At 38.7% G+C, this 288,358-nt stretch overlaps 9 protein-coding genes across 12 annotated transcripts in view; 4 read left to right on the top strand and 5 right to left on the bottom strand.

The window, feature by feature from the left end:
- The window catches only part of LOC104349339 (cilia- and flagella- associated protein 210-like), a 6,239-nt gene extending 3,710 nt beyond the window's left edge, over positions 1 to 2,529 (top strand). Inside the window, exons 6-9 of the mRNA XM_086465965.1 lie at positions 186 to 325; positions 1,147 to 1,339; positions 1,666 to 1,830; positions 2,341 to 2,529. Of these exons, the coding sequence (XP_086322091.1) occupies positions 186 to 325; positions 1,147 to 1,339; positions 1,666 to 1,830; positions 2,341 to 2,529 (687 nt within the window). The remainder of the gene's footprint in view (positions 1 to 185; positions 326 to 1,146; positions 1,340 to 1,665; positions 1,831 to 2,340) is intronic.
- PHOSPHO2 (phosphatase, orphan 2) overlaps positions 1 to 4,330 on the bottom strand; it is a 10,426-nt gene extending 6,096 nt beyond the window's left edge. Inside the window, exon 1 of the mRNA XM_086465049.1 lies at positions 4,317 to 4,330. The gene's annotated coding sequence lies outside the window, so the exon portion shown is untranslated. The remainder of the gene's footprint in view (positions 1 to 4,316) is intronic.
- Positions 4,331 to 4,753: 423 nt separating this feature from the next.
- Positions 4,754 to 13,445, top strand: LOC147415460 (cilia- and flagella- associated protein 210-like). Of its 2 annotated transcripts, XM_086465792.1 has the most exons (9): positions 4,754 to 4,851; positions 5,770 to 5,926; positions 6,992 to 7,131; positions 7,425 to 7,617; positions 8,182 to 8,346; positions 8,686 to 8,792; positions 9,682 to 10,459; positions 11,231 to 11,345; positions 12,992 to 13,445. In XM_086465792.1, the coding sequence occupies exons 1-6, from the start codon at positions 4,754 to 4,756 to the stop codon at positions 8,782 to 8,784; spliced, it is 852 nt and encodes a 283-aa protein (XP_086321918.1). In that variant the 3' UTR covers positions 8,785 to 8,792; positions 9,682 to 10,459; positions 11,231 to 11,345; positions 12,992 to 13,445. The 2 variants fall into 2 exon arrangements, with proteins under 2 accessions (XP_086321918.1, XP_086321919.1); XM_086465793.1 differs by lacking the exon at positions 11,231 to 11,345.
- Positions 13,446 to 19,863: 6,418 nt separating this feature from the next.
- PPIG (peptidylprolyl isomerase G) lies at positions 19,864 to 47,770 on the bottom strand. 2 transcript variants are annotated; one of them, XM_086465038.1, is made up of 13 exons: positions 47,749 to 47,770; positions 39,110 to 39,189; positions 38,934 to 39,008; positions 36,635 to 36,742; positions 36,077 to 36,121; positions 34,033 to 34,120; positions 32,866 to 32,895; positions 32,633 to 32,772; positions 24,248 to 24,452; positions 23,021 to 23,188; positions 22,433 to 22,517; positions 21,437 to 21,573; positions 19,864 to 21,139 (listed from the first exon to the last, which is right to left on the bottom strand). In XM_086465038.1, the coding sequence occupies exons 2-13, from the start codon at positions 39,168 to 39,170 to the stop codon at positions 20,020 to 20,022; spliced, it is 2,262 nt and encodes a 753-aa protein (XP_086321164.1). In that variant the 5' UTR covers positions 39,171 to 39,189; positions 47,749 to 47,770; the 3' UTR covers positions 19,864 to 20,019. The 2 variants fall into 2 exon arrangements, with proteins under 2 accessions (XP_086321164.1, XP_086321165.1); XM_086465039.1 differs by lacking the exon at positions 36,635 to 36,742 and having other exon boundaries at positions 47,749 to 47,769.
- A 6,179-nt stretch (positions 47,771 to 53,949) lies between these two features.
- FASTKD1 (FAST kinase domains 1) lies at positions 53,950 to 67,938 on the top strand. The gene is made up of 14 exons (XM_009950534.2): positions 53,950 to 54,284; positions 54,650 to 54,718; positions 55,636 to 55,761; positions 56,526 to 56,924; positions 58,098 to 58,208; positions 59,373 to 59,504; positions 60,474 to 60,960; positions 61,752 to 61,866; positions 62,576 to 62,704; positions 63,462 to 63,593; positions 64,596 to 64,709; positions 64,982 to 65,123; positions 66,232 to 66,346; positions 67,727 to 67,938. The coding sequence occupies exons 1-14, from the start codon at positions 53,950 to 53,952 to the stop codon at positions 67,814 to 67,816; spliced, it is 2,496 nt and encodes an 831-aa protein (XP_009948836.1). The 3' UTR covers positions 67,817 to 67,938.
- Positions 67,939 to 70,452: 2,514 nt separating this feature from the next.
- Positions 70,453 to 78,666, bottom strand: KLHL41 (kelch like family member 41). Its single transcript, XM_009950533.2, has 6 exons — positions 77,336 to 78,666; positions 74,648 to 74,805; positions 74,448 to 74,555; positions 73,435 to 73,620; positions 72,110 to 72,256; positions 70,453 to 71,400 (listed from the first exon to the last, which is right to left on the bottom strand). Exons 1-6 carry the CDS (start codon positions 78,443 to 78,445, stop codon positions 71,289 to 71,291), a joined length of 1,821 nt encoding a protein of 606 aa, XP_009948835.1. The 5' UTR covers positions 78,446 to 78,666; the 3' UTR covers positions 70,453 to 71,288.
- A 3,197-nt stretch (positions 78,667 to 81,863) lies between these two features.
- BBS5 (Bardet-Biedl syndrome 5) lies at positions 81,864 to 94,032 on the bottom strand. Its single transcript, XM_009955603.2, has 12 exons — positions 93,936 to 94,032; positions 92,334 to 92,416; positions 91,414 to 91,479; positions 89,645 to 89,694; positions 88,839 to 88,966; positions 87,729 to 87,864; positions 86,123 to 86,218; positions 85,563 to 85,625; positions 84,579 to 84,713; positions 84,387 to 84,470; positions 82,569 to 82,592; positions 81,864 to 82,452 (listed from the first exon to the last, which is right to left on the bottom strand). The coding sequence occupies exons 1-12, from the start codon at positions 93,995 to 93,997 to the stop codon at positions 82,351 to 82,353; spliced, it is 1,029 nt and encodes a 342-aa protein (XP_009953905.1). The 5' UTR covers positions 93,998 to 94,032; the 3' UTR covers positions 81,864 to 82,350.
- Positions 94,033 to 94,053: 21 nt separating this feature from the next.
- Positions 94,054 to 140,302, bottom strand: LOC104348812 (uncharacterized). Its single transcript, XM_086465963.1, has 38 exons — positions 139,650 to 140,302; positions 136,618 to 136,816; positions 132,305 to 132,475; positions 131,328 to 131,897; positions 129,616 to 129,636; positions 128,085 to 128,144; positions 126,872 to 126,925; positions 126,535 to 126,579; positions 125,710 to 125,736; positions 125,408 to 125,452; positions 124,751 to 124,795; positions 124,050 to 124,103; positions 122,732 to 122,800; positions 121,996 to 122,064; positions 119,999 to 120,067; positions 117,770 to 117,838; positions 117,263 to 117,331; positions 117,105 to 117,173; positions 115,899 to 115,967; positions 114,485 to 114,556; positions 113,818 to 113,886; positions 112,510 to 112,581; positions 111,551 to 111,619; positions 111,068 to 111,136; positions 109,010 to 109,078; positions 107,798 to 107,866; positions 107,049 to 107,117; positions 105,215 to 105,283; positions 104,443 to 104,511; positions 103,002 to 103,082; positions 102,165 to 102,200; positions 100,839 to 100,875; positions 100,156 to 100,713; positions 99,148 to 99,389; positions 98,464 to 98,554; positions 96,738 to 96,910; positions 94,650 to 94,955; positions 94,054 to 94,332 (listed from the first exon to the last, which is right to left on the bottom strand). The coding sequence occupies exons 1-38, from the start codon at positions 140,300 to 140,302 to the stop codon at positions 94,054 to 94,056; spliced, it is 4,926 nt and encodes a 1,641-aa protein (XP_086322089.1).
- Positions 140,303 to 158,575: 18,273 nt separating this feature from the next.
- LRP2 (LDL receptor related protein 2) lies at positions 158,576 to 286,178 on the top strand. 2 transcript variants are annotated; one of them, XM_086466065.1, is made up of 80 exons: positions 158,576 to 158,669; positions 177,504 to 177,611; positions 179,775 to 179,897; positions 182,392 to 182,508; positions 190,820 to 190,930; positions 191,051 to 191,164; positions 192,422 to 192,538; positions 193,326 to 193,469; positions 194,902 to 195,021; positions 197,132 to 197,260; positions 198,897 to 199,066; positions 201,319 to 201,542; positions 202,358 to 202,564; positions 205,342 to 205,544; positions 206,113 to 206,253; positions 207,188 to 207,391; positions 208,258 to 208,450; positions 209,591 to 209,716; positions 210,004 to 210,134; positions 210,883 to 211,020; positions 211,918 to 212,199; positions 213,369 to 213,608; positions 213,875 to 213,994; positions 214,382 to 214,498; positions 215,210 to 215,587; positions 216,106 to 216,120; positions 216,482 to 216,730; positions 217,913 to 218,124; positions 218,602 to 218,786; positions 219,717 to 219,945; positions 221,066 to 221,243; positions 223,511 to 223,639; positions 227,061 to 227,227; positions 229,398 to 229,541; positions 230,540 to 230,649; positions 231,784 to 231,961; positions 232,306 to 232,519; positions 233,001 to 233,240; positions 233,372 to 233,560; positions 234,661 to 235,581; positions 236,110 to 236,275; positions 237,111 to 237,269; positions 240,749 to 241,038; positions 242,365 to 242,568; positions 242,973 to 243,215; positions 244,284 to 244,409; positions 246,093 to 246,212; positions 246,971 to 247,102; positions 248,131 to 248,332; positions 248,780 to 249,075; positions 249,583 to 250,099; positions 252,032 to 252,184; positions 252,630 to 252,800; positions 254,071 to 254,294; positions 254,695 to 254,872; positions 255,771 to 255,967; positions 257,529 to 257,774; positions 258,707 to 258,835; positions 259,544 to 259,663; positions 260,207 to 260,323; positions 260,592 to 260,708; positions 262,122 to 262,259; positions 263,041 to 263,163; positions 263,837 to 263,965; positions 266,031 to 266,162; positions 267,106 to 267,237; positions 269,362 to 269,505; positions 270,300 to 270,465; positions 272,939 to 273,067; positions 273,836 to 274,056; positions 274,490 to 274,669; positions 275,395 to 275,514; positions 277,782 to 277,872; positions 278,407 to 278,474; positions 278,634 to 278,754; positions 280,895 to 281,024; positions 283,270 to 283,389; positions 283,482 to 283,589; positions 284,842 to 284,913; positions 286,017 to 286,178. In XM_086466065.1, the coding sequence occupies exons 1-80, from the start codon at positions 158,576 to 158,578 to the stop codon at positions 286,176 to 286,178; spliced, it is 14,004 nt and encodes a 4,667-aa protein (XP_086322191.1). The 2 variants fall into 2 exon arrangements, with proteins under 2 accessions (XP_086322191.1, XP_086322190.1); XM_086466064.1 differs by lacking the exon at positions 216,106 to 216,120 and having other exon boundaries at positions 274,493 to 274,669.
- Positions 286,179 to 288,358: the final 2,180 nt, after the last annotated feature.

Genomic DNA, 288,358 nt, shown 5'->3' with positions numbered 1-288,358 from the left:
CTCCTCTTCATGCATTTTTGAAGAGGGAGGCAGATCTAAGTGGAGTACTGACAATCCCTTTCCTCTCTTCTATCCTTGAAAGAAATATGAAGATAGACAGTAGGGAGTGATTCTTTTAAGTTGCTACCCCAGGCTCAAATTTTCTAGACTTTATTGCTTACATCAGGACCATTTTGCCCATGCAGGAACATGTAAATGACCAGAAAATAATCAAAGCAGTAGAGGAACAAAAACAAATGGAAGAAGATGATCGGATTAAAGCTCATTTTAAAGCAAAGGAAACTATTGCCAAGCTGATAAAAAAGAAAGAAGCTGAAATGCGTAGGTAGGTACAAAGGTAGAGTATAAATTGTAAATAAACTAAAAATTTCACTGTAGTAATTTTCATATCTTTCAGACTGATGATGTAACACAATCCACAGTTACTCTAAAAATTAAATTCTACTGATAGGGAGAGTAGGGAATTCAGGAGAAAAAGGAAATTCTTTTACAGGTTGCTTAGTAATTGGTGGGGGGCAGCAATCTCTCCACTGTGCAAAGTACAAAGACTTACAGAAGCACAAAGCTCTGCACCAGTGTGTTGGGAAGTCTGATTTTCCATACGGCCTGCCAAGCCTCCACCTCCTCAGCAATTAGACAATTAAAATCCTTGACGAAAGTATTTTTGGGCCTAAGCTATATTTCCCCGAGTCAGATCAAGAAAAATAATTTGACTTCTTAACTATGTGCCGATATTAATTCATTACATCGGGTTATTACTAAGGGAAGATGGTTTATCAATTTAACATTGAGGGCAGAGCATGAGGATACCATTGAGTCAACCTCTTCCTGCTTCTGGCCAATACTCCCAACATTTCTCCTGTGATAGCAAGATGCTAGGCAGACTCTTCACTGAGTAATCCACCTCATTGTTGCAATGCAAAGCTAGTGTTACAATACAGGGAACATTTATTTGCTAAATCAGATAATTTTAAAAAATAAAACAGAAGGAACACAAGGAGATCAAGGAGTTGGGCAGGTGGGCCAGCCTGTGTGGCAAGAGCAGAGAAGACTAGAAGCAGGACTGCCCAGTTTGGTAGCAGTAATGCTTCAGGTAGACCCAGCTGTATGCCCTGGTATGTTATGGTAGCTCATGTTCTTCTGCAGACAAACACAGGAACGGCAGGACAAAATCGTTAGCCAGTTAGCTTTGCAAATGAATGAGGCATTAAAGAGGGAAGATGATCGTCTTGCTAGAGACATTGCAAAAAGAGAAGCTGAACGAGAAAAAAAACACAAAGAGAAAGAAGCAAAAGAAAAGGCAGCCATTGCATCGATTGCTGAACACAGAGCCACTGTGGTAAGCAACCCAGCCTGTTCTTATTCCTGCTTGCATCAGCTGAGGAGCCTGGCCCAGATCACAGCTGGTGGCTCTGGTGCCGTGCATCAGCGTGCTTCACCAGGTCTGCTGACATCTTTCCTGGGGTCCTCTCTCTCTCCCACTTCCATGTGGGCACACATCTGCCAGGGCTGCTGAAAAACCCGGGCTTGGACACTGGCCAGCCACAATGACCGTGCTTATCAGAGTGCTGATACAGGGCTGCTTCTGCCAAAAGATATGACTTCCAGCTTAGCAGGCTGTCATCTGCTTGGTTAACTTTTTTGTGTGTATTTTGTAAAATACAGATGAAGATGAAAGTGGAAAAGGAGAGAGAGGAAAAAGCAGAGGGTAAAAAAGAACTTCATGCGTTAATGGAAGAAAACAGCATCTACCTGGAAATGGAAAAAGCCAAGAAACAAAGACAACGTGATGCAAACTTGGAAGTACAGAAATTTCAGATCCAGCAAATGGTAAATAGAAGAGCTGTACCCTGTCAACCCCTTCAGAACTAAACACACATCTAAACCAAGAGCAGCAGCTCCTGCCTGAGAGGAAAAGAGAAAGCTTGCTGTGTTTTGTTTCAGGTTTTTTGTTTGTTGGGTTTGGTTTTTTTTAAATCATGTATGCTCCACATATGCTGGTGTTGGTGACCAGCCTTCTCTCAGACCAGTGGTGCACGTCAAGGCTGGTTTGCAATGACAGATCACATCCTGTCCTGTGCCATTAGGCACTACTGCTGCCCTCTTGTATCTTCTGGTCAGGTCACCAAAGAGCAGCAGCTAATGTTGATGTTCACTCAGCTATTTAATGTACCCTTTTTGTGGGGATACCGCAGGGGAGAGAAGTGGGGAAGGGATCATATTTGCCAAGTATCAACTAACATCACTGCAGATCTGTAAGGTTTTACCCTCTCCAAATTTCAAGGGACAGTTATGCCATGAAAGAAATACTAAGCTTTGATATTCCCTTTTCTCCATCAGGCTGAAAAGCAGGCAAAAAAACAGCAGGAAAAGCAAGCAGACTTGGACTACGATGCTGAGAGACAGGTTATTGCACTTTATAAGGAGCGTGAATTTCAGAGCTATGCAAAGCAAGTAATTGAATCAGAGTCCAAGACTACACATCATCTTTATCCTCTTCTCAAAGCATCCAAAGTTGGAAGATTTTGACACAGTCCATTTTCCAGAGGAAAAGAAGGAATAAATACTAGTTTCAAGCACAGGATAGTGCTGGGACTCAGTTACCTTGAGCCGTACTACTGCTCAAGAAGTTAAAAACATGAAATAACACTGAGACTACCCAACAAGGAAAGGCAGAAGCAGTTTTCCTGTGGTTAAAAAAAATACCTTTTTGAACCTTACAAGCAGAGTTAAGCTACAAGTTTTCTATATTGAATATATACTATGAATGTGGAAGTGCATTTGAAAAAAAAAAAAATGCCAGAGGACTGGTTATATTCTCAAAATTCCCCATCTTTTCTTTTATTTCATGAAAGTTAATTAAACTTGAGACAGGAATGTATGACATATAATTGACCATCAATGTAACCCACTCCAGCCAAAAGCACACTGTTATTTTTTTGTTATTCATTATTCTAAAAATTCACTGCCCAGGGATTTTCAGGCCTGGGATACAAATTCCCAGTGCAAAAGGTCACATTTTTCACTAGCCTACTTCCAGTTAAGCATTCCCCATAATAGAAAAACAAAACAAAACAACTTTACAGAGTCTACAAGGCAAGAAAAAACAACCTAATATATGTGAAAGTAAAACCAGTGATGGTACTGCAGTGTTTATAGCATTTTGCAACTGTCTCTGTAAAGCAAATATCATGCTATAAATTAGTTATATTATACGAAAATATGAATGTGATTTGATCACAGCTCTTAAAAGGTCACCTAGGAGACAAATAGGTCCCAATACCGCTGTAAATAGCTACCACAAAAAGTGCATGGCAGCAAGAGACAACACTCTTGGACTGTTCTTTCAAAAAGATTAACAATGATTCAATCTGCAGTAAATAGATCCAGGGCTAAAGTTGTTTCTCAGATCCCTCAGCTAATTTACTCTCCACCACCTAAGTCACACACACCTCACTCCTTAGTTTCTTTCACCATCGTGTTCCTGCCTTGGACAGAGTTAGGCTTTCCTATAATGACTTTCTCCACCAGTAACCTGGGGTCTAAACAGGGTTTCCCCCTATTCTGGGGTCCACTGGAAACAAAGTCCAAGAAACCTGAAGCTTTGTTGCACACAACCTTCTGTTCTAGCCTCCCAGCTGCCCATCTCTGTTGGCTAAACTAGAAAAGTTGTAAAACTATTAAGTTGTAAAAAAAATAAATAAATAAATAAAAAATGAGAGTCTTATACAAAGGATGCTTGACAATATTTTAGTTTGGAAAGTGAATCTTTTGTGTGCCTTCAAGTTTCTGGCTTCCAATAGCAAATGGCCTTGAAGAAAGCAGAGGACTTTGAGCAAGATGTGAGGCTACCCCAGAGGCAAGGTCCCTCCTGCAAGCTGAGGGCCAAGCAGAGCTGGTTTTACCTCCCCTACAGCCTAAAACAGATGGATGCAAGATGGACGTACTCCTTCCTGAGGGCAGTCGTCATCTCCTCGAGGAGTCTCTTTCAGGAAGGGGAAAATTTCTGGAAGGAGGGGGAGAACCGACCCCCTCATCCAGCTCCCAGGGCCGCCAAGCGCTTCCCTCCGCAAAAACAGCGCCTAGGGGCCACCTTTTAAGGTCAGCTAATGGAGAAAAGCGAGTTTACGACAACCCCAGCTACAGGCAGGCCTAGAGGGATGACGGCTACGTGCGAGACGCGGCGGCCCATAGCGCCAGGCCGAGCCAAACGCCACACCATCGGCCGCGCAGAGCGGAGGCAAGGCAGCGGGAAGAAAACCCGCTAGGGTCGGAGCAAGAAGACAGCGGCAGAAGGGGGCATTACAGCCTCTTACCGGGTACAGGCCCGCTACACGGAAACGGGTATTTCACGCACGGGCGGCGGGCGGCTCCCTGCCTTAGGAGAGCTGGGGCAACCGCCCGCCGCTCCCCGGGGCGGGGCTGGGCTGGGCGGAGCGCGGTGCCGGGCCCAGCGACAGCTGCGGCACAGAGCTCACCGCCCCGACCTTGTCCCCTGCTGCCGCCAGCGCCTGTAGGCAACACCGTTGTCCCCGCCAGAGCCGGCAGCAGGCGGGCGGCTCGGGGCCGGGGCGCTCCCGCGGGCACTGCTCGCAGCGGCCGCCCTTGCTCCTCTCGGGGTGGAAGAGCGAGCCCCGCCTTCCCGGGACAGGCGGGCCGCCGCTGCCTCGTTCTCTCGGCGGACTTCGCTGCTTCCCGGAGAGGCGGGCGCTGGGCGCGGGTCCGGACGGCCTGCGTCGGAGAAAGATCGATGATGGACCGCGATGGGCAGGACGCCGCCCGCCGGGAGGCAGAGCTGGAGCGCGGGCGTTACCTGGACCGCCGGGCCGTGGCACAGGAGCAGCTGGCGCAGTGAGTCCGGCGGGGTCCGCCCGGCGCCGGCGGAGCCCTCAGGAGCGGGGGGGAGCGGGATCTGGGTGGGAAGTTTTCCCGTGGCCAGCTCCGCGCTGCCAGGCTCCTCCTGCAGCGCCGGTGGGGTGGCACGCCGGGGGCGCGAAGCCGGGGGTGTTCGGGGCTCGCCCAGCCGAGGCCCCTGCGCTGGCCGGGCAGGCCTCGGCGGGCCTCCCGCGGCGGGAGCAGCGCGCCCGCCCGGCTGTCGCGCCCGCGGCTGCGTGGGTCACCTCTAAACCATCGGTTCTGATCCTTCTGCCTCCGTGGCCAGGCTGAAAACCTGTCGCTTCTCCTCACCCTCTGGTTCCTCCGTAACTCTGTTCTCCAGCTTTAGACGTGTCTCGCTGCCAGTGGCTGTGTCTGTCCTAATGAATCAAACAACATGGTCTGTATTCTGGCACTGAGAGCAAGTGCCTTGTCTCCCTAAGCCAAAGCTCTTTATTATTGCCACTTCCTCTGGCCCAGAATCATTCATACATCCAGCTAGCACGGGCTGATGGCCTTGTCCATGTGCTGCACAGTGCTGTGGCACTGCTCGGATGACAGCTAGCTGGCAGAGGCCCAGCTTGTACAGGGAGTGGGCTAACAGTTAAACAGGCTAGTCAAATTCAATCTAATATTCGAGTCCATATGCTGGTCATGTTTGCTTTTGCTAGTATAAGCTTAACCAGCAACCTTGTACTAGGACTGACCTTTGGCCAAAGGATTTGTAGCTGCTTTTTAAAAAATGTGATTCTATTTTTGATCTCTGACATTCTACTTTCACTTCAAAGTATGAGATTTTTTTTATTGTTAAAGCACCTGTAGATGTGCAGAATCTGCATCTGTTCATTACTTTGTGTAGCCCCTAGCTCATTTAATCAACTCTTTCTGATTCAGAATAAAGGAGCGCAAGCATCAGGCAGATCTGGCCAAGCTAGAAGACAAAAGAGAAGGAGAACAAATACAGAGATTGAACCAATTGTACCAACTGGAAATTCAGAGAAGAATGGAAAAGGAGCAGGAGGAAAAAGTTGAACGCCACAGGCTGCATCAGGTAAGTAACAGGAAAGCAGGGAGTTCAAAAATGCTTGTTTCGCTGCCTGGAGTTAAATAGTTGCATTAGGCCCACAAATAAATGGTCCTAGTGGCAACAGGGGGTGCGCTGACAGCTTCAGCTGCATTGGCTCATATGCCTACCCTGCCAGTTGCAGGCCATGTCTTTCCTCTGTGCTTTTGAGAAAGGCCTCTTGGAAGTTGTAATGTGGCACCTGAGCTTTGACTGATCTATGATGGCAAAAGTCTGCTATAGACAGCACGGAGGTTGTCCTTGACTTGAGAACTGGATTTAGGTTCCAGGTACCTGCTCTATTTTAAGCCCATTTTCCTTTGTTAGATAGATGGAATACCCTGAGTCTGAACTTGACAATATCTCTTTAACTTGTCTTTCCCTTTATGATTGGACATGTTTAGAAAATTAGTCAAGACCTAATTACCACACCTGCTGTTTCACTCCCCATGCCTGCTTGAGCAGGGAGACTGAAGCGGAGGTACTGTGATGATTCACTGGCATGCCAGAGAGTAAAAGGAGAGAATTCCCACTGAAACTCTACTTGCTTTCCCCACCCCATACTCCTTCTCACCTCAGTTATACAAATCTTACCCCACTTGCCCCCAATGTTGTATATGCAATAAAAGCGATATCTACCCTCATAACTCCCATTTCTGAGTCATTACAAAATGCCTTGTGCCTTACATTTTTACAGTTCTACAGACTCTTACTGTTTGAGCCCTTCAGAGTCTGTGCTATGTGAATGATACACAGGATGGCAGCAGTACAGTTGGAGCCAGTGGGGAAGTAGAGGAAAGAATATAACTTAAAGATACTGTGTTTGGGGCTGCAACCGCATACTAATTTTACTTTTGTGGTAGTTTCCGGTAAACAGAGCACTAGAACTCTCTTCAGTCTCTGGGTTTCTAGTTCTGTAGCTTCTCCACTGATAAAACCAAAGACCTTTTATTATAGGCTAGGCCTGAAGTCTTTGCTAGATTTTTTTTTTTCAGTTCATGTTTCCGAAATCTTATTCTACATAAAAATAAAAATACTTTTCCATTTACACAGGAGTATGTAGCTGAACAGAAAATAATTAAAGCTGAAGAGAAACAAAAAGAAGATGAAGATGATGGTCGGATTAAGGCTTATATTAAAGGAAAAGAAATGGTGGCTGATCTGAGAAGAGAAAAAGATGCAGAGACTAATAGGTGGGTCTGGGGCTACAGTTTTCAGCATTAAGATTCAAATTTGCAATTTAGTTTTGCAACAGATGTTACTCTGAATTTTTGTATCAGCAAAATCAGAACTTGGTGATAACAAGCAATTTTTTCTGTAATTAAAACTTGAAAAAGAAGTAGAAAGTCCAGAAGAAATGCTTACCAGTTTCAGCAGTAATTGCTGCTGTTGGGGGTGGACGTGGAATTGCTGGCTTTATTAGGAGCAGTGCCTCAGGTAATCTGAGTGGATATCCTGGTATGTTATGTTAGCTCGTGTTCTGCAGGCTAATGCAGGAGCATAAGGACAAAGCTTTTGAACAACTATCAGCACGGATGGATGAGGCATGTAAGATTGAAGATGATCGTCTTGCTAGAGGAGCTGCAGAGGTAGAAGATGAATACCAAATAAAAAACAAAGAGAAAGAAGAAAAAAAGGCGGCTGCCATTGCATCTATTGCTGAACACAGAGTCGCTGTGGTAAGAAACCCAGCCTGTTTTTATTCCTCTTTCTGTCATATATACTTGTACTTCTGAATGCTTTTTAGAAACACCATCGATTCTAGCACACTTGTCTTGAGTGAGATGCATCTGCAAATTCTCACTTAGCAGCTGCCTCTCATATTTACCATCTATAGTTTCTGAACTAACTCCTTAAGAAGGTGATGATCCCTTCTGAAAAAAATAGACGTGGAAGGCTCTGTAATTGTGGGTAACTTGTGTAAAAATTTTCCAGACTCTGCACTGCGTACTCCAGCCAAGGAGCCTGGCCCAGATCACAGCTGGTGGCTCTGGTGCCGTGCATCAGCGTGCTTCACCAGGTCTGCTGACATCTTTCCTGGGGTCCTCTCTCTCTCCCACTTCCATGTGGGCACACATCTGCCAGGGCTGCTGAAAAACCCGGGCTTGGACACTGGCCAGCCACAATGACCGTGCTTATCAGAGTGCTGATACAGGGCTGCTTCTGCCAAAAGATATGACTTCCAGCTTAGCAGGCTGTCATCTGCTTGGTTAACTTTTTTGTGTGTATTTTGTAAAATACAGATGAAGATGAAAGTGGAAAAGGAGAGAGAGGAAAAAGCAGAGGGTGAGAACGATCGTAATCAGTGGATGACAGCAGATCATATCTACCTGGAAATGGAAAAAGCCGAGAAACAAAGACAACGTGATGCAAACTTGGAAGTACAGAAATTTCAGATCCAGCAAATGGTAAATAGAAGAGCTGTACCCTGTCAACCCCATCCAGGCTGTCTTGGCCCATGCAGGCTGGGGAGAATTACCTGGGAGGGCTGATAATAAGAGATCAACAGTGACAGATCACATCTTGTCCTGTGTCATTATGCCATTGATTAATTTTTTTTCAACCATGCCACTACTGCTGTCTTCTGTCATCTGGGCAGGTTACCAAAGAGCAGCAGCTAATGATGTTCATTCAGCTATTCAGTGTACCTTTTTTTGGGGGGGGGGTATGGCAGAAGAGAGAAGCACGGAGGGATGATATTAGACAGTATCAACTGACTACCAGCTAACATCCATTTTCTTCATCAGGCTGAAAAGCGGGCAAAAAAACAACAGGAAAAGCAAGCAGATTTGGACTACGATGCTGAAAGAGAAGCTTCTTTTCATAAGGATCGAGCATTTTGGTGATAAAGACAGTGAGTAACTGAATCTGTGCCATTGCTGGATGTGAATTTTTATTATCCTCTACAAGTATCCAAGGAGGGAACAAAATGTGAGCTTCTTAACTAGGACAACTACAAGAGCGGTGGAATGCATACATGTGCAGTATTTATTTAAAAAAAAAAAGGGAGGGTAGAGAAGGATGGTTGGTGTAACACTATCTATGTGTCTCCTGCCAAATGTACGTAAGCCCCCAGCTTGCTCAGGGGCTGAGCAAACAGTTGGCATTGTGCAGGAGGAGTGTTACAGCTTGCGTGCCTGAAGACAGGTCCAAGAACTGTCCTCTGAGCCAGCACAGACACAGGTACTGCCTGGGTTGGTCAGTCCTGCTGTGGTCTGGGCTGCTGCGCTGTTTTTGGACAGCAGGATGTGGCTGGGTGGAGCTGACTGACTCTCTCTACCTGTGCCAGTTAGTGTGGTGTATAAGGTGCTCATTTGTGGAGTGAGGAAGTTGCTGCTGAGATCTTGACACTCATGATGTGTGTGTTTCAGAGGTTTTGCCAGATTAGCTCTAGCCTGGTGTCAGGGCTGAATGCCCATCACTGGTTGGAGCACATCTTTCTGTTTGAGTTTCATCCAAAAGGGTCCAATTTTTGATCACTCTGTAATGTGAATCAAAGCACAGTAAGTAGGAATAATCCTACTTTTTTGTTTCAAGAACTCACTTCTGACCAGAACTAAAATGTTAATGTTACTATCAACTAAAAGTCATACAGAGCTCTCCCCCATTATCTTGAGGCAGTTGATTTTGGAAATTCTATATTTGAAAAAAGGGACATGGCAATTAACTTGTGAAATTGTCTCTAAATATGTTTTTTTCTTGGTTCATTAATGAAAAATTTATTTCCCTTCTCTCTGAGCCAGCCCTCCTTTTACTACTTCAAGCTTTTTTCAGACACCAGAAAGAATGGAAACTTCTAATGAGACCTTTTGATCGCAGAAGCTGGAGCCTTGAGAAGAAACATTGACTACAGCAGAAGTGGTGCTGAAATCTGCAGAGCTTAATAATGCTCCAAATGCATCCCTAAGTGCATATTTTCATATGCTTACTACCATGCAATTGATGAGTTAAATGGATTTTAGTCTGCCTCCACAGCAGCAAGAAGCAAGATTGATTGCAGCCTCATTTCCTTCATAAGCTTCAAGAAATGCCCTGTTCTACATCTATGTATGTCTGCATAGAGCCTGCTTCCATGAGGCTTATATCCCTTTTACATTGAACATCTACAGAAATATCAAACTCGAGTACCAGAAAACAAATCTTTCTTTCAGTACACCTAGAGGGAAGAGTCCTGCATAATTTTAAGCACATTGGCTAAATACAGATTTAGTTACTGAAATTCAGCATGAAAAAAATACATCATAAATCATGATGTCACTTTATTCCATTGACTTTGAGATGTTCATGCTTTGTGTACTTGCTTTAAATCACTGAACCTAGTTTAGGGCCTCTATAAAACTAGGCAAAAAACCCCTCAAGTGTTTTAAGAACATGAAGAAATACCTGAGGTTTTAAAATTGTCAGTGACAAAGCATTTTGGTAACATTTCATTGTCTTTTACAGTTGTCCTACATGAAAGGCAAGAATGGAAAGCTGCTTGCAGGAATAATGGAGAAGACTAAAATCAGTTTGATGTTTATGGTATGTTGAAGAAAACAGGAAGACAAGACAAGCTAAGAGAACAGCTCCCTGTGCAAGTAGAAGCAGTTGAAAGCTGTTGAACAGACTGAGATGAGAAATAGAAAAAGCTGGGTTCATTCAGTCTGGCAATAAGGAGACTATGGACTGACCTAATTAACAGCTGCTTGAAGGATAGTTATAAGTCCAGCAGAGCTAAACTCTTCTCAGCCGAGTCGGGTGATGGATATAACAAATAGTGACATGGGACGTCAGGCTGAGTAGTCAGGAAAACCTGCTTCACCAGGAGCATAGTATGATGACACTGGGTCAGAATGGCCAGAGGTGGTGGAATCACCACCTGTGCAGGCTTTAAAGATGTCCCATGTAAGGCCCAGAGGTCCTTTTTGCTGCCAGTTAAAGATGGCAACAAAATACAGGGAGATCAGCTGCAGCTGATAAGAAGGGAAATTGCTGACCTGGAAGAATCAGGTCAGTTAATTGAGAGGTACCTCTAATGCCTAGTGTCACTACTTGTATTCATTATTAGCTGAAGTTTTAATTAATAGCTACCAAATCAGAATATGCTTTGAGAAATAATTTGAGTAATAAACTTTAATTACTGCTTTTGCTCAACAAAGCACCCTCTCAGATGGTGCACTGCTTCAGGAGGTTGCAGCAGATGAGAAACGCAATAGGTATTGACCTCATTAGAAGGTCAAGACCTTAGAAGTGCAAGGCAACCCTCAGAGGGACTGAAATGGACACCTTAAATCAAACTTCATTTTTTTCCAGACCTGTCACCCAACTCTGGAAGTAGAGCAGCAACTTAAGTTTGAACACATGGGCCTCCAGGGTCTAATGTGGTTTTCTGCCAACAGTAACACAGCTGGTAGCTGTGTCGCTCATGGTAAGACAGTACTGTCATCATGGATCTAATACAACTTCTACCTAGGAAATGGATGAGAGAAGCTTTCTAAAATGCCTCATATCCTAAGGGAATTTGAGTTCAGCTCTTCATTGTTACGGAGTGTTCCAGGCTGGAGTTACTAGTTCTGTTCAAATTCTTCTAACATTTTAACAGTCTTTGCTACTGCTCAGCTCTGAGGAAGTTTGAAGAGGACACCTACCTGGAAACAAACTACCCATCAACAGAAGAGTTGTCACCATGCGACTATTAAGGATGGGCATTTTCATGTCCTAATACAGACTGGCTGTATGCTATTGAAAAAGAAAAGAAAAAGGTTTTTTTCAAAGCTCACTGCTCATGTAAGGTCAAATAATTTGGTCTGTTTCAATAGCTAAATTCTTTCAGATGCCTGTTACTAACTTACACCTTTCTAGTATCTCTTGAATGGAAGAGTGCTGTATAACTAGTCCGTGATCTTCCTCCTTGTTCTGGCAATGAATCTTTCAGAGAAGGAAAATTCGCTACTTAAATAGCTCTAAAAAACCCCAGAACAACCCCAACACAAAAAAACTCCAGAAAAACTTATCTCTGAAGGCTAAGACTTCAGAGGGAGTTGAAGACATCAGAAAGAGATGTCATCTTTGGAATTCTTAAACTTGAAATGTGTGTAACCATTCCCTTTACACTGCGGCACTGCCACCACTACAATGCAAGCTTCTTTTTGTTTTGGTGTATCGTGGCCTTTGGCATTAAGAACTAGATACCTCAGTGAATACATAAATTATTCAAACCTGCCCTGTGATCTGTTAAACCAGTCTCTAGAAAGCAGTCTTAAAGCATAGTTGTTCATAACTGGTTGCTACTGACTTGCATAAATCAGCATGGCACCTTCTTTTTCTGCATATTGCCTCATCTGCAATACATGATCCAGAGCAATGCAGAATTCTGTTGGGTGCTGAAGTGCTTGTACAGCAGAACTGCAGGTCCAACAAAATTCCACATTACATCTCTGTTAACCTATTAGTAATTGCCCCCCCCCCCCCCCCCCCAAATGAGTAGCACCTGGTCTGACTTCTATCTAAAAGAAAAACAGGCAAAGGTTAGAAAGCAGCAACATGTACTGGAAGAAGCAAGCAGTATTTACTGAGCAGGCCAGTAAGGCCAGGATCAAAGGTATGAGACTACTCAGATCTGGGGAACACAAATCCAGCAACAGGTACAGTGGCATAGCAGACCAGGGAGAAATCGGACTATCTTTGGTAAAGCTTAGTGTTACATTACTGCTACAGGTCAAGTATTTCTGCATTAGTTTCAATTACAACCTATCACAGAACAGCAGGGGTTGGAAGTGACCTCTGGAGATATCTGGTCCAACCCCTCTGCTAAAGCAGGTTCACCTACAGCAGGTCACACAGGATCGCATCCAGGCAGGTTTTGAGTATCTCCAGGGAAGGAGACCACAGCCTCTCCGGGCAGCCCGTTCCTGTGCTCTGTCACCCTTAATGTAAAGAAGTGTTTCCTCATGTTGAGGTGTAAGACCCTGTGCTCCAGTTTGTGCCCATTGCCCCTTGTCCTGTTACATCCTATCAGTGCATATACAATGAATTGTACAGGTAATACTTAAATTCTGTTTGTTTCTTCTTCAGAAATATACCTGACAGCTACAGAAGTATCTACTAAGGAATAAGAAGATAGCCACTGTCTCCTTACAAGTTGTATGTGCCTGCAAAACCTATCGGTGCCTAACAGCTGAAGCAGCTCTGGAGCAAGTTACAAGGCATGGTATTTGCAGAACCTGCCTATACTCAGCTTCAGCTGAAGCAACAAGTACATAGCTACAGCCATAGCTTGTAACTGTACCTGCAAATACTCTGCTTTTATTACGGAACAAAGCAGTAGATTCACTCTCTAGGAAGTCAATGGGTAACAGCCAAAGGTAAATTATCAGTACATCTGTATTGTACTCCTCGAGTATTGCTGGGTCTCCAGGCTTGATTCAAACCTTCTGTTTTGGCCTGAAAAAATTCTTACTGAGCAAGTAATAAAATTAAGCTGTTTAAAAACATTGCCTGTAACAATAAAAGATCAGTGTTGACTTTACCTTTTATTTGTGACAGTTTTCTACTTACTTTTACTTTGGAGAAGGCAGTGGAAGATAGGAACACTGTCTTGAGAAAGTTGTGGCACTGGCTGAGTCTTTAATCCTTTAAGGGAAAGAGACATCTGCAGCAAGACTGAGTGTATCCAGCACTCAAGTTTCCAAACTGTTAAGAGATAGTTATTTAGCTTAAGTAAGTTTTAAATAGAACAAATCACTTAAGAGTTTCAACGTTGTGTGATTTAGTATGCTGTTTGCTTAGCTCTACTGGCTTAGCACAAGCAGTTAGATTTGCTGAGGCCTTAGGCTGCAAGCTGTAAACTTTTGCCTAGGCTGACTGGATGTGTACAGAACTTGGGTCCATTCAAGCAAGACAAGGCCCCCAGAGCCAGGCCAAACCCGAAGATAAGGAGGGTACCACCACCACCAGCAGCTGTGACTAGTCAAGATACCGGCCTGCCTGGAGACAGGGGAAAAGGAATCCAATGAGGAGGCAGGTGGTGTTGGGGATCTCAGGCCAGAGTCACCACTGGACCACAGGGTGTGTGAAAGGCACATGAAGGGTGGATGAAGGGCAGATGCTGTGTCTGTAAGGGTATAAATGCCCCACGACTTCTTTGTTCAGGGTCCCTCTCTGGAGGCACCCAGGTCGAGCTGACCCCTGAAATTCTGCTTTGGGAAGTCGAGGGTTTGAACTGTGCTGCTTTAGCATGAACTGACTGTAGGGAACAGGAAAAAGACTTTCCTGCTCTCTCCTAAGCACTCTGCTGCCAGCACAGCCAGGTTGCCAGGCTGCGATTCTGGTGTAGGTGACTGATCAAAACCTGTTCTTGCTCAGTTCTGAACTGCCTGTAAGCTGTCCTACCACTAAAATAGGTATCAGCAAACAGGTAGTTCTGTAACTAGTGAAAACTATTCTGCTTCACACACACAAAGAGACTGTTTTATTTGTGTAAGTACAAGATCAAAGTTTGCAACTAGCAAAGTTTTCTACTAGCAAAAAAACCCAGTGATAAGACACTAGATGAGCTTGGCTGCATTTTTATATACGTTACAATACACAGTGAACAGACTAATTTGTCATTCTGTAGTAGAAGCTCTAATTCCATCTATAACTCAACACTATCATCCAATTTAGCATGGAATAAAAATCTGACTATTCAGATCTTGAGTAAAAATGTATAGATCCTGGTAGTGTCCTGATGTCAAATCATCATACATTGTAAATCTGTACAAAAAGGACTACCACTTTGAAAGTGACACTCATGAGTACATTTACACACACTGGTTGTACCATATGACTCAGAAGTGAGTATTACTCTAAAATACAGAAGATGCTAAGTAATACTGCAAGAAGCACACATGGCAGACATACAGAATACACTAACATATGCAAAAAAGCATTTATTTCTGAGAAGTACTTTCATACACAAGTTGTACATTTCATATCAAGAACTCATTCGCCCAGCTGACAACTGGATCATCTTCCCTGTTGGGAACTATAAATTACAACATGTCCAAAAGACTGGTTTCCCAATATTTAAATACTACATGCACAATACTGCCTGTATAGTTACCCACAATTCTTTTAGCTGGTGAAGGAAACCAGTTACCAGCTAGTTCCTCTTACCACTGATCATAAATTAATAGGCCTAACTTTTTTCCAATCCTTCCAACCATTCTTTTCAGCAGCAGCTATGGCTAAAGCCACACACTGACTACTTTTTATATACAGTTACAGGAACATGTACAGGATAGGTAGAAATGTCTAACTTCCTGCCAAAAATAGCAAGTTTCCTTAAGTGCTTTGCATATTGTGACATTTCAATTCAAAGTCAGGGTGCTGCATTAGTTCAGTTTATTTAGTCCTTTTAATGTTAATGTTAGAACTTTTATGAATACAAATATAATTTAAAAACCAATCATATGCATATGTAGCCATTTAAGATCTGTCCTCTGAACTTACTCATGTTAACTGCCCCATTAGTTTCATTTGAACAGCAACTACAATAGGAAGGACACTAATTTAATTCTTTAACAAAACATACCTTTACCCTTCTGTAGTTTTACTATCTAAATTCATCACTTTTATTATATTTTATTACTGCAATTACCTTTGTGAAATTTCATACTAAAATTAGAAAACTTATTTTGGTACAGTAGGTTTTGGGTTTTTTTTTAAAAAGCAGGTGAATATTACTTTTTGCTTTTATGCAACACAAGTTTTGTTAGAATGGTGTTGCTAACAACAGGAATTGTTTAAGGCTAAAAAATATGAATTATAGTAAAAATAAACACGCAATAAGATGGAAAGCTGAAGTTTTATGCTAGGCAACTGCAGAATTGTACCAAATTCAAATTTTGCAAAATGCAGAGTTCACAGACTTTTTGATACGCATTTTCTTGAATAATCTAGTCAGGAAAACTAAAACTGCATTAGGAAAATTACTATTTTCAGCAAAAGAAGGAAAGAGCAATTAGCAGTTTTTACATTTCTATCATATTGTCTCTAGAAGTATGAAGATTAATTTTGTCACCGGTATCGTCCAGGTTAAGTTGACCAAAAAAAAAAATTAACTCATGGCTGCTGCTAAAATACTACTGCCTTTTCTCACAAAGCTGTTCTTCCAGTATTGGAGGGAGAGAATATATAGATGACTTAAAAGGTCTTTGAAAAAGCACAGCATGTGTATCTCTAGGTTTTCTATTATAAGGAAAGTCCTAAAAGCAGGGATGTAAGTTTTGTCGATCAGACAAGCAATGAGTCTACCATGCCTCTAGAAAGCGTGTCCAAAAATACTTTATTTGCTTCAATAAATCAACAATAAATCAACAGTTGCAGGAAAGGCAGCTAAAGGACTGCTTCTTTTATGTTTACATTAATCTAAAATCCACTTGCCAGACTGACACTATTACAAATTAGACATTGTTCGGGCATCACTGCAAATTCTTCAGGGCATCTGACAAAGACCACTGCAAGAAAAGTCCGTAGTGTGGAATTTCAAGCAGCAAGTGAGAAGTTTCTGGTATAGAATGGGATAGAACAAAAATGTAACCATTACCTTTTCTTTTCCCCTTTAAAAAAAAAAAAAAAAAAAGGCCAAAAAACCCCAAACAAAACAAAAAAATCCCAAACAAAGCAACACCTGAAACGCTATGGCTGTGTCAAAGAATTAGCAGACAGCAACACATCTTTTACAGGCAACAGTGTCTATACAACCTTACATTATATCCACCCACCCTCAGTAAGAATTTGTGCTTCTGAGTTGATGGCAGTACCCAGAAAATCTAACATCAATAATGGTCTCTTTCTGATCAAGTTTGGAAAGCTACTGCCAATACCAAGTTCAGCATTCCATGTATGTTCATAGGTTGTGTGGTATTAGTAAAATGTCAGTATGTATTGTGAACACAACAGAGAACGCACGTCTAACCTTTGGAAATTATTTCAAGCCCGTACATACACTTAAATGTTTGTTTACAAAGCTAGTCCTGTATTCCCTGCCCTCATTTTGCCTCAAATCTTGAGGTTCAGAAATTCTCTGGGGCAAGGTCAGTTCTGGGGTACTGACAGAAAAAGTGGTCCTCTAAATGTACTACTTTCTTCTCCATTTGCAAGGGAAGACCATGAGCATTGTTTTGATTCCCCCTGGTACCGAAAAGTTACTGCTTTCAAATATGCTTCCAGCTCAGTTCTGTAAGCCAAAGCCAATGACCTGTGACACAGCTGCCGAAGATGGCACTGAGCTACTACGGCACTAGGCAGTTACTGTGAGGCTGGGAACAGGAAAGTAACGGTTACAGGACAGCAAGAGCAGTAGTCAGTGCCTCACATGGCAGCACGACTCACTCTCCGCACTTGGGGACATTTTGCTGTCCATGGGACTCTGCTTCAGTCCCACTGAATTCTTATCAGTGTTCTCAATTTACAGTTTGATAAAGAAACGCACAAACTGGCAAATCCTCCCTCTTACAAGATTGCAATTGTGTTTCAGTCTAAACAAAGTGATTGGCACTAAAACAATTTACTATCAAATACGATACAGGCAAGGCATGCACTCAACAAGAGATCAGGTGTATCCCACCATGTGCAATTAAAAGTAACTTCTTACAAAGTACATTAAAAATAAGAAAATGAGCTTTGTGCCATCAACTCAGATGAAGTTTTAACGTGCTATGAAAGAAGTAGAGCTCATTTAATTTGTACAAATAATTTTCTGAGCTGTAACAAAGAAAAAATCCATAGGAAAGGGTATACAAGCACATCTTTTGAAATAACTAGTTACACAAAACTGCAAACCACAATTGGATATAATCTCCACTTTGAGATTTTAAAGACGTTGTAACAATTTTTAACAATTTGCCTTATTGCCGACTACTTGCATTTTTTCCCCTCTTCTACAGCAGACCCAATATAGTTGAGCGGTTTTTTTTTGTTTGTTCACATGCTTGTATGACCTTCAGTGGTACTGACAGGAATATTCTCAGTAGCGCAAACGAACTTCCTCAGCGATACTTTGCTTGTGTATCAGGTCCATAAAAAAATAATGAAAGAACATTGCAAACAGGCAATTTTTAAATGAGACACTGAAGCACGTGCCATGTGCAGCACAGTATATATGCACTGAGGAAGCCTTTGTCCAAGCTGCCATACAAGTCTCTTAAGCTATCTTCCTAGCTTTTTCTTACTACAGTCCCCCAAAACAGGACTACAAGTTCTCCAAAGTCATAGAGTTCAGAGGGGCTTCACACAGACCAGGTCCACTATACAGGTCTTCAGTTCACTCCTATAAGCTCTCTTAAGTAACAGCTGTATCATCCACCCACAGGTGGGCTTGGGAAACATTCTTACACATTCTGCATAAAGTGACCACTGCAATGCAAAATTCATACTAAAACATAGGAAAAAAAGTTGATAGCCAAAGCAGCTCCACTAACTATTCTGCTAAAAAGTAACGCTACACACTTCTAATTTTCTTCCCTTAAAAAGCTTATATTGTTCACAATCCTGTATTTTCTTTTGCTTTCCAGACATAACTATGTCTTTCTGTAGAATAACTGTCTGAGTCACAATGTCAAGCCAAGTTTCAGCAATTCTGCTAATCTGCTGTAGACACACACTGTAGATCACAAAGGTGTTATATAGCAAAAATGTTGACGAACTCATAACAACAGACAGTAAGAACAAGTTACATCATACACTCAAAGATCTGCCAAAAAAATCAACTATTAAAACATTGTTTCGCTTTGACACAGCTTTACATTAATGCTTGTCACGTCTCTTCAAGAATTTCAAGATTTGCCAGCCTTTGGTGTGAATAGTTCAAAAGACTGAAAGAAGGGTTTGGGTTTGTACCAAATCTATCCTCTCAGCCCACTCCGTTAAGTTACCACATACCAGCCGCTCTTTGGAGATCGCACAGATGTGGGCACTCCTGCAGCAACACCAGCCAACCTCCCCCTCTCTCCTCTGAAGGTGTGGTGGTCACACAGAAACGGGGGGGGGGGGGGGGTGTGCTAGAGGCAGAAGAGGAAAGCAGAAAAGGGAGGAAACTGGTTTGAGGAAGACACACACATAGCAGAGAATGAGGAATTCACAGTACAGTCTTTAGAATGAAGGTATGCAGGGAAGAAAACAAATTTTTGTTTTTTAAAAAAATAAGAGCATGTCTTAAAGCATTACTTGAAATTCTGTTTCAACTACCCCAAAAACCAGTATTGGAGAACTGCAATAGTTTTCTCACAGACTGCTAAGGAGCAGCAAGAGTAGAAAGGATTTTCTGGTTCCTTACTCTGACACCCACTGCAGATTCTGGTAATCTCTTTCATTTCTGTGCATCCATTAATTAACAACTGAAGCAGGGTAGTCTGAAACATCCAAGCTGAATTTTCTGCAGCAGAGAAACAGGAAAGCATGGAACAGAAAAAGGAGGTTATAGGGAGAAAAATTACACTGATGAGCACTTCAAAGAAGTTTCTTTTAGGAAAAAGAAATAACTCCCAAGCACAGATGACTGCCTTACAGCATAAATGAATTCTGCTGTTGGCAGTGAGAGAAGTACAAACAGTGAAGGTTTACTTAAATTAATTCACTTTGCGATTACAAAAAAAAAAATAAATGTAAGTTTCATCTATAAATTCATTTTTTTAGGATTTATACCTACTGAAATACAGATGTAGCAACACTGGAGTGATGGACACCTTGCAACATTCTCCTAGCTTTAAGATGACATGTAGTGTACTTGCAGCCTTCTTCACACATGAAACGAGCTCCTTCACAGGCAGCCATTGCACTAAACTAAATTAATCAGGTAAAAAATAAATGTGGCATAGAAGTTACCTTTCTAGCTGCCAACACACAAGAAGGATACATAAACTAATGAAATATTTAAAACACAGCACACTGTATTACACATATAATTCGTTTTTTCATTTCAAGTTTATTAAAACTTTAGCAGTACAAATGATCCAGGTTTTAGATTATCAAAAGACCAAACTGAAGTCCACATCTTAAAAAAGGCGTTCCCCAAAATGTCTCTAAAACTTTGAGACAACGGAAACATTAAGTCCACAAACTCATCCGTGCCTGTCGTCATCTGTTCCAGGACTTGTTTCATGATCGGACTTTTTATCCTTACTAGGGGCATGATCTCTTTCCTGACTTTCTGATTTTTGGTTTATTTCTTTTTCTGGTGAGGATCTGGTCTTTTCCTTTTCTTTACTGCTGCGTGAATATGATTTTTTTGATTCTCTCTCTTTGCTACTTGGTCTCTTTTTGGAGTCTGGACTTCTATCCTGATCTCTACTAGACTTCTTATCTTTACTGGATTCAGGACTGCTACTTTCACGGCTTTTTGAACGCCTCTTCCTTTGGCTTTCAGTATCATTCCTCTTATATGAGCTTCTACTTTCTCTATTTGAATACCTCTCTCTGTTTCTGCTTTGACTTTCCTCCCTCTCTGAGCTCCTTGATTCTCTCCTCCTCCTATTCTCTCTTCCTCTGTATTTATCTGGTGTACCTCTCCTTTCTCTGCTTCTTGATCTTCCTCTTCTTCTTGTTTCTCTATCTCTGTTCCTCGAATAGTCTTTACTTCTACTGCGATCTCTGTCCCTGCTTCTTGATCTTCCTCTCCTACCCCTATCTCGGCTTTTGCTTCGATCCCTTGTTCTGCTGCTAGAACTATGTTTTCCTCTAGCATGCTCACGCTCTTTGCTTCTTGATTTACGTTTCTCCCTGTCTTTACTCTTCCTGTGATCTTGTTCGTTACTTCTTGAGCCTGCCCTTTTACTCCTCTCCTTGCTCCTACTTCTTTCTTTATCTCTCCCTCTAGAATCATAGCGTTTTTCTTTTTCTCTACCTTTCTCATGGTCTCTCTCTTTGCTTCTTGATCTTACTCTCTTATCATCATGTCTACTGTGCTTAGAGTCTCTTTCTTTACTTTTTGATTTCTCTCTGCTTTTACTATGGCTTCTAGATTTAGCTCTCCTCCTGGCCTTGCTTTTGTTATGCTTCTCATCTTTTTCGGAATTCCTTCTTGTCTCCCTGTCTTTACTGCTGGATTTGCGATCTTTTTTCTTCTCTTTTTCCCCTCTTCTGCTTGGGCTTTCAGAAACTTGTCTGTGGTCTGATATTTTTCTCTCCTTTCCTCTTCCTGGGCTTTTTTGATTATCTTTCTTGTTTTCATTTATTTCACTCCTTGGAGAGAGAAAGACAGGATTTTTAAAATATTTTTAATCCCCTCCACTCTGAAAAATTAAGTCAGAAGCGAGATAGTTTCACAACTGAAACTTAAAGCACATTAGGTAATCTATATTAATAACTATATATTTACAGTAGCATGATTAAAATCAGACACAGTGAAGTAATGGGATAATCAAGTCAGCACCCTTTCTTTTTTTGGAAGTAACTGTAACTGAAAATCTAAGATGACAGATATTACTTTTAATATATAAAAATCTTCAATGCATATACTCAAGAAAGAAATAATCTTACTTGTCTCCTTTTATCCATCTTTCTCCACTAGACACTCTCATTCTTTGAGCTCTTTGCATTTCTTGCCTCCAATGTGGAGGAGTTTCACTACGTCGGAATCGATCTCTTGACCTGGATCTGGAAGGTGTCCGGTAACGCTTGAAGGGAAGAAGAGACAATTGGGTGTTAAGTTTGAATTTCACATGCTGTGATAGCTAAGCAAGTTTTTTTAATCCCTGGCAGTCGATTCTACGTAGCACCTAACATGATACTTCACATGTATATACTAAGTTTATATTGACAAGTCATTAACTTATTGAAAAGTATATGTGACATTCAGCTAAAGCAAGAACACAAAATGTCTGATCAAATAACTATTTTTAAGGTAACTTCTATTTTAGGATTTTTGTACTCTGCTGAGAGGTCCCGTGGTTTTAACTACCACAAATGCAACTCACTTTTCTAACAATGAAAATTCTTCTTAGTTTTGACAAGCAACACAAAAACAATACTTCATACTTCAAGATTTTTACTAAAAATTTGAGGGATAGAAACTGTTACTAAAAACACTTGCTACAAGCAGTGCATAGTATACAGCTGCACAAAATCAGAAGAACCAATCTAACAGCTCCCCCCTGCCAAAAAGCAGGTAAGTCTTCCCTACATTGCTTGCACCAATGTCATACCGGTTCTGGCGTTCACTAGAACCCTTTTTGAACTAATTCCATTCACTAATATACAGAACACTACAGTAACACAAAGAAAGCATTTTTTGGTTTTTTCCTCCCCCTCCTTCAAATAAACTGAGTATGCAAACAGGAAATTAATTTAATTTTCCTTGTTGTCTTCCTTCAAACCTTAGTTCCCAAATCAATTATGATGCACCATAAATCCTGCCTTTTTTTTTTTAAAAAAAAAAAATAAAAAATCAGCCATCCTAATGAAAATGGCTAGAAACACCAGCAGTAAGACTGTGCTACCACCTTGTTTACTTTGGGGAACATTGTGAACATTTACCCTTGGTCCTCTTCCTTTTATTTTCCTCCCAGATCTGGTCACTAACAGCCTCCTCTGGTATGTTGACTGTGAATTCGATAGATTACTAAAAATAATTTTAAAAAAGTTATATTGTTTATAACATCAAAGAAAGAAGGAAAGAGAAAATAAAATCAATTTTAAAACTTCTTCAAAAATTATCAGTGCAGACAGTAACACCACACAGTAAAACCTTCAGATTTTGACGCCACAGAGTATTTTACAAGATTTCCAGGTTTTTCCACTTTTGAAAGAAGGATAAAGTATAGATTCAGATTGGACAGTTCCAATAAATTCTAAATGGAATTGCAACACGTTTTATTTTCTTTTTTTGTGAATCAGTAATTTCAAATTTTTCATTCACTAAAATAATTTTCAAAGATGAAGCCTTTGTTCTAGGACAAAAGACAACAGTTGCCAATAAACTGAAAAATCCATTTTTCATCCATCAGCGCTCACAACATGGAACTGTTTAATGTCAGGTGAGTCCTTTCCCTATTAAGAGTCCTAAAACAGTAACGTGACCACATCACTGTCAGCATGCAGTCAGACTCAAACCAGATATATTACCTTTCTCTTTCCTTCTCTCTGCTTTTCCTCTCTTTTTCTTTTTCATCTACTTTAGGAGGACTTTTCCTCATCAAGAACCGGTTTTCAGGTACAGGAGGAATTTCTTCAGGACGGACAGTAGATAATGGCTGTGCTTCAGGGTTTTCATCTTCACTTTCACTGGATGAGCTTTATTTTTGTATAAAAAATATTTATACTTAAAGTGAGTTATTTGGATGAGGGGAGATCTTTCAACTTATTTAATTAATTCAGAAATTCTCTTAATTCAATACACAATGATAGCACAAGAAACTCAGAAAACAGCTATTTCAGAAGCAACGTTCTTTTCCCCCTATGGTATCTTTGCTCCAAAATGTACAGCTGCAATAGATTTCTGACCAACATTTTTTATCTATGGTGCAACACTGAACATACATTTACTCTCTATTTAGACTTTTTTTTTTTTAAATCTTTTTAAAATGCTACCAGGAGAGTCAAATTCAGATTTTACACTAGCATATATAACTGGCTGCAAATTATTCTAATTCCAAGCAGTTAGTATAAACAAACTTGTGTGAAACGGGCTTAGTCCCACAGAAACAATGTTTAGGCAGCACTGCCCTAAGTGAACATTCCTTACACTTTACTGCTAGCTTACAAAAACGTGTCTTGCACTGACACAACTTCCATCTCACTTTGAACTACAAGCAAAACTCTTAAATCAGAAATAACATTTTCAGAAGCAAGAGTGCCTTTTGAGTTTTATTACCCTCCAGTGAAACTGCAAGACTTTTGACATGTCGGACAGAAATAACATTAAGTATGTTCATTTTTTTTTTCCCCAGTTTTGGTTTTATTCCTGTGTACCACATTCTCGTAAGTCTCACTGCATGTAATTTAAACTGAATTGTACAGAAGGGAATTTACAGAAACAAGCTATCATCACCCATTTCAAATCAAGCACTCCTGCACCTTTTCAAGCCAAATATACGTACATCTTAGTCCATCCCTTCACTTCTTTACAAGCTGCAGCATGTATGCACATGGACACTGTCCTTTGCCATCATATCAGAAAAATTTAAGCTTATATATGGAAGCAAATATAGCTTATATATTTGACTGTCTCCCAAACTTCAAAATACCTACTGCCTTAGTTATAGAACACTATGTCTGTAGTTACAAGACAAGAAAATGGTACTATATGGTGTACAGGTAACAAAAAAACCCAAAACAAATCTCAAAATTGACCTTTTCTTGCTTTTCTTTCTCTTTTTCTTTTCTTTCTTATGTTTCTTGGAATTTTTCTTGTGTTTCTTTTTTCGTTTTTTAGATTTCTCTTCTGAAGCACTCTCAGAATCCGATGATGAATCAGAAGATGATTCTGAATCACTTGAACTTTCCGAGTCACTGGATGAGGAAGATGACTTATGTCTTTTCTTCTCTTCTTTCTTAGCTTTAAGTCAGAACAGCAAAGATGAATTTTAATATCAAAGAATTCTAAATAAATCTCAGAAATCAACTTATCTAGTATCTGCCTGAGCTTCTTATAATTGTGTCATGAGACTACATCAAAATACTTAAAACAAATTGAAGTTTTGGAGAAAACACTGTTTCTCCCAAGTACAACAAAGGATATGTCTAGGAATACATAAGAAATTTAAAACATTTCGTATTTACAAAGCTCTGAAGTATCAAATTTATACTATCAAGAACTTGTAGAACCGTGTAAGTTTTCACATGATGTTTTATATGACATAAGCTACTATGAAGAATTATTTGAAATTTATTTAGGAAGTGTTTACAAAAAAATTTCTTTGGCTTCAAGTTTAACCTGACTTCTAATAAAATCTAAATCACAAACAAGAGAAGTTTTGAAACAGAAAATAAGCAGCATGGACTAAACTCATTACTCATTAAATTTAGCTCAGAGTGAAGATTCAAATAACCAATCTTCCTGCTAAGTGAAACCATGCTCAGAGAACAGTCCTACGCTCAAGAGAACAGTCCTAATCCTCCAATTCATCACGATGTGTTCGTGGTTTTCTGTGGATTTTTTTGCTTGTTTTGGATTTTTTTGTTTTTAACAGAAAGTACGAGTAACTTACTAACCATCTCGTATGAAAAGGAACCCTGCTAAAGAGCAGACTAGTCCTTTATCACATATTTCATAATTTCTCATGTGGCTACTGGAGCTGCAAATCAGCAACTTACTTGCAACCTGATATTAGTCTGACAGGAAATAATCAAAGAACAAACACACCTTTTTATGCCCTTTAACTGATTTAATACCTACTTAAACTATTAAAAGTGATTTAAGTATTATTTCAGAGTCACACGAATTTGAAAAGAATATATACACAATAAAAATGTATTATAAAAACTTCACTAAAGGAAGTCTAGGCTTCTGAGTGCATCAAATATTATGTTACTTTGCCACTGCAAACAGCAAAGATAGCCCATCATTCACTAAACATACAGCCAGAGTCAAAAGAAACAGAATCTTCACTGTTGAACAGAAGAATAATATACCAAAAATAAATACTGATGTCCAAACAGTCCTTTTCCTCATCACAGCAAACAATCCATATTTTAGGAGAATACCTTAGAACAGGCTTCAGATCAGAGACAGAAATGAATTTTTAACTTGCATGTGAATCCTAGCTGAAAGTATTAGCCTGTTTTGCAAAGCTTTTCATAGCTTGCTCTATCCAATGAGCTCACGCTTTACAGAGATATTATCTAACTACATCAACATACAAGCAGTTTAAATGCAATCTCCCACCCCCTAGTCTTCTGCATAAAACAGGTAAGGGAAAATATGAGGCACCAAAGACAGGATTATGACTATGCAGCCTGTCTGCATCTGAAAACTATTCAGATGCAGAGAGCACAATGTTCTTACATAGCAGAAAACTTAAATGTGTCTCCCTGAACAGCCTAAGTTTTCTTCTTTTCTATTAAATCAGAGAAATTCAACAGTTTAGTCTAGCCAAGCATTTCTTCTACTGGTTTCCACTTGTGCCCAATAAGATGATGTAATTTGTACTTAACTGTTGTGTATCAATCACTGTTGTAAAATAAAATAATTGTAAAATAATAAAAATAATGTTGTAAAATAATTAAAAAGTAATTAGAGAAACTCTTGTTAAGGAAAAAAAAGGTAAAAACATGTTATAACTTTCCTATCAGATGATTTTTGTCCTTGCTTTACAGAAAGAAAGTCCTCTGGGGTATTGCAATAACTCAAGTGTCAGCAGATAAAAGATTTCAAGAACTTTAATATAACCTGTAATTCTTTAACCAGCTTTGTACTTATGAATAACCTTGATTTTGTATATATGAATGGGAAGAAAAATTCCACTTCAGAATTCCCTACTCATAATCTCTGATCATATATCACACTTACAGGTGACCAGAAAAGTCAAAGTGGCAGCAGTACCAAACACTAAGAAGTCTCTATTAACAGCTATTCAACTTCCAGTTATTTGGAAAATGAATTCTTTTAATTCTATATAAACAGATTAGAGATCAGAAGGGGAAAAAAAAGAAAAGAAAAAAAGTTGATACTCATGTAGAGAACTTGAGGCAGAGGACACACTTATATGAAGAGTGCATCTGTCAACTGCTCTTCTGAAAATACAGGCTATTTAATGGAACAGTGTATCAATTTCTGGAATGATCAATACTAGATTCTCCAACTGCTTAGCAGGTATTACCAAGTTGTATCTAACTGCAATCATGTGAGCTCAATGTGGAAATTCTCAAATTCAACACAAATTGGATTTCATTTTTGCAAAACTGCATGATGGGAGGCAGCAGGTTTTCAAGGATGATTAAAAGCAATAAAACTTGCACAAAATTCCTTGCTAAACTGGTCAGAGAAGAGAATAAAAATTAGTCTTGGGGATAATGAGTCTTAGTGGAAATTTCATATTGCCTTTTGGAAACTGGACATAACCAGGTACAACTGTGTACACTCCAGAATAGCAAAGTTAAATGTGGATGTATTATACCAACTGCAGGGACAGACAACTGTTTATAATGGAGAAGAGTCAGTATTTCTCAGAAAAGCAACAGTTAAGCTCTCATTCATAGCTTCATCTCTTAATATTAACTTTTGTTCTGTATATATTGAATCCTACCTTTCTATGATTCTGTGTAAATGCAAAACAGTGAAATCTCAAATGTATTAAGTTGCCATATTTTATTCCTATCAATCCGTCTTTTAATCTACCATGTCTTGCCCAGAACACCTTCTGGCTGTAGACTGTGATATGTTGATGATCTAGATCTATCAGCAGCCTTAAGTAACATTCCAATGTTTTCATGCCAATATCCATAATGAAAGCTAAGGGAGTATTGTTCTTTATCTCAGCAAAATATTAGCTGGTAGCACTAGATCATCTATGTAAGCCAACACCTATTTTGTAGCAATCCAGTATCCTACTCTGTCAGGTCTCCCATTCAGAAAGCAGTGGTATATACAGTGGTGAAAGATTTCCTCTTCACAGCGATGCAGAACACTTGCTTCTGAAAGAACTGGCTGAGATAAAAGATCTGGATGACAGCAAGATAGCTGGGGCTTAATTCAGGCCACAGTGGATTAGATACACAGTGCAGAAAAATCTCAGCAGAAACAACTAGATATGGCACCTTGGCCTCTCTTTTTGTCGTCAGACTCTTTACGGATACTTTCTTCTCCTTCTAACGTTACTAAATCCCGACACTGGTGGATGAAATTTAATCCCACTGCACTAAATTGCATTAATTTTTCCAATTAGCATCACAAACACAAGTCATACTTTTATGACTTCTACAGCGACTTTTTTCATGGTGTTTTCTATGTGTTTATTAACAAACCTCATTTGATACAGACTGACAAAAGCCTAACAACCAACTGAAACACAACCTCTGTACTTCATAGATTGTCTTAGCCTTCTGGTCATTTATGGGTGTAGTATAAACTAGCAATTAGTCTTAGCCATTTAGGACAGCCTGCTGATTGAAATCAGCTGGTTCTCATCAGATGTTTTTAGAGCTGCTTGCAAAATCCTTGCAAAAACCAGGTCTCTTCTTATATTTCTTACCTCTCTTGTTGGTCAGATACCTGGTCTTTTTTCTCAAACTTTTGCTCAATGTCCTTGTTAGAGCACTATATTTAATAAAAAGTCTCTGTAATATTTTGTATCAGTTTTAGATTGTCTGAATATATGTACATTCAAAGAGTATAACACATTTTCACAGGTTAGGGCTGGGCCAGCCACTAACAAATGACAGATGCTCTCAATTAACCCTTCCCAGAAAGGGACACAAGTACCTAGTTATGAAAGAAAATGGAAGTGTTTCCAAAATAATTTCAATCAAAGGAGACTGGTGTCACATAGGCCTGGTGATGCCCAAACAAAGAGAAATCTCACCTGAGCTCTAAATACCAGGAACACAAAAAGTACTAAAGAAGTTAGCTAATTTCTAAGTCCCAAGATACTTTCAAGTGTTTCTTACCTACTCAACACATTTGGATTTGGCCCTTTCAAAAAACCCACCATACTGCACTATATTGTTTCCTACATGCCTTCAGGCAAAAAAAACACGTCTCCAAGCTCAATTTCAGAAACGTCTGAAGAACGCATCAGTAAATGCAGTTATTCCCTGTATTTTCTCCCTCCTGCATGTTTTAACTGTGTCACAAACTATCTGTGACAGTTTTTTCTGCATTCTTATAACAAGTTTAGGTATGTTATAGTCACTACTCAAAATGAGTAATAGATAGAAATGGAGGTAGTTGCTTACTAACTCACCTCGACAAACATAATGGGATTCTTCACACACAGGAAATAACACCAGTGGCAAATGTACTTGGGAAATCATGTAGCAGGTAGGGAGTGAAACAATGAGGGGAAAAAAGCAAAAAAAAAAAAAAGCCCAGAAGTGTTTACATAGCAAAGACAGAGTATCTCCCCAGAGGTTTTTATATACCTATCTATCTCTGTCCAGCAGCAAATGCTATTTTGAGTACTGAGCCAACCTGGTGCTGGCCAATTAGAGATCACAACAACAAATTAAACCAATCCTGCAGCCTGAAGGTCAGCGAGAAAGAAACAGACTAGACTTCTATTTACAGTCCAACTGTTCCAGCTCATTAACTTCAGGATCAGGTTTCAACTTACGACCACATCTGAAAGAGCTGTATCACTTCCTACTCCATTCACTGTGACCTATAGTATTTGCCAGACTTCAAGAATTACATGATCACACTGCATGGCACAACCAAGCACTCTCCACATCTCAGCATGTCAGGGACTGTAGCAACCCTTAGCCCCATGATGTCAGACTCCTGGACTTGAAATGGAGAAATGACCTGGCCAGAAAGCAGTCAGGCTCAGGCACAGAAGTCAGAAAAGATGATCTCACCTTGTAAGTGACAGCAGTGACACCCAAATAGTTACCTTATATAAAGTCAAAGAACCTGTGTTAGACTACACCAGTGTCCAAAAAGAGGGTGCCTTTACTTCAGGACATCTACACTGATATTTTCCCCAATAATTTTTTCCAGTGTTTAATCACCCTGCTGTTTAGAGTATCAGGTCTTTTTTTCTATTTTGCATGCATCTTGCTTCAATTATTTGCCATGGGTTCCTATTATGTTTTTCACTGTCTGATTAAGGACCCATGGTTTCTTGCTACGAAAATTATGCAAAGTAATCAAGGCCTCAGAGATAAGCATTGGGGAACAGCACCATACTTGTTTCTTGTTGATCTGATGACATTGTTACGGTGAGGAGTCCTCTATCACAAATGCCTCCGGACTGTAGACAAGCAACCTACCATACAACTGCAACAGTGGAGGAAGGGGGAAACCGAAGAAAAGAAAAAAAAGCAATCTCCAGCTTCACTTTTAAAAGTTTCAGCTAAAGCCAGAATAGTTTGTACCTAGTGGCCTGTTCACTGGGAAAAAAAAAAAAAATCTAGAACAGAGAAGTCTGAAACAACTGTTCATCGCAACCAGCTTGTGGAAAGAGGGCTAACAATGACGTGTAACAAGCTTGCAAAAGAAATGAGTACTCTAGCGGCTGAATGGATAAGAAAAGAGAAAATACACAAATCAAAAGTCCAGGTAAGACGTGACTTACCAGAATCACCTCTTTCCAAGACTGCTCTTATTCCATTGATATTTCATGATTCCTAAATGTGTAACTTTGTACTCTGTATCAGTGCTTGGTAATTTGTACTGATACCTTTTTTTTTCCCTTTAAAAGAAATTGTACTGATAGAATGACCTAGTTACAATGTTGTTCTTTGATGAATTCTAAAGGCAGCCATAATCTGCCTTAATTGCAGGAAGCACCCTTTTACAAGCAGCAGTTCTACAGGGACATCTGTAACATCAACGAAGATCATGAATCAAGCGTAGCGCTCCTCTGTGCAGAACCACAGTTTTCATGAGAAATCTTTATTAAAAGCTGTTAAAAACTGCCCAATGCACAAAGCCATTTCATTTTTTTTGGTTTCAAATCAGAATGTCAGTGTCTTACATTCTTGAAAACATCCCAGATATACTTTTGATTAACCGAAGTCACAATCTCAAACAACGCAGGCAGGCTTGTTTGACTAGACCTCTTTCTGCAAAACTTTGTCAACTGGTATCAAAGTCTCATTTGTCTTTAAGAAGTTTAATGTTGTTACTTGTTCTGCAGCTTTTCTTGAGAGTTATATTAGTTTAGCTAGTCCATAATGACCTCTCTAAATACTTATCCTCCCCCCACCCCACCCCCAGCTTTCGGGATTTTCCTTGGAACTGTAAGATTTTCTAAAAATAATACCACTTGGACAGAGAGATTCTTCTTTTATAACTTAGCTTCTCTTGTTCATTTTCACTAACTCCTCAAACTTCAAGGAACAAAAAAAAAAAGAAAAACAAAAAGAAAAGACAACAAAACATTCCACTTCTCTAGCAATCATCCTCACAAGTCCCAGGTGAAAGCTTCTGATCTAGGTCTCTGCAATATTATAATTGTGATCACTGTATAATTCAATTCACATAGGATCCAGCAAGTCAGCTCAGTCAAGTCATCATTCGCTCATCCCTAAATAAATCCAATTGTTCTACACGAAGAGATAGATTTGCTTTCATCATAAAATACTTCATCTGGATATTCATCATAATACTCAAAAATCCAATCACCTTTCCTCAACTTTAACCTAAGAGAAAAACATTCATACCAAGCACCTAACTTCTACCGTGATTCCTTCTGCTAGTGCCATCTTGTCTTTCCTGTTAAATCCAAGAAGTATCAGTTCTATTTTTGTTCCATAAAGACTTGTCTAATTCTTTCTTTTGTGTGCCTACCAGACAGGCTCATACAATAAATATTTTAGTTTAAGCCTCTCTTGCTATCATAACGTACCCTCCCACAGAAATTCATCATTATACTTCCCTCACTGGCAATCTCCTTATTGCTTTGTCTCAACAGCAAATTCTTAGAAGCAGTCTCCCCTGGTAACTGCCTCAGATTTCACAGTATAAGTTCCCTTTTGCATTCCATAGTAATGTGCTACAAACGGTTCCACTGCTAGGTGACTCTCTGTTGATCATCTTCCATGATGACACTGCTCACCCCCTGAAACTACTTCTCCTACCTGGATTCCCTGGTCTCTTCCACATATTGACAGGTCCAAAGGCCTCTCCTGCTCCACTTTTCAGCTTTGGACTGCAGCTTGGCAAATTTCCTTCTGCTGATGTGATGACAAACTGTTCCTCCTATCTCCACTGCCTCAGCTTATCAGTGGTTCCATGCTGTGCACTTAGCAAGCAGTTCCAGCCATACTATCATGCCTCATAGAAGCAGCAGATTTCCCTTTGCAGGTCCTACAGACAGCCTTTCCCTTTCAATAGCAGCATTCTGCACTCACCAGAATCTCCATCACGGTCTGTCAGGCAGCACCTTCACCAGGCCAGCTCTGCATTTGTGCTCATTAGGGCTTCCCACACTCAGCTCTGCCCTCCACTGATGCCAGGGCAATGGGATAGCCTACTATGCCTAAGGCCTCTTGTTCTTCAGCTGAGTGGGCTATCCCATTGCCCTGGCAGCTGTTTCCCTCCATGGCACACCAGACCAGCTACAGGAAGCAGAGTTCTGTCATATTCCTGTTTAAGAATATAGTTTACAGTAACTTAAAAAGGGTATCTGCTAAAGGGCGATTCCAGGCTTTTCTACTCTAACTGCCTATTCTGACGATTTACTTGAAAGAAACTTTTCAAGTTCAATACCTGCAAAAAAAGCAGCAGTTATCAAATAAAGTCAGACTGCCATCTATCTTCTTAACATAGCACTCTACTTTCTATGGGACAAGTGCTTGCAAGCTTTGTACTGAAATTTAGCTAGTATAAGGAAACCCAAGACAGAAGTAGCTTTGAAGAGAGCATATATGATATTCCTTTAATGTCTTCTGCATCAACAACTTTATAGTTTTTTAAAGACAAACTCTACTGCAATGTTATTTACCTTCTCACCAATTGCCTCTCCATCCATCACAAATAAGTTTCTAAACAGTTTTATAAGAAAACAATAGGGAGGAAAATGAGCAAAATTACCTCATCGTTTGCATCTATGTAAATGTACAGTTCAACTTTACCTTTGGATTTTGGAATTAACTCTCCACAACTCAGTATGCGTACTTCAGCGTATGGTTTACTAGACGCATCTGTTTTCTGGTTTTCTATTTCTCTCACAACTTCCTGACCTGAGATGACTTGTCCAAAAACAACATGATGTCTGAAGAATTTAAACAAAAGTAAGAATCCTTAGTAATTAATTTTCTCAAGGCAGTTCCCAAACAAACGTAAGAAGAAGATAAGATATATTTACCCATCTAAGTGAGGTGTAGGTTTAGTTGTTCTGTTGTTTCCAGATTTTAATTTAAAGAGAAAAACAAAGTCAGTATTAGTGGAAAGCAGTCAGCATTTGAAGCATGTCATATACACATAATAAGCTGAAAGTTATTTTGAGTGAACTAATAAAACTGAACAAAACCAATATATATTATTCTAAGTTTGTGTGCAGTTAAAAGTATTTAATATTGTATACATTAAACTACCAATTAAATTAATTACTTTATCACACTTTACTGAACAGAAGTGCACATAAGTTTTTAGACAGCATCCTCATATAGGACAGAATAAGTATTCTATTTATTAAGTTATATGAATGCTACCAGGAAGATACAAAAATTAAGGCAACCATCTCAGAGCAGAAAAACTGCAAATAACCTTCTATACATCACAAAATAATCAGAAATCAAAGGAAGAAAAAAAAAGTATCTGTAGGTACAGATTATTTGACAGAGAAGTAGAACTGACTTTCTCCCAGCTGTCCCCTATACTAGCATGACTAAGGCATACAGATGTCAGCCATGGCAGAAGAAAAAACTGGGATAACTACAGCAATGATCAGTCAGAAATCCCAAAGTAAGGATCTAATGGTAAGTGACATCCACAACTCACCATGTCAATTAAGGTCATGAAACATGTGTTAGTGATATATTTCAAGAATGTTTTCTGTAGATAAATTAGATTTAAGAAGAGTCTACTGCAATGTATTTTAAGAATTTAAGTTTTAACTGTAAATGAGACTGCATTGGGAAGTTATTTTGTAGGAAAAAAACCCAACACAACAACCTCTACTACTTTTGAGAACGCCCAAAGCTGTTTTCCTTCTTTCCAGAAAACACTTACTAGAAGTGATAGGAGTTCTACAAAAAAACTAACAGGTTTGCTTTATTGCCCAAGTTAGAACATAGCTACTGACAACTACCAAAAGGTCTTTTGCACAGATAACGAGCACTAAACACAAAAGTGATAAAAATAGGCAGGATCCCTTAAAAATCGCATTAGAAAATGGCTGCTTCCATGCAACTTTGTGAAAAACCATCAACTTTGGGTTTGCACAGGAGCTAGTCTTCAGTATCTAAAAGATTACTGTTACAGCTTACGAATGGCAAACCACACACACATTTCAGAACTGTACAATACTTACATAAAGAACTGTGAACCATTTGTATCTTTCCCTCGGTTGGCCATTGAAAGGAGAAATTCTTTATTGTGCTTTACAGCAAAGCTTTCATCTAAAGAAAGTGTTTTCAGTTACTTTAAATATACCACATATACTTAGATAAATGCTATAACCTAAGTAAACTCATCCGTATTGAATATATCTGCTAGTCACGTCAGTAAAAAGTCGTATCCAAAAAAAGCTACTCTAAATATGTTATTCCTTCCATTCTAAATAATGCAATATAATAAGGAGAAATATGAATTAATGGTTTACACCCTGAGAAAAAAAATTAAGAATTGAGTATTCTTGTTCAAGAGATTTGTTTCCTACCAACATTAGCAGAGACCTCATCATTTTAAGCGTTGCTTTCTATTCTGCATACACTCATCATCGCCTCTTTGGAGCAGAAGTTTTTTAGCTGTGCATTAATTAATAAACCCATTGCTTTCAGGCAGTTTTGGTTTATTATTTTTTAATACACAGGGATATCCAGTTTGATAGCAATCCCAAACAACTTCTGTTTGTCTGTCAGACACACAGATGAACTTATCAAGCTGGCCATTAAGAAAATAAGTTTAGCTGGAGTGAATCCTACTTTTGATGAGCAAATTATTGTAACAATTCAAACTAAATCACAATGAAACTGTGAAATGTAATCCCTATTCTTCATTTAAGGTATCTGTAAGAGATTAACCTGTCTCCCTCCTTTCCCAAAAGAGCATAAATGCTGTTCAGGGATCCAAACTTCTCAGGCAAAGGAAGTTTGCTCAATATTGTTTAGATACAGATGGCAGAAGCAAGCATTAACAAAGATGAAAAGTATGCTATCTGTAAGGCTATGGTTTCAAGTCACATCGTGTCACTGACAGTGAAAGGGACGATCCTACTCACTCTCCAGTCACCTGTACAATTGCTATCTGGCATAGCATCAAATGTCAATCTAATTCCATGGAAAGTTGGTTAAGGGATCCACAAAAGCAAAAACTCCCATGACTTCAGTTTCATACTATGGCTACATTGAAGAGCCAGCTTGCAACTACCAGAAGGTAGGTAGAGGTTTTGCTCCTTCTTCCATCTCCCCCAGCCATGCTTTTCCTCAAACCCAGCTACTCATTTGTGGTGGTTCTGATGCTTGCCAAATTATTGAACTGGGTACACTCACTAATATGGAAAGAAATAATTTTTTTGCTGCAACAGTCTTTGGGCATTTTAGGAAGCTGAATCAGCTGAAATGCTGAAGTGCAAGGTAAGACCTCCTCCCTCTCCTGGCAGTTGCAAACTGTCGATTCAACTCAAGGTCTGATGTAAAATTGCAGCCTGGCCCTACTAAAATAGTGAATAATTCTTTTGATTGTTCGCTGCAAGCTTGGACAAGACTCAATGTTAAAAGACAAGTGGTGGGGAGAAGTGAGAGTAGCATAACCACTCCTGCTGATGGCAGCTAGCCATCACATCGGTTTAGATGTAATACAAAAACTGCTCCAAGAAAGAGATGCTCCGCTATATTCCGGAAGAAGACAGGCTGAGAAACACACTAGAGTGCAGAAGAGGTTGTACTTCTGCAACACTGACTGAAAAAGAACCAGGTCTGTGAGAAAAATGATGGCCTCTTTATCATTAATTCCTCTTGGGTTCAGGAAAGCACGACTTTATGCTTTCTTTTAAATAAACATTTGCAAGGAAACCTAGCTCCATCACACCTTTCTCCTTTTGACTGGAAAAAAAAAAAAAAGACAATCCCAAACTTTTAGCTAGCTGCTCAAGCCAAGAGTGTACCTTTTAAAACAGTTATAAAAATGTAAATCTGGTAAAATAGACAAATACAAAGGATTTCAGTTTTAATATGTCATTAAAAAGGTTTGTGTGTCAAAAGTAAAATAAACTAACCTAAACTGGACAGTCAAAGGCCTCTCAGACCAGACAAAATTGTAACAATGGAGTTCAGGTTTACAGAACAGAGACAACAGAATGTAGAGGTAATTGCTTATAGTAACATCAAAATAGGGCAGACTGATAAAATTCTTACCTTCAAAAAAGCCACCATAAATGGATTCTCCTCCTCTGCCATTTCCTTGAAAGAGGAAAAGTGACAGTTACAACTTGAAGTAGTGACTAAAAGAGTCATGTTACATGGAAGGTGCTTCATAATATGAAATACCGATCCAACTGCATCCAAGTCACCACCATTATTCTTCAAGATAGGCAAAGAAGATCAAGACACATCTTCATAGTCCCAAAGCAAACTTGGAAGACAAGAAAGTACTCTCCCACGTATTATGCTATAGTCTCCATTTTCTTTGTTTCCCAGCAGCAGATATAATTTCACCCTCACATTTAAACCTTTCAATTGAAGTACTTAGTACTCTGAGTACTGAGGTAACAGAGCAAAAGTGTTTGCGTGCAAGCACGTGTCTAAGTTTATATAAGTTTTCAAGTTTTCATGTAAAGGTTCTTATGTAGAAAAAAAGGGGAAAAAGCAGTTGAATCACAGAATAATTAATATAAGTAAAGGTAAGTAAATACACAGAACTGCAATATTCTATCAGAGAAGCACTGAAGTTTTCTCCAAAGATTCACATCATACCTTCACTGAAGTCACCTCCTTGGATCATAAAATCTTTCACAACCCTGTGAAACAGACAACTTTTGTAATGCAATGGCTTTTGGGTGGATTTTCCTGTACCCTTTTCACCTAAAGGAGAAGAGGAGGAACAAAGACCAAAATTACTCTCTATACCTGTAGAATCTCCACTACAAAAAGGGCTATGTAAGTGCTTAATCAAAATCATTTACTAAGCTCTGAAAAATGAGCTTGTGAGGCAGACCCATACCTGTAACACCAATAAGAAACCAGCATTTAAGAAAGCAGAGCAAAAGCTACCTTCTGTTTCTACAGTTACACCAGAAGAACTCCTTACTGACATTAGTATACAACTCTGGTCTCTTCCATGCAGACTGACTGAAATTGAACAGCCAGTTTAGGTTTAAGATAACTGGCACTGCTCAGAAGCATGCAAGAAACACTCAGATCTTCAGCTACAACACGGCAAGGTTAAGGTACCATAAAAGCTCTTAACAAAAACAAAGAGGCAGGGGGAAGGAGAAGGAAACTCATTCCCTCCCCTGCTCACGATTACATCTGCCATCTTCCTCCCTTCCATCAGCTCTGGTGCTCAAGATCCATTAGCAGACTCTCTGCTTCAGCTACACCACCCGCTTTCCCCGCTACCCTCCAACTGATAAGGTCTCTGCTGAGTTAGGAAGATGAATGGCTCATAGTGGGTCCTGTGAATGGCAGAGCTAACCTCAAGGTAACAGTAACATAATCAGTGGGAGTATGTTGGAAGGAAAAGGATCTCGTCTTCCCAGTGCTGACAAACCATTAGACTGTATCTTCCTATAATCTTATTCTGAGCTATTAAACTGGCAGCTTTTGTCAAGAGCAGCTGCCTCTAAACTTACCTGTAAGGGACCGGTGCCTCCATATGGATCTGACTAGCTAGAAAAACCACTTTTGGTAGGAACTTTGATAAATGTGAAGCTGTATCTGTTCCAGTAACTTGGCATACGCCTAACGTAGGTATGCCAGGAAAATATGGAGCTGTTGGTCTCTGTTTTAAGACAGCATATACTTTTCAAAACTGCCCCCAAAAATGAGTACAGAAAACAAAATCAAAATATGAATTAATTTGCTGATGATCAATATAATAAACTCTCTGCCCACATATTTTCCTTACTAGTTTTAAATACTTTAAAGCAGCAAAGTAGTTCAGCATCTGAATTTGATTTTGAACGCCAGCAACTAAGTATGAACTTAGTAGTACTTGTTCCTGACCTGAAATGCTGTTGAAAGATTTCAAGTCAAAAATTTAAAGCAGTAGCATGGAATAACACCTTTATGCAATAAGTCTGACTTTTGGGTGGGTGACAGCCGATCAAGAATGTCACGGTCACATGATAACATATTCATAGCTGTTAAAAAGAATCACTTTAAGGTTCAAATTTGTTAAGAGGTTTTGAGAATCTGATTTTATGCCAGTAAACCTAATGTCAGATCAGATAATACCTACATTCCTGCAGACATTGTGAATGGTGCACTAAGTGTCCTAACTAACTTGACATGAATGTAATTATGCACCCACACCTGATTCAGATCATGTTAGTACTGCTGAGTGATTCAGTATTAACAGCTACAGAGCCTTGACCTGAAAAACAACAGAGCCGGAAGGAAAGGAAGACAGAAAGCACGGCTGCTATTTATGTATTTATAAAATTATTCTTTTGATAATAAATTTAAGTTTTGCTAAACTGTCAGCATTTTCAACAAAAGCATGCAGTCCACAGGACACTAATTCTGTTTGGAAATGCTTCCAGGAGAGAATCTTTCAGTATTTTGTTCAAGAAATAATCTGAATTTCAACAGAAGTGGAAATCACCAGTCTCCATCAACAAAGAAAAATTAAAATGAAGAAAAAACCCAAATATTGCTGAATAACAGCAATACCTTTCAAATACCTCAAAGTATTTTAAGACTGAAAAGTAAGTTTGCATGGTTGACCTCTTACTGGCTACCTTTCAAGACTGGATGATGTTATATAATGTGAACAGTAGTATCTATGCTAGTAATAGAAAATCAGCTTACTGTCTCTGTGTTCAAAGTTGATTAGTACATACTCCCTGCAACATGCTAAGCCAAAGCTACAACTGCTTTGATTCTACATCAGATGTATATGAGAAAATAGCTAAATCTCTAGAGATACCAAGAACCAGTGTTTTATGTACCTATTTTTACATGTAAGAAACAGTCAGGAAAAATAACATACACAAAGTAGCTAACATGGTATTGCATTAAAAATTATGCATAAAATTAAAAATCTACAAACCTGTGCAAAGGCAGCGAAAATTCTCACATGTCTTTGGACAAACATCTGAAAATAGTTCAAAGACCACTCTTCCAGCTAGAAAAAAAGGGTCATATTTATTATGAATTTAACTGATATTTCTATTATTCTTATATATCTTAAATTAACACCACATTAGTGAATGGATACATTCTTACCAGGTACATTGTTGATGGCTATATCAAAAAAGCAACGAGGTCTCTGGACCTTTACTCCCATGGCTTCAAAAGTTTAAATACTGTAAGTAATAAAAATAAAATTTAGGTTTTCCTTTTGTGTAGTGAAACTATGTGTAAGTCAACATAGAAGATTTTACAAAGACAACAAAAACAGGAGAAAAGGAAACCTTCAAAAAACCCAAAAAACAGAGAGCAAACTTAAGTATTTTTAAGGTCGTTTTCATGTTTTGTAGACCCAAATGAGTGATTTTATTCATGTTTGCTGTAACAGTATTAAATTTAAACTTGAGTGCCGTATTTCAGATGAGGCAATACAAAAAGAAAAGGCATTTTAAGTTATAGGGATAATAAAGCTTGAAGTCTTATTGCTATCCAGATGGTACAGGTAATCACTTAAGTTTTCTGCTCCTAGAATTCTATATCCTAGGTAAAATAAGCATTAGAAAGGGAAAAAAAACAAAAAAAAAAAAAAAAAACCCACACCTCAGCTTTGAGACTGAACAACTTGCTCAAGTGCTCTTAAACACCTTTCTGCAACTGCCTTTCAACTGTTTAAAAAGACTAATTTGCAATCTCTGTCAGGCTCACTGTTAGTAGCTGAGGAGGCTGCCACCTCCACATGCCAACCCACTCCTCTGGCCAGGGTTACCAGCCTCAGATCAGGCCTGTTCTCCTCAGGAATACATCAGCTGCTGCAGTCCACAACCCAGTTCAGTTCATCTCAGTTACTATTAACTACCTGGGCCACAAACTACAGCTGCTCAAGAGAGAACCTACTGCTTGTCCAGGGGCACAGAAAGGTGAACAGTCCAGGGTGGTGAACTTCTTCAACTGCTGTAGGTGAACAGTAATTGCACAAGTCAAGTAGGCTTACTTTCAGAAATACTAGAGGTTTTGCCACAAATAAAGAGAATGGTCAAAGGGTGGCAAATAACTTATGATAGTTACAACTTGACAAATCACCAACATATTGGCATATTAAGACTTAAGCATTCAACTTCTCAGGAATATATTTTCTGGATTCTTGTCACTGCAGTTATCAACAGCTGCTCTAATTAGGACCCAAACCAGTCTACATGAAAAAAAACACAAAGATGTAGCTCTTCCACAAGTACTGCTATGTGAAATGATTATGGCTTTTTACTGTTTCTTTTCCTTTTATGTCACTGCTTATCTCTTTTGGGTCACCATCCCTGGAGGTATTTAAAAGACATGGAGACGTGATGCTTACAGACGTGGTTTAGTGGTGGACTTGGTAATGTTAGGTTTATGGTTTGACTCAATGACCTTAAGGGCCTTCTCGAACCTAATGATTCTATTATTCTTTATTGAGATTTTTAATGTAACTTTCCCCTTATCTTTTGAGTACATAAATCCCTGTACGTTTGTGTAACAATGTCTTAACCCCATTTGCATCTCCAGCCTTCCAACGTTATGTACAATCATGATATTCTTTTCCTTTTCTGAAGCCACATCCTCTCTGAAGTACTTCAGAGAGGGGAAAAAAACAATGATGGCAAAAGATCTGTAAGACTGGAGTACCTCTTCCAGAATTTGGAACATAATCTGTAAGTTCTCAGTTTAATTATTTTTTATTGCCAGAAAACACTACTCAAATCTAGCTGACATGCTGCATACATCTCTCCTAGAGCTTCATTCATAGCTGTGCCATGGAACAGCCTCCAAATATTCAATTGTCTCCATCTGTCACTCCCAGCTTACGAACAAGAGGCTGTAAGAAATCAAAAGAGAGCAGTATAATCAAGTTAGTCTATAGTCTCTCTACTTGAGCTCAGTGTCAGTCCTAACGTTTTGCCAAGATTACACAGTGAAATATTGCAAGAACAATGCAGGACTGATTGGAATTAAACACCACTCAGTAGTTTATCATTCATGTGATTTCTGGCATGAGAAGGCTTTGCAAACATGCAGAATCTCACCAGATACTCTCTTAGCTGTGCAATGAATACTTTAATTCACACAAGTCAGAGACCTGTCAGAAGCAGCAGGCTTGCCTCAGCCTGCTTGCTCCTCTCCCTGAATTAATGTTTCTCTTCTATTAGTACAACAAATTTTGTAGCCAGACAGAGAAACAAATAGAGAAAACAACTGTAGTGGAGAACTTTGATGCAGTCGGGTTAGCAGAAGGCTGACCAGCTCACCACGCTGCTGCACAAACTGTGAGGCAGCGCAAGGAAGGTGGCAGCAGGCAAGGGAAAGGAGATGACACAGGTGGGAGGGGACAGACTGCCTTCAGAACTGAGACCAGCCCAAAGGACAGCCATCAACTCACACTGGTAGCAGCAGAATAGACTATACAGTGGCATGGAGGGGTCGAGGGGATATTTTTTCCTAGGAATAGCCTCAATAAATGCTACAAGAAATATTGTTTGGTGGCAGAACTGATAGTTTTAACTGAAGTGAGACATCTAAGGACCAGTAGTACCAAAACCGACTGATCGATTATACCCAAACTTTAAACATTTAGCTGTAGTGAGGAGGGATTTAACTCCTGCTTTACAGGCAATCTGCATGAGAAATTTAAAGGTATGCCTTAACATTTATATACAGTATTTTAGCCAAAATATATGCAAACTGTCTTAATATGTGACACAATTTTTATTTCAAACCTTGACAGTGACTAAAGCTAAACTGTAAAATAAATGTCAATATGTCTATGTTAGTCAATTTTTAACTCAGTTTTGTAGAGAACAGGGTGGGAGAGAAAAGGAAGAAAATAATTCTATGCGAATCCCTATTCTCGCCAATTTTTGCTTGATTTGATGTTTTTCTACCTCTATGTCATCTCATGATCAGTGGAACAAATTTAGTCCCTGTTCTAATTGTTACCTCCAACGTCCCCTGCACTTCCCCTAAATTGTCCAATAATATCCCCTAAATACTGGCTACACTTGTTTCTAAGTGACAGTTACGGCAACTGGTCAGTATGACCCTGACTGGACAAACGTGAGGCCAAGTAAATAAACCTAACTCTCAAGCTGATGTTGCCTAGTACACCAGGCTAAAATACCTGCGACATTTATCCTACCTACCTACAAGTCAAGCAAGCGTTTCCTCTCCAATATACCTAAGTTTCCTTTGCAGAGTTATTACTTCAGACAGACCTTCTCCTGAAGTGTTACAGGGAAAACTACCGAGTTACAAATGATCCACATACTACTAATTTCTATTCAGGTAGTATTCAATAAACACAATCTTGTACATACTGATCCTTTAAAACTTGTCTATATTAAAAGCAAGTACAAGGACTATGAATGTTAAATACATAACCAATGAAGAAAAACAATTTGAAAACACCAAGAATAAAGTCAGAAAATTACCAGTAAAGCTCAATAGTACCGTGTGTCTGGTAACAACAGGGCTTATATGACTGTGTATTTATCTCTTCAAATTTATTTTCAATTAGAATGTGGATACCCTTAACCCACAATACTTTGCATTTTTTAATTGTAAACTTGATGGAATTTTACTAGTGAAGGGAATATGATTTTAAAGTCAACCTGAAAGATGCTCACTATACATACACACAAAAATGTGCTATGCAGCAGGGCAATTTTGACAAGTCAGCTTCCTTCTTCCTTCCAAAACTCTGTAAGGTAGGACAATATAACAACCTAAGTACTATCCTGAAATGTTCAAGTCATTCATCATTCTCAACCACTTCATGTTTGAAGAGCCTCTTAGTAAGTCTAAGCAGAATTCATGCTAAAAAAACCTCAACCAACCAAAATCAAAAAACCCACTTCAGTGTGTCTAACAAAAGTGGCCTGTTTGTTTAATTTCTGAAAGCGGAATGACAGTTGACCTTAGAGCCTATTTGTGTTTATTGACAAATACACCAAAAGTATTTAGTTTTGTCAGAACCGCTGCATCCACAACCAATGCATCACCAGCTGTGTCCGTCAGGGTTCACATCCCTTCACACCTCCAGCAGCCACATTATTTTGTTCAAATATTTGCAGGATAAAGCTGGCCAATTCATGGCCAGGCCGCAGACAGCTGCTCTCCTTCAAAGTGATCTGTGCCAATGGAAGAAGATAACCATCCCAAACTGTGCACAAGCATCTCTCTGCCAGAAATTACACTCATACTTGATGATATGCTTAAAAATACATCTTGGGGAATTATGTTCAAAATCACCTGTGCTAGCAAGGACCTGGTAATAATACTGTTCAGTAGAAACTAGCTCCTTTTGACTGAAACAGGCTAGAAAGCACTCTGAGATGCATGCTAATGGAAGTATCAACATGTCATGCATCTCACAAGAGCTGATGGCAAGCAGCAATACAGTAGTATTTCCTAGTTTTACGAGGGGAAAAAAACCCTTAATTTGTAACTATGCTGAACTGGTTATGGGACTACCTATTTGTTTCAGTCCCTGTACAGGACAGATTTGGAGCAAAGATGTATTCAGTAGGAAAAATATATATTGCGTCCTATTCCTTCACTTCTTTCTCTGTCATCATCAGCTCTTCCCTGTTTTTAATTTCTCCTTGACCTTGCCTTTGTATTTGTTTCCTTGCATCAATTCACAATTATCTTCTGCTTTGGTCTTTATTCAATGTCCAAATGAAGTAAATAATAAAGTGCACAAATTCACATTCCTAACATTTTGTTTCAGGCCATCTACAAACGCAGCAATACAAAACTACATTGATGTATATATATATATTGCAAAGATAGCCATCTAGAATCTTCAGAAATGTATTTTTAAGCAAAGTTTGAGTCCAGAAAATGCAAATGCACAAAGTGAATACTGAACATATATCATGTTCACTAAGGCTGTGGTTCCAGTCACTTGAAGCCAACATACATGCGGGCTGATACCAGAATGGAGGGCTCATATATCCATGTGTTTAGCTTTCATACAAGTGGCCACCTAGCTGCCTAAAATGTACCCTTTCCTCCCCGCTCCAAGAAAAGATTTGGCAGCAGCACGCACCAGCTTAAAGTGACAGTGGAACCATAGACCAGAAATGTTGCATGTTAATTCCAGCACGGATTAAACTGGAACCAAATTTATGATTGTGATATGGGAGACATGAAATTTTGTTCCTAGTTCCATTCCTGTGTCAGAGCTTCCAGCTGGGCTAGGATAATACCGAAGGTGTGAACCACAAAAATCCAACCAGCCCAACCCTTAACCTCCATCATTTCCTCAGCGTTTTTCCCAAACCTCATCATCTTTTCCTCTGTTTCACTACCAAAAACTCTGAATTATGACAACTACAGAAATTAACTTTTTTTCACTTTACTACGCAGCAGCACAGGATGTTTGCTGTCAGCATATTTAGGAATAAGGTAATACACTTAAACACATTTCAGGTTTAGGGTGCTGTCTTTGCAAGCACATGCAGTTACACACACCTATAAGAAAAGAAGAAAACATTTGTGTTCTACACAGGTCTATGGAATTTATGCAGCAAGACTTTCTACTCATCATCAGAAATCATGTATTACAGGTTTTCAACCTGACTGCCCCTTCTAATGGTATTTAGAGGGAAAAAGCCAATCATAAAAAAAGAGTCAACATTTTTGCAGGCAAAAAGTGATTTACACCACTTTCCACCAGGCCACCTTCTCTAGAACAATGCTACAAGTAACACTAAATGCTACTTTTTTTTGCACTATTGACACAGTATTTTTTCCCCCTAAAAAAGAAATCAAATTAAGACATACCTGGTAATACCAACCATTGTCTTCCATGGACACGAGGCCAGAGCCTGCTACCATCTTAGAGAGATTTAAGAAAATACCATCCTCAGATAGGTCCCGACTAAATACGCAGTACATACTCCTAACACTACTGCACTGCATCGTTCATTTACATCACTTTCAGTATGATTTTTTGCAGTTATTAACATGAATGTAGTCTTCTTGTATCAAAGTATATAAGGAACGCGCACCCAGTTATAATATCTCAGCTGGGAGAACATAACACTCAGCTGAGAAGGCAGTAACATTCTCTTAAACTATTTAAACAGAAATACAGACTCCTACAAGATCATGCCCTTTATTTTCCTAGGAAAGAGACACCTACAATGAAAAAGACTGTTAAAAAATCTAACCACACTCTTGACAACAAAGCTTTTTACTTGCTATCGACAAGTTAGAAATGATTTTCTATCACCCAATTTATGCAGAAAGTACTTTTTTTTTCCTGTTAAGATCGGTGAAAAAATACAGGTGTTTATAGGTGTTTTCTCCCAGTACTGTGCACAAGTTAAGTGCATTTGTTGGTGTTCACTGCTCCCCAGAAGCAGCAAGGAAATGTGTCCATTTTGATTCTACTACTTGTAACAAGAAAGTGGATTAGCATAGGTCTGAAACCATGAATTTATGTTTTAAAACTTACAAAATGTTAAGAAAAGGCAAGGTTTAGCACTGTAGGAAAGGGAGAAAAGCATTTAAAGGGTCTAGTGTAATCTCCAAACCATCTACCTGTTAGGATCCCCAAACTGAATTTCAGAAATGGAACCCCTTCCTACCCATGTTACTGAAGATGAGAATAAAGCAAGACCATACAACAGTACGAGTTAGTTCTTAATGTTGACCCGTATTTGCCAACCATAACCAAAAAACTCTTGTTCTGTTATCTTTTATTCTAATGTTCTCCTCCTTTCTCTACTACTTCAGCTCTACATCCCTTCCCTGTCTCATCCCAGCCTCCTACCTAAACCTCACTTGATAAAAGGTGGCCAGATTTGCTCCTTGGCACTCACTGACTCTATTTCCAAATGAAAGATGGCTCCTAAATGCACATGGCATGGAGGAGTGAACTGGTAGTGGAGACATCATGCTGCAGCAGAGTCAAATCCTCCACTGCAGTACAAATTCTTCACTCCAAATTCCCTTATAATCCACAGATTTTCTGAGATCCTAAGAGGAAAATAAAATAAATCTTCTTTTGATAACAGCTTGATGACTGCTTAGCCAACTTAAAAAAAGTTTCTGTTTCACAGAAGACTTGAAAAATGGGAAATCTTAATAAGGAACATAGTACCAAAGGGTGCTCTCAGAGGATTACTGATGTTGGTATCCTTTACATGTTCCCCTTCAGATCTACTTCACATACAGGAAATTGTACTTTTTCTGAAAACTTTACAAATAATTTTTTAAAACTGCTAAATCAAGCTCTGCAAGTTTAGACAAACTAATGCTTCATAAATAATGTGTAATTTCTGCATTTTTATCATGGCAGCACCTAAAAATTTCAGTCATGCTGAACCCAAACACATTAATGAATGGGAATAGTGGAACAAAATAGGGGAAAATAGATAAAGAAAAAAATAATAATTAAAAAAAACTATAAAACCAAACCAACCAAAAATAAAAATATTTACATCTCTGTTCAAAGAATAGCCTCTTCTGCAGACAATATGGAACAAAAACATGAAAAAACAAAATACTCTCCCAGAAGAAAAGACATCTTCTAGACTTTATACAAAAGAAATGGCCTCATGTTCCTTTTAAAACAGGTCTCAGGTGATTACTAAAATAGAATTCATTTAACTAGTTGAACATTAGGCAGCTACTAGCAAAAGTGACTTCTTTATCATCATTATGGAAGACACTTTTCTAATTGTGACTGAATTGTAAGGCAAAGTTTAGCACTACAATAGTTATTTTGTCCACAGTTTCAATAAACTATTTCTTTTTCCCCCTAAGCCTCTCTCCTTCAAAGCCGCCTGAGTGACTCAAAGTACGATCATACATACACAGTACTTGTAGTTTGGTCGTGGTCGCAAACAAAATGAGCCTGAAACTCATTAATCACAAAAATCTCTGCAGTGCCTTAAGAAATCCTCAAAAGAGAGAGGCAGAGGACCCTCCTGCCAGCCATGGTCGCTCCTGTAGGCTCCACTTCCCTAGGAGCGGCCTGCGGAGGGGAGGAGGACATGTGGCACGCAGACAGCCCGGTTACTTCGCCTTCTAGGGGAGGAGGAAGGACTCATTCAAACTCCCAAGCAGCCACCGAGCAGCCCCCGAGGCCGACCAGGGCGCTCGCAGCGCGCAGGCAGACCCGCGGCGTGCCCGGCCCGCGGCTCGTTATGCTGCGGAGAAGCCATACCCGCCCTCACAGACCCTACCACCTGGCGCAATTTTCGCCAGGCCCCGTCCACCGCTTCACCTCCCCCTCCCGCTCTCACCTGCCTTCGGGCCCCGCTCGCAGCTTCTCACGCACCCCCTCTCCTCTCAGCCCCCCCCCCCTCAACTGGGATGCCCCGGGCGACCCCTCAGCGAAGCGCCGGCCACCCCGGCCGCGGCCCGCCCGCCCCTCGCACACGGGCCGCCGGGCCTTGCGAGGGGGCGTGTGTGCGCGGGGAGCCGGCGCGGGCGATCGCGACTGCCCCACGTCCGCGCCGGAGCGGCGACCAGGCCACGCAGCGCCGGGGTAGACCCCGCGGCGGGTCGGGGAGAGGCCGGAGCTCCCACCCCCGTCCGTGACCGCGGCTCGGGCCCCGCGGCGCCGCGACCTCCATACACACCCCCCGAGCCGCCGGCGCCCACGCTGCGGCCTGGGCCTCGGCCCTCGGTCGGCCGCATGGCGACCGCGCCGGACCCCGGCGGCGCCCGGCCACGGCGCCGGCACTCACCCCGCTCGCGGCCCGCGTCGCCCCGCGCTCCTCAGCGCCTCGCCGCCATGTTAGAGCTGGTGCGGCACAGACTGCGTCAGTGGAAGGAAAGGGCGGGAGGGGGCGACCCCGAGGGCGGTGCGGCGGGACGCGGAGAAGGGAGAAGTGACACCCCGGCTCGGGAAGGATGAGGGGGGTCGCCGGCCGCGGCACAGCCCTGTGCGGCGGCGGGGAGGCGGCGGGGGCCGCTCTGAAGGAACCGACGCGGCTGGGGGAGGGGGGCGCCCGCCTCCTCGGGCTCGTCAGAGGCGCTCCGCCCCCTCCCGCCGCCCGGCCTGCCGGGTCGGCTGCCGCCCCGCGCCCCACCGCCGGCCCCAGCTGCCTGAGGGGAGGCCTGGAGCCGCGCGGAAGGCGCGGGTGTGGCCGGGGCCAAAGGCGGCCGGGGCCAAAGGCGGCCGGGGCTAGCGCTGCCCTTCCCTGCTGGCGGGGCACTGGTGGGTGGCTCAGCGAAGAGCCTGGAAAACGGCCAAGGAATTGGCAAATTAAACGTCCAAAACAGTACCGGGAGGGCTTAGGGTTACTTCAGCAGTATCTGGCACACGTCATTAGGGGTTTTAAAGAATTAAAATGGGAATTTAGACCAACTGGATGCCAAAAAGGTTCCCGATAATCCTATCCCATGTGTCTGTATTGCCATTCAAAGTTAATTTCAATTGATCTTAAAAACAGGGACATGAAAGTTTATGACAATGCATAAAGCTGTGAGCACCTTCAAAATTAAGTAGGACTTACACAGAAGTATGTACCTGCTTTGAAGGGTGTTAATTCAGACCAGTGGGTACTGGGATTAGTAATCACACATAACAGGAGGTAATGGAATTCCTGCGACTGGCTGTTGAGAAGTCTGCTGAAAGCAGGAAAACAAATTTTCTCCTGAATTTCTGGAAAAAAATAAAAATTGGGAAATTGACGCCTGTGAGTTCTGAAATCCTAAAGAAGCTGGTGACTGCTCTTCAGTAAATCAACACTGGCTTCAGCACAGTGTGCTTTGATAAATCTTTTCTTTCCCTACATGTCCAACTTAAAATTTAAGGTAATTTTATCTAGTATTTTAGATTTGTTTTAAGCATTATTCGTTGATTTAATCCAAATTCCTTGACAAGTCAAAAGTGAAAAGTTCAGCATTTTGTAAGTGAAAAACCTGTATGATTTGCAGAAGTCCCCTTCATATGAATGTGGAGTAGTTTTCCTCTAAAGTGGGAGATTGGATTCCTTGGAGTCCTTACTTGAGTTTGCACAAGGCCTGAGATTCTTGGAAGAGGTAAGTGCCACCCTTTGAGATCACCTGACAAGGTTTGGGTCTCTGGTATTTGCATGCCTGTGTAGACTGTAACTAAGACGATCTGGATTGCTAGTAGAAGGGTACAAGAGCTGTTCCAGTTAAAAATTTTACAGTTAGAAAAATTGTTACAAATACAGTTAAAAACTTTACAGGATGTTTTTCTAAAACACCACAGACCTACACTAAATAAAATAGGGGCTATTTTATTAATTTGAGTGAGTTTTGAATTTGTAAACATCCAGTATTTGCGGTACACATATGATCAACAACAGACAAAAAGTACAAGAACCAAACCTTTGATACAGACAGCTGCAAAACAGCTTGTCAAAATTGGTCATGGTAATAGTCCTGGTTGTGATTTTAGATCGAATTTTAGAACAATTTGTGATTGTTCTATCTAAATGTCCTTGTTATTATCAGTGGTGTTGAGAAAAGGTCCAGAAAGATGATAGGTATACAACATGAGCAATATACATGTTGCAACATGTTAGGTTTCTGTTCCAGAACTCATACGTTTTTAACTTTTTTTTTGCAAAGCATAAAAACATTGTAATATAAAATAAAGTAACATTAATTCCAGTACAGTGAAGCCAAACTCTTGAACTTCACACTTCCTGAAGTGCTTTTGTGATTTTTCTAGGCAAGGGAGACTTTTTTTTTTTTTTTTCCCCCCAGAATGTGTTATATAAACGTTGGTTTTACTAGACAGACTTCAACAATCAAGATGGCCTCGGACCTTTTTTATTATTATTTTTATTTCCTTTGGAAGGTCTAACTGGCTGGACTTTCCCCTTTCTCCCTACATTTCCCGACATCTCAGCCGGTGGGATATGCTCCGTTGTGGGGCGTACGCAGTGAACGACAGGACAGAGGCACGTGGAGCTCCGAGGTCAAACCGCGTGCTGGTCTTCAGGGAGCGGGTTCCATCCGCGGCCTGAATGCGGGGAGGGTCTTCTGAAAAAGTAAGCTGAGGACTTCTCGGATTGTGCTCTGCAGGCGCAGGGAGGTCTCAAAAGTTGTGCAGACGACACCGATTCTTTTGTTTCCTTGTTTAACCCAGCTGGCTGCACTCGCCCGTTTCAACAGCCCTCGCTTAAGCCAGCGCTAACAGGAGCCCAGCGGTGCCGCAAGCCGGAGCCGCGGCCTTGCCCTGCCGGCAGCTGGGCCCCACCGGGCAGCCCGCCCCGCCCCGCCGCCGCCGCCCCTCGGAGGCAGCCGCCACCGCTCCGCCAGACGTGAGGAGAGGGAGGGTTGGGGCACGCTCGGGCAGCGCCGCCCTCCTGCCGTACGCCGGTGACGGCTGCCGGTACGGGCGGGCAGTAGCGCTGGGGCCGCGGCCAGGACCCCTCCCGCGGCGGGGAGGGCAGGGTGGGCCGCGGCGGAGCGAGGCGGTTCCGGGGGGCCGGGCTCGGAGCCGCCTCCCGCCGAGCGCGGCAGTGCCCTCCTTCCCCCAGCGCGTACGCGCTTGGCGCAGCCACCGTTGGGCCGAAGGTGGCCGAGGGAGCGCCGGGCGGTGGCGGGAAAGGAGCCTAACGCTGCGGTTTCCCCCGGGGTGGCTGGGGGCCGCGGGGCGCGGGCCGCCTGCTCCCGCCCGCCGCCTTGAGGCCTGGGTGGCGGCTCACCGCCTCTCCTCGCTCCTTCTGAGGCGCTTCTGGGTTAGAGTCCCGCTGCAGGGAAGGAGGCGGCGGCCCGCAGGTGGGAGCCGGCGGGCTTTCCGCGGGTGACTCGGCGGCAGCGCGGCACGGAGGCAGCCCCGGCGGTGCGGGGCGAAGGCGGGACATGAGGTAGGCCGCTGCTGGCACTCGTGTGACAGGGGTGGTGTGCTGCCCGCGGCGTGGCTCACGGAGACGGAGATGACTCGGGCAGACGGTGAAAAACGCCCGGTACCGCACAAGCAGCTCTCTTCATTACTTAGATCTTTAATACTTTTTATGCTTGAGGAGAGGCGGGTGTCCGCATGTTCTCCTTTGCGAAAGACTTCCTGGCTCGCTGTAGTTTGTAATACAGCCTTGAAAATGCTTGTTGTGCTTCAGCTGGTAGGTGATTTTAAAGAATTTATTGTCCTTTTAGCATATATTTTGCATGGTAAGTAGAACACTTCAGGAATAGTTACGTAGACACAAATTTCCTATTTTTAATGTATGTATTTGTAAGTTTCAAAACATCCAACGTTTCCTATTGACTAGAATGAATTACAATTTTAAATTGCATACAAGGTTGTGGTAAATCGCTTGCATCTGCTAAACACCTTTCAGAAAGAGAAGTGCTTGGAAACTTCCTGCAGACTGTTGTAGTTACAGATCGTGGTTCCCAGTCATTAGGATAGAGGATGCAAGGGCCACTGCAGTACAAGAAGGGGAAAGGATGTGTTACCTGGGCTTACAAGGAAATTATTTGAACCTGAAGTTTGTTATGTTCTCTTCAGGGATCTGCTTAGTCCTGTCTTCTGGCAGCTTAGTTTGCCAGCACTGTAGGAAGTAAATGTGAATTGATACTGTAACTATTTTTTCCATTGGGTGGACATATGAAAATAGAGGAACAGTAAGCAAGGCAAAAATACACTAATAAAAAGTCATTGCTTAATGTCCTCTAATACGGTACATGAAATCTTAAAAACAAGTTTAAATATATCAGTATTGTCTTAAAGGTATTTGTCTGACACTGTCTTAGTTCCCTAAAATAAAGGATTAAGAAAACCTGTTCATTTGCAGCTAGGGCTCTGGACACAGTCATACAAAAAGGTTAAAAATTTGTGCTGGTTTTCAAACTGTACTTTGCTATTGCATCATTAGAAAGGAAATGCCTTTTTTCTCTAATTAAACTGGGTAGTTTGTATAGTTCAATAATTGTGATAACTCTGTATTGCAGCTTCTGCTTAGAAGCTGTTGGCGGAAGAGTCAATTGCTTCTGCTTTTGATAATTGTCAGTGTATCTGATTTGCTCCATCTACATACATCTACGTGGCAAAAGGGAACAGAAAAAATATTTTTAATTAACTGGAAAATCTGTGGGGTAAAAAAATGGTCAAATGGTCTGGTAAATGTGGTTAATTTTGTCTTGAGACTTTGTGGGAAATTACTAGGTTGTGATTTAACAATGGCTTGACCAACCTTTGATCTGTATTTTAGTTTATTTAATACACATTATAAAATCTTGTAAGAAGTCCCAGCTACTTCTAAAAACTTGTGGTTGCGTATTAAGAGGGAAAAGCCAAAAATACTTTTAATGGAGATTACATGGAATAAATAATGTCACACAACTTTTCTCAGTGATAAAGTGGAATAAATTCTTTGTAAAGAGAACTGCTGTATGGAACAAATAGAATAAAAAAAAAGCAATCTCTGAAAAGGGACTATAAAGCAAATTGTTATTATAAAAGGTACTCAGTACAAAATATCTGGAAAATTTGTACCTTTTATTTTTGTATGCTTTAATTTTGCCTGGGGAAGAAAACATCTTGTGTTATAACAGATTATAAATTAAAATTACTACATTTTAGCTTTCCTTGTATCTGCCCCAGTGACAGCAGTGTAGTACAATATACCCTATGACTTTTTATTCTCTGAAGGTGATTGTGCAGATATCAAAATAAACCCATCTATATCCAGTTTTATGGAATGATTTCAGTACCTTACATAGACTGCTCAAATAAGATGATTTTTACTTTCTCAGTAGACCTAATGTGTGCTGCTGCCTTCACCTCAATGATGTTACACTGATGCAAATCATGCCTACAGTTGAAGAGCGTTCAAGTTTGCTGAAGGTATGGTATGTTGATGATCTTTGTTGTTAATGATTATATCTTCTAAAGCAAGACTTCTAGACTTTTCCATAATCTCTGAGTTAAGGGAATTTGATAGGTCTTTTTTGGTGTACCATGACATTTACCGCCAGTGGTTTGTGTTCCGCCGCTTGGAACCAATTTTATATGTTGTAGAATACATAGGTGCTAGCACTGTATACAAATGGGGGAATATATTAAGAAAACAAATGAATACTTACCAAATTTCTATAGATAAGGCTGTAGCTTCCACTATAATTTGGGGAATTAGGTTGCTTTCCTTTTGTGCAGTGGTTGATTTCAGCTGATGTGTTGTGACTGGTCAATATCCTATATTACAAAGATGGTCAGCCTTCCTGACTAGAAGCCATATACCAACATCTTCATGTGTTTACAAGATATAGATGACATACTAAAGAGAGCAGAGTGGAAAGGAAGCTCTGGGAGAGGCTTATAGATGGGGTACAGTAGATACCACTGTGGGGTGGATGCGAATATAGAGCCAGAGGAGTGCAGTGATGCCAGCTCAGGAGGTCTTGCCATCTCACTTCCTTTTACCATCAATAGTTTTATTTTCTGGCGGTACCTGGACCCCAGTTTGGGATTATGGAGTGGCCTAGTGAGAGCAAGCCTCTCTTGACTTAGTTGTGCAGCACCTGCATGTTAAAAAGCTCGGCTTTGCCTTCTCAGTAGTAGCAGGATAGCACATGTGGCTTTTAAAGGCAGGTTTCTAAATCTTAAAACTTACCAAGTGGACTGACTTCTTTTAGTGCTTGTGAGCGTGTCAGTGTTGGGAGCTTCTCTGAGAAGAATCTAGGCTGTAGGTTCTTCTCAAGCTTGCCTTACTCAGAACATTGAAAGGTAGAGACGTTGGTTTTTAGCTGGTGGTTACGACTGTACTTAACTGCTTTAATTCTGTCTCATTGCAGATACTTCAGAATTGAATTCTTCTTAATACAGCGACCATACAGGATGAAAGAAAAATTATCTTCTGTTTCTCAAATACTTGAGTTTGTTCTTTGTAACAACATGTTTTACTGTGAAAAGTGAAAGAAGAATCTTTCTGGACACTTTAAACAAAGCTGGTAGGCATAGCAAAATGCTTTGTTTGAGGCAGGTTTGCTTGTTTATGCTGAGACATTGTCAAGCTCGGACTCTGAGTAGCGATAAGCTTTTGAGCCAGATAAATAGCTGCACCAATGAAGATGAAGTGTTTAGCCTCGTTGGAAGGAACAAGGCCAGGCTTTCTGAAAAACATGTGGGAATTGCATTGAATATGCTGTGGCAATTGCAAAAGAAGAGGCCGCTTCTGTTAAGAACTAGTGACTATATAAGAAATCACTCCCAGTTTCTTACCCTTTGCATTTTAGCAGAACACAAGGTGGAACACATGGAAGATGAGGCCATAGTGGACACCCTATATAGTATTCTGAGGTAAGCAGCATTATGTTCAATTCCATGTCTATACGTTTCGTATTTGGTAATAAAAAGAGATGGGATTGACTACAAAGCCGTCTTATAAGGAGATTGGGAGACTGCCCTGTCTCAGCTTCTGTGCTCTTGACTGTGTGACACAGACAACAACATGTGCCTCAGTTTTTGAAATGCAGGCAGAACTGATCTGTTTCGCACTCCCAGTAAATGGACTTGTGATTATTAACTCACAAACGTTTTTAATCTGTTTGAATGGAGGGAGCAATAGAAAAGTAAGATGTTACGTTAAATAAGGAAAGGACATATGTGTAATTTCTTTATAACTTCTGAAACAAACTTCAAACTATTATGTCTTTCTTCTGAAGGCTAAATGTTGAAGACCACGATTCTCTAGCAGAAGTGCTTGTTACAGAAGCATGGAAAAGATTAGAAAGGCAAGTACTGTACTGCCATGCTTTGTGAAAGGTATAGGTCGCAAGTGTGATTTGCTTCACTTGAGGCTACAGAGAGTATTTATGAGGTGTCTTAAACATGTGAGTATTATAAATGTCTGTTGTGTTTTTGAAGGTTTTGGAAATTATACCTATGGAGCATTGAGTATTGATGGACTTTGGTACACAAATGCTTGAGAGATTCAGATACTGCAACAGTGGGGACCGACAGGATTTTGAAATGTATTGTCTGTAGGTTTATGTGCTTGAAGTAAATTGCAGGTTTTATCTTAGTGCTTGCTGTCCAACTCTTAATGGTTGTTAGAACCCTGCTCATCTCAATTTTAGTAACAAACTTCTGTTTTTTTTCCCTTTGTGCATTTTGTTGTTGTTTTTTGTTGGGTTATTTTGGTTACTTTTTTTGGATATTGTAATTTTAATTCTTTAATCTCAGGTTAATGGGAGGAGCTAGTGTCAGTCTTGGCACCAGCATCATAGGATTGCCTCTCCCAGCTTAACACCTGAAGCATCTTGACAAGTAGATAAATTCAGTGTAGCTTGAACACAAAATGACATTCAGGTAATAAATTGCTTGCATTCATTTTAGCTTTTTCACATCATTGCTTGAGAGTGTAATGTTTATAGATTTCGTACAGTGGTCTGGTTAAATGAAGAACTTCTGATTTTTCTAGAGCTCCATATGCACAATATGCTTAAATATGAAATACCTAGGTGTTTTGGCCAAGTCCAAAGTATCTATAGGTGACCAAATAGAAAATGCTTAGGTGTTGTTTGTTTCCTTGTTTTGAAGTTTGAATATAACCTCATCTTTTATTTAATTGTTCAAATAGATTTTTGTCTTTAGTTACTGGAAGTGAAAGGTAAATATTCTGTCTTATCTGTCTTTGATGTCTTGACAGGCTTAGTTTGCCAGCTCTGTCTAAATTCGCGCTGTGCTTACACAAGCAACGCAGACATTTCAGTCCCGTAATTGGCAAAGTAGCTCGTATTGTGGACATGAAGCTGGATTCTATACAGGATATAAGGTGAGTGTCAGAATGAAATTGAGTAGCAGGAGAAGCAATGTGTGACAATTACTGGGCTGCCTTTGAACGCTTTCCTGTTTTCTCAACTGGAGGTTGCTTTTCTTCAGTTTGAGGTTCGTGGGAAAGAGATGATTTATATTTGTGCATTCGTTTTCATGGACAGGTCTGCTTAGTGAATGCACTTTCCCAATGATTTTGCGAAGGGTTTCTTTATAACAGATTTAAATACTTGATTAAAACTTACTTAAAGTGGAAAACCAGCAGATACTGCTTTATCCTGATTGTAAATTTTAGATGGACTTAAACTCATTGAATGGGACTGCATTTCTTTGCAGAAATGACTCTCTGTGGTTGTAAGTTTTATTCCCTTAGGAAGGGATTCTTTAGGAGTGATGACGACTCCTCTTCCCATTCTGTCACCTGAGAATTGTTTGGGTGTCTTTAGTTTCTATTGAACATTAAAGATCTTTTTGCAAATTTGAGGCAAGTCAGGGTCTTGTCTTAGGCAAATGCTTTCATCGCATACAACTTTGTAAGGGATGACTGAGAAATCCCAGTTGTTTCAGAAGTTCACTGAAAGCAGAATTTTGACTTTAGTAGAAATGGGTTTTGCTCGTCTGTTTTTTGTTAGATTTAGAATTCCTTTTTATGCAGAAGCCAGCAACACCCTGATTAACGTTCATCTCTTTGCATAATTTATTTAAGAAATCTGAAATTACTTTCCGTGTTCAATATGTAAGTGTGAAATCTTCTGAATTTTTTAGGATCTTGTCAGTTTTGATGATCAGCATATCTGATGTTATCTCGCAGAGTTTTCGAGATCGATTACTACACAAGGCTGGACAGCTCTTGGAAGAAAAGAATGAAGTCCACTTCAACTATGCCAGAAGAATACTACGGTTTCTTCAAAATGTTAAACTGAGATATCATCCATTGCTAGAGAAATGCAACAAAATTTTCCTTAAAAGTGCCTCCCGTCTTGATATACACAGTATTAGTCTTATTTTTGGGCTGTACGAACAGCTGGGGTTTGACAATGCTGAATTCCGCTTGGTTGCTAAACAGCTGCTATCTGAGACTATAGATGACTGTTATAATCCTGAAACCTTTGCAAAATTATTTTTTACTCTTGGGCCTATGGCAGGATCCAAGGTAAGAGAAAGGTAAGTTTATTAACAATTTTGTCTTATTTGATATACACGTAGTCTTGCACAGAAATTAAAAATGTATTGGTGTTTGGAGGAATTTCTGAGCCTATCTGTGAGTTGAGCATTAGGTTTCCTAGTTGTAACTTTGTAGGAATGTATTATTTCATTACGGAAACACTGTCGTAGGAGTTTGTCTTTGAACAGTTGCATAGAAAGCTGGATCCAGTAATGAAAGGGGTATGTGAATGCTGTTATGCAAGGCCGTCTTGAAGCTCTGTCTCTTAGACTATAGCCTTCCTTTCACAGTGGATGGTAGTAAGAAACTTTCTGTCTCTCCCCTGAGAAACATATGCAGTGGTGTTATGTGTTGCTTTTTCCTCTGAAAGACTGGCAGTAGCTGAAACAGCTTGAATCTTGTCCTATCCCAGTTTGCTGTACATCCTATTCTATATGAAAAGTCACCAGCAAGGAATACTTCAGCGTTTATCAGCAATTAGAACATAGTATTGTGTAGCAGATTTTTCTCTGCCTGTTTTTCTTGTGCTACAAAATCCTATTTGGGGGTGGTATTAGTCATGGGTCTCTCAAAGTCTGCAGTTTTAGGCAGAATTTGCTGTATTAATTATACTTAGTCATATTTTCATACTTTTCTTCATGAATATTTGCCTGTCTTCAGAGGTCTGGATGTGCTGCAAGCCTGTGTTGGTTTTGCCATAGCTGACTTGGTTCCAAAAGCTTTTCCTATATTTTTTTTTTTAATTTATTTTATTTTTGGTAAAAATCAGTGTAAGGTGGAAAAAGTCATTGGCTTTATTTGCCCCAGAACCAGTTCAATTCATGTTTGATTCTGTTACCTGTAGCTTGCTGGTTGATCATGAATTATTTAGTGTCTTAGAGTACATTCCCTGCTTCTTGTCTACTTTCAGAATTGTTGGACTCGCTAGTTTCTAGCATCAGAGCAGTATGTACTGATCTAACGCACTCACATGTCTCTATCTGTGCCATACAGATCAACTGTTTAGAAGAACGGTCCACAGAACAAAGGTCTGTAGTTTGGAGGAATTTGTTTTCCTGTATTTCCTGAAGTAGTCTGTTGGTTCTTTCCCTCCTGGACAAAGAAAACGGCTGCAATCTTTGCTGGAGATTTTCAACTGTTTTTCTATGGAAAATCTATCTTTTCCTCTTTAGGTTGCTAGTAACTGCAGCGTGCATGGCGGAAGAATTTAGCGGTCACCAAGTATTGGTAATACTGAAGACGATGCAGAAAATGAAATGCAGAAACTCTCATCTACTCCAAAAGTAATATTTTTGATATTACTAAGTTGTATTCTCTAGGTAAACTACTTCCATTTAATATGGAAGACTATGTAATATGCAGTAAGCTGTGAGTGGAGAGTGTGACACTTGCACACAAATGCGTATACACTATGTATAGCTAGCTATTACAGATTTTAGAATATCACAGCTTGACCGAGAAGTAATTGTGGCAATTTAGGAATTTCATAGAAGGGCATTTCAACCCTACCAATTAATGCAACATAATTTTTGGCTTATTTACAAGTATGTGGTCCTATTTGAGCAAACTTAGCTTCTGACAATTACTGTAAACTGGTGAGACACGTGAGAATATAGTAAGTTGCAGAGAATGTGTCCTGTCTAGGAGATCCTGTTACTGATGTGAATTGTTTCTTCAAAAGTCATATTGCCCTACTTTGAAATATTAAGTTTTTCATCTTTAAGAACCTGGGCTAGATTTTCTGCAGTTGTGAACTGAACATCATTTGTAGGGAGAGGTAATATCTTTCATACAATGAAGGAAAAAGCGGTTGAGAATTTGGGCACAGAAGATGTAGCGTCAGATGTTACAGATGCAGCAGAAGTTAAATGCAGGAATAACTGGATTGAATGTAGTTGTATGAACCGAATAGATCCGTGGGAGATAAAGGACAAGTAGAACTGTGGAGCAGATTGGTATTAAAGAGAAGATCAGGTGAATTCATGCTTTTTCTCCTTGAATCTCGTTGTCTAAAGAAGTTGTTAAGGTATTATGTTTCCCTGCAAATCTAGCCCCTTCTTGCAGCTTCAGACTATCATAGCTGTAGCAACTGCTATTAGGTGAGTGAGCAACAGTGGTGCTGAAGGTGGTGATGCCGTGCTAGTTTATCCCATTCTTGGTTCACTCTAAATTTAACCGATGGTAAAATCTGCAACAGAAATTACTAGAGTGAAGTAGCTGTTTGGCTGTGATGAGGGCTTTAATTCTGCAATTCACTAAGGGGAGAGAGGTTGCTGTGTCTTAGTGGAACACCATGAAAACTGGGGTGGAGAGGAGTGCGGGTGAGTGCAACACTCCACCTAGGTATTGTGCACCACAGGACACCCCTTCTTCATGTGGGATGTTGGGTTTTGCAATATCTTCTATGTTAGCATAATACTGTGTCATCTTTCTCTCTTTGTATTCAGAATGGCTTCTGTTCTGCACAAACACTTGGATAGCTATCATGTATTACAGTTGGTAAAGTTAACGCAGTACTTAGTGTTGTTGCGTTGCCACAATCTGGAGCTATTTGCCAAGCTAAAAATGTTACTAGTTGGGTAAGTGTGTGTTCTTGGAAACATAGCTATTTAAGTATCATACAGTTGTCTACTTAATATTTTAAATAATAAGGTAAGATGTTAAATTGTTTTGTTTCCATGAAATATGAACTAACAAACTGTTAAACAAAAATTGGGAGGATAGGAAGTGGCTATTGTCTTGACTATAGACACAATAGTATCTGCTAATAGATATGATATCTTTTAAAAATAGATCTTTTTGCCCCTACCCCTTGGCTGCTGCAATATGTCATTGAATAGGAAATTTTGATTGGTACTGTATAGAAAGGCTAGGTGTTAATGTTGGTTTTGATGTTTGAAGGAACAAGTAATGAAAAATATGCAGTAAGAATGCCATGGTTGGGACAAGTGAAAGTGTGAAGCAGAAGTACTTTTTTTTTTTTTTTAATTGAAGAACTGTCCAGTTAGTTCTTAGGCTTGTACAGTTGCAACATAGAAAGGGAAACTGTTTCTGGAGTCACAAGAGAAGAGATCTGCCACTGTTGCTTCCATTGCTCAGCCTCGATAGGAATGCAGTGCCCTGGCTGTACATGTCTTTTGTGGGTGATGCCTTCATGTTCCTCAGGCACCTCAGCACCAGGACAGAAATCACAGAAATTATCCAGGCCCAGAAACCCACAGACTGTTAACAAGGGGACCTTCTGCCCATACTGAGGGCTTCTGTGTTTCTCAGTAACACTTGAGGCCTCACTAGTTGACCAAGATGCTCCCTGTCTTCTTCCCTTTTTCTGTTTTGAATGACTTACAAGGAAGCAGTTAATCTCGGTGAAAAAAGGTGGTAGTCACTGCGTGAATTTCTACCATCTCGTTAATATTCTTATTTTATAGTTGATGTGCAGCTTTTGACTTTTGAAATAGAATTTTCATGCATGTAATTTACTTGGTTTTTTAAACATTTGCAGTTTGTCAGTACTGATGGTCTATTTTTTATTTCTGTCTTTCTTCCAGTTTTTTAAAATCTAGTGTCATACCTGCTGATACTGCTGCAATAATTCGCGTTCTGGCCATGCTTCCTTCTTTTCAAGTGGAGGAAATAATTATGGACAAAGCAGCAGCAGTTCTGCCTCAATGCGGGCTCCATCATTTGAATTGCATTGCTACAGCTCTTGTCAAATGGAATCATTATGACCAGTTGCACTGGCCAAACAGTTCTGAGCTATGTGTAAAGCTTCTGCAAAAACTAAATGACTGTGGATTTCAGAGGCTTCAGAAAGCCAACAACTTAAATCTTCTGTTGGAAGAACTTACACATGTGAATGGAGAGTGGTTTGAAGAAGTCCTCAGTGAGGAAACTATGGCCATGTGTCAACGCTTGACAGACCAAATAACATGCGCAAATGTGTCACAGCTGTCTCTTCTTCTTATGAAAACAAACCACCGTTGTCCTTCGTTACTTGACAGAATAGCTTCTGTGACTGTTGAAAATATAGACAAGGTATTACAGTTTTTCTTTCTATATACTGAGTAAGTTATTCAGTAAGAAAGGGCAGGTTAGTAGTTAATGTGTTTCAGAGCACATTCTACACAGTGTTGCTAAGCTTTTTTTTTCAGTGTACCTGATTTGGAGCTCATGTTTTCTATGTTCACTCAAAGCTCTTTTGCTTCCGTGTATATTATTTTGCACTTACTTCTCTTTAATTTTCCTTTCTTATTTTATTGGTCATTCAGTCAGTGTTAGGTTAACCATAATCCTTCGCATTCAGTTTTACATTCGACTGTCTTGAATCACTTTTTAAAATTTTTTTATAAATAGTCATGTCACACTGTGTATTTTTACATTATTCGTTCTTGTGGGGATTTCCCCAATAGCCAGTCTTTTGGGTCAAAATTACTGTGTTTTCTTGCTATCTGTTTTTTTTTTTTCTCCTTCTCAATCTGTTATTTATATAGATCTTTGATGTATTCAATGATAATTTAGTTTCTTTAAGAGCATTTAATGTGAAACCTTTTTAAAAGCTTCTTAAAGTCTAAGTATATGGAAACATTTGGGTCATTGCATGAAACAGATTTTAAGTTTTTGCCATAGCTGCAAATTTAATGATTTCTGCATTTTTTTAGAAAACATTTTTCTCCAGGAAAAGTTGACCAAAAAAAAAAAAAAATTTAGAAAATAGCTCATCTAGTATTAAATCTCCCAATTCTGAATGAATTATAAACCTCTTTTTTTATTGTAAAGCAATGTTAGTATATGTTGCAGTGACTTAATTTAGGATATCTTTTTTCCAGATCCACCCCTTTGAAGTTTATTTTATTCTTTTCCTTTTCTCTGCTCTGAATTATGACCCTCCTGCCAATGAAGAGTTCTTTGGGAGCTGTATCCAACATCTTACTTCTAACTTGAGTAAGTGCATTAGACAAAGATAATCTGATATCAAATAAATGAGTATCATTGGAAGATCTTATTTGCACTGAATAAAAATGGGAATAGAATGGCTTTTTTTTTTTAAGCAACAAAAAAAGTGTGTCTGTATGTTGGGGTTAAACCACGACAAAGATTCAAGGTATACTTCTTTTGGGTTCTCTAGCTTCATTTCACTGTTTAAAAACTACTGTTGATAAGGGACTAGCAACATATCTTGAGCATAGTAAATAGCAAGTGAAAATTCTGATTAATTCACTGTGCTGTTATTGGATAAATTTGTTGTAGTGTTTCCCAAGGCATCATCATTTGGGACAGGGTACCTCTTGTGATTCATCACAAAGAAATGGCTAAGTTTTACAGGAAATGTGTAGAGACCTCTTTTTTTTTTTTTTTTTGGTTGATGATACAGCCTTACAGAACTTTCAAAATTTGCTGTCTTCTGAAATACTGTGGAGTTACCTTTTTTTTTTTTTTTTTTCCCAAGACTAACTAGTTTCCTTCTGCAAAGACCTGGCAGGAGTTACCTTATGCCTTGGTGCAGTTAGCAGAGATAGTCCTTAATCTGCCTGTACGTTCACTTAGTATGTTAAAAGAGAAACTTGGTTGATTTGGGAGGCCAGGGGGAGGGCATTGCAAATTCTTTCAGTTTTGTGTCATGTTAATATGGATTTCTGTCTGGTTTTTAAAGGTTACTTTGAAACTCACCAGTTGGTGCTGCTTGGTCATGTTTTGGCAGTGGCTGGGTATTTTCCTCCAGTTCTGATAATGAGGATATTTAATGTTTCTTTCCTAAGCAAATTGGATGCTCAACTTGAAGGTAGATATCTAGCTCTCTGATGAATTTGATTATGTAGCATTTGGCGTAAAATGGTATTGTGGACCTATATATGACTTGAGAAGTAGAATTACTTTTTGAATGATTTGGTTTTCTGGAAGGACCCCTCTATATAATCTAGTCATTATTTGAGTGCTAAAAGGGAAGGAATGAATGAAAATTGTGCTTTATTTTAAAAGTATGGACTTGTATTTCAGATGAGAGAAGCTCATTTAAAACAAATTTTAGAGTCAACTTATTGCACTCGGTATTTAATAATTCTTCAGTATTATTGGAAATAAAATTACCTGAATGTGGTAATTATTACTAGATATATAGTCACAAAGCTCAAGAAATAATGTGGGATTCTTGTCTGTAAGAAATAAGTCCTACCAGTCTCTTCTCTCTAAATAACAGACTGAGTGTCTGACTGTTTCCTTCATCTCTACCTGTACGTTGTTGGCTATCAGTATACTGTTGCCATTTTGCCTTCAACCACTTCACGGAAAGTTAAATGGTAGAAGAGAGTTTAAAGTGCTTCTTTCTCCTGTCTTGCTGCTGTTCTTAATATGGAGCAAAACTGTTATTTTTCTTTTTTTTTTTCCTCGGGTTTTGAGAACCTTTCTAAGATTCTGCAGCATGAATTTTATAAATGCCATGGTATACAGATATTTACTAAAGAATTCAGAGGTAGCCATTTAGTTCAGTGCGTTGGATTTTTCACATTTCAGTTCGTACCTTTTTATTTTGTTTAATTCAGTCCTGCCTGATACCCTAAAGCAGAGGGTCTGCTCACACCTCATGAAACTGAACAGAGCAGTCTGTCTGGAGTGCCCAGAGCTTCACATCCCTTGGTTTCATGAGCACTACTGCCAACAGGTCTTTCGTAACAGTAAGTAATTAAGGAGAGGAAAAGCTGCCTTTGTTACTAGCAATAATCTATTTTCAACAGTCTGCTAGACACTTCTATCATGTTGACACTAGCACACTATAGAAGCTCAGAAGGGCACAGCCCACTCTCTGCTGAGGATGCATTCTTGAAAAGAGCAACCGCTTAGTAGCACGACAGATAGCAATTTTCCCCGTGAGAATTAATGTAATAGAGGTGGGATATTTCTTCATAAGAAATAAAATTTAAATACACAGAAACAGTATATATGGCATGGAGGATGGAGAGGCAGGAGGAGGATCATTAGGATTGTCTGCCGGAGGAGATGGGTCACTTTGATCCCTGCTTCACTTACAAGACTGGACATTTGACTTAAATTTTTCAAGGTGACAGTTTTTTCTGCCTGCTTTTGAACTCACTGCTGTCATCTTCCTCAGAAGAATCAAGATCCCTCAGGGTTGAGATTGGCAGAAGTAGGCTAGTGACCAAGTGTAGCAGCTGAGATCTTTCAGAGTAGTGATCAGTTCAGAAAATCCAGCTCATGCAAACTCACTGTCTCCTCCACTAATTCCCTTGGGGTGGATCTGCTTGGCTATCCATCAAACTCAGCTGCTTTATCTCTGAGACTGAAGATGTTTAGCGGAGCAAGGTATTAAACAGTCTGCAAGACAAAGTGGTGTGCCTGTAATAAATGCAAAATAAGTAAATATTTATTTGTCTAAACATGATTAAAAGCAAATGAAACGCAACAGGTGAAACCTGAAACTAAGGTGTTTGTAGTACATGAATAGCCTGGTACGGAAAGTCTGGATTTGAAATTCATACTTAATAAGCACCTGCCACTTTTCACCCAAAAGATGATCACATGGTCTCTGAATTATGATGGAATAACACCAGGGATCTGTCAGTAGGCTGGCCATCAAAAACGCAATGTCACAAAGTGCTGTTTTCAAAACTTTGGCTGTGGAAGTTTCAATGTATGAATTTTTTATTTTGTCTTTGTAGGCAGTAGCCGAATAAATCCACTGCGACAGCATGTTCACAGAATGCTGACAGAGATCTTAGGAGGGAGCCGTTACATAAGGTTATGTGTTCTCACGCCATACTACTATGAAATAGGTGAGAAGTTAATCCTCCAAGGATTGTTATGGAGACCTCTGATACCACTGTTATCACCAAGATTAGGAAGCCTCTGGGCATGTGGCCGCAAGATACTGCAAAGAAGAAATTGCTGTATAAAACACAGTTTTTTAAAAGTTTGCATAATATAAATAATGTTGGGTATCTCTAATTATAGTTATCACTTAGTTTTTCTAGACTTAAACACTGTGCAGATAAAGTTTTTTCACTTTGTTTTTTGTCGGCAAACAGGTTTGTGCGTTTTCTTGCAGAATTTGAGTGCGTTCTGGGTGAAAATAAAAAGCCTCTTTCCTATAAGGCTGAGGATATACCTGTGGATGGTGTGGAGGGAATACATTTGAGACAAGACATCAAAGATGAAGGGAGAAAGGCTCTGCCACCAGGAGCTCAGAGGTTAGTACATCAAACTCTTGCACATTAGGTCTTCCAAGCTTCTAAATTTAGATCAAGTTTAGACCAGGTTTTTGATGTTTATGCCCTAGATGGTCGTTGCAACCCCTAGGCTGTTTATTTTTCTGTTTCTTTTTACAAAGCCATATGAGATTTAGCCTCACCAGGTGTGGTGGGTTGACCCCAGCCGGTAACCAAGCTGCCACCCAGCTGCTTGCTCACTGCCCTGCAGTGAGACGGGGGAGAGAATCTGGAGGGCGAAAGCAAAGAGAAAGACTCCTGGGTTGCAGTTAAGACAATTTAATAAGTGAAGAGAAGAAAGAAAGAAAGAAAAAAAAAAACCAAACCAAAAAACCCAAAAACCCTTAAACAAAAAAAAACAAAACAAAACAAAACAAAAAAAAATGGGGAAGGAAAATAATTGATGCAAATGCAGGCACTCGTCACCAGCAGAGCAATGTCGGAGCAATTGCTACTTTGGAAAAACTCTCCCCCGTTTTATTGCCAAGCATGACGTTCTATGGTGTGGAGTATCGCTTGGGCCAGTTGAGGTTTCAGCTCTGTCCCCTCCCAACCTCTTGCCAACACCAGCTTATACACTGTGGGTGCAGAGTGAGAAACAGAGAAGGCCTTGATGCTGTGCAAGCACTGGTCAGCAATAGCCAAAATACTGGTGTGTTACCAGCACTGTTTTGATTACAGATCCAAACTGCAGCACCATATGGGCTGCTGTGAAGAAAAGTAACTCTGTCCCAGCCAGACCCAGTACACTAGGGCAGATGGGGCATTCTTGAAATGCGCTTCATGAAATTGGAAATCTGTTTTCCTCCCATCTCTTCCAATGTAAGCCTTGAAAATGCTGGTTAGCTGGTTTTGCCATTTGAACAAAAACAGATGCAAGGAGGAAATGCTTTTTCTAAATCGTGTGAAGTTCAAGTATGTCTAGATAAATATGAGGAAAATGTTTTGTCTAGTTTCAGGGAGTTGTTTTAATTTTCTTTTTCTATGAATTGTCAGGTTTATCTAGTAACTATCACTACTGAACTAGAAATACCAGCTCTCACAATTCAGGTAGGACCTGAAAGTAAATGCACATTTTTGTTGTTTGCAGAATTGCTTTAGAATTTCTTGATTCAAAAGCTTTTAGCAAAGATTCACGCCACCTGAAAGGAGAACCTGCAGTGAAAAAACGACACCTTGAAATGCTGGGGTACCGGGTAGTTCAGGTGAGCAGTCAGCAATATTTTATGTCCTTTCCGAGTTGTATCGATAGCACAGATTGATATATTTTCCTTGCAACAGATTTAAATATGGTTTTAATAGTTAAAAGCACCTACTGGGTTGTGGGAGCCTAGCTCGCTGAAAACAGGCATGGAATGCTAGAGGGCCTGCACAGGGAAAACTCTGTTGAACAGTTTGTCTAAACTAATATAGTAGGCCTCAAGGACGCTTCGGCCTTGAGGGTCAGAATAGAAGGATTAGAAGCTAACATCCGTATGAGGCGGAACGCATTAGTATTAATAGTAAAGTGATAGGTAGAAGCAGATGACTGATGTATGTATAGCACAATTAGAGTTTATGAAAAACTGCAAGTCATGATGACTTTGGAAAATTATGCTATATAAGAAAGTGCATCTGCACAATAAAACGAGTTTCCTGATATAACTCATATTGAGTCTTTTGTGGATTCTCCAACTCCCGTCTCCGCACTGGGTGAGAGCAATTTTTGTGTTTAGGGGGGAAATTCCAAGCTGTTCTCAAGATGGTGTAAGGACTTTATAGAACTTGCACCTTCTCTGAAAGTGGCTGCAGCAAAACTGAAGTCAAAAGGTCTCAGTCTTACCTTACTGCAGGTAAACTAGCAATCTCAACATACCTGAGTAAAGGAGATTTCAATTGAACATTTTCAGTTCAATTCACCAAAGATTTCTACGCTAGAAAAAGATTGAACATACCCTCCTTGAGAGACAGGCAGTTACAGCAGCTGCCAGATGGGATGTGGATGCTGTCTGTCTGCAGCAGTGGCAGTGCTGTGACACACAGGACTAGTGCCCAGCGATAATTCACAGCCGCCGGCATAGAAACATTTGGGTAATGGAGGCTCATGGATGCAGATTCGCCTGTGTATATATAACAACTCACCTACTGTAATTTAAGCTAGAAGCCTTCTTTAAGCTTGTTTGTAGGTTGTTTTTTTTTAACAGGACAATCCTTCTTTCTCATGTTGCCCTGACAGTAAATGTTATGCTACTGATACACCATACCAGTTTGATACATTAACATTACCAACTGTAGTGACCTGGGATTTTTCTCTCAATTTGTGTTTTAAAAGGTGGGAGATAGTGTAATGTCTGTATTGCGTGGGCATCTGCTTTACATCTCTGCAACTATGCTGCTTTCTGGAAGCAAACTTCCTGTACCTGCATGAAGAGGAATCTTACATTGAGAAATTAGTCTTTTCAGCACTAGAATAAGCCTAGCTTTTAGAAGGACATAGGTGATAAAATATCTTCAAGTGGAGAACAACAGATAGCAGAGAGCCTTTTCTTTGCTGTATCGGGCTTATACCAATGTTAACCCTCAGGTTGTATGATTCTGTTCTACAGATTCCTCACTTCGAATGGAATTCTATGGTTCTGTCCACAGAAGGTGAACAGCTAGAATATCTGAGAAGTCATCTATATGGAATACAGTGATGTCAGACATGCAATCAAAAGTACTTTTTATACAAACACTTTATGTACCATTAAACTTCTTGTAGTCCTGGAATACTTAGTTTCAAAAACCTCTTTATCTGTGAGTCAGCTAGACCAAGGCTTGCCATGGGGCATCAGGTGTCAAGAGATTTAATCCTCAAGGTGTTAGGGATCGCAAAAGGCAGGTCACAGTGGGCCATGGAGATGTGATAAAAATGCTTAAAATCTGCCGTTCTCTGGAAGCTATTCTTGAAGTACATGCGTCTGTGACAGTTTTGCCATAAAATTACAGTGTCTCCTAAATAAATGCACAGAGGCTTAGCCAGACATAAAACTGGCCGAAGAAAAAGTTGGAAATACTCTTGACTGTGAGGGAGGAGGCAGCAGATCTGCTGGAAACTATGTCTGTCCTCCAGCATGTGACAGAATGAGCGACAGGGATCAAACGGTATCTGTACTGTGAAACCAAGAAACTGAAATGCAGATTTACTAAGAATAGGGCTGCTATTACAGCCGTTTTGTTTCCATCTTCCAGAACAGAGGTACTGTGGGTGACTGTGTTGAGGGAGGGTGTTCTGCAGTGAGGAACTTCCAGCTGCTTCTCCTACCCTGTGATGTGGCGTGTGCAGAAGAAATATGGCTTGAGCCTTCTGGAACAGCTTCACATGCTTAAATGGTAGACTAATTCTAGAGGTCTGGCAGCCACCCACACCCCTGAAACACTTGTACTCCAGTTAAATGCAACTTGGAAGGGATACCTGAAAGATTTATACAAGACAGGGAGAAAATAATGCTTATGTCAGACATAGGCATTTACTAGCAACTGGATAATTCACGGAATTTATTATTATGACATTATGCATTGGACTAGTCCTTGCTAATAGAAATGAAATAAAATTAGACAAACAGTCTAACCTGCCTGTTCTGTAAATAAGATGGTGTACAAAAGAGCAGAATTAGGCTGAGAATTGAAACCAAGAATGAAGACTAAGAAAAAAGCCTTCAGAGAGTGACAATCACCGTGGTTACTGATGGTGAAAAACATTGCTGGTTTATTTATCATGTTTCAAAACCATCTGTCAGTTACCAGGCTTCCTGTGATCGTGCTCAGCCCGAGTTTGTGTCAGGAGGCATAAGATACTGAGAAGTAGAAGGAAAAAGTGGAAGAGACAGGAGAATGTTTGTTGTAGAGCAGTAACAGTAGAGTGGTCGTACTTATGCAAATCAGCCCATTTTCAGAGGCAGCCATGTTGTGACTACAGCTGCCATCACCTCATGACAACTGCTCGCCGTGCCCTTCTCTGTCACACGCAGCCTGTGTATATGGTTTCTTACCTTTTTTAGTAGAAGCAATAGACATTCTTCTTACAGCTTCCTTTGAAACCTGGCAGAGGTAAGCAACTGCATTTCTGAACTGACCATTGTGCACCTGGCTGTTGCTCCTTTTTTTTTTTTTTTTTTTTGGCACTCGGTAGTAGAAGAAAATGTTTTTATTGACTGAATATAAATCAGGACACTAATGAAAAGCCAGGAAAAAAAGACAGAATTGATCTAAGCTGCAAGGTGCTTTCCTCCAGAGGTAGCCCTTACAGGTGTGGGATGACTGAAAGAACTAGTTGATGGTTGTCTGCTTATGGTATCAAACAGACAAGGGCTGCAAAACATAGAAGACAAGAGGTTGGAGGAAATTCCTTGAAGGCACAGCACATACAAAATGTAATGTGCATATAGTTTTTCTATAAAATGGAGAAGACACTCATAAGTTAGGATCTCGGAAGGCAGGCTACAAGTTAGAGTGCTCTTGACTGTGCAGGTAGCCTTAAAGTAGCAACCTTGGAGTGTAAGGGAGGTGGCAAGTGGCTGTAGCTGCAGTGATCAGTCATGGGTGGTCATGTGTTTGACCCTGCCTTTCAGGTGTCTGGCAGTCACTGCCAAGCCAGGCATCTTCAGGTTACACGTGGATAAAGTTATGTGTGTTCACAGTGGGATGAGGATTAAAACTTGCTATGAGTGGATTCAGAAGGGGCATCTAAGAAATGCAAAATACAAGAGTATTTCAATAAAACATGCTGCTTTTCATCCTTTGCAGTCACTCTTGAAATTCAATCAGCAAGTGTTGGAGCAGATGGGCTGGTGTAAGCCAGTGATTTCACTGGAGCCAAGGAAAAGATGCCAAGAACAGCTGAAGATTTGGGTACTAAAGGGAAAACAGAAAAGCTGGCCCGCAGATTAAGTATACCAGTGTACAGTAACATACTGAAATGAGCTATGGTGGCTGTGCCTTTGCCATATGTCTCCTAGGAAGGCAAAGCTAGGGGTCAGTTGGTAGTGGGAATTGCTGTTCAGTCAGATGTGGTGGGCTGCTTTTCCTGTTTCATCAGTTGTAATTGAAGTTATATTTATGACATCTTTCAGGTACCTGACACCGTCTTTATTCAATGGAGCAATCATGTGAAGAGATACTCTATAATATGGTGGGCATGCTTTACTTTAAGAAAACTGAGTGTTCTGTTTTGGGCAAAGGCTGTACTAAGAAATCTGTGTGCTGTCAATATGACAGTGATGATTAGCTGATCAGTAAAAGAGACACCATCAAGTGATACTTGTATAGTTTTAAAAACAAAGTTTAATTGTTAAAAGTTTCAACATCAAAATACATCAACTCTTTATTAAATGGAAAAGTCCTCTCTGATGTAGGTATTTGCTGATGATCAGTTCTTGTAGGACTTTTTCATGAATGCTTATAATAGCCTCAGATCTCTGAGAAAAACTTCCGTAAAATATTTGCTTTGGAAATAAATATAAAAGCATAAAAAAGTGGAAAATCCTTGTTACCAGAAGCCTAAACAGTAGAGTTAGTAACCTTGTGAACTTCTCTGACTTTCCTCACGTCTGGCTACTACTACAGCTTTGGCTGAGATGGGCATTTCTTAGGCCACTTTTGTTTTCAATATGCACTTCGATTCCAGACTAAATTATTTTTAGAAGGCTCTAATGAAAATATTTTCAAGACACAGCTGAAGAATGCAGAATTTACATACATCACTGAAGGGGGAAATCAGGCTGTACGAACAGCCAGTTAAATACAACTAGTAGGTAGCCAATTTTATTCCAACTTAACCGTTAATTCATGGGCGTTGTTTGGAGGATAAGCCACCACTATCCTGGATTGATGGTGTAAGGAAGTCTAGTTTTTTTAGCAATTTCACGGAGTGAAAAATGGAGTTCTCTCTGAAATCTTCATTTATTCTAATCAATGTTAATTAGAATTCTTCAGGATTTTAAACGCTGGCAAAAATTCAGTTGTTGGTGAGCTAATACATACCTTAAGACTTGGACAGACAGATGAACTGCTTAACAGTATAACTAGTGTGCTGCTACAAAACTGTACAACCTGGGGACATTTTCATGCAACAAACCCAGAAGAGCCTATTGAAACTCCCTCACCATATCACATTTTCCAGCATTTTGTTTACAATTTTGATAACTTGAAGAGGTTTAAGCGTGTAGCCAGGCAGGAGGCTCCAGTGGCATATCGGATCTCTTTCAGTATGCCAATCCATTCCTTCTTTTCATCATCATACCTGCATTTAACAAAAGAACATCAGAACATGGCTTCTTCCTGGTCTCTAAAGCTTGTCGCTGGCCTATATCATACTTTAATTACTCCTATAAAAGCTTCCTCCTTGTCTTAAGTACCCCTTCTGAATTCCTTCAGATTCTTACATCTAAAGGTGTTTTTTCTGGGAATCCTTCCTTTCCTTCTGCCAGTTAAAACTCCTGAATTTACCTTAGCAGCTGAAGAGTCGCAGCAGAGATGTGATGTTTCATCACTGCTACCATGATTTAGATAAACAAAAAAAATTCTAGGAGATAGATATTTCTGATTCTCTTGGAACAATTACTCGTTTGACTGTTAACGCATGAGTACGTACAACCCTCCGTGTATACAGGCCTTTCTGTGTAAGAATGTCACTAACTAGAGAGTGTTTTTATGTTATACTTACAGGGCCAAACCTGCCAAAGATACGTCTCTCTTAAAGATTAAAAGAATCTGAAGATCATGACTCAGGCTGTGCAAATAATTAGTAGGTGGAAGTAGTTATTAGATCTAAGTCTTATGATTATTTGGTACTTTCTGACAAACATTTCTATCTGTCAACAAGTGTTTTACAACCTGTGCTATGGTTCATTTCCAGAGTTAAACAGAAACTAATTTTACCCTCTACTGTCTACAAACCTCAGTTTTAGATACAGCTTTCTACCATAAAAGCGTGCTTAAATTAAACTTACTTCCATATGTCTGTGACTTCACTGGGTGCAAATTCTTTAGATTCAAGCTGAATCATCGCAAAGCCTCCAATAGCATACAAAGCTCCGCTTAAGGTGACTAAACTGATGGAACTTCTCTCCTGGGGAAATTCAGGCATAATCTCCCACCTAAAGATGAAAAGAAAAAACTAGGTTAAACACACGGGAAATATTCTAAATATGCACTAAAATACACCTCTGGGTGACATAAATTCAGGTATTGACCATTTGAGTGAATGGTTTAGTAAGAGGAACAAATTCTGAGATTTATCAGCAGTGAGTTTCAGTGTCTTTGTCCCTACAGGGGCTTTCTGTAAGTCTAAGTGACGGAATTGCACTGTGATGACATCTCTTCCCAGAGACCACTTCTTACAGGTCGCCTGGTCCCATCATCTGTAATATGCTTTATACAGATGTGTACTTCCCCAGCTACTCTCATTTTTTCCTCTCTAGTTTCTAAAATGCATATTCATTTCAAATGGCATTGACATAATTTGAGTTTAAAAAAAACCCACCTCACTGGAGCTCATTACCATAATTTCAAATTTTCTGCCAATTCACACCTATGAACACCTAAAACATGCAGACATCCCATTTCTGGATAATGTCAACATCAAAACCAATAGGCTAATTTGTCTCTTACTGGTGTGACTTGACTGTAACAAAACAAAGTGAACCAAGACAAGAACCTGCAGATTTTTAGACCACAAACTGCACGTTTCTGAACAATGGAACAGAAGAATGCCAAACATTGTAACAATGAGGAAAAGTAACCGAAGTAATAAAAAGAAAAATTAAGAATAGAAAGACACAGATACAGAGGATATAAATCAGAAATCATAACATTTGAGGGATGCTGACTGCATCTGGTTGTAAGCAAGAACGTTGGAAAGTATCTGGACCAAATAAGTGAGCTAATTCCAGGTATGACTTACTCTCTTTTGTCGCTACTTTATAGTATTTATAATTATTATGCCAGTACACCTGTTTATGTGGCTGTGCAGTCAACTACAGTGGGGAAGTAATCAGACTTTTAAAAAAAAAAAAAGGTTAGAGAGTGGGTTGTTTTTGCTACATGAGCTCTTTGATCGTGTTTGCAATGTTGCTATGCGAGCATAGAAAATGCGTGGGGGTCAGGAGAAATGGCCAGCTCTGGGCTCTTTAAGCTGCTGCTGCTGCTAAAGATGTGAATGTAGCCCAAGTGTCTCGGGGGTAGTTCCTGAGCACCTTGTGACTCTTACCTCAGAGCTCCTAAAAGCCTAGATGATAAAACACTTGCTTAAAAATACCTTGACTATTGCACTCACTTATTGGTGGTCAGATCAAAAGCTTCAACAGATGCAGTAAGGCCTTCTTCAGTGACACCACCTGCAATGACAATCTTGCCCTTATGGATAGCTGTTCCAAACATTGAGCGAGCCACTTTCATTGGAGCCAGGTCTCTCCAGTCTCCTTTCTTGGGATTGTATACAAACAGCCTATTAGTGCATTTCCTGTGGAGGAAAAAGAAAACCTGTGAGCATTCCTGATGAACTTTTGGCTTGTTCCAAGGTGGACTGTGTGGGTTTATATATAACATCTCTTTCCTCTCCATGAGATCCTTTCTTGTATCTAATCTGGGAATCTTTGCATGTCTGCAAAGCACTAATCACATCCACAGAACTAAATCAGATGTTGAATGCTGCTTACACAGGGCAGCAGTTTCACTGTACCTTACAGAGAAAGACAGTGTCCTTTCCCAATGTGTTCTGTTCAGATGGGTTTGCACAGGAATGTGTGTCAAAGGTTATAAAAGAAAGATTATGCTGCTGTTTTGGTGGATTTGACAAGCTTCTATTTTAAATGTCCCCTGCACAAACACCGAAAAATTACCACCACGTGCTCAGCGTCAGTAAAAACTTTGATTTTCCTAATGTTACACCCATCAAGGTGTAACAGGCACCACAGGTCAGAACATATAAAAAACTGACACAGTAATTCCATGGTACCTAAGTATTTCTGTCTGGAAGGAAATACTACTTTCAGTAAGGGTCCTCATAGCTATATATTACTAACATGTCTGCAATGTAAGTAAAATTTGCCTTGGAAATAAGTACGGTCATTAAAGTAGCTTGTTTGGATTAAAATTTATGTGCAATTTTACCTTATCATGAAAAAGATACCCTATATACCATAATGTGTTCCCCTCTGCCAAATTGTTAGCAACCTTAATCCAGAGATGTAAAAAAGGGAAACTGATTTCTGTGTGTGAGGACATACAATCTATAAAGGACCAAGCAAATAATGTTATGAGTTGTTATGAAAAGGCTTTGAGACTCACTTATCATCAGTTTTTCCGCCAAGACAATATATCAATCCATTGTTTGAGATAGTAGCATGGCCATATACTTTGATGGGCAGTTTTTTGATCTCGCCCCATTTCATTGCCCTGAAATAAGAAGAGTATCACCATGAGGCTCTTTCAACTAACAATGGGCTATGTACGTGTCCTCAGTGGGCACAATTAAATATTAAACATACACGGGATCATAGCACAATACTGAATCTAGAGACTCCTCAGTGCGAAGGTCCTTGCCTGCAATTACATAGATCTTGTTGTCCGACTCTCCCAGCCCGAAGAGGCACCTGGCTGATGGCAGAGGAGGAAGGGCAGCCCACTCGCCAGCGATGCTATCCAGCTGAAAGACCATCAGAACAGGAAGTGTTAGGAAAGGCAAACAGTAAAAATCCAAATGAACGCTGTTCCACAGATGATCTAATTGCACTCAGTATCTCTCATCTGCTTGCCTGAACAACCTACCCTTCCCTGAGTGCAGCTAATGAATGGTGACTTCTACCCACCTCATGGTGCTGAGGCCTAGCAGAGGCAATGCCACACAGCTCTTTCTGCATCTGCTCACCCTCACTCACCCTCACAGAGTTTCTTTACCTCTTTATTAAGCTCTTCCTTGTTTAACGGTCCCTCACTCTCTAGGTTCCCTATCACATGTTGGAAAGTTGTTCTTGCTGCCTGAAGGGAGCAGACACTCCTGCCATTCCACACCTAAACATTTGGCCAGTTGTGCTCATCACTACAATGAGAGATGCCAGACGTCCTCACACCATTCCTCTTAATGATCAGGAAATATTACATTTCCTGATCATTACATATGGCAAGTAATGTAATTCTGCAATCCCTACAGCAAAAGAGGTGGTATTTCATCACAAATACCCTCAAAAGGTCCTGAGATCTCTGAAGGCACAATGACTAAAGACTTTTGTTTTGATCTGAGAACTTACAATGGAACCTGAATGCTCACTAACATTCAAAAAGAGTATTTTCTCTCTTCTTTGCATATAGATTTGCTTCATAAGGTACTGGAAGGGAAGGTAAAACGCGAGTTTGTATGAGTGCAAAGGTATTTGATAGAAAACAAGAGAAAATTCAGTCAAAATAATCTGATCGGGGTTTAGCTCAGTGACATCCTTTTTCCAGAAGTATGTTCCACAGTCAAGGTCTCCATGGTAAAATGCACCTCCCAGATTTGATGGACCACCCCTATTGGACTAGGCGTTTTATTGCAATAGTGAAGTTTAGTTCATGAATGTGGATCACCCAAGTAGCTGGATCTGGGTGATGTAATGAGAAGATGTACCCATCACAGATCACAGCATGCTTAGTTAATCAGTTTCGAAGATGACAAAACCACTGATGATAGGGCAGAAACTAGTCATGCATTTTTGAGCCAGTGGCAGCCTTGCTTTCTCCTGGGTTGCTAGCTACCAAATAAAATGGAAACAGGTGCTTCACTGGTGGAGAAAAGGAGATCAGGATGTGAAAATCTGTTTGGCACCACATTAACATTTTAGGGGAACAACAGCCACATGGGCATTGCAGACAAGTATTCTAACTATAGGCAGTAGCAGCAGCAAGCAAGCTTAAGGATGACAAGTGAGAGAGCAGTATTTCAGGAAATGGACGCAGACATATAAAGTAGGATTCTGAAAACTTCATCAATTTTTAACATCAGTCTTGAGGTTTAGTTTTTCAGAGGCCCCTTTCTAGTAGCCTGAGACTTAGACTATTCAGTTCTGGATTACAGACATTGTGACATCAACACAATACTTCTAGTAGAAGAATATTTCTGGAACAAGTTTTGCACTTCGGTGATTAGTGTTTTACACCTACACCAAACAGTGCTGATCCCTCTCTAGCAAACTAAGACTTCCCTCTCATAGATACAACAAATGCCTGAAACCAACTCTTTCCTTGTGTGTGAAATCACAGTGAGCCATACCCCTATTTGCATTTTTTAATATATGAAGGCTTTAAAAGTCTATCACTGCGTATCACTCGGCTTTATTTCATATTGAAACAGGACATACTTTCACTCTTTTAGACCAATGTTCCTAAAGACAGGACATGGCCAGCAGCATATTGCATAATTGCTCACAAGACAGTTGAAGTATCTCCCAAAGCATGTAGCTAGGTAGCTAAACCCACAATAGTTTATGGTATAAACATGACAAATTGTATTTTTGCTAATTTTCCTAAAATACACTGTGGAAGTTACAATTTGTATTAATTGGCCTTCCATTTATACAGATTTACAAAGATATAAAATTATGCTCTCAGTTGAAACATGGTATTTAGTGTACTAACATTGACAGTTTGCCAAGAAAACATCCTTCTACCTCTAAATTATGTATTTTAGAATGCCCTTAGGATTTCAAACGTAGATCTGCAAAAGGACTTCTGGAATTTTAGTGACAAAAGTGGCATTTAAAATATACACGTTACTGCTGTCAAAAATATTTCAGATGCAAAAAAAGAAAGACATCACATTAGATCTAAAGCAGCTAAGCACTCGGCTTTCATGGACGTTAACAGAAATTCACAAATGGTATTTTAGAAAAACATTAGTAGACTTAAATTTAGGCATCTGTACTATGAAAAATCTGGGCCTTAAATAATGAAATCTGGTGCCTAGATAGAATATACTAATCCTTTTAATCTTTTCTGAGATCTCACCAGGGGCTTGATCTTGAAAGAGAAGATGCAAGTCTCTTGGTTTCATTTACCTCTCTGAGACAGGAATAGTTCCCTACAGATACTACTCTGCATCAGCCAGCCAGGCAGACTAGACAAGTCACTTGCACAGACTCAGAATACTTTTCAGTAACTCTTACAAGCACCTGTTGTTGCACCAACAATTATAAGGCTTGTACCTGGAAGAAGTATGACTGGAAAGGCTGATCCTTGTTCTCCTCTTCCACATACAGTCCTCCAACAATGTAGACCTGATTTTGTTTGGTGACTATACTGGAATGATTTCTGGGAATCTGTTCTGCCAGGGCTGCTAGGTAGCATTCGTTTTCAAGAGGATCATAAGCTACTGCAGCAGTGTCGTTAACCAGAAGAATCAGGTCTTTGACAAACATGCCGTGCCTGGGAAGGTCATTTAGGTAGCCAGGAAGTAAATCTTCATCTCCTACATCGCCATTCACCTCCCCTTTGGTTGACTTTTCTGTACTTTTGCTAGGGTCGGGCAGTTTCCCAGCAAAAGCATCCTTAATGATCTTTACTTTTTTCTGAAGGTCTGAGTTGCTTTTAATGATATCATCCTTCTCGACATGTTCTTTGAAATATTTTTCTGGCATAAGACGAAAACGTATGCAGTCAAAAATTTCCCCCAGGCTCTTTACTCTGTTCTCCTTGTCCGTTCGGACCCACCTCATTACTGCTTCAAATACCAGTTCTTCCTTCTCTACATTTAAGCTGTCAGGTGAAATGACTGAGATAAGTTCATGCGGGGCAAGCTGCATGAAGTCCTCTTCTTTGCAGATCTGCACAAAATGATCTGAAACAAAATCACGGGCAGAAAATGCAAGTCGTGGGCAATCAAGCAGAACACCTAACCGAAGGATGGCCAAACAGTTCCCAACAGCAAGCCTCTTCTGAAGATAGGAGACGCACACAGTGAACACAGAAGGGATCTGAAAGCGACTGGCCAAAGCAAAAATATCTTGCACGTTAGCATCATTAAGATCAATACTTGCTGAATAAAGGTATTTGACAATCATATCCAGGACATTGGGGTCAACATTGTCTAGAACTACCTCCCTCTTTTTCTCTTCATTTTGCTCAGATAAGAAATACTCACGAAAATAAGGGCTACATGCCGACAGAATCAATCTGTGGCAAGGCAGGCTTCTGTCACCAGCTTTGAGAGAGCAATCTATAAACTTCTTCTCTTCGAGGAGTTCCTTGAGGCCATCCTGAAGAAGGGTGGATTGGTAAAGCCTGAGCTCTTCAGTGAGTTCCCTTTGGGAATCCATTTTGCAAACAGTTGGGAAAGGGGAGGGAGCGGAAAGCTTTAGCTGTTGTCTGCCCAAAGGTCTGTCTGTAAAAAAGGCAGACCAATGTGCTTTGCCCTGCCTGAAGCCTTTGCAACTTAATCTCGCTAGCTAAATATAGGTCCATACTCCTACAGGTTGGAATTTAGGATGGATGGTTTGGAAAAAAAGAGTTGCTCTTGCAGCTGTCAAAGACTGAAAGAACCAACTGTTGCTTTTAGTCACTACGGTCAGGTTTTGCCATCATTCTCCACACTGAATCAATGAGATTATGTGCAACGCAAGAAATTATTTGACATAAGCAAGGACAGCAGAATCTGACCCTCAGTGAGACAGCTATGAGCAAGATTGTAAATATACGTGTTACCAAATATTCTGAAATAGAAATATTATTAATCAAGTTGTCAGCTGCAACTACTGTTCACTTTTTCAGAGTTGCTTAATACATCTTATTGCTGCAGTCATAAAGATATTAAAAAAACTCCAGAACTTTGCATCAACTATCTATGCTCTAAGATTTTTCTTTTTTTTACATACCTGTATCTCATCTGCAATCTCTTCAGATATTGATGACTTCGAAATTCATTTTAAGCTTCTTCTTAATATCCATTTGGTTGTATTTATTTGTAAGCAAAACCCTACTCTTCAGACATATTCAGGTAAAGTTCTGCTTTCAAAAATAATTTAAAATGAAGTCTCCACCCATCCTTTATAAACACCATTCTTCATTTCAGATAATCTGTAGACATTATCAAACCTTTTAAACTCAACTGTACCAGAAACTGTTTTAACTGCTGTTAAACTAAACCAAAAACCGTACATAGGAAAGGTAGAACAGAGAATGAAAAACATGTAAACCACCATATTAACATAATTCAATGGATGTACAATTTAAAAAAAACTAAAAAAATTTTCTGATTTTAAATGAAAAAAGCCCCAAATGAGACAAATAGATGGAAAAGTGAATGTGAATTTAGAAAAATTATGAGTATGTTGAAGGTTTCAAAATTTAAACTGGAAATTTTTAGACTTTCATTAAAGGTGGTAATACAGATCCAAAACAAATTTAAAATTTTATGTTGTTTAATGTACACTGATGAAGGACTGTATTTTGCCCATATAGAGAATGCTTTTCACTTATATAGTAGAATGTTCTTTGAATGTAATGTAAACAGGCTCAAAACACAACTATTGGAATGCAAGATCTACAATGAGGCATAACATTATCAAAGTTTATTGAAATCATGATTGCTTTTCAATATAGGTAGTATTTCATTAAAATATATACCTTGAAAGATTTTCTACAATCACCACAATTATATTCACACCACAGTTACTCTACTGTAAGTCAGCTGCTAAAACAACAGCTGAGAGTAGAGCTCATTTGACTTTTTCCACTTATAGAAAATAGCGCAGGTCTTCTCTCACTAGAAAACGTTAACAGCTGCATCTTCCTTTAAACAAGAAATGACTCATTTCTCTCTAACACATAACATCATAAGAGTCTAATGATGCAGACACAGAAGCTATTTGTGTGTGCACCTTTTTCTAGATCATTCCTTAACAAAAGTGCTCTAGCCAAAAACAAAACCAAAAAAAAACCCAAAACCTGTACGAGGATATATGGATTACAATTAAGTAGCTGGAATGATATGTGCTGAGCATTTCACAAAATTATGAGACATGAAAAGTAATATTTGGAATAGTATTGCCTTTTGTCAGTTATCAGTAACACAGCACCGCTGCCGTGGCACAGCCAACATACCCAGGTACAGAAGTGTTCTGCGTATGATGGTATCTCCGTGTTTCACAACATTAAACAAGTTACGGAAATTTCATTTAATCATTATGGGAAAGTACATCGCCGTGTATAAATACATGAATACTTTAAATTGAGCATTGTAACGGGTCTATGTGGCAAGGTTTTGGTAGCAGGGGGCTTACAGGGGTGCCTTCTGTATGAAGTTTCTAGAAGTTTCGCCTATGTCAGATATAGCCAATGCCAGCCGGCTTTAAGACGGACCCGCCGCTGGCCAAGGCCGAGCCCATCAGCGACAGCATTTTTCACCTCTGTGATAACGTATTTAAGAGAGTGAAAAAGTTGTTGTGCAGCAGGAATTGCAGCGAGTGAGAGGAGTGAGAATATGTGAGAGAATCATCCTGCAGACACCAAGGTCAGTGCAGAAGGAGGGGGAGGAGATGCTCCAGGCGCCGGAGCAGCGATTCCCCTGCGGCCTGTGGTGAAGACCGTGGTGAGGCAGGCTGTCCCCCTGCAGCCCATGGGCGGTGGAGCAGATGACTGCCTACACCTGGCGGAGGGCCCCCACGCCGGAGCAGGTGGATTCCTGAAGGAACCTGTGACCCTGTGGGAAGCCTGCACCGGAGCAGGCTCCTGGCAGGACCTGTGGCCCGTGGAGAGAGGGAAGCCCACGCTGGAGCAGGTTTGCTGCCAGAGACTCCATGAGGGGGGCTCACACTGGAGCAGTCGGTTCCTGAAGGACTGCATACCATGGAGGAGACCCACGCTGGAGCAGTTCATGAAGGACTGAACCTGTGGGAAGACTCACACTGGAGAAGTCATGGAGGACTTTCTCCTGTGAGGGGGACCCCACATTGGAGCAGGGGAAATGTGTGAGGAGTCCTCCCCCTGAGGAGGAAGGAGCTGCAGAAAACAACAGTGTGATGAACTGACCCCAACCCCCATTCCCTGTTTTCCCCCCCTGTGCTGCTGGAGGGGTGGAGTGAGAGAAAATTGGGATCAAAATTAAGCCCGGGAAAGAAGGGAGGGGTGGGGGGAAGGTGTTTTAAGATTTGGTTTTATTTCTCATTACTCCTCTCTGTTAATTGGTAATAAATTACATTTTTCTGAAGTTGAGTCTGTTTTGCCCGTGACAGTAAATGCTGAGTGATCTTTCGGTCCTTATCTCAACCCCACAAGCCTGTTGTTATTTTGTTTTCCTCTCCCCTGTCCAGTTGAGGAGGGGGAGTGATAGAGTGGCTTTGGTGGGCACCTGGCATTTTGGCCAGGGTCAACCCACCACAAGAATCAAACTATATACCACACACTGCCCTATCTCAAATGGTGGCCTCCATGTATGTAGGAAGTTTCCTCCTCTGACACACTTCCAGGTAACATGACAGGCGGTGGCCAGTCCTGGCAGCCAATCACAGGGCAGTATGTACACACATGCGTCATGAAGTTGTAAAGAACAAAATATGGTGACTACCTGCCATAAAATGGTGGCTGAAAAACCACGGTGGACTCTGTGTTGTGAGGGGAGGGGGCCTCCTGGGAGAAGCAGGACAGGGTAGGCTGGTCCTGCCAATCACACACCTGAAAACACCTGGGGCACGTGTGTCAAAACCCGCAGTGAGCCAATCACCACGCAGTATGAAGACATGGGGTATGACATTTTACATAATGGTGGCTGAAATAACGGCAGCCACCATGCACGTAGTGGCGAGGGACTACCAGGTCCTTATAGCCTGACACAGAGAGAAGGGACCTCTTGGGTCCTTACACCGTGTGCCCAGAGGAAGGGCGGGACTTCTGGGGCTTGTGGAACACATGACTGCCTGCAGGGGTGGGACTTCCAGCAGCAGCTGGGGCCCAGCCACTCCTTATATTCGATACTGCTTGTCCTCCCACTACTTACAGAAACAATGTCATAAATACGAAGCTTTTACACATATGAGGGTTTTGAATAATCTTTCCTTTACGGCATATCCTGAGGGCATACTATATCTAATACTTGCCTGCTCTTTAGCTTTGGCATGTTCTTCCTCTGCTACTCTGGTACTTCAAAATTATCTGCTACTGATCTCACAAGCCTAGTAAGAACTGAGAGTCTTTCCTTGCTTCGGAAGCAAATGCATGCCAATCTCAATCAGGTCATTACTTCCCAGAGTCCCTGGAGTGTGAATCCGTCCTTTAGCTTCTCTATTGCAAGTCCCAGTTCTTCTGAAAAAACAGGCTCCCGATCATGTTGCTTTTTTGAATGCACGAGATAGGAGAGAAAATAAAATAAAGGAGAAGGTACTTTTAAATTTTATTCTCCCATTTTAACAAAATTAAATTAATAATATGAAAAAAAGATGTTCTTACCTTGTTTTCATCAGCAAAGTAAGCCTGAAAGAGACAGAAAAAAAAAGAACTCGCGACCTTGACAAAAAAAAAATTTCTAAAACCAAATCTGCTAATAATTCCTTGTGGTCAGAACTGTATTTGGTAAGTTCTCTTCAACAAACCAGTCTGTGTGGTTTTAATTTTTGTTTTATAAAGAAGATCAGAGTTTTTTTTTATGTTGAAATAATTTACAAAAGGGTTCTGAAAGGAGTTGGTGATTATGTTATTTTTCATTAAATACAAATATTTGAATTTTCCATCATAGTAAACAAAGATTTTAAAATGGAAAAAATTTCATATTACATTTGTTCCACTGACAAATACTTTACAGGGAATAAAATATTAATATGAAGGCAAACTGACAGCATCCTCGCATTTTCTGCCTCACATGCAGCAGCATTTTTTATTCCACTAAAAAACTAACTTAAAACACGTAAGTAATATCAAAATTCAGTTAATGTCATGGTCAATCTAAGAAACGAACACAAAGTAACTGAACAAATAAACGAATTTTTCTACTCTCAGTAAGAAAGAGCTGGGAAAGAAATACCATCTTTCCCATTCTGTACATGTCGAAATTAAGGCTCAAACTCCTCAGGAAATCAGATCTCTGAAGACATCCACAGCTCTAGTAGTCTCTGGACAAGCAAGCTCTTCCTACTCACCAAAAAGAGCCAGATCTTGCTTCAGCTGCCCCTACAGACTGGCAAGGGGCAGCAAGGAAAGCATTTTTGTGCTCAGCTGGCTCTCGAGCTATACAAGCCTCTACAGAACTGCATCGCAGCCATTAGGTGTTATGGAATATTGGTGTGGTGCCACTCCTTGGGCATCTCCCATAGCAACCACCTTCTAATCATTTACAGCTTCCAGGTTTTGTTTTAGAACATGCAAGGCGCAGCTATTTAATCCAGGTGACAAAGGCACCAACAGAACAAACAGAATCCACCTTTAAGGATAATAAAAATGTGCAAAAATGAAAAAAAAAAAAAAGGCAATAAGTGAGAGAAAATAAGAGCTAAGAGCTCATCTGCATCAGCAAATGATAGCAAAAGAAAAGAACGTAGAAATGAGATTGGTGCTAGCACTGCTGATTTAGCAAATTTCAGAGACTAATTAAGGAAACAGGTCAATTGTCAACGTGTCAAGGCTAGCACTTGGAAACATGTGCAGTCTGCCTGTGCAGTCAGTCATGCAGTCAGGTGTTACTGGGTTGCACAGTAAATTTGGAAATTCTTAGAAAGAAGGTCATCAAGCAACTTAATGCATTTAAAAGTAAATTTTCATGAAATACTGGTAGACAGATACTAATACAGTTTTCTGAATGGGTACTGTCAGGAATGCAAAGGTGGTCAGGAGTAACTCGAAATTATTGCTGCCTTTTTAAAAATCTTTTGAGTTTGAATCTTAGATGGATATTGAACATACATATATCACCATCTATTAATATGCTCCAAGAGAAGGAAGACTCATTCTAATAGAATGTATTTGATTATATCAGACTGCTGGTTTTCAAGCTATTCCTCATCTTAATGTGTTGAAAAGCTACATACAACTATTACTTGAAATATCTACTGCTATTTATTTTGAATAATAATTTGTTCTTAACTTAAAAATCCATACACAGAATAAATTCCTGTAGTAATCAGGATTTTGAATAAAAAGTGTGTAGGTGTGTTTTAAATCTAGAAGGTTCAGTTGTAGCATATCTGTAATAGAGGACTACAGCTGTGCATTGCTTACATTTGAATAACTGAACAAGGATTTTTTTATTTTGTAGTGTTCTGTGGAGCAGCTTACCACAAAAGCATCTGTATGTTCATCAGATTCTATTTCCACATCATCTTGAACCTCCTCCACTGTTAGATCTTCAAGAGGCTGAGGCTGCAAATTAAAATACAGAAGTAAATCCACATAGAAAATGTTTAATATATTTTTATTACTGCTGTTAACATAATATTGTATCTAATTTAAAATAAATGAGTGGAGTACCTTTTCTTCCATTTCATAATCCACTCCAAATATAGGGTTAGCTGAATAAACTCTGTGAAGTGAATTAATTTCTTTCACTGCCTCCTGTAGTTTCTCCACAGGGTCTACTTTAAAACCAAGTACATATCCTCCACTCTATAGAACAGGAGAAAAGATGACATATATTTTTAGTGTTGCCTATTAGTTAAACAATTTTTCCCCCTTAACAGGGATTTGCAGTTTAATGATGGCAAATTTAATTTTGCTGATAAAATGTTATCTGTATTTTGGTATTATCTTATTTTCATTCTGTCACTTAAACCACGGGTGAAGTACAAACAATGACAATGTTTCTCTATGAGGTAAATAAGCTTTTAACTGTTAGCCCATGACATAAATGGGGAACAAACTTCTTACAAAAAAAAATAAAAGCAAACAAGGGTGGGAGAAATTCAGAAGTGATACTAATGATTTATTTCTAGCTATTCAGCAAATGTTTAGTCTGTTAATCTTGATGTTGTTATTAAAGAAGCTTTCAGACACAGTAAATAAAGTTAGTTGAACTTTAAAAAAACCCCAACCAACCAAAAATCACCAAAAAAAAATCATGATTAAAAGTATTTCTGATTAAGGTCAAATTGAAGAAAAATAATTTTATCTCTTACAGCAAAACAGATACACAAGTAAAAAAGGTTAAAAATAGCTGTCTTAATTATGCATAGAAGTTATTAGATCCCAAAGATAATCTGTTTTTAACAGTTATTTTACTTTATTTTAACTAGTCATGCTGCTCTGTTGTTGCTTCACACATAGAGAAACCATAATCCACAACAGCCATATTGACCTTAACATACAGACATTTTAAGCAGTGCAAAGATGTGTTCAAAAGGCCACACAAAAGGAACACTCTAAGTACGTTAAAAATAGCACTGTAACATTTCAGAATTAGAGAACTATTAGATATAAAAATGTAACCAATTAAAAAAGGCTATTAAAGCTTCTTACCTGCTGAGAACTCTCTATCACAAGTGCCAAGCCAAATTTTGAGTCTCTTATTTTTATTGAACGCTAATGGTAAAGAGGTAAAAACCGTTAAAAGTTCAGAATTACTTGATAAAAATCTGCCTTTTTTTTAACATTGTACTAACTACAATTACTGGTTCTGGCAGCTTTGCTACCAGCATTGCCTCCCATTTGTCATTACAAACCTGAACCGCTGAACCTCAGGGAAATGTGTTTTTGTCAAAAGTGGTAACAGTTCATTTCTGAACATCAGGTTCATAGATCATTAATCCCAGTGTATGCAGGTGTCATGAAGCATCATAGTAAATAGTTTGAAAATTGGAAATACAAGCCATTTTGAACATCTGTACCTGCCCATGGAAGCCTGCAATTAATTGGGACCAACAACAAAAAAAAAATCTACCCTGTGGTTGATGCTGGTAAGATTAAATTCCTCCCTGACTGTGGGACATGAAATACTAATTTTGGCAAACTGGGAGTTTTAACTGAAGGCTTGAATTGACGCCATTTCATTTTGAAAATGGTTGTTTTCAGATACTTACAATTTGTAGATATGGTATGCTGACATTAAAGCTGTCATTCATATTTGCATGCCAAACTATTCTCACATTAGTAATAAAAAACGTTCCCAGATTTCCCTGTTAAAGAAAAGGTATGTTAGAACTGCTTTGCAGTGTAGAGCCTTTTTTCCAAACACGGTGATTACTGCTATCCATTCAAACACAAGCAGCATACAGCTTCAGCTTCGTATTTAATTCCATAAAAGCTGGATTCTTTCCCACCAAAACCTGTCAAAATGCTTCTACTGATTGCAGGGAAGCAAGATCCAATCTTTAAAGAGAAGAGCACCCAAGTGGTGAAAATAGCTGGGAGTACCTATTACTGCAGCAAAGCAGGATCAAATCACAGCACAGCAGACCCCATGGGAGTACATGAAGCATCTGAGAGTGTTCTTAACTGTACAGATCTGGAATTGGCATATAGTGTAAGTATAATGGCATGTGGGTTAAACTTAGGCAACTGTGGAGATATGTGCCAAGGGAACGTAGAGGAAAGAACTTTTTATCTTGTCAGGATGGATCCTATTTCCATCCTGGACTAAAATTGCACAGACAGAAATAACAGCTCTCATTTTGTTTCATGGCTTTGGGAAATACTTGCAACTAATGCCCTGTAAAATAATAGAAATGTTTCCTATTTTTTCCTTACAGTCTTCATTTTTCCCTGTTTTCAGACATAGATTCCTATTCCAGTATTTCCAATTTCCAGCAATCAAAAGACAACATGGTCTTACACTGTAGTCAAAGCTGCACGTAAACATACAAATACTCAGCAGAGCACTTTGGAAACAACACGATTGTCTTTCAGGATGACACAGAGCTTTCTGGAAGCCTCAACCTAAGAAAGACATGGACGTGTTGGAGTGGGTCCAGAGGAGGCCACAAAGATGATCATGAGGCTGGAGCACCTCCCCAGTGAGGACAAGCTGAGAGTTGCGGTTGTTCAGCCTGAAGAAGAGAAGGCTCTGGGGAGACCTTCTAGCGGCCTTCCAGTGCTTAGAGGGGGCCTACAGGAAAGGTGGGGAGGGACTGTTTACTGGGGGGTGTAGTGATAGGACGAGGTGTAATGGTTTCAAACGGAAAGAGAGGAGATTTAGATTAGATTTTAGGAAGAAATTCTTTACTGTGAGGGTGGTGAGGCCCTGGAACAGGTTGCCCAGAGAAGCTGTGGCGGCCCCCTCCCTGGCAGTGTTCAAGGCCAGGCTGGATGGGGCTTTGAGCAACCTGGTCTGGTGGAAGATGTCCCTGCCCATGGCAGGGGGTTGGCACTAGATGAGCTTTAAGGTCCCTTCCAACCCAAACCATTCTATGATTCTGTGATTTAGACTCATAAATACATCTTTTTAACAGGAACTGTCTATCTAGTTCCTTGCATATTGGCCGCGTCATTTAGACTTCAGGTTGCCAAAAAGAGACTTTGTTGTAGAGTAGCAAATATAGGGAATCAACTTCTCTGCGTGCATCAGCTGATGAACTGAATTAAGGGTAATTCCTCTGAGATTACATAACTGTAATTGTAAAATTGCTAGATGAAAGCCAAAACATTTTAACTTTGCTGTAGTCAACATAGTGTCATTTTTCACTATACCTGGTCACTTGATAAATTCCAAACTCCATTGATTTTATCATATATTTGTTCTTGTGGTAATAATCTCAGTTCCTTGTTTTGAATCAATGCACTTCTCAGCTTCAGATCACGATACATTTTAGAAGTTTCATAAGCTCTGCAAAAAATAAATACATGTTACCATTTCAGTGTTTTCTATTATCTTTACTGTTTGTTTTAGCACAAATATGAAATGTTGTATATTTTCAACTTTTCTTACCACAACATTGCACAAAAACAAGAGTACTATTAAAATTTCAACGTAACCTGCTGTAGGTGAACCTGCTCTATCAGGGGGTTGGACTAGATGATCTCCAGAGGCCCCTTCCAACCCCTGCCATTCTGTGATTCTGTAAACCATTATATTTCAGCTTTCCTTAATGAAGTTGTCTTTAAACTTATAAGGGATTTTTTGATGTCTGCTTTGATCTCCTGTATTGTTCACATACACTATTTCTTTCTTTTCCTTAAGACGGTCATCTCCCAGCCTCTATTGCAAAGGATAAATCTTCTGGGTCTCATGTTATACACAGTACGGACATCAAGAATCTTTTATTTTTCGTTGCCGATTAAGTCACAATCATCCAGTATACACACATCAGTATTCCATAGCTCTCTTAAATAGAAACCTGTGGTAATGTATTATGCACACATTCATCCAGATGACTTATCTTTAGGTGGAAAACATTCACCATTTTGTAGTCAGTTAAGAGTTTTGACCAGGATTTAACTCTTAACTCTTCATTTCCATTACATGGTCCAAAATTATGGGAAATTATTATAGATAGAAAATGCACACTGAAATTAGCTCTTTTGTACTTTTATTTGTTCAGGTAGTTTATACACACAAGGTGTATAAATTGTGATCAATGACTGGTATTAATACACATTAATTTTCATTATGCACAGTTATCTACTAGAATTTGTGATCATTCTTTCCCTTCCTTCCAGAGATTGTGTTGTTCTCTGTTGGGAAAGTTTTCTGAATGTAGAATAAGGGCAGTTACACACTTGGTCGATCAGCAATAGTAATCCCACATATTTGATTAATTGGATTTTGTAACTGAACAAAGACTATCTTAAGTATGCTACCTGTGTACAGCAATAACTGAAGTGAAGAGTCTGGGACTCCCAGGGACAACATTGGTAAATATGAACTCAAACCGTGTATTGTTACATTTAGTCAATATATACAGAGCTTCCGTCTGCCCTCGTAATTTCTGTAAGGCAAAAATGAAATTTAATATTTTGACAATATAGTAGATTGACTGTACAGGCAATAAATAATCTTAACATAACTCTTGTTCTAAATAGTGTATCTGAAACTGTAATCCTGGTTCTGCTGATCTACTGCTGTCTTCAACTGAACCCAGTATTTTTGGAGAAACTAGCAGTTCCATCAACAGCAGAGCTAATAAAGCCTGCCTGCTATACATTTGCAGTATCATGACTGAAACAGTATTTTTGGCTTTGTTACCATGTGCTTGCCCAGGGAACCTACATAATCTCCCTGCTAGTTCTTTGCTGCAAGCCAAACAAATGGCTTCACAGTTGCATGTAATTCAGGCTATGCATTTGAGAGCTTTCTTGCACAAAATCAATGCCTCTCTAGACTTTTGTTAAATTTAGACAGAATGAGCCAATAATGTGCTTGACCATCTAGAGGGCAGAAGAATCCCCAAACAGTGCGATTACGTGAGTTTTACTGCCTTAAGAAACTGACTAAAACCACACTCTCCAGAAATGTAAAACTCTCTTAACTTTTAAAACTAAACTTCCATTACTATTCTATTACTGTTTTTGCAAGTAAACTTTCAGATTATTGTCAGTATAGTGCAATAAGTATAAACAATGAATTAGAGCTTCTTTTATTATTTTAAGTATTTTTTGAAACTTACTGAGTTGGCAGTTCTTGTTGTTATATTTATAATGCAGTTGTAACCAACAGCTAAAAGTTAGGGGAGAAAAAAAAAGAACCGTTTTGAGAACAATAAGAAATAATAATCAAAATTACAAAGTACAATACTGAATTTTATAGCACAGCTTTGGATGCTATTTGTGAAAGTTAGACATTCTGGTTAATGGTCTGGGCCCTCATCACAAAATCAAAGGCTAACTTAATCAGGAAAGGACCTTGAGAGGTTGTCTGCTCCGATGCTCTTCTCAAAGCAGGACCAACTCCATCTGGCTGCTCAGGGTACTGTACAATTGAGTTTCGAGTATTTCCAAAGAAGGAGATTCCACAACCACTCTGAGAGCCTGTTCCACTGTTTGACTGCCATCACTGTGAACGTTTTTCTCCTAAATCTAGAATTTCCCTTGTTTCAGCATTTGACTGTTGCCTCAACAAGATCTGTTTCATCATGATGTTGCTGATAAATTTTACCCTTAGAAATAAAACTTTCTACATCAATATAATACTTTGTTGAAGAAGAGCTAAGGAGATGACAAAGAAAAAAAGAAGCAAAATGGAAAGTGTAAGTGGAGAAGAAACAAAAAGAGGAGGAAAAAACAGTTATAAGTTTCACTTCGCCTTTTCTACAGTAGTGCTCTGATACAAAATAAAACCAGAAACAATCCCAGACGTTCTTCCTAAAACAAATGGACACTCTAAAATGCTGCTGAGCTAAACCTGAATGTCCATGACAATCCTGCTACTGATATCAATAACAGCACAGCCAGGTTGCAAGAAAAAAAATAATCAAAGGAGAACTAGAATTTGCTTTGGGAAGATTCTGCTTCTCAAAAAATTCAGATGTATCAGCAGTTATGTTGGTAAGAATATTTGGTCTTTACAGAATTAATACTTATGAAAATAGAGAAAAAGACTGTTTCCTACGTTGTTTATAATAAATTTTCTAAAACTAAAAGAAATGGCAATGGTCAAAAATGGCGTCCAGTAAAGTACTTTTTTTTGTCTATATATTCCCTTAATGTAAGACAATGCATTCTCTTGAAAGCTAGAGAGTATTTTAAACTCTAAAGCCATAAGCTAGACTTCCTTGAGCTTCTATAGGGCTGAACTACTCTGTAAGTTTCTTTGTGATCTCCTCTAAAAAGGTCTATTTTAAAACTTAAATATGCAAGCAAATACCTATTATGAACAGAATACAGATTTTTCAGGACTGGCTATTGGGAACTGAGCACTGGAAATAATTTGGGTACATAGTACATGCAACCTGCCCCTGTTTCAGGAAATCAAATACACGCAGACCTGCTAGCTACTCATACAGTTAAAATTAGAAGCTTATTCAGAGTTTACAAGAGTAAACTTGCAAAGACAGGTACTCGTGGGGAATAAAAACTGTAGGACAATACAGAATATGAATAAACAGGTGGCAACAAGAGGTACAAGTAAAGCAGGGTGTAAAGAAACTCAAACTTTTGTTTCTTTCTAGAAAAATGAATGAATCCCACACATGCCAAATGGAAAATATGTTTGAAGTACTCTTCAGCTTCTGTTCTGAGACATTAACATTGAATATTAGCAATTTGCTATGAATCATTAGAACAGTTCCTGTATTACAGATAGATTCATTAGTTTATTTCAAACTTAACAGAGCAAAAGAACTATACTTTAATCTAATCAACACTATTGTGAATGAATAGCATGCCACCACAAAGGAAATACAAAATTTGCAGTTGTTTAACAGGAGATGATACTTACAGAGATTGACTCTGGGCAATGACAATGAGCGCCAAATAATCCGCAAATTTGTTACAAGCAGTTTCCCTGGAAATAAAGAGTGTAAACAGTTTTAATCTGAATAACTTCCATTAAATTAAATGTTCCATTCTGTGGTAAATATTTACCTCTAGTTTTGAAACATCAAAATATTCTTTCCCCTTGATAGGAAAAAAAAGAAAAGCACAGCACATCCCAGCAGAAAAATCACTAAACACTTCGGGTTTTGGCTTTTTTTAATGCTAGGACAGAAAATCCAGCAAGGAACAAATCAAACAACCTCTAATATATACCAGTATTCCTCAAAACCAAACCAAGAACAGTTGCTGATTTCACATCCACCTGCCTATGGTAAAAATGCAGAGACACAATCAGTGCAGAACTGCTCTGGGGAGGAGAAGGGGAAGACAGTGAGTTAACTATGGCAGCTGTCTTCATGAATAACCTCACCCCTCCATGTCACATGCAAATTTCTTCAATTCTGTAGCCTGTACATCAGCACATCCAACCCCAGGAAGGGTCATCTCAGCATGCTGGCAGCTTCATGCCCTTGCACGCTACTTATTTATATTCCTTACTGATTCAGTTTAAACCAGGTTAGGAAAAACTAAGCCTTAATCACGGTTACAGCAAAAGATTGCCAGAATGTTTATAAAAGGATTATTCTTACAAGACTTTCAATTCTAAAGAAATTCTGAGACAAGATTATCACCTTCCCGCAGCTTTGAGCAAGAGATCCTATTTGAAAATACTCCAAGGCGAGACAGATCTGTCAAATGGGCAGGATCTATTTTCTGCAACAGATCACTGATACTGAGTTCAAAGGAAACCAGACAGGGCTTTCATGAACCTACACAGGTTAAATATTAGAAAGTTTACAATTTCCCCGAGTATGCGGTCACCTCTGTCTCCATTGTTTCCTTTGGTATCTTCAACAGACTCCAAGCAGTCTATAAGGACCTCTCCAGGTCTCATTTTCATTTGTCTAAAAGAAAACAGAAGAAAAAAAATTACCTAATGAGAAATAGTTCGATTTATACTCCAAAAGAAGGCCATTTCTGTTCCCCACTTTGCTTTCCTTTTTCCTTTTTTTTTTGCTTAGTGCATCATACATATGGAAAAATCCACATATGCATGCATACATACAGACAAATCAACATTATATACCTGAAATGGTTATCACTACATCTGGCATATGAAAAATATTAATACCTTTACTATTAAATTATATCCATAAATAAATAATTATGTAGCAAGAGTGACCAAGCAAACTGTAACCCAAAATAGGGAGAAAGTGTGTGAAAATGGGAGGGAAAAGCAAAAATGTTGCATTCACATAATTTTTAATGGATAGAGTTTGTTGCCTCTTGTTGTACTTTTAGGTCACAAGGAGTGGAGCTACAGTCAGGAAAGAATAGATGGCAGCAAAGGAAGTATCAGACATATGCCGACATGTGAAATGCTCTGCTAAACATTCCATAATGGGTGTGGTTTGGTTGTTTGGTTTTTTTTGGGTTTATTTAACTGGTCTAATCAGTTAATTACATAACAACAGATGTAGCGTGAAATTTTGCTGTATTTTAATTGCATTGTGTAAAGCAGCCAAAACTCTTCAGCTTATTGGCATGACAAACAAAATGCATTATCAGGAGGGGAATTCCCTGAGCTACTACTGGAGATCAGGATCAAGACACTAGGTGTGGAATCAACAACTCATCACCAGAACAGAATAAAAGATATTCGACAGGAGTTATCAAGAATAGTAATATTAGCATTAAAGAAAATGTGGAAGCAATTCTGCAAGAAAATGAGACAGAACTGCTTAAATACCCAAGATAGAATTTCATGTTTCTAAAGTTACTGCAGGCAGCACGTCTGAGGAACAAGGGGTGTTCTCAGTAGGGTCAACTGAGTAGGAGGGAGACAATAGTAGACTTTCAGCCTCCACCCTGAAAATCGCCACCAACCAGCTGCTCATTTGTGCCTCCCCGAGGATGAGCACGACCCTTCAGTTCCGGCCCCTCAGCGACTGCACAGCCGCTGCCCCTTTCCGTGAGCTCAGGCTGCCAACACCACGGAAAGGACACCGAGTCCTTGTTACGGGGACTGGCACCATCCCCTCAGACACACACACCTCATGTCTGTTCCTACTTCTCAGCGCCAGGTAACGCTACGGACGGCTGGGAAAAGAATACCCTTCCCTGAGTCCTCCAATGTGCAGCCTTTTCTTTTATAGATCGGGAAAGGCAACCAGACCCCATCTGCCCAGAACCCCGCAGCCGGCCAACCCGCCCGAGCCTCCACACAATCCTTTTCCCGCCCTGCCTGGAAATCGCGCCTCCTGCCCCGCCTCGCCCCGCGCAGCCGCACTAGGAGCCTTCCCAGCATGCACCGCGCTACTAGTGGTAGCCCCGCTTAGCCTCCAGAGCGGCCCTGCTCGGCCTACGGGCAGACGCCGGGCGGGCCCGAAAGCTCTGCTGTAAGGGGAGGGCAGGGCCACTCACTGCGGGGAGATGTCGAAGCGGACATCTCTGTCCTCCCACAGCACGTCCAACACCGCGCTCATGGCGACGGCGGCTGCTGCCGCTGCTGCTGCCGACACCCCCGCGCCCCGCCGCGCCGCTACCTCCGCCGAGTCTGCCCGCCGCCGTGGCAACGGGGGTGGTGTCTCGCGCTCCCGCAGCGATCAGGATTGGCTGCGGCGCTGCCCGTGGGCGGGCCGCCCGCTCTCCCGCCTGCCCTAGCCCCGCCCCCGGCTCGGCCGGGATAGCGGTGGCGGGCCCGCCCGGCGCCCTCCCCGCTGTGGCTGTCGTGCCTTGCGGCCGGCCCGGTGGCGTGGCTGTACCGCCTCAACGCCAACGCCTGGCGCTTGCGAACGTTTCGTGAGGGAGAGCGGAGCGGCTATAAAAGCCGCTGGAACACGTGGTAGTGGCAGCTTCTCCTTGTGCCTTAGTGGTGTCTGGCGCAAAGTAACGCGATCGTTACACCAAGCCCTGCGAGCCGGCAAGCCTGAATCCTGTGAGGCCCTCGCTTGCCCGATAAACCACGGCGTTAAGTCCTGTGGCTTTTGGCTTTGTTGTGTTTTGGCCTTGGTTTCGCTGGGTTTTTTTCAGCTAGATGTATCATTTTTAATTTGGAGTAACTTGAAAACTGTCCCTAGCTGAATTTCAGTTGCAGTATCCTCCCGCTTTCCAATAAAAAGATCAGTAAGTACGAACGGTAGGAAGAAACTTGTCCTTTGGCAGTTCTTTCCCTGGAGCTGGTCCCCGAACTGCTGAGGCGAGGGTAACGTGCCCGCTGCGCCCCTTGGCCCGCTCGATGCGGCCTCGCGCCCGCGCCCCGCCTCCGCCCCGCCCCGCCCCTCCCCTCCCCTCCCTTCGCGCGCGGGCGAGAGGAGCCGCCATGTCGCGGCGCAGCCCAGCTGCGGCCTGGCGGGAGCGCGGCCGCGGGCGCTTTGGAGGAGGGAGGGCAGCAGGCGTTTGCCTTCGGGCCAAATTCCATTTCTTGTTGATACGCCGAACTTGCTGTTTGTTCGGGAAAAAAAAACAAACCCACAAACCCAAGCGAAAATGGTCACTGGGTTTCGTATGCAGGAGTGCCTAATCTGAGGGGTTCAGTCCTGTCAGGGCTGTGGCAGAAATCCAGTTACATCATCAGGAGTGTAATAAGTAACATATTGTGCTTTGTTCATTAAACCTGTATGGGAAGGTATGGATGGAAGATTTATGTGCCCGCAAGGCTTGATAGCCCAACCGAAGGACATCCGGCAAAGTAAACCGGACCCGCAGCTGAGGGGGTTAAGTAATCACATTCTTGCATAAGTTCACCCACATGGCAACGAGGAAGACCTTCAGCCTTCATCCTTACGACCACCAGGAGGCAGAGAAAGACCCCCTAGCAACAGAAGGAACATGCGCAGAGTATCGCCCTGATTGCGACATCGCGAATACAGGAAATGAGACTGTATATAATGTGCTTACACGAAACGGGAAGGCGTGAGCCGTTGGCGGAGCGCAGAGTCCCCCGACGCCCAGCGCTGCCTTTGCTCTTGTTCGCTTGCTAATATAATAAAATTCGCATTGGATTTTGATACTTTAAATTGTCCGTGTCTCTACTTATCACAAGGAGTACGTGACATAGTAAGTGTAATGTAGCTGTGAGATAAGTTTTTAGTCCTGTAAAGGTACTGTTAGTCATTCTGTGTCCTGGCAGGAAAACCAGAAATATTTTATTAGAAAGAAGGTTTTAAGTATGTAAGTTCAAGCAATAGGAAATGCATCATATACAGGCAGGCATAAATGTAGAAAGCAGTATGGCAGTGACAGACAATAAAGAATAAACTCTATGCTGCATTTGATATTTTAAACATAAGTTTTAAAAGTTTTTTGAGAAAGATGAAAATACTAAAATGCATTTAAAAATTAGACTTGGCTTTCAGAAGAGAAGCACATGTCAAGGACCACTTTAGACGTGAACTAACCTAATTTAGCGATGCTAGCTATTGTTACAATCACTCATATAAATGTGTGGATGTGTTTTAACTGCATTTGTCGTGTATCTTGCTAGCTAGTAGAAACTGAGGAAAGTTTACAGAAAAAAAAGACTAAATGTAACTGAGGCAGTTGGGAAAGGTGGGTAGCAGAGTCACCTCCCTTGTCTTGTGACGTGGATAGCATGTAGGCCAGAAGTTGATGCATTTGCTGTATTTATCTGTACAGAGTAGTACTCTGCATGTAATTTGGAAATTGGTGTTTTATGCTTGAAATACTAAAATAGGATTTGTGGGAACACTTTAGCTTAAAAAAAGTGAAGTCTTCATTGCAGAATCCGTGCCAATTATCAGATTTCTGTAACAGAGAGAAAGGAAATTACATAATTTTAATAACAAAAGATTGCTTTCCAAAGCCATATATATAATTTAAAATGAAATATAGTTAGTGATTATACAATGGTAGGATTTAAAGATCTAGGTGAAGGAAGGGCAATTACTGTGGCAAATGCTATACTGGTCTTACTATACCTTAGTAAAAAGGAAATTTTGTACTCTTGATACTGCTGGAAAGTTGCTATTTTGTTACATAAGGACTACATCATACAATATATGCAGAAAGATTTAAAGTGAGCTTGCATAGGTAGACATTTTTCTGATTAGTGAGCCTATGACTTCATAATGTTAACATTCTTTAAATTAGTGGGTTTGGTTTTACATAGAATGCTTGATACTTGATAACAACCCCAAATATTCAATAGCTTTAACTTGTTCGCTATTAATTTAGAGATAAATTCCTACCTCCAGAAAAAAATACACAAGCCTCTCTACATTCCTCTTCACTCTCAAAGCGGTTTGCATTTCCATCACAGCCACCATACCAAAACTGAGCACAAGCATTGGCTTGTTTATCATAATACCATTTTATGATATAAACACGGCATGGCCCTTGATCCAGCCTTAACTTGCACCGAAGGTCCAGGATACTATCTAAAATAAAGAAAAAAAGGAATAGAAACAGTTCAGTTTGTAAAAGTCCAGTGTATTATATAGATTTTAACTTTTAAAAACTGCTTTTATTTTATTTTTTTGCTAATATTATACATCAGTTTAAGATTCACTTTTAATTCTAAAGATGTTAGCATTGAAGGAAAGTTAAAAGTGCATCTTAGTAGGTCAAGTAAACTGTTCCTTTACTGGCATGGTTCTAACAACTCCAGAAATAATAGTATTATGGCTCCACGTACAAGAAGAACAAACAATATGAATCTGATAATTTTGAAATCTAATTTTTGAAATCTAATAATCAGCAACCAGTCTTGTGAGCAACCCTAGCTGTAAGCTAGTTGCACCTGCTATTTTTGAACCACAAGTATGACCATCACCCTTCTGGAGTACATGGCTTCAGTACATTCTTGTTGTGGTGTGGGGGAAGAGGCGTTAGAAGAGTGAGAAGAATATAAAACATTCATCTCGCTTTTCTAGGATGTTTGTACTAATCCAATACAATGGTAGTACTTATGTACATTCTAGTTAAGTTTAAATGTAAAGCTTGTTGGTCTAATGGCTACTACAGATAGGCACTAGAGGGCTGTGACATACCACTTATTTTAATAATACCATGAAATAGAAAATACTTTTCCTTCAAGCTTAATGTTGTGACATCAATATTATGTCTTTGGCAACTGGTATCTTGACACTTTAAAAAAAAAAAGTTATTGATAGAGGCAGTCATCCCATGTTCCCAGGAAGTGTGGGAACAAATTTCTATTGCTCTCTCCTGTTGCTCCCGTTGTAGTACACTATTACTGGAACTGGAATGTGTAAATCCCCCAAACAGTGAACAGAGTACGTTTGGACATTTCATATGAAAAGAATCAACCCTTTGAGCAGTTAGCTAGTTACTATACTTACCTTCAAATGCCTAAACACTGTTTTTTCCTATTTCTGTTCTGAAGGAGAAATCTATTTTTCTGTCCAATTCTGAAATCATTATCTTTTCTGTCTTTAATGAAGCCTCCCATCCCCATAGACTGCCCCTTCCTGGCTGATGAAGTGCGTGCTGACTGGCCCACCTCAGCTAGCACTATGTTCTCTTTCTGATGCCATTCGTGAGCTCTGTCTCAGGTTACAGCTGACCTTGCTTCTGCTGTTAAGTGGAGCAGTGGGATTTGGAATTTGGGAAGACAAGAACTGGTGAAGAGGCTGGACAAGAATTGCAGCTAGATCTGCTGTAAAATCCTCAAATGGATTCTCTCCCACAGCACGGGCTCACTAAATCTTCAGAGAGTGGAACAAAATTACTCTGATTTAAAGCCTTATGAAAAGTTAGTAACAGGGAACAAAATGAAAACTAGTTATCATCTATAACCTGGTCTTGGTGTGAGCCCTGCAGTTGAAAGAGATGATGTCATCACTTTATCTGATGATGATGGTTCAGATGGCAATGATGGTACCACAGCTGCAGGTGAAAAGAAACAGACTGAGACGTTGATTTTTGATCAGCAAAAAAAAAAAAAAAAGAAGAATGATGATAAAAATACCTCTAGTGCCCACTGTTAGCGAGGGTGACTGTTCCTCCTCCTGTTGTTCCTCTTCATAGGCTTCATAGACTACCACAGGAGGTACTTTGGTCTGAAATAAGCATTGATTTTCTTTGCTTTTCAGATATTGTGAAGTGTCGCAAAATGAACAAGCCCTTCATCACTCAGAGGTTTTTGAATGTTTTTCCTTACCATTTACCCTGACTTCAGTGTTAAGAATCAGGATTTTAACCTCACCTGGTAGGTTTACCAGGAGGGTTGTCAATCCTAAACCTGGGGTATATATTTTTTTTAGTTGACCTTTACAGAATTTTATTTATAAACTTAAAAATATAGACTACAATTGAGTTTAATTACTATTCTTAGACTTAATTATTACAGTGTAATTGCATTTTAATAACCTTACATTTCACACTGTGGCACAAATATTACTGTATTAAACACAGGAATAATAATCTTTGTAACAGAAATAAATTATAGCCATTAGATAACTGCTTGCGTACAAGATCAGAACGCTTACTTGGAACAACCAGCTCCGAGCATACCAAGTTAAAGGAGCTATTACAGTACCTGTCCTGTAGAAAAGTAGGGGGAAAGTTACATGTTGCATCAGGCAACAGAGAAGGATATATATATATATATATGAAAAACTTCTGCTCATTAAAGCCTGCTGAATTTTCATACCGGAGCTAATGGTTGAGGAAGATTGCCAAGACCCAGCGGACTTTCTGCCGTAGATACTCCAGGTGTCTGTGCTGAAAGTGATTGTCTATTAACATTGTTGTTCTGAAGTATGTAATGTAAAGAACTTGAAGATGCTGAATGGAAAGATGGTCCACTTATGCTTGCACCATTTCCATTACGGTTGTATATTAAGGTACCATGTTCATCTTCACAAAATTGGTTTACTAATTTGGACTCCAGAGCTGTTTAAAAAAAAAGCAGAAACCTCATCATACTGAGAAATTAAATGTATTTTTTGAATTTGGATTATTTATATACATAAATAATACTTGTGCCATCCAGTACTCCTTTGGATTATTTATATGCATCTAAGAAGATTATTCTGGGCTCTCTGGACTATGGCTTTTATTTGTCACAAATTTGCCAGCCTGTAAGTCCTCTACAGGGTACAAAATACAATGAACTCGCCTAAAGGTGTTAATCTGACTTTAGCAACAACTACTAGTTAGTAGTGGGAGAATAACTGCTTACTTTGCTCATGTGAATAACCAAATGAAAATGGGTTATTTCCCAGTGGAAGTGAATAAGTAGAATTTAGCCCAGCGGGTTTGATTCTGGTTTCCACTCCAGCAGATTTACAGTGCATGAACACTTACTCAGCTTAGAAAGCTAGTTTATAAACCAAAGCTATAAATTAGCTTTCTAAGCTGAGTAAGTGTTCATGCACTGTAAATCAGTGTTCATGCAGTGTAAATCAGTAAAAAAGCAGCTGTTTTCCTGCACTGTAGGTGACATCCCCCGTTGGCATGATGAATCATTGCCCTATAGCATGACTCCTTAACAGATGGGAATCTGTATCTCTACGTTCCTGTTACTTTGCACTTGGTAACTGATCCTGATCAGCATCAAAACATGGCATATCCACAAAGGTAATGCTTCCCCCCCACCCCCCCACCCCGTTTGGAGAAGTATCAGATACAATGCAGAATAAAACTGCAATGAACGCACCTGGGAGGGTATTAAAGTCATCAATGAGATACATGTGTTCTCTGTCTGGATCTGAAGCAATCAGATTTAGTTCACGCACAAACTCGGCCTGTGTTGGATCTGAAGTATTTACAATTCCTATTGCATACATTTCGATGTTTGCAGCATGAGCCTCTCGGACAACAATATCTAGTTTTACAGCTTCTCTCTTGTCTGCTTGACCGTCTGTTAGCACAATAGCTACTTTTCGCACTCCTGTTCGAGCACCAAAAAATCCTTCCTGGGTTGCTTTACGGATAGCAGTTCCTGTGTAAGTGCCTTCTCCCATGTATTGCATTTTTCTAATTGCTTGCTTAACATCCTGTTGAGTCGTGTACTTGTTCAGACCAAATTCTAGCCGAACTTCTAAACTGTATAACACAAGGCCGATTCTGGTAGCATTTCTGCCTACAGTTACTCTGTCTACTAGAGCGGTTACAAAGTCTTTGATAATCTCAAAATTTTCTGGTCCCACACTCTCGGAGCTATCAATCACAAATACAAGCTCCATAGGAATTTCCTTACATTTAATACCGCAACCTGAAAAGGAAAAATAAAAAGACGGATCACAATGACTTGAGTTGGTATCCTTTTGGAAAGGAGAAGAATGTAAATGTAATGAAGAAAAAATAGAATCTGAAATTAAAGATTTCCTGAGTACTTACCACATATTTCTTTAATTAATTTAATTATATCTTCTCTCTGGATATGGAAAAAATTAAATATAAAAATATTTTACAATTTGCCTCTTTCAAATGAGGTGTAATATTGACACTACCAAAGATTTTGTTTATAATGAATATCTGTGACCTACAGGGACTTATGAAAAATCTTTCTGTTTGACTTTCAAACCTAACCTTCCAAGCTTGGAGTGAGTCCTGGATTTTACAATTAAATATTTTATATGGCATATCACAGTGTCACCGAATCACAGAACAGCAGGGGTTAGAAGGGACCTCTGGAGATCATCTGGTCCAACCCCTTGCTAAAGCAGGTTCACCTACAGCAGGTCACACAGGATTGCATCCAGGAGGGTTTTGAATATCTCCAGAGAAGGAGACTCCACAGCCTCCCTGGGCAGCCTGTTCCATTAAGAATCATTAACTTGACGACACAGGAACACCTTTATATGAAACAATAACTTCTGTTATTGTAAAGAATGTTTAGTGATTATTTGGTTCTCATTAAATCTTGAAGTCAAAAGCCATATGTATTTTAGCATCTGAATACTATGGATATACCTTTTAAATGTATTGGGAGTAGAGAAATAGACCGGCTTCAGGAAGCGTATTGCTTGTAGTGAGCTGGCACAGGAGAGCGCCAACAGGGAATGGAATTGGGGTTTGTAAACCCGAGGGTACCTGGCCCACTGTATTACCCAGCTGCTGTCTGTTCAGAGAAGTGATAGCTTCTGTGACATGCACACAAAGTGTTTCTCATTACTAGAGCAAGCATTCGTTATATTTTTTGAAGTGCATGACAGGACTTATTTGGCATTGAGTCAGTCTTTCAAATACAACCTTTTGCTACTGCTGCTCAGCTTACATCATAAACCTCAGTAGTATTTGTATACTTACTGACATGCTTTACTGAATTTGGGTCTAGTGCAGTTCAGGCTTCACAGAAATATAATTAACTTTATAGCATGATAGACCATGACAGGTTTGAAGATCTTTGCTCTTTAGACTCTTGAATACTTAAAAAAACCCTTTTCCGTAGCAGGTGCACACCTGGGTGATCTAACACTAACTGTAAAAGAACATGTAGCAGAAAAATACCTAAAATCACCAGAACTTTAAATTCCATTTCAGCATAAATTAGATGAGAAAAAGTTAGAAACCTTTTGTGGTTTCTTTCTGTGTTATTACTGAGACCCCTTCTAATCAGAAAGCTCTTTGCAAAATAATTTACATAGGATTCATTTCATCTGATAGTATCTTGTACTGTTTATATCTTGCCATAATGCGATTTAAATAATGGAATTTGCTTACTGTTAGGCCTTGCTCTCCCTTTGGTCCAGTTTTGCCCTGTAACAGTGATTGTTAATTAAGCTACTGCAATTAGTTGGTAACACTGTAATTCAGAATATGACTTCATCAATACCATTATTAGAATAACATTTGGCCAATAAGAACTTTGGCTAGAAAAAGTAGTGTTCTTGTCATGCAGTATCTACAACCTCCTAAGGTGGTGAGGTTTTTACGGGAATTGGATGACTTCAGGTCTCCCACTGCATCACTGATTGTCAGTTTACATTAGAAAGGGAGAATCTGTGCAAAACTTTTCTTGTCTGCCATGTTGTATTTGTTTCCTTTCTCAAGAGACTGTACCTGCCTGACACCCTGGAATGATCAGAATTCTGTTTCATGATATGTGAATCTAATAGCGCCAGCATAAGTGCAAGAACGGGAATAGCGTTTATGTATCCCTACTTAATAGTACGCAAATGTCAGAATAGAGGGGACCACATTTTGCTTTCCAGCTTTTGGGGACCTGCCTATCTGCAGAAGTTACCATTTTGACTCCCTTCATCTGTTTATCAGCTTTGAGGGAAAGTCTGACCTACGGTTACTTGGCAGCCAGAGAATAGAGTTGCATAGTTTTGTCTTAAAACATGGCAGTTGTCTTTCACTGCCTTAAGAAAACACGTCTGTGGGAAGCAGGGTATTCAGCATGGAAATGTCTTCTTTATGCTTTTAAAGGTTTTCATACTTTCAGTTTCTTAAGTATTTCAGATTATATGTAGTTAAATAGCAAGAACAACACACAACCCGGCCTGATTTTTAAGCAGTTTAAGAAAACAGACATGATACACCTGAGCTACTCACAGGTTCTCCAGATAAACCAGGGTCACCCACATCACCTTTTTCTCCTTTTTTCCCCTTTTCACCTGTAGCTCCTCGATCTCCCTTTAAAACCATGTTGGTAAGCAGACAGAAAGTGTAAGTCAGTTTTTATTGCACTTCTCACATTTCTCTCTAGCTGCCTTTGTCAAATTCACCTTTGGCTTCTGGCATGAGTTAGAAATCTTTGTTAGAGATCATTTTAATCAATTGGTATTTGTGAATTTTGTGAATAACTTGTAGTATTGGCTAAGCATTTTTATGGGAAAAAATAGCTGAAGCAGTTTAAACAATCATGGAATCATAGAACCATAGAATGGTTTGGGTTGGAAGGGTCCTTAAAGCTCATCTAGTCCAACCCCCTGCCATGGCAGGGACACCTTCCACCAGACCAGGTTGCTCAAAGCAACTCATCCAACTCGGCCATGAACACTGCCAGGGAGGGGGTATCCACAACCACTGTGGGCAACCTCTTCCAGTGTCTCACCACCCTCACAGTAAAGAATTTCTTCCTAAGATCTAATTTAAATCTCCCCTCTTTCAGTTTGAAACCATTACACCTCGTCCTATCACCACACTCCCTGGTTAACAGTCCCTCCCCACCTTTCCTGTAGGCCCCCTTTAAGTACTGGAAGGCCGCTAGAAGGTCTCCCCAGAGCCTTCTCTTCTCCAGGCTGAACAACACCAACTCTCTCAGCTTGTCCTCACAGGCGAGGTGCTCCAGCCTTATGATCATCTTTGTGGCCCTTCTCTGGACCCGCTCGAGCAGGTCCATGGCTTACTTATGCTGGGGGCCCCAGAGCTGAACCACCTCAAATAAATACATGCAGACAGAGGGGTTTAATGGGATATTGCATGATGAAAATTATTATCTGTGTCTGAGAAAAATAAGATAACAGTAGGGAAATTGAGAAGAAAGGCAAGGATGCAGTGGAACGAATAATGGGAATATCACTCTGAGAAACCTTTTGGCCCAGAAAAGGTGTTTGGAATGGCAAACAGATGGATTGAGGCCTCTTGGTTTGATTTTTAGTAGGCCATGGGCCTTTGTACAGCCTTTCTGAGACTGATGTGATCACATCCAAAAACTGATTCCAACCCACATTTCTCTTAACATGGATGTAGTCCCCAGATTTTGCATAGTGGGTGGGTAAAAAGAAGGCAGTGATATTAAATCTAATATCTGTATTTCTTCTAATTGCAGTAGAACATAAGTCTCATATGATACTAAAATAAGCAACACTGGAAAAGATGCTCCATAAAATACTATAATGATCAAACAAACAATCACATGATTGACTGGGGTTTTCCCAAATCCGCATTCCCTTTGCACAGAATTCACATGCCTTCAGTGAGAGCTGACTGTAATGAGCATTTTCAGTATGTTGGCTTCCATCTAGGACATTATCTGATTTAGATATCATACCTTCAGTCCCAAAAGCCCTTCTCCAGGGGGGCCTCGTGGTCCTGGCATTCCTTGAATTCCTTGTTCTCCCTAATGATAATCCAGGCAGTGATATTAACCCTTTGTAATCATGTGTTAATTTTAAATGTCCAAAGAGAAAGTGTTTCAAACTATGTTTTAACAAGTGTCTTGAGGCACTTGAGATAGTGTAGTAGCTAGCTTATATTTCTCAAATGCTTCATCAGTATGTCTACTCTAAAGATATATAATATTGAAAAACTGCATGATCATTATTGATTCTAATTCTCCTGTTCCCTCTTTCCATCCCATCTTATTCCTTCTCATACACCCTTTATTATTTCTGTCTTTTGATTCTGCTTCATCTGATCTATGCTTTGGGTAAAAGTGCATATAACAGGAAAAAATTATTAGTACACATAGATTCAGGGTGGAGACTTCCTCTACCAGAGGTGATAGTTCATGTAACTACTTCAGACTGTCTCTGTGGGTTGAGAGTTGGGGAAGAGGGAATGGTATTTTTAGTTTTGTAAGGCTGTCTTTAACTGATAAAAGATGCCCCTGCTGCCTCCTCCCTCAATACACACCACCTTGGGCTGGTTGTTTACAGCAGTAGAGACAGAACATGCTTTGTAGGTTATCCTCATGTTACCCTCCTCATTTTCTAGCCTGAGGCTCTCCTCAAATAAGAAACAATGTGAAATCTCCTTAACACTCTGATGGTCAGATTGATCACTCACACAGGCTAAATATTGAAGACACTGAGTCTTTTTACCTTAATTCCTTGAATACCTTCACCAGGAGGTCCCAGAGAGCCAGGTGGCCCTGGGCGTCCTATGGTTCCCTAGAGAGAAACACTGCATATGTTAAATACAGTATTTGTAGTAAAGATACACAACAAATTGTTAATCCACTATGTAATTTCCAGCCCATCCTCTACCAAATTGATGTCTCTTTATAAGTAGTGAGGATAAGATTGCTCTAGCTGACAAAGACTCTTTTAATCCTTTATCAGATTATTAAAATGCAGTTTATACTTCAAAGGAGTCACTCAGGGCTTAATGCTCATTGAACATGCATCACCTTGTTGATAGAGACATGCATTGCATTGAAGGGTGGATTGTATTGGTGGGACATCGGCGACTGAATTAAGAATTAAGAGAGGATTATTATTGTTGTGTTATCTTTCACCGCCATTAAGCTTACACAGTAAGACCTGTAGAGATACATGCTAATGTGACATTGCAAATAAACACCTTTTGCTAATTTGTAAGCTAGTTTTATTTAAAAGAACTCTAGAGAAAATGTTTCAGTTCTAGATGTGATTCATAGGAAGCAATCAAAACCCATGTAGTACAATATTAATTTTATACCTATATTGCTATTCCATTATCCCTGCATGAAATTCTCAGTTCCCTCATTTGTAAGGATTCTGTGCTCATGCCAGTCCTTGGGACCAGCACTGGCTGGGGAAGTGCTTCACCACTGCTTAGCTCTGGACCTAGCCCACGTGCCAGCATGAACGGAATCTCTGGGACCAATAAGCCACATTGTGCAGGCAATACATTATTCTGTTGCAAAATCTTTGCATTGACCTTGTTCAGTTAATTTACATTTACATTCTAGGACAGTTCTTTCTCATTAATGGACTTCTAAAGCTGAGTTCTAGGAGCATAGGAATTTCCAATTTGGGCAGTTTCATAGTGAAAATTGCTTTTTATAGTTACAATTATTTCCAGGCCTTCGTCATGGTGTATATTATAATTACACAAATAATCCTTTTTGCAGGGATTGGTCATCATATTGGTCATTAGATGATTATCGGTATACTTTATGCAGTAAGAAAGAGGAATGAATTCTAGAAGAACTCGACCGTATGCCTGTACCTTAAACAGTAGTATAGGCAAGACATGATAAGTGATAAGGCCATTAATACTGACCAATGCTAGGTCTGAAGAAATTTTTGCTACTGTCTGCAGGAGCTAAATGTTTTGTCACTGATCTTCACTGCAGTATTACCACTTTATAATTTATCATATGCAGTAGGAAGAAGGCCATGGTTTATGGTTAGTGTAGGAGTAAGTCAACAAGGAGAGAAGGGATGGAAAGAGTTGACAGGATTCAGGCAGCTCCTGCCCTGAGCCTTGAACAAGAGTAAAGGAACATAACAGGGAAGTAAACAGGTGCAGACGTTAGGTACCCTGGGAGGAACGCAAGCCTGCAGGACAGCAGCCAATGGGGTTAGTGGTAGTGGCGCGTGGACAATGCCTGTACACCAACCACAGCTTACTTAGTCGCGCATGTACCAATAGAGAAAAGTATATAATGATGCTGTAACAAACAATAAATGTCTTTGGTTCACCCTCGATTGGAGTCCACGCTCTCGATCTCCACAGCCAGTCACCAGAAACATTTTTGATTTTCTACAGAGTAAAGGCACTGTATTCCTTAGGTATCTTATTTGTTGGATTAGTTGTTTCTACTGAAGAGTGAAGACAGAAAACAGGTAGATGTGATGCATGATCACATCTTTTTATACTATGCTTTTTTTTTTTTTTTTCTTTTTAAGAAAATAGACAATGAGAGACATAATTGTTTAAGTGACTTACTTTTGGTCCTGGCAGGCCTTCTCCTGGCGGACCTGGGAGACCAATTGGTCCTCTACTACCGGGATCACCCTGAAAGTTGATACTTTAAAAAATAAGTTGTGAATACCAAAGTTTAATTTATCTGTAGAATTCCCAGCGTCTGTTGTGCTCAAGTGGGACAAAGAGAGGAGAATTACTGAACGGCACAGTGCAAGTCTAAACAATGTTAACCCATGAATACAGCAGGCGGGACAAGAAAGTTATTTGGGTTAAACAGTGGGTAGTGGTCTGAACCATTCAAGACATGTACAGTCAATTGTGCAATAGTTACACAGGAATTACAGTTCCCATATCATAAAATGAACTCCACGTTCCCCAAACAAACAAATGTTTTGCTTGCTGCCTGTCCATTGAATCAGACTCTATGTTCATGTTGGCACTGTTCTAGCTTTTCCCTGTCAGTGCTTTCAGACAGCTAGGGGTGGACAAAGATGTATGTTCTTTTAAGAGATATTAAGGATATTTAAATAGCTGTAGTCAATCCTTGAATTGCCTGTATAATTCCAGTTATATATAATCCTGCAATCAGCATCAGGATGAGTTCTGAAGTGAAGCTTGAACATCTTTTATGGGATCTACCTTTTATATACTGACAAGTAGATTAAAGATGGATTAAAAAGTATTCTTACTGTGACCTATGGGTAGGAATTATATCTGCATGAAGTAGAGTACAGACATGTGTTTACTTTTCTAGAAGTTAAGGCCTATACCTTAGGTCCTGGTAGTCCAACTCCATCTGGGCCTTGTTCACCAGGAATCCCAGGAAGGCCTGGCAAACCCTGAAATTATATGCACAGGCAGAATATTAATTTAATTTATGGCTGTATTGACTATATGCTTTTGTTAGCATTAAGATGGTAGCACCTTGAATATGTTGTCTCTTAGTGGGATCACTGTGGTCTACAATTTAACATTCTACTCTGATAAGCCAGAATTGGTGTCAGGGGCATTTGCATGTGTGGGGGATGTCATGCAGGAGGCTCTCATGTGTTTGAATGCAGAGGAGTCTGATCCAGAGAGGCAGGTGCAGAAGCAGTTCTGCATCGGATTGCACAAAAATACCAGCAAGTATTATAAATAGAATTCCAATTTCCATTTTGACATTCATTAACTTTTATTCCTCAGTGTGGCAATTGCCTGCACTTTTACTGTTGTCTTTAGCACCGATAAGTGTTAGTACATCACCAAACTCCCCTGACTCTAGCTAGCAGTCTTCCTGGAACTTCTCACTGCACCGGCCTGTAACTGCCAGGGCTGGTGGAGCACACTGTTGAGCAGACTAGATGCGTGAGGCTAGTGCTGCATACATGTGCAAGGAAGGGAGAGGAAGGAGCCTTTTCTTTTTGTATCCTTTTTGCAGGGATTGGTCGTATCTACCAGTAAAGACCTCTGTAAAGGGCTGCAAAGTAGATCAACCACTTCTTTGCCACATCTTCAACAAAGAACTGAGGATGGTTTGCTCTTCTGTCTCGTTGGACAGTAGTTGCTTTTTTTTAGTGATTCTGGAAGATAGTGTTGCCCTGAGCTCACACCTGTGTATATGGACACAGCTGCTTAGGTGGGCTATGTTCTCCTGTTTGGAAATAAATTTCATATAGTTGGGCAGAAGACAGTATCCTACATCAAGATATTGAGGGAACTGATTGAAACATCAGTGATACTATAGAAAAAAAAAAAAGCCCCACTTGGAATATATTACATTGTGTAATCAGGAGGAGTGGAGGACATGGAAGGTCTTGGACTATTTCAGAGGGAGATTTCTTTTTCCTTCTATGCTGAAATGCATTTCCCCATCTGAGGAGCCTTTTTAGGCTTTTAGACCAGCAAATCTTTTCCTAGCATGTCAGCCATGGAGGCTAATCGCTTTGGTGTAGCACCTCTTTGTTCCCAATACACATTAAAAAAAATGTCTATAAACTTACAGGTGGGCCAGGATAGCCATCTCCTTTTGGCCCAAAGGGCCCGGGGGGTCCTGGAAGACCTCGGTCACCCTGATGAAGGCAGGAAAAACAGCTGAGGTGAATGCCAATACAATTGCTAGCAGGAAATTTTGCATGAAAGTGAAACAGCTTTGGCAAATATACTGTAAGTTGATTTTATCTGTCTGTCTGTCTGCTAATGTATTTTACTGTGTGAATCTTTGTAGGTTATTAATCCTGGACTAAAACTGGAGTATTTAGTAGTACTGAGGATTTACAGGATCTTTCACTTCTGAGTCACTAATTTGAATCTTCTTCAAGAGCTCTGTCTGTTGTTATTTGTGGCCTATGTATAAGAAGGAATGACTTCAGTTGCATTCCCAGTGTTTTTATCATGTTTACCATTATTATTCCAGCTCGGGGGGAGCAGGCCCTAACTGGCAGACAGCCAAGAGTCTAGCATGGGAACTGAATTACTCAGTAGCTACTTTATGTAATTCTTGTAACTGAAGAGAGATAAACTGCGGCAGAGCATTGGGAAAGCTCTGTATAGCTTCTGCACATGCTGTATGTTTGTGTAGTGAGGCAAAGGATGTAGGGCAGGGAACAACAGTGGTTTGTGTGGTCCGTTTAAAAGTGTGGTTTTCTATCACAACGTTCCTGCCTGGTTTTGTTGTTCCAGAATTGTATTTTCCTATAATGCTGAGGAACCTCATTAAAGCTATTGAGTATAGCAGGAGCTTCCTATCTGAGATGTACAATTAAGCTCCTTTCATGGATCCAGATAGCTGGAATATCTCAGGAATAGATTTACTAGGGAAACTAAGAGGACTTTAACCCTTCTGACCATACTGGATAGTGCAGTGATTGCTCAGAGTTACAACTGGATGGATGATCAAGATTGTGTTTGTCCCTGTAGCTACCCAAAATACGGACATGCGTAATAGTGGCAAGCAAAGGCTCATTCAAAAATAATTTTAAAAATAAGTCTATAAAAGGTTTTACCCTGTACAGCTTAGTGCAGATATGTGTCTCAGAGTGAAGCAACAGCAAAACCACTAATGCTGACAAAGACATCAAGGAGTAAACAACGTAGTCACAGAAATATGCAGTGTCATCCATTTTAAAGACCTTTGAGGAGTCAAGGCTGAGGGAGAGAGACTTGCAACTCTGAGCAAAGGACCTGCTTCCTGTTGGATTCCCAGAAATAGAACAACATGCAGTTCTCTGAACAGGACTGGACTTAACCAGACTGTACCAGAACAGTACGTGATTCCATCATCATCATTATCTCCTCCTGATGAAAATAAATTTAAGGATCTTGAAAAACACTAACTGGTCAGAAAGGGATAGAGATTGTTACATGTTTCTCATGCTTCTGTTACTGTGCTCAGTTCACTCAAAGAACAAGGGATAAGGGCTATAACTCAAAAGTATTGTTGAACTCACCAAGTCAAAAAAAGGGGGTGGGGGGCAGGATCTGGTTATTTCGAGAAACACAGGTTTATATGTCCCAGATTTCTTTGTGTTCAGATAAAATCAGCCCTGGAATGAAGAGTGGCTTACTAAAGTTGAATCTAGGTAACACTGAGGCAGTACTAGAGAAGCGCTAGAGAGAAGTCCTTAGAGATTAGCTATTTGTTCATGTTCTTCTTCCACTACTTAAGGCATCTCTTCTCACACTGCCAGTTTGGTCCATGTTCTGAGATCTTTTTGGAGTCTATGGATTACCCTGTGTCAAAATTAGTAATGAAGCAAAGGAGCCTGTCTGAGAAAAATTAGCTGTGCTTGACAGGTAGGCTGTTGTAAGCACACAACTCAGGTGTTCTCTCTGTATTCACTCCTCGTCAGTTAAAACCAGTAATTTTTCTCCTGGCTGTCTGCCATGTGAAAGCTTATGGTTCATGAAGTCTGGAAGATTGACCATCCATGGTTTTCTAGCTCTACTCTGCCAGTGTTGTATGACATACACCTTAAGAACTGTGGAACACTTAGCAATCACTGAAATCCTGCCTTATTTTACAGTTCGGTCAGAAACCGGTTTACCAATTTAGGAGCTACCTTTGCCCCAGGAAGCCCAAAACCTGGTTCTCCAATAGGTCCAGCAAGACCAGGTAACCCAATGTCCCCCTGCAATGAAGAAAAGATACACTCTAGTTATGTATTTTATTAAACACCAATCACATACTGTGGTTTTGGATTTCTGTTATACAAATCTATATATATATCAAATGTAATAGCTAATTTTATTTGTTGCTATTGCAACCATTAAACTCCAAAAGCAGAACAAAGAAAAATATTTTGATATCCAAGGTTATCCAAAACAAAGAAATGAACATAGGTAGGCCACACCTCGAGCTGGCATACAGTTAATACCAGGGTATATGGTAACTAGATTGGATACAATCTGTAACTGTTCATAGGAAAGAAGAAGTTTTAGTTGACCTCATAAGGCTGAAATTATTTGCACAAATAATAGCATGGCCTGTTTCACAGTTTTCACCCTATGTTTATAAATGCTAGGAGATGGTGTGTGGGTGTTACCTTTGGTCCAGGTACAGCTCTTCCAGGAGGGCCTGGCATTCCAAGACGGCCTGGCATACCGGGCTCTCCCTGCAGTGAAGGAAGGAGGGCAAAAACAATGAGTGTTTCTGAAAGTGAGCATGATCATCTCAGGGAGAAAACATTTATGCGACAATTTATAATATTCCATTAAAATTCTAGTAGAATTTCTAATATCCTATTCTATGTGGAGTGAAATCTATTTGAAGAAATGATAACAAGCATAGTTCTGATTTCTCAGTGGAAATGAGATTCTTCTCAGTCACTGAACAAATACATGTTATTAGAAACCCCTTTCTCAGTGTGTTCAAGACTTGGTCCAGCACATCCAGCACTCAAGGCTTCTGGCCCATCTGTGTAGGTATACTGAAAACATGTATATTTTTCTGTTAGAGTAGGTTTTTTAAAATAGTCCATTCAGTGTACTTTTTTACTCCTTTTTATTTTTCCTCTTATGTGGAAATACACACTTTTGTATGTATAAAAAGCAAAAGACTTAAAAAGAAACTGGAAGAGAAACCTGAAGTAGTCCTTTTCTCACTTTCAGTGAGTACTGAGTATTTGAATAGAAACTCCAAATCCATAAAAGAATATCAGCCATGAGTCAGTGTAAGGGAAAATAAAGTCCTGTCACATGTGTATATGCCATACGTCATATTGTCTTCCCAAATATTTCAGCATAAAAATACCAGTATTAGCGTCCCTTAAGTTTTTTCCAAGCTGACAGGGAAGCAATATGGTAAATGCAAAGTTTTTAAAAAAGTGCTTCTAGATGTTTATAGGGATCATGGTGTGTCTTGCAAAGGCAAGCCTTAGCTGAACTTCTTTTTTTAAATTATTTTTAAGAAACAAGTTCATTCCAGGAAAGTTGTTTCTGAGATCTAGAACAAGGCACAGCTTTGGGAGGCTGTTTTGTACACATAACATGGTAATAAACCTACTTTAGCTCCAGCAGGTCCAGGCAGTCCTGTTGGTCCTGTTAATCCGCGTATTCCTCTCTGGCCTTGATCTCCCTACAGAAACGGAGAAGACGTGTCACACATAACAAATAATATTAAGAATGTATTAACTGAAATGAATTGTAAGTATCAGTAAAGATAGTGAAGTTCTATCTCGTAGCTGGTATACATGAGCTGTTCTTATTGGCAAGTCAGTTAATTCTGTGCATTAATTGTCCAGTTTTGCATTTGTACAGTTAAAACTATGTAGATTTCATCTGAAATTAAATTAATGGATTTACCAGTGAATACTGTGAAGAAAATAATAACCAAAAGGAGTCTTAAAGATTGCTTCCTTGCAGCTGAAAAATCAAGTTAAGTAATTACATGAAAAATATACTATCTAAGAGGAATAATCAAAACAGGAAAAGATAACTCAGTCAAAGGTATTTTTTTTATTCAAAGGCAAATAGGGCAAATCAATTCACCACGGTGCCCTCTCTGATTGATCAGCTTATACTTCTGGGCAGAAAAAGCTAAGAAAAGATAGTGTATAGTTTGTAAATAGACAACTGCTATTTAAGCATATTATTAGGCTGTAATGATTACAACAAAATAGAAACAGCTGTGAGTCCAGAATCATTCCGAAAACGTTCCAATGCAGTAATTAATTTTATTGCTGCATCATGTCATCTGCATGTATTCCATACTAAAGTGATCTGAAAACAGGTGGATGCCTTGATTTGCCTTCCTACACTGTCTTTTAGCCCTTCCAGGTTCTTGCAGTTGTGATACTCAATATCTTCATTTCTCTTCTATTGTGACATTTAATGTCTGTATGTCTTGTGCAATGTCTTGTACAACTACTCCAGCAATTTCCAGTGTCTCTATTTCACAGGATACAGATGCTGATATGAGAAAATGGAATTACTTCTCCATCTTTGAATCAATACAGAAGACCAGTACAAGTGCCAGAACCTGAAAGATCGACCCAGTTATTCCTGCTAAGAGAAGTAGTATTCTCAGTTAGCTCTTTGTGGACTTCCTTGACCAGATACTACCACAGGTACTGGAAATTGTGAGCCATTATGAAAAAGATGGTGGGCTTTCATTAACTTTGCTATTTAAAAAGTTGTTGTTTTAGGCTGAGGCTGAAATAAACTCTGCAGTTAACCACTTTTAGAAGCACTCGTTAACCTTCTCCTTGAGGTATATTTTTTTGTTACTTATAATAGACCAAAGAGAAGGCTTTGACAAACCTTTCCTGGAACGTTAGAGTTTTGAATGTCACCTTTAGTAAGAAATTCTCACCTTTTCCCCCTGTATTCCAATCCCTGGAGCACCTTCAGGACCTCTAAGACCAGGTAATCCTGGTTCACCCTTGAATAGAAAAATCAAAGCAGCATTTCAGAGTACTGCATAGACATGGTGCAAGAACAGCTCTATATTCACTGGAATAAGCTCATTAAAATCATAGACCTTTTAGAGTCAATGGCAAAGCTCCCACTGATGTCAGTGGGCCCAGGATTTTCTTCCCGTATTCAGAAGCAAGCATTGTAAAACTCTGGGTAGAATGCATGAAATAGCATGTTGCCTTAGTGACGGCTGAACGCTCTGAGTATATAATCTTTAAATATATGGGCTTTCTGCTTCTAGGAAAATACTATGATCAGAAGGCTGTGAAAGGTTGCCTGTAGCCATTTTAGTGTTTTCCCTTCTGAGTTACAGGGCATTTGGTGCATGAAAAAAGCCAACAACTGTAAACAAGATAAGACAACCCACCCACCCCCCCCAAAATAAAGAAAAAAAAAGTTTTACCTAAAAAAGTATATTCTAAAGGTAATTTTTTTTCATGGAAAAATGTGCTACTTTTCCCCTTGTCCATGAACGCTCTCTTCTAGGTTTGGATATTAGCACAGGGAGAACAGTAGGAATGCTTGGAGGGAAGCAAGTGGATGACAGGCAGAGATGAACCAACCTTTTGTCCAGGGGCTCCATCTTCTCCTGGAAGACCAGGCAGACCTGCCAGTCCTGAACGGCCTGGCTCACCCTGACATCGATAAAAAGTAAGTCCTTTTATTAAATACAGACTTGCTACTATTCTTTCTCTGAATCAAGGAAATCTATTTTTTAAAGTTTACTAAACTGTATATATATTCATAGCAAACATTTATGCATATCAACCCAAATCTTGCCATTTTTTTATAAAGACAGCCCTTATGTATTTGGAACTCTCCTACCATCTGACTGTTTGAACTGTGCATTTTATCTATGCAGTTAATATTAGCTATTAATGCTCCAGCTCATTCTTAAAAAATAATGCCATCATTTCATTAAGTAGCAGCATTTCAAGTAATATTATATAGTGCTGACAGTGACATGATGATTGACATCCTGCTGGTGAATATCAGTGCAAATCTGTTAATGGCAGTGGAATTGTCATCGGCCTATTTATGTAAAGTTTAAGAGCCTGACCTGATTTTAGATGAAATGGGATCATTTGGGGTCAAATGAGTTCATGCACCAGTACCATATTTTGTGAAATTAAAGAAAGAAATTGAACAATTTCTTTTCTTTTCCAACCCCTGTCCCAAATCCCTAACAAACAAGAGCAAAACGAGGACAGCCCTGTGCCTTTCCTCTATCACAAAAGCACTTTTCCATCTATTCCCATATTTTATGTTAAGCTGGCTGTTAATGACATAGGGACTGGTTAATATCTTGATCACTTTACAGAATCACAGAATCACACAGAATGGTACGAGTTGGAAGGGACCTCTGGAGATCATCTAGTCCAGCTCCCCCACCACAGCAGGTTAGCCTAGAGCAGGTCACACAGGAACGCAGGATAGGACTAAAATAATCTGGTTACAGCTTTCTCTTCTCTAAACAATTGTGCTTTCTGTCTAGTAGCACAGCTTGTTTCCCCTGTGAAGGTGTGAGGATGTAGCTGCTGCTCTGTTTACATCCTATCTGGTGTGAAAAGGGAAGGAGCAGCACAATAACCACAAGTGCTTTTTTTCACCAGCTCTGGCTATAGCTTAGCTTGCGCTGGGGACTGTGAGTTCTGGCAACTGTTTAATATTCTGGATCATTTTCTAGACAGAGCTGTAGGTGAGCTGTATGCCACACTGACTTGAGCATGGGCCAGGCATGTGGAAATTTTCAGTCACAATAAATCTTACTGCTTTTGTACAGAACTGGTATATTTAAAATGTTCCAATTTCTGGAGGTTATTGAAAGTCTGTGCTAAAAATTTTAAAGACTAAGAACCCAAATGTTATTTCTAAACCTGTTTTTAAGTACCTACAAAAGGGATACTCAGGAAACACAAATTTCAAACCTGAATAAATGAATAAATAAATAAAGTAATTCCTCTATTAACAATGTACCTTAGAACCAGGTTCTCCAATACCTCTTTCTCCTGGCACTCCAGTCTCTCCTGGCAAGCCTTGTTCACCCTTAAGTAGAAATTATTTTTTAATAGTGTTATTATGGAAAAATATAAAAGCATATTCTTAGTTGCTTATATTTAAAGAAAGATTAGTGTGGTATTGTCTTTAATATGATGTGTTTCAAAGATCAGCAATCTGCAGCGTGTTTTGAGCTGTCACCAAAATGTTGTTGGTGGAAATGATTAATGCTGTAAATCTACAATTATATGTCCCTGTGAATGTTTCCTGCCAAAGTAGCTGATATTTCAGGAGTATGTCTGACATCCACAGATGATTCACCCTTCTCTTTATATCCCTGCCCAGTCACTTAAAATGCAAGAGGTGATCTCTGATGCTGCAAAATACCTGGCGTGGGCCCTTGACCCACCTTTAGTTCCTTTATACTGTGCTTTAAATAGCCATCAGTCATTCAGAACTGCATCTGTCACCTCTTTCAGAAAATCACTTTAAATCTCCATTCCAAACACTGCAAGGGTGATGTCTTTTGTTAACAGTTCTGTAGTTTGCAAATCAGTCAAGGCTAAATTATTCTCACAGTTTTCCTTCAGCAAAGGTAAGCTTCATTATAACTTGGACCATTCTTAACTGCTAGATACAGTAAATACACAAAGTCAGGTGAGACAACGGGCAGCAGAAGCAACAAGGAAAGCAACCAGTCTGTAAGGTATGTATGTATTTTTCTGGAATGGAAACAGTACAGTGAGGATAAAAGATGATATTGAAATTTTGGTGTTCTGTGTTAAAAGTGCAGCTGCTTTTTGGAATTGATTCACTGCATCTGCACCTGATATGATGCCTGATATGATGAAACTGCAAGGGCAGACAACCCTTTCTGGGGATATGTATTGGACAAAGTGCAGTTCAGTGTCTGATACATAGTCCCTCAAAGGTTCTGTGGTGAACCAAGCCAAAACCTAAATAGATAGCTGTGGCATTGGTTTATCAAGGCTTTTCAGTGGAGTAGGATCTGCTGTACAGTTTAATAATAATAACAATGAAAATAATTTTCTGCAGCTATGTCAATACTTAAATTGGTGTTCAGCACTTTAACAAGCATAAAGATAGAGACAGACCATTTCTTAATCAGGAAACTTAACAGTAAAAAAAAAGCAAAGTAGCTTTTACTTCAGAAAATTCACTAACCTTTGGTCCAGGTAGTCCCTGTCCTGGTAGCCCTCTAGAGCCGGGTGGTCCTTTTGGGCCCTCCATTCCCTGAAAAGATTAGTTAAGTAGTTATTAAAAATAAAATATTCTCTGTTACTACACATAAGTGTGGGGTGAGAGGGAAGTGAAAACTGCACCTTCTCTCCTTGAATTCCAATTCCAGGTAATCCAATTGGCCCAGGTAAACCAGGAGGACCAAATTCACCCTGGCAAACAAAGTACAATTGCTTAGTTGTGTAAAGATACAGAAACAATCTGGGACAGCTCCCGTGCTAGTACGTGTTGACTTAACCTCTCCTGAAGTCAGTGAAGCTGGGGATCGGACCTTTTATCTTTCATATATGCATTTATTACCTGCTGGTTCAGTTGCAAAAAACTGCTAGTCTCTTTTTCACTTTCTAAACCTTAACTTTCCCACAGAATCAGATGCTTTTTGTAACATTTCCTATTTTAATATGAAGAGATGTTAAAATAGGTTGGGAGAGTTTATCAGGCATAAATCTCTACAAAATATCTTATTATCCAGGGTCTGTTGTGGGTTCCTTGCCTCATTACACCTTTTGTAGTGAATATCAAACCTGTATTCCCTGTATTATGTACATTTATTGGCACTTTGTTAATCCCCTGATGTATTTACTGCTCACCTTTTCACCTTTTATGCTGGTGCCTGGAAGTCCACGAGGGCCTTTTGGGCCATCAAAACCACGGTCTCCCTACATGAAAAAATAGTATGTTGTTAACTGTAGGAACACACAGCTGTTCTCTCTGAAGTAACCAGAGACACTGTTTGCTCTGTCATCATGAAAATCAAAATGCAAAGAACTAGAAAGTAGATCCTGGATCTGTTTTCCAGGATAACAAAGAGGTCATCTTTTCAAATGAGCTTGCGCTGCAGTTTGAAACTGCTGATGAAAGAGCTGAACAAGCTTCTTTTTATCTTTCTGCCCACCTCGATTGCTTAAGGGCCTGTCCTGCTTCCCCTCAGATCAATGGCAAAGCCACAACTGATTTAAATGTCAGCATGGCTGAGTAACGAGACTAACTGAAAGCTGAATTCTGCTTATTTGTCTCATGGGTTAATCTCATTAAAGCATGACATTGAGGATCTGGCTCTCATAAGAGTTTTGCCAGAATAAAGACCAGGCCAAAATATATTGTTGTAGAAGTCTATTTGTAAGTGTCTTTGACTTTCTAAATGTTTATTTACAAAACAGTAGTCTTGGGGAAAATGCAGGTTACTAATAGGGACACAAATATTGTGCTTTCTTATACTTCTGTTAATAAAACATGTAGAGACAGAGCATTAGCTTGTGTAAATTATCGCAGAATCACCCAAGGCAATAAAGATATGCCCCAGACAGTTGTCTTCTCTCCGTGGTAATCAATTCCATCATTTTAACTTTGACTGAAATACATGATGTGGATTTCTGTTTAAAATCACATTCTTTACTCCTGCCTTCATTTTCCTTTTTACTGAAGTGAGCTTGTAGTAAAAATGTTCTGAAGAAAGCAACTGTAGAATTTGCTTTAGATTAACAAATCACCTGTTTAAAATGTGTTTAAAACCAGAGAGCTGACATACTTGGCAGCCGTAAATAGGATTAGAGATATGTGTAGACTCTGTTGATACATGCTTGGCTCCAGGTCAGACTTGGCAGTAAAAAATAGTACATTTTTTATAGAATCAAGAGTTCTAGTAATGCTGGCAGAATTCCACTTCAATTATTATTCTGCTGATCTACCTCAACTGCTCAATAGTTTTGGTTAGATTATGCATTCTCCTGTTCTTGTTCCCACTGTGCATTGTTGCTATGCTTTACTTATTAGTTGTAGTGTTTCTTCCCACATGAATTGGTATTTTAGTGGCAATGGAGTGATTTCTAAATGCATTTTCTTCAAATATTTTTTTTGTTTGTTTTAATGCATGAGATCTGCTAAGGAAATACAAGCCATCAACAATGAGGTTAGATATAATTATAATAATATAACTTATCATAAAATATATACTAGTCTGAAGATGCTATGTTGCTAGCAGCAGTCAAATTTAAACTTAGCTGACTACAGTACTGTGCTAAGCAAAAATCCTAAGATTTTTAGTAAAGAGACAGTTGGGGCCTGCATCTGCAAAACAATTTTTTATTGTTTTCCCTACCAAAATTGCCTTGGTGCATGCATAAAGGTGAATGAACCATTTAGTTATTTATTTAGGTCATATACAAGCTATGTCACTTTGTTATTGTAACCAAAGGTCAAAGTGACAACTCAGCCTGGGACTTGGTTTTCAGTGGGTGGCAAAAGGAGCTAGCAGTGAGTCTAGTGAGTTCATCCATGTAGGTGCAACTGCTACTGTCATTGCTTCCACTGGATCTGAAAATGATTACAGCAGCTTTCTTCTCCCACAAACTGAATTCAGACTTCTGATCAAATACATAAGCCAGTGGCTGAGGTATTTAAGAAGCTTAGAAGCCTGTCTTTAGTGACAGCAAAGAGCTCTATATATAAGGATTGAGAAAAAAGCAACAACAACAAGCTAGGTTTTTCATCTAGGAATCACTTTTATAATATTTTATTTAAAGTCAGGTGCTTGAGGCTGTTTTAAAATTATAGCTGGAATTCTTTCCAGGCTTAAATCCCACAAATCAAGCATCAGGTAGATTAAATATCGGCTTTACAGGCCCCAAAGGCTAGCTGTGCTTAGAAGTCATGGTTGGACCAACTGAATTCCATGAAAATACATCAGGTTAATTGATGCCAAATTTTAATATTAATTTACAAGCTACTTTCTCAGATTCCTGTGTCTGCTATGGACTTGTTTTGGCATGCACTCATTTAATGGTGCTGCTCTGGTCTTAAAACCCCTTCAACTGCTGTACCTTTGCTCCTGGAAGCCCTTCTCCTGGTGAACCTCTTTCTCCTTGAACACCTTGTGGTCCTTGAGGCCCCTGTTAACATAAGTTTAAAGTGGCCTAGAATATGTGTTAATCATACAAATCAACAGCAGCATGTTCTATGTCATTGTTGGTTTTAAGCACGTCTTTAAATGGTGGTGTAGTTATAACCTGTTAAAAATAATACAGTAATACGATATTCACAGTGAATAAATGACGAGCATTCTGGCCTGCAGCAGTAACAAGGCAGACAGTTTCACTTTTCTGGTTGGCTACTTATGAATCACAGGATATGTAGCTGAAATTCCTGTTCCTTACACTTTTGAAATCTTCACTCCCTCAACTTTAGTTTGGTTTACAAATTGTTACTAATCCTTATTAAAGTAGTGGTGTAATCATGAGACAGGGAGAACTAGATTAAAGACCATGCAGAGTAGTACTGAAGAAGATGTAACTGTAGAGAGATTTGACTGTAGTTGGTGAAGAGAATAATAGCATACCCTTCTCTTTTTGAAAGCAGATCTGATAGGAGCACAAGGGGCAAGTAAGACAACTAAACCCTTTCACTAAATGCAAGTCCAAAACCTGTGTGTATTGATCACAGTGTTTTCCTGCATCTGATTTTTTTTTTCCTTCTGAGTTATTCCTTGAGATTACACACACATCACAGAATGCTGGTAGATTGGCTCTGCATAGCCCAAATATGCTTCTGCTTCTTCTGCACAGAGCTTTAGAATTATGCCTTGTTCTTAGGTAAAGATAATTACACTGCATTCAGCCATAAAAAAAAAAACTCTTTTGAAGCAAATACACTTGAAAGTAAATTTTAAAAACACCTTTAGGATTTTTTTTTTTTACATCAGAATCTCTTGTTATACCAATACAGCTGTTGTGGCTAACAAAGGTGCACATCACAGGCATCTCTTCTCCCACAAAGTGGCTCTTTCTTTATGCTGTTGAGGAGACTCAGGAAGAATTACTGCCCCACTTTGACTGACTGTCACCACTGGCCTTATTAGTAATGTTCTTTTCTTTGGGCTCTTCAATGAGAACTCACTCCTCTCCAGTAGTGTATTTTGAAGCGGGTTTGAGATCAGTCAGTTCAGTTACCGAACCATCTTTCTGTTTTTCATGGGAGCACCTCTTTTGAAATGATTGTTACAAATCTTTTCTTGTCAATGAGGTAAAGCTACTTGTGAAAAAACTGCACAAAATTTCCCTCGTGGTTGCACTAGGGATCTTTCATCCAGGTGATGAGGAATGAATCTGAGTCTGCTGTATTGTAACTAGCTCAGTAAAAGGTGCTGTCTGACACTGAAAAAAAGCGACCATAAAATTGGTGTACTGATTTTCTGAATTACCATGAAGAGGTTGAGTTTACAACTACAGGAGGAGGAAGGGAAATAAAAGAAGAAGAGACTTCAGAACCAAACCTACTATAAATTCTGAAAGTCAAATATTTTTTTTTTAATTTCTCCCTCTGTTATCTCCAGTAAAGATAATACCAGTCAAATTGTTACCCAGGACCCCTTATGCAATCTGAATGTCTTTATGGAGGTTGTTTAGGTATGACTGTTTCTAATATTACAGTGGTTGAAATGGAGTCTCTGCCTCAAAGCCATGCTGATGTTAATGTTCTAATTACACTGAAAAGCAGTCAACTTCAAAGTTATCACATGTGGATTTTAATCTATCAGGGGACAGATTTATTTAAATGTTAATGTGGTTTTGCATAAGGTGTTATTTTTACATAGCTGTTTAGGAGACTAAGATAATTAGAAAAGTTAAGGAATTGGAAACATTTCCAGGTTGTTGAGGGAAATGGAAGTTAGACAAGGTAGTATGTATGAGAGTGAGAGCCAGTGGAAGGAAGAAAAGAGATGATATAATTTAACACACATATATGCCTGTTAACAGGGAAGCACTGAGAATTTTTCCTTTCTATCCTGTTTTTTTCACACCACATTAAAAAATAGACATACCATAAGTCCTGGCTCACCAACTCCAGGTGGGCCGACAGGGCCCGGTCTTCCTGTCAAACCGGTGTCACCCTTCAAACAAAGATGGATTTGGAAAATGCCTAATTTAGGTATTTGTATGTGTGCAGCATGTAACAACTCATCAGACATTCTGTGCTTGAAATACTTGATGTAGAATACAGGAATGGCAGAGAAAATCTGAGTGTCCTGAGAGTCATACAATATGCAAGGCCTGACAGACATTGAACTGGTGCAGTTTCACAGCATTAGGGGACAGCCTCAATTCTGCATTTGAGAGAAGCCAATGTTGAATATAAATGGTTAATTGTTCCCATCATCTTCCTAGTATGTTATTTATCACTTATTGTCGTTTTCCAAGAAGTCAGTATTTCTGTCATAGTGTTTCTGCTTTCTTTACGCCAGCCATCCAAACCAAAAAGCCTGCTTTTCACAGGATAATTTTTGTTTAATTCTATGTATGCATTTTTACTCAGCCATACACTGCTTGGATTGAGTTATGTCGAGTGTAAAAACTACTGTAAAAAAGTACATTCTTAAAATGTACTTTTTTTTTTCCAAACAGTTTTCATCAACATACAGAATACCTTTACAGTACCATAAAAACAGCATTTGAGGGCTTGAAGTTTCTCATGTACCAGCAAGTATATTATCTCAGCTGTCTTGGTCTTCATTCTTACCCTACAATACATGTAATATAGAAGATGAGAGATGCTTGTACCTTTGGGCCTGGCAGTCCTATTCCAGTCTCTCCAGGCAAGCCAGGTGGCCCAGGGAGACCTCTTTCACCCTTTTCAAAGAATGAAAAAAGAAACAATTTTACATATAAATTGGTGTCTAGGGAAATCAGTTTAACTCAGTTTGTAAGTTAATTTTTTGTATATCCTGGCTTTCAGCCCATTGGAATTGTCTTACACAGTACTTCATCTGTTCACCCTTTCAATGCTTCAAAATTCTCTTTATTAAGAGACTGGATATTTCCTGTATAAAATGATACCAGATTAAACAAAAGGAAAAATGTTTAGGGGTATAAGAGTTTTGACACTCAACTGCTCTGTGCCTCACTGTTGTCCAGCAGGCGCTCTAAATATGGTGCAAAGGAGATGTCAAAAGAGGTAATGTCCATTATAAACTTATTTTCGGGTTTTTCTTCACAACAATATTCCTTTCAGTAGCTGAAGAACCCATTAGCCTTGGCTGAATTACTCAGTTTAAGGTTTTTCTGAGAAGCAAAGTGTTAACTGTGGTCTCTCTTAATGAAGTTAAAACAGTTCCCGTAACTGTCTATAATACCCAGTGATATTTGCATCTTTCATTAAGCTACTATGTTAAAGATCACAGAACTACAGAATGAAGTAATCTCCATCGGTACACCTGGAGTTTACAATGCGGTCAGTGAGAAGTAAACCCAGCAAATCTTAAGGATTTAATAAATGCAAATCATGTGTTTTTCAAACAAACAAACAATATTTTATGTTTATAGAGGGGACTGGATCTTCCAGTGAAGCACTGGGTGATTTCTGTGGCCTGCCTTCAGGGGGCCCATTGCAAGACTGTGTCCTGAATTGCGCTCATCCTTGTGACTTTCACATATCTTCTGCTGAACATCAGGAAGTGGGACTACTAATTTTGAGCTATACAATTCTTCTTGAGAACGTACAGTTTCAAGAGAAGAGTTTGTTTGAGATCCCAGACAGAATTCCTGCTTGGCACTTAGGGAAAAAAATAGTTTTAAGTCGAAAAGTGAAGAAATGCAATGCTGCACTGCTGCTAAGTAATATTCTGTGATGCTGCCATATTTTAACTGTTTGTGAAAAAAGACTGGAGTGTGATTTGGACCTGAATCCAATACAAAGAGCGAATGAAGACTTTTCTTAGGAACCTTGTAGAATACAGAGTATATGACTTGGTAGCAACGTCACATTAAACTGTATCCCCTACAAGAAAGGTATGGAGTATAAGAATAAAAGCATTATTGTTGTGAAGCTGTATTAATACCTTTTAACATTAATAAAAAGAAGAAATAATGCAGTTCTTGCCTTTGATCCTTGCAGGCCTTCAGGCCCTTGATCTCCAGATTGTCCTTGTGGACCCTATTAAAACAGGAGTGGTTTTAATGAGATTTTTTTCAAGCTTTCCTAACAATAGCAAATCTCTGATTTGCTGTAGTCTGCATGAAAACATGATTTACAAACATTTCAGAACTGAAGCTTTGTTTTCTGATGCATGTATAGATTCAGCTACTCAATTCAGTTGGAGCTGGGTCTGATAATAGGGGGAGAGAATTTGGCTGTCCCTTTATTTGAATACAATTAAAGGTAATCTATAGTTAAGATTTACTGAAACATCTATGATCGGCTAAGCTTCCTGGCCTTCAGTCCAAGAGTATTGGGATGAAAAGAGACTAAAGTGTTTCCATGTGCTTCTGTGAGATACTGAAATAGATAAGACACTGAATGGGAAAGGAGTGATTTTGGTTTTTGTGGAACTGTATTTGCTGTTGTCTTTGAGTCTGGATGAATTATAAGGATGATTTAATTGTCTAGACTGCTATTCCAAATTCTTGTTAATTTTGCTGCTTAAGAAGATAGATTTTGGATGCCTTGAACTCAGTGACTCAAAAGATTCCATGACGGTTCTGTTATGATATTATTTCAGAGCTTTGAATCCCAGGGAACCAGGTATTGATGATTTTACATTTTCTTTCTTTTTTTTTTTTTTTTTTTTTTTTTTTTTTTACCTGTAGCCCTTTTGTTCCTCTGGGGCCTATTGGACCTTCAGGACCCTGAAAGGCAAGTGAAAAAAGAGGATACATTCATGTGTATTAGATTTGGTCAAAACCACTTTTAGATAAATTTTTACTGAGGTATCTTATTTAGATATCTTTACATTAAAATAAAAAATAAAATCAAGAGAAGCTCAGCAGCCAGCAAGTATTGAATAAATATTTTTAAAATGGACTGTGGTAATCAGAATACAGAGTAAAAATGAACAGTTAATTATCAAGGACCAGTAATACAGGACTAAACTCTATTTAATTTAAAATATTCACAGCAATTATAGACCAAATCTTGAAGACTGGTGTTAGAAACCTTGATTTAATTTTCACCTCTCATTCCCTTTGCTTACTACTTCAAGCCTTCTGCCTCTGTTAAAGTCAAGTAGAGTTTTACCATTGTTACAAACAGGCTTAGGCTTGGGTCTTAAGAGGAATCACATTAAAATATAGAAGGAGCTGAGAAAGTTACTTGCTCACTTCATTTTTTAAAACTGTCAGTTGTTAATTTCTCTCAGCCTTAGAATTAATGTTTGCATTAAATCTATCACCATGGTGATTGTAGTTTTTCTGTATTTTAACTGTGTTTCCTGAAAGCATAACAACTTTGTGGCTACTTACTCTGTCTCCTTTTATCCCTGGGATTCCACATTCACCTCTTTCACCCTGGAAAGGAACAGGAATAAATATTTATGAGGTATAGTGATCATACAATCCTATTCTTTGGATGCTTTAGTTGAAAACCTAATTGTTATTCTATTCATGACATAGCAATTGTGCTGGAAGTTCATTGGGGAAGGGACACATCTATTAGAGGATGATGTTGTTCATTGGTATTTATAAGAAATATGGCACTGTACATAATAAATAATAATAACATCAAATATCTATATGTAAGCAGAAGTTCTGACTAAAAGTAGTACCTTCTCTCCTTTATATCCAGATTTCCCCTGGGAAAATAAAAAAGCAAAGCAGGTTGTGAGGATATATGTAAGAATGTGAGTATTAGCGCTATTAACATTTGACTCTCTCTAGAAAAACAGCATTTCGGGTTATAATGAACAATTAGGTAGGAAAGGTGATCTCCGATAAACATGGCAATACGAGTCTACATACTGCACCGACTGGTCATGACAGATGCTGTTGTATGTGTGAACAAATCTTACGAAAGTGTCATTTTAGACTGGGCTTTTGATGATGTAAAAGCAGATCAACTAGAGTTCATATTTCCATCTTAGTGAGAAACATGCTAAAATAAGAAAGCAAGAAAGAAGTAATTAATTAAGAAGGATGTACTGAATAAATAAGAAAATATAAAGTACAGTGGTTCATATGTGAATGAATTCAAAGTTAAGCACTAAGAGGCTGGTCCTACAATTACTTCCTATATGTATTTCATTTAACTTTTTCATCATTATTACACACTGGTTCCTTTATTTGCCAAATGAAGAATTTAAACCGACCCATAAAGATGCAGGCAGAGTGTCAATTTCTGTAATATTCTTAGCTTATATCAGAACTTTCTTAGGAGAGACTATGTATTATTAGAGACTATTTTCTAGATCACTCTTACGAGAAGGAATTACTCCCTTTCTTTAAGCAATGATAATGTTTTTGGTTCTTCTAGTGTTAATGAATCATTAGCTTGTAAACTGGATTGAAATGTGCTATTATAATTAAAAAAAAAAAAAGTGTTTTACCTTGAAGGAACACTGCTCATTGAAGAAGGTAAAAAATTATTTTCTTACCTCTATTCCATCTTGTCCTGGGATTCCATTAAGCCCTGGCTCCCCCTATGAATAATCCAACATCAAGATCAGTGAAATCAGGATAAAATAGTATAGTCCTGATTAGCTGAGTAGGTATCTCAATGCAATACAGGAGGCAAACCAGCTCCCTCTTTTACACTCTGATGAATTTATATGTTAGATACAAGATTTTAATTTGTAAAGAATCTTAGTCTTTATTGCAGCAAAAGGGGGTAGATGAAGCTTAAGAAATTCACAGGTGATAAGTACATGGGCACTGTTAGGATAGTCTGTTCATATTAATGAAGTACCAAATCTTTCTCCTAAATCACATCACCTTTGCTCCTTTCACGCCTGGAGCTCCATCATCCCCAGTGCGACCCTTTTTACCCTGAAAACAACAAAATAAAATTCTTGTAATATATGTTAGTCAAATAATTTTATTTTACAATATATGCACTATTTTTTAATATATTTTGAATATTTGCTTCCTATAGTTTTATTTTTAAAAATATTTGCATTTGCCATAACCTTGCAATGGAATTTCTGGGAGCAGCAGGACCAACTCAATAGGCAGCTATTTTTCTCTTTTGTCTTTGTTGTACACAAAAATAGTTCAGGTCTGCTTTGAAGAAAAGTGGTGGTCAGATGTTTTTGTAGCTACCCAGCTTTTGAACTCTTTGAGGTGTATGCTTTTAAGAGGTACTTGCACTCTCCAAGTAAAGACATCAAATAATAACTCAAACAAAACTACTGTTTGCACAGAGGAGGCTACATTTTCAATTGAAGTGTGCTGTACTGTGCAGGATAAAACCAGTGTGTATTTCTGTTTATCTATGTATAAGATGTTCAGGTCAAAAGGATGAGGATGGGCACATCTCTAGGGTTCTGTTTCAAACTCTGACACTATCCCTTCTGTTTGAGCATGGGCTATAAAGTAGCTTTATGGTGCTTTAGTTCAATATTAGGGATATAAAAGAACTCTGAAGAGTTCTTTTTGAAACATAAACCCTGCAGTTTAGAACACCAAACCTTGTATGAAGCAATCCTCTAGATTTGCTTAGGGGTTCTAGTTGTAAGACTGTTCTGAAAGAAGTCTAGTCTATTTTACCCTCTTAATAGGTCTCGTCTCAATTGTTGGTATTGCTTCAGCCTCTTGCTTTCTCTTTTTCTTTCAGAGAGCTTTTGGGATCTTAATGTTTGATTTGGGGCTAGTTAGATCCACCTGGTCTAGTTGTCTGATTGTAACAGGCGAATTATTGTTCCACAGAGCTCCTTCCTGCCTTTTAAACTGCTGTGGCTAGAAGCAGGCCTCACCGCATCACACTGTTCTTTTTTCAGAGGGAGCGTCTCGTGGCATTCTCAGGTATCTCCGTGCATTTCCTACTGTGTGACATTTCCATGCAATGTAACTATGGAGGACAATGTATTGAACCTCTAAATTTTTTGTCTCAGGATTTGGGTTCAAATAATTTAAAAAAAAATTCCAACAATGAAATAAATCTTGATTATGCTGTATATCAGTTATTTGAGAAATGACAGCTACTTACCGCAGGGCCAGGAAGGCCTTTTTCCCCCTTCTCACAGTTACATCTGGCAGCCTGGGGACACTTTGAATGAAAATAGTCCAAATCAGCACATTTAATAGAAGAGAGAGAAAATACATGAACATTGATTTTAAGTTACTGTGTGGCTAGTCTGAGTACACCAGTAATGATCAGAAGACAGTTACATTTACATGTTTTACAGAAATCTTTTAACTGTCAGTTATCACCAGGAATGTGGCCTCCTACCCTCCACCCAAAAGCCATATCATGCCTACCTCTGAAATTTCAATCATCTTGATAATGGCTTTACCTCCAGACTCTTCATAAGGTCAGTTTATTGGTATGCTGTGTCTATGACTGTATATTTGTTTTGATTACTAGTCACCATAGAAATAGCCAAGATGATGGGGTAAGAAAACATCTTACATCCTTTTTCCACTTTACTCCACTATATGTAGGACAGATGTAGTTTATATGTAGACATATGTTGTTTAGCTCTAGCTTGATCTATAAACAAAACATGTTATGGATGTATACTTTTATCTAGTTAACGCAATTCATTATAATAGTTTCTAATCTTTCTTTTTCTTCTGCCATCTCTACCATCATGTGTCCCAGTCAGACGTCATTATGGTATATAGTTATGTGACTTTTAGGATCTATTTTAAACTTTAAAACCATTACATAATACAGAATTATTACAGATACTGGGGTTGTTTTTGGAGGAGGAATAAGGAATGTTGTTTTTATTTTTAGTTTTCTTATTTATTAAACCTCCACTCAGCTTGGAGATGTCTAGATGTAAGTGAAGGATTTAAATATCAGTCTTATCTAAATATCCCAAATAATAAGAATATGTTTTCCAGTGCCTTACTACTTCAGGATTTATTTTGACAAAGAAAAATCAACATGCCAGTGGAAATGAGTGAAAAATAAAATGCTTCGAGTTTTGCAAACACTCGTAATATTTAGCAGCTTCCCTGAGCTGCTCATCAGAACCGTCTTTGCCGGAAATAACTGTACCTTAAGTAGGACTAACATCTTTAAAAGGAAAGCTAACTTTATCCCCCCCAAAATGGCAGCCAGACCTACCAATGCCTGCAGTTAGGGTGACACAGTGTGGACAAACTGGAAAAGTGCAATCGTGGAGCTTTGTTCGAGTTCCTTCCCTTTCTTTAACTGTTACATAGGAAGAGCATTAAGGGCTAGAACTGCACCACATTCGGCTCTGTGTCATGTTTTCTTATCCACCGAGTCTGTTGGATGACGTGCCGAGATGTATCAGCAAATTCTTGTTAACCTGAACACTCACACATTTTTCTTTTTCAACTTTGAAAATAAGGAGGGAAAGTAAATGACATGAGGATAGCACTGTTCTGCAAATACAAAAGCATGTTTTACTCGAAGGCAGTCCCGTTAGACTCAATTTTTAACCAAATTCCTGAGCTATCAGTTTTCTTGAATTATATTTCCATATAATTGTAGATGACTATATTAAGCAGAAGTTGTGTACAGGAAAAAAAAAACAACTTACCTCTTCCTCAGACAGATCTTTCTGTAAAGACAGATATTCAAAACAACGTAAGAAACTGAAAATCATAATCCAGCTCTACAAGGACACTGAAAGATGTTAAAATAAATTGCTTCAGCAGCTAGTTAATTAAATTATGCAATTAACATAGTAACTTAACATTAATTAAGCCTTAATTTCTGGGAAACATTCTAGCAACCTCTTAATTCTAAAAAATAATTTAAATAACTCTAATTCCTGTTATAGATTCTTGACTGCACAAATCACTTACTCTCCTTGTCCAGCCATAATTTGCTAAAATTACAATGATAAACAGACCTAAACCAACATAGTTAGCTAGGTATATGGGAACAATGCACCCAGAAACAACACTGTTTCCAAAGTGCTGAATAGCAGCAGCTGTCTAGTGGGAGTGAATGATATATACCCTACACTTCAGAAAATCAGAAGCTCTTCTATGCATACTGTTAGGCGCACACAAAATGAGAACAGTAAGAACACCTTAGAAAAGATTTGACTTTGACGGTGATCGCATGAAGTTATCACGGAATTAGCTCTGTTATTTTTCATATTATCTCTACAACAGCAACACCCACGTACAATGCATTCCTCCCACTTTTCACAACTGATGTACTCTTTTGAGAGGACATGAACGTGTTGATGAGCAGCAATGCAATACACATCTCCCAAATTCACGTTTGCACATATACTTATGCCAAGCTATTATTTAAACCACACAGCAGCCATGTTCTCAAAAGAAGGCACCTGCGGATGGCTGCTTGTTTGGAACAGGTAAAATGAAGTGTGTTTAGTCACTTGGGAGGTGGTTGCTGTGAATCAGAAAGCAATGGTAATACTAGAGAAGATGGGAAGGGTGATATACAGGGAAACCAATGCAGAATGGCAGGCTGTTGAAGTGAAGGACAGACAGACGGGAAGGCCAGCTTGTGTACATGCTCTAAGCCTGTATGAGATCACTTAGGTGTCAGTTTCCCTGCAGGAGTCTCCTGGTTGCTATTCATATTTCTGTTTTATATCTCTGTGCATGCTTGGATCAGGACTTCATCCACAGCTTGTGTCACCAGATTTATAGGCTAGAGGATGGCTCTATTCTCCATATTGGCAGGGAATGTTTTTTTATACATTAAGTTCACATGCAGAAAAGAGGCACCCAAGCGAAACTTTAAGCTCGTTTTACAGATTTCCTTTTCATTATGTGGTAGGTTTTCCATGTAAATATAAAAATGTCTATGGCCAAGTTAAAATTTTAGCTAAATTGACACATCTCCATTAAGGTCTATAATTTTATTTTCACTTCTGCAAGAGCTGCATCTTTTTTAGTACAAAAGGCAATGTCACATTCCTACTTGCTATAGAAGAAAGCACTAGGATATCAAAAATTGGTTGTTTTTTTAAGAAAGGAGGTCTAAAATAGCTTTCTTAGGAGGAAAACCAGACATAATAACAACTACACAACAGGTCTCTTTAAGTCTTATTCAATTTCCTACTTCAAATATTTTAGCTGGCAAGATCTGAATGGTGGGGAGAGAAAGGAAACCTGTACTTTGGCACAGTGGTCTTATTAGTAAACATGCTGCTTTAACATGTAAAAAGCACAGGTTTCTTCAATAGTGTAAGTCTGTCAAAATACTGGAAATGAGACAATTTTTTACATAATGTTCCTATAACTATTTCAAATTTTTTCTCATACATACCATTTCTTTGAGAACCTTCTCCACAGTTTCTTTCTCCTGCAGGTTGAAAACAAACCTGGATGCCGGGTTGCTGGCCAGGAGCCGGAGCTTGGCTGCATTGCTAACCTCCTCGGCCACTCTAGTCATTCCCATTGTGAAAAATACAATTCCTTGGTGTTTAGCATCAGCTGTAGCTGCAAAAATATCTGGGTTTCTTGGATGGTCGACTCCATCAGTGAAGAGCATGGCTACTTTCACACTGCCCGGAGTCCCTTCAGTCATGTAGAGTTGTGTGAGGTTAGTTATAGCGTAAGTTGTGTAGGTGCCATGACCTATGTAGGTGATGGGAGCAATGTGGGATTTGAATGCTTCAGGACCTTTCCAGTCATGGAAAGTTTGCTCTATGAAAACAGTGCTGCTGTACTGCAGTAAGGCCATCCTCCAGCTAAGGGTACGTCTAGAACTAAGCTGTAGGCTTTTCATTCTGTCTACTGTTTCCAGTACAAATTTTTTCTGTTGTTCATGGTTATAGTCCTTAGCACTTTCAGAGCTGTCCAGTAAAAAAGCAATTTCCAGAATGCAGTCTTCATCTAGAATAAATAGGTAGGTAGGTCAGTGGAGTGATTTCATACTAAATCTCATTCTACCCTTGCCCTTATGTGTATTTTAGGCTTCAAAAGTGAGAGTGCAATTATGGAAATTTTTTAAAACCTCTGTGATCTGAAGTGTGAGACCCTCATGAAGACAGAGCATGTAGAGGCTGAGAAATTTGCTCCAGAACAGATGCCCCAAAGAATAAGAAACTGAAGGTGAGGTGATGTCATAGTATGAAATGAGGAATGTTGCAGTGGTTTTATACAGTCATTGTGTCCTCTTGCCTGGTATTTCACTGAATTTCACCAGGATGAGGACTGGGAAGGTGGAAGTAAAATGAGTCTTGCTTAAATAAGACACTGGGATGTAATTTGACAAAGCTAGATTTTGTCCCTGGTACTGACACTTGTATCCAGTGATGTAAAAGTTTCCAAAAGCAGGATCTGCAGCGTATTAATTTTCGGAGCTACTGATGATAATTCTTCTACAGAAATACAGGTATATGAGCTATTATTCTTGTTGTGACAGTACAGGCTATTTGCCATATCATAAAGGCCTAGAAGTAATCTCCTTTTCTGCAATACACAAAAAAGGGAGGGAAAAGATGGGAGTAAAAAGATAAAAATGCAAAAATAAGGCATGTGAAAATGTAGTATGAGGCAAGCCTGATTATAAGCAGTATCTTAGAATGCCAGTTAGTCATGTAGTCCAGAATCCAAATAAATGAATCAGGAAAAAAAACCCACACCTGTTTTAAAAGTACAATATTCACCTTGTTCACTTGCGCTCGGATATTTTTCTACAGTATTTGGCAGAATGTGTTTAGGTTTTGGTCTTCTCAATCCATATCTTTTTTCTTCCCTGAGATTTTCTGCTAAAAACTCATGGTGTTCAAGTATCCACAAAAGCCACCAGAATGTGAAGAACATCGTTTGTTTGGTTTCTCTTTCCTAAACAACACAAATAGTATGAGAAGCAGAAAACATTATTCAATTTTGTTCAACAGGTTGCCTAGCAGGCTGTATTTTAAAATATAGTCCCTAAACCCTAGCTGATTTTATTTTCTTTTGCTAAGATCTTCTCCATAATATGTAATAAGTCAGAAGCAGAGACTTACTGGAGCGATTTTCAAGCGTAGTGCATATAGTTCTAGCACATGACAAACTGGAGACAGACGTTTTACAAACATACTTCAGTTCTCTCACTGCCTGGTAGTGTTGGTACAACCAGCACTTCTCAGAAACCTTAATCTTGGCTGTACCCATGTGGATGCAGCGTGAATCCCAAGTGTCATTCACAGGGGTGGTTTTTTTAAACCTGCTTTTTCCAGGCAGACCTTTTTTCCTGTTTTCTTTACTTAAGAACTGAGTGTCATGCATACTTCTTGCTACCGCAGCCCCCCTGTCCTCAGCAGCCCTACAGAGGAACAGTCATGGCCCGGGGGTGCTGTCCAGGCATGAGTGTACCTGCTGTGCAACGCTGGGGACATGTGAACCCAGAGTGCTGAGCCCAGGCTTGAAAGCTACCTATCGATAGGACTTCTTCCTTCTGCAGGGACTGGAGCTGTTCGTCCTGGGCTTACAGGCACAGACGGAGCCCACAGGCTGCTCAGGTACTGACAAGTCAGTCCTGCCCGACTTCAATTTCATTGTCATCTCCCTGCCAGCTCTCCCCAAGCAGGCACAACACGTAGTGAAAGGGCAGCTCAGTGGCAAGAATGAACCTGCCAGGACTGAGCATCTCAAAGAAGTCCCTAACACAGCCATGTCTGCAGGGTTTCTCAGCTCCTACTAGTTTAGGGCAGCATTCTGGTGCCCACAGACACAGAGAGGACAGGGGGTCCTTACCTCGATGTTGCTAAGTAAAAGGCTCTGCAGATGCAGGATGCTGCCCAGGGTTCGCTGGCAGCTGCGTTGTTCTCCCTGTGCTGGATGCTCTGTGAGAAAAGGAGGGAGAAGTTGGGCTGCAAGCTCCTGTGAGAGTCGGTGTCATGTGTCAGGAGAGGCCAGCAGACAGAGGCAAGGAGAAAGGGGAAGAACAGCAATCCTGGCTCTCCCTTCTCGGCACCGCCCACTCCTCTCCTCCTCCCTAAGCTCTGCACGTGCATCCTAGTTTTAGTCCCCCGTAGCCATTTCCACACATAAATCCTCATCCATACTTCCACATGTACTTCTCACCCCAACATGCTTCCCTACACACCAACCCAGTTGTGTTCACGCTTCTCCTATCACTATCACACACCTCTCACCCCCATAATTCTGCACATCTGTCATACTTTGGCAAGGCAGCTTTTGGAACTGGGCATCATGTTTTCAGCATCATCACAGCTGTCCGTGTCTGTAGGATCCCTTTCAGACCTGAATGAATCTCCTCATAATAAGGGATTCCTGTTACTGCTGTACTAAAAAAGATACTTGCTGTCCCATGGACTGGGCCAACTGACATTTCCGTTGCTGGTGAGATTGCCCAGCATGAGGAGGTCAAAAAAGACCTTCTTTCAGACCAGTCTGAAAGCCGTACAGTTTCTCCAGGCTTGTCCGTCACACCTATCCTTTCAAAGACTGTAATAGTTGGAGAACAAGGACTGACACATAGTATGATGCCTTCAAAACCTAAGCTAGGTGACTATGGATCCTGAAGGCTGTCTCTTTTACCACTGATTGCAGCTTGTCACCCAGTTCTTCAAATATCCTCAGAAAGCTTTTGCATTACAAATGAACCTATTAAACAAATAGCTCTTTTCAACAGAAATACATACCTTTTTTTTTTTTCTTTTTTTTTTTTTTTCCTGTGGCCCCATCATTTTCCACCTACATGCGCACAAAGAGGACCCAATACTAACTGCTGTCCTCCTTTCCATCTTAAGCGTCCACCAGCTCAGCCCACTTTTGACAGTCACAGCCAAGGAGGCTGAGGGGATTGGGAAAGGATGCAGCTTTGGCTCCAAATTACATACATGGGAAGGACTGATAGGACAATGCAGCTGGATGCTAAAGCCATTTGCTACGGTGCTATTTTGCTGTTTTCTGTTTTCCATCTTTGCCAGTCATTAGTGCTGAATTGGTGAACTGGAATGACTGAAGTGCAACCGTACTTATTGTATGGCTGCTCATCCTTACCTAAGCTGAAACTAGCTTGGATGATACAGCTCTTTGTGCTACAGCTACAGCTAAGAAACAGTCTTCTTTCCAACCTTCTTCAGCCACTTTTTCCACGCTTACACTGATATATTTAGGTTTTGATTAAGGCAAGGAATAAAAAGGCAATTTTTTACCCTTTAGGGAATACAAATAATATGGTGTTTAACTGAAACAGATGCAATAAATCTCACATAGCCCCTAAATCTTACTGAGAAAAAATCTAATTCTAGCAAGAAAAAGCATGTTAACTATGGTTGGGATTGTGTGCCTCCCATAAGCATAACATTGTCATTCTTTCATTTTCACTGCTAATTCCTACCTTAAAACATAGCTGGCAAATAATTTCTTAATTAAGTAACTATTCTGCTTGCATGTTTAGTATCAAGTTCTTGGCCTTAGGGTATCTCCTTTTATTAATGAATGATGTTTACCCTCAGGACAAATTTTTCTTTTTTTTTTGGCCAGGTGCAGTTTTAAAAGCTTAGTGGGGCCTCCACATTTTTATACCTGTTTGCGTGAGATGCATGGTATTATTCTGTCCAGAATTCCAGCTATGTGACATACCAAACAGTACACTTCTAGACTTGCAGTCTTCTGAAGTTCTGATGTTCTCAATACCTGCACTATTCTTATGGTGATAGTTGGTCAAAACCTAGATGATTCCAATGCAAAATATATATGCATTGATGCATCTGAGAGAACTCTTAAAAATAAAAATTAGCAGCAAGCTTTCTTGCCTCATTTAATACAAACTTCACCAAGTGCTTATTTAACATTTAATGGCATTATATTGTATGTATTTTTTAAATAGAGTGTCTTAAAAGCTATGATTAGGAACATTCATGCTGTCATTTAAATGTTATAAATTTACTGCTAGAATTCAATTTTTTTGTAAAGGAATAAAGTTTTTTAATATTATCTTAAGGAATCTAGATATTGGATTCTTCAGCAGACAATTAATTACATTTCTATTCACCTACTATTTAAACATATTTAAGTATCTGACATCTCTGGGAGATAACACTACAGACTTGTGTACTTAGTTGACTAAGTTGGGCACAGCTACCCCAGCTGACATAACTTTCCAACGTGACAGGAGTTGGCATTAAGATTAGTAATCTTTGCAGGAGTCAAAGACTAAAATGAATATATAAAGGCTATGTTACAATTGCACCAACTGAAGCTGAGGTCATAAATATTGCTGCATATCCAGATCTTTGGATTTTTTCCATCACTGTTTGAAATCCAAGAGTTCTCAGCTGTCTGATCTCAGTATTTCAATCTGAGAAATGAGGCCTAACATTTTTTTCAAAGAATAAATGGGTATATGAGAGCTATTTAAAGCCACAGCTAAATAGGCTGTACTCAATCAAAGGAAGTTCCTTATCATTTTAGAACCATGAGGAGAGACATCATGAAGAAAGATACACTCTTTCTGCAAGTAAGTGTGCTTAAGCACTATTAAGAAGGGAAAGCAAAGTGATATTACACCCCCTTGTCACTGCTGCTACCATTGCATAGGTGGTGACAGCTTCAGGCCACTTTGAAGGGACACAGAATGAAGAATTGGGGCTTACAGATGCCAGTTGCTGTGGTGTAGCACGACCTCTTTTGTCCGCAACAGCCCTCCCTATCACTTCCCAATGTGCAGAAGCAGCAGCAAGCCTGACTGTTCCAGACTTCTTTCCTGGTGCTTTCTTCTTTGTCTGTCCCTCTCCTCTGTCTGCAGGTACCTCTCTTACAGCCTGCTCTGGCTCAACTGTGACCACTTCATCCCTTGGCTGGCAAAATTCAGTACATTATTGAGAAGCCTTGAGTAATTTCTGTTAAGATGGATTAACTAATGTCTTCTGGCATGATATCATGTCACTAGAATGTGACAGCCCTGACTAGTCCTTTCTCAGCTGTCCAAGAAGCCTGTGACATGACTGGAGATGGAGTAATCATGAGCCAGGATAGCTGGCAAAATTCCATCTAAGTATTTCTATATGCTAAAGGAATACTCAGCCACCAGGGAGGTGAGTTTTTGGGAGCAGCATGAAGCAGACGGAACATTCTTCTAATTTTCCTCTGCTCTAATGGTAACTTTTTTTGTCTCAAAGAGCTTGACATGATGCTTCCATTTTTTTGCCACGTCAATGTGAATAATGCACATATCTTGTCTGCTGTGAACTGTTAAAAATACGCACGGTTCACACCATCTTCTTCTAGTGTTTCATAGCCTCAAGATAGTCTTGACCATTTAACCTGACTGCATCATGCCATAATGGTATTTCAGGAGTATTTATTTCATTATACTATACACTTGTCAGTACATGACCAAAGTGTCCAGAAGTAACAAAAACCTACCTGACTTGAACTCGTAAAATAATGAAAGCACACCATTTAAAATATTTTGAATCCTGATACGAAAGGGCAGTGTTATAAAGAATGTGGTTCACAGTCCTGTAAGTTGTATCATGTGTGAATTTTAGGAAAAACAGTTCAAAAGTTCAAATACTCAAAGTAATTGAAAAAGAAAATGTAAAAAATCAAAACTTAACTTCCCTGAAGATTGTATCTGAAGAAGGATAAAATAGAAATCTTTATTTTACCTTTTGACTGCAAAATGTGTTTTAGTGGATTTGACAGCTCAGGATTCAGGCTGAATAGTCAGCTGAGTACAGTGTCTTCTTTGACTTCTCTTTGCCAACAGTTGTGGCTGCAGTTTCAAATTTTTTTTTAACATGGATCTATGTTCTGTGACAAAACCTGATTGTTCTATATGAAAAATGATCTCTTAATGGTACAGCCTTATAAAAGCCTATAATGAAATCTTGGCATATGCGAAGGTAGTGGCAGAACTTCTGATTCCAGTGAGGCCAGGATTTTGTCTTTGCTTTTTGGTACAAATCTTGAGTTGAGCATGTAGTCTAAAAGAGCTGATCAAAGCAAATCAGCTTTATTGAGTTTTCCTCTAAACTGACTGTCATGGAAAATGCTGTAAGCAACGTCTTTGATGGCAGAGAGTTACTCTTTGTGTAGGGCAGAGAGTTACTCTTTGTGTAGCTCCCAACAGATTTTAATAATTCTTTGGGACTGGAGTGGTAAACATGGCCTTCTCTTTTGCAGCTGGTATGAACCTGGCTCTCCATTTCCCCCTTTTTTAATACTGCTCTTCTGCAACATTTTTCAGGAGGTGCAGCAAGAAAACTTTAAGGAGGCATAGAAGGAAGGAGGCTGTCTTCAGTACTTCCCATTTTATCTCTATACACAATCAAAAGCTCACTTTGAGCATTTTGGTGGTAAGTAAATACTCATAACCTGTCTATGTCTAATATCAATATATTAGCTTTTGGTTTGTTTTGAAGGTATTTTCTTCTTTCTTACTTTTATTTTAATAGTTCACCTTCCATTTTTAGTTTCCCTCACTAAGAGGTATTTTCCACCACACATCTAAACATGAGCAACAGTTATTTTCAAAAGTGTCTGTAGCATTCAGCCTAACAAGAGAATGAAAGCATAGAAATAAGAGTACAGATACATTTTAACATACTAATTATTTGACTGAATATTTCATGATATTGAACACGTAACTAGATCAAGAATACTCTTAAAATGAAAACTAAACAAAATCTTAAAGATTTGCTATGTTGCTGCCAATGAAAACGTACTTAGACAAATATTTTGAATTTGCTGTTGCATCTCAGTTACTTATTGTAAAGCATACTTTGCACAACTGTTTTCTTCCACCTGCCTGATTTTCAACAGCATGATAACTGTAATTAATAATACAAAACCCTTTTATGCTATTCCTTTTTAAATACAGTAATTACATTTTTTAGGGGTGGAAGCTCATATATTTTGATGGAGTTGCCATGAAAAGGAGATGCTTTAATCTCACCTAGCACCTTTAGAGAAGATATTGTCTGATAAGTGGAAGAGGAATTACTCTGCTGGAAATACATTTAGCAAGTTAATAAAACATGTTGCTGTATGTAGTACACAGTATTTTGCAAATGAAAATGATAGAGATTTGGTAGAAAAAGTCAAGTTCCATACAGTTTTAAAGTTGTAATCCTTTTAATATTTGGAATAGATTTTGTCTTTCGGAGAGGTGATTATTTATAGTGTTATAAAAAGACAAATGTTTATCTTACAATCATTATTATCAGTATAACTCTAAACTTGCATAAATATCAGAATTTGCATCTTTTGACCTACAGATTTTTTAAAGTGTTTATAAGTTAGGCTGAGCTCATAGCAGTAACTGTGCTAGCAAACTAGCTCTCAGAGCCCTTAATGTGCTAATACGCCTTAATGGTCCTGACCAGGCTCACCTAATACCCCCACCCACCCCCCTGCCCATGGGTCTGGGGGCTCTATTTCAGCCCAGCCCGAGGCTGAGCTCTGGCTACATGTTTACGTGTAGGTACGCGTTAGCCGCGGGAGGCTGTATGATGGCTTGGCGAGGGAAGAGGTTAATGAAATGCCATTGTTATTGGGTGGTATTGCACAGGTACGACTGGCAGCAGTAGGCAGGTTTCATCCTGCTATAATTAAATATTTGGAGCACCAAGCCAGCTGAACCTTGCTGTTTAGCTTTAAGAAGTGTCTTTAAGCTCAGTACCTGATTTTGTGCCTGGCTGTTACAGGCCTGTAGAGGCACCACAGAAGGTGGTTAAGATGCGCGGAGATAAAGTGAAACCTGACAAAAGCTAAATTGCGGTAGACCTCGCAAGGAAAGCGAGCAGATGGGACCGCGTTCTGGACTTGTCCCGTAGGGTCGACTGCCGGGCCGGCCCCCAGCGGCCTGCAGGGCGGCGGCCCTGGCGGTGGCGCGGCGGCGGCCGCAGCGGCGCCTGGCGGGAAGCGGCGTTTCCAGCCCCGCGGGGCGGGCTGTGTGCGGCGGCTCCGTGCTGACAGGCGGCGGGGCTTGCTCGGCGGCTGCGGATCGGCCTCTGCAGCTCTGCCCACGGCGAAACAACAAAAAATTGTGAAAGCCAAGTCTGATCGCGCGTCGCCGCTCAGCTGGTACCTAGAGCTGAAGCTGCTGCAGCGCCTGCGCGTACGCACAGCCTCTTTTCGGAGGGCAAGGGCTTGGCTCCGCTCAGCAGCTGCTGTAGAGGCCTCCAGTTTGGGAGGGAGACGTCCGTTTGACCTGGGAGAAATGTTTTCCCAGGAGTGGAGACAATGAATAGTGTGAGGGACAAAACAGCTAGTGGCTTTCTGCCGTAGACTTGGTTCCTCCTGCAGAGGTGACTTACTAAATTTCTTGAGCATCTGATGCAGTCATAAAATCCTCTGCGGGAGTGGGAATACGCCTGCAGCACGGAGCTAAGGGAAGGAGGCTGTTTTTTTAAATGCTTAAATATTAGCAGAAGTGGTGTAACACATCCGGTGGTACTCGAACAAGGATTTCTGTAGTGAAGAAAAGTATTGATTCCTTTAGGTAAGCATAGGCTCATTGAAGGGCATTTATAATTCTCTATAAACATCTGCCGGTCGAAATGTATTCTGCTGTAATCCTTTGTATCTAGACTAGCAAAAACCAAGTAGAACTTTTTTTTTCTGGCCCTGAGGATTGCTATAGAAACTAAGCTTTTAATGATGACAGTGTTTGTTTCAAAAATATTTTTGTTTTGGTAAGAATTTTTAAAATTTATATTGGTTAGGTTTGCAGCTGTCCGTGCTGAAGCTCCTGAGTTCAAAGAAATGTGTTAAGCTGTTTGTGGACTTGTTAGCTCCATATGCCAGAGAAGAAAAAAAATTGGTAAGGCTGTTTCTTACAATAAACTGATGTAGCCTCTTTCTTTAACAATACATAAAACCACATAAATGTTAGTTTAAGTGAAATTTTAAATGGGCTGTCATGGCTTTACAAGTACTTAAGTCAAATATTAAATAATATGTGCAAGCACAACTTGAAGAAGTTTTGCCTGCACCTTCTTTTTTGTTATTAAAAATATAAGATACCAAGAAATCTGAAGGTTAGTGTGTCTTCAGAAACTCTAATTGCCACTTGAACCATATTATGATCAACTGTAGTCAGAATAACCTTTACTTAACTCCAAGGCCTTACCTCACAGTGAAACTCAAGTGCTTTACCTTTCAAGTGTAGAGGTAGGAAGAAAAAACTTGGAAGTAACTTTTCCAAGTACTTAAAGTACTTTCTTAGATGTTCTTTGTGCAAGTGATTGGAGCATCACTCTTAAAGGAGTATTTCCTCCCTCAACTCTGGCTGTGGAGGCCTTGTTGGATACCAAAAGGGAACAGTAGGATGTTCTGTCTCCAGAGCTGTCCAGAGATTAGTACCAGAACAGTTACAAGGTGCCTTGAAAATATCAATGGCTTGGGTGCTTATAGAAGATGAGGATATTTTGCTACTAAATAAAAAGTGGTTTAGGGGTTCAGAATTATTTGGCTTATATTTACATCTAATCACTGAATGAATGTGGGACAATGGTAAGAAGTTTTTGGCTGTGTACATTCCTCCAAGTACAGGGATGACAAAAGGAATACCTTTGAGAAAAGCTTCTGTTTTACTGAAGCCTGTAGTCATGTGTCTTTGCAGTTTTCCAGGTATTTGTGCTTCTGGCTCATATCACCTCTCCAGTAGGTTATCAGCCACTGCTGGCTACAGACATGGACCCAATGCAGGAAAGAATAGCTGCTACACAAAAAGGAACTTTACATCTTTACTGGTATTAGTACCAAGCTTCTAACTCAGTTTACATTGAGTAAAAGTCCATATAGATGGTATGGGCACTAAATTGTAGCCTCTGGTCTTCTGTGACTGCTAGTATTTTATAAATTTGTGAGCCATATGTTACTCTACACCTTTTAAGGAGCAGTATAAAAAATTTATGACAAAAACTGGTACTCTGAATGACTAGTTTCAAAGTGATTTGTGTTTCAGGTGATCTGATTGACCTGCCTGCAGATATTATTTGAATGCATAGATGCTACCACAGTACCATCCTGTGCTGTTGCTGAACTGGGTATCTGGCAATAGCTCTTCTGGATTCTGCATGGCAAATTATGTACCCTAATCCTATAGACTCAGAATACTATGATGTGGCTCGTGCTATAAAGAAAATTCTCCAGTAGCCTGTTTGTGCCCTTGCTACTTTTTTCTATTACTGTTCAAATGGAAAGCTGAAATACTTCCGATCAAGCAATGGACACTTCATAATTGGCATCATGTGCAGCATTCATATTCGCTCTAAAATGGTCTTGAGAGAGGATTTAATTTGCATAATCTCCTCCAAATAGGATTACAAGTAATTTCAAGATATTATTACTGTTCTTGAAATTGGATATACTGTCTGAGGAAGACTAACTGTAGCTCAGACTCAAAATTCAGACCTTTGTCTCAGACTTTTCAGGATATTGAAGTTTTCCCTGGTTATGATGAAAAACAATTCTCAGCTGTTTTAGCTGGTTACACAGTAACACCAATCCAGCAAAGTCGTGTTTTACCAGATAAAACATGACTTTGCTGGATTGATGCTACTCTCCCTTTTGGTGGAGAACCTCATTCTGTTAGTCTGGTATGTGCTGCCTTAGGGCTTGAATGCATTTGCTACACTGCTGGTAGTGTTAATGAAATAAAAACCATTTATCATGATAGCCTAGTGATACTTGCATCGTTCTGCCACATTTTGTTGACCATATTGAAGGGTTGTGCTGCTAAGCATTTACCAAAGATGGGGCATATGATAAAGGCGCTTGTGGCTAGTATCACAAAACTCTGCTATACCATCTTTCGATAAGCTGACACCTTAACTTCATGTGGTTATGCCTCTCAAGGCACTATGCATGGACAAAATCGTAACAGCTGGTGACTTTGAGGGAGAATAAAATAAGCCTTTTTATTTTGAACTCTCTCACAAACAAATACGTAACTTGCCTGTCTCTCAGTTAGATTTAATGATACTCCCCCAATCAAAATAGATTTTTCTATTATGGTATTGATGCTTTTGAAGTAAATGAAGCAAGAGACAGGGGAAGTAAACTAATTTTTTCCATGTGTGATTATCATTTTACATGTGTTGTGTATTCTACTTCCACAAAAAATTACTTCCCTTGATGTTAGATTGAAGTTCAGTGGCTAGAACCTGTATATTAATACTGCATCAAGTGAAATCGGTCACTAATTTATCACTAATACTTGAATCTAATACCATGATTACAGTTTGTAATCCTTGTGAAAAGGATTACGGGGAAATACAAAAAATAGATGTCCGTTTCTGAAGTAGTTAACCTTCCACAGTGCTTTAATATGAAAACATCTTTCTCCTGTCCTTCTGGTATTATCATCGATTAACCATAATGGTTAGAGAGGTGGGACTGGATTCTTTACATGTTTTAAAGCCCGTGGTATTCTAAACTTGTTAAATGCATGTGCACAGTGCTACAAAACATCTGACTTATTAGAGGCTCTTAAGGAAACAACTCAGTTTATATATAGTGTGAGTTTTCAGCTGATTTATTTTTATATTATGTATGCTATAGAACAACTGAAGCTTTTCAAGTGGTTTTCAGAAGAGAAGGCTGAAGGTCTGGAGTAGAATCTCACTGTGGAATCTCAGTTCCTAAAAATCAGGTTGACATACCAAAAAAAATCAGTTAAAAGATACGGACAGTGGGTGTCAGTCTTGACTCAAGTATGAACGTTTTTATGGGCATTGCTGACTGCAGAGATTTGCTTTGAGATGACTGATACAGCAAGACTATTAATATCAGTACTAGGACTAACATGTTTCTTTTTTTGTAACTTCAGGAAATTGGTCCATCATGTAGGAGTAACGGTGCTATTACTACAGCCACTCTGCTTCAAAAAGAGACCAAAACATGTAACGTGGTGGGTTTATAGTTTTGTTTTTTCTGTTGAATGGTCTGTTTGGGCATTGCGCTTTACCTGTGGATCAGAAATACATGGGTGGGAACAGCTGATCTTTCCTCCTCCCTGACCTGTGGAATGCTATCATAAATAACTGCTGAGCAAGCACTGGCCTGTAGTGGAGTGTGGGCTACCAGAGGTGTCCTCGAAGTAGAGAAAAGTGTGTGGGGAGTAAGATCTTTTATGTGAATAGGATTGCCTGCTGGAGCGATTGAGATACAGGCTTTGTTAGGCAACCTAGCCTGCTTAGTATATTACTGCCCATTTCATGCACTTTTCCTTTATATAAGAACTTAGTCCTTTTAAGAGTTAAAAGGACTCTCATGTGACAGATCTTCAGCCTTCTCTTCTGAAAACTGCTTGAAAAGCTTCAATTGTTCTGCACTGCAGAAAATAAAGTGTTTTTTTTTTTAAGGACAGCATTTCTACACTCTCTTCCCAAAGGTATTCTTGATTGAGCTTATTGCATATACAATAAATGTCTAAGGGTATATTACATTTCCTGATGTTGTCTGTATCTCCACCTGACAGGGAGATAAAAAAAATTACTTAGGGAACGTCAAATAGTAGTAAATGAGTTTTGCCAGCTTCCGTTTGGTAATGGGGCTCATGCTATTAGAGGTTCAGCTGAAATGAAAATGCTGATTCAAAATGTTCTGTAATGTTTTCATGGTTAAAATTAATTCTGTTTTGAATTGTCTCAGAGTATGAAGACTTTCAGAAAAGTATAATCAAATTCAAGGGAATGTGTAAAGATATAATACTAGTTAAGCAAAATTAATTTCAGAAGCTTTCCAAAATGAGCAAATTGCAAGCTCATCTTTCCTGTCTTTTTGGAGGTCCAAAGGTAGCCTAACAGTTCTGCTCCTTCTGCCACTTTGTTTTATTATGTGCATTTATTGCTTATGTTTTCAGGAAGCTTTTTTTCCTGATGAAACTGCTTTTCAAGAGTGAGGCAGTAGTACTGACAAAGCTGATATAACTAGGAAGGAATGTTCCTCACACTTAAACTTAAGAAACTTTTTTTTAGTGCTGGATTTCTTATATTCTTGAGACTGTATATTGAACTGAGATAACTTCAAATACATGCTAGCTGGATGTTAGAACATCAAAGTACCTTCTGTAAGCAGGATCCTGAAGCTTCTTCATTGTGTCTTTTATGTTCTAACTAGGCAGGTTTGGGGTGAACGTCAGCTGCAGATACATATCTTACAGATTAGCGGCTTTTTTTATGGAACATCATTAATTGCTTCACCTTGGTTTGTAGAGATTAGAGATGCTGAGGGTGTTTGTGGAATTCAAGAACTCACTTGTATGAATTATATGACAACTACTGCATGCTTTCAGAGGTTGCTGAGTTCTGGGATAATGCTTCTAAGCTGTAACTGGGAATTGGGAGAAGATGAGTGATGAAGTAATGTTAAGTTGAAGGAAATAGTGGTACTTTTTTTTTCTGCATGCTCATGAAGCCTGACCTAAACAAAGCAGCAAGCACTTACATCTGCAGTGCCCATTGCTTGTAGTGGTTGTGATTGTAGTGTGGTGCAAAGCAGTGGATCTTAGACCTTCTTGCCTTCTTGGCTTGAGAATCTCTTGAGAACTCTGTTCTGAAGTAGAACTTCTTACCCCACTCTAAATATATAAAGTTCTAGTGAAAGGATTTTAAAATATTTTTTTTTTAAAAAAGTGAAGTTGCCTAACTAGAAGTGGTTGCTCCTGGTTGTGATCATTGTAGATTATAAAGCATGCTGTGGCAAAGTTAAGACAGATACTCTGCCAAATGCAAGCAGGAGGAATTTGCAGAGTTTACAAGGATTTTGATGCAAGATCCTTTGAGTATTTTGTGTTTCTTTCCGACAGTCTTAACTGTGTCAGGTATTTGGTCCATCTCAGCCCTGTTGGTAATGGTTACTATCAACAGAAAGATAAAGTCAAGAAGGAAGAAGTCCTTTGTCAAAGAATGAGACGTTAAGTCTACTGAATGCATTACTATTTTATTTGCTTTTAGAAGTCATTCATGCCATAGGCCTTCCTGAGTAGACCCTCACAGTCCACGTCTGTTTCCCCGGTCTGTTAAATGTCTCCTCAGAGATCAGGAAAAATTTCTCCTCCTTCCCTTAAACCCTTTTAGCCAGGGGCAGCTGAAGTAAAGATCACTTCAAAGGCCAAGCATGGCTTTTTTTTTTTTACTTGGCATTGCAGTGGCTGTAGATGGTAGCCCTAATTTTACTGTCACAGTTGAATGTTATGACTATGCCTCGTTCTCTTCATATTTGTGCATATCGGGAACATCTCTTGTAAAGATGCTGGAGTTGCCGTAGCTTAAAATTGGTGTTGTAGAAATGGGATCCTTCCCCGTACGTAAGAACTCGTAAGGCAGAAAGGGCACTCAACATCCCTTATCTTCAGCTGTAACTCCTTTCAGGAGTGCTCAGATAAGATTAAAAGAACTAGGCTTCCTTCCAACCATCTCCCACTTTTTCACCTGAAGAAAATTGCTGAGAAAAGGAGCAGACACTAACTTCAGAATTTGAGTCAGCTTTTGTATGTCACAACACAGATTCAAATTCAAGGAAAAAAGGGCTCATTTCTGCAAATGTGCATGTGAAACTGAGCTGTTTTTTGATGGTGCAATTGAGTTGATAGAAAAGGTTCTGTTGACTCCTTTTTGTCATTCATTCTCTGGAAAACTGTGTAAACGAAATACTAAAAGAACCACAAACCAAAATCTGAGAGGATTCTGCCAGATAGTTTAAATAAACCAAAACTAAATTCAACGAACTATTAGACTTGCAAGCTTAAATAGTCTGAAAATGTAAATGCTACTGTTGTCCACAAAACTTTACCTTTGATCCTCCTTGCCAATGTGGTTTTTTTTTATCTTGAGGAAACAAGTGATAGTAGCAAAGATTTCTGCTTTGTTTGGCAGACAGGACAAAGCAGACATAAAGATCAAAATGACATAAAAAATAAAGGGGATGTTTTATTATCTTGTAGGGTAAAACCACCAAACCAATATTTAGTGTATTCAGGTTGTTTATAGCAATTTGCGTTTGGTTTTGGCCTCTCCCGTCTATGACTGGATTCTAAACTGAGCAATGAGTAACATAGGTGCTACAACAGCAGTAGTATGTGATGAAGTCCCTAAAAAATATTGAACTGTTTTGCACAGATGGCTCAATACAGCCTACTGTCAACTGATTTTTGTGCTTCAGCAAGCAAATGTGCCAGCAATGTATCAAAAGTGTAACAAATGCAGTAGTCCTGTAGGTGTCTATCAAGAGCAAACCTTCTGTTTGGGAATCTGATAAGAGTCTCTGTGCTATATAGCCTGTTCAGAGTGAGCACATCCAGGCGAATGGGCTGTAGTGGAAGATGCACTTACATTTTTTAATTCTTCCGTACTCCTCTCCCCAAATCATCTAAAATAACACTGGATTAGTTCTAGGCTCTTTTCTGTAAAAGCCGCTGGTATAATTGAACTTGGATCCTGAGTCAACATCACATTTGTCTACTCTTGTTCTTCACCAGTACAAAATGGATCAAATGCAATGAAGATAACTTCAATTAAACTGCATGAAATATAGCTGTGTTCCTGGGTTGTCTATAGCTCTAATGCACATCGTAAGGGCTGCTTATGGTTGTGCCCTGCCCAGCAGCTGGGTGGGGAAATGCCGTGGAAGAGAGGTAGCAAGAGGAAGGAAGGCAAAAAGGGTCTCTGATTCCCATAGCCCCTGTAAATCATCTTGCATCTTGGAGGCTAATTTTCCAGTAGTGATTTGATACCAGAATTAAGTCTTAGTGTGTGGACTGGATTTTCCTATCCTACAAATGCTTATCTGGTTTTCAGACACTGCTGATAGTTGTTTAAAATGTAGTACTGGCTTTTGAAGTTTTGAAAGCAAGAGATGGAACTTAGCTAACTAGCAATTGCTATGATAGCGGAATGGTTTTATTGTAAATCTATGTAAGTAGGTTGCAAGCATCAGTTAATATAGCACTGTGTTTTCCAGAGCAGGAGGTAGCATTTAAATGTTGTATTTAGAATCTGTGCATTTCCATACGTAAAATCCAAAATATATATTAGTATCTAGACTGCTTTAAAATACTGGAAATACTGATGTCCGATGTGGTGGTTATTCAGGCTTTAGTAATAAAACAATTACGAGAATAATTTTATATGCTTATTTCATAGTGGTACTCAAAGGTTCAGTTAGGATGAAGACTTAATTGGATGGAACAGTGTAAAAATATGATTAGGCTCCTAGATAGCAAATTTTAACAAAAAACATTATTTGAAATATCCTTATGTCTTCTATATTTAGAAACAGTGAAAAGTCAGCAGGGATGATAGATTCTTTAGCCTGGTTTTGGCAATGTGACCCATGGAAAACTACATTTTGCTATGGAAAAAAAAAAACATCTCCTGCAGGATATGATTGCGGGCATGGAGTACAGTTGTGTCCTTGTAGAAATTGGTCCGTTTTTACAGGGTTTTTTAAATGCAAAAATAATAATGGTTCTCTTTTGTGTTCTAGAATATGGGAATTCTCTTATTTTTATATTTTAACCCTTAACTGCATCCCAGAGATAATGATATTTTGAATATCTTTCTTCTAATTTAACCTGATTATTATTTTGTTAAAACCTAAAGGTCAAACTAAAATGGAAAACTGCCCACAAATCCCTAGTCTTTCACTGTGTTTAGCTCAGGATGAGTGTGAGGTGATGACAGGTGGCTTTAAAGTACCTTTTGTCCTTTCCTAATCCTGGTTTATGGGGATTTAAACATCAAGGACATAGTAAGTAGTCAACAAACTGCTCTGTCTTATACATAGTTGTCCAGGGATCACGGGGAACTAGGAAAGTATAGAGGCTGTAGTGTTGTACCTTCATCTGCTCCTGGTATGCACTCTAGTTGTGGTCTGGAGTGGAATCTGCTCTGGTGACCCTAAACCATATTCAGTTTGTTTGAGTTTTTATACTGGTAAGTTAGTTCAAACCAGGAGCTTCATAGTTGTGAATCTGATCTTGTATCTTGTACTGCAACTTGATCAACATGTCAGTTTACATAAAAAGTAATTGTGTTGTGCTATAAGAAGAGTAGTATGAACTACTGCACATACTTAATCAATATGTGATCAACATTCTTTTTGTTTGCAGTCCTGTTTACTGTCTCCTGTGACTTCATCTTTAAAGAAGCAGATTAATGCCAGCAAGGAGATATTAGGAAAACAAGAATATATTGGGAAGGAAGGAAAAGGAAATGGCAGTTTAGAAGAATGTGGTCCATACTGGGATAAGTGAGGCTATAGCAACAGAAATAAACAAAGGGAAGAGCATGATGTCCATTAAGAGAACAGTAAATGGTTCTTGGTGCTGTAGCTCTAAGAGGAAGATTTGGCTTTAATGTCCTCTGTTGTCAAAAAGACCTTGGTGCAGAAATGGAAGAGTGCTGGCAATAACGTTTTATATAATTTGAATCTCTGCTGATTGCAGTCAGTGTTTCAGTATTTGAAGCAGTTGTAGTCTGATGACATTTGGAAAAGTTGGATGATAGTCAAACATGAGAAGAGTTTAATGTATTTTGAACGTTCTGTAAGTTTTATTGAAGCTCACTTATCTGAACTGATTTCAAATATGAAAAAGCTTATCTAAAGCTTTGTATTACTACATGCGTGAGACTTGTCAAAGCCCAAGCAAGATGGAACCAACAGTGATCATTGTCAATGAGGTGCATAAAGGAACAGGCATGACTAAATCACATTACGAGGGTGGTGTGGGATGCTGGTGTTGATTACTGAGGATGTAAGTGTTTGTCTTGAATTTTCACTAGGTTTGATTGCTGGATATAAAGAGAAAGATACCTACTTCTGCTGGAAAAGGTAAACATGGATCAGCAGAGTTTCTATTCGTTAGTCTTTACTTCAGCATTTCTTAGTGTCATCATCTGCCTGTCAGATGATGACAGCTTTTTAAATGAGAACTTCACCGTTCATATGTACGTTGCCTTTGCTCTTCAGGTTGAATCTCTTTATTATGCTTGAAAGCTAACAAACCTTGAGGACCACTCAGAAACAACAGCTAATCAAAATTCAGGGGACTGATTGTCTGAAAGGTTGACTGGAAAAACTGTCTGTTGACTACAATGAGTTCCTGCTTGTATCTAGGACAACTAGACACTTAGTTTCTGAAGTCAGGCATGGGTTTTTGTTATCTTTTCTTGAAAAATACCTTTTCTTCCTGCAGGAGGTCCAGGCATCTTGTGTTTCATTTGAATAATGGCTATGGGGAGCTGGTCACTGACTTCTGATGAATCTTAGCTGAAACTACTGAACTTTTAAAAAAAGTTTTCCCTTTTGTTAGTCTAATGGAGCCAGAATTTATCCTAATGTGTAATTTATTTTTTTTTTAATCCAGAAGAAAGCTTTTTAATGGTGACCTGTGGAAATCATCTGAACGTTTTGGGAATTGAAGACATACTTATTGGTATGTACTTGATCACCCATCAGCTTTTCACAGGTAGATGGCAATAGAAATGTATCAGGAGTGTTGAGTCCCCGCTTCCCTTTTTCCGTTGTGCAATAATTAACTGTGTATCCAGCTTCATAATTCAAAGGTCTAAGGTTTGAGGCTTGTCCTTTTAATTATTTCTGGAGTTCTGACTACAACAGTACAATATGAATAAAACATTACTTTCAGGTCAATATGAGGGTTCAAGCTCATGGCACCTTCAAATTAATGAAACAACTTGTTCTACTGTACCTAATCAGCCACAAAGGATTATGGGGACCTAGGGCATTTTCATTAGTATCTCTTAAAGTGCCTGACACAAAGTGACATAGCGCCAGTCTTTCTAGAAAGGCTAAACATTAAACAGTCATTCTTAAGGAACAAAAGGAATTCTAATATCTAGGGGAATGTGGTATGTAACCTCCTATTTACTTTTAATAGCTTGTGTCTCTGACTTACAGTGACACTTAAGCACAATTGTTTATCTTAAAAAGGAAAAAAAGCAATTAACCCCCCCAAAGCCTTCTAAGACATCAGTAATTACAGTGGGTATGTTGTCTAGCTCTGTTCTCATACATTTTTTTCAAACTCACAAACTAGTGTTCCAGTGGAAATTTAGGCAAAATAGGCAAAGAATGTGTTCCAGTTTATTGAATATGCCCTTCAGCTTATGGTGCAGTGCAGCTGCACTAGAAACTGAAGTGTTATGTTTCTGAAATTTCTTAAGATAAGGACCAGAAAAGTAACTTTCCTGTTGGTTTTAATTTAAGATCTCATCCTGAATAATGTTGATCACTCTGTATTCAAAACAGTAAAACAGCAGGAGGTACCCTTTACTGTGCTGCAATCTTCAGAAGTATCCTGATCAGGAAAAATCTTAAATTTTGGAACTGGATTATACAATAATAACTTCTGTATGCAAGAATGAGTGCTGAGAGGAAGGAGGAATTCAGTTAGATATCTTGCAAAATACAAAACACACCATTAAGCTGTTTTTTCATGGTAGACTTCCACCTCACAGTTCTCTATTCTGCAAAGTGGCTATAAAAATAATATTGTGTGTTCTCCTGATGGTAGCTCAGGTGGATCTAGCTTCTCCAGGCATGCTATCCTGTTCCTATGGGGTTGTAAAGTACAGTCTGATGAGTTGTTGGCATAAGCAGTGAAGTCAGTTTAAGGGCGTTGTGCCCCCTCTGCCATTTGCAGCTCTACCCCGTGTTTGTGGGGCTATGCAGGAAGGCAGACGCAGTGGTCAGGGCTCTCTTGACGACCTGCACAACTGAGGGGACAAAAGGGAGCATGAATTGCAATGCTGCAGCTCTGAGGGAAGATGGATAAAGGGGGAAGGGTGGACTTCTCAAGCCAGTTACCCTGCGTACCAAAGTCTGTGCTCACTGAACTGTCCTATATCTCATTCCTGTGAACAAGTTCCCCAAGGAGGAGAGGGGTGGTTTTCTCTTTTTTTTTTTTTAATTATTGTAATCCTTTTGACCTCATGCATTCATGAGTTTGGTCTCTTCTTGTCAAAGTAGTTTTGCAGGTTGGCTGAACCATGTACTACTATTTTCAAAGCAAATATTTTGGGTATTGTTCCTTAGCAATCAGTTAAGAATTGCTAAAATGTGGCTTATCTTGAGCTATTGTTCTCTTAATATTTTTCCATTTAATTTAATATAACAATATTTATACTATAAATATCGCAGTATACAAATCAATGGTTGGCAAGCACAGGGTGTTGCAGGGTAGCTATATTTTGGTCATACACTGAGTAACTTTATTCTCAGAAAGACTGTGTTTCATAGGCCTATTGCTGTCTGTCCTCTTTTTAAATAAGCACGAAGGCTTTTTCATAAAATTCACAGAGTAAGACCGTGTTTTCAGCTTTTCTATTAAGTAGGCAGTGGTTAATGTCTGACACTCTGAAATACATATCGAAACTTTGAGAATCTGTCACATGCAACCCCTATACTGCTAAACTGTGTTCTTATTTGCTTACTGTTATTACCCTGGGTTTAGCCTGAAATTCTAATTAATGCTACTGATCTGAAGGCTTATTATTTGTCTTTTCCCAGGTGCTTTTGATGGACTGCTTTTGTGATCTCTCAAGCATTTCATCCTGGCTGTTTGAGGCATGAGACGTAACAGTTCTTAGTATGTGAGAGTCCCACTTATGAAGGTGTTTATCCTGAACAGACCTCAAATCTATTAATAGGGATGTTTACCAACAAAAATAGGTAATTTAACATATGACACATGGTAGATACTGTTGCCTATTTGGTAATGTAAGTTTTTAAACTATGTGGGAAGTGAGAGGAAAAGAAAATTGTAGGACATTCTAGCTTGAATGATATATATAAAAGAATAGTGATCTTGCCTCATACTAGCTTCACTCAGTGTTATCTCGTAAAACATCACATCTATATTTACTTGTAACAATAGCTAATATAGATGGTATACTCCCTCTGTGTTTTATACTACCTTTTTCACTGAGAAGCTTATTGATTTCCTCTAGGAATTTTTTTTCTAGTCCTCATCTGTAAAGTGCCTGAGAGATTAATTTTTATGCATAGGGAATTGATGCACAGAATCAATGGTTAAAATATCCTTTGGTTTTGGGGTTTATTTTTTTGGTACCTCAATTAAGATACCAAGGGCTCAGAGTTTCAGTGTACTTGGTATTACACCTTTAAAGCACAGCTGTCATCAACTTTGGTTACAGCAGTGAGCACTTCAGGTTTTGCTAAACAGGCCCAGGTGCCTTAAATCAGAAAACAATGAATGCTTCAGAAGTTTTAAGTGACTTCCTATCATATAAAAAAAAGACTGTGGCCTAGGCAGAGCTAGAGTAGTGTTCCCTAATGTGTTCCTTCTTTCTTGTTTCATTTGCTATTACATCTCTGCAATACATTAAGCAGAGGATTTCCTTCACTATTTTGTCCTCATCCATTACCCAAGAGCAGTCTGCTGGTATATTGAATGAGTTAGCATCCTATGAAAAACAGCAGGTCCTTGTCTAATTAAACTATTCCTGAGTTACTAGCTTCAAAAGTGAAGATATGTTGGCTCTTATTTTGAAAGACATGCTATGTGTTTCTCTCCTGTGTGGAATACTGTGGTGAGATGCATAACCATGAAAGTAAGTATTCCACAGAACACCTAAATAAATGTGGGAAATGCTAATGTTTCTGTTGTTTTTGTTTTATACATAACTGCAGTGAAACCCAGAACAGATGTTCACAGAGTAATTATTTTCTACCCTGAGTGCTCTTGGGGTGTGCACTTGTGGTTTTGCTATGCTGCCCAGGCTTGGTTGATAGAGCGAACTGTGGTTGGAAAAACATCAAGATGATAAGGACTCTAGTACTGCTTTTTCTCAGCATAGCTCAAGCTACTCTTGTAGAAGGTGTTCAGAGTTATTCCAGTCTATCCTATTTCCCTTGTTAGTACCCTAAAAAGTTTTTAGAACATAAGTCATTTGGAAAAGCCTCTTTACCTCCCATTCTTTTTCAAATATGTATTCCATCTGTTGCTTCCTTGCAAAGCAGAGTAGGTACCGCAGGGCCAGTGAACTGGAGCAGAAATGAGGACTTCTGTTCCTCAGAGGAAGGGCCAAAGAAGTCTACTTGCAGTAAGGCAAGTACCAAGAACATTGGTAACTAGAGATACAGCTGCCCTTACTTTGTGACAGTGTCTCCAGGATAGGGCACAAGGACTTGCAGGCTGGACCAGACAGTGCTGTCGAAAGGGTGGAAGGAACAACTGGAAACTGTTTATCTTTCTCCACTTCCTTCTGTCTTCCAGGTAAATAAACACTCTCATCTCTATACTGTTACTGTTAAACTCCATCACAGGCAGGTGAAATACATAAGGAGTGTTTGGAAGCTGATTTAGTGACTGTCTCTCTGCTAGTCTCACTTGTTCAGTGGCAGTTGCTGAAAAACCCCACAGTTCCCATGCACTGCTGCTTGTTCCAGGGCACAGTGATATAATTCCAGGTTGAAAAAGAGAAGTAATGTGTGACTAACCAGGACACCTTGAGGAAACTTCTCCCCACAGTGTCAGCTGCATTGTGCAGTCCTGACTCTGATTTCTGTTCTGGCCTGATCCACATCTCCCCAGTTTAATATTTCTCACATTCATATTGGCTGGGGGTCCACCTTTCATCCAGCCTTCTGGAAATCTGTGCTCTAGTTATGAATATGCATTAGATGTTTGGGAACCATATCAACTAAGGACCTCTTTCTTAGTTTGAGATGTTTGTTTGTTCTTTAAATCCTTGTAAAAAATACCTCCCTGGCAAATAACTACCATTGTTTTAGATACTGTGAAATGTGATGTGGCTTATATCAGAAACTTGGTGAACTCGAGGCTGTTTTCTGCTCACGCTACATGTACTTGGAAAGATTAAGTGTTGAAGTCCAAATATACTTGCTACTGTAGACCCACATGAAAACAACTAAGTCTGCTCTCCCTGAAGTCTGATGGCTTTGATGCAAGCTGAATTGGGCCTTAGGTGAAGGAAATGCTTTAGGAGTAGTACCTCTGAAGAGACCGTCCTGCCATTAATAGCCTGTTAAGAAAGGAAGCCTCTAACACACAAATACTGTTGCTTGCTGTAAAACAGAGGTTCAGTTAAAGAAATGGGACAGTTTAAAATGTAGAACAGCAAAGATGGATGAAATCTGAAGGATTAACTGCTGCTGTTGGGTACTTGTATTGTTACCCAGGCAGAGAGACAGTGTCTTTAGTTTAGGTCTGTATGACTTGTCATTATCAGTGTTCTCTCAAAAATGAGCATGGCTAAAGGTAACCTTGTTTAGTATAATTAACAAAAAAGCTTGTCATGATAAAGGCATACGATTTAATGATGAAACTTCAGTGTGAAATTGGAAACACAGCTTGGGTTTATCCAAGGACAGATTGACCAAAAGATTACTGAATGCTAGTGGCAATTACAGCTTTATTGGATAATGCGCTGCGCAGATCCTCAGCCTCTGTAAACTGTCCTAGCCCTGAGAAGTTCAGAAGAGACAAATGTACAAGTGCAGATCTGACCCACTGTTTCTTTTAGTGAATGTATATATATATATTTTTTTTTAACTAGCTATCAGCTTTGTATCTTTATCTAGTCATAGATCAACTCTGGTGTTTCTATCTGTCTGTTAAGAATTGGATGAGTTTGGACACTTAAACTAGAACTGAACCCTGGTCAAAAATCAAACCTTTTAATTTTTAACTTCTGTGCTTAGCATGCACCTTTAATGTGCAAGCAGTGCGGTTGTTTGTTTTAAATTAGACCTTTAACAACTTTTAGCATTGCTTGCTTACAGCAAAAACCAGGCAAGCAAACACATCCCAAACTGCATTTTGAATTAAAAGCAGATTTCAGAGAGACTGCATTGTCTATGTTTTCTCCCTCTAACCTTCTAACGGATGTAGTCTGCGTCTTCTTAAACCCAAAATAATCAACTAAAAATCCCTAGATCTAATTGTCAGAAAACAATCAGTTGACATTTTAGTCAACAAGAAGCTGAGAGGGAGAGGTGTGTTATACCGGCACAGACAATTTTGGATGTAGTTATGGGAAAGCCTTGAGCTGTTTTGAGTCTCATCTTGCAGCTCTAGTCTTGCTGAAGTCCCATTTGATGATGTCCAGCGGGACAGGGTCCCTTTGGTTGGATGATGAGTGCCACGGTAAAGTGAGAGGAAAATTTTAGATTAAGTAAATGGAGAACAGCATTGTCCTATGCTGGCTCCTTAGTAACTACCTTCTTCAGCAGTGAAGCATCTGGGCTGATGAGTTCATTTGTCTCTGAATGCAAATTTTGTCTTCTGACAAAGAATAATGGGTGGGGAGGGCTTGACCCACTGTCTCAGCACAGGGCTTCCCGTCACTGACAGCGTCTCCACCATTCCTGTTTGAGAATCCCTCTTGCCTACCACCCTATGGGAAGTATAGATGTTTAGAAATGGTAATGGTGAATGTGGCAGGAGCACACCTTCTGGCTGCCAGTTGTGTGGGAGTGAAGTGTAGGTAGGTGCCTCCCAAAGCTTGCATCCAGGTCACCTCAAACATACTGTGAGAGAAGAGTGCACATAGCTCCCAATCTGGGGTTGCAGCTCCCAAGCACTGTTTGCCCTGTCTGCGTGTTGCTGGGGTGTGAACTGCTTTAAACAATTCCCCTTCTAATTAAGTACGGCCAATCTGTGTGTTGGCTTTTCAGGCACCCATCTGTACAGAGCGGATCTGCTTGCTCCCCTCTGAGGATCCCTTCCTTCCCTCTCCATCGGCGTTGTTGGGGGGATTAAAGCGGCGGCGGCCCCATACACAAACGCAGCTGGTTCCGTTTGGTCAGCCTGAGCCTTGCTGTGAAACCACGACAAGAATTCCAGTAAGTTGGCAACACTGAAACACAAAGAAAACAACAATAGGAAAAGTCCTTCCGTGCAGAAAGGAATGTTTCAAGCACTGTTCTCCTACAGTGAAAGGAGAGAGGGTGGGAGGGAAGAGAGAGATTTGAAGAGGGCAGGTCCCCCTCCTCCCCCGGCAGCTCTGGATCTTGTGATGGAGAGATCTTATCCTCTCTTTGTGATTCAGAGGTGCCAGGAAGCTAATTGAATATTCTGATCTGCCCCCAGTGTTTCTTGTGGCTTGACCCCGGTGCTGTGTCGTACCACTACACCAAACAGCCCTGAACCTGCATAAATCACAACCTTGCAAAAGCCTATGCTCCACATCTTCTCCCCCTTCCCCCCCTCTGCCCTTTTCTATCTTGATAGATGGAAAACCTTTACGGAAAGATTTAGGAGGATTAGCGTCATACAGGACCTGGAGAAAAATTACAGTCTGCTAATAAGTGACAATATGTTCCTCTGCAACTTTTGCAAGTATAATGCGGGCACTTCTACCCCTTAATTGAAATTGCAGTCCATAGCAAAAAGAAAAGTTAATGCTTTGAAATATCACTGAAGTTCTGTTGCAGTATCAGCAAACACCCATTGCACTATAATGAATATAGAACAGAGCTAACATAAACAATATATGGAATTTATAAAGGTGGTGTCATTACAATTAATCCAACAAAGCCTCTTGCCAGACAAATAGACCCACCTTTCTCCCATGGTATGTATGCACAGCAGACATTGTTCACATGCCTGTGTATGTGTGCACATATACAGAGAAAGGAACAGCTTGGCATAACAATTTTCTACATGGAAGACTATTTCTGACTAATATAAAACAAAATAATGATTTAACTTCACACAGTTTATGTATTATGCTTCTGATCCTGCAAGCAAAGCCTCCAAAATGTTTGCCCTTTTCCCAATACTGCATTCCAGCCTGAAGTATTAGGATGTCTTTATCTTTCCTCTGTGATACTATGCATTGTTCTACCCTTGTTAGTAGGTGTATGATTCCTGAAATGGCAGCAGTAAAACACAGGCAGACATTTCACGTGTGCTGCACACACTGTTGGAGAGTTAGAACCAGAGGAAGGTGTCTTCATCTGATATCTTAAGCATTCACAGCCAATACTAAACTGATACTATCTGCTAAGAAGATGCAGAAGTAACTTTCCTCCATAGAGTTTTCCTTTTGCAGTAGTTATGTGAGAAATAATAGTAAGTTCTAAGCTTTATCCCCTGCATTGGTAAGTAGGCATTGTGACATTTTTCAAAGTTGTCAAAAATATTTTTCTTGTTTGGACCATGCCTTTGGGACACTAAACCCTGGGACGTATTTCACTTGCAATCTGAGATTCCCCTGATCTACTCAAAATATGTAGTGTAGCACCAATAGACTCTGATATAGTCTGCAGAGTGTGGGCGCTTGGAAGCATCTTGCCTGTCCTGCAAAGTGTGGAAGGAGGGGCAGAGGCAGCCTGGGGCTGCAGGGCCTGGAGCAGTGCCTGATTCCCTCATGCTAGTTCCGGGGCCGCCGGGTATAAAGAGCTTTATGCAATGTCTGGAGGGTGGGAGTTTATAGAAAACGCGATGTCTCAACAGGCGAACACGCCTTTCTTCTGCAACTAGCAGGATAAGAAAAAGACACCAGGCTCCTTGTGCTGCTGCTGTGCAGATCAGCACCCCGGAGTCGAGGAGCCAGCTTCTGAGGGAGCTGGAGCATCCCAGCCCAGATGGGACTTCACCATCGGATGGATGGAAGAGCAGCAACTGCTTGCAAACTGCTCATATTATTCACTGCATGCATAATGCAGGGCAGTTGCCAAGGTAAGCGCTATGCTCCAGCCTCTCCGGAATGGGACTTGCACCGAAAGGAGCACATCCCTGTCCTGGGGACTTCTATGAGAAAAAAATCCAAGTGTCTGAAAGTAGAGGGTTAACGGGAGCCGTTTCAAGGAGTGCTTTCTGATAGCTGGGGGAGACAGCTGGCTCTTTCCAGGAGTCATTTGATGGAGTGGATTTCTGTTGTAGAAAAGGAAGTAGCACCTTAAAAAACACTACAAACACCACCGGCTCTTAGCTTTGCTTCATCTTAGTTTTAAATTATCCCAGGACTTTTTTTCTGGTTGTTTTTCTGTTTTGTACAAACTTTTTTTTCTGGTTGTACAAGACAGCACCACACGAACGTTGCTAAATTTGGAGAGACAGCTCAGATTTTGCAACTCCATGGTCTAAACTCAAGAGTTTTACAGAGATGCAAGTGGGCATCTTTTCCTGTAGCGAGTACTGCTCACTGGCTGTGTTAAAAAAAAAAAATCACCCCAGAGTTTTTGCATTTTTTCCTTGCGATCTTTGTGCCCTTCTTGCTACTGAAGTGTGGGGTGTTTTGCAGGGCAGAGTTCATCTGCATTCCAAGAGCAGGTTTGGTGACCACTAAAATTGTACCTAGAGTTGTTTTTGATGAGAAGCGTCCAGGCTGCGGCACTTGCACTGGACAGGTTGTGCCTGGGGGGGTTATGCGTGGACAGGCTTGCGTACGTGTGGTATATGCAGTCATTTACAGAAGGCTGTAGGAAGGAAACAGATGCTTAGTCTGGAGCACAATAAGCTCCCCTCAGTCGGTCTCAGCCGCAGATTTGAAGTGGAGAGAGGGAGAACTTTTTCTCTGGGCTTTGCTGTTGCTAGGCGACATCTGGGAGCATGTGACGGGCAGAGCAGGCTGAGTGCCGCTCCTCTGGTACTAATCTGCCCGCTCGGGATGGAGCAGCCGTGTCTCCAGTCCTCTCCCCGACCTGCGGCTGCAGCCCATCGCTTCTCTCGCCCCCTCTTCACGCAGTTTAATTGCCCTGCAGTGAGAATGAAGCCTGCCCTGTTGGAGCAAGAGTGGCTGAACTGCTTTTCCTCCGCCCCGCGTATTGACCCGGCAGTCCTGCTGGTTGTGTGTGTGTCTGTGTATTACGTGTGCGTTCAAATTGTTAATCTGCTTTCTTTGCTCAACTCTTAGTTTAAGCTCCTTAGACAGAATCAAGTAAGTAATTATACAGCAACTGCTGCTAGCGGCTCCCACTTACGAGCAGGGAAATAGGAGATAGCTAATGTGCAGCAGGAGACCTGCGAAAGCTCTAGCCAAGGAGGTCACACTGGGCAGAGTTAATCCTATGCACTATTATTTTACGTTGGATAGAATGGAAGCTGCAGTGCTGATCTAAAAGTTTATTTCTTTGCTCTACAGCCACTTTTGACTGTTCAGGACGTGCCTGGTAAATGACATGACAGGATAAGCAGAGGGAAGCTTTGAAGTATCATCCGTAGGCAGTGGAAGTACACAAGTTTTTTACTTTCATGGTGTCGTGTCCCCCCCGACTTTCAGAGTAAAATAGCTGTGCAAATGAAACAGTATAGTTTTAGTAATGGGTAAAATTAGTAAACTAGTAAAATCTCTGTACAGCAGTCTTGGCCACGCTGTGATTGTTATTGTGAAATATTTGTTATCCTTAAATTACAGCTCCTTGAATGTTGAGATCATGTCAGACTTTAATTTCAAAAAAAAATTAAAAGAATCATGAAAGCAGTTCCAAGGCTTAGAAGGAAAATGATGAAAATCATATTATCTTGCCTAATCCTCATTATTTTCAAAGGTGCTTCCATGATGTTTTTGAAGGTTTTTCTTGGCAATACCTGAGTGTTCCCAATATAAACTGGATGTTTCTAGAAGCGGTTTCACCTGAGCACTTGCTCCAATGATAATATCAGGATTCTTCCTTGATTTATCTAATTCTGCATTAAACATACCACTTATAAACTGAATAAAAATACTGCCTCTTGTAATTATCAGTGGCACAGAGCCTGGTTCTACAACCTTTACTCTATAAGCCTTGTTGCCTGTGGGGTAACTGTTAACAGAAAAAAATGCTGCTGGGCTCTAAAAAATACCTAAGTGAAGGCAGTGTCAAGAAGGACGGTCATGGGACTAACGTTAATGTTTGTTGGGAGGAATCTCAAAGTGCTTCATGCTCATAGTCATAAACTAGAGACGCTGGATGGATGTTGTACTCTCAGCAGTTTTGCAGAGGGCAAATGCAATCACTAGGGCAACTCTGCATTTGAACAATGAGTTCTTTAATGTTACTGCAAAGCATACCAGATCCACATATTCATGCAATGTTCCCTGTAGTATCTGTTATCGGGCTCACCTTATCTAACATGGAAGGCCTGCTGTACTTTTTTGATGAGGACTTAGTACCTAAGAGTGTTTGAATTTTTTCCTGTTCTTAATGGTTCAGCACCAGAGGAACGGTTAGTTTAGTTTCTTTGTAAAATCATTCATGTATATAAAATCATATATAAATCATTCATAGAAAGCTGCTTTTCTTTATGAAAAAAGAACCCTTCTTTCTAGATGCAAAGTATTAAGAATATTCTTTACAAATCCACTATAGTTAATATTTCTCTAACCTGTGTATTTCAGATCACCTAAATTTCCTTCGTTGCTTTTTCATGTCCCTTAGGTCCTGATGACCCACTTTGAACAGTGATGATGTAAATCTTCCAGGAAATAAATGTATTAGTATTAAAATAATATGAATTATATAATAAATTACATTGGTATTGATTTTTGTTACCCATTCTGTTAAATTAGTGCAAGTTACTAAACGATGGCAGTATCGTCTTTTTTCAGACTTGCATGTACTTCCACTGAAATTCTGGCTTTGCTGCAATTTATTGAAAAGTACCAAATTGCTGTGTAAAGGCCAGGATTTCACTGTATTGTGTAGTTTACAATGTTTAAATTGCTGTTTGTCTCTCTCATCTTTCTGGTGGATACTTCTGAGGATCTTTCTGTTTCTTTAGCATGCTTCGTGTATGAAATCAAAGATTACAAATTCACATTACTATGAATTATATGAGATCAATGATTGCTTAGCCAGGCTGTATATTTTCCTTGCTGATAATCATAATATTCTTGTAAACTTTTGAATTCTGGGAAATGCAGCTGGAAATGTAAGCATCTCCATTAATGGTCTTTCTGTCTACATATATGCTAATTTTTTGAATTTTTGGATCCTGTATTGAGTTAAGAGGACAGAAGATCACGGTTAAGTTGACTTCTAATCTTTATTTTTTTTCTCCTCTTTTCAATAACTCATAGTTTCTGTTGTTGCTTGCAAGATCAGAAGACTTTTAATTTAAAATTTTTTTTTTAGGAGAGCTGATTATTCTGGATGCATCTTGACAAAATGCGATTAGTGCAGAAACTTTGCTGTAACACAATTTAATGCCTGAAATTTGATTTGCATCCTAAATCTCTGCAATGATAAATCGTCAGCTTAAATACATCCCAGGCCAATATGACTAAAATTTATGACCATTATAAGGTCTGTATTAGTCTGACTGAGAATGAAGGTTATTCTAAGAATGAATCTATATCCTGTAATGTCATGTCTCAGAAATCACAATGAACATTTGCATGAAGTGAGACCAGTAATGAATAGGTATGATAAGACATCCTTTTTAGAGAAGAGCTGCAGAAGCTTTTTCCAGAATGGCATGGAAAAACATGCTTTTCCATCAAGCATTGTGATAGTTCAATCTCCAAATTAATAATTCAGTGTTTATATACATTGAGACATTGCCTTCACTCAAATCTATTTAATCTGTCTATAGGATTATGTATAGTGACGTTGCCGTAGGCGACAGGCTGGAGTCAGTGTTCATACTCCCCTGTACAGCGTTGTGCATGTTTAAATGACAGAGAAGTCTGTCTGTAAGATTATGCCCCTGCCAAGACCTAGTGTTTGAAGATCTTGAGTGGGACTTTCCTTGGGGACTGAGGATTTGGGAGTAATGAGACGTGAGAAAGGATGGCAAAGAAAATGAATATTCCGATGCAATCCCAACGTACAATGTAATAGGTATTGTGCATCACCTCTGGGCTGCAGTGTTCGTAATCCTGCACTATTAGAACTTTTTTGGTTCTATTGGAGATGTACTTGCACAAAATCAACAGCAAAAATCCCACTGAGTGTCCATCTGCCTGTCTTTGAACTAGTCTATTTCCTGAGGACAGTACCTATCAGTGAAAAACGTTGTAATCTTCTCACATTTTAATTAATGAGTGGTGTTTCTGTGCACTGACAGGATTTTTTTTTTTTTTTGTGGTTCTTTTTAATGAGTAGCCCTCCTTTAGTACATCTCTTGAATTTTCTTAATAATTTACTCTTTCTGTATTCTGTTCAGCAAAGCGTATAAGGAATTTGCAAAGTAATCGGCTAAAGCAAAGAATGGGACAAACCCCAGAATTTTAGTTAAAAATTGAAGGCAGTAATTGGATGACACCTGTTTAGATTTAGGTTCTGTGCCAAATGCTAGAATTACAGTAAATAATTAAGCTACAGGAGTCCAGACAGATAGTGACAGAGCATCTAAGGAGATTTCAACTAAGATAAATGTGTGATGTATGCCATGCTTCTATTTCCCTGTAAGACAAACCAAACCTTCTTTCATATATTGAGCTGATTGGAAATTTGAGTAATGAAATCCTGCTTTAATCCAGATTTACTTTCCATGTGTTTTGCAGGAAATGAGCAAAGATTCATTTGGGGGAAAGGTAGAATGCAATTTCATTAAAGCCTTTTCATTCTCTTCCTTTCGGGCTTCCTGGATTGACATGAAATCAATCACACTGTTTGGAGCCTTTCCCCCTCCGTATGCCTTCTTGCACTGTTAGATTATTGCCAGATCAAAGGCCTGTGATGTTTTTTTTTTTAACTTCTCATTATTTAGCACTGAACCTAGAGGTTCTTCTGTCGAGATTTTTTTTTTTTTTTTTAAAAATCTGAATACTCTTATTTTTAATTGAGCAATAAATGGGCACATTTAGAGGTAGTTCGTTTCATCTTTATGAGTGCTGGATCAAATGCCATTCAGTCTTCCTACAATACTAATTTTTAGATCTGAGAGCTCATGAAAACTCTTCAGATAGACAAATATGTAACTTTGAATCACATTGTACCATTGCATTTTTAAGCAGGAGTTTGTAATTGTTTCTCCTTTTTTACAGCTCTGCTTAAGTGCTGGAACCATATAGCCCTTTGGATGTTTCAAAGGAAATTACACTTTCTAGAAGTTGTCATTGTTGAAAAACATTAAAGGTCCCTCCTAATTAATGATCTACAGGTTGACATCTATTTAAAGAAAAGTTGATGGTTTTATTCTACTGCGGCTAATTAGGGATGATAATCAGATAATTTGTCAGCTTCTTTTTCATACCTTACATTGAATGTGGCAAATAACGGACAGAGCTGGTTTTCAAATTATTTAAAAGTAAAATGCTTCTTTATGTAATTTGAGAATTATACTTTATTTTTAAAGATACCTTGAGCTGTTTCTAGATGGAAGAGTTATTCCTTCAACTAGGTTTCTTCTGAGTGAACCCAGTGCAACTCCATTAATTTCAAAGAAGTTGTACCGATATAAGAGATAGAAAATAGGATTCAGTGAAGAGAATATCTCTCTTAATAGCTTATTGTTGTTGGAGATCCATTTTGAAGTCCATTTTCTTATGATAATGTTAATTTTATTAACTGCATTTTGTTTCTTTAACTCAGCACACTTTTAGAACAGTTTAAGAGAATGAAGTTTAATGAGTAAGCATAGAAATGTTCAATGGAATGGATAGCCCTTAGCGGATTCCATAAGCTTTTACTGTTGGTTTCAAGGCTGTTAATGTTTCCTTTGTTTTGCAATTCTTAAAGTGGATTAGAGATCTAAGGATCACTGTTACAAGTTTTGTTTTGGATTAATGAAATGACATATAAGAGTTGACTATAATTGTTCTACTTTTATGACCTGCTCTATTTTATGCTTTTAACATTAGTAAGTTGTCTTTGTTTTACAATCAAGAAGCCAGATCTTCAGCAAAAGGACACTGTTTACAGCAGCAGTGTGCCTGCCCAATTATTTTCTTGCACAAGCAGGTCATGATACTACACCCTGCTGAGTTAAGTTGAAGAATTGGGGTCCGTTCCAATAGGGACTCCCTTTGATGGGGATTGCAGGCTCATGCTTTTGTGGAACAAGAAGGGTGGGAGTTTTAATTGTGTTCTGTGGCATGCCTAAAAAAAAAAAAGTCGTTGTCCACAAAATACCCCAGGAACTGATACATTCATTGATATATTTAGAATCTAGGTAATATTTTCTATCTTCAGAAACCATTATGCGAGTTATCAACTCAGATAAATAATACCACAGAGAGTTTAGTTTAATTTAAGAAAGTATAGGGCCTGCAGAACTGGAGTACATACATGTATCAATAATCCTCCCTAGATTGGCTCAGAAGAAGAAAGTTTACTATGTGAAGTTCACATCATTCAACACCAGTGGGAGACTCCATTTAGGTCTGCTCAAGCCCTTGTCATACTTTGTCATCTAAGGGTACAGTTTCATGAGAAGTGATGAGCCAATTGAGCAGTTTGCTGCTGCTGGAAGCAGGAGGCCCTATCTCCTTTCTTCTCTCTTCCAGTGTCCCATTCCCATGTTGCTGCCAGCCTTGAGTCCTTGCTGCTTGCTTTGTGCTTGCACCACTGCTCATCAGACCTCTTTGTGAGCTGCTTTCATTTACAAACCTGGAAGAAAACTAAAGCAGGCCTAGGGAATTGGGTGGTTTCCTGGTGGCTTAGTGATTTAGAGCAGCATGCAGGAAAGTCTGGTAGTTTGGAAAAGAAAGTGAACCTTGGCATCAAGTGGGAGAAGGAGAGGAGTTGGAAAGAGGGAGAGAGAGATCCCTTTTTCCTATGATAAGTCAGTGGGTTGGCTCATCCAGATGTGCAACCACTGCTTAGTGCTACTGCTAAGAACACATAGGGAATGCTTGACTAGCACGCTGGTTACAAGAGTGGTCTCATCAGGGCTGTAGTGAACCAGTGTCAGCACTGTGGGAAACGCTTTTGTAAAGTTGTCTAATGTAAACAGATGGCTTGACTTGAATGGGACTGCTCACGTGTTCACTTTTGAGCAGGACTGTAGGGCTGTTCTCAACCTGCAATGCAATAAATGAGTTGGACGATAACCAAGCACATGGAATGCTGCTGCATTTTTTGTTGGCCTTCTAGCTGTGTTAATAAAAATAACTTTTACTACTGCAAGGCCTAATAGGTTTTTAAACCATTTGTGAAACAAACAAGCTCCAGTTTGTGTATGAAATGAGTGACAAAGTTTGTGGAGTCTTCCGTAAGAATACACGAGCTGCTTTTATTAGCTTTGTGGTTTTTACTTTTGTGTGTGAATTCAGCCACAGAATGCACTTTAAAGCCTCACTGAAAACGAATTTTTGTTCCTAGTATTCTGTAAATGTAGCAAAGTACTAAAGTTCCTTTTGTTACCTCTGAAGTACATGAAAGTTATTTAGTGGAGTAATTAAATTGCATCTACTTCAATTGTTAATCTGTGCCTTGACAAATTTCTCTTGGCTGAACAGAACAATAAATAATAAAAACTTTATAGCTGAAGTTTAAATCCTGTAGAAATTTGGATATCTCTAGGATTTGTTTGAAGAAAAAAGAAACTAAAAGACAAATCATTAAGTTCAATAAAATGAGTAGCAAAATTTAAATTAATTAAAAGTGGTGTAAAAGCTCCAACCTTGGTGAAGTACTTTATCTGTGCTAAGACTATCACCTATTAGGTAACAGAAACCAGTCCTCCCTGGTTTCTGTTTGGTTTCCTAAAGAAAAGATACTTCAGCAATCAAGTGCCTTTTTTTTTTTTTTTTTTTTTCTTTTTTCAGATGGTCAGTACTTTTTAACTGGTTGACCTACTTAACTTTTTCTAATAGGGGTCAAGAATTCTCAGAGACTTAAATATCAAGAAATTTCATAAGGTAGTAAAGAAAGAGAGAGTTCCAAATTATCACTCCGTTAAGGGAAAATCTCAGACATTAAACTTTCCCTATGGAGATACTGACTCTGTGGCCAGCAAGATACCGGGTGTGGTTGCAGTCGTCTTCCTAGCAGGCATTTTGAAAGACTGATGGAAATTATTGCTACAAGGAAGGGGTTATAATGTAAAGGTGTCAAGTCTGTAGGCAAATGCCTGCAGTTCTGTGAGCAATATTATTTATAAGTTGTGGGCTACCACTGTGAAACTTTGGACACATGTGACTTACCTGTGGTTTTGTGTGCTTGCTTCTGTATTTAAGTACATAGTTTGTGGTACTTGTATGCTCTTGTGTTTCCAAGGATGCAGCAAGTGTAGGACTTATCCAGCTGCACAAACTGGAGCAGGAGACCCTTCTTCCCTGCTATTCATCTCTATGCCTGGAATGCTGCTTAGATTAGCTAGCTAATGTAATTTAAAGAATTGCTTAAAATATTATGCCTAGCAGCTGCCAGTGAAGGGAAGTAGCAGCAAAATCAAGCATCCTTAAAAAATCCAAATGGGTGAGTAAATCTGGCAGTTGCAGAGTTTGGCTGGTTAGGGGAGATATAAGTAAAGTGCTTCCATTGGGGCTGACAGGAAGGGTAGTGTTTCAGTGGGTGATGATATTTCTTGTATTTATCCTCTTTTGATGAATTCAAGGACTTTGTCTTTTTAATTTGTCAGACTCATTAGTATTACTATTTGGGTGAAAGGATTTTCTTAAAATTATTCTTTAAACTAACAACCAGAAAGGAAATATACCACATTTGAAAATAAAATAGCCAAAGGATGATTTAATTCTTACTGTTCATTTTCAGGTCTGTTAAGATAAAGTTACATTTGATGTGAGCACATTGGACAACATTGTTGTTTCAGTTCTGGTGATCCTTCCTTTGCTTAGGCCTGTCTTGGCACATGGAATTTCCTTTTCAAGAAGCTTGATAAGGAGTGACCAGCTATAGCTTGTTAGGGGCTAGCTGAAATTGAGTCACTACTGAATAAGGGAGAAACGGATGAGTGGCAATGCATCTGAAGAAATATATGTTGTTCCTAATGTCATGGGCAGTAGTAAGTAGCATTAGAGTGTCTGTCTAGGCATGCTAGATGCTTATAGCATATGATCTATCTATTCTGTACTGACACTTTTGTTTTTCTGCTTTTCTGAAAATAGTCTCATGTGTTTAGTTTGCAACAAGTAACAGTCACTGTTTTTGAAGCGCAAAGTGATGACTAGTATGCTGTGAAGCTTTGGGACACAGTTTAAATTGTCTTTTTTACCTAGAGTCCCACTAGTTATGGTGGCACTACTCAAGTAGTGAAGAATTTTCTTGTAGATACGGGTTCTGTGGTGGGAAGAGAAATAGCTTTTGGTTTCTGTGCTTACCATGTTTATTATCTGTAAGGGAAAGTGGTTTATTTTTTGCCTGAAAAGTTTCATTTCTCATATAATAACTTGTGATATAATATTCCAGTAAGGTTTGTGTTTTGGCAGTGTTATATGTTGCATAGCAGTTTTCAATCTAGCAATAATACATAAAAGACATGTAAAAATTTACAGAATTTCATAGGCTGGATTGGAAGGCTCTTACTGAGGCTGATTCCTAGAGCTAAAGTGACTCATCAGCTTTCAGGAGAGCATGACTGAATTGAATGAAGCTCACCATCTCAGCATGGGGTCTTAATTTTGAGAACAAACAGCACATTGGTTGGAAAATTTATTTAAAAACAGTACAGCTCTCAAAATGAAAATAGCTTCCCGAGAAGGTTGTTTTTATCATCTGCTACTGCATCTATCAGACTTTCTCAGGGGTATGTACTGTACATGGTCTCTCTAAGTTGTTTAAGCACTTTTTTATTTTTTTGTTTTCCACACACTGTATAGTTAAGTACTTCCTAGTCTTGAAGATTTTCCTCGTTTGGTCATATTCCCCCCCTCACTCTATTACCCAATTGTTATTCTACGGCAGCCTTGGGGCCATTAGCAAGGTTCATTCTTATGAAAATGCTTGGGATGTTTCCTTCTGTGAGTAACTGGGGGTGTCTTTATTTCTACTGTGTTTGCTTGTTGTTCTTCCTCTTTATGTCATTTGCTCAATTAGAACAGATTTTTGCATGTTTAATGTGCCGTTCATGAAAAAGAAGCTTCTGGGATTTAGGAAAGCTCAGATAAGGATGGTTCCCTAGAGATCCACTGTGCTTGCTTCACTTACCCAGCTAACAGAAACAATTGATTTAAGTGGATTCAGACCCCTAATGTCAAAACAACTGGTTGAGGTTATCCATTTTAGTGCAGAACATGTTCTTTACATGTCTGAAATAATTTTTTTATATTGTGAAGGCTAATCTTTCAGTACGGCAAATGCTGATTCTCTTGAATTTGGCCATACAGATAATAACTTTACTAAATTCTCTAGGAAAGGAGTACAAATAATTTTTATTAGTCTCACCTTGGAAAATACTTATATACAGTTGGGGTTAAAGAAAGTGTACAACAAAATTTAATGGCTGATTCTCAGTTGTCACTGAAGTATGAGAAATTTGACAGTGACTTAAATGGAAGAAAGAGTCTGGTTTGTTCAATATAAGGAATATTTACTTTATCAGTAGAAAGGAGTATCAGATACCTCCTGTCTATTAGAATTAAGCCTTGCTGAAAAGATTTTTTTCTTATTCCTGCCTTGTTGTAGGACTAAGAAGATATTATGAGTTTATTTATTGCTTTTTAAAAAGCGTGTGAGCTGAAGCAAGATTATAAAGGAACTTAATTTTGATTAATTTGCTTATACTACTGTATGATGGTAAAGATACATAGTATGGATATGTGCTGTTTGTGAGCATGTAGGATAAATAAGCTGTCATGACTTTAAATGTAAGAAGTTTTTTAAAATTTAGAATCAGTGTGAATAATTTTAAGATAATGTATCTTTTTTTTTTGAAAAAAATTTTTCCAGAATGGCTGGGTTTAAAGTGATCATGTAGAAACCGTAGCTATTTTGTTCTGAATACCAGAGCTTTAAGGAAAAAAAAATAAAATCTAAAACTGAGAGTTTTTTCTAAAAGGTCCATATGTGGTTTATCAAAAAATTAGGAGCTTGTTCTCTTTATTTATTATACTAAAAAAAAATGTGAATAGATTTGTTAAAAATTAATTTATAAACTCTTAATTTTATCAGGTTGTTTGCATTTGTTGCTTTTTCAAGTAATAAAGCTAAAGTAAGGTAGAGAGAGTGAGGATTATGAATATCTTTAATGTTGCTAGGAGGCATTTACAGTGTCATTCCTTTGAACTTGATGTCTGCAGGAGACTTGAACCCTTTTTTCTTTGCAGGAAAGATTTCCTGCTTAGTTTCAGTAGATTAAAATCCTGAATTTCTTTAATTCTTGGATTTATGTTGAGGCATTAGCAGAAATGAATCTATAGTCCTTTTATAACTGTATTAACTGAAAACAAATAGTTTAACAAATACACTAATTTAAAGTACTTTTAAAAAAGATTTATTAATGTGACCATTATTAAAATGAGATTTGATGCTTTAGTTTTAACAGTGATTTAGGTTGACAAGTGGCTGTACGTGCAAGAGCATGCAGACACAAAGCACAGAATATAATGTTATAATGTAGATTTTGCTGTCTCCAGACTTCCTTCCTCTTTCTCTTTCCCCCTTTTTTTTTTTTTTACTACTTGGCAAATGGTTTTGAAAGGGAAACCATAGAAAGCTGCTGTTGCTCCAGTGAAACACGGTATTTATAAGTCCATACTGAAAGACAAAATATTTACTTTTCTTCTTGAATTTTGAGGTGCTCTTTATTAAAAATCAGTGAGTAAAAATTTAAAATGTAGGTATTGGGTTCTACTCTGATACCCATCATTCCACTGAGCTCAGAATGGTTTACTGAAAATTTCCTCTTCTGTGAGTATGGAATATCTAGCTCATTCATCTGAGATGGAAATAGATTCTGCATATCCAGGTAGGTTTACAGAAACAAACAAATATGCAAAGATTAAGCTGAAGTTTCTCTTCTGTTTTCATTCCTCTTACCCTTCTGATAGAAGTTCTCTTTATAATCCAATAATATATGAAGTTCTTCTATATGTGAGTGGACTTTTAGGGAGAAGGGCTAGAAGTATCATTTTCTGATGTATTATAAATCATAAAATCATAAATAAACAGCAAAAGCTCTTTTATTGTTGTCATCAATGAGTTTCTGCTAATTTTTGAGGAAGCTGTGCAACTGGGACTTGGGAGCCAAATCTCTTAGTCCAGTTAGTGTCAGTGGAGAACCGTGTCTGTTGCTTCAAGTTCAGTCCTTTATCATTTCCACATCCCCCATGAAAAATAATCTGAAATAATCCGTATGATTTGTGTAGCAGAAAGTTTTCTAAAATGCCTGCATCTTTGCTTTGAGGCTAGGGAGTGGATAATAATCAAATTGAATAAACAAAGTACTTCTGCACACGCATGACATGATGTCGTTTGCATTCAGAAGAACAAATGGTCTCAAAACCAGAGTAGACAGCTTTTGTGAAGAGTAGCGCGTTGATCACTGTTAAATATGCCAGCGTTAGAGATGGAGTCCCTGGCTAGGAGTCTTTCCAACACCAACTGGTGGAATGTTAGAGGCTCCTCCACAGGAAGGATCAAGGTGTATGAGGTCCCTTGTTTCTAGTGGTGTCTAATAAATACACCAGCAAAACTGAGTGTGCCTGTCATGTACTGTGACTTCCTGCAGTGCTGCTGGAGAAACAGTAGAATATGAATATGCATTGGTGAAGGGAAGAACAGCACCATTTGACCTTTGCTTGCAGACTTTGGGGTACACAGGTGAGTTCAAGTGCCTGTCATCTTTAATCTGCAAACTCTCTGGGGTATCACCCTTCTTTTTGATAAGTCTTTGTACAGTGCAAAGCACAAAGAGTCCTTGATCAACTACTGAGTCTAGATGCTATTTAACTAATAATAATCTCATTATAATATGTAATTGGATGATAGTTCAGTGATAGAAATCCTATACTTCCCTATTAACATTGTAACCATCTCTCTGACAGCTCTTCTGCTTCAGATTGTCCTGTCCCCTGACTAGTCCCCTGTCCACCTGTCAATCCATATACAGAGATCTTGCAGTCATGCGAAGTGGGTGCAGACTCATATTTGTACTGTCTTTTTGTTGACATTGTCAGTTAAAATTATTTCTCTAGTGTAATCTAGTTTAGAGACATGTAGGTACAAAACACATTCTGTGTTGCAAGGTCTTGAAGACTGAAGATAAATCCTGTACTACTTTCTGTGATACATATAAATGCTAGTGTGGTTTGTGCTTTTTTAATCTGAATAGTTTGTATTAAATATAATGGAGTTAGCAGAGTGTAGAAGGAGTTAAATATTATCTCAAAGTATATGAAATGTAGCATAATTTTATCAGTCTCTATTTTTCTTTATATTTTAAATAATCTTTATTCATTTGCCTATTAGAATTGCTAGCAGAACACTAGCAGTATCACAGGGCATTTTACAATAATAAGCAAAGTTTTTTCCTGAATTGTGGATTTTGCTTCGTTTTTCATTAGTGTGGGGGAACAGAGATGGAATTTCCAGAGGTTCAACTTGCCCTCCCTGAGCATTCCAAAACCACGGGCTGTTTGACATGTAATTAAGCTAGGCAAAAATCTGACATTGAAGTGTATGGAAGGTGATTCTCTGGGATTCTTCCACCTGCAAGGCCACTGGAGTGGGTTGTTCTGTTTGGGGGCTGAATGGAAACAGAGTACCCTTTGGAAGGCAGAAAGGGAGAAAAGAGAGCTTGTCACTTAACTTTTCTTTTTGTAAAATTTATGTGGAAGAGGATTGTAATGTACAGTTCACTTGCACTTAATTGCTGAAAAACTGCAGATGTATTAAAGGTGGAACTGTTAGGTTGGAAAAAATACTGCCTTGAAGAACGTTACTCTTTTAAATGCAAAAAAATCTGTTAAGAGAGATGATTCCTGAAGTGTAAAGTAATTGCAGCAGTGTAAGTTTAATTTTTGAGTGGACAGATTGAGAGTGGTACAATCTACCTTGGGTTTAATACATTCTTTGTTACTTTAGATCTTTCATTCAAGCTTAACTGTTAAAGAGGTATTAGCAGTTTTCAAAGGTATTGTGAGCACAAAGAAGAAAGAATGAATGAGGGGCTTTGGCCTATTCTGTTTAGTCTATAGAATAGACCATCGAGGCGCCCTTAATCTGTGGATGACAAATGTAATTTGAAAGATTTAAAGTCAAGTTAAAAGTATGAGGGACTTCAAGGTTGAATATACAGGTAGAAAATGTATGAAAAGAATTAGAAAAAACTAGAACTGTTCAGAGAGGAACTGAAAGGAGTCTAAAGTATGGCAGTATTGGTTCCATTATAAGCCAAACGTAACAATCTGGTTTTAGTATGAGAGGATTGAATTTAAGCATTAATTCTCAATCTAAATATTTCTACACAAACATATTGGGGCAAATGGAGCACAGAGGATGTTGAGACGGTGTAATGGATTGCCTTCCTATTGAAGACTGTAGCCCTATGGGTTAAACCATTGTGCTGTGAAATGCCTGAAGCTATTAACGTCTCTCTCTTCCGCTGGAGTTCCATATGACTTAATGTGACATTGAGTAACATTCATTAGTGGGGTGAAGGTTTACTACCATCCTCTAGTGGCGGTGGGGTTTGCTTTGGCAGTGGTTTAGCTTAGGGTACTTCACTCCTATGCTGGCAACACTTGTTGGACAAAACTAACCTTACAGAACATAAAGTAATTGGATTGAATACTGCTTGTATTGCGTTATTTCCTTTGGTAAGAGATACGTTTATTTTTAATAAATTGAAAGCAAAAAACGGTATTTAATTTCGTTAGTGATTTGTTCAATCTTTGCTCTGACAAAGTCACTATTATTCCAGTGAAAAATGAGTACCTGGTATAATCTTTGTGCAAGTTGCTTACTCAGAGCCAGTAATATTAGCCTTCTTGTTTTTACCTGAGCAAGCTGTGAATCTTAAACACCCACTCAGGAGTCTCTTGTAAGAGAATCCCAGACATTGAAAACCACAGAAAATCTATTGACAAAGATAGTGAGTATCTAAAACCCAAAGACAGTAAGTATAGCAAGAAATTTAGAAATAGTGCTTTGGGATATATTTTTCCAGTGATGGTGCTGATCTTTGGTTTGCATTTTTCAGTACTAGACTGGTTTATATTAAAAATTGTATCATATATTTGGGTTTTCCTTGGTGTTTTCCTGAATATTGAGAACTTGAAACAGATCTTTTCTTTTAAAATTATATTAGTTAATGCCCAGAGGTTCTTCTTTATATATGTTGTGGTGTGATTCATAAGGTGTACCGTGCATTTTTCAGTCCATATTTTAGTAGTGCTTTAATCAGAGTGAGAAGACTAAAACTGAATTATAGTGAAAGTAAAACGACACCAAAAATTCAATCACTTCAGAATTTTGAACTTTCAGAAGTCACCTAGATCTTTTCTATTAGCAAATTTTAAGCATGACAGTGAAGATTAATTGTTTAACTGTTTGTTTTCAAACTCAGTGGTTATTTCCTCCAGGAATCCTGCTAACAGGATTCTGTTTGCCTGAAAGAGGTGTCTGGTTTTATCAGCATCTGTCAGAATAAATCAGAATTTCTATGGAAATTAGCTCATTAGTATTAATTTCTGGCAATGGCTAACTCATTCATGAGCTGCCTTGCTATTAAAAAAAAAAAAAAAATCTCTTACTGAAAGCAAAACCTTCCATAAAATTGCTAATGACTAATCCTTCAGTGAATTGAGGCTTCAAATAATGGGAATAAACAAGCAGATATCCCTTGTCTTCTGACAGTCCCCGCTCTTGCTGAAACCCAGGTGCTGCAGGCTCACATTGCGTAGCGTATACCACTGGAAATAGTCCTTTTGGACTCCCATGTGCTTCCTCTGTGGATCATTACTAGTCAGTGTGAGTAATGCCTGCAACATTTTTACTTAAATTAGTACTGTGTAAAATGTATAACTAAATTCAGAGCAACTAAATCACAGCTCTTCAAATCTCGTAAGTTTCCAGTACTTGTTTTTAGCAGATTATGTACAGTTAAGTTTTGAGAAAATGGTCTCTGTAATTGTCTGCAGTGACAAAACTGGTTATTGCTGACATAGTTATTTTTCTTTCATTCTGGATGTTTCTCCTGGGTATTTGTAGCAGTAATTTTGTAATCACACATTTTTCCTCTGATTACTTTCTCCTTTATTGAAGTTAGTGTTGTTTTTGTTCGTAGTTGAAACACAAGCTTTTTAGAACCTTGGTGAGAAGTGCCCTTGATACTGCAGATCACTTTTACTTCTTCCAAGTCACTTATTTTCAAAGATTGTCTTTTTAATGAATTAATGTCATTATCTGCTGTGTACTTTTATTTGTATAAATATAATATAAAACAGTGATAAGTGCAGTATCAGTCTTTTGTATTTTTTATAGGTGTTTCAGAGCATTTTGCCTTCAGTTACAAGTAAGCATGGAAGATAACATTTGTAAAGCCTAATGCCATAATTAAATGAATTATAACAGGTCTGCTGAAGAATTGTATGAACAGACATTGATACAGGGCTTACTGCACGTAGGTGTGAGCCACTTAAACTGTAATTCTGTGAAGTATTACAGCATGTAGGAAAACCGCATGATTTGCAGGTTTTCTGTTAGCATTGTTACCATTTCTCATACTGTACAAAGGCTGCTATGTTTATAATGTTTTCTGAAAAGTTTCTCAGTGTTATCTCCTCATTTTTATCACTATAAGGGTATGTTTAACTGTAAGATAGGCAAAATAAATTAGCAGTGTTGTACACGGTGCTTGAAATTTTTTTGGCTGGTTATTTAGAAATAATATACAAATTGCTCATATTGCTTGTTTATAAGCATCTGTTTCATTAGAAATCCTAATTGTATGGATGCAGATTTAATTCTGTGTTGTAACCTCTTTTTAAGTAGATGACTATGAATATTCCAGTAGTTTTGAATAGCAATAATATGCTAAATATACAAGCACATTTAGTATTTGCTTTGTATAGTAATTCCAACTGATAAATGGTGGTTTACGTGTTGTGTTTATTAGAGCTTTAACTGCTAATCTCATAGGGAAATGTTGCTTTGTAGGGCAAAATTCAGTGAGAGGGCCTGGGATTCCTTCGTGAACTTGTACATTCCTTCAGGGCATTTTTGCAAGGGAGGTTGTTGTGTTTTAAAGGTAGTTGATAAGAGACCTGCACCACCAACCCCAGACCTGCACCACCAACCACCATCATGCATTAGTCTATAGAAGGTATTTGGGTGAACATACTCCTGTACCACTCCGTACCACCATTTATCCAAGTGAAATTTTTGACCATTTGCAGGATACATTATAAATCAGGATGTCACTACCAGACAATCAGATTTGAACATTCCTTGTGTAAAGTAGCTTGCCTATATCCCTTAGGAATACATCACTTAACTGTGTTTATGTGACAGTGTTGATATGCCTGGTTTTACATGAAAGTTAGGGTAGCGTGTTATTTATGTCGTCATGAATTCAAAAGGTAGGTGGTTGTGCTTTATGTATTCTGAGGTTGTCTTTTCTGGACAAATAACTCAGAATAATTGAAAGATGTAGTTTTATCATGTGGCTATTAATTAAATCAGGAAATAGGATTTTTTTCAATTCAGAGTTGGGCTTTGCCACTACCTTGGGTTATTTCAGTGTTCCCCTCTCTGAGGTGCTGACACAGATTAACATGAAACAGAGCTCTGTTGAACCTAATTATGTTATAGCTCATTGTTTTGGGGACCTGTAAAACTGTTCACTCCCTTTTTATGAGTCTGTAGTCACAATGAAAGGCCATAAACAGTGCATTTTCTCTTTCCTATGAGACTGGAGATTTCATTAGCCAACTCTAATAAAGGCCCAATCCAGCTGCATTTACACCTGGGAATGAATGCTTCTTTATCAAGTCTTAATCCTTAATCCTTTTGATCAGACATAAATGTTTGAAAGCTTAATTTCTTTTCAAATTATTTGCTATTCAAATGTTGACTGATGATATGCTTTCCTGAACCTCAGAGGAAAGATTTTAAATATTATGGCATTATTAAAAAGCAAAACAAAACTGAGATCTTTCTATACTTTCAAGCAGTCACTGCTGAAACAAGATTTCCACCTCAGCTAAGAGGATTATTATTTTTTAAATCCTCAGAGACTCTGGGGACAACTAATATTTAGCACTTTTAGCCCTTTGAAATAACGTGGAAAATGATGCCCTAACTTTATGTAAGTCTATACTGCTTGTGAATTTAAAATTTATACATTCCTCCTAAGTAGGTTTCTGTAGTGTAGGTGTGCCTCTGAGGTTTGGGTTATTTTGTTTGTTTGTTTGGTTGGTTTTGTTTGTTTGTATAATATACAAATATTAAAATTATGTCAATTTTCTAGCAATTTAGTTGGGAGATGTCCTGTGAGATTTAGAGCTGGTTCTTTTTTTGGTTGATTGGGTGTGTAGAGATCTTTTTTATGTGTGTGTGTGTGTGTGTGTGTGTGTATATACACACACACACTTTATATTTTTCTATTATCATAATACTATTTTCTCTCCTTCCCATGCTGTAAGGTGATGGATAGATCACAGCTGTTTGACAGGAATGTACTGTACTGTCTGTTTTTACGTGCTGGTACTGCTAACCTGCTTGTTTCTCTGCTTTACCACAGGATGTGAGCAGGGGCAGTTTCGCTGTGGAAATGGTCGCTGTATTCCTGCAGATTGGAGGTGTGATGGGGCTAGAGACTGCTCAGATGATTCAGATGAAGCTGGTTGTCGTAAGTGAAACAACTATAGAGCAACTTTTTTGTAATATAAGAAATACTGAGATCCCAGTGTGCTCAACTGTACCTATGGTACAAGAATGAATATTGTTGAGGGAGAAATCTCCTAGTTGTCTTGAGATGACTGCAGAATCTGCTTAAGAGTTGTGTTTCTTCAGTCTTTTGGCTTTGGCAGTCCAAAAATCAAGCAGTGCTCAACTTCTAACATGGCTTAGCCTTCTCTTAAAAATCTGAGTGTCCAATAATGCAGTTTCATTTGATGACTAATGTTCTAAGTAGATGCAGAAATGTATTGTATTCTATTATTGCAGTAATCCCGCATATTGGATGTACATACAGCTACCACCAGCATCAATTGAGCTCCAAATCTTTGGATCTTTCAGGCCCTAGACAACAAGTGATATCTACTGGACCTTAAGTAGAGTCTTGGTTAGTTGTCTAGAGTTGGTCATGTTATCGTCAGTGCCAGCAGCTCAGGGACAACTGTTGCATTCGGATGGGCTGTAATATCCATGCACAAAGATTCTCTCAAGCTGAATGTTAAAAAGTTGTGAAAATGAAGATGTTCTCTCCATGGTCTGTTTTTGGGAACTTGCTCACTTTACCTTCTTGGCTGTAGTGTTCTTTGAGGTCTTGTGGGCTGGTGCAGTTATCAGCCCACTTACAGGTTAGGCCAGTTTTTGCCCCTCAGCTGATAGGAAGTGAGAGACTGATTTATGTTGGTTCTTTCATACTGCATTGTTTCTTTATTACTTGACCCGTGTAATAATTGGAGGTCAGTCACACAGCTTGGCAGTCTGATTTGTTGCTTAGCGCTTTAGTTAGCTCCAAAAAACTGTGCAGTTCTGGATGAAGAATGCCTTAAACTGGCAAAACAAAATGGTGTTGTCCTGTAGCTTGCTATTTCACCTTAGTTCTGAACTACAACTAGAAAGAAGTGGTTGGGCTTTGAACAAGGAGTGGGTAAAATTCACATTGACTTTGTGAAAGATAAAAGAACCCCACCTGACACTTACTACATTTGTCATAGTTGTAAGCATGAAGTTGAGTTGTTCTCATTTTTATACATGTGATGAATCAGGAAGATCAAAATTAAACTTTTCAGGTTTTTTTCAGTTAATTGTGCTTTTAAAAACAATATGTTAATGTGCTATAGGTAGTGGGGCACGTAAGTGTCTAGGAAGAGAGTCTTAAACTGTTTGAAACTAGCCTAAGGTTAAAATTATTTTACAAGATCATTCTTTGGTTCTTAAAACAGGAATTGAAAAAAGGTATTCATGAAGTGCATTGTCTGTAGTATGTTATTTATATTATACCTCTAATGTAATTTTGTACCTCTCAACTCTAAATCTACAAAATGATTTAATTTTCTCTCTTGATGCTTTGTTTACATTGGTAGTTGTGCTTGCGTATCATGCCATGAGCACAAAGTGTTTCTAGTTGACTTTGCAGGACTGCAAAAACATGATCGTGAGAAAAAAGATGTTTAAGACCAGACTCCTGTCTACTGGACTGTGTTGTGCTAGTGATTCTTTCCAGGATTATTAACTAGGGGTGGAGTAAGCTGTAACAGGGTTTCAAACATTTATTTTGATCTTTCTAACGGCTCTAAAAGTACAGAGTGGAGCTGGGACAGCAACATTCACATTGTTCTGACCTGACCCTCACTTTTGCCTCATGAATTCACAGAGAAGAGCCATGAGCTTGTTTTGAAAGACCTTCTTCCTAGAAGGGGTAGGGCACCTGAGGTGGAGCGAGAGCAGTTGAACAGACCCCTGTGAGACTAGGGAAGCTAGCATGACCCCATATGTAAGTGGGGAATAAAAAGGCTCTGCCAGAGGGCAATTCAGAGCCTTAAGCTTTTGCTGTGACCTGCCTTGTACAGGAGCCTGTGCCTCCAGGGGAGGATACAAAACTGAAGATTCATACGCAGGAGTTCACTAAACTAAATTTCGCCTTTGAGCATCCTTCTGCTGGCCCAATTTCCTCTCCCTGCTCTGTCCATTTTCTTTGGTTTCTCAAGTGCTTCATGTGTTTAGTGGAAGTTACAGTCAATTGACATTTGAATCTTAAGTCTTCTTCCCCCTTATTTGTTTTCCTTGAAAGCCCTTTCCCAGATGTCTGTGAAATGACAATATTTTTCATTGCTTACACTAGCACAACCTACCTGTGAGGGCAATCAATTTCAGTGTCAGACTGATGGTGAGTGCATCCCACAGTCATGGGTTTGTGATGATGAGGAAGACTGTGAAGATGGCTCGGATGAGCATCAACAATGTCGTAAGTATTTAAGCTCTAATGTTATACTAGCTTTGTGGAATAAGATAATTCACATAGCAGCATATTGAGAACATACAGAAACAAGCCTGCTGTAAGTAACAGCTTTTACCAGAAGAGTATCTCTAAAGTTGTTTCTAAAAATTAAATAATCTGAAATCTGAAATAGATAAAATACAGAAAATATGTCCAAAAAGACATCTCCAGGTCTTGAAATTTGAAAATTACTGATGTTTCAGTTAATTAAGAAGAGGAAAAAAAGGAGAAAAATATACAGTGCGTATTAGTTTTATAGTTAATAGAAAATCTAGTAGTTCTAAAAATGGTACTCATATACATGGTACTCTGATTTCCAAGCACTGTCTCGATCACAGAAAAAGCTGCTTTATTCATTACGTAACAAAAGTCACACTGGCATCTCAGACTTATTAAAAAAAAAAAGTTCATTTCTTTCTAGAAAATTTTGAAATTTATATGTGTATAAAAAAGGAGGAGTTATCAGTCAGTTGAAGTAAATGTTAGTAAGATTCTTGTGCCATCTCCAGTGATGCTGTTTAATGGCCAGTGATGCTATAAAATGACCAGAGCCATTCTTTCTCATAGTCAGATAGGGAGAATACCAAAAGTCCTGTTATGGGATGAAAGTCTAGTCTTTCGTTATCATTTGGACAACTTAAATTTAGGACATAATTCCTATTAGTATTTCACTTTAATATGCCAAACAGTGTATTAATCATGTTTGAATTGCTGTTCTAACTACAGCATTTAATGTTCTCTGTGTATTTTAGAGCAAAGAAAACATTTAGCAGCTTAACTGCCATTGCCGTAGGCTCTTTCTTTTTTCGGTGTTGATAGCAAGATAAATACTGGTAATAATAAAATGTTACTCTGATTTTCCTGTTTCTTGACAGCCTGTTTAAGGGCTACATACAGTTAAGTACGTGCTGAAGTGATGAACAGTGAACTGAGGTGATTATTGCACCAAATTACATTCTCTGCATAAGATGGGAAGAACAAGTGTTGTAGTGTTCTAAAGAACCAATTTCCTGCTGCTTCTAGTATTAGAAGTTACTTTAAGTGATGAGGATAAGATTAATTTATTTTCCTTTTGATTCTGTGTATAATTTCTGGATAAATTCTTTAAACTGAACAGCTCTGGAGCTACTCACCAACTCCCTTGATTCTGGGGAGGTTCACAGGTTTAAGTTTTGGAAGGGTTTTGCTTACAGACTTGGTTTGTTCTTTTGTATCTTGATACTTTTTCCCACTGAGGATGGAAAAATTGTAACTAAGGTTAACAGCCTTTTGCTCCCCTCTTCCTCTGATAAGGTGCAAGCACAACTGCTGGTTTTGTTTTAACTAAAGAATCTGTAGACACAAAATGCAAAATGAGCAACAGCTCTGAGTTGACTTTTGAACTGGGTCACTGTGACGTTGTTGTCTGTGTACTGGTTAATCATGAGTGTTAGTAACTAGACAGTGGTACTGTGCTGCTGCTGTTTTTGAGCCATCTCCTGGTATTTGTCCTTATTCCTCTATGGCACTTTTTATCTCTGTGCTTGGGAATCCTGGAGGAAATGTTTAACATTTTTCCTGAGAAAAATGACTGACAGCTCTGGAAGTCACACATCAGAATTAAAACAAATTTGTTTTACTTTACTGTCTTGCTCTTGTTTTTGCTCATGACACTAGTATCCCAATAGCTGATCTCACTTTGGGAACACTGTTAACAGAAGAACAAGCAGAAAGCCACTGTAAAGCAGCAGACCAGATGCCAGTGTATAGACTGGTATGCTGTTGAGATATAGCATGAGTTTGAAAGAAACAAAAGTGCAGGTGGCAGAAGGGAGGAAAAGTTAGCAGTAGTTTCACACTTCAGCAGTATCTTCACGTGTTCAATTAATTTGCCTAAGAACAGAGAGTTTAATTTAGCTGTTGTGGAATTGACTGTTTTATGTTGTTGCTTTTCACTAAAACATCTGTCACAAGGAGACACAATTGTTCTTGATCCTGTTATGAGTGTAAAGTATTCCTGACTCTTGAGGCTCTGGCTGTATTAGAACGCAGTGCCTCACCTCCAGCTCTGCTGTGTTTACGTTGTGGCATTCTAGTTCACCAAATAACTGACAGTTACTGACAGACTTTGACCCAGTAAACAAAATAATAGAGAAAACTTTAAAACAGTGAGAATTGGTAATTTAATCTTTTAGGCAGAACAGTTATAGGGAGGTAATTTTTAACCTAGAGGTCAACCCCTTCAGTGGAGAAAAGCAGTGACCTTTCAGACTACAGAAGGCCTCCTAGAGCTATGTTATCTGCCATGTACTTGTCAAGTGTTCTGTAATCTCCTCACGTGCACAAAGGTACAGTGGGAAAAAGTCTTATGCTAATATTTGTGAGAGGGATGGAATAGTTAAAGAGGAAGAGGGAAAGATTTTTTTCTGCATAAAAAATCTTGGTTGATGGAAAAGCCTTATTGAGTGCCTATTTCTTACAGCGGGAAGGACATGCTCAAGTCAGCAGTTCACATGTTCAAATGGACAGTGCATCCCAAGAGCGTACTGGTGTGATCGAGTGAAGGACTGCACTGATGGAACAGATGAAAGAGTCTGCCGTGAGTCTTAACTCTTAGCACTAGATCTGGTTTCATCTCATCTCTCTGTGGCATTTTAATAAATTTGTAAGATTGAAGGACTTGTTGATGGACAGGATGACCACAATGTGCTTCTTGTTACAAGAGTTTCATTTCAGATTCTTTTGTGTATTAGAGCTCTGATGCAGATCCATTATTGCAGAACTCAAATGCAAACTGCTACCACAGGATCAGAGGTTCTTGTTTGTATTGTCTGAAAGATAATTAATATTGTGTTGGAAAAAAGCAACCATGTTTAAATGGCTTAAAGCCTTGGGAGACTCAGAGCTAACCTTGGCAAATTTTTTCGTGTTCTTTTTGCATACTTGTTATGAAATCAGTGGTAACTATAACCTGTATAGAAAAGCAGAATTTGTCTCCAAATCACCTCTTTGAGGGACTTTGACCACTTCAAAATAATTTGTGTTCTAGACTGCACTTCCCTGTGGATATGAAGCAGCATTGGGTCATATTGTATTCAGATAAGCTGTTTATATTGTGCCAGCAAAATGCAGATGGACAAGTAGGTTTTTTTCAAGCCTAACTTCCCCAGAGTTGAGGCTGCCTGACTGTCTGGGACAGTCTCCCTAAATCCTGGCTTAGGTTGAACACTGAGGACAGCTGGTCACAGAACAGAGGCCACATTTTTCGGAGACATTTTTGTCTAATACCTACACAACAGGGTGTAACAGCATGTGTGTTCATTGTTCGTATTAAGGAAAAGCTTTACACATGTCACAAGTGACATGTAATATATGAACTGCTATTCCAGCTGTTAGAACGTAATGTGCCTTTGGGAAAAAGACGTAACTGTAAACTTTGCTCAGAACCAGACCGAGGGTGGGAGATGGGGGAAGAGGCTAGGGTGCTAAGATATGGATAAAGAAGCAAGAAATAAAATGTTGTTAATGGCTGCGCTTAGAGGAAAAAAGGGTGTGTGCTCATGCTGTGTAAAGCAAAACTGGCATATTACATGGTCAGCCAACTGCTAGTGCATTTTATCCCTGATTCACAAGTGCCTAAAATGTACACTGTGTAGAATGAAAGATGATTTAGAACTATATGGTGCTCTGGAATAAAAGGTTGCTGAGACAGCCAACTTGGAAATTTTCCATGTGATAGACCCACAGCCAATTCTGAAGCCACCAACACAAATGGCTAAAAGCCAAGATCCAAAGTACCCCATATCTTTGCTATAAGAATATCTTCTCTAGCTTGGCTTTTTTCTCTTAAGATATAGATGAAGAAAAGAGATTGGTAACTTAATTTAGCAAGTCTATGACACATTAAAAAAAAATCCCGAAGAAAAGGTATTTGTTTAAAAAATGCATTAGCTGTGAATTAAAAAGGCACGCTCAGCACCTCTGAGAAATCTGCAAGTAGTCATTGGATACAGTTTGGAACAGCCAGATGAAATGGTGTGATCACTATAACGCACTAAGTCTGTGGCAGGCTGGGAGGGGAGTCCTACAGACAATACTCACATTTCTTTCTTCAGACTAGAAGCTGCCATGATGTTTGAAAATTGAAGTGCACATTTTATTACATTCTCAAATAAGTAAATTAAAAAAGGCAGTTTGGAAAGGGGCCTCTAGGTACCTTAACTGTAGCGCTTTACTGCTGTGTGAGAAACCCAGTCATCGCTGCATCAGCCAGTAGGTCCCATGACTGTTGTGAAGGCAGCATATTTAGCCCAAGGGAGAGGGACTGCCTCGTATCATTCAACAGCCTCTACTCTGGTTTATTAGAATACGTGTTGACAGTCCCTCTAAGACAGAAGAATGACTGTGATTTTGAACATTGAAAGTAGGAGTGTTGGACTAGTTTAAAGAAATGTGATGGTGCTGAAGACAAGAGAATCAAGAACATAATGACAAGACCCTTCCAGAAAGGCTGGTCAATTTTATTGCCTCTCTGTCTTGCAAGGTCTGAACTTCAAACAGAAGCCATAAATCAAAATTAACGATTTGCTGATTTTATTATTAATGATACAGTGTAAGTGTTAAATTTTACTGTTTTGAAGCAGATTCTAATACTTGCTTTGAATATTAACTTTCCCTGCTGTTTCATCCATTTCCTTTTCCACACTATCTGAGATAAACAAATGTAAGAGGAATATCACAATTTTAGCCTTTTCCTTTGTCATTATTTTTCCCTTATTTTAGTTACATGAAGAGGTTTTATAAATAAAAATGAAACAGCCATGAACAATGAAAGAAAAAAGCTACTTAGAATTGATTCAGTTATTTCACAGAGCATAACAAAATGCAAACTTATCATGTCTGTTTACTTATGCCTTGCTCTCACTGGTCTGTCTGGAAGCACATTTAGATTGTAAAGAAGATAAAGTTTTGCTGCTGAATAAGTTACATTATTTAAGAAACTAGTCAAATACAAAATGTCACCAATATGAAGTAACTCAGCAATTAAACGTAAAAAAATAGAACAAAGGAATTGAAAGTCTTAGTGCATTTTACTGCTAATGGGATTAACAGCAGAGGAAAACTACCCATGCAGAGGCTAAGATAAACATCAGAACAATGTTTCAGCTACAGGTCATGTAATTAGTACGTTAAAGCTGTTTAATTTCATAAAATTAAAGAAAATTTTATTTTCTTTAAATATATGTATCAGTTTTTTTTTCAGGCTTTTTTAATAGTCAGCAGCTAGCAAATACTTTCATTTTAAAACTTTAGAAGTGTGGAATGAAATGGCAGACTATTTTGAGGTAGCAAATACTTTTTGGGAGTAAGCAGCCAACACTGGTGTCATTTTTCTGTGTTACATACTTTACTTCTTTCAGTTAAAGGTAGAATTCTCTCTCCTGCCTCAGCTTCGTAGCTGAAAAATGAAAATCCCAGCCATGTCCATTTTGCTTTGCAGTGACTGACAGAATAACTTTCCTGGATACAGCTCTGGCAGCTGAGCTCCACATAGGGGCCATGAAGGAGAAAGGGGAAGTATTTTAAGGACGTGCTGTTTGAGGCTGATGGGCTGAGTGCAGGCCCAGAAACTCTGGATTTTTTTATTCTAATTTTGATGCTGAGTTGCTGCCATGGGTCAGCTGCCTAACCTGTTAATTCCTGCCTCTTGTTTGCTACTCTAAATAGCTGTTGTGGTCAGGAAGTGGGCAGCCAGGTCTGGGATGAATTTGCAGAGATCAGGATGAAAGTGAACAAAGATAAAGAACTGAAGAGATCATAAGGGAAGTAGTCCAAGAAGGAAGAAGAGGGCCACGGTCAGAGGCTAATGTTCTTCATGTTGTACAAATTACATGCAGCAGCTACAGGACAAGACACAAGTTCAGGCCGAAGGAAATAACTCCACCAGGGAGGGTTTGGGACAGGGAAGAAGGTGAGGAAGGCAGCCAAAGACTAGTACTATCAAAATCAGGAATTAAGGCCAGGAATGACTCTCTGGTCAGTCTGCCAACTCTGAAAGCATCTTTGCTATGAACACTACCTGATATCAAGTAGCTCCTGGGACTCTTGGGCTTGGGGTAAGTCCTCTTCCTCTTAAGTGTCTTTGATAGGGTATGAGCTGTCTGGGCAAAGATTTGCCCAGTGTGAGGTGGTGACTCATTGCAGTGAGTTAAAGGGTTTTAGTTAATTTTATTTTGTAAAATGTTTTGAAATGTTGCTGCAATAAAAGAATGACACTTGGAATTAGGAAATTGCCCTTTTTTTTTTTTTTCTTTTTCCTTCCTGTAACGTGGATTAGGTTACAGAAGGTTACACTTCCTGACTATGTGACAGAAATCAATGTCTGCTGAATCAAATACCGGTTGCAACTGTTTCCTGTTCCTGTTTTTGTATGGGTTTATTTCCAGCTTGCAGAACAAGATGTTAAGTAGAGAGCAAAATAATGTAGGTTTAGCAATTCCTGTGACATAGCTTTCAAGCATCTTCCACATGTGTACATTGAAACATGCCATTTAAATGTGTTTGCAGTTGTTGCCCCAAAACAGTTTGTGGGTTGCAAGGAGCAAGGCGCCTCATCTGTCATTTGTGCTGGCATTTGCCAGTCGGTTACATTTTGCAACTGAAGTGCCGGCATACCATGGGGAGACAGATTGTGGAGAAGTATTTTGGCTAAGGAACAGAGATGCCTGAGAGGAAGGGGAGAGAGAAAGAAGAGCTCCCTTTCTTCCTGAGCACTGGAATGAACGTAGCTGGATTTCCCCCTGTTTTCACAAAGCTTGTATTATTTTCTAGGAACTGTGATTACTGGGAAAAGATCTCTTCTTTTCAGTTTTCTATAATTAGCCAAAGGTTCATGGGAAAAAAAGATAAAGGAAACAATATTCATGTTGGAGGCTCTTCACAATTAAAATCAAGGTGAAAGAAAACAGTGTTTATATTTTTCTGTCCCTTCACTTTTCTCTCTTAATTCCGTGTTCAGTCTTACTTTCCTTTCACTCTCTCCTCTTGTACGGTTGTATTCTCAGACCTCCCTAGATGCAAATTACCTACCTAGTCGTCCTTTTAACTGAGAACCTTATCCTTCCTTTTTAGCTCTTCCTAATCCATCTGTCACTGACCTGGAAAAAACAAACATGTCTGAGTCCCTGGACGAGAACCCTTCCTTTGGTTTTCACATAGTTCCAGGTCACTCAGAGAGTGCTGACACTTCTTCCATGTGCCCCCTGGAACAGAGACAGTATGATTAGCTTCTCTGATCAGTATCAGTTCTTATGTAGCTATGGAGTTTTATACCCAAATGCATTGCTCTGGGATCAGGTGTGTACATAGGAATCTTAGTTAAAAAAAAAAAAAGTCAAGTAAAAGCTAGGAAATGTTTATTGTGCAAGCCCTAAATGCAATGACTAATCTAAGACCTTCCCACTTAAATTCAAAATGTCGTGATACTCACTTTCCAGACTTTCTTTGCTGGAGAGCTTTTCATTAAGCCAGACCTGTATAGGTCTTCCAGTTTAGGGGGTTCATCCCATTCCTACCCTTCCCACTGCAGGTCCAAATTCTTCTTTTCCTATTCAGAACTTTCCATTTGGTGATAGGGAATAGAACTCAGCTCATGCATTGCTAATGTTTTCTAAATTTTTGAGAGAAGGAAAGGGACTTTAACTGCAGAGACAAGCACTCCTTCATTTTCAGATATCCTAGTATTGTTATAAAGTTCAATTTTGGCTTCCTTCATTCTCTTGTTGATAGAGTGCACCACAAACACAATGCCATAGGTGTGTCTTGTGTGTGATTTCCACAGGGGCCTTAGCTAGAAGCTGTTGGAAAGTATAGCACAGGGGTTGGCCCTCACAGAAGCCAGCATTTCTTGCTTGATTCTTGTATCTTTGCTACTTCTCCTGTGAAAGCGTGGATGGCTATGCCAGCTACTGTGGAACTGTCCTGATGACACAGGTGCTCCTGAACGCTGCAGTGTGTTGGCTACAGCCTTCGGTGTGACTTGGAGCTTTGCTGTTATACATGAGGATTAGTTCTTAATGCCCTAAATAATTAAAACCATTTAATTAAAATAATATGCTATAAGGTACAAAGAGTACAAAGTACAATGCACAATGCAGTGAAAAATATCTTTCAGATCAGAGAGAAAGCTGTGGTCAGAACTATAATTTACTCAGCTTGGTCTTTAAACAGGGGATTAGGAATGGGATTACCTATACAGAGTTTAAAAGTTAAATTTATCTCCATTGGGCTTTTCAAAGAATGTTCTTGCTTCTGTAACTACAATTAAAACAAAAAATCTGTACACCAAGCAGATTTTAAAAGCAAATAAGGAAAAAGAAGTATTTGTTCACATTCTAGTAAACCACCAATGTAGGTGGCAGGCAGTGCAAGGCAATGGGTTCAACTTCCTGTTTGTTTGACATTCAGTCCATCAAAAACAGTATGGAACATCACTGGAGGTTGTTTCTGTGGGATGTCATGGAATTGTAGAACGGTTTGGGTTGGAAGAGACCTTAAAGATCACCTAGTTCCAACCTCCCTGCCATGGACATCTTCCACCAGACCAGGTTGCTCAAAGCCCCATCCAACCTGGCCTTGAACACCGCCAGGGAGGGGGCAGCCACAGTTTCTCTGAGAAACCTGTTCCAGTGTATCACCACCCTCACAGTAAAAAATTTCTTCCTAGTATCTAATCTAAGTCTCCCCTCTTTCTGTTTGAAACTGTTACCACTTGTCCTATTGCCAAACTCCCTGATCAAGGGTCCCTCCCCACCTTTCCTGTAGGCCCCCTTTAAGTGCTGGAAGGCCGCTATAAGGTCTCCCCAGAGCCTTCTCTTCTCCAGGCTGAACAACCCCAACTCCCTCAGCCTGTCCTTGTAGGGGAGGTGCTCCAGCCCCCTGATCATCTTTGTGGCCCTTCTCTGGACTTGCTTCAGAAAGATGAGGAAAATTGCAAAACTGTCCATTATAAATCCCATTAAAAGCTTTCCTACTTCAGTGCAGTTACAAACCAAATATCCTTTATTGTTCTTTTTCTTATATGTGTCCCATACTATGGCGGTAGAAGAGTACTGTAAGTAATATTTCCTGCTATGCCATAGAACTTCTGATGATTCTACCCTGCGGTGGCTTCTCTTCTTCCAGATGGGGAAGAAGCATTGATTCCACAGTAAGCATAAAATGTGGCCTTAGGTCAGACCTTTCTTTCTTTCTGTAGGCAGAGTTAACACTTCAGAATCTGTCTTGTTTCCAAAGCTTTACAAATTGCTCATAAGCCTAACCCAAGCAAGAAATGGATGAGATGTCTGTGTTAGAAGGGAGTTTGTCTGATTGAGAAGTGGGGCTAAAGGATGCTAATCATGTTTAGGGCAAGCGTTGTCAGGGCAGGCTTTTGGAATGGATGGTCTGTGAACTAGCACCAGAAGGCCACAGGTAGGAACGCTGTAGCTGGAACCCTGGTAATCTGCAGCTACCGTTCTCTGATTAGGCACATACTGTTCCTACCTGCCAGTTGCGGACTTATATTAATTTCAGTTAAAATGAATGAAATGTAAATGAATTGATCAGGGAGATAGTCTGACTAGACTTGTAGTGAATGTCAACACAGCTGTTTATGCTCTTATATTAAAAACTTAACAATTAATATCATGTAAGCCTGTTCCATAGGTGATTGATGTTTAATGGGAATGTGATGATATATAGAACAGCAGAACCAATCGAAACAGTTTGCCACTGCCTGGAAAAATTACAGTTTTTCTGAGTTCTGCTTGAGTAATTTTATAATCCGTGTTTTGAATTCCAAGAGTATGAATGAAAATGTGCCTCAGTGAGAGCCTGTTCTATCTGCTTTGTTAACTTGTATGAAAGTAAATTGGAATAAGAATTCAAACTGAAAATCAAAAAGGTGTAAAATGAGATTTGGTTGTTCTGTTTCTTGAGTTCATTTATCTACCTGTATTTATGTAAAAAGGCAAATGTTAAACTTCTAAAAGCAATTATTTGCTTTCATTCTTGCCATTTGCCTGAAATAAATAACTGTTGTCTACATGGCAATGCTAAACTAAGCTCATGTCTCATACTCAACTCTAGCACATGCACCTGCTTAATTTGTTGGATAGTTCCACGGAACTCACTGGCTGCTTGTGTGCATAAGTATTTTCACAATTGGTTTTAAGTTGTTTGAAATAATCCCTTGTGTTGGCCTGTAGGTCATCTACATAAGTAGAACAGCCAGAAACTGAAAAAACATTCATTCTGCACAATCCTTTTTTTGTTTTGGGAAGGGGAAAACAAGTAATAAAAAACAGAGGTCCTAAAGTTGATCATGGACTTGGAAGTTTAACATCCCTGGCTTGGTTAGAACAAAACCATAAAAACCTGAAGTCTCTGAGTCTCTGAGAACTCACGACATTCTAAAAGGACCTAGGAACTGTAAAGTTCAGGAACTCCCTTTCTACCTAAGCGCTTTCGTTAGATCAATAAAGTGTAAAACTGAGGTACAAGTGAATAAAATGAATGTTCTTTTCTTGTTCTCCTTTTGTGTTGCATTGTTTTCTATTGTATTGTAAACTGGGTTGCACATCTTCTTGGGTTGTGAGAAGGCAGCTAATTTTGCCCTTATTTCTTGCAAGGTTTTGTAGCGTCTATCTAGAGGATATTCTTAAACATCTAGAGGATATTCTTAAATATCTGTTGAAAGGGGCTGTATACTGGGTAAATGGATTGTTTGTCAGTAGTAGTAGTATGGGAATTTTTGTATTCCTTTTTTGCTTTCCTGTAAATCAAGATACACTGTTGACACTGGATATATATGACTCATTGTACTCTGTAGTCTAACTTTCATACTAATACTGAAGGATTTCTTATTGTAGACTACCCAAGATGTGAACAGTTATCATGTGCAAATGGAGCATGCTTTAATGCAAGCCAGCGATGTGATGGCAAAGTTGATTGCAGAGATTCTTCTGATGAAGCTAATTGCAGTAAGTACATGTACAGAGTGATCCCAAACAAATATGCTTTATAGACCATCTTTTAAAGTTAAAGACTGTAGTTTTCTGACAGATTTTCTGTATGTCTTTCTGTGCTAAAATCTCTTTCAGCACATGGATGTACCAGTACGCAGTTTCAGTGTGCTAATGGAGAATGCATCCCACGAGCCTTTATCTGTGACCACGATGATGACTGTGGAGATAGGAGTGATGAAAATTCTTGCAGTATGATTTCTTTTTTTTTTTTTTTTTCACATTCTTTACCTGTAAGAACTGGTTCAAGCAGATAGCAGGAAGTTGATTGCTTGGCTATACAGTCATCCAAAGCTAGCCACCGTTCTACAAGGACTTTCTTGTATGGAAAGACGAAAATTGCAGTGCTGCATTGATAGACTTTTTTCAGGTTGTCTTTGCCTGGGTGTGTGATTACTATTTGAATTTGCTGGATTCAGTGACAGTTTGCTTCTTAACACGTATAGTTTCACTTCTTCATGTTGTCATGTTCTGCCTTTCAGCGTGACCCAAAGGTGACTCTTGCACTCTGAAATCTCAGTTAGATACAGCATGCTATTATTTTTTGTCCAAATATGTTTGGCTCTTTCTTGCATTTTTTGTTTTCTGATAGATGGAATGGATCTAGAATTATTCCCAGTGACTATAATGTACAACTTTACAGGCAGATGACTGTACAGATCATTGTCCTTTAGATGTTCACATAAAGTCTTTAATTGACTGCTTTGTTTCTGGGAATTTCTTGCTCATTCTTTTCTTCACAGTCAGGGTATCCCGAAGTATTGCATCTCCAGCCCGAATCATGGCTGTAGAGTTAATCACTTTTGAGAGATAAATATTTAAAAAGGTCCCCTGCTGATTTTAGGATCTAGGTTAGTTTTGTATTCTGCATTGCAGGAAGGCCACATGTTGCCATTTAGTTGTTCTGTCCTACCAAGGACCTCACACCAGTATGATTCCGCACACCCCCACTGCCCCACCCCCGAATATTTATCTTTTATATCTTTGGCCATGCCTGTCCTTTGGAGGACCCACGCATGTTTCTGAACTCTAGCAGGGAATGCTTCCAAACCATGGAGGGCTTTGACATGAATGTTCATTGGGTTTTTTGCTATCTTTCTCTGCGTACAAGGCATACAAATATTTTACCTCCTGACGTCTTGAGTATCATCCCTTTGTCACGTCCACCTTCAGGAACCTTGTTATTAAGGTACTTTGCATCTAGTTGCACAATTAATTGAGAAATTTAGCCTTCCCTTTAATTTCTGTGAAGAACCAGAGTATTCTAAAATAAAGTTCATACCTGAGACCAAAGCAAACCAGCAGTGTTTGCAATATATACAAGATATGGAACTGGGTCATTTTTTCAGGAGAGATTATAAATGACTATTAATCTACAAGACAATATTACTATTTCTGACCTTTTAGTAACTTAGAGTAGTTTGATTTTTCTCATGTTTCTTTCCTTAGCTTATGCAACTTGCAGAGGCAACTTCTTCACTTGCCCAAGTGGCCGTTGCATTCACCAGAGCTGGATATGTGATGGAGATGATGACTGTGAAGATAATGCAGATGAAAGAGGATGTGGTATGTACTGATACTAACTTCAAATCATGACATTTTCAGAGGAAGACCTCACTAAGCTACTTCTATGAAATTTTGACCATTCAAGATGTTCTGAATCCATTTTAATTCTGTGAAAAACCTTAGAATTCCATCTTCACCTGTTTCTTTTCTTTTAACTTATGCAATATTTTTTTATTGCTCTGTGTGTAAGAGTTATTGCTGTGGTACAGAGTATGATGCAAACTAAGTTTAGCATGTAGAAACATCTTTTTTTCTTTTACACCTTTTCTTACATCTTTTTTTTTTTTTCCCTGTGGAGATTTTTCAGGTCATCTGTTAAGAGACATGAAGCTCCTAATAGTCAAAATCAGTTGGTTGAAAATGAAAATAACTCAGTTCCTACCAAGAGTTGTCATGTGAGAAGCAGACATTTTAATGAATTAAAGTGTGGGCTTTTTTCTCTTTCATTGGCCTTTTCTGTGATGAGCATGTTTTGAAACCACAAAACCATAGTTCCATTTTTGGTGCACCAGTTAGTCTAAAGCTAAATGGTTTTACTCTTTCTAACAACACAGAAAACTAAAAGGATTCATGTGTCTGCACAAGAATTGTTTGCATTGTACTTTGAAGGTAAAAGAAAGCATGACAAGGAAGTATAGCTGATGTTTCTTTTATAGACTTTCCCAGCTCTATGCAAGAACCAGAAATTAAATAATGGATAGACATGCTTTGGGAAGCTGTTAGGGAAGAACTTCTAAGTATTATTTGAAACATACTCCTCAATGATTCTTGTTTTTCTGTTCCATAGAAGGTGGTCGTGATGAATGCTACCCGGGAGAGTGGGCCTGCCCTGGGTCAGGGCATTGCATTCCGATTGGGAAAGTGTGTGATGGGGCCGCAGACTGCCCTGCAGGAGAAGATGAAACTAACATCACTGCGGGCAGACACTGCAGTATGTATTAGAATCAAAAGTATACACGGAATAGCAGAAACATCAGCACTGGTATCTTTTTACATTCACCTCTTGTCTCCTAAGCAATGCTGAAAGTTTGGAAGCTTGCTGTTCTGTTGGTGCTGTTTTGGCTGGATGGTCTGAAAGAGGCATATATGCTGCAAACAGACCTTTCCTTTTGTAAATCTGTACATGAAGTTTCACTAATAAGGATTTTAACTCACTCTTCATATCCTAAAATGTGTTCATGAAGGCAGGGAAAGGTGCGCTATTTGCCTTTTTTGTTTAAATATCCAAGTTTTTCCATTTTTATAAGTAAGAAGGAATGTTGTGTACTGATCAGAACACAGGACTGAATTAGTGCATATTGAGCCTTGGCTAAGTCGCTTAAAGTTTTCAAAAATATCTTTTCACTTGGGATCTCTGATTCTCCAGTTAGTGGTGTACTGGGTTTTCTTTATTGGAGGGAATGAACATGTATAATTCCTGTTAGTTTCACTCTTATGAGCGTTGATTTCCTCTGAGAATGAGGAACAGGGATTTTACATTTTTAATTTCTAGGAAGAGGAGAATTCCTATTAATAAAGTCATGCTTTTTGGAATAGGAGGGCAATAAAAATAGTATGAAATTAAACCTTATTTTACAGAAGTGTCTCTTGCTTTGCTGAATGGTTTAGTAGTAGCATCAGATGTGGGCTGCAAAGCAAGGTATTTAATAGAAGAAACTGAGGAAAAGAAAGATGAAAAGGAAGGAGGTGGAAGTCAGCAAGTGCTTTACAATCATAATTTGATCACTCATCACGGAATTGTTTATTAGGTAATAGTACAAGGAAAGGGAGAAGTGATAAAGGAAAAAAGAAGAATGAGAGAGAGAAGAAAGGATAAAGAACTGTTTCTCCTTGGACACAACTCAACCAATGTATTCTAATATATTGGAGTAATATACATATTCTTCTTAATATAATGTAGTAGGGTTTTTTAATCATAAAAGAGTAAATGATGAGGTTATGTGCCAGTCAATGGAGCTTGAGGATGTGTTATTCACAAGTAGGTTTTGTGAACAACAAATACCAGAGAAAGGTATGGTGCATTGCAAATGGCTTCCTCTGTGCACCTTTTTGCAGGGCACTTACCAGTGGTAGTTTGTATAAGACTGATGCTTATCCTTTAACTCTGTTCTGGAGATCTATTATAAATAGTAGCTTATCTTCTGTCTTCGATTTCCGTGCCTCCATGTACGTAAGCATATGTGATTTCATGGAACTTTAGACATAATTTCTTGTGCAGTTTTGTTTTAAGAAGCTGTTCCTGAAATTGTAGACTCATCACAGAAAAGCCTGTAGCTTTATATAGTAACTGTTAGTAAGACAAAAAGCTATTCTACTGGTAATATGTGTAATTGTATTTCTGAACTATTTTATTTCCTTTTTAGACATATCCCACTGCGCTGCTCTGAGTTGCCAGTATCGCTGTCATTCTTCTCCTTCAGGAGGGATGTGTTACTGCCCTGCAGGATATACAATAAGTAGCAATGACAGTCGTACTTGTGTTGGTAGGTGAAATACAGTGATTGCAGATCACTTGGATGGCTGTTCTATTATGAAGTTTTTTTACGGGTCTTTTAGTGGTTAGATTGGGAGAGTTTGTTTCTGCTCCAGTGGTGTGTGTTGCTGTATGCCTGGAAAAACAGTTAATGGTATTGGTACTTTTTGGAAAGTGGCTGTATATAAAGAATGTAGAACATTGTACTTTAAAATTAAAAGGGTGCTTTGTATTTGCACTATGGAATGGCTGTGTCTCCTATGAAATCTCGGTATGTACATTATTTACATGAAAATGAAGAATATTCCCAAGAATGTAAAGATAAGTGAGGTATTTTGGTGTTACATTTCTGTTCTGGAGCTGCTGTAACTTGGTAGCGCAAACCCTTGGTTGTACAAATGATTTATCTCGGTAACTGGAAATAAGAGTAACTTCAGAATCATGAAGTTTAGCACTGCCTAATAAAAGAAACAGGGTAAATACCTGTTATGGGTTTTCAACCCAAGCTATGGTGTTTATGCTATTAAGAGTATCCCAGGTGCTTGGTCTCTAACGAGATTTCTGTGTTTTCAAGAATACTGGGTGGCTTAGGGCTGTAGGAGCTGCAATGACAACATAGTTGCTCTTAACAGAGAGGAGGAATCAATGCACTGACTCCAGGCACAAAGTTTACTCCATTCTTTCACTCTTACATGGGAAATGCATGAAAGACACAGTTGCAAACCTGGTGCAGTCTCAGTCAGTCCTGTTGTACTTTGACTGCCCTGTAAACCTAGCTGTCTGATTCTGGCTTGTAAATTTGAGTCAACTATTTTGGTTTGCAGAGATCTCTTTGTAGTGGGAGCAAGACTTGGCATGGGGGAACAGCTCACAGTCGGTAGTGTATAATTCCAGATCTTAGTTTAAATAAATGTTATTGGTTTAAAGCCAGAAGAATGAAAGTATATTGTTAGTGAAGTGTAGCACTTTCTGAAGCCATATTTCCAATTTGTCTTCTCTTTGTTTGCTTCTGGCTCACTATATACTGAAGGTTTTTAGCACATATGGAAGCTGGAAAGTATTGACAACAACATTTTTTCAGTACCAAAATGTACTATCTAGGAAATACTTAATTTTCACTTGTTTGTTAATAAATGTTTTAAACTAGAATTTCCAGTAGGAAGAATATTTGAGATCTCATTTTCTTCTTTTTTGGCTTAACAGTAGAATTACCGATTTCCACCAATGTCATGTCCTGATTCTACTCAGATTTTCAAGTAGAGGAGGTCAGACTTTTAATGTCAAAACAATGTGCTACGTAATGTCAGAAATCTGGGCTTTAAATAACCATAGATAGGATGAAACATCAGACAGTGTTCAGATCTGATTTTTTTTTCTTTTTAGAAAATCAGAATTTTAAAAATCCTTGTTTTCAAAAGATGACTAGTTAAATATTTCACAATTTTAGAAGTAAAAGATTCTGCAGCAGCCATGGAAGTTGCTTGTAGAGCACATCTGTTAGAACTTGCTGGGTTGTCCTAGCTTCAGACTCTCTACCAGTTTGGTAATTTGCATGCCAAAGTGAACTGCTTTGTACTTTTTGCTGACTAGTTCTGGTGCACAGCCAGCTTTTAATTGGAATTCAGACACCTGTTAGGGTGGTTCCATGTGTGAGCTAATAAACACTGCCTTTTAGCAGGACTTACTGGCTTGAGCACTGCCCTAACATAAAGGTAGGGATCCCCTTCAGAGTGGGCTTAAATCCAGCCAAGTGTGTGTGTGTGTCTGTGTGTGCAAAGTGTACAGGTCTGTTGCAGGAAGAATATTCCATAGACATACTCTGTATTGTGGAACGTAGACAATGACATCACTTCCAATGATTTTTTCCTCTTCTCCTGACAGGTGTGGGTTTTTTTGGGAGGGGGGGCATGGTAGGCCCCTGAGCAGCAAACATCAGTTGTTTTGTTATCCAGAAATAGAAAATTGAAACATTTGTGGAATAACATACAAACCCTCTTTTCCCATGCCACAGTTTTGCAAACAGATACAAAGCAAGCAGAGAGGACAAACTTACAGCTACCCAAATATAATGACAACCCTTTTATACAAAGCATTGTTTATAAATATGCCTTACATCACAGATTTTGATGACTGCAAAATGTGGGGTGTCTGTGACCAGTTGTGTGAAGATCGTGTGGGACATCACCAGTGCCACTGCGTGGAAGGTTATTTCCTAGAGCATCATCGGCATTGCCGGGCCAACACTTCAGGTCAGTGTGCAGCCCTGCAAGCCTCTTGCTGTTGTTGGACTAATAGATAGAGCTAGATGAAATGGGGAAGTTTGCATGGCAATGCCATACAATTGTGTTTGGTTTTAACTTAACTCTGGCCTTAAGGACTTAGGGTCAGGACAGCATTCAGAACATCAGCAAATATCAAGAGACACTGCATCTGCTGGCACCTGTAGGCTGGTGGATCTGACTGCCTCGTCAGGGTTCCTTCTCCTCAAAACAGCATCTTATGGGCTCCAGCGCTTTCTCAGCATTCCTGGCTTTCACAGAGTTGGGAGGTCATTGCCAGAGTCCTCCTTAATAAAAAAAATCTTGCTCCTGTGGTAGGCAGTTTCCTGACCTGCTCTTTGTGGAACTCTGTGGGATCAAGAAATCAAGAAACCTAACTTTTTCTAGAAGGACTGTGCCGTACAAGAAGATAGTTTTGCTGAATGGTGAGCTCAGACACTTGCCTGTGAGAGAAACTGGGCTCGCCTCTGGCTTCTAGTGTCCCAGAGTCTGGCCTCTGCAAAACTGCTTGCCTCACACAGAGTGTGGTTCCCTGTCAACAGTAGGCAGCCACCTCTGGTTGTTCACCTCCTGCTCTGCTCTGAAAGCAGACCCTGGGAAGCCCGTCTTTGTGGAGATGTAGGAGCTCCATGGGAATGGGAGTCCCTGCTTGGCATTGCTGACTAGCAGTCTTGCTTCTTAGAAAAGCATGAACAGTCCAGTTCCCTCCCCATTCCTTTCTTCAGCCGTGTCTGCAGAGCAGTCATCATCTTGCAATTTTCTAAGTATATCCTCAAAAAATAGGGAATTTTTTAAGCTAATGAAATATGCTTGACTGTATTAAGATGTGTATATGCCAGCACTGGGAAAGATGGTTCTGTTTCTATAAAAATTCTGTATCTTTCACAAGAAGCTTTTGATTCAAATTAGTGTGACTTTTGGGCCAATGAATTGTTTGCAAAGTGTTGATTTTCTACCTTATTAATGGGGGAATTTCACACTTGCTCTAAGTTTCCCTGGATTTGTTTTTGCTTTAATTGGGGAGGGTTTTTTGTATAGGGTGAATAGGATTTGAACTTAAATATGTTCTTGCCAGACCTACACCAAGCCTTTCAACAGGCATCTACCTTGAAAGTGAACTTTCCTTCAAAGACTTGCTGGAATCTCTTCTGTTGTAACATACAGCAAAGATTTGTCTGGTGAGATGACAGGACAAAGAAGGGGATAGGACAGAGCAGTATGTAAAAAGAAACATGGCCTGCCTGCTAGAATCAAGGAATATCTGAATCTCATGGGGCAGAAAAATCTTAAGAAAAAAGGAACTAAAGCAAGGAAATAGAACAGCAGAAATAGTCCTCTGGAGTTCAGCTGCCCAGGGGTTTTCTAAAAGTTTTACCTGGTGGGGCTTTAAATATGTATTCCTGCCTGGTTTGCTCCAAGTCTAGAAACCAAAGGCAAATCAAAGTGAGCTAGTACTCACATAGAAACGTTTATACACATTGTAGTTTGAGCGTCTATTTAAACCTTTGTGACCGGTGTGTATGAATCAGTATGTATGTATTTCAATGCCTCTTTGCAAAATAGCTTGCCTGCAGAGTAGTCATATATTTGTCATCCCTGCTTTCAGCTGGTGTTGCATCAATTATTTTTTCCAATGGCCGTGATTTACTGATTGGAGATCTTCATGGAAGAAGTTTCCGTACTTTGGTGCAGTCGCAGAATCGTGGGATTGCAGTTGGAGTGGACTTTCACTTTTACCTGCACAGAATCTTTTGGACTGATACAGTGCAAGATAAGGTGGGTTGAAATTTCAAGAACATATTTTTGTGTATGTGGAAGTAGAGAACTGCAAGAAGCAGAATGTGTTGATAGGCCTTCATTTTTGAGAGCAGAAGCTGGCTGTATTTTTGTTTTCTAACAAAAAAGCTCCTTGAAATGTTTTATGTTAATAACTGCGTTTTTCAAGCTATACTATTACATGTGACATTAAACAAAGAATCCTATTATATGTGAATGTCTTGAGCAGCTTTAATTTTACTCGAGATGGAGTCCAAAAAGCTAATTAAGAGAAATAGTAGACATTCTTTCAAAACTGAACAAATTTTTCATAGTGATTTTTTGAAACATGATCATTTAAAATGTAAAAGCTGTGTGCCTTCCAAGATGATAAAAATCAGATTTCTTCATCTACTTCAGATGGCGCTGTAATTGAGCTTGGATAACAAATATTGACAGTATTTTGTGTAATGAGCCAATATTTTGTTACTTCTTTTGAAGAGGAAATATTTCAGCTTCAAGATACAGTAAACCAGAGTAATTTTAAAAAACAGTCTGGAGACCTTGCGAAAGTTGGACTTCACCCTTGCTCTTTTTCTCTGTCTATAACTTACTGAAACAAAAAAGTCCTAGGTCAAATGCTGAAACTCCACAATCTTCATCCCCATGTTGATTGTTGTGCAGAGTGAAGGAGAGTCTGTGGCCTGTCTCCTGCTGACAGCATGTATGGATTGATTTGATGTCACTGTCGTTATTCCAAAGCTACACTTAAGCTGTAAGCTATAGCTTCTACTACAGTGGCACATTGGTTCTATTGGAAAGCCCACTGCATGGCTGTCAAGGAGGACAGGATTTGTATGCACAATTTTTGACTTGTTCACAGTTCTGGCATTTTTACTTTCACTGCAGTGGATTCCCATTACTGTAATTGCATTGCCAATGGCAGAATTAAGTCAGGGTCAGATTTGAAGTTTCATGAGACATGAGGTTTATGCTATCTCTGTAAAAGGTATAAACAAAAGATATGGGATTTTTTCACTGCGCACCCCAGATGGCCAGGACTGCTTTTTATCTACCTCAATATAGTTAAATCCTAATTAATTAGTTAGGACTAATTAATCTAATTAAGTCCTAGCTAGAATACCCAGTTGAAATCAATGACATTAAGAATTTTCTTATATGATGCATATTTCCACCTGATGTCTTAAAATAAAGCCATCATTAGGTGATTTGGTTTTGGTTGTCCTTTGTTTCGTTTTTTTTGTAAGATTAAGATGTAAACTAAACCAGAAAATTGTGAGTCGTGTTCTGTGTCATCTTTATCTCATTTAGTGTACTGCCTGATAACCTAATGCCCATAAGCTCTTCCGTCAACAAGGTTTCCAAAGAACAGAATAGACAGTTAAATGGTTTGCTTGATTGTTGTTACCTGGACCTGAAGAGGATATTTAAAGTGATACAACTGTTTCCACTCTGATTTTTCTTGCATATATTTACTTGTGGCAAACTGTATTTTCATTTAAATACATTCCAAACCTCATGCTGGTGTTCCAGAAAAGGAGTAATGATTCCTAGCTTTTCATATTACCCAGTGTTATAATGACATGATTACTGTATATATAAAATTATCGTGTTTATACTGTTTGCTTCATGTAGCTCTGGGCTTGCCTGTAAGATAACAACACTATTTCTTGTTGAGCGTGATGCTGTTAAAATTAGCCTTAAATAAAGGAGACCTCCTTAAATGAAGGAGCCTTCTCCTTTCTATTGGGACAGATTGCTTTCCCTTTCTTCCTTCACTTTACAATTTCCCCTTAGTGGTTGATGCGGTAAGAGCTCCCCCTCTTGTTTCAGGTCACTGATGAGAGCTTTGCTAAAGCATGTTAATTTGTTTTCAATTAATGAAAATACTGGGTTTTGCTCGATTCCATGAAACCAAGATGTACTTCACTCATCTGTTTTTTTTTTTTTTTTTTTTTAATTATTATTATCCAGCAATTTGTCATGTTTGCTAAAGCACAAGGCTATTTTAATCTTTTACCTTGTCCGTTTTGCAGAAATGCTAGTTGAAGAAAAGTTTCCTGTAGTTTTTTCATTGTTTTCCAAATTTTTGCAAAAAACCCTGAGCTAAGGAATAGCTTAGTGGGTAACTTCGTTGTAACTAGTGGCCAACTGCGGCTCTGTGCTCAATGTCACAATAAAGGACAAGTGCCATGTGTCTTGTGATTAGCAAAATGTCATGTGGGCACTGACAATATTTGTATTATTTTCAGGTTTTTTCTATTAATATTGATGGCTCTGATTTCCAAGAAGTTTTAAATGTTTCAGTGGACACACCTGAAAATCTAGCAGTGGATTGGGTTAACAATAAGCTATACGTGGTCGAGACCAGTGTGAACAGAATAGATATGGTTAACTTGGATGGAACAAACCGTGTGACTCTTATTGCTGAAAATCTTGGAAATCCTAGAGGAATAGCACTTGATCCAACTGTTGGGTAAGTGATACGTGTCAGGTAATAGTAAAAGATGTCAGAAATTCCTTTATTCCTATGCAAAAGGAGGAGAACTTAAGAAATAGCTAGGGTGCTTATTTTAGGATCAGATATAAAATGTTTTAAGTGTTTACATTCTGTCCTAATCTATTCTACACCTTAAATTGTTAGGGTAGGGCTGTGCATGGCTTCTATTCCCAATGTGCAGAATCTCTTTTATGGCTAGAGTTGCATGTGCATGAGCAGCTCTGAAAACAGGGGAACTATTGAATTGCCCTGCAGACAAGTAGAAATTATCCTGAAAGATTTCTGTGATGATACCATCCGCAGACCTCCAACTATCTGAAATAAAATGGTGGAGTGAGGCCAGGGAAGCTAGTGTCTCCCAACCCAACAGGCTTCAAAAATATGTGTGTGCCATGAAAACTTGGATTCTTAGGGAATGGGAAGAGGAATTTCATGCAACTTGTCGTGATGCATGCTGCTTTCATGATGCATCTATTTGTGACTGGTTTATTTCCAGCAGTACATCTATGTGTATTTTACTAAGGAAACTCAGTATTTCTGAGTTTTTCTGGGTCTATGTTTCTTTCTAGATTCATTCTGTAAAAGAAAATGCAAATTACTTCTTGGGCAGGAGGTATAAAGTGTGTTATAAAAACACTATAAAAGTATGCCAGCTGAGAATCAAGCTCTGAACTGAAAGGATGCAGGTTTTAAATGCCATGTAAAATGTCATTTTTAAGTAAAATCTCAAGGAAACATGGGACAAATTGCGTTTTTTTTTGGTTTCGTTTTGTTTTTCTTTTCCTCTGTAGTTATTTGTTTTTCTCAGACTGGGATAGTCTGTCTGGTGATCCTAAAGTGGAAAGGGCCTTCATGGATGGCACAAACCGTCAGGATTTGATAAAAACAAAATTAGGCTGGCCTGCTGGAATAACTCTGGATATTGTATCGAAGAGACTTTACTGGGTTGACAGCCGGTTTGATTACATTGAGACTGTAACTTATGATGGACTTCAAAGGTAAGAGAAATATTGTTCCTTGGAGGTTACAGATACACTGATTATTTTGTATCTAGTTCAAAGAAAGATTTGTCTAACGAAATGAGATACACAAATGATTAAAATTACAGCAGAATGAAATGCGATGCACCTTGATATCTATGGTGTCATGCTAATTGTAGAGAATCCTTAATTCCACCATCATTCTTTGTTCTTTTTCTACCTTGAATACCTATTGCACTTACTCTATAATGGACTTTTTTATAGTCCACCACTACAGTACACATTTTTATAGCATTTGCTTTTTATTATTTTTGAATTATACACATTGTCTTGCATCATCATTTCTTTGCATCTGTGGTGGGTTAATGCTGACTGGATGCCAAGTGCCCACCAAAGGTGCTCTGTCACTCCTGAGCTGGACAGGGGAGAGAAAAATATAACAGTAGGCTTGTGGGTTGAGGTAAGGACAGGGAGATCACTCAGCATTTACCATCATGGGCAAAACAGACTCGACTTGGGAAAAAATGTCTTGTTTATTAGCAGTCAACTCAGAGAGGAGTAATGAGAAATAAATCTTAAAACACCTTCCCCCCACCTCTCCCTTCTTTCCCGGGCTTAACTTTGTTCCCGATTTCTCTCCCTCCTTCCCCCAAGCAGCGCAGGGGGACAGGGAATGGAGGTTGCAGTCAGTTCATCACACTGTTGTTTCTGCCGCTTGTTCCTCCTCAGGGGAAGGACTCCTCACATGCTTCCCCTGTTCCAGTGTGGGGTCCCTCTCATGGGCTACAGTTTTCACAAACTGCTACAGCATGAGTCCTTCCCACAGGCTATAGTTCTTCATGAACTGCTCCAGCGTGAGTCTCCTTTATGGTGTGCAGCCCTTCAGGAACCGACTGCTCCAGCATGGGGCCCCCTCACAGGGTCTCTGGCAGCAAACCTGCTCCAGCGTGGGCTTCCCTCTCTGCACGGGCCACAGGTCCTGCCAGGAGCCTGCTCTGGTGCAGCCTTCCCATGGGTTCACAGCTTCCTTCAGGCAACCACCTACTCCGGCGTGGGGGTCCTCCACGGGGTGTAGGCAGTCATCTGCTCCACCGCCCATGGGCTGCAGGGGGACAGCCTGCCTCACCATGGTCTTCACCACAGGCCGCAGGGGAATCGCTGCTCCGGCGCCTGGAGCATCTCCTCCCCCTCCTTCTGCACTGACCTTGGTGTCTGCAGAATGTTTCTCTTACATATTCTCACTCCTCTCACTCGCTGCAATTACTGTTGCGCAGTAACTTCTTCCTTTCTTAAATACATTATCACAGAGGTGCTATCGCTGGTGGGCTCAGCCTTGGCCAGTGGCGGGTCTGTCTGGGAGCTGGCTGGCATTGGCTCTGTCAGACATAGGGGAAGCTTCTGGCAGCTTCTCACAGAAGCCACCCCTGTAGCCCCCCCGCTACGAAAACCTTGCCATGCAAACCCATTACAGCATCTTTTTTATGGATAAATTTATTTGAAATATTCCACTCCAAAGCACCACTTTGTGTAATGGGTATTAAGTGCTCTTCTTACATTTTACAAATCTTTGCTGTCAGAAATTATCATTGCTGTCATCACTTACCCTGTTGTGGTGCTGGGGAAACTATGTCACAACCTGCAGGAAAGAAGTGCTTGAGTTTTTATGGGACTGTGTCTTACAGTATGGTGTTTAGAAGCCTGATTAGTCTCTGTTACTCAAGCACAAGAAAATAATTGTCCCCTTTAGCATACCTCCTACACATAGACTTGAAAAACAGTCCTCTGCTCATTTGACAGCTTTATTGCTCAATGTATTTTTTCACTTAGAGAATTATAAAAATAATGCTGATAACTTTGCTCCTTTATCAGGAATTAGCAAGACAAGACTGTGTTTAGTAAAATTTCTGTTTTTTTGGGGGTAAAACTTATCACTCATAGCAACACCAAAAATCTTGGAGGTGTTGTGCAAGTGGGCAAGAGGCAATGGCGTTGTTTGCAAAGAATGCGAAAATGCAGCTTGCTGTCCACTTGTGTCACATCTTGCATGCCTACAGAATGAACCCGAATCACCTGGGAGACTGTTAGAGTAGAGCTGTAAAATTAATCTGATTTTGTAGACCTTCCTCCATGACTCCATGAAAATACTATCGTAGTGTTATTGTTATATATTATGTGGGGACTTAAATGTCTCTCTTTGTCTCCTGATGTTTATCCATAAAAGTATTGTCACAATATCTCGCATCGAAGAGATACAATTTATTAGCATTTGGTTTTCTTTGGTTTTGCGTGGGTGATTAGTTCAAGCTAAAGAAAGTTGGGGGGTTTTCATAATTTTTTTTTTTGTTTTCGTTTGTTATTTTTTTACTGCATATAGAGGATTTTATTTTTGGCCAGTGGCCAGCAGCCACCAATTTTTTACATTCAAGGTTTCTTGAATATTTCAGATTGCAACAGGTGTCTTTGATTTCTTCTGTTTTGCCTCTTTCTCTAATTTTCTCTCAGTGATTATGAGTCTTTTCCTACATTTTTGAGTCATCTTCTTTACTCACTGTGTTTTCTTGGAAATTGCTAACACCTTTGATTGCTCTGTTTTCACTGCTGTATCTTGTATGTTTATGTACTCTGTATGTTTAACTTAATCTCTTCAGTTCATTTAGTCCTTTTCATTTTTACTTTGGCAGCTTCTGTGTAGAAGCAAAAGCCAGTGAGCAAATTAATAATGCTGTATCCTTTCCTCTGTTAATCAAGTTCTTTTCTATTTTTGTAAATAATTTTAAAACCATCTTTTATAACAGGAGAACAATAGCTCATGGAGGCTCGTTGATTCCTCATCCATATGGAATCACTTTATTTGAACACAATGTTTATTTCACTGATTGGACCAAAATGGCAGTGATGAAAGCTAACAAGTTTTCAGAATCTAACCCTCAAGTGATTTACCAGTCTTCACTGAGACCTTACGGAGTGACAGTTTACCATGCTGCCAGGCAGCCATATGGTAAGACAGTAAGTAGATTATTAAGGGAGGTTTAGGAACTATCTTACCAAAAATTGGTAAAAATTATAAAAGACTTATTTTGCTGTAAAGAACTAACGGTTACAATTACAATACATAAATTTATATTGTAAAATTGGACTGGTTAAATTAAATGTACTGATATTTGGAAGAGACAAAATTGTGCTTATGAGCAGTATTGGTGTTTGGGTCTTTTTTACCTCAACACTGCAATGAGGGTGCAGTTGGAAGAGGCTACCACGGTGAATGAATTCTGTGAGATAAAATTCTGAAGTAGATCCATATGCAGAAAACTATAGCCCGGATTATGGCCTCGATGCTGTGTGATGAGTTTCTCTGTACAGAGCTGAATACCTTGAATGCTGTTTAGCTTTGATGTGATTTCAGTGCATTCCAGGGTAGAACTGGTGATGTATGATTTCCGTGTGATGTAATTCCCACAGAGTCCACATGATTTATTGTGGATGTTGAAAAAGATCCTGAAAAATCAAGATAATGATGCCATTAGTTTAATAGATGATGTTATAATCCTGTCTGTATTATTTTCCAGTGAGAAATCCTTGTGGAAGCAATAATGGGGGATGTGAACAGATCTGTGTTCTTAGCCACAAAACAGATAATGATGGACTAGGTTATCGCTGTAGATGTATATTGGGCTTTGATCTGCACGTAGATGGACGACATTGTGTTGGTAAGAAAATGCCTTATGGTTGTTGGAAATAGCACTGTTCCATTAGGAGTTATTTCTAGCACATCCTTCCTCTCTTCGATAGCTTCGTGGGTTCAATATGCCAAGGACTCATGTTACATCATGACTGTTGTGGACAGTTTTATATGTAATCATTTCTGTTGATGTTCATTTCAAGCCACAACTTAGACTCACTTTTTATGATAATTTGAAGAGAGTTTGGTGTGGAATGTATGTAGACAGCTGTATAATTAAGCTCTTAATCCTGAAATCAAGTATGGATGCTTTCTAATATGCAGATTTTCTGTTATTTTGAACAGGTAAGCCTGCTTTCGTGTGCAGTAATGTACAGATTAGTTTGGTCTTCTGCCTTTGAACACATATGGCAAGAACGAGAGATTCAGTTTTGGTGCTGTGGGCTTCCATCAACAATCTGCTGCTTCCCATCTGAGTGCAGAATTGTCACTTATGGGAGATTTACCATGTGTATTTATCAGCAAATTAAGCCAGATATGTTGTCTATGGTTTTATTATTTGACCACGCATTTGCCTGACTAGCGCAGATATGGTGTGGTTATGTGGCAGCTCCACGGGGCCTGTGAGTTATTTTTTCTTTATAGATGATTGTAAAGAGATGAACACAGAATATGATTTCTGTTTCAATGGGAATAATGTTTTCTGTAAAGGTGTATAAGGACCACAGTAACAATGCAAGAGGAATACCTGACCACATCACCTAATATTCTGGGTTGGGTTTTGTTTTTCTTCTTCAGTTTTCAGGTCTGTGTATATTTAAATTCCTATTTTATGATTTTTCTTTTTTCTATTTTCAGGCTATTAGTGTTGCTAAAGGAAAATAAAGCTTTATGGTTAATTAATTCTCAATTGTATCACCTTGTGAATAAGTAAAGACTGTGTCTGATCTTTTCTTTTGCAGCTGTGCAGCAGTTCTTGCTGTTTTCATCCCAGCTGGCAGTGCGGGGGATCCCATTCAATCTGTCCTCCCAGGAAGATGTGATCATACCTGTAACAGGGAGCCCTTCATACTTTGTTGGAATTGACTTCTGTGCTCAGGATGACACCATTTTTTTTTCAGACACAAGTAAAGACATGATCTATAAACAGAAAACTGACGGTTCAGGTGAGAATCATTCTTAGGAATTGTGGAGTAATTGTGGTAAGGAGAGTAGAATATATATTTCTAAAAAGAAGCACAAAAGGTCACATTGTGAGATTTACAGATAAATCTCAGTGTTGCCTCAGTAATCTGGAAAATGTTTGTCAAAAATATTTGTTCAACTCAAATTAAGCTCGTTGAAGTCTCTTGTTCTTTGACAAACTTGCTGAATGTGTTTAGGAATTAACTATTGTAGCATTTCTCACAACTAGTATTTGTCATCACCAGTCTGTTTATGCAGACTAGTATGTCTTTCAATGGTATCAAACCAAATTTCTCTTTTTAATTTTCCTATCTGGAAAGCAGGATGTTTGTTATGATACTGTAATACAGAAAAAGAACATTATAGTTGTGAGATTTTCGGAAGTCCTATTTGTGTAGTGTGAAAAATGTTTCTCTCTGATTTATAGTAATGATCAAATATATATTATGTCAGCATATAGTCTTTGAGCTTGCTTGCTGCCTTGGTCAGAGTAATGGTAGACTGCCACTGACCATTACTGTGCAAAGAGCAGGTAAGGTCTGGCTGTGGAGCTGACTGACCTTCATTCATAAAACTTCTCTTAGTGTGTATTTACTGACAGATTTTTCTGTCATCTTTGGCTAGTCTTTATTTCTCTTCTTTTGGGTTTGTGCTCCCGAATGAATACCTCCTTCGCCTGGAGCAAAGGGCAGTCCCCCTCCCCTTGGTTATTGGTCTTTATATTAAGTAGCACAGAGGCAACATTTTTACCAATGTAAACCACTAATTTTGTGAACAGAATAGTGCATTTGTGTTATTTCCTCCATTGCTAAACATTTACAATCATTATGCATGTTATAAATTCTAGGAAGAGAAATCCTGACGGCTAATAGAGTGGAAAGTGTTGAAGATTTGGCCTTTGACTGGATCTCGAAGAATCTATACTGGACAGACCCTCGATATAGGAGCGTTAGTGTGATGAGGCTGGCAGATAAATCTAGGAGAGCTATTGTTCAGAATTTAAATAATCCTCGATCAATAGTGGTTCATCCTGTTATTGGGTAAGTTTAGCTTTGATTCTCACTTGAAACTATACGATTTAAGCAGAATCGGTGAGGTTCAGTTTACATCTCATTCTGGATTTCTGTTTGGATTTGTGTTCTTTTCCAAAATACCATCTCCTTTCAGTTCTCTTGTCTTTATTTCGTTTTATTTATTCTGGTGTAGGATTAAGCACCCAGAGGGAAAGGGCAAGGTGATATAGATTCCCCATGAAAAGCACACAAAAGAATTCTCTTTAAAAGCACCAGGGTTTTTTCTTTTACTCCTCTGTTGTTGACAAACAGGCAAAAGAACTTTGTTTCTTTGTATCATTCAGATTAGAAAGCTGTTTCTTATAGTTGAAAGATAGTTTTCTAAATTATTTTTAATATACTTTCAATTCCCGGAATGCTAACCTTGGTTCCTTTATTTTTTTTATCTGAGTTTCTTTATTTGAAACATATTAGATACTACTGGCTGTATTTGATGCAGACCTTACAGTTTGTGACTCTGTGTACATAAAATGAAGCTCTGCTTTTTATTTGATGGAAATGCTTAACTTCAAATTCAACACTGTGTTATTTGACCATGCCAGGACAGCATTTCTTTCACAGCTTCCTGCTGCCATACTACTGAGTGTCTTAATTCTTGGATATTGAATTTTCATGGTTAGTAACCAAATACACTGTTTGGGAAGTAATCTCATAAGAATAGTGTTGAACTTGGATCCTTGGGTATCCCAACTTTTTTTGTTTGCTACTTTGTAAAGTTATTTAGCACTAGCTTCAACTCTTTGAATGCAGGCATAAGTGAAAAGGACCAGGAGAAAATTCTTTGTAATATTCATGCTTACTTGTAAGTATTACCTGGAAGATGAATTTTTGCTTGATTCTTCCTCCCTGTCAGTACTTAAATGAAATCCTTAACGATTTTAACAAAGTTACAGATATTTTATGTCTAAAGGGACAAACTGCTTCCAAAGATATTGGTAGTTGTTGGTAACACTACCAGTTGAGGAAAGCATAAACATAAAATTGGAGGTTTTTTAGGATATGTGAAGATGTGGTACAAATAAGAGTGTTAATGCTGTTCAAACATTTGCTCAGTTTAATTATGTTTTATCATTGGGTTTATGTATCTCCTGACACGTGTCCTTTCAGGTATATTTTCTGGACAGATTGGTTCCGTCCTGCGAAAATCATGAGGGCCTGGAGTGACGGATCCCATGCCTTGCCGATTGTGAATACAACGCTAGGTTGGCCTAATGGCCTAGCCATTGACTGGAGGTAAGGTCAGCACAGAAGACAGAGAAGCTTTTTGAGTCAATGTGTTTCTTCCTTTAAACTGTTAGGGATTAAAAATAAAGGAATTGTGTCAGATTGTGTGCACTGGCACTTTCATATTGAAGACCTTATTTTTCGATTTGTTGAAAAGCCTGTGAAATATAAGATTTTCTGAGAATCCCTCCCTACCCCAATAGCTTCTTGTCAGGTTTGAGGTTATTACTTGAGAAAATGGTACTGCTTCCTGACATATTGTCATTTGAAGAGAATGACATTTTCATTATTTCTAGTTCTCTAAGGCTGTACTGGGTGGATGCCTTTTTTGATAAAATTGAGCACAGCACCTTTGATGGGCTGGACAGAAGGACTCTTGAACGTGTTACTCAGATGACTCACCCATTTGGCCTTACTATTTTTGGAGGTAAGGCTGGCATTGAAAAATATTATCTATTACAATCACAATTTTTTTTTTGTATGATGATCTGTGAGTATGTGAAATAACACGGCCTCTGTAATACTGCTTTTCCTATAAAAAGCACTGTTGAAAGTTTCTATTAAAAAATATATTTAGTACTTCTTGCTCATTTTTAGGGCTGTTTTTATGTGTAATTGTGTTTAAATAATTTGAAGCAGATCAGGTGACTCTTTGTGCAACAAGGCAGGTGTGCTGTACTAATTACTGTTTCCAAGGTGGGCTGTGCATGCTGGACAGACAAGGTAAATCACCTCCCTAGAGATGATCAGCAGATTTTATTAATTGCCTGTATAGTTTATCACTGGTTTTATGTTGTGTGTGAAGAAAGATGTCAGCATCTGAGCCCTTTTGATTTTGTGTAAAAATATCTTCAAAAATATTCTACAATTTTCTGGGAAGTTGTCTTAATGAATGACTTTTAAAATTGCCTTGGAATTTAAAATGTCAGTCGAGTCTGTTGTATGTCAATTTAAGTGAAATCTGAGAGGGCTTGTTTTTCTAAGTTATGTCCGCCTATGACTGAAGGGTTCACTTTGACTGCATTAGTGATAAAAGCCTTTTTGTCTTCTTCATGAAACAGTTACGAAAAATTATTAAATTTACATGAAAAGCCTTGCAGATTTTTCTCATGATGCTTGATCTTTTATGTCATACTGCTCTGTAATTGCTGTATGTTAAATGTCTTTCAAAACAGGTTATGCCTATTTCACTGATTGGAGACTTGGTGGAATAGTTCGAGTGAGGAAGTCCGATGGAGGAGAAATGACTATTATTAGGAGGGGCATTAGTAACATTATGCATGTTAAAGCATATGATGCTCATTCTCAAATAGGTGAGCTCTTTTGTTGTACAGATGAAAGGCATGAAATAGGCAATAAGAGGCAAAATAGACAGGAGGTTTCCATTCTCAATTTTAGAAATGGCTTTACTGAATCATAACTGATGAGCAGGGGAGGCAGCACAGGCACTTGCAATCACGCGTTGTGTATTTCACTGTTTTGTGACCGTATGCAATTTTCTTCCACCACTTGTTACTTTATTTAGTAATCTTGTAAAATGCAATGATGATTCCATTGTATTTTGTGTAATTGTATCACCCATTACAACCTTCTATTTCTCTTTTTCTGGTGGAGGTTTTAGTTAAACTGAACTATTTATTTTGAGGAATTGAGTAAACATTTATTAATCAAACTGCTATTCTTAAAGTAGTCACTGTGCATGAGTCCCTAATTTTTTCTTCTTTTCACTGCTGAATTCTATGCAATTCTATGATCTAAAACAAGGATTTGGTATTGTAGTTAATTAGTAAAGCACCCAATGTACTTATCAAACGTATGATCAAACCATGTGCTCACCACCTATTTGGTGTCCAAAGATTGGATCAGGCCTGCCATCCTTACTCAGACAAAGGTCCTTATTTGTGGTAATATGCTTATTTCCAGACAGTTGCTGAAACTGGCAGAAAATCTGATGAAAATTAATAGCGTCTTCTGGCATCCGTAAACATTTGTGTCAATGAAGAGTATATGGAATGTGGGACACTGTTATGACTTACTACTACTATTTTTACTGTCAGTGAACTGACCCTGTTTTGCAGTGTATGCAAAACCAGGATTTGCAACAGCATCTTTTTTTTTGTAAAATACTCTTTTACAGTTACTATGCACCTTTAATGGTTCCCAAGCTGTTATAAGTAGTGTATACATTGATCTTCTCTTCAATTCTTAAGGCTCTAACTATTGTAATAGAGGAACAAATCCCAATGGAGACTGCAGCCATTTCTGCTTCCCAGTACCAAATTTTCAGAGAGTCTGTGGTTGTCCTTACGGCATGAAGCTGGCTTCAAATCAGCTGACATGTGTGGAAGATCCATCCAATGAGCCACCCACTTTGCAGTGTGGCTCCTACTCATTTTCCTGTGGTAATGGAAGATGTGTGCCTCGATACTATCAGTGTGATGGTGTTGATGATTGCCATGATAACAGTGATGAACAAAACTGTGGTTCTTTAAGTAAGTAATCCCTGTACTTTACAGTTAGTATGTGTTGTTTGCAGGTCAGAAAGTTTGATGTGTCAGTCTGATTTTGTTGGAATAAATCTGAATTTTTTAGGGCTGCATCTGTGGATGAATCCTGAAATCTACCTGGGAGATTAGTTACTTTGGAAATTATTTGGGTAACTCGTGGGAATACAGGATTCAACACTGGCCACCTAAAGAATGTGTGAAAATACTCATATCTCACTAGTTCTCAAAATGCAAATTACGGAGTAACAAAAGTTTTGTCTTCTGAACAAAAAAGTTGTCTTTATTCTTAGTCTTTTGTAAATTTTGAAAGATACTGGAATATCACTTGCTTCTCTTATTTTGATGCATGGGAACCACCTTAATAAAGATGAAGACATTTGAAAAATAACACCATAAGAAAAATAACAAAACCATATGCACTGTCTAACCTTCCTCTAAGATTAGAGCAGCAACTTTTGTTTCATTTAACATCTGAATAGAAGTTTTATGGTTTTCATTTTATTTGGGCACTTCTGTACTAATTGTCACCTCTGGATTTTTACAGTGAAGTGTGTTAAAAGCACATTGGTTCATTTCCTGGTTTTGCTATGTAAAGTGTCTCACACAAAATATTTTGTTGATCAAGTAAATCGAGGGAACAGTGGGATAATTATAGTTGATAAGATATTGAAGATATTTGGTGCTTCTTTCTTCAGACTTAATTCTTTCTTTTAAATCACAAACAAGAAAAATGGGGCATAATAATAAAATGTGCTGCTTAATGCATAGGACTAACTGCTATGACTAAGGTATAAACTCTATTTCTTATTGGTGGAGTATTTTAGAATAACTAGAATGTCTTTTGGGGAAAATGAAAGTATAAAGCAAACGGCTGCTTGAAGAAGTTATTCTTCTTGTTTGTTGGATTGTTTTGAAGTGCTTAACAATTTAGTTTTTTATCAATTCTTGCAGTTTAAGAAAGCTTGTAAGTATTCTGTTCAGTTCTGCAGCAAGTTGGCATGACAGACTTTTTCATTTTAAGTAATGTGCATTTTAGAATTCGATGCATATTTTAGACATTCTGTAAGTGTACTAAATGTACTGAATACTCTGGCAAGGAAGACAAGTTTTGGACATCTTCATAAAAGTGTCCTCCGGTTTTGTTTTTTATTTAGATAATACTTGTGCTTCATCAGCTTTTACCTGTGCCAGCGGACAGTGTATTCCAGGTCGCTGGCGTTGTGATAAACATAACGACTGTTTTGACGGCAGTGATGAATTGCATTGTCCTACACAAGGACCCGCTTCATGCCCTGTAACCCTCTTCACCTGTGATAATAGAAGATGTATTCCTAGGATCTGGCTATGTGATACCGATAATGACTGTGGTGATGGGTCAGATGAAAAAAACTGCAGTGAGTATCACAACTGTCTGTTGGTTTTTTTAAACAACTGTGTATGTCTGCATAGATGTGTCTGTTTGTGTAAGGATGATAAATGAAATTAGGAAGAAAGAACAAATACCTAAGTTAGACTAATATTTTGCAGTCCGTAAGAAGCAGAAAACTCATCTAATTTGAACTAACAGACCCAGTAGAATGCAGAAAAATAATAAAAAAAAATAAAAAGGGGCAACTGTGATAGTTATAATCACATCTGCGTTTATTGTCATTCTTGGTAGCCTTCTCAGCTACTTGTGAACCCAGGCAGTTTCAGTGTCCGGATCATCGCTGTATTGACCCATACTATGTCTGCGATGGAGACAAAGACTGTGTAGATGGTGCTGATGAGCACGACTGCAGTAAGTGTAACTTTGTTTGTTGATAGCTTCTCTCTTACTGTTTCCTCACTCTTGCCCCCTTAGGGGTCTTTGGTGACCTCATATTACTAGCTCCAAGGTAGCAGAATGCATAATAAACCTATCCATAAATTAACCCTATTTGTGTTGCTTGTTTTAGCATTTTAGTAAGCCCTTTGATGTCTAGGCTGGCTGCAGAGGGCTGAAATTGTTTCCTCTGTTTTCTGTAGATTCCAAGGTCACTCCATTTTCTGTGTCCCAGTGAAATTATAGTGTTCAGTGGAACTTGGACTCCTGATATCGTAGCTAACTCAGGCACCTGTATAAAAAATGGGTGCAGTCTAGCTCTGTAAAATAAATAAACAGCATCAATAATTTTTTATTTTGTAGTATATAACTGCAGTGCCACAGAGTTTAAATGTCTAAGTGGAGACCAATGTATCAGCATTTACTACCAGTGTGATGGTGTTTTTGACTGTAATGATCACTCAGATGAGACTGATTGCCGTAAGTATATTGATGCTGAAAGAAAGACTTCAGGTATTAGGTGATGCTTCTGAAAATTTCCTTTATCTGCTATTTCAAATAATTTGCACTACTGTCCTTAAAACCTCAAATTCTTTTTTAGGGAAATGCCTATAAATATTTTTTTTTCTGAGCAGAAATTTCAAACACAGTAGGTTACAGCTCAAGAGTAGATTTTTCTGGCAAAGACTATAGAGTTTGCATTCCTTTTGGCTCTAAGGCTTTTTACTTGGCATCTCAGTTTCAGGGTTTAAAAGTAAAATTTAAGAATCTTTTCATTTAGATGAAAACATTGTATCCATAGATGGAAACTTTTCCTTGAGTTATTTTTTACATTTAAGTTAGTTAAAATGTTGCAACGCAGGGCCGAGAAAAGTAGTTTCAGCAAATAATTTCATATTGCTTTGGGCGTGTATATAGATATCAATGTACATAGATATCAATATGTTCTTGCTCAAAATATAACAATAGTTGAATTGCCTTGTTCACAATATTATAAAGTAGGAGTTAAATTGGTCAGATTCTGAAAGGTCATGTAGATTGACTGACTGTGATTCTATGACCTGATCTAAAAGCAACACAATTCTTAATAGTGTTCTGACTACTTATGTGAGGGATGAACTGAACATAGTTATTTTGCTTCTCTGTCTAAAATTGAAACAGCTTCTGAACTGTTGAATGTCACTGTTTTAGCTACAAGACCACCAGGGATGTGCCACCAGAATGAATTCCAATGTCAATCAGATGGCAATTGTGTTCCTGCTAACTGGGAGTGTGATGGCCATCTTGACTGTGCAGATGGCTCAGATGAACATCATAGATGTCCTGCCAGGACCTGTCCTCCATCTCTTTTCCGCTGTGATAATGGCAACTGTGTCTATCGAGCATGGATCTGTGATGGTGATAATGACTGCAGGGATATGAGCGATGAGAGAGATTGTCCTACTCAACCCTTCCGGTGCCCCAGCTGGCAGTGGCAATGTCCAGGTCACAGTATCTGTGTGAATCTGAGCAAAGTATGTGATAATTCTGCTGATTGTCCTAATGGAGCTGATGAATCCCCATTGTGCAGTAAGTTACTGTTGAAGGATCTACTATAGCCTACTATGTGTTGCGGCTTCAGAAAGAAATGGAATATTCAGCATACTGTGTTTAGTGCTGCAACATTTCTAGCAGAAGTTGTAAGCACACTGAAATTAGAGCTCAAATTACTAAGTGGAACTTGCTTGCAGTGAAAGGAGACTGTGATGATGACTGATGAATTCGTTAGCTATGTCCGATCTTGGGCTCTGAGTTCAAATGTGACTTCCACTGACTTCAATATAGGTTTTTATATAGCAATACGGGAATGACCTTTGTGTTCCTGCACATATTCACTAAAGCGTGGCATGCTTTAAGTTCAGATAAGTGTGATTCAGTCTTTAATATGTTCTTTTAAATTTCTGACTTCAAAAATCATGAAAAAAAATCTAAAAGCTCACGTGTAGTCAGAATTTGTATTTATGTTGATTATGAATTGATTAAAGCATAACCTTTTTCTTTCTTTCCTTCTTTCCTCCTTCTTCTCTATAATTAATGCACATTCTCAGATGAACCCCAGCCAGGTATGATTATAAATGATTTTAAATTATTATTTATTAATACAACGTTAGGTTTGGAGTGATACAGTAAATTTTTGTTTATTTCTAGCTAGTTTTGGAAAATTTGTTAAAAATGCTTAGACAACCTTCTCTTTAGCATTCATTTAATGGGATTCAGTAGTACATACTATGTTGTTACCTGCCTTTGCGTGCATTCTGTGTGCTATATTTTGCATGTAGTCCAATGTCACATTGCATAACTGGTGATTGCGCAGTCATGTTTTAGCAGCAGTCTTAGGCTAGCGATGCAATTGCAAAGCGTTACATTGAGCATAAGAAGCTTTTGTTAACCGTTCGCTTATTTCCTTCCCCAACCCCATTTCAGATCAGGAGAGCTGCTCTGACAACAATGCCGGCTGCACTCATGAATGTATTCAAGGACCGTTTGGAGCTCAGTGTACCTGTCCTATTGGATACCAGCTTGCAAATGACTCCAAGACCTGTGAAGACATTAATGAATGTGACCCTCCAGGCTTTTGCAGCCAGCATTGTTACAATGAGAGAGGGTCTTTTAGGTGTTACTGTGATGAAGGATACATTCTAGAAACCAATGGGAAGACTTGTAAAGCGGCAGGTGAGGAGCATTGATGTCAACCTAAAGAATGACAGCAGTGTCTGGGAAATGTCCAGCTTTGCCTTTTTTCATATTGTTCTCTTTTAAAAGAGCTATTGTAAACAACCACTTGAAATTGTTCATGGCAGATGACCTTGAGTCTTGAAACTGTCAGCTGAGGGGTTAATTGGAAACTATTATTTCCTTGAAATAATATATTTCAATTCACATGGTAATTTTTAACCCTGTAACAGTCAAAAATAATATTCTGGAGAAAAGCAATGCAGGCACCTGTGAGCCATAGGTTAAAATTTGATCTTTATAAAGATCAGTGCTCACAGAGTGTTTAAATCCCAGCCTTTCACATGACTTACCTAGTGCCTATGCCATACTTGGCTCGTTTCTGAAGAGCAAAAGACACTGACACAGCCTAGCTGTCCGCTGTTCTGTATCTCTCATGTAGTACACTGACAGTACGGAGGAGCCATATACACAGTGGAATTTGTGACCACAGGTTTCCTGGTTTAGGGATATACTCAGGTTGTGGAACGCTCTTGCAATTTATCTGCAAATAAGTTTGGCCCTTATTAATAGGGAGTTTCTCATAGTTTGCTGTCTTTATGGTTGTTACCGTTCAGTTGTTTTTCATCTGCTTATCAGTGCAAGCTGCTGCACAGCAAGCTAACCACAGCAGCCTATGGCTTTCCTGTAATCTGTTCCTCTTCCCTGGTCCTCATGCAGTCTAAATGGGGGAAAAAAAGAGCAGGCTGGCTAAAAAGGAGGAAGAGCCAGGCTGAGTAGAGTAACTGGTGGTACAAAGAACTTTGGGGTTTGAATCAGGACTGGGAGCTGAGAGTGGCTTATGGAGGAATGCGGCTTAGATGTCAGCAGCAAACTGGTTGGACAATGGGGAAGAGGACCCGGGGTCCAGATATGAGACTCGAAGGGCAGTCTGGTAGAAAGAATAAATGACGGAGAAAGGGTGGAGAAAATCCAAGGTAGATCTGAAAGTCAGGATGAAGACTGGATATGATCAAGTATCTTGTCCTAAGAATTGACTTGAATTTGTCGTTTCAATATGTACATCTAGATACAATAGCTTTGATGCTATAAAGCTATGTCAAGTTACTCAGTGTTTCTTTTTCTTACAGAATTACCATTGAATAGCTTAATGGTTTGTTTTAATTTCTTTTCCTTTGACAGAGTCTGGGAATCTTATTTTGCTGGTGGCAAGTCGTAACCAAATTGTTGTGGACAACATCACCTCTCAGTCACACAGTATTTATTCTCTGGTTCGGGATGGGAGGAATATTGTGGCTATTGATTTTGATTCTATCACAGATCGTATCTTTTGGTCTGATACAACACAGGATAAAATTTGGAGTGCTTATCATAATGGGACTGACCGAAAAATAGTAAGTTTCGCCGAGTTACTCTTGTCTCTTCATTGCGGAGAGAAAATGAAGACACTGTATCTCCAGTTAATAAAGGGGAAGAGGGAAATCCCAACATAGTAAGAAGAGGGATAACACAGACAAAGTAAAACAACTTTGTAGATAAGCCAAAATTTCATATAGCTTTTTGAAAAAGAAAATGGAATGCTTTCAAGAAGCCCTTTCTTAACGTCAGGTTGTAAGTTGACTTTCCTATTAGTAGATGCCAACTTCTTCAACAGATCCACTGAAGTTAGTAGGAGTGTTTGGATATGTGCTTTGTCAGCACTTTGAATATGTACATTGTGACTCATTCTGCATAAGAGACCTAGAAAATGTTGGAGATTTGATTCCCCATTTTCTGTATCTATAGAAATGGAAAGAGTAAAAACTTAATATTAACTAGTTTGTTCTCTCTCTCTCCCCCTCCTCTTTTTTTTAATTTTTGTTATTAAACAGGTTTTTGACAGTGGTGTCACTGTGACTGAAAGTATAGCGGTAGATTGGGTAGGTCGCAATCTTTACTGGACAGACTTTGTTCTGGAAACAATCGAAGTCTCTAAAATGGATGGGAGCCACAGGACTGTGCTGATTAGTGAAAATATAACAAACCCAAGGGGACTAGTGTTAGATCCCAGAATTGAGTAAGATTTTTTTTATGTTTTGTTTTGCAAAGATGCGTGTTTTTTTATGTAACAATATTCAAATTCGAGATAGGCCCAAATTGTATTGTAATTGTAAATGACAAGTGGAAGAGAAAACTTAAGAGAACTTTTTAAAATAGTGTGTTTGCAAAGTTGATTTAATATTTAAAGTTGTATGGTAATTATTTGTAAACTGTTGCTCTGTTTCACTGTAACAAGAGGGTTTTTTTTCCTGTAAAACAGATTATCTGACACTTGATTCCTAGTTAAGAAGTATTAATTCAAAATTCTGACATATCATTGTCAGTTAATGTTATACCACACACTTACATAGTATAATGTGGTATGCCTGACTGGCAAGGAATAGGTTCCTTCACGGCCCCAAGTCTAAAATAATTATCTATACTGTATTAATGTTAGAACAAAAGCGCTTTCCCAATTCAGACAGCAAGCGACATAGAGTAAATGGTGTGTCATGACTTGAACTGTTAATGTACAAAATTTTATTGTTTTTCGAGCTGTTCAATGCCTTGAACTCTGTTTACTGCCAACCACGTGGGCTCATCAGTTAATAGTACTGTTACATTATTAATGCATGCCTGTAAAAGCACAATCCCATATCAAATTACTATTTAGCAATTGGAGAGTCAGATTATAATTAACATTGAAAAACAGTGATGACAGGAGCTTCTATATGCTATTATTCACAAGTGAGAACAGCAGTAGAAATATTGAAAGAGTTTTTACAACAGAAATTATGGTAATATTTTAAGAAAGCATATTGCCGGAATGAATAATTTCAATGTCATTGTGTAGGACTTATAAAGGTTTTTTCTGTTTTTTTGGCTAATGAGTCTTCGTGCAACATTTCTTGATAGGCAGCTAGTTTTTTTTTTTTCCAGATTGGTAACCACAAGTTACTTTTTTCAGTGCTCATGTAATGTTCTGGACTGACTGGGGCCAAAACCCTCGAATTGAAAAAGCCAGCATGGATGGCAAAATGCGAACAGTGATTATTAACAATAAAATCTACTGGCCCAATGGACTCTCAATTGATTACCCAAATAAACTTCTCTATTTTGCTGATGCTTATCTTGATTATATTGATTTTTGTGATTACAATGGAAACAACAGACGACAGGTGGTCGCAAGCGATCTGGTAAGACATTAATAAGAAACCATTGTTTTCCCATGTCCTTGCTGATAGTACTTAAAAATGCATTTGCACTGTCATAGACTTGGATGTATTTTTCTTCAAAATACTTCGGTGAAGCAGGTGTGAAGTATTCTAGCTGCTTGCTACAGCTGGAATAAGAAGAATTGCGTGTCCTATTCACAGTCTCTCAGGAGACCTTCAACAGAACCTGGAGCTGAGTGTAGACTGCTTCAGATCATTCTAATTTCTTCTGTCTGCAAGCATGAAGTCTAAAGGTGACATCTGACACTGCTGCTCCTAGCTGGTGCATTTGCTGTAGGTGAATACAGTACAAAAAACCTGGAAGAACTTTCCCTGCTCACCTTCTGTGAGTGATGATTGCTACTATTCTTGTCAGCAGTGAAGGGTTTTGTGCTGCCAGAACTTGCTGTGTGCACGGCACTTCATGAAGACCATCCCTTTTACAGGCTGTCTCACAGTGAAGTGCTGCTGGCAGCTTGTAGTATGTCCATGTAACAGCACAGTAGTTTAGATGTTCAGCTGGTATAAATAGCCACATGTATATTTTCAAGAATTGAACCTTGGGGCTTTTATTTTCGGCTAGAGAGACAATTCTTCTGAAATAGGAGCCATTCTTCTAAAATAGGAGCCGGTGCAATCTTTCTTGCCCCACACCTAGTTCTCCAAAATTTAGATAAGCCACCTTCTTTGACCCTCTGGTAAATTATAGGGGAGCTTATCAGAGATGCAAGGTCTTGACAGATCCATAACTCTCACTAGTACATTTCCTCTTGTGCCCTTGAAAATCTACAGTTGGGTCTTTATCTGTTGGGTACCTGTGTTCTGCCCTACAGTTAGACTGCTTTGTTATTTCCTCGTGTTGTACATCTCACAGGGCCTATTTAGCATTTTAATTTTTAAAAATCTGTATTTCACCTGTAATTAATGTCTTGTTTTCAGGCAATAGATGATATTTCATGTTCTTTTGCTGAAAAATATCTTTTGAGACACAGCTGCTTTTTTCGTTATTTTTTTAAGTTGCGCTCAGCTCTGTGTTACTTCATTGCAAGCTTTACTTATACAAATCTCCAGAGCTAAACTGGTAAACATCCTTGCCTTTTAGATATTGCAGCATCCACACGCTCTAACTGTCTTTGAAGACTTTGTATACTGGAGTGACCGCTATACTAATCGAGTAATTCGGGCCAATAAATGGCATGGAGGAAACCAAACAGTTATGATTTATAACATTCACCAGCCTTTGGGGCTTGTGGCAGTCCATCCTGTAAGGCAACCTAATGGTAAGTTCAGCAAAACAGCTTCAGTAATTACAAAAATAAGCCGTGCAGTAATGTCATGTATAGGCCCTCCTAGAATCAGTCTTATCAGCAAATGGACGGGGTTAAAGTAGGCAAATAATTTGTGCTGTTAACTTGCATCTGAAGGTCGTTTCAGCCTGTTCAACCTAGTGTTTAGGGAAAGTAACCTAGGCAGCACATAAGCATAATGACTAGCCAAAAAGAATAATAGGGAAGTAGTATGTGACACTTTCTTGCACTTTTTTGGAATGTTTTTATAAGAAAATTGGAGCATTTTTGGAAAGCATTTTAATTTTAAAAATTTGTCTCTGTTGCATACCAGACTCACTTCCTTATATGTCAAGAATATACTTCTTTTAAGCAAGATTACTGTTATCAGCCTTTTCTGAAAGTATTTTTGCATCATTTTACTTAAGGAAATAATAACAACAACAAATAAACCCTTTTGTTGCATTCAAGATTCTGTCTGAGATCATATGCAGGTGATCTTGTGCAGCTGAAAGACTGTAAAAAACCAAACCAAAACAAAACTTTTTTTTTTCTTTTCTCTTAGGTAGAGTTATGTTCCAAACCAGACTTTTTGTCATTTCATGGCATGCCTTGAAGAGTGGGAAATATATTGACATGAATACTGTATTTCATTTTCTGCTGTATTTCTTATGTATGGAATGTTTCTGATTAATAAATATTACAATTACTTTTTTTTTTTTTTCCTGAAAACTTGCATACTGGGGAGGGTGGAGACTTGCCTTTGAGTAAGGCGCTGGTAATTTCAGTGCGGTATTTGTTGTGGAACAAAACCTTCCTCAATCATGTTCAGAGCTGAAGCCGTTTAACACACTGCAAATTGTTCAGTCACCAGAGGGTACCTTTAATTTATACATCATAATTTGGATTTAAGAGATTTTATTTTACAACTCAAGGTTTAAAAAACATTCTACCACTAGTGGAGAAAATTGTTTGTTTTTCTTCATTATATTAAACTAGTACATTTCATGATTTTTCATTTAGAATTATTCTGTTGTACTTAATGTGGCAAGACAGAGAAGAAGGGAATAAAGCACTTGCTAAATAACAAGTTTACAAATTAAGAAATAATTATTTGCTGATTGAAATTCCGTATGCAGTATTGAAACTGTAATGCACTCTTTTTTTTTTGTAAATTATTAGACCTACACTAACTAGAATTTACATTTGTTATACTGATGCAATGAATAATTTTATTACAGTTTGAGTTCTGAGTTTATGCCATTGTTTTATCGCCATCTTGTTAATTTGTTTTCAGTTCTTGTTAGTTTTTATGTTAGGAACAATTGTGTAATTTCCTGGAACTTCCAAACTTCTTAGAATAAGGCCTCCTGCAATTACTAAGGATATACTGAAAATCCAATTTTTATTTTCTTATGAAGATGGCTCATCCTGAAAAATCTTTAGTAGCAAGTTTGTGGAAGTGATCTAGATGGTTGAATTTTAGTCTATAGTAATACTAGCCGTCAGTAGAAACCTTCTTCACTGCCTTTTCTACATTTTACAAGCTTCGACTGAAAGTTTCAAAGTGATACGTAAAGGCCGAGCATCAGGAGGATGGAGCCGGACTCTTCTCAGTGATGTCCAATGACAGGACAAGGGGCAACATATTTCCCAAATGTTGCAAGCTGGAGCATTGGAGGTTCCACATTAACATAAGGAAAAACTTTTTCACTGTGAGGGTGACAGAGCACAGGAACAGGCTGCCCAGAGAGGCTGTGGAGTCTCCTTCTCTGGAGACATTCAAAACCCACCTGGACATGTTCCGGTGTGATCTGCTCTAGGTGGTCCTGCTCTGGCAGGGATTGGACTAGATAACCTGGGATTGGACTAGATGATCTGGGATTGGACTAGATGATATTTCGAGGTCCCTTCCAACCCCTAACGTTCTGTGATTCTGTGTGATTCAAGAAATTATGCATTGAACTCCCTCTACCTTTGAATGAGACGTAGGCAAAATTCCGCAGACCTCCTGGTGCAGTTAAGAAAAGTTTGAAAAGGAGTTTGAAAGATTTTCTATGATGCAAAATATTGAAAAGACAACTGTGATAATGGTACTGGTTTTACGTGAAAAATTATATCCTGTTACAAGTGTATTATATTGCTTGTGGTTCTCGGAAATAACTTATCTTTTTAATTTTAAGGAAATAGCAAAACTGAGTTAATGCTGTATTGGTATTATATATCGTTACAGTTGCTAATACTTTCTTTTTTCTTTTCAGGTATCAATTCTTGTGCATCATCCCCCTGTAGCCACCTCTGCTTGCTTTCTTCATCTGGACCATTTTTTTTTTCCTGTGCTTGTCCTTCAGGATGGATTCTTTCTCCTGATAACAGGAACTGCATGAGAGGTAGGGCAGTAGTAATGAGATGGAAAAAAAAGACCTAACACTGTCAAATCCATCCCTCTGTTGGGCTAAAAGCACACTTCACATCTGTGGACTGCTGCTCATGAAATCAAAGTTTGGGGCCATTCTAGGCAGACTCATTTAGGATGCATGGAATGTACTTGGCCTAAAGGTTTGGAGCCAGGTTCTGTAAAGAACTCAGTCAGAGATTCAGATGCTTCATTTGGGGAAAACGGGTAAGTTTTTATTAAGTACTTTAAAGAAGTTAAAATTTTTAAAATTCCTCAACACATTGCATGTTTGCTATTGGAATGCATCTGGAATGAACTTAGTATCAGTTAAGAATGAAAACATACTCTGGCAGAATGTTGTCCTCATTATGAATATCCAGCCTGGAAACCTGTTTTTAAGAGTTGAAGTGTTGGGATGCAGGACTAGAAGGGTCACTCAAGTGTGTTTCCTTCTTGTCCTTGACTACTGTTATCGTATGTCCCCTTTCACCAGTCAAGCTCCAGTTTAAGATTAATTTGTTTACTTGCCCCTAGAACTCTCACCAAACCTTACAATTCTGATATTTGGAAACCTTCTGATTTTCTGTTCAAATAGTCTTTCCACAGTTTATGCCCATTTCTGATGCCATTTTTGTCCTTGAGGATAAATAGCATCAGTAGTTCTCCTTCATCCCTGGTATGTGTTCTGTTGTATGTATTTGAAGTGACTACCACATTCTTTCTCAGGCTGTATGTTGTTAAGAAGTAAGTCAGTCATCTTTTGGTTTCCTCTAATCAGGAGAGATGCTCTCCCTGTTCCTCATCACTCTCTTCAGCCTATCTGAACTAATGCATTTTGGAATGCAGATCAAAATTTCACAGCTTGAGCTTTTTCCCTCCGCAGTGTAAAAAAATTAGTATGCCAAATGCAGGAGGTCTAGAAACACAGCTTAAAATCACAGATGCTACAGGTGATGCAACTGTAAAAGAGCAAACTGTTACAAACAAAACTTTGTATCAGAAGGTACCACTGAACTTTCTTTGAACAGTGCAGAGACCTCAATGGTTTGTAAAAATCATTTAGCCAAATCATTAAAAAGAAAATAGTCACAAAAATTCAAATTACTGGCAGGCAGTTTATGATGAGAAATTTGAGCATATTAATTTTGTCAGATGAAGTATTGATAATTAATTTTCCCATCAATTGTACAGATATAAAGTGTGCTTTGGTGCCTCCCTAATAAGGAAGCTTCGAATCACTGAAATTTAAGTAGAAATTATCTTTGGGATGGGCTAACACTAGAAATCGCTGTCAGTCAAAAGTTTCTTTTCTTTTAAAACTATCTGAATTTTAAAAGCCATATCGTGCCGGTTTCCTACTTGACACTTAGCAGTGTGTTCTTTAAAGAGCTGTATTGCATTCACATTTTTCTTAGCAGCAGTAAGAGAACTACAAATTTATATAATCTGAAATGAAGTGCAGGTTTGTTTAATTATTAAAAAAAGGGAGTTTCCTTTAGAAATCTGTACTGGTTTTAGTATATGCAGGCTTATAGAGGGATCACGATGAAAGAAATACAACATGGCAGCAATGAAACACATGCATGTGTGAAGGCTGACCAGTTCTGCCACTGAATCGAGCTATTGACAGTTCTTACCTTTATTTCCCACATGTTGCAAAGTTCTCTCTGTCTACTTAGGTAAAGTTGTGGCCCTTTTAAAAATTATGTAATTGCTCGATATAAATTGCGTAAGAGAGAAAGAGAAATATCCTCCTGTGAAGCACAATTCTTTCAAACTATATGAGCTTGTTTTTTCTTTCTAAATGGAATGTATACATTTAAAACAGTATGTAAAAAACATCTGCAGATTTTAGAAATTTTTAAAAATAATGTATTTGCTGAAAGTCAGCACATCAGAAGAAAATATTTAAAAATGTGCCGATTCCTTTTGTGGTAAAAGATTTTAATTATTGCTAAAGATTACAAAAGAATAGGCATTTGCCATTTCTTTTCTATCCTTTACTATTATCCTTGATGTCATTGTTTACTTTAATAGTAAATAATACTTTCAGAAGAAAGCTTAAACTGAGCTGCATGCGTTTGGTTGCCCAGTGTCTCTATAAAACAACGATACCGCTGGTCTCTGTCTACTTAGTTTGCATGTTAAATACTGCTACTGTCATGTTGATGGAAAAGCATTGAGTTTAGGGTTGCACCATTTCTAGCATTACATGAGATGAAGAATGCTAACATTACAAGATTGCCTTTGCACTTACTTTACTTTAAACTGCATTACAGGTTTATTAAAGACGGTAATATAGCAAGCTGGCTTGGAAACAAAGCAAGGAATTTGTGTATATTACAATCTTGTATTAGCAGGGTAAATTTGCATAATCAATATAACAATACATTAATTCTGTATGGTTTATCGTTTGCTGTGTAAACCCGTATTAAGTTTAAGAATTGCAGAAGTTGTATTAGTGTCTGATGAAGCTACACAGATTTTAGATCTGTATAGCTCAGGAAATTTGCTCTTTTGTCCGTTATACAAATGAGGAATAATCAGACTGTATAGATTTGCTTAGGTGTTAAACTTAAAAGAAGCAATCAGCAAAAAAATTTGCTTTAGAATATAATTGCTTTAAATGAGACTATCGAACTTCTAAAGTACAAGCAGTCTAGCCTAGAGAGTTTACATATCTGTATTTCAGCAGGATTCAGCAGTGTTGTACTGTGTGCAATTAGAAAGGGAATAATGGCTCCAGGGTCTTGTATGCATTGGAACAATTTCACATGAATTTTGTTGTTCTTTGCAAATGTTTTATAGAAGAGCACTGGTGTGCCACATTTCTTAGGGAATGAAAAAATGGAAGAAGTCCAAGAATTCCACAGGCAGAGCTAGCTCTATGTCTTCAGGCAATTATTTGCCAAAATGTGATTTTTGTGCTGAGACAAACGATATCTAAGCTTATGACAAATTTGACAAACAGTTCCAGCTGCCAGAGAGAAGTATGGAGAATAATTTTTGAGACATGCAATGATGCTTTGGTTTGTGGTTTTTCATGTCAAAATTTCCACTGCAAAGTTTATGTAAGTTTATATCAAGCAGACAGTGAAGAAAATAAAACAAAACAAGTCTTTGATCTATTATAAAAGAGGAAATGGGTTGCTGCTACCCTGTATGCAGCAGCAGCCTAGTTCCCTATCAAGTGGTAGCTTGTGCTTATTAACTTTAAATGTTAACAACAATTACAATAACTGATAACCTCACTCCTCATCAGGGAACAAACTTACAGGTAAGTGGTTGCAAAACATCGCTGGTAACATTCAACAGTTCTCAACATCAGGGAACTTTTGGGTGGGAGGGGAAAGCATATCATAATGCCATTTTGTTGTTCAGAAACAACTCTGAATTACATTATGTTTCCACAGTTGAACACCCTTTCCTTATTGCTGTAAGAGATAATATAATTTACGGAATTTCTCTGAACCCTGAGGAGAAGATGAATGATGCTATGGTTCCAATAGCAGGAGTTCAAAATGGTGTTGATGTTGACTTTGATGACTCCGAACAGATGATTTATTGGGTTGAAAATCCAGTAAGTTAGTATTTGTGTTCAAAATGTGCACTAAACTAAGACTTTTTATTTTAAAATAATGTTTTTATCTGAAATAGATTAGCATTGCAGGTAAGGATTTTATAAATATACTTGAACGGAATGAAAGGGGTTTCTTCTGTGTGGCTTTTTTTCTGTTTTTTTTTGTTTTGTTTTGTGTGTCCTCCTGCCCTTCCCTGGATAACATAAGAAGGCTTTGTCTCTTTTGTAAATTAGTTTTCATCTTTGTCAGCTGAAATAGTTGATTAATGCTATTTCTGGCTCAGCCAGACATATGAACAGGAAGCATTGGAAAGCATTGACAGAATCATGCTCTCAGATCCCCTTTGCTATAGTCCACTCTTTCTCCTCTCTCTTGACTTAGGACTTAATTCTGCAAACACAACCAAAACATTTCTCTGTGGGAGCAGTTAGAGCTCAAGTGAACATCCATCAACTTGTTCATCTTGTCTGAAACAAACTCAGGAATCGGAGATAAATATCAGTGTCCTCCCTATTCTACTTGAAAAACACTTCCAAAGTATTTTTATCTTCAGCCGTCACGTTACATAGTTTATTAATTGTAAATGTCTGTAATAGGCAGGAGAATTCCTGTCTTTAAAGTGCCTATCATACTAGACACTGTTGTAGATATTCAGCGTGTATCAGGCTCTCAAAGTAGTGTTTATTCAGTACCAAAAGTTACCCTACTTTCTTACCTTTTTCTGTAGGCCTAGGGATTCAAGGACAGCTTAATTTGCAAATAGCACTACATTGCTAGGACTCAGCAAGCAACACTCTACCAGTACCTTAAGAAATTCTGCCTATTTAAGCCAGTAGTGAATTTGGCCTGGAGTTCTTGTTCAGATTTTTGTCGTCTACTATGTCAATTCCTTTCTGAAGCACCATTTTCAATTCTGCACTGAGGTATTTAGACAGTGTGCTGAAGTCATGGTAAAAAAAGCAATTAAGATTACACATGGACCAAATGATCTCTGGGTGCTTTTCCTAAAGCTAAGTCTACCTTGTTTCTGCTCCGAGGTGGCAACTGCAACCTGTTGTCCATTTTTTACTGCCTGGGCCTGCTCTATCTCTGCCTCTATGTCCTGCCTTCCTGCACTGGGCCGGTGTTCTGCACAGCTTCTATCTTCAAGTGATGCAAAGTTCAGGCTCTAATGTCGCACTATATGTTCTGTATCTTTGAGCTGGCAGTGCCTTTCTGTCTTTCCAGCAAAGTACCAGACCACAGCGGTGTCGCCTCAGTGAAGAATTGGGGTGGTAGGTCCCAGTGCTACCTTGTCTGGGAGTCAGCACGGAGTGAGATGTTCCCAGGACAGGTGCAGGATGTCTGCATCAGTGGAGAAGGAAGTAATTAGTGAGGAGAGAGGTTTCAACACTGGCTCACAGCTCCCCTAACCTTGCTGACCTCTTCTGCAAAAGGTTTAATAATGTGCAACAGCTGCTGGTATTTCAATTCTGCATTAATAATAGTTGTGAAAGATTCATGTGATAATATGCAGGACTTCTGCAGAACTCTTGTAAAACTTAAATGTAAAAAGTAAAACATTTCTGAAGAATGCTCTTCAGGAAGGCAGCTATAGTAACCACTTCACACCTTTATCTGCCTTGTCTCTCTGTTTAGCACTTGTTTGTGTCATGCTTTAGCATCGCACACTGTAGCTAATACCATAGAATCTGCAAGTCTTAAGTTATCATTTCAAAGGTTACTATTATGAAGAAACCTGCAAGGATAATCTTAGTCTTGATTCTTGCTATTACAGCTTATTAAAAATTCAGTTCTTGAATATTTATGCATGGAGAGAACACTGTTTTCCTTTAAAAGATGGTTAGCTGAAGTATCCTGTTAAAAAAATCTTTTGATAATGAAATACAAATTACAGACGTGTGACTGTATATAGCTTAAATATATATGGTTCAATCTTATGAAATATAGTAATTTTATTTCTGTTGATCGGGTATTGGTTGGTGAGTAGTAATGCCTCTTTGCACTGGATAATTGTGATTTACAATAATGTTTTTACCATGTTTATGCATTGAGCATATACAAATACGTTCCTCTTTACTGGATTTTCATTTTGTGCTCATTTAGTTGGAATAGAACAGTGTTTTCTGCACTTGACATTTTTCCATTTTTGTTGTCTTTTTTTCCAAGGGTGAAATTCACAGAGTGAGGTCAGATGGAGCCAACAGGACAGTTTTTGCTCCAGCAGCTGTTATTGGTACTCCTATTGGTCTGGCATTGGACTGGATGTCTGCAAACCTGTATTACAGTAACCCAGGGACACAGTCAATTGAGGTAATTATTTAAGATGGGACAACTGGAAAGTAAGAGCCTAGATTTTTCACTGCTATTGATACAGGTTGAAATCGGTGATTTTTTTTTTTTTTTAGTGAAAAACTGAAATTAGATTTATTTTAGGATGCAAACAGTCTGTAGAAAAGTATTTTGCAAACTTGAAGAGATAAACCTGCATTTGAGCATAGTCAAAGATTGAAAGCAGTATATTCTGGGAACTTATTTGTGTGTAGATTTCTTTTTGTTTTGCTTTGTTGTTTGTATTTTATTTTATTTTATTTTATTTTATTTGTTTTTTTATTTCCCCTCCCTCCCCCCAGTCATTAGGCTTCTGGTGTTTGACACACAACCTCTCTGGTCACTAGAGTCATTGTCGTCGTTGTTGTTGTTATTATTATTACTATTATTACTATTTTCACTTCAATGATCCCAATGCAGTGCCTCTGATAGTAAAGGAATGTTGCCATCAAATGCAGTAAGATCCACTCCCAGATGCTTTGATATCCTATTACGTAGCTTTCTGGAGAGTAGCAGTCTGATGGTATGTGAAGGATAAAGTAGCCATTTATTGTAGGGTTATAGAGGATAAGCAATATATAATAAAGTGATGACTATGAATAAGCCCAGCCATTAATGTCCTTGTCCTAAAATATAAACACATACTATTAAATTAAAAGACAGTTAATTTAAACACATAAAACTGAATACATTCTGAATCAGCATTTCATCAACCCGTTCAGCATGTAATACTTTCAAGATATTATGGAAACTGAAAGATTTTTATACATAGGATGCTTGCTTGTTAACATAGGCAGGTTCTAAGCTGCAAGCAGCTCATTCAAGGGGTACATGTTAGAGAAAGGAGATGATTAGAGTACAGAACAATGTGCTTTTTCTTCTGTAATTTCAACTCCCTGTGGATTTAGGCTTCCTTTCTTTAATTTGAAAATCTGTCACAAATTCTGTTACATGCTCTGATGAGTTCAATGTTTGCCTAGGTCCTGAAGCTGCATGGTGACATAATGTACAGGAAAACACTGATTACCAATGATGGCACCTCTCTTGGAGCTGGCACGCCAATTGGTTTGACAGTTGATCCAGCAAGAGGGTAAATTTCCAAAATTGCTGTTACCTTTGCACATGAGTGTATTCTCCACGTATTTCTTAATTCTTCAGCTTCTAACCTGGATTTGACATGGTTTTGTTTTTTTCATATTTGTGTAGAATTTCTTTACTCTTTTTAAGCCCTAGAAAATAATTACATGGCTTCAGAAATTGTTACAAAGATGTTCATTCTCCTTAATTTAACATGTACTTATATGGTAGAATTTTTTAAATAAAAGGATCTCAGAATATTTTGATTGTTAAAAAAAACCCCAAACAACATCTGAAAAATAGGAACCCAGAGTAAAGAGAGCTCTAAAGTCTTTATAATATTTTGTGGTGTCTGTCTTGAGGCCTATCTGTAGTAGACAAACACAATACATGGGAAGAATGTCACATGCTACATAGCATAGCACTAAATATGATTTTACTATTTTCTTCCAAAAAGCTGTAATTTGCTTTTTTTTCCAACAGAGTACTCAAAATTGCAATATGATGCTTTTTTTTTTTTTTTCCTTCTTCCCCAAAATCAGGTCCATAGGACCATGTTAGTAATGAGACAGTTCTGCTGGTGGCTTGGCAGGCTTTCAGATGAATTGATGCCTGAGTTTTTGTCCCTAGTTGGGAGTGTGACTGCCATGTCCCCTAGGTGTTCTTCAGTAACTGAGGCCAGAGCAGTGCGCCCATTCCCCAGAGCCAGATAATGGAATTCTGTTTCATATAGATTATTTTGAACTTGTAGTTTTAATTCCAGATTAGAACCAAACTCACTGCTGAAACCTTGCAGCCATCTGTGAAACAGAATTATTATTCTCCTGCTTCCTTGTTATAGTCCTAATACTCTACTGTCAGTATTGCAGGATGATACAGGGGAAGTTATGAATTTCTAAAAATGATTTAATGGGCATTGGTCTCTTTTTCAAGAGAAACAGACGTTTCTTTTTCAAGAGAACAAGCATTTTAATCTTTTTTCAAATGGGATCTCTTTTTTATTGTGGCCTGCTTCGAAGTGATCTCTGTTCAGCATGTGCTGAAGTATTTGGCTGACGAAGGAGGTCGATTTAAGTATATACTCAAGTGACTCTGGTCCATTGATCTCAACCAGCTTTGCTAACAGATATGGTAATGTGTGTTACAGGAAGCTGTACTGGACAGACCAGGGAACTGACAGTGGAGTCCCAGCAAAGATTGCCAGTGCAAACATGGATGGATCAGGCATACAAACCCTCTTCACTGGCAATCTTGACCATGTAGAGTTCATTACCATTGACATTAAGGAACAAAAGTTGTACTGGGCTGTCACAAGCACAGGAGTGGTAGGAGATTTTTTTACTAATTACTTTTCTACCTGTTCATCTATCTCTCTGTCATATGGTTCACATGAGTAATTGAGTTACTGTAGTTTACTCATGTGAGTTGCAGGACCAAGCAAAATCTGAATAACTGTTATTACTAATTACCATCAAAAATATATTATGAATTTGAATGAAAACCCAGAAATCATTATTGGCATCCTGCTGACACTTTCCTTCCTACCTATACATAATGGTCTCATGCATTGAAGAGATTTTAGTAGCATATGTTGCGTTTTAATTTTGTATTGTAGCATTGAACTTTTAATATAAGAAATGTAATATTAAGCTTTAAACTGATTTCTTAGATTGAGAAAGGCAATGTGGATGGTACAAATCGTGTGACTCTGGTGGTTCATCTTTCTCATCCATGGGGAATTGCTGTGTATGATACCTTTCTGTACTATACTGATCGAGATTATGAAGTTATTGAACGAGTTGACAAGTCCACTGGAGCAAACAAAGTAGTACTGAGAGATAATGTCCCAAGACTGAAGTGCCTACGTGTATATTACAGAGACAGTGAGTATTTGCTAAAGAGTTATTACAGGATATCCAATTTGTGAAAACCTGGAACTTCCCTCAGAGACAGAATGCATGCTCTTTCAAAAGAAATGGTTTGGTTAGACTTTCAGGAAAAGTGTCAGAAGCATTTTACCTGGTTTTGGTAAAGAGATGTTCCACCATCCAGTTAAGGCATCTATTGGCACATATATTTTTACTAAAATATTATCAGTGTGATATTGACTAAATAACAAATTTTGTTACTTTGGCTTCAAATTTATATATCTGTTCTATTTGCTTCTTGGCCCCATTGATCTTAGATGACAAGAAAGGAGCAAATCCATTGCTAACACTTGCATGATAAAATGTACAGTGATTAAGATCTTCATTTTTGTCAGCTGGTTGTTAATACCGTGCAAGTACATGAGTTTGGTTATACATCTGTGGAAGTGATGATACAGTTCAGATTTTTATGTCTTGCCATGTGTGTCTTTCACAGATTCTGCTGGTTCCTCAAATGGCTGCAGTAATAATATTGGAGTTTGCCAGCAGCTTTGCCTGCCTGTACCTGGTGGATTATTTTCCTGTGCCTGTGCTACTGGCTTTCAGCTAAATCCTGATAACAGAACCTGTTCCCCATACAATTCATTTGTAATTGTTTCTATGCTTTCTGCAATTAAAGGATTTAGTTTAGAGACATCTGATCACTCTGAAGCCATGGTACCACTGGCAGGAAGAGGTATGTGAATATTATAGCTGGAAAAAAAATCTTATAATGTCTAATATTTTGACATTTCTTGCTGACATAGCATGCCAAATAAGTTAGGTTACATCAAAGATAATGTATTATTACTTTTCAAAATATTTCAGGACGAAATGCACTTCACGTGGATGTTCACATGCCTTCTGGTTTCATTTACTGGTGTGACTTCAGTAGCACAATTTCTTCTCAGAATGCAATACGTAAAATTAAACCTGATGGTTCTTATTTTAGAAATGTTGTTACAAATGGAATAGGACGAAATGGGATCCGTGGCATTGCGATTGACTGGGTAGCAGGTAAGCATAGATGAATTTAAGAGAATGTTACTCTTAACAGATTGTAAAATTTTTAGACAAATGTCCTAATGGAACTATTTTGAATGGAAGTTCTAAAATTCTAACTTTTGTGTCTATGGACTGATTTTCAAGCAAAAGGAAGTAATGAATGACTCTTATGTTTATATATATGTGTAAAAATGAAAGTTTATCAGAGCAGATATATAGAACCTTTTCTGTCATGGTACTTTCGTGTTTGTCTTAGCTCCCTGTTCCTGTCTGTGCATCATAAGTAGCTCTTATCCAATGTGCTACTATACTTTACTACCATAGTGAAAAACACATACCAGAGAAGAGTGCACAGAAGTTGTCTGATGACATGGTAAATAAGAAAGGAGGACCCTTCATCTACCCTCAGATTGCTATGTACCGATCCTATAAATTATAATGAAAAGTGGAGAAAGCAGAAGAAATAGTTTGTCTTTGAACTTTAATTTCCCCACTTGCACTTCCTGTTCCTATTTAAACATACTAGAGATTAAGTCAAATATCAACTCTTCAGAAAGTGTCATCAATTCTAAGCAGCTGGCCATTGCCATTAATACCTTTATTTGGTATGTATACGTACACATGTGTGTGTTTTGCAAAAGTTCTTCTGTTAAGTGATGGGCTTATTGGGATGAGTTTTAGAATAATCATGTGCTGTATACATTTAATTTAGTTACTGTATACAGTGCTGTGCCATAACATGGATTTTGTAGTTGTTTGTTGAAAAAGGTGAAGGGATAAGAGTATGGAAGGGCAAGCCAAAGGATTTAAAAAAAAAAAATTACACCAAGTACACCTAAAGAACAGCTGCACTTTTGATCTTATACCACTGATTTTCCCTGTGACAGTCAATGAGGATTTAGAAATTAATTGGCTATTGTCAGTTTGGGTGTCTTTTTTTCTAATTCCTCAAAGAGTAGACAAGTACCTTATGCTTCCAACTACTAAGATGTTGATGGATATTCATTTTATGGTTTAGTATTTTATCATCTCATGTTTCTTAGGTGTTGATGCAATATATTAACTTCCTGTTTTGTTTTTCTGCCTCTTTTTTCCTTCTTCTTTAAATACAGGAAATCTTTATTTTACAAATGCATTCTTGACAGAGACTTTTATAGAAGTTTTGCGTTTAAACACAACTTATCGCCGTGTTCTGCTTAAAACTACCATAGATATGCCAAGGCACATAGTAGTTGACCCAAAAAACAGGTATCTGTTCTGGGCAGACTATGGGCAAAATCCGAAGATCGAACGTGCATTTCTTGACTGCACCAACAGAACGGTTCTTGTGTCTGAAGGCATTGTCACACCTCGTGGGCTGGCCATAGATCACAGCAATGGCTATGTTTACTGGGTGGATGATTCCTTAGATATGATTGCAAGAATTCAGCCTGATGGTGGTGATGTTGAAATTGTGCGTTATGGCAGTCGCTATCCGACTCCATATGGTATCACTGTCTTTGGAAATTCTATGATCTGGGTGGATCGGAACCTGAAAAAAGTCTTCCAAGCCAGCAAAGAGCCAGGCAATACTGATCAGCCAACTGTAATACGAGACAACATTAATTGGCTAAGGGATGTTACCATTTACGACAGTCATTTCCAGTCACGCTCACCCCTTGATGTCAACAACAATCCTTGTCTGGACAACAACGGAGGCTGTTCTCATCTGTGTTTTGCCCTACCTGATGTGCAGACACCCAAATGTGGTTGTGCCTTTGGAACATTAGGCAGTGAGGGCAAGAGATGTTCCATTTCAACAGATGATTACCTGATTTTTGCTCTTGAGAATGCCCTCAGAAGTATCCACCTAGATCCTGAAAATCACAGTCCTCCCTTCCGCACAGTCAACGTGTTAAGAACTGCAGTGGCCCTGGATTTTGACAGCATAAACAACCGAATATATTTTACACAAAGTTATCCTTCAGGGACAGGAAGAATCAGTTATATTAGTATTTACTCAGGAACTGGCTCTCCAACAGTAGTTGCATCTGGTAAGTGCACTGAAATGTGACACAAAGTGATTGGATATTGAAAAAAAATGGACTGCAGCACCTAGCACTAGCTCAGCAGGTGTTTTTATGCTAATGTTCAAGGTAGACTGTTTAGTTAAGATATCTTCTAAGTTTTTTCCTCTTCTGAAGTTCTTATTTCATCTTAATCACAATGAAATGGAAATATAAAACAGGTTAAATATTATTATATATATAAAATTATATGTAATAAATTTAAATTATATATAGTAAATGAATATTATGGAGTGAGGGATGGTTCCTACTACTTAGAGAATAACAACTGGAAGTTGGGTCTGTGTGAGGAAAAGGTCTTTGTAACCCTACTACATATACAGGACTGCCTAAATCCTAAGTATCAGTTCTTCAGAATTTTAAGTGGACAAATTTGCATTGATACCAATGGCGTTTCAAAGAGATCTTTGATATAGCACGTTATCATAGGTGAAGGGTATTGCAATATCTCAGGAAGCCGTACTGAACTTGTGTGTTTGCTTGCATGTGTCTAAGACCTGGGGACTCCAGATGGCATAGCCTTTGACTGGATCAACAACAGAATTTACTACAGTGACTACCTCAATCAGACTATCAGCTCAATGGCTGTAGATGGATCTAACCGCACAGTGATTGCCCGGGTTCCACGACCAAGGGCCGTTGTGTTAGATCCCTGCAGAGGGTATGTGTTGCACTTTGTATACTTTATTTTGACTGCAGGTGAAACTATAATTTAGACTTCGACGAAGACTGCCTGATACTTCCTGTTCTGAGCCCAAAGTTCCAGCTGTGCATAACCATCCTAGATCTAACGCTTTAATTTTTCTAAGCTGGTCTTGGCCTCAGAGATTTGAGTTTTCTTCTGAGATTTTTAGAACATTTTGAATGTGTAGTGCATAAAGCTCCATTTAGTGAGGGTGGGAGCCAGCTACTGTGGGTAAATGAGAACAATGTTCAAAGCAGGTGTTTGTCAAGCAACTAACCATCCTCAATTTGCTGTGTGAGGCAGAAAAACAAAGGATATTTGTTGAAACCAAGATTTCTTCAGGAATATCGTATCATGATAATCAGGTGGCGCTGGCAAGAGATCTCTCTATTTAGAGTCTTATATAATCTTTCCGTTTTTCTGTTGTATGTCATGAGTGCCTCAAAAGAATTCTTGTTTCAGTATCAAAACATTCTCTGAGAGGCTGGGGATGTTACTGTTATATACTGTATTTCTAATTTCATTACTAATTATACTGTATTTCAAATGAAGAAAGACATTAATTGACTTTACTGGATTCTCATAGGAGCCAGAAAAACTTTTCTGAAGTTCACTCCAGTGGGTTCCAGTGATCCCTACTAGAAGATTCTCTTGTCAATGTGGGCCAAAATAGAGGAAGAAGTTCTTTTCTGTTAGTTTTGCACTGTACACTTCAGTGAGGGACACCAGGGTGGAAATGCTCTGGAGCAGATAATGATTTTTGCGAGCTTTATTTGCTGAAAATATGACCTTGCAATCATGTTATTAATAGGTATATGTACTGGACTGACTGGAGTTCAAATGCAAAGATAGAACGAGCTACACTTGGAGGAAACTTCAGAACACCTATTGTGAGCACAAATTTGGTATGGCCAAATGGGCTTACCCTGGACTATGAAGAACAGCAGCTATACTGGGCTGATGCAAATCTGTATGTATTCATAACATACTTGTTGGTTTACATTTGATTAATTTTTCATAAATCTGTTATTTATTTTTCTTCATTTTTAAAATTTTTTCTGCATTTCAATTGAATTTGGTGCTTTGTATTATAGAATGTTAAGAGTTACTTATTAGCAATGCAATGTCAAGTCTTGATGTGGAACTACTGTGCAATAAAAAGTTTTGTTATGGCATAGTGTAGATGTAATCCATTGCTTTATGGCATTTGTACCCACTGGCAGTTTGTTCATCTTATGTGCAACTCAAGACTTTTATAAGCATCTTCTCCAACAAATACAATCCCAGTGCACATTTTACATCATTCATTGCTCATTATTAGTGCCTGTTACCTGTGGAGTTTGGCATGATGTTCTTGCTGTGGCCTACCAGACAGAACTCTACTCTTCAATTTATGCCACCAGAATTTCTGCTATCAGCAGGAAAGTTTTAAAAAAATTTGGTTTATATCCATTCAAATTCATCCATGGTCTGAGAGAAATCACTGCAGCAATCATACCTTTCCCCTCTGGTACCTTCAGCATAGCAGTTCTTTTGCAGGCTTCTTTGCTGTGACAGAAAAGTGATGTCTGTAATGTAGTGTCTTTTATGGTCTGTGCCTCTATTGAATCTTCTGGGAGGAAGGCATGCTTATTTGGATTCATCTGTGTGCAGGAGAGCAGGGTGTGTGTAATGAAACGCTCTATTTTAAGGGGAATGCAAGTTGTCAAGTGAGAGATCCTCTTTTCTCGTTCAAACGCTGGTTAATGGAGGTAGGGGAGCATATGCTTAAATAGTGTGAAGTTGTCTTTATTCTGACTTTCATGGGGAAGGCCTTTACCCTTTCAGATGGACAGATATGAGCATGGGGTAAGGTATGAAGACCAGTCACTTCAAAATGAGTGTTCCTTAGCTCTGAATGCACCAGGGGAACACAAGGGTGAGCCATATATTTTGCTCCATTTTTACTCTTGCTTATTCTCCTCTTGTTTATGCTAGTGTTCCAAAGGTGCTATCCCTCTGTCTAAAATAGTGTTTATATTCTTTTATTTTAGACCCTCCTGTTGCCTTGTAAGTGTTGTGATACCAGTGGGCACACATGCAAGTCTTCAGATCTATCTCAAGCAGATAGAACATATATGCTAGTTGCACATTGTTCCTTTCCCGTATTTTGCTGCATGTGACATAGTAAGAATCCCTCACCAGATAGCATGCTGACACTTGGAAACTGTCTACAGGGCTCCCCCTAAGAAGTTTCCTGTGGTATGAAAGGAGGAAATTACCTGAGCCTGTATTGCAGGAGAGTTGCATTTGAGCTTCTTTTCTTTTGTAGAAGTGCAGTTTCATAGAAAAGTGCCTTCCTGCACTTTTCCCACAATTGTTCTTTCATATTAAAGCTTTTGCATTATAAAGTGTCTGCCCATTACTATTTTCCTGTAATAATTACTAATATTATATTTTTTTCTTCTCCTGCTTATATGAAATGCAACTTTTTTTCTTACTACTAGTGATGACAAAGGAGACGAGCTTCTTCAGCTTCTTGAGAAATTTCTTATCTGCTCATTTTCTCTCATTGGCTCTTTCCATTCTTATTCAGCTGACACTGGTAGTCTAGTAAATGTCTGAAATATAACTGATAATAAATTTTATCTCTAGCAGAGACTTAAACATACAGTTGCTTTGAGGTTAGATAAAATACATTCAAGTAATTTTCTTACTGCTAATGCTGAGTTGTTGGAGCATTTTTGTGTTTCTGTGAGAACTCTTTTGGTGGCTTGAACAGAAGGGTGGAGCTTCTGCTTGGAGTCTCCAACAACAACATTTGGCCCTTCTGACTTCACAGGCAAGAGGTATTGGCCACACAGTGATGAACAGGGAGAGAAGCTGCTAGCAGGAAGAAAATCACTGGGTATGATGTCTTTAGTCCCACATCTTCCTTATATTTACTCTCCGTAGAGCCATTCTGGGATTCTTATTAGCTCTTTCCAGAAGCTTGTGTGTGAAAGATGCCACAGCCTCTTAGAGAATTGTTCTGTTCCATTGACATTGCATAAACACCACTCCACTTCTTAGGCATTACGCCTTTATATATAAGCATACATACTGTCTTACGTCTATCTGCTGTTTAGAGGTGAGTATTAAGAGCAGTGCAGTTGAATGATGCCATACTTGATGGAGCAGAGACAACCCAAGGTGTGTTCTTTCTGTCAGTCAGCGGTTGGCAGCCTTGCCATGTGCACATTAGAGTGTGACTGAACAGCAAGATGCTGGGAGCTGGGGGCAAGGACAGCCTTTATCCATGCTCATTCTTGTTCTGCTGTCTTCAACTTGCTGACAATACCTCATCTCATTTTCAACATTTACTTATATCTTGATGTTTTTCTGTCAAGCTCTTTCTCTTCCTTTGGATAACCCCATCTATTATTTGTTAATCCTTCTCTTGTTATCCTCATTGCAAATAACTTGAATATCCTCCATTTTCTCTTCTCTCATGCTTTATTCTTGTATGGTTGGCCGTCTCAGACAGGGATCTGTGTGGTAAAAGGAACCTCTAACTTTTATCATCGTTTTATAAATAATGCTTAGAAATAATGCCCTAGCATGAAGAGTGCATGTTAGGTCTCCTGGCATCAGCGAGATTCCCTGCTGACCTTTGCTGAAGTGATCATTAAGTGTGGGAATGGCTGAAGGAAAGAAGCAGTGACTAAGTGGTTGTGGGTCAGTAGTGCTGTCTGTGTGAGTAAAGAATGGTTCACATACAGCAGAACATGTCTGTCACAGAACTTGGAGTTGAATCCTGTTTTTCTGGGGCTCCTTCAAGTCTTTTTTGTTGGAATTTTGTTTATCATTGCAAACACTGTTTCTAAGGTAGAATCAAAACTGGCAGATCAACTAGGAAGATAAGTTTATCATACACTATATGTTTGTGGCTATTAGATGTTATATATGTGATGGTTATTATATATTAGAACTGTTTTTTCCTCCTGTATTCTTATGTGAGAAATAACAGAAAATGGATGTTTATAGTCTCATGAATTTGCTTGTATTTCCTAATTGAGTAAATTTGGATCTGCAGAAGGTAAAACTGAACTGAAAACATGCCACATTTCATGGGTCTGTTTTCTCCTGGTGCAAGAAGTCATTAACATTATACCCATTCCAGAAGTGTATTTTCTCATGAAGTTTTGCATTCATTTTAGCTCTTAGTAGCATAGTTGTTTAAACGTTTAGGTCTTCAGCCCAATTACTTCCATTGTATTATTGTGTCAGTATTACAGAGCTGCTACTCTGCATCACTATTGACACCATAGATTGGAAAATTTGAGATTTTTTTAACTCCTAACAGCACCCAACATATTGGTGCAATTACTGAAATGGTGAATACTGGTTGCCGGACTAATTAGGGCATGGCTTTATACATGCTAGAAGACTTCTTTCATGTAATATATAATAATTTCTTTGTTATTTTAGGCAGAAGATTGAGCGATGCACTCTCACTGGTACAAATCGTGAGGTAATTGTTAGCACTGCTCTGCATCCATTTGCAATGACTTTGTTTGATCAGCACATATATTGGACAGACTGGAACACACGAAGCATTTATCGGGCTAATAAGTATGATGGTTCAGATCAGACTGTAATGATCATGAATCTTCCACAAAGACCAATGGATATTCATGTCTGGGCAAAAAGTAAGCAGCAGCAGTGTACCAACCCTTGCAACCAGTTCAATGGTGGCTGCAGTCACATCTGTGCACCAGGTAAGCCGTTATGCTTGAAGATTGTAAGCTATTAGTGTTGTCTGTATTAGAAGTCATGGTATAGCAATTTTAGTCCCATGGGGACAGCTGAAATATTTCTTAGTATTCCTAAATGTTTCGTATTTATTTTATTTATAAATGCGATCAAAATGATTGCATTCAGGGACATGGTATCTTGCCAACACACCTGAGGGTTGTGTCTGAGAATCCTTACAGATAAAAATTATGGGTCTCTCTAATTTAAACCAGAACACACTTTTCTGGGGTTTTAACTTTTTTTTTCCTCTGGGATGAGACATGAAGTGAGTTCTGCAGCATATAGTTACCTTAGGAATACATACTGATATGCTATATACTGAACAGATGTTTTCTACCACGTATTTTAAAGTCTTTATGATCACTGTTTCTTTATCATATGATACTATGAAGTCTTTCCCTAATGATTAATTACCAAAATAAATGTTTCTACTGCTTCATTTTAAATGCTGGACAATTACTAAGAAGATAGCACGAATTTCTGTCTACACTGTGGGGCAGGTGTCCTTTTGAGTAATGGACTCCAGAAACATACTCTATGTCATCAGCTGTGTGTTTGAGTGAGACCTGAGTGACATAAGTATCCCATCTTGTACCTTTCCTTCTGCATGTGTAAGGAGAGTGTTGGAGTGCTCCAACAAGTTGCCAGTCCAGATGTCCAGGAAACCAGCATGGCAGTATACCCCAAAGAACATACCTGTTACAGAGCTGTTTTGTGTGTTGTGGATTTTTGGGAGTTATGATCCTTGACTTTGAAAAACTCATTCAGTGCCTGCTTTCATTTGTAGCATCTTAAATGCCTTTAAAAATCTGGCTTGCCTGAAAACAACTCAAACTTCTCATTGATTTTGAGAAGAGCAGTTAGTCTAGTGCAAGGAGTTTTGAAAACCATGTTTTAATTTCAAGAGATAGACCCTCAGCTGGTGTAGCTTTGATATTTGAAAGCATCAGATGCAATCTTGTTGCCACTCAAAAAGTATTTGGACAACAAGCAGATATTAAGATACTCCAAGTTCTGATCTCAGTTCCTTTAGGGGAGTCTGAAATAACTCTTAGGGAGTTTAAAGAGTTTGCATATGCTTAACTGAGATAAAAATCTGGCTAAGTCCCCACACTTCTATCTAAGCAGATATATCTTACAGGAGTTGTGAGAATTTCATTACCTTTTCCAGTGTTACAGCTGTGAATGGTTTAATAGTACCCTATCTAAAACATCAATGTTAAACTTGTTTCATTTTTTGTCTCCCTTTTATTTATTTTTTTTTTTAACTATCAAACATAAAAAATTAGGTCCAGCTGGTGCAGAATGTCAGTGCCCCTCTGAAGGTCGCTGGTATTTAGCCAACAATAACAAGCACTGTATTGTGGATAACGGTACCAGGTGTGACACTGGTTTTTTCACATGCCTTAATGGGCGATGTATCTCCGAGAGATGGAAATGCGACAATGACAATGATTGTGGTGATAGCAGTGATGAGTTGGAAAGTGTGTGTGGTAAGCATTTAAAATAACTCCATGAGAAAGTGACACATACTCTGTCTTGCCTGTACTGTGTTCTCTATCACTTTTATGGCTTTATGATTATGGATCTTATGTCTGTAGTTTGGAAACGATCCCTTGCTTGCTCACAGACTTGAGGTCTGAATGGCTACTGATTTGCTCTAGAATCCAAAAGCACTATAATACTGAATTTTTATCATGCATAGCCAATTTCTACTTCATTTAATGCAAATATGTACTTTACTTTTCATGCAGTCCGTTTTGCAGCTGTGTTTGCCCTGGCAGGTAAAAATACTGTGACTTTACTTTGTTACTTTTTCAGAGAACTTAGATTACGTTTTATCCATGTGTATACTTCTTTTTGTTTTAATTTTTAAAAAATATTTTATTTCCTGCAGCTTTCCATACTTGTCAGCCAACAGCTTTTACCTGTGGTAATGGGAGATGTGTACCCTATCATTACCGCTGTGATCACTACAATGACTGTGGAGATAACAGTGATGAGGTTGGCTGCTTGTTCCGAACTTGTGACTCACACACAGAATTTACTTGCAATAATGGAAGGTGTATATCTGTTCAGTACGTCTGCAATGGAGTAAACAACTGTTACGATAATGGCACATCCGATGAGAGAAACTGCCGTAAGTTTATCCAAATTACCTAATGCCTGTTTGAGGCTGAATCTTCAGACCAAAGAAAAGGCAAATGTGTTTGCGTGTGAAGAATTATGACAAAATCAGCAGAGAAGATAAAAGATTTTTTTTATTTATGTTACAGACTCTGCTTTGTGGTGTTTGAAGCAAACAGAGTTCTAAAAGATATTCAAGAGTACCCTAAGATATTACATAGTAACTATTGCTTTAAATAGCCTGCCTTGATGCAACAAATGCTCATGCAGTGCTTAATGTTAGGTTTTGTGAGTAATCTCACGGACTTCAAAAAGATTATTTCAGATGAACTGGATGCAGGGTTTATATTTTTGCAGGATTAGCCTGGAATTTGACAGTGGGTTTTTACTTTGTGTTGTACTATATTAATTATACTAAATTTAATGATCAGGAGTGTATCTTGTGACTTGTATACAGATACAGTTTATATTTATTCTGTTTAAAATTATATGCCTTACAGCTCTCAAAAAGTTAACAGTTATGTTATTTTTCTTAAGATGTAAACTGTGATTAGTTCAATATTGACTACTAATGCACTTAATCAAACTAATCATGTCTTTGCACTGAGATTACATTCTTCAGTGGAAAATTTATAGCTGGAGTTAGAGAACTTGAAAATATATTTAGAGATTTTTTTTTTAGCATTTATTTGTGACAATTTTTTAATGTTTAGTGAAATCTGAATGTTTGAAATTCCTGGTCCGCTAATCATTTGTATGATTCATTGCGAATCACGTTGATTCGTACCGTACCAACTGGTTGCAAATCAGGCATTACAGTGTGAACACAGGTCAATTTACATTCCCTCGTCCCCAAGAATTGACATGTGTTTCTTTGATCATGTTTTTGCATTATTTTTGTCAATAAAAGCAATTGTCTAATCATTTCCATACAGCATGAGCAGTATAAATGCACTTTAGCAAGTGAGTGACATGAGACACTTTTTAACAATATTATGTATCTTTGAATGAGATACAGCATAATGGTAATAAAAAAAGCTCTAAAGAACTTTTGCCTTTTTTTTTTTCTCCCTCCTTAAAGCGGAGCGCACTTGCCAATCTGGTTTTACAAAATGTCAAAGCACAAATATTTGCATTCCTCGAACGTATTTGTGTGATGGTGATAATGACTGTGGAGATATGAGTGATGAGAGTCCTACTCACTGTGGTAAGTTAATAGGGCCTTGGTTACTTTTCTTGTATTTCGGTAATTTTTTTCCACTGCTCTTTACCTTTGACATAACTCCAGCTGTTCTCAAAACATCTAATGTAATACTGAAGAGTTATAAGGTATATGCATTCTGTTATTAGCTCACAATTATCTAAGTCAGGCCTTTATCCAATAAAGAAGATCATATTTTTTTGCAGCATTTTTATACAGCATTTGAGGGATCATTCCTTGTGCTTATTCTGCTCTGTGTTGTTTATGGTTTTACAAGGTAGTTGGCACATAAGTATTATGGCAAGTTGGCTTTTTCTAGGACATTATATTAGAATATTTTTCCTTCTAATCAAATGAAATTGTATACAGGCTCAAATGTAATTTCTTTTAGCTCTTTCATGTAGTTATGTATGCCTTAGCGTATGATCCGTTGTTCATTGTTGCTTCCAGTTAGTGCATAAAAGTGTCTAGTTTTCAATCGATCAGCCTTATTTACAACCCAGCTTATCTTTGCTAATGCAGATGTTTGTGTTAGGTAGTACTTTTCCCATATAAAATGTATTGGACCAGTTTATAAAACATAATGGATATTTTCAGGTAATTATTTATTTTTAGTATTGCCCGAGTGGGTTATTTTTGCTTTCGCTAGTTTTCCTAAAGCTACCTGCCTTGAATTAACTCTGCCACAATTTTTTCTAAAATTGAGTTCAATTTTTCTAGCCAGGACGTGGCCGCTTTTAATCTATGGACCCCTACATGACAAAAATATGTGGCTATATATGCAGACATAGTGAGTCTTGTGCTGCTCATGAAAGGTGTGCTTTGTCCCCTCTACTGTTTATGTCCTAGCAACACTGCTGAATTACTTAAATTGAGAAGTGGTGAAGGGCAAGAAAAAGGGAGAGAAAGGGAGAATGGGAGATGAAAGAAACCCCAAGAGCAATGAGTTAATTGCGTTGGATTTCCATCATTAAAGGCACATAGAAGAGCAAGTTAAAAGGCCAAACTGGGTCCTTTTTGGTGTCTTGAAACCATCAGAGGGTACAGGAAAGTATCAGTAACTACTGAAGAAATTATCAAACCCATTATACATGCCAGGATGAAGGGACTCAGCCAAAGTGCAGAAGGAATATTTGCAGCATGCTTAGCTGGAACTATTCGGTGTTAGTTTGTTCTTCACTGTCATTAAGAAAAGATTCCTACCTGCAAGTGAAGAAAGAATGGTAGGAGAACGAGGAAAGGATTATCTACCGTGAGATATTACTTCCTTACTGCACGTTTTGATTCCTTGTAAAGCATGGAGTCTGTTACCACCTCGTTTGGGCACCAGAGAAATAAATATATTGGACTGTGGTAATTTTCTTGTTCATAAATCTCAAATATGAATGGAGACTGTATTTACAGTTGCTGCATGCAGTCCTATTTCCAGGGCAAATTCTGTCTACTTACTAGCTGATATATATACCCAAGGAGAGAATTAAGCCTATTTTTTGCACGCAAAGATCAAGCTGCTTTGTACAATGAACTCTTAGCATGTAGGCTGTGAAAAGGCATCCTTCCTAGCATAACTTTTTCTCTTTCTTTTTTGGGGTCTGTAATATTTTTGCGTAACATGGACTCAAAAGCAACTTAAAACAAGTTGGAAAGGTAACAGAAAGAAAGAAGTCATACATAGGTTTTTTCTTCCAGTCTCACTGACTTGCACAAATAGTGAGTTTCGTTGTACGTCGGGACGTTGTATTCCTGCTCATTGGTACTGTGATCAAGGAATAGACTGTGCTGATGGCTCTGATGAACCTGCCTCTTGTGGTAAGTTTATATTCAGAAGATAGAACATGGAGGGTTATGGAAAATCGGTAGTTTTGCTTGTAGGCAGCAGCTTGAATCCAGACTCAGTGGAAAATAGGTGTCTTCTGAGGTTTATTCACCAACTCTGAGTCGCTGGGTAATTCAAGTCTTAAATACTTAAAACTGTGGATGGAATATGAAGCAAGTGATGAAAAGTAGTAAGTATTTTGATATTGTTTTGGATGTAAAAGCAGATGTCGTGCTCTACAGGAAGCATGTGTACAATATTGCATTTGGGGTAAAAAGGAATATGGCATGCAAAGGAACATTGTTGACACAGTATGAGGTAGAGTATCATAGTATTACAGTAAGCAAATCCTGTATGTGCAATAGAAACTGATAGTAATAAGCAGTGGAGGGGGGGAAGAAGATGAAAAGAAGTAGAGTAATCTCCAGGAAGGAAGAGAAAGGGCTAACTGAAGTCACTGAGAATTGGTATTACAACATAGTCTTTATTCTCACTTAAAAAGTTGGCATGACACAAGGCAGAACAGATTCTTCTGAGATTTAAGCAGGGCTGATAGCTCACTTTGCACACTGCTGGAGTTGGACCTTTAGCTTAAGAAAATGTCTTGCAGCTTATACCTTAACTGTCTTATGCTTAAGCTTCTATTTTACATTTCACTATCATAAAATTCTCCCTAAAATATCCTGCTCAGTAGATTTTCATGGCAATGCAGGTTAGTTTAACAAGCAGAGTGATTGTGTTCATTTTTAAGTGCCACAAGTGCGGACTTGTTCAAGCGACCAGTTCACATGTGATGATGGTAGATGTATCCCAGCAACATGGATCTGTGATGGTGATAATGACTGTGGGGATATGAGTGATGAGGATCAAAGACATAATTGTGGTGGGTGTTCAATGCATTTACATAACTTGTTTTTCTTGGGTTTTATTTCTCTCTTTGATATTTTCCTTTTAATTACAATTACAATTGTTATTATTTATTTCAATTATTAAACTGTTCTCGTCTCAACCCACGAGTTTTCCTACTTTTACGCTTCCAGTTCTCTCCTCCATGCCACTGGGAGGGGGAGCGAGTGAGCAGCTGTGTGGTGCTTAGTGGCTGGCTGGGGTTAAACCACGACATTCCTGTACCTTCATTTTCATTATATTGAATTTAAATTGAATATTTTACTGCTAAAAAAAAAAAAAAAGTTCTAATTTTACAATTGCTCTTCTTTGAATTCTTGAGTTCAAGTGAATATCTGATTAACCTGGGTTGTTTTTATGATCTGGGCAGCAATAGCAGCTTCAGTGGAGATACTCCCTAATTCTCGTGCTCTACATCTTGTGCATGTTAATAACCACATGGTTTTGGCATAATTTCTTTAAAAATTAGTGAGCAAAATAAGTGTGGCTGCTTAGAGGGTGAACAAAGGGAAGAAGGTTCACCAAGCCTGGTCCTGCTCCTTGATTCTTTTAACAGCAGCTTGATACACTTGCAGTCCTTGCCCTTTTCAACTTGCTCCCTGGAGCACAGAATACCTTGAAGAAAGCTGAGGATAGAGAGCCTAGGCCTAATACCTGTTCAGGTCCCAGAAAATCTGGCCAGACACATGAAAAACTTGAGAATGTGAAAAATGAGAATCCAACAAGATCCAGAGTTCTGCACATGCCAGCATTGCCTAAGGAATCCTAAAGTGCTTTGGCTCCCAGTCAGCCTCCATGAAGAGCAAAGCTCAGTGAAAATTAGTGGGAATGCACATGAGTTCTTTATATGAGAGGGTGCAGTGGTATCTATCTCTGCACATGCAGCAGAGCCTGGCTCTGTTGTAGATTACGGGTGGATATCCAGGCTGTGTGTGTGTGTGTCGGGGTGGGTGTTACATACCCAGAGCATAAGCTGGTGTGTCAGTGACCGTGCTTTTCTCTCAGCAAACCGCAACTGCACAGCAGCAGAGTTCACATGTGCCAACAATCGGCCCCCGCTCAGGAGGTGCATTCCTCGGGCATGGATCTGTGATGGTGATGCTGACTGCAGTGATGCATTTGATGAACACCAGAACTGCACACGAAGATCTTGCACAGAAAATGAGTTTACTTGTAGTAATGGCTTGTGCATTCGAAACACATACAGGTTTGTAACTGCCTGAGCCACTGCAGAAATTCTCAAAATTTGCTAAAGTGAAGGAGCTAATTCAACTTTTTTCACACTATTTAGTTGTTAAGTATTGTAATGAAACTATTTATCTGCTCTGCATTCATGCATTAATTTTAACTTGAAAATGCTCTGCAATTTTCTATGTTAATATTCGCAGTGCTCACCATTAGCATTTAACCCTTTTCCTTGTGCCTAGTAGCCTCTCCTGGGGTGATTTTGTTCAGCTTGTAATGCATATAGGGCATACAAGCAGGAGTTACAGGATCAGACTCTATATAATATGACCCTGATTTCTGAAAGTCTCTTCCAGTGAAGCCAATAGTATCTGACCTTCTCTGGAAATCAGGAGAGTGTATCTATCCACCAGCCCTAGAGACAGTGATTGCTTTCTTATATTTGAAAAAAGTGTTCATTCTTCTTCAGATGTGACAGGCGGAATGACTGTGGTGACGGCAGTGATGAAAGGGGATGCATCTATGGACCATGTCAACTGCACCAGTTTACTTGTCAGAATGGGCGCTGCATTTCCAAGGCCTACATCTGTGATGGGGATAATGACTGTGGTGATGAATCTGATGAGCTGGAACATCTCTGTAGTACACCAGAAGCAACCTGCTCTCCCCATCATTTTAAATGTGACAATGGAAACTGCATTGAAATGGTTAAAGTCTGCAATCGATTGGATGATTGCTTAGATAATAGTGATGAAAAAGGATGTGGTATGTGTAGATTTATTTGTATTGTCTTACTGAATTTAAAATGCTTAGGCAGCTTTAAAAAAAATGAACTCAAGACAATTGCGTAGTAACAATCATATTTATTGCATGGTTATCTCAGAAGGATTATAAGAAATGTATACATCTAATTTTTTGTTTTGATTAAATCATACTTATATACTGTTTTAATAAACCATGAAAATTAGCTAATTATATAAACTAAATGTAGTTTATACATTGTTCTGTATTGCTCTTACACTTCCAAAATACACCATTCGTAAGTGTGTGTTTTGCACTCAGTGTGTTTGGTGACAGACCTCAAAGGTGCTAGAATAATTTTATATTAGATTAGATTATTTTTCCTTGCTCCTTTATTATAGCAGCCCAGATTAATATTCAGCATTTTCAGTGGGTAGCAGGGAGAGAGAGACAGAGAGAGTACATTGGAAGGTGACTGCACTATTTTCTCTGCCAGCCGGTTCCTTGAATAAAACTTCTTTCCTTCCCCAGGTATAAATGAATGCAGTGACCCTTCAATCAGTGGATGTGATCATGACTGTACAGACACACGGACAAGTTTCTACTGTTCTTGTCATCCTGGATACAAACTTATGTCTGATAAACGGACTTGTGATGATATTGATGAGTGCAATGAAACTCCATCAGTATGTAGCCAGATTTGTGAGAACACAGCTGGCTCCTACATCTGTAAGTGTGCCCCAGGCTATATCCGGGAGCCTGACGGAAAAAGTTGCCGGCAAAATAGTAATATCTCCCCATACCTTATTTTTAGCAACCGTTACTATCTGAGAAATCTCACAGCAGATGGCCAGTCTTACTCTCTCATTTTGCAAGGACTGAGAAATGTGGTGGCACTGGACTTTGACAGGGTGGAAAAGAGGTTGTACTGGATTGATGTGGGGAGGAAGGTCATTGAGCGAATGTTCCTAAATGGAACAAATAAGGAGGCAGTGATAAGTGATGATGTGCCCAACGGGGAAGGTATCGCTGTTGACTGGGTTGGCAGGTAAGAAAATACATTTTCTTTCTGGGCTACTAAGGAAATGATGTGTGAAGGGTTTTTCTCCCACTTCCTATGAAATTCCTGATGAGTGCTGAAATTGTTTTGGATTATGGATGCAGTCTTATACAACTGCTCTGGAATTGTTTATCAATATCTAATACATTACATACCACTTTTATTTAATTGCTCTTATATCTAGTACACTGAGGTTATATCCGAGTTGCTCTCTCATCAATAATGAGAGAGCAACTCTGCATATGACCCTTGGGGAAAACTTGTTAGGAAACCGTTGATGAACAGTCTAAGCAAGCAGGCAGATGAGATGTTAGATGTGACTGTGGGGTAGGGATTCTGAGCTTAGGCTCTTTATTCCTTTGTTCGCAGTTGTTGGGGCTGGGATGCAGGCTTCACTCTATGCATAAACAATATGTTAAAACAGGTAACTAGATTCCAATGGAGTAAGTAATAATAAACAATGAAATTTAGCTCCTCTACCAATGCGAAGAGCATGTTTCTCTTGCTCTTGAAAAACGCATTTTTAACTGACACTCAAACAGCATGATCCACATGGTTTGCTGTAAGGAAGGCAGCATAAGGGTGAGGTAATTGGAAAGCACTTTGCATTATGGTCATTTTTTGATTGCCTGCTGTGTGTCAAAACGTAGTCTGATTTACTCCCACAGAAACTCTGTGTTCTTGGCTGCGTTTCATCAGGTTTTGCTTTCTGAGTGCAATACTATCAGTATGAAAAGTTTAAATATCATGGATCAGACTCTGCAAAATAATAAGAGTAATTTTAAAAATCACATTTGGAAAACTTATATAACAGTGTTTATATGAATATATCAATGTAATAGTTTTTATTTTTCAACCACTTTGTCTCTAAACCTAGTGATAATTGCTGTTGCCAGCAGTCCCAAATGCTTTATGATTCATGGAAAAGTGAGGAAGGAAAAGCCTCGTTTTAGCCAAAGTGGTCCTCCTGCTCCATTACTAATACAGTTGCTGAGTTATTTCAGCTACCATTAGTTACATCTTCAGTCAGTTTTTGTTTCGGTGTTTCAGAAAGGCTGAAGGATGGTACAATGTTTGATGGGTTTTTCTGCTCGTTTTCAGAACAGGGAGAGGACTGGAGGATGCCATGAGGTGCAGGCTGGGGAAGGCTACCTTCTCCTCCTCTCTGGTGGGAATGGTACTGCTCAGGGTGGTGTAGGCAGAGATTGTATCTGTCAGGCTATTTCTGGAATGGCCCTGTGGACACTGGAGCTGACCAGCTGTGCAGACAATTTCAAAGTAGCCTGCTGTAATTCTAATTAAATTAAATGCTTTGTTTTGTTGCAGGCTTTTTAAAATCATCACTTCAGCTTGCATGATTTATTTATTACAGCTGCGTATAGTTCCTAGGCAAAGTAATTGAAGTGTTAAACAATTCTAGGTGAAGTTTAAATTAGGCTGTCGAACTGCTTAGGAATTTTCAAAGGAGAACCTGGCAACTGTTCTACCTGTTTGGTGAGAGCAGAGGTGGCAGCATGGAACAGATGATGGTTCTCTCCAATACTTTACAGCCCTGGTCACAATCCGTTGCACTGCATGTTCTGTTTTCCTGCTCTCCTTTGCTGGCCATTGCTGGTAGGAGAGAAAGGGAAGAGAAGGGGGCTTTAGGAATTTTTAGGCAAATGGCATATTATTACTCAACTGGGCAACTGCAAGTTTGAATTTGACACCAATGACTGTGGATGCAGGAACAGCAGGAGTGAAAAGGGCCGTCTGGAGCATCGTGTAGAAGAGCTGCCAGCACAGTATGCATATTCTTCTTTTATGGTGGATACATTGCTTCTAGGAGGAAAAAAACCTGTGAAATTTAAGCTGCTATGAAGTGAAACAAACCAAAAAACAGTAAATAAGTGTAAATAAATTAACTCTAAAACGTTTCAGAAAATTGTACTGGGTGGATGCCTACAAAGATTGTCTCTATGTATCTGAACTTGATGGAAGATTCCGGAAAAAACTGATGGATCGGTGTGTGGATGCCAACAACACTTTCTGCTTTCAATACCCAAGAGCAATTGTTGTTCATCCAAAATATGGGTATGTTTTTCCTTTCTTTTGCAAATAGTCTTGCACTGTCTCTGAAAATCTGAAATAAATTTTGGGTGCCTGCACTTAGTTTGCATGGCATTAGATCTTAGTTGCAGCTTAGGAAAAATAGCAGCTTGCCTTTTGTAGCTATATATGCAGGGCTGTCAGATATCATTGAAAGTGGAATTTGGTTCCATGTGGGCAAGGAAGGTTTTGGTTATAAGGCTAAAAAAGTTGATAGAAGTGTGTGTGGCTGCCAGTTGCGTTCTTTGAAGACAATTCTGATCACACAATTGTTTACTGTAGCTGTTAAAGTAACATTAACCTTTTTCTTATCTTCCTCAATCTCTGCTTTAGTTCTGTTGCAGGAAGTACTGTATTTGAGGTGTGGCTTCTAATAATTACTTCAGCATATTTTTACTACAATCTTAACTATAAGTATTTATTTGAACAGACAGATTTACTGGACAGACTGGGCAGATCGAGCCTATATTGGACGAGCAGGCATGGATGGCAAGGAGAAGACAGTGATTATCTCCACAAAGTTAGAGTGGCCCAACGGACTCACCATTGACTACACCAACGACAAGCTCTACTGGGCAGATGCCCATCTAAATTATATTGAGTACGTACGCATGCAGAAAAAAATAAAACAACTGAATAATTGCTCATGTCAGATTGCAGTGGTAGCACTTACAGATGATGTAATCATCCTACATTTTTCTAAGCACTGACTCTGTAGGAAACCAGAGTGAGGAAGTCTGGAATAGTAGGCAATACGAATCACCAGATGACACAGTAGCCTAGTTCCTGTATTTGCATCTTAGGCCCCACTGGAAGTGGGCCAGAAATAATAGTGAAAAGATTCACAGTCTGTACTCGAATATGCAGCTTCTCTATATCTAGGTGTACAACATGAACCAAAGCGTAACTGAGTATAAACTCACTATTTTTTCTGATTATCTTGTTTCTGCCTATAGATAAGAGTTGAGCTGTAAGTAAACTAGTTATGTGCTGATAAAATAGCATACACATCATTAGAAGGTCTCTGAACATTTGTCTGTAGGTACAACATGGAAATTTCCTGTTAGCATATGGGGGTTTTTTGTTCATCAAGAAAAATGTATTAATTGCTTGTAGTGTTAGAAAATTTCCACTTAAGAATCAGTAAAAATTAATAACTAGCATTCTGGTTTGTGTCAAAGTGTTGAAATACTTTAAAAACAATCCTTTGTATTTATATTAGTATTTATATTTGTATTCATATTTACATGTACATTTAGATTTGCTTCTGTTCTTCTTTACATTAATTCTTCTGGCAACTTTTTCTATGCTAAAGTGTTAAAAATGTCTTTTTAAAAATAATTATATGTATGTTTCTCCATCTCTTTCCTTTTTCTCTCTTGTGGTTAGTGTTTTCTCCCTATAATAGCAAGGTGATAGTAAAAATAGAAATTCTTATTAAAGATATCTTGTCAGGGGAGGCCCTAAATCAGAAAGGAATGTAGGAGGCCTATTATTGTCCTAAGTGTTCCATTATTAGCAGTCTGAATGATCCAGGCAAGGTTCCTATGTGACAGAATTAACTTGCTATTAGGCAGTAAATGTGCAAAATTTCGTTGGACTAGCTGATATGCTTCTGTGGGAAGACTTTACATTTAGTGGATGTTCCTCTATTCCATTTATTTGCCTAAAATAACCTGTTTTACTTTCCTGCATATCTTAAAATGAATTCACTGAGGACAGTGCTCTTTATTTGGGGACTAAAGAAGCTGCAGTTCCACATTGCATGATCCTGGTCACCAATAGTGAAGTACCATAAGCATACATAATAAAGATGTGAAGAAGTTTTTCACATTTATCTGAATGTTTTGCATGTATTTTTCTTTCTGTAGGTACTCTGACCTGGATGGACATCATCGTCACACAGTATATGATGGGACTTTACCTCATCCGTTTGCAGTAACAATTTTTGAAGACACGATATACTGGACTGACTGGAACACAAGAACAGTTGAAAAGGGAAATAAATATGATGGATCAGACAGGACTGTTCTTGTGAACACCACACACAGGCCATTTGACATCCATGTGTACCATCCATACAGACAGCCATTTGGTGAGAAAACAGAATTAGATCTGCATTTAAAGGGTCAGCTGTTATCCGGAGACTAATTGTAAAGGGTCCTGAATGCTCTCAGCTTTTGCCTTTGCTGAGGGGAATAAAATGCACAGAGTAAACGTAGGCTTCTGCTTTACATTTATAAATTGCCTTTTCTTTGAATAGCAATGACTGGAAATGCGTAATTTTCAATTAGTTTCTAAAACATCATGGCTTAATAGCCTGTTTATGAAATCATACATATTTCTCTGACTAAGTGCTTACTTATCTAGGCTTTGCTTTTCAACTTATTATATTTAAGCTTTCAATATAGTATTAGCGGAGTCTATTGTAGATTGAGATCTTTCTGTCCTGGGATTTCCAAAGTATGGTAATACTTATTCTTCTGTTCTACCAGTTAATAATCCTTGTGGTACCAACAATGGTGGTTGTTCCCATCTTTGTCTAATAAAAGCTGGTGGTCAGGGTTATTCCTGTGAATGTCCCGATAACTTCATGATAGTACAGTTCGGCAATACAGCCCACTGCCTTCCAATGTGCTCTAGCACCCAGTTTCTCTGTGCAGACACTGAGAGGTAAGTCCACTGCTCACCGTCTTTTTTTTTCAATGTCTTTTTAAGGATATATTTTACACTTTAGCCTCTTCAAAAGGGCATGAAATTAGGGATTCCTTCTGCTCTCACTATGAGTTTGTGGTGTGCTTGCAGTTTGGAAAAATACTTGTCGACTCACTGTTTAAATAGTATTTTTTTACTTTTCTTCCTGTTATATGACATTGCTAATGTAGCAAAGTTTGGGTTGTTAGAAACATGTGCCTCCAGAAACCATTTCCAGTTGAATTCACAAACCTGGAACATTCTCTTTATTTTTGTTACATATTTTACAATGTATCTGTTTCTGTCAAATGTATGCTGCCTGCCAGTGGCTCAGGAAAGCCATTTAGCTGATGTGGGGGCTCATTTCTGACCCTTTTTCTGAGGCAACAGCAGTGGAGGGAGAGGAATGGTGATAGAAGAGCTACTGTGATGATATTGTGTTACTTTGGAGCCTGTGAAGCAGGTGTGCTTAGAGAGCAGCCTTTTGAAACAGTGTTACAACAATAATAATCCCTAGTGAAATTCTTGTGCGAAAGTTCAGGTGAATTATTAAAATGCTAACTTCTTAAAAATCCAATTGAAGATTGATTTTAAAAAGCATGAGAGATGGTTGCCACAAATATACATAAAAATTAAATCCTTGTTAATTTGCTGTGAACTTCCTTCTAGAGGCCCATCAATATAATCTGTTTCTGGTGACAGCATTCTGACATGTTTTGTTAGCAATTGACATATGAAAAAGATGGTGTGAAATTCCAGATGTCATGGAAGTTTCAAGAAATAACACTGAGACAGGACTGTCTTTTATAGTGTAAAGGGATGGTTGTGTATCCGTAGAGATGTATCTTCAACAAAGAAAACTGTTTTCTCTTTGTAGGTGTATTCCTATCTGGTGGAAATGTGATGGACAGAGGGACTGTCGAGATGGCTCTGATGAGCCCCCTACCTGTCCGCACCGGTACTGTCCTGTCGGTCAGTTCCAGTGTAATGATGGGAACTGCACAAGTCCACATTTCTTGTGCAATACCCAGCCAGATTGCCATGACAGATCAGATGAAGATCCTGTACTTTGTGGTATGTTTCAACTAATAAATTTAAGTTTTTTGCCAGTACAAACCGTGTAAACTGTATATAAATTTCAGAGTCATTATCCCTTTTTTACAGATGAAATACTGAGGTAGTCATATGCAGTCTTTTCTAGTCTTGCGCCTGCTACAGGAATTCACTTCAGTGCAAAAGCAGGATAAAGGAGAGCAAAAATGTACTAGATCAAAATATAAACATTTTCTATACCTTTGAGACAGATTTGCACTGGTGTGCACAATCTGAGGTGTAAAATGCGAGAAGCAGGACCCACTTTGTTTTGTTCTGAATAAAAACATGATGGATATGAGGAATCTAAAGGTTCCTAATGCCCAAGTCAGTCTACCAGGTATGCTAATTTTCCCTGTATTCTAGAGCTTTACCTGATGGGACAAAATTATTTCACCCTCTGCATTGCACAAAATGGAAAGATTTGTTTTGGGGAGCTGTTCGTGATGGCAGTATTTTAGAAATGTAGCCTAATTATGCTTGTGGGATAATGTTACTTCTGTAAAAACCTGTCTTATTCCCCATACGTATGTTTAATTTACAAAAGCACACCCTTAATTCTCTTTTTGTAAATAATGTAGTTCTGGCAGTTGCAAGCTTAGTAATATAAAGGGGAGGTGGTGGTGGGGAAAGCAGTGTAGTTGTAAAATTGGTAGTTTTATTGCCTCTATTAACAAAGTGTTTCTAACAATGACAGAATTAAATGAAATGTCAATTTTACCTGAGTTTCAAATAGCTAAGCTCTTAGGTGTGGCACAGGGGAATATTAAGTAAGTAGAATTGTGGCAGCTGCATAATGTGTCACTGGTTTTAATGTACCGGGTACAATAAAAGTCAGTTTAGGTCTATATAATTCCTTCTGCTCATCATCTCGTGCATGGGAATAGAATCCTTTAGTCTAGAAAATGTATGGAAATTATACTATACTGTTTCCTCTCGAACAGTTTGTCAGTATATGTAAAAAAGTAGCAGGGTGGTATCCAGTGAGACATACAAAGTCTATTTTCATAGACCTTCAGAGCTCCTCCAGTTTGCCGACACTGCTGACATCGGCTTCCAGTGCTTTGTCCTTTGGGAACAGAGGCTGTACATTTATAGGTTGTGGAGCTGATATTAGCGTGGTCTTCTGCTGAGTTTTCTGACATGTTCATTCATAGTCAGAGGAACAGGCTCATCAGGCAATGTACTGCTAAGTTAGTAGCATGGCCAAAGTCCCAATGTCACTTAGCTCCTCTGCAAAGTGACTGGGGGCCCCTGCCTCAGTCATGTTTGAATGCTGTATTTACTCCCCTCCGCTTTAGGAGAAGATGGTATCTGTCTTGCTTCTAGAAAAATGTAGAGCTGTAGTGAGCTTGTCTGAAGATGCCTGTGAGAAATGTGCGATGTGACTTTAGAAATCTGTACCTTAAGTGGGCAAGTAAATGTGATGTTTATTGGCTTTCTTTTTAACTTTTGGTGTAGACATAACTGCTCAATTGACATAGCAGCAGCAGACCATTCCTGTAAGTTTCAGTATCCTAACAGCCGATTTGTGTTCTTTCAGCTAATCACCAGTGTGAAAGTCATCAGTGGCAGTGCGCCAATAAACGATGTATCCCAGAAGCCTGGCAGTGTGATAGAGAGGATGACTGTGGTGACAACTCGGATGAAGATAGTACTCACTGTGCCAGTAGAACCTGTCCCCCAGGCCAGTTTAAATGTGACAATGGCCGCTGCATCCCACAGTCCTGGAAGTGTGATGTGGATGATGATTGTGGTGATAATTCTGATGAGCCATTCCACGAATGCAGTAAGCACACAGCTGTAGTAAGCTGCCTACATTATGGTGCACCAAAAGCAGAGCAAACTGCATTACTTAATTTTCCTGAGGTTGAAAACCTATTGGAAAGGAATATTTTCTGCAAGCTAATCGCAATCACGTAGTAAAGAGTGTTAGAAAACACAGAGGCTCTGTGATAATTTCCTACTTAACTTTTTCTTGAAGGGGAAAAAGCTTTTTTATGATGGCCACATTATCAAGAAGTGGCAGTGTCTCACTCTGACTTGCTTGGTGCTAGCAGCATCCTTTGCTTAGCCCCTAACAACACTTTGTAAAAAGGATATATGCTGATCCATTGCTGATCCATGTGGGAGCAGTAAATACCAGTTCACCAGTTTTCACCTTGGTCCACTTTGAAGTATGACATATGTCATACTTTTTACAAAAACAAAGTAAAGTTTCATTTCTTGAAGCTGAAGATTCTCATGATGATAGGCACATGATTTGAAACAGAAGCTTACAAGGAGAACAAATGCAGAGCATAGTCTAGTCTATGTTTAACAGCAGGGTTTTCCTATGTACGCCAGCATGTCTTTGAGTTGCTTGCCATCTGGAAGAAAGTTTTGCCATCTGAGGACAAGCTGCCTCCTGTGGCTTCCAAGTTTGAGGTTCTATTACCATTGTTACCAGCTCTAAATACTTCAGAGAAAAAAACACTGAATGTCATCTGAACCTGTTATGGGTTTGTAGCATATGCAGAATACAAGCAGCATAGATTGGAAAAGGTAGTAAAATCAGATACATTTCATGCTTTCTCTTTTACGACACTGAAGTTAGCAGGTAGCTCTTTTTAGTAGAAATAATTGACTATAAATCATAACAGATTTTGAAAGGCAGAATAGCAAGGAGGACAGTTTAACAGCTGAGTAACACAACTAACTTTTGACAACTGCCTCTTTCAGTGGGCCCTGCCTATCGGTGTGACAATCACACACAATTCAGCTGTAGAACCAACTACCGTTGCATACCATCGTGGGCAGTGTGCAATGGGAATGATGACTGCAGAGACAACAGTGATGAACAAGGCTGTGGTATGTTTGGAGAAGAAGGTCATTTCAACATAACTGTACCTAAAATATTTCTCCAATTTATGAACACCTCGATTTTTCTGAAAGTCTTCAGTAATAATGCACCTGGGCATATTTTGTTTGATATCTATTAATTACCCTGGTAGTTATTTGTCTTCAGGAAGAATTCTATGTGCAACAATTCACTGTGTAGCTGACATGTTTATGAGCTCTGAAGATCAGGATTTTATTATCTTTCCCCAATATGTCATCAAATGAAATAGGAAATACTTTTACTTGAGCTGAACTATTTTAGACCATTAAAACGGTCAGTCTTCTCTGCATTTACTTAACTCACCTCCTGTGCTGGTGAAACCGTCAGTATGGGAAGCGTCATGATGCTTTCCCAGACCCTTGCATTTGTGTTGAAAACTGTCATACACTTAAAGCTTACAAAGCTTAGGATATCGGATCGCTATATCAGAACCAGAAAAGACTTGATCGTGTAACACAACATAAGACCAACATGCCTTCCTTTGGCAGTACTAAATTTATCTCTCTGTCTTTCTATCTCAGTTCTATATAGTTATTTCAGCTGTTTCGTAATCAGTTCTCTATTACTTGGCCCAGTTTGTGGCATGAACTCTCTCTGCTTCCATTATCTTCTGTGCATTCCATCTTATCCACTGTGCTAATGTGTGCTGTTTTGCTGGGCAAACTTCTACATTGCAGAGGAGATGACTTGCAGTCCTTTTGGAGATTTCCGTTGTGACAATCATCGATGTATCCCGCTGCGCTGGAAGTGTGATGGAGATAATGACTGTGGAGATAACTCTGATGAGCACAACTGCAGTAAGTTCTTTGGCTGTCATGATGTAGTCCAGCTTTTGACTTAACTGTCCTTCTATTTCTAATGAGAATGGTGCAGACAGCTCTCAGCTACAACTGTTCCATTGTTCTACTCTATAGCCTGTCTTTTCTTTGCTGAAATACTGCAGTGATATCACAAGGAAGCATTTTGGATACATAAAAACACTCATAAATCCAGTCATCACAATAACACCAATTCCTGTTTTCCACTAAGTGACATTTGAATTCTGCCCTGTGGTATTATATAGGGTTTTTTCTTCTGATTTGGAATAAAAATTCCTGTATAATTCTGTGATGAAACAAAATTCACAATGAATTTCTGTTTTTTCTATGTCAAGATGGACATAGAATGTTTAACATAATTAAAGAGTGTTGGGGGGAATGCTGTTTTAACAGAATTTATTTTTAAGGATTGTACTATATTACCTGCCCATACTACTTTTGTCTGGTTTAATGAGACAAGTGTGGATGTTTAAATCTACATCTGGGGAACTTTTCATATTAGTACATTCGTTTTAAATGAAGGTCCTCGTGAATGCACAGAAAGTGAATACCGTTGCGACAATTTGCGCTGCATACCTTCCCGGTGGATCTGTGATCACGATGATGACTGTGAAGACAATTCAGATGAACGTGACTGTGGTGCGTATTGTCTGGATGCTGCCTCTTACATGTTCACACTTTTGTTTCTAATGTGATAAATTATTCTGCAAAGTGATCTTTTATGGGAAGCATCTTTAATGGAGCAACATTGACCAGATCACTTTAGTCATTCCACCAAAAGTAGAGGACATTGCAGTTTTAATGGTCTGGGATTTTGCAGTCTTTATTAGGCTCTTCTCAAAAAGTAAACACTTTGTCTGGATTTGAACAAGAAGACATTTCAACAGTTACTTCTGAATCTTTTCAGAGCTGAGGACCTGCCACCCAGGTTATTTCCAGTGTGACAGTGGTCACTGTGTTGCAGAGCGCTTCAGATGTGATGGAAATGCAGACTGCCTTGATTTCTCTGATGAAGCAACTTGTCGTGAGTTTCAAGCTTTGCAATTGGTGCTCATTGTGCTCACTTCCAGAAAGATTTGCACTTTTCTCTCCCTTTAAGTAAGATGACTCCTTAGAGGTACAGAATTCTGCAACACTCAGTGATGTCAGTAAAAATTCAGGATAAGTATAGTATTTTGAATCAGCTTTTTAGTATAATAATGGGTTGACATCTCTTACGCTGATTGTAAACACATTCCTAATGCTAGGAAATTAATGTGTTTACAAGGTGCAGCAGAAGATAATGCATGTGATTGAATTAAAACTTTTGACTATCCCATGACCACTGCAAGTTCCACTGTTTCAGTTGTGCCATATTCTAACAAGGTTCTGTAATGGGATTGGTTTTCACAGTGCTCAAAGGTGTGTATTGTTTCCTAAAGTATCAGTGAAACCAAGGAAATAAAATACTTTTGTGTTTCTGTCTTCCTTCTGTATATTAATCTACTGTGAAAAAATGTCTGTACACTGTGGCTTGTATGGAGCTACAGCTCCAGATGTTTACCCAGAAAGTGTTGTTCGCAGTCAAAATGCAAATATCACCTCTGTGCTCTATCTGTGCTGACTGACATTGGCTTTTTAGGTGATATTGAAGTGTTGGTTCTGACTTGTTCAAATGATTTTAGGCTTCAGTACTCAGGAGAATTAATTTCCCTTGATGTTGGTATCAGGGCAGTGCTGCACATCTTCCTGTATACTTAATTTTAACACCTGTGCATTGAGTAAGAAGGGACATCTGCACAGTAGGACATTTATTTTTCTGATGTTAACCACATCCTTGAAAGTACATCGCAACAGTTAATCTCTCTGAACCTGAGTTCTTAAAGGGAGGAGAAAGCATATGAGAAGCCATTGAAAGTACAAGGGTATGGTTTATTTATGTAGGTTGGAAGAGTCATATTTTTAGTTTCTCTTTGCTCTAGTTCAGGTTTTTTTCACAGCTTTTACAGAATGTGGGTATCTTTTTTTTTTTTTTTTTTTTTTTTTTTTGGTACCGACATGAGTCCTCTTGGAGTTAGATATCTTAAGTACCTCTTCGGTCATTCACGTTTGGTACCAATGACATTATTACCTTATTACCTTTATTGCTGAACTAGATTTGTCAGTAACAAATTCAAGTAACGTTTGTTAAATTAATGAAGTTTATTTTGAAAAGCTTCTGAGAGTAACTGTTGTTGTTTCACTATTCATTCAAACCTGAATTAATGATGTTATAGCTACCAAGAAGTTCTCAGTCCTTGCAGTCTTTTTTTGCTGGAGATCTTTGCAATACCTCATATCTTCTACTATGGAGAGAAGGGTATTGAAAAAATAATACAGGGTTGGGATGAATATTTTTCAGGAAAGCCTAAAATTTTCATTGTAAACAAAAATGTCATAATAATTTTCTTTTCTTCAGCAACACGGTATCCTAATGGTACATACTGTCCGCCCATGCTGTTTGAATGTAAAAACCATGTCTGTATCCAGCCATACTGGAAATGTGATGGTGATAATGACTGTGGAGATGACTCTGATGAAGAACTTCACCTTTGCTGTAAGACAGAAAAATTATATTAAAATGAACAATATGCATAATAAAATCTCTAATTACAATAGAGAGAACAATTAGAAAATAAATGTTAAACATTTTCTTTTCACTGGAGATTCTCATAGACTTAATTCAGGATGAGTGCTGAGAATTTTGCTTCATATGCAAGTTCACTTTATCCTCCTACAGGATCTGCTTTGCAGGTGTTTGTATATGTGGTTATAAAAGTAGGGAGAAATATATCAAAGAGATAAGGACACTATTTCATATTTTCAAGTTGGTTATCTAAAGCAAGAGCATCAGTTTGCAATTAGAGATTAATTCATACAATGCATATTCTCAAAGGTGCTGAGTTTTTAAAGCAATCAGTGTAGTCGGGACATCTTTGTGAATACTGTTGACATGTCCTGACTTTAGCTCTAAAAATGAGGTGTTGGGGGTGCTACTTAAACAGTTTCTGTCAGTTAGACACTATATTTCCACTTAAATAGCATGTTGGATTTTCAGTTGGTTTACTTCATTAACAAATCTAGAAACCTCAGTGTTATGTGTAGTCATAGGATATGCCTTTGGCCAAAAATGATATAGTGCCTTCTGATGAAAAATGTCTAATGTCCTAATACAATCATGAAAACATGGAGAAAATATTCTTTTGGGTCTGAATGCCTCCACACCTTTTAAAATATAGGAAACATATGAAGGTTACCAGATGAAAGTGATTGGGATAATGTGTGACTCAATGGCATGAAGTATCAAAGTGTGACTGACTTGATCTCTGTGGTTTCAGTGGATATTGCTTGTGAATCTCCATTCCGTTTCCGATGTGAAAACAATCGCTGTATATATAGTCATGAGCTGTGCAACCAGGAGGATGACTGTGGAGATGGAAGTGATGAGAAAGAGGAACACTGTATGTTTACACAAAATTAAGCAGCAAATTCAGTAATTGTGATGTGCTTAATGTTTAATACCAAGAAAGAGTTTGACTGTATCATAAAATAAGGATGGGATGGATAGCTGGGGCTTTTAAAACAGAGAAATAGGTACTTCTGAGTTTGTGGCACTGTTGTGCACATAGTAACAGTGTTGATATTAGGCCCAAATTCTGCAGAAGCTCTGTTAACATTCAATAGGTTTTTGCCCTCAGATATCTTATGTAGATCTCATTCACTATGTTGATTTTTATATTATCAAGTTTAACCATATTTTTGGTTGCTTAATTATATTATTTTTTGGCTTTATTGTATAATATTCTTAAAGTTAATATCTCAATCATCTCTTGAAGTCTGCAGTAGATGTATGAATTATGTTGTTAATGGATATTAATAGACTTGCGCTATTAAAAAGAAAGTTCGGTCATTAACAAGAAGAATTTACCTCCGTCTTTGTAAGATGGAGGAGCTTCTTTCAGTTAGTGGGGATGTGACTAGAAGTCAGGAGGCCCTGATTATAACTACAGACTTCCGAAGTCACTCTAGTCATTATTTTACCAAGTTGCATCAACTTCCTCATTAGCAATGTGGAATAGTGCTGTCTGTTGCTACTGCATAGCTGAAACTGAGTGTTTCGCTCCTTGACTGTAGGTAGAGAACCAACCCCAAGACCTTGTACAACTGAAGAATTCAAGTGCGGTAATGGAAATTGCATTCCTCTACATTATGTCTGTGACAATTATGATGACTGCGGAGACCATTTTGATGAAATGGGCTGCAGTAAGTAACAGTATCAGTAGAATACAAAATTACAATGCTATTGAAATAAAAATTTCTGAAACTGATAACAACACATGTTTCTTCTTGAATACTAAGTAGTATTGATTTTTAATTAGCCTGTGCTAGGATTATCCAGTTAGCCATGACAATATCTTCTGTTTCCCATTTTTTGGGATATTTAAAAGATGTGTAGCTGTGGCGCTTAAGGACATGGTTTAGTGGGACTTGGCAGTTTTAGGTTTATGGCAGGACTCAATGATCTTAGAGGTCTTTTCCAACCTAAGTGATTCTATGACTCTATGAAATTCAGTACTCTGAACAGTCCTTTTTAGACTTAGAGTTTTTATGCATCACAAAAAAAAGGTTTGATCTTGGTTTTGATCTTGTTTTGAAATCGACTGCATTATGGAGGCAAAAACATCCAGATATTTCAATCACAATTGTAATAGGCCAACCTATGGGGAGACTCTGAATATAGGTTGCTTTAGCCCTGTTAAAAGTATATTGAGATGCTTCTATTTTGCTTTTTAAAGACATGACCACAGAATTCTATAGGGACAGACAGTTCTCAGGCTGAGGGCCCTCTCAGGTTCTCTGCACAACTTTTATTAACTCTGCATTATAAATTTACCAGCATCCATTTAGATGCAAGAGTTTTGCCTTGAACTTTGAGACAAGCGAGAGTATTCTCATGGAATCTGGAAAAAAAAAAAATCCTAACTTTTTATATCAATATATAGACAGCTGCAGAGTGATAATATGAGCATGTATTTGCAATTTCAATTTGTCAGGCTTTGATGGCTTCAAGTGAAAGTGTGCCAAATGAGGCACTGGTGATTTACAATCCAGCATGCTTGCAAAACGCAAATAAGTCAGAAGCCTATAGTGCAGTCCATTTTGAAGCAGCTGGTTTCTCTGTTTCACATACCATCCCAATGGTCTGTAGGTAATATAACCTAATGCAATGACTTGATGAAGATATAAAAGTGTAAAAAGTATATGAAACAGTGCAAAACAGACACCTTCTGGCAGTCAGCATTCTGCTGTTTGGAGATAGATGTGAATGCAGATTTGATGGTAACGTTTGTATCCTTCTCAACATCAAGTACCTGTGTTATAGAGAAAATAAGAGTATTTATGTGTGTGTGTGTGTGCACGTGTACAATGAATTTATTCTTTTACACGTATATGAAATTGAGCTGTTTAAACAATTTAGTCAGCACTGGGATGTGTATGTGTAAAGGAGATAATCAGCTTAATGTAATGTCTTTGCTGTACATCTGTATCTTTTTCTCATACTCTGTCTATAAACATATATTATTTATGTTTTTTACTTAGATTTGAGTTTGAAAGTACTTCATGTATACATAGAGTAGTCAGAATCAATAGAATTCTATATGTACTCTGAGAAGAGTATAGTTTTCATTATTGGTTACAGAGTATCTATTATCCCTGACTTGCCTTTTCCATCATAGGCATGTTTTAAAGGGCAGTACATTCTGTGCAATGACCTGTATTGACTTCAGTAGGCTTTAGATTAGGTGCAGCATGAAAAAGCTGTCATCATCTCTTTGATTTCCAGATATAAATAATGTAGGACCTGGGTTATGCGTGATGGCAGTTGAGAATAGTTTTTGTTTAGGTGATAACAAAGGACTGGGTAAGAAAGAGGTGGATTGGCAAAGGTAGGAGTTAGAGTTGAGTCTCTTAAATAGTTTCTGCTGTTGCTGCAGATTGGTGGTAATGCAGAATGCCATTTCTCTTAAGGAAGGTGAGCTTTGATGGTTATGGCTCTTATCCCGACCCTGTTTGCTTGTTTCTAGAGGTTCAACTTTGTAGTTGACAGCTGTCTTGACCAGCATTTACCACCCTCTTCTACTTAGTTTTGGAAAAAGGAATGTTTTAGAACTTCGTTTTAGAAAAGGAAAGAAAACTAATGTTATCCACTTGAAAACCATTTTCAGTAATAATAATAATAATCAAAATTATGACACCCCCCCTCCTCCTTATCACTTTATTTTTTGGCTATAATTGTATGATTTACTTTTTTTTTTTTCCCCCCCAGATCCTGGAACAGAGCGAACTTGTGCAGAAAATATCTGTGAACATAACTGTACCAACCTGAATGAAGGAGGCTTTATCTGTTCCTGTAGGCCAGGGTACAAGGCCAGTGAAACTAACCGAAACTCCTGTGATGGTATTTTCAATCTTCTAAACATCTTCTCACTGATAAGTGTTCAGTGACTTGTCACTTTCTTGTTTTAATGTGACTACCCATTTTTGCATTCTAACAGGATTTTTATACATTTAGCAGATGCTTCCTAAAAAGTTTTGCAGCTGAATCATGTTTTCTAACATTCAGGCCTCATTCAACAAAGAACTGGTTCCACAGTTCAGACTTGTTTTAAGCTTTTGGTGGCTGTAGGTATATGGTTTTGCTTTACTGTATATAGCTTTTGTCATATCTTTGCAAGCTGAGGGACAGAAATTTTCTGGGTTTTTTTTTTCCTCATTGAGAGAAAATTTACTGAAGGTTATATGTTCATTCTGTTCTGCTTCAGAACAGACTTACATTATAGGTCTATTGTGCCATGTTTTTGTCCTGATTATATGCAGATAAAATATGATGAAGAGTCTACCCAAAGGTTCATGGTTATGCAATATAGCACCTTCACAGTTTTACCATTCCAGTATGTTTTGATGAGAATACTTAATGTTTGTTGCTCCCAGCTCTTGTGGACAACTTGTGTAGTTTTATTAAACATGATCCAAGGCCACCCCTTTCTTTCCTGCTGATACTGTTTCTGAGGACTGGGTATCGTTGCTTCGGCGTTTCAGGAAGGGTTTGCTTTTCCATCTCATTGTAGTCGTGCCTCATCCTTTGTCTTTCCTTGGTGATTTAACACAAAAATACATGATAAAAATGTCTCTCTGAAAAGCAATGTGATAAGCAGGAGCAATGCAGTTCCTAGCAATCTGTAGTTGAGACATGTTAAACGGTAGATTAGTGATGAGGAGTTCTGTTAGATAATGGATGCTGATGTTAAAGATAACTTATTAGGTCACTGATCTTTTAGAGTATGTGGGGAAGGGGTGAAAAAGAGATTAAGTTCTAGGAATTTTTCTCTACTTGTGTCTAGATATCAATGAGTGTGAGATCTTTGGAACATGCACCCAGGACTGCAAGAATTCCAAAGGAAGCTATGAATGTTTCTGTGCAGATGGCTTCAGGTCTGTGGGTGATCAACTAGGGAAACAGTGCGCAGCTAATGGTATGTTAACCGATGGCAAGATTGATTGCTACCCGTAAAGAGCAAGTATAGCAATTTAATTAATATAATCCTCTCATTTTTTTAGGAAGGGGATAATGAAACCCAAACTTTCTTCTGTAACGTAATATTGTCTGTCTATTACAGCTGTTCCATAATCAGGAATGGCAGTGCTCATCTCTGCTTGCAATTGTAAACATTAAAAATAATACCTTGATTTGGATGCCTGCCTTCCTTTCTCCTGAAACTTTCTGCAAACAAAAATCTACTTGTCCTGTGGTTGTCATCAGAAGGAAATTAATGTTGCTTATTCCTGAAGTTTAGGTTTTCTCAATAAAATAGTGCATCAGAAGAAAGTTGCATTATACTGTACAAATCAAAGGCATTTTGCTGACAGATTGCCATTCATTGTTCATGGACTGATGGACACAAACAGAAGGACTTTGGGCAATGTTTAATATCAGTCATTACCTTTTTATCATACCTCAGTGCAATGACTACAGTGTGTGACAGTCATTGAATAGGTAGAGAGTTGATTCAGAAAATGATAGTAATAGAATAGTAATAATAAAGAGCTGAAGAAAATAGAAAAAAGTGACAATGCAGCAGTATTATATAAAAGACAGAAACAATATTGTATTTAGCAAAGTATTTACACTTTGACAGCTTTAACAGATATGTGATAGAAATGTGGCCTGTCTAGTCAAATAGTAAAATCTTCAGAACAGAATGACTGTGACCAAAACTGCATGCTCCTGGAGGTTTTGAAACCTAAAAATCGTTTGTGAGATGAGAAATGATACAAGAAAAAGAGTCTCCAGGTTTCCAGTCCAGGGGCCTAATTCAGTAAATATTTACTGTTGAGCATGAGACTGCAAATAAAAAAGGGCATTTGCACCTGAGTTTCTGCCTAGCTGCCTCTTTATGTGCCTGGGTCAGAAATCTAGTTCTTTGAAACCCTTCTTCATAGGCTTTATTCAGGAAGCATGTAGACACCCAAAGTTTTCTAGGCTAAGTGATAGAAGAGAATGTGATTGTAGCTGATAACAATGAAATTTGTTGTGCCTGAAGTTCTGCTTCTGTGTATGCCCAGAACTCAACTGCTCTTTGTAGTATAAGCTTACAGCACTCATAAATGAGGGCTTCCTTTGCCTGTGTCTGCTGCAGGCCTGATCAGCAGGCATTTTCAGAACACACATAGAATATTAGGTCCCCTTTTTCCTATAATAGCATATAGATTGCAAAAGCTGTCAGTTTCTACACTGAAGTGTATATTCATTCAAGAATAGTCACTTGCCTTACTCTCCCATAGTTAGGCCTGACTTAGAGGGAAAGGGATTGTGTCTAAATGAACACTTTATAGGAAATTGAGCATCATGAGTTGGAAAAGGCAAGGCACTGGTAAATGAGATTTTCCTTTCCTAGCTGAATGTCTTGTCATTTCTCATTGGCTCTGTGAAGATGTCATTAATGTAGGAGAACTTCTCTGGAAGATGGCCTAGGATTTAAGTCCATGACTCCCAACTGGAATTTGTCCTTAGCTAAGGGCTGAACAATTAAATTTTCTCACCAGCAAAATCAGCCGGGTGAGACTGCTACTTCCTATTGTTAGCCTCCCCTATTAAGGCTAACCCCAAATTAACCTGTGAGTAGGAGAACATTCGTCTGAATATGGAGACATGAGGATTTAAATGCTTTCAGGTAGAACTTGGACAGGTTGTGGCTCAAGGTGACGGCAATTTGTACTTTCAAAATTGTTTCCTGTACTTTGATCAGGGGAGCTGAACCGTATGGTGTATAGCAGCACTCTGTTTTTGAAATGCGAGGTGGTGATATGCCAACACTGTAATGGTTAAGAATTTTTAGCAAATTATCCCTTAATGATTGCACTGCACAACATCTATGGTGAAAAAGATAATACTGTCCTCAGTGGTAAGCATTTCCAGAGATTTTAATGAATTTTGTGAAGCCAAGAAGTTTGAATATCTCTGAAGCTTTAGAAGTGGCCCTGTGTTCCTTCTGCTTCTTATGCAGACAGAACGTGGGCAAACTCCAGTTTAGTTTTGACTAGAGGAGACTTTCATCTGTTTCTTCTAAAATGAAGTAAAATTCATGATCGTTTCCCAGGTAATCCTCCATTGTTACTGCTGCCAGATAACGTGCGAATTCGAAGATACAATATCTCATCAGAACAGTACTCTGACTATATTGATAACCAGGAGCGCATCCAAGCTCTGGATTATGATTGGGACCCTGAAGGGATAGGCCTCAGTGAGTATGTGTAGAACATTAATACTCAACCATGAAATGGTTGGTTTAAAAAGATGCATTTCTGCAGCATAGGTATTTAATTTATGCTGGAAATCAAAATAAAATTGGATTAACTGGCCAGGTCTTGATTGAATGTGTCCCACCCCTCTACTCATTCTTCAGCATCAGGTGTGGTTCCTTTTAATGCTTTGATTTAGTTTAGCTGTGTTTTGTTCTGTTTTTCTTTTTTTTTTTTTTTTTTTTTGGGTGGGTTCAGCTGTGGAATTGTGGCTTTTTAGGATTATGCAGTAGTAGAGGATTGTTATAATTTAACCCTTTCCTTTTCTTCTGCCCCCAAACCTGGCTCAAGTTTTGCAGGAACTAATCCTTATACTAAGCAGGAATGGCCAATGTATCCCTATATTAGCTTATAACTTTGCCTCTGTCTGCTTCCCTGCTTTTGCCTCTTTCACAGGGCTACTGTCCTGGGCCATGCTTGCTCCTTAGGGTCATGAGAATCTAAAGTGTTCTCAAAATCATGTACAAAGGCTTCAGAGCTAAGATTCTGTACTCCTGAAAAATGTAATACATATTTCGTGATTATCTAGATCAAGATGATTTTAGATATGCATCTTACCTATGATGAATGACTTAAAATTTAAACACTAACACAATGTAATTTAATTGAACAGACAACTCTTTGTTATTTATAAATAAATGGGTCTGGCATCTTCACATAAGAGCCTCAAAGATTAGAATTTTCAAAAAATATGAAATAACTAGACATTAAAAACAATCTATCGTCTTTTTTGAAGGTATTGTGTACTTCAGCATTCTGGGACAGGGTTCTGAGTTTGGAGCCATCAAACGTGCTTATCTGCCCACGTTTGACAGCAGTGGGAACAATCCTACAAAGGAAGTTGACTTGAATCTCAAATACATAGTTAATCCTGATGGGTTAGCTGTTGACTGGGTTGGAAGGTAAGTGCACTGAAAATCTAGAAAAATGCTGTACATTGAATGTGTCAAGGGTCTGATCAGGCAGTGCAAAATCCGCTTTTCTCTTCCTTATGAACTGTCTCTGAAGATATCTAGTCTTAAGCTTGTTCAGAAGAATATAGTAGGCTCTTTTTGCCCAGACAACAGGTTAATAGGTCAAATGCGTGTTGCTGACTGCATCGTGTATTTTCTGAGGAAACTTGCATTAATCCACAACTGACAGATCAGTTGTGCATCAGTAAAGTGATAATACACTGGCCTTCATGTCAGATGGATTCTTCTTCAAGGACTCAGGTAAGCTCCAGGGAACAAGCCTTCTCTGCTGTGGGAAGGAGACTTTCTCAATCCAGAATAGAATTTGTCTTTTATCTTTGCTCATTTCTTACCAGCTTTGTGCTATGTGAGCTAATCCCAAAGCAGAAGCGGCCCTGAAGCATGATGAATAGATGTGTTTTCTCAGAACATGGTTACATTTTTGTAATCGTGTCTCAGAGTTTTTTCTCCCTCTTGTTGGCTGTGGGGTTTTTTTTTAGGCTAAAACATGGCAAATTTTTAACTTAATCCTAGAAATCATGAGATCACTGCTTATTTCCCCTCTCTTGGAGAAGATCTGGGAGAAAGTCGGGAATGAGTTTTGGGAATTTGATGTTGATGGTGTAATTTCTTCTGCAATGTAGCTGTTAAAGGATGTGGTGGACTGGCATAGCTGTAGTTAATTTGGTATAATGTTGAGAGGATCCTGATGTTTGTAGACAGACAATGAAATGTAGTCAGGATTCTGTTTGAAGCTGAATGAACAGAGATTACAGAGATGAATCAATCTGCTGAAAGCTGCTGACGAATTTTGGATGTTCCTGGTAATGCAGTCAATATGGTGAAGAAGGAGGATGTTGAGATCATAGTAGAGCATGATGTTTCTGGAAAGCTGGAAAATATAAGAAGGAACTTAGCTATCTGCTTCCCCTCTGTCACATGGTTTTCAACTAAGTGGATGAATACTTTACCTTTTGCGTCCTCAGTCAAAATACAGTTGGAAGGTGCTTAAGATCTGGGTTGCAGCTAGGTAGCAGTTAACTCTGAATTGTGTTTGTGGCAACAGAGATTATTTTTTCTAATGATTCAAACAGTTATTGTATGAGTAGGCAAAGATTGGGAAAAGACTTACTCCAGTTTGGGGCCTGATATGTAGCTTTCATTGTCTAGATTCTTTATGTTAGGTGAGGTATGCTATGTTAGGTGTTGTGAAATGAAATGAAATAGATATGGAGTTGTTCATGCAGCATGTCACCCTGATTTCTAGGGCAGGATAAAGCCAGTCTGGCTGGCTGAAGTGATTCACTAGCCTAAAAAATTGTGCCAGTCATGATGGAAAAAAAGAAGTGGAAAATTGTCTCTTTCCTTCCAGCAGTTTTTAAATATGAGATAGATACCTTAAAGTCTGGGCTAGCCTTCAGGTTATTTTGCTCTTTGCTTTGTGAACTGCAGGCCAACCAGAAAACTAGATGTCTCTGAAGGTAGACGGGAGTGTCTGAACTTCCGTTCACAAATACATATGGTCATGAGAGCAAGTATGAAGGATATATCACCAGCATCCTAGTGAGGCTAGCATCTTCAGAACTTCAAATGTAGTGTTACACTTGATTCCAGAATGATGTTGAAACATATGTTAAAAAAAACGTATTGAAGTGTCTGCACGTTATATAAAAACTGATACATGTGGTTTGAGACATTTAGTCCTTCTGCCCATCTGCAAAATAGGAATTACAGTATTTTCTCACATTCCCAAGTCAGTTATGAGATAATTTATTCCATCAGAAAGCACTATGTGATTAGTGAGTGCATAATAATGAGTATGTTTATTATCTAAGGTCAAAAAAATAATAAAGCTATGATGATAAAGATAAGCAAAATTCAAAGAAAAGTAGACTGAGTGCCATGTTTGTAAGGACTAAAAGCATTTGCATCTGATGTGGTAACGATTTATTCGTTAACATCTCTGTCAGAAGACAGAAGTCTAGAGAGAAGCTGTGTACTAATAAGCTGGATACCTTCAGAGTTACCATTAAATTATGTGGTAAATAAATTTTTGTTTGTAATGAACCTCATCAGCTCCTGGAAAACTGAAATCTTCAAGGATGCTTATTATCCACCTCTGGTGCTTAAAATGAAAGTTCTCAGTAGCTCTTTAATGAAGATTATTTGACAGGGAACAAAGGCAGCTGCAGAAACTTTGGCAGAGGAGAAAACTAGTGAGCCAATAGATCACTTTTGCTAAACTGACCTATATTTAGGGTCTGTGTGTTCCAGGCTGAAAAAGTTCAGATGTAATCAATGCAGCTTCTTTATATTAATTTCATTGAGTTTTGATATAGCTTTCCTTAAATTTTTTTTTTTTATTCCTCTTCCGAGTATAAACTATTTACTTTTGGAATGTTTTGTGTTTTATGTAATTCAGACATCTTTACTGGACTGATGCAGGGACTAATCGGATAGAGGTGGCAAAATTAGATGGACGGTACAGAAAGTGGCTTATCTTTTCTCTACTGGATCAACCAGCAGCTATTGCTGTCAATCCAAAACGTGGGTAAGTACTACAGGACTTCCCAGAATTATTTTCAATGCTATGCAATACCAAAGAACCCCACAATAGTAAACTTTACAAGAAAGACTAAGGGAAGGCTTTCTGGAGTTACCCTTTACTAATGTTAGGAAATGTGTGTACATGGGAAGATATTTTAGGATTAGATTTCATATGGGTGCTTGTGTTGGTGACAAATTAACATCTCTTTTCTACAGTATTGTGTGTGTACCGAATTTCTCTGTTGCTACTGGAATAGGGAAATAGATGGCAATGTCTCTTTACCAGCTCCAAGCGATACAGACATAGCCTCTTTCACAGTGGAAAGCAGTGTAGATGCACTGGTACATTCAACAGCTGTGCTTGCTACATCTTGTATTATATGATGGATCACTAGGTATCGTGTTATGTGCTTCTCATCTGGAGTCAAGCAGCTCAGCTCCCTGAAGTCACCTGGGCTCTGCAGCTTTGTTGTGACTGATGAATGTTCACTGTTCACAGTCATTTTCCTTCCACTGAGAATGAGAAACTGTCATTAAAACTGCTCTCTCTCCAAATCAGGACACAAGGTGCAAACATTCTTCTTTTGGTATTTATCTTCTGTACTTGAAACAAGTTTGTTCAGCGAACTCCCTGTGACTTTCCCAATCACATCTGCAAAACAAGTTGCTGAACAGCTTTACGTTCCACAACTCACCTTTTCCATGGAACTACAAAAGATAATCATGGTGACCAAAGTCTGAACCATATTAAATTCTGGTTCTATCCTTTCAGGCTTATGTATTGGACTGACTGGGGAAGGCAGCCAAAGATTGAATGTGCCTGGATGGATGGACAGCAAAGACAAACTCTGGTCTCTGAAGACCTTGGCTGGCCAACAGGTCTTTCTATTGATTATTTGAACAATGATAGGATCTATTGGAGTGATTCTAAAGAAAATATTATTGAATCCATGAGACCTGATGGGACAGACAGAACCATAGTATTACATGGAGGTAAGAACTTACTATGCAATTAATATAATAGTAACCAAGATGTATGCTAATAAGCACTTGGACTTGACAAGTGGGGCTAGATTCCAGAGCTCTTCAAAGATTAAGACTTAGTAGTGTTTTCTCCTCCTTTATACGGGGATAAATGGCACACCAGGTTCAGAGCTCATGATGGCTGATAACTAGATTCACTAAGGGCAATTCACATGACCAAAGTAGGGGACTGCAAAATTGGATTCTTGCTTTTTTATGTATATTACTGAGCAATCTGCAGGTACAGTGACATGAAGTGGTCAGGCACATGAGGATGTATATATATAGCTGCAAATGTCTTAAAATGGAAGAATTAGATAATATATTTAAGATGAAGAACAGCAGTTTTATTCCTCCTGCTAGAGATTTGCTTGCTGACAGTTTATTGTTTGGTTCCTTTGAGAAGTAGGGAGTCCGTACAGCCTTGATGTCTTTGAAGGCCATTTATATTGGATAGCTAAAGAACGAGGAGAAGTCTGGAAGAAAGATAAATTTGGAAGTGGAGAAAAAGTGAAAGTGCTGACCGTAAATCCGTGGCTTACTCAAGTGCGCATCTATCACCAGCACAGATACAATCAGTCAGGTGGGTAACCAGCATCCTGGTGAGCCATTTCCTTGCTGTGAGATCGAAGTTGGTATTGATGTCTTCACAGAGTTTAGTAATCTTCTGATAATGCATCTATCAGTATGTGATAATATTCCTTTCTGAAAACCTAAAAATGGAATAGAGGCTGGCAAGTGTTTTCTGCACACCCAAAGTCAAATCAACAGTGCAATACCACATATTGCTTTTTAGAGTCTCTTAAGTTCTGACTCTATCCTTTCTCTTCTTCACCTCCATCTTGAAGTTGTCATAGAGGTGGCAGTTGCGATATGAATTTATCCTGGTAATACACAAAGTGCTGGCTATTTAATATTGCCTCCAAGGGGGATATTTCAGCTATGACGTGCCCACAGTAATCACAGGGGAAGATGTCCAGAGGAACATACAGCATACCCCTCTTTAAAGGGGTTTTAGCTTTCAGAATCAGAAAGCTCAATGTTGCTTGGAGAGTTTCTTCTTGGTGCCACACTGACTCCCAACAGCCATGATCTCTCCCTTAAGAACGTAAGAAAAAGCAGAGAGAAGGTTTTGATACAAATGTGGTGTTTGGGCATCGGTTGTTTTAAAATATCGATCTAGACTTGTTTAGTTTTTTTGGTGTGTGATATTGATGAGATACACTACTGACTATGGAATTGCCCTGCCTTACCTCGGGAATATGCTGCATTGCTTCTTCAATTGCCTTTGTCACTTTTTTTTTTCAGTGCCTAATCCTTGTAAAGATGTCTGCAGCCACCTCTGCTTGCTGAGACCAGGAGGGTACACCTGCACTTGTCCTCAAGGGACTCGATTCATAGAAGGCAGCAGCACAGAGTGTGATGCAGGTAGAATAATTTGTCAAATGGGTGATGAAAGCAAAGGAAACTTCTTTAGGAATGCAAATGCATTACTGAATTAGAAATACATAAGGATGAGCTAACTGATATAATAAATATTGGTAAGTCAGGACATCTGGCTTTTATAATCAGCTGTCACTTATTTGTGCATTTCATTTAATCTCTTTGCATGTAATTTGTAAAATTAGTATAGATATGTCACTCCAACCAGTCCAGACCCAGCTGCAAAACTGGTCACAGTTTCTGATTTTTGTTTTGAAATTCCCAAATATTTTGTTTTAATTTTTTTCAAATGCATTGATTTCAGAACTAGAGAATTTCTGACAAATTATGGTTGACAATTATGTTTACAATTCTATCCAAGGTATTGTTTGATCAGTATAATAGAATAGAATAGAAACTTGAAACAAAGCTTACGGAACTCAGAGTGAACAGATTGTCATATGCTTGAAAGCCTTTTAAGCACTAGAATTTAGTGCTTGGTTATTGCATTGCAGCAGAGCCCCCATAGTGTTTCCAGGAGTGCCAATAAATAGAATTGCTTTCCTGAGTAGAAAGAGCATAGCACTGCAGGATTTCTATTTCTCTAGCTGAGAGTCTGCATTCTTTGTTTACAGTGATGTGAGTGGTAGCCAGATGTCCTTGTACTTGTCCTTGCAACGTATCTCAAATAAATTATGCTTTATAACATTATGTCTGTGATTAATCTTCTCTGAATTCTCTTCTTTTTGAATTAAAAGAGAAAATGTCATAATTTTTTACACTGCCTTACCTCTAAGTTACATTTTCTTAATAATTGTTAATGCTCTTTTCTGTTACCGCATGGTGTGAGCTGCAGAAACAGGGGCTGTAATATGATGTAATAGTGAATGGAAGTGTGCAATACTTGTTTAAATCAGGGATCGATAACACTGTTGATTGCATTTTTCTTGGCTGTTTATTACTTAGAGAACACTGCATTTGTTATTCTTTGCTGAAATTAATTCACATTAAATGTCCAGGAATTAAGAAAACTGTGCTTGACCCTATTTTGAGGAAAAGCAGGAGACAGCAAATAGGATATACAGTACTGTTCTGTTTTTGAACAAGTTTTTATTTTGACTTTAAGCAAAGTTTTTTAATCGGTGAACTGTGACTGCCATAATTGACATACTGACCAAACATAGCTTTTGTATGTATATAAATTTGATTTATTTGGTCCTTTCCTCATATTGCAGCGATTGAGAAATGCAGCCTGTAAGACCCCTCTGCATTTCCCCTTTTTGCATCCGGTTTACTTGAAGTGAGTTTTACCTGTAAGGAACATTGTAGCAGCAGACTTCCTCTACCTCTGGCTGATAAAAATTTTATGACAAAGTATTATGATCTAACGTACAGTGTAAGACAGACCATCAAAGTCCATTCTTAACTTATAGCCTATAATGATGTCTAAGATCCAGAGCTGTTCCTGTGTGAACTGCACTTTTCTGACAGCATATCCTGAACTCTTACTGAAAGCTAGTACAACTTTTCACTTTTTTGTTCACTTTTTTTTTTTTTTTTTTCCCCCTCCACATGACTCAGTATTAGAATAACATCAGAACCTTTATAGCTCTGTGTTTGGGACAGCTCAGGCAGCACTGCCACTTGGGCGCCTCAGGGCTCCTGGAGTGCAGCTGAGACTGGCATGGCGAAGAACAGGCTTCTGTGCTACCTGGTGCCAAGCTGTCAGCCTGCCCTCTGTACTGACAGAAAACTCCGAGGACTTCGGGTTTCTCTTGTTCTCACATCAGGATGTATGAGAGTTTAGAGGGCCCTCCTGTAAGCGCATTTCCATCCACTGCTTTTCTTCCTAAGTAAACACTTCACAGTTTGGCCCTCTCCGTGCAGCTTCCAGCTGGTTGGAAGGAAGAGACTGCCCAAAGGAGATAAAGTATTGCTGCTCTCCTAATGGAGAGGTTTGAAGGGGGGTGGTGGTGGGCTGCATTGCATGGGTAAAAGTAAGTGATGGGACAAACAGCTTCTGAGTTGTCTATGCCTACTCTTATTGAATAAGTCGTAATTTTCTGAGAACAGGTTTTACTTCGATTAAAATAAGATAACTTGGCAGAAAAATAAATGTAAGGCTAATAAATGCATGAGCTATTAAAAGCAAAGCTTCTGAAAAGTAGGCTGTGAGTTTGCATATGCAAGTTCTGTAAAGAAAATGTGCTATGGTAGTATTTCTTTTGTTGAAGGTGTCTTGATAACACCTATGTGGCTTTCTGATTTTACAGCTATTGAATCCCCCCCCACAATGCCACCAGCATGCAGGTGCATGTACGGAGGAACATGCTATATAGATGAAAGCGGTCTTCCAAAATGCAAGTAAGTCAATATGTTAGGGTAGTCCTGGGTCTCTCACAAAACTCTTTGAAATGTGTTGGAAATGCTTCAGAAGATGTCATACATCTGCAATAGCATCTTTGTAACAATCACAGAAAAAGACATGTACGCATAAACATATCAACAAATAAGAAATGTAAATGCATCAGTTTGGAAAAAACATCCAACCAAAGAAAACGCAGAAGGCAAACCTCTGAAGATTCTAGTGAAACGTTATACCAAGAAGTTGTAACAATGGAGAACTAATGCTCAGTAAACGTAGCTCGGAACAGCCAGTAGGTGCCACTGATGCTCCGCTGAAACCAAATCTTCAGTGACTAGTTTTCTGACTCAGCGGTTTTTATTTCCACTTTAATTCTATGAAGATAGCAGACATACTATATTTACAGTCAGTGAAATATATAATAACTGAGCATAGAGTTAAAATTTATGGCATGTGGAGAAACATTACAGAGTATAAAGCTGAGATCCTAGACTTAATAAAAACCATTCAGTCAGCTGTCCTTACATTTACAGGTGTTCTTATGGTTACACTGGGAATTATTGTGAAATAGGATTATCAAAGGGAGTGCCTCCTGGAACAAGTAAGCTTCAAGTATATATTACACTTGATATTTTGAGCTAAAGAATGTGTAGTACCTCACTGTGATACCTGTTCAGGGTCAAGCCTATAATTCCATGGGCTCTTTTTGACACTGAACTATGCTGGCTGGAATGTTTGCTTATTCTTCTGTCTTTGACAGCAGCAGTAGCAGTGTTGCTGACAGTCATACTAATCATAATAATTGGAGTGTTAGCGGTTGGAGGCTTTTTTAACTACAGAAGAACAGGCTCCCTTTTACCAGCGCTTCCCAAACTACCAAGGTATGTTTTGAAGGCTTTCTTAGCTGTTATGTAAATGCACTGAAAATGTATGTTCGTTCCTAAATATTTCTGAAAAATCCAGTTTGTTTGCTGTGTGCCTGTTCTGTTGGAATATGGGAACTGCAGTGTTGCAGTAATTCCAGTGGATTTTTGATTCCGAGCAATGTCATAGCTGATCCTTTTTATGTAACAAAGAACTGTGGTAAAACACTTCTACATTCTAAATTAGCTTTTAAATAATGAGCAATATAGAAGACTGTTTACCAGATCTGGAACTGGATATTCAGTTCAAAAAGATACAAAAGACCATAGTTACATATGTTTTAATTTTTTATAAAACTTTGTCAGTTCATTCTGGCAAAGAGGTCTTTTGAACATTGAAAGGCTGAGCTCATCTGCAACACTGTACTTGTCTGTTTAAAAATAATACAGGGCATGTATAGTGAACTTGTATCTGTATCCAGTGCCTGCAAAATCTGGGCTTTTTGTACGTTCCTGCTGTCCTGACAGTCATACTGCCCAGTGAAAACCAGCTTTGTGAAATATCATTCAAAAATATTTGATTTTTTAAATCAAAGGATGATGAAAAAAAAAAAATTTGTAATGATTTTAAATTATTTTTTTAAAAAAAGATGTCAGCATATGACACTTTGAAATTTCTTTAGCTTTAAGCAAATTATGTGTTTTTAAAGGCACAAAGCTGCATCTTCATAGTCTTCGCACCAATTTCACAGTAGTAGCTTTTAAATCAGTGTAATTAAATCATTGTAATCAGTAATGTGGATGTAGCTATAACTGATTTCTCACTGGAGAATTACACTGAACTAATTAAATTTATTTATGACTTGACATGGTTAAATTGGGGCAAAAATTTTGTGCAGATCAGTCCTCAGGACAAAGAGTTTATAAGAGATCTCCAAGCTGCTCAGTAAAATTCCCTGTTTCTTGCTTTCTTGAATGGAATTTTTCTGCATCATCAAATAGCGAACAAGTAGAAATTCTAAAGTACGACTTGAACTTTACTGTTCAACAGTACTTCCCATGTAAGTTATGAAGCCAAGCCAAGGGAAATGGAGATGTCAGTTTTTTGTCTGAGACTTGATTAACGGTTTTCATTTCTGCCTTGAATATGCTTTAGTGCTGCCATTGCTCAATCCCTCTTTAAACTGTTAACATACCTTTACTGCAGAGTTAACTCAAGCTATAGCTTAGCTGTTGCCCTTGACATGGGCCTTGTCCATGTACAGGAATCGTAACTAAGATTTACATTTTTTAAAAATTGAATCAGCTGATGCTGATATGGGGCCAACTGGTAAAGTGTGTGCACAATGCACCAGCTGTAGGCAAGAGTTTTAGCCCAAGCCGACTCCACTGAGGACATGCAAATGGAAAGATTACTTCAATGCTTCTATCTTCCTTCAAGTTAGGTAGATTTGACAAAATGAATTCAAAGGTTAACTCTGCAGTGGATTTGTAGTTGCATGGTTTTGGGGAGTTGCATGCTCAGAGTTCTGCATGGAACTTCCTGTATTTGACACTCACCACTATATTTCACTACTTCTATTATTTTGAGCCTGACAGTGTTCTTTCAGCCCATTTCCAATGCTTCTCATGCAAATCTAATGTGTACTTGTGGTTACTGTAAATCTATATGCAGATTGAACATTTGCTTATATAAAAACAGTATTCTGTAGGTATCTTCATGAATTGAATGCATAAACATCAGTAGTATAGATGTTGCTGGAATTATATCCACAAATTTGTATGCCATTTCGGATGCATTTTTTAGAACATGTTTCAATGAATTCGAGTAACTGAGTGGATTCATGCATTTGTTTATGAATCGACACTGAAGTAAGAGTAGTCAAAATGTAGGTAAATTTGGGGAAATTGTAATTAATTGAGTTCATTTGATTTCTACATGAACACACATGAAGATAGTTGAGATCATTCTGAATGGGCTAACTTAGATTAAAAAAGCTGTTGAACTAATGCAGGAATACTATTTCTGGTGCCCTCAGTAGCTTGTTCTAGCCAGCAAAAATTCCAAGTATAAGAACAACTAACCTAAGTTGTATGACAAGCTCTCTTTCTGTGTAACCTGGTGGGGTGTTTGTTTTGTTTTGTTTTGGTTTTGTAGTTTAAGCAGTCTTGTAAAATCTACTGAAAATGGCAATGGGGTAACTTTCCGATCTGGAGCAGATGTGAGTATGGACATAGGAGTCTCTGCCTTTGGAGGAGATTCTGCTATAGACAGAGCAATGCAAATGGTAAGGTTTAGTTCTGAAATAATTTTTTAAAATTGTGTTCTTTTAATGTAATTTTTAGCTGATAGAGGGAAGTCTTATGTAAAAAAAGATAGTGAGATGATAAATGTGTTCTAGAAAAAGAAGTGAACATTGATTGATAATTTCCTGAAATAGATTTTTGTAAATTGAAGGCAAGGACAAATGTAGGACTTCCACCTTTCAATTTCCTTTATGACATTCTTTTCTTCTTTAAAAAAAAATTGATTTTCCTTCTTCTCCTGTTCTTCAAAATAATGTGACTTTTCTCAAGATTTATGTGGTAGAAATGAAGTTGATTACCCCCTTTCCTATTTCAGCATATTCGTGGAATATACAGGGAATGAATAGGCACATGAAAATATTGTAACAAGGAATTTTTGAGGGCCTTTGTGTTCTATAGAACAGGTTGAAATGTGTGGTTTCCAAATCTAGACTGTATGTTAGAAACTTCAGAGGTAAAACTCAGCCTAACCACAGGATACACTACTTTGCACCACAAATTATAAATATGTAAATTATAAACAAATCACATTTAATAGTTTTGGGGATATCACAAAGTGTAACTGTACTTCATCCATGTTTTGTTATGCATCAAATAGCACATCCTTGTGTTCCCTATACTGTATAGTTTTTCCATGGAAAAAATATTCCTGTTTACCACAAGAAGTACAATGTACAAAAGATTTTTACTTACAGGAAGCAGATCACAGATATGTTTGAATAGTAAGCACTTGCTGCAAAGTCTGTGCTGGAAACTCCCTAAACTTGTAAATATAAATTACAGACTTAACTGCCAGTAAATTAATACGAAATGAAACAGCTAGTGAAGATAAGCTCATAATATATGTATATGACCTTTTTCTAGATGAAGAAACACACCCTTTGCTAACACTAGGCAGCTTGTGTAATGAGACAACCATATGAATGTTTCAGTAAATACTGGGAAAATAGCTTTAGGCTTGAATATTACCTCAAATATTTTTCACGCATGAAAAACTTTACAGTACTTTCCACTTTCTGGCCTAATATTGACATACTGAAGTCCAGTTGATGCAGTTTTTACATTGCTAATAACAGGTCTGGATACAGCTGTTAATTCTTCCTATGCATTCAGAGTATAAACAAAAAACTGTATAGTTCACTGGAAAGAATTCGAAGGGTTTGGTTTATGGCAGCGAAGAACTGTGGGGTGTGCCTCCTAAAATTTTAACATCACATATGCATGAATAGGTGTTAGAGGGATATTCTTCAGCGTGGCTGTTCTTAGTGAAGAGCTGTACTCTGATAGCACAAAGCATGAATCCTTATGGCATGAAGCAGTGGTTTGCAGAAATGAGGCAGTTTTAAAGAGCTAGCTGATGTACTTACTATTCCAGTGTTATTCCTCACTGTTCCTGTGATGGGGCTGTGACAAGGAGCAGGAGAAGTGAATCTGGGTGGGGTTTTGCTTTCGTTACCTTTCTACCTGTTGATGCTTAGCTGTCTAGCCCTGGATGGCTATCCTTATGTGGCACTAAATATTTTCTTAAGAAACACTTAACACTGTTGCCCACCTGCTGCGAGCACTGTAGCTGCAGCTCAGGGTTTGGGACAATATGTGTGAAGCAGCTGGTATCCACACACTGGTCTTTATGCCTGGGGAAAGTACTGTTTTATAATAAGAGATGTGCTGAAAACTGTGAAACATTTTATTTCTGACATAACTTATATGTTATAACTAAAGGGATGCACTTACTGCTTTGTCTCCAAAAATATAGCAATTTTCCTGCTGGGACAAAATGAATGAATCCCATTCTTTTATATGTCAGATAGTGCTTATTAGTTTGTATGTCATTTTGAAGTCTCTAAAATGAAATACATATTTTGGGATTATACTTCCTTTGATATCTCTTCCCTGTTGAAGGTGTGATTCATGAGAGTCACCTTTCCTCATCATAAAATACTTTGAGTCAGTTATTGAAATGTGGTTTTTTTTTTTTGTCCAGCTAGGAAATGGGGTAATATCAGAACAATCGATGGTCCTGGCTGCTAAGTCAGGGAGTAAAGTAATGGAAGGTAAATTAATGTTATGATTTTAACAGATGCTAGGTTTTGTCTAAGCCTATGTGAAAGTAAACATGTATTGTTCCCCGAGATGAAGAATTGGACTATAAATTAATTCCTAGGAGTGTGGAGATGTTTATTGCACTGCACTTGTTGTTTTGTTTTGTTTTGTTTTCCTTCATAGAATGAAAACTTTGCAGTGGAGTCAGGGAAACAGCCAATCACATTTGAAAACCCAATGTATGCAACCAGAGATGGTGGAGCCAGCACAGCCAGTGCAGTTACAGTCGTTCGGCCAACACATGTAAGAGAAACTTAGGCTTGACTTTCACCTTTCAATTTCCTTTATGACCTTCTTTCCTTCTTTAAAAAATATTGATTTTCCCTCTTCTACAGGTAGCGGCAGCTGGTAGTGAGGAAAATGAAAATTTTGAAAATCCTTTGTATGCCTCTGTGATATCTGCTAGTCCGAAGGAACCCCCTCAGAGTACAGATGGACCTCAGGTAGGATATAGTGCTCTAAGGCTGCCTTGTTTATTTTGTGCTCCAAATCAGGGAAAGTGAATGTTAGGGAAGCTACAATATAGTTTTAGTTCTCTTTAAATAATGCCATGGAGTTGGCACATAATCTGCATCAAGTCCAACTAACTGGACCATATTTACAAGATTTATAAGAGCTGGTTGGGAACAACTTGATCAGAGAAAAGCCGTGCAAGCACAGAATTGCCCAGGGCACCCCGTAAGGATCTATTTGGATCTGCTTCCTGGCCCACTCAGTTATTCTGAAGTGAATAGACTGGAACAGAGGGTTTCCTTTCAGTGTGTGTTGTGCTTCATTTTGAGGGCAGATAGTAGTCTGAAAATTGTAATGTAACTGCTGTAAATTGTTATTGCTGCCCAGCAGAAATGATTATAAGTAAGTCTTTACTTCAGACTTTTCACAGGTATTTGTAAACCTCTAATGAATGATACCTTGATAGAAGCAGCAGAGTACGTGGGGTTTTTCGTCTTTTTTTTTTTTTTTCACTATAAAATAGGAAATAAAACACATGAAAAATTACATTTTGGTTTAAAGCAGTGAAAACCTAGAGGGGTTTGGTACAGAAAATCAAAATAAGACATTTAGTCAGTGTACTGTTATCACTTTTTTTGACACTTACTTGTAATTTTATCTGTATTTAAAAATGCTACTAAGGACATTTAAGATACTTGTTCTATGTGTTCTTGCAGGACATTTTAACAGTCAAGATCGAAGTATTGTCTTATCTAGATTATTCATGAGTCACGGAAGACACATTTTCATCTCTTAAAATCATCTGAATGAGCTGATGATAGTTTGTTTACAGGACTATTTTCACACACTGTGCACTAAAAAGCACCTCTGATGAGCTTTGAAATGACAGCCTTGTCAACCTGTTGTTGTAGTTTCATGTCCCTCAGTAATTTCTCTTGTGTTGTTTTCAAGAGTTTTTTCTCTTGACCCTATTTGTCTGGAATGATAGGCTTCCATGAATTAATTTAGTCACTTTTATTTCCTTCTGGCCTAGCCTTATGAATACTTTAGGTAAAATAACCATAACTGGTTATTTAGCAGAAAAGAAAGTTGGGTCCCATGCTTAGAATTACAACATGGCAATGTAAGAACATAGAGCTGAAATCACTGAGTCAGTGCAAGTGAAATCCAACAACAGTGGTGCCAGTTCCCAGAGAAGTTGTGAGAAAAATGTGTAAAGCTCTAATAATGTTTATGTTTCAGGAATCAAAGTGGAGTTTCTTCAAGAGAAAAATGAAACAAAACACTAATTTTGAAAACCCAATATATGCAGAGGTATTGATTAATATTGTATGATTCTATTTTTCGGCTAATGTACTGCTGGGCTTTGTTCTTGTTTTCATAGGATAAAGATTATGGGTAGATTCTGCTGCTAAGTGAAGCAGCACAACAATTCCAGCCTAGGCCAAAGTAGGACTGAAGTGGTTTTGGGAAAAGTTATAAAGTCTAGTGCAGAATGAGGCATTCAGCAGGCATCCAGCTCAGGCAGCACAGCTGCGTTGCCCACGTCTCTGCTTTCACAGCCCAAGCACTGCGGGCTGCTCTTGCTCCAGGATCTTGGGTGCTGGTTTCAGCTTGCTGGTGCATTCTGGCACAGATCAGGGAGCCAGTGCAAGCGAGAGGTTAGTGTACTGCACTAGGACTGAAGTGTGTATTTCTGCCCTCAGTCCTGGCTTCAGCACTGCAGAAAAATTCAATAGCTCTGTGTACTGCAGCCCTGTTTCTAGACCAGCCCTATTTTTTTCATCCATGTAGTTAGATGAGACATTCTTTTAAGATGGTGTGCCAGCAGGTGGTATGTGTGCTAGAGGAATTCCTCCCTGGATTGGGTATGGAGGTTTGGAGTTCTACTGACTTGAGCTAGTAATTCCAGCCCTTTTCATCTTACAGTTTAAAATTTCCAGATGGCCTAAGTGACTTAAGAACCTCAGTCCCACAGTCACGTGAATAAATATAGCTGCCTTTTGTGAAGAATTTAGTTTTCTAATGCTTAAACAAGATGAGAGAGAGAATTCAGGAAGCCAGGGATTAATTTCTCCAGCACTGATGAATGTAACTATTTACAAATGTTAGTAGTGCCAATGTTATCTACATTCATGTATGTGCATACAGATACATCAAACTACTCCTGACATTAAGCATTAAAATAGAAGTCCTACTGTATGGAGTAAGTTTGTAATAGTGTATTTACTCAGCTGTACCAAGTGAGGTGAAGTTAGCATTTAGTTTTGTTACAGGCGGTGATTTGTAGAAATAACTTATACTGTGACACTTGACTTTAGCAAAATACTTGGATGTTTACTTAACATTTCTGAAAGTTGAAGTTGCATGTTTTGTACATTAGAATGTAAACTTGGATTTTATGATTATTGTTTCAGATGGAAAAGGAACAGCAACAGGACACAGAAAATGTCCCTACCCCTTCTCCCTCACTGCCTCCCAAGATTACTCTGAAGAGAGACCAACCATTAGCTTATACAGCGACAGAGGATACATTTAAAGACACCGCCAGTCTTGTTAAAGAGGACTCTGTGGTATAACTAGGTAACTGATTTAGGGAAAATTAGACACATCCATTTGCACATATATTTTTTATAAACAGAAGAGTAAGGTTCACATTCAAATGCTTTATAAAACTATATACATCTCTTAGCCAATGGCTGGAGATGTATGGTGAAACTATGCCTTGTTTTTTGACAAATGCCAATTTCTATTTTTATGAACAATTATCGTGATGTACTATATGTATATCTTTGCACTGAAGCTGTCTGAAAGTAATGTTATAAATATATTGTACATTTGTAAATTTTTGAAAGATTATCTTGTTCGGTGATGTTGCTGGTAGAAATCTGTATGGAATTGGTCGTATCTTTAGGAATAAATTTGTTATATAAATGCTTAAACGAAAAAAAGAACCAAACAAGACAAATATAGGAACATTACTGATTTACAGGTTCTTTAGAGTATATATTTATAACAACACCTTTTAAAACTCCTACTGGTGCTCTGGGCATCTTTACAACCTATTTTATATACTACTGTATGTAAAAATGGGTGTCTATCTTGTGTTAAACAAAAGATGGAAGAGTCAATGCAGCATCATTATGCTGAATAGCTACTTGTGCAAAATGTTGTTCTTACAATATTTTAACTGCCTGAGATAAAATAATTTCCTACCAATCCATAAGACACATTCTTTTCCTCTAGGTTACAATTAACACCATTCCATTAATAGAGTTCTTAAAAAGTCCTGATATATTTAGATTTTAGTGCCACAAGTACTTAATTTAATGAGATTTTTCTCTTGCTCATCAGTGGAATAGCTCTGTTCTTGGCTGGAGTCTCTGGAAGTAATTTGTACTATTAAATGAAGTAGCTAGATTTCTGTAACAGCTTATTTCCAAACATCAAAATATGAAAGATATTGGCTCATTTAAGAAATTATTCAGGTTTTTTAATGTGAAAATTTAATTTTATTGACTATTTATTTCCTGAGGTGGACATTAATAGAAAGGGAAACAATTTCTACTAATGCAGTCTTTGTAGTTATCTGGTTATTTCTATAGCCTTCCATCAGAATATACTGTACATCTTACTAGCTTTTCTATTAATTAGCCAAGGTAGTTTCCACAACATGAACCATTTGAGGAAACTCCACGTACCACTGCAGGAACATGTTATGCAGCATTCCTGGCTACTCATATAATTTAAAGATTACTAAAGTTATAATCATTGAGACTTCTGCTATTTGATTGTTTTGTATCTGAGTTCTCAAAATATATACTATTTCTAATTAGAATGCTTGTAATTAATCTGTAATGTACTTTGATTAGACAAGACAACTGGAAAATGATGCTGCTGAATAAATCTAATAAATGTATTATTTTATCACATCCTTATGCCATAGTTTGTGTCAAGGTTCTATGTGGTTTTTTCAGTTGTGGAGACTTCAGTACACTCTGAGGTGAAAACTGCAGTTCTTTAGATAAAGTCAGATAAGAATGGTGCTTACTGCTTCACACAACTGTCTAAAGTTCTTGATATAACATCACTGACATCATATCACTGTAAGTGTGAAAACTGCCCTATTACACACATTAAATAAACTGGCCCTTGAAACAGGAAATTCTTATTATTGATTGTGAGAGACTGACTATCAAGGTAGTATGGACGTAAGTCTACAAAACCTTAGTTCAATTAACTTTCATATCTGAGTGCTTTAATGTAGAAAATTCCTTAGAATCTGGGACACGGCATACGCATCTGTAAGGCTATGAGAAAGACCTTCTTTGAAAGGCAGGTTGCTGTTCTTGAGGAAAGAATTCACAATGCTTTTTAAAGAGAGAAGGCAGGGCTAACATTTCCACAGGACTCGCCTCCAGTTGCATACCACAAGAAAAAGTAGCATGAGTTTTGTGAATAATCTTTGTCGACAGAAAGATTTGGAAGCAGTTTTGGAGAAGACTGCTGATATGCTATGTATCAGACAGACTTTTTCCCCACATAATAATTTTAACTTTTCAGATGTGGAAGAAAACCATCCCTGGGATACTGTATCGGTACGTAGTATGTACATTTGATTGTTTAACATACCTGATGGTGAAGGATTCCTAAGCTTCAACTGGGCCTCTTCCTCTCAGTGGCATACCACAATATACCCTTCTCATTATGTAAAATTCAGGTTTTAGTACTTTGTTCAACAGAAGCTTTAGATGCTATT

The sequence above is a fragment of the Leptosomus discolor genome, chromosome 5 (genome assembly GCF_034619465.1).
Source record: "Leptosomus discolor isolate bLepDis1 chromosome 5, bLepDis1.hap2, whole genome shotgun sequence".
Classification (NCBI taxonomy): Eukaryota; Metazoa; Chordata; class Aves; order Leptosomiformes; family Leptosomidae; genus Leptosomus; species Leptosomus discolor.
Note: the sequence above shows the minus strand (reverse complement) of the source record. Positions and strands in the feature narration are given on the sequence as shown.

Coding starts and splice junctions, on each gene's coding strand:
- LOC147415460 (XM_086465793.1), top strand. CDS start 4,754: ATGGACCGCGATGGGCAGGACGCCGCCCGCCGGGAGGCAGAGCTGGAG. Junction 7,132..7,424: donor AAAGATGCAGAGACTAATAG/GTGGGTCTGGGG, acceptor CGTGTTCTGCAG/GCTAATGCAGGAGCATAAGG. Junction 7,618..8,181: donor CTGAACACAGAGTCGCTGTG/GTAAGAAACCCA, acceptor TGTAAAATACAG/ATGAAGATGAAAGTGGAAAA.
- PPIG (XM_086465038.1), bottom strand. CDS start 39,170: ATGGGAGTAAAGGTCCAGAGACCTCGTTGCTTTTTTGATATAGCCATC. Junction 39,009..39,109: donor AGCCATCAACAATGTACCTG/GTAAGAATGTAT, acceptor CTTTTTTTCTAG/CTGGAAGAGTGGTCTTTGAA. Junction 24,453..32,632: donor GTTAATTCCAAAATCCAAAG/GTAAAGTTGAAC, acceptor TCTGACTTAAAG/CTAAGAAAGAAGAGAAGAAA.
- FASTKD1 (XM_009950534.2), top strand. CDS start 53,950: ATGCTTTGTTTGAGGCAGGTTTGCTTGTTTATGCTGAGACATTGTCAA. Junction 54,719..55,635: donor GCATGGAAAAGATTAGAAAG/GCAAGTACTGTA, acceptor ATGTCTTGACAG/GCTTAGTTTGCCAGCTCTGT. Junction 59,505..60,473: donor CTAAAAATGTTACTAGTTGG/GTAAGTGTGTGT, acceptor TCTTTCTTCCAG/TTTTTTAAAATCTAGTGTCA.
- KLHL41 (XM_009950533.2), bottom strand. CDS start 78,445: ATGGATTCCCAAAGGGAACTCACTGAAGAGCTCAGGCTTTACCAATCC. Junction 74,806..77,335: donor TCCAGTCATACTTCTTCCAG/GTACAAGCCTTA, acceptor ATGGTCTTTCAG/CTGGATAGCATCGCTGGCGA. Junction 72,257..73,434: donor TTTGATCTGACCACCAATAA/GTGAGTGCAATA, acceptor TTTCATCTTTAG/GTGGGAGATTATGCCTGAAT.
- BBS5 (XM_009955603.2), bottom strand. CDS start 93,997: ATGAGCGCGGTGTTGGACGTGCTGTGGGAGGACAGAGATGTCCGCTTC. Junction 87,865..88,838: donor TCAGTTATTGCTGTACACAG/GTAGCATACTTA, acceptor TATTTTTTGCAG/AGCTTATGAAACTTCTAAAA. Junction 82,593..84,386: donor AACATACAGATGCTTTTGTG/GTAAGCTGCTCC, acceptor TGTCTCTTTCAG/GCTTACTTTGCTGATGAAAA.
- LOC104348812 (XM_086465963.1), bottom strand. CDS start 140,302: ATGCTCAAGAAATTTAGTAAGTCACCTCTGCAGGAGGAACCAAGTCTA. Junction 124,104..124,750: donor GAGGAACAAAAGGGCTACAG/GTAAAAAAAAAA, acceptor CTGTTTTAATAG/GGTCCACAAGGACAATCTGG. Junction 100,876..102,164: donor AGGGAGAGCAAGGCCTAACA/GTAAGCAAATTC, acceptor TTCCATATCCAG/AGAGAAGATATAATTAAATT.
- LRP2 (XM_086466065.1), top strand. CDS start 158,576: ATGGGACTTCACCATCGGATGGATGGAAGAGCAGCAACTGCTTGCAAA. Junction 211,021..211,917: donor TGATGCTCATTCTCAAATAG/GTGAGCTCTTTT, acceptor TCAATTCTTAAG/GCTCTAACTATTGTAATAGA. Junction 218,125..218,601: donor ATGGGACTGACCGAAAAATA/GTAAGTTTCGCC, acceptor GTTATTAAACAG/GTTTTTGACAGTGGTGTCAC.